Here is a 273,053-nt window from a genome sequence, read left to right on the forward strand (position 1 = left end):
ATTTAATTAAAGGATCTTCCACCACTGAGCAAATTTGACTTGCAGCATATGAGACTAAAATTGCTTGTATGACTTCACTGATACCTAAAACAAGAAAACAACTATAATACCTTTTTATGAAGCTCTTGCAAATCTTTATGTTTCTTCTTTAGGTTTAACAAGTCTCTTATCTCAGAACACTGACCAGACTTTACTGACTATCTCATTCATAATCAAACAAGAGCCAATGAATGGAGTGAGCATATGAATGGAGTCCTTTCAGCCAGTTAACTCACACTGTAGGAAATTCTTAATCTCATGTCCTTTTTGATCCAAGGAGTGACCTAAGACTTTGCTCTTATGTCTACAGTATGTAATACTGCTCCTGGACAGCATACATATGAGGTAATGATGATGCAGTCTTTTGCTGCAAGCCAGCCACACCAAACCTGGCTGTAACCCTGACAGCAAACACATGAGGTAGTGGTGATTGGCCATCTGTGTCTGGAGCCTGGCTTTTTAACCTGTGTTCTGGCTGACAGGTGGCACAGCTTTGCCTCAGTGGACAGAGAGGCTGCAAGCCAGGAAGCCTGAGCTATTTTTTGCCTTGGTGACAATAGACTCTGACACAGGGCAGCTGATGGATAGAGAACTTAAAGCTTAAACTAGGCCTGATATGCAGGGAACAAGAGATCCTTGCCACCCATGAGTTACTGGTAAAAGAAACACAGGGCATGTTCTGTTGGGTGGAAATTTAACATGAAACATAAATCTCATTGTTTTCCAATGACCCTTTTAGAATGGATTTTACCAGCCATAATCAATATTTTTATGACGGATCAAATGACTGTGAAAGGTGTAGCACGTAGTGTCAAACCCACAGATAATTATCACCTGTCTGCAGCTCTACGTAGCATTTTAACATCTTTCAGCTCTTTGTTTTGGTTTGTTTTTGACAAAGTTAGTGACTAGCTGGTGAACATATTTTGAGAATTTGTCAGTTTAAGAGCCAGATATTTCCCTCAGGAGTTAGTGGAGACAAAAACAGAGCTAGAGAGATTACATATTACATGTCAGATGGTAAGAAACATGTCAAGTTCAAATGAATACAAATGTTGCTCCGTATCTGCTGGACGTGTAAACAGGCAAGTTGCTAACAAGTTCGCCATATCAACTTAAAAGGTGCTGGTGTTGTGTTTATAACTTGTTTCTGCTGCCCCCAAGTGGCCAAAAAAATAGTTATTGCAGGTTTAAGGATTAGTTTTAAGAATCTCTTTTTTTACTAGTTTGGGACATACTGCAGATAATAGTGATCTATAGTACCAGATTTGAAAGATTGTCTAGGTAACTTCACAATTTTTACACTTGTGTCCAAGCCAGCACTTGCACAATCTGAAACTGATTTACTTTGTCCCATTTTTGGCTCAGATGTTGAAGCCTGTCTGCTTCATGTTCATGTTTTCACTTCCTCCTTGGGGGTGTTATTGTGGAAACCAGGGATCACAGCGGGTCCTCTTCTCCTGAAGCAGTAAATGTATGTTGTCCCCCCCCCCCGCTGAAACTGGGAACAATTTTCTGTACAGTTGTTTCTAATCTTAAGCAGAACACACTGTTTTTGTGTGTTTGCTCTTCCAAGAAATAAAAAGTAAGTCTGTTTTTTGTTTGTTTGAAGTTTGAGTGCATGCACTTGGGCCTCTCTGCATCGTTGCCGTTTCATGCACAGGTAAGAAGAACAATGGAAGAGCTGTTTTTTCCCTCAGATGGCCTCACAAGGGCCGTCCACAACTACTGAAAGAGATATCAATCGTCAAAACATTCACGCATGTAAAAGCCATAAACCTTGTAACAGAAAGAAATCAGGATGTTTCCCAGTGTCCTCTTTCTCTGGTTTCTCTGAGCACTCGACCATTGAAACCTGTGCCAGACAATATTTTAAACATTCAGAATGTTTGTTTAAATCCATTTGGAGTAGCAGATGTGGAGTGTATATTCATAGAAGTGTATTGGCTTAAAAATAGTTTGTCTTTCTGAGATTATCTGAACGTTTTGGCCCTCACTCTGACTTTATGGCTAAGCAGGCTAAGTCGAAAATCCATGAGACTTTGTAAAGCCAAAGAAGAGCTCAAGAGGCCAGGAATGCTTCTATTTTCCAAACCCTGCGGAAGTCTTACATGGGAGAAACCCATGGAGAAACCTGATGGTCCATTTTCAAAGAGCCACCCTGCTCGAGTCTGGTGTTGTGACAGGTGTCTGTGGTAGGGCTTCTTAACAACTTTAAAAACATCTTAATCTCTCTCTTTGAATCTATGAGCTAATAGGGCAGATGAGAGGCAATTTCTGAACTCCAGTTATCTCACGATCATTGGTTTTCGGTGAAAAGGGGAGGGAAAATGACAATTTACCTTCCCCCAAATGACCTTCTGCTAAACACCATAATCAAATGATGAGTGATGGGCGACAGACGAGCAGACAGGGCCAGGCAGGGGTTGACCTGAAAGGTAAAGTGGGCCTGCAGTCAGAGCAGACATGTGAAATATTTCTGTCCCTCTTAAAGAACGGGGGAGGCGGCAGCGAGCTGGTGTGAAGTCTTTTCTGGGTTGGACACTTGTCACACCCATGAAAGAGGGACATGTATTGCTGAAGCCTCATGTCTCGGCTGCCAATACCACCAAGGTCGCTGTTGTGCAGTACTTCACTACTGTCTCCTGTTGTCGCTCTAGCACCTGTGTGATCTCTTCTGACAGCTACTCTCTGTCTGAAACTGGACCCAGCTACTACTGCAAACTGCTCTCCAAATATCTCCATGCAACCATGTTCAGTTTAGTGCTTGTATATTGCACTTCAGATACTTCCAAATATTATAAAATGTGTTTTCAACACATTGTCACAGAAACCATTTGGCTGAGGAAGCTTTCCCAGAGTCATAAACCCCATTGCAGTCCATGCTGTTAGCTGAGGACTGCTGTTTGAACAAAACTGAGCTTAAAGGAATGGTTTGACATTGTGCTTATTTGTTTTCTTGTCTAGAATTAGATGTGTCGATTGATACCACACTCATATCTATAACATAAATAGGAAGTTACCACCAGCAGCCAGCTATTTAGCTTAGCATAAAGACTGGAAACGGGGGAAACAGCTAGCCTGGCTATGTCCAAATGTAATAAAATCCACCTACCAGCACCTCTAAAGCTCACTAATTAACACATTATATATTGTTTGTTTTTAATCGGTACAAAAACCAAAGTGCAAAAATAAATTGCACATAGCCCCCTTAAGTAAAATTTCCGTGCCAAACTATTTCTTTATGCTAAGTTAGCCAGATGCTGCCAGTAGCTTCATACATATCAATCTTCTCATCTAACTCTAAAGATAAAAATAAATATTGAACTTTTCCTTTTAAAAGCATTTAATTCAGTTATCAGTTATCTAATATTATCTATATGTCTATATGTATCTCATGTTTTATGTAATTTCTCTTTTCTTCAATGCTTACAGTAAATGCAGGAATTATTAGGAGAGATAAAATGATATCTGCAGCAAACAGGATTTGTCCACATGACACAGAGGTGAGGATTCATAAGGTTTCAAAACATAACAATGATTTTCTTTGTGACTTTCTGAATCTGTATCATGATTGTTCAACACTTTATCCTTGCGTAAAGACTTTCATCGTCAGCACTGGCTTCACTTTACATGGAAAATAGATGGGATCAGGCCTAAATTACTCGCAGCCTAATGGTATCACTGGAGATAAGAGAGAACATGCCTTTCAAGCCATTCTCTCAACCCTCTCGAGAAATGAAATGGGATTTTGTATGAGGAATATTGTAGTAAGCAAGCATAAAGCCTCTCTCTGTTCCACAGCCAGCTCCTCAGAGGATTCACGCCAGACAGAGGATCAGCTCCAGAGATGAAAGTGAGGTCAAGGTGGCTTTTTTTTCTCCTCCTCTCTAAATCAAGCTTCTTCTCTGGCTCCTCTGCTCTCCTCTCCTCTCCTCTCCTCATCCCAAACTGAGAGCAAGCAGAGCTGTGGAAAATGAGGGATAATGATGTCAAAGAGGAGTTGTAGTTGTCTAAATTAAGAGACTTCTCCAGGTGTCTTAACTATCGCATTTGTTGTGATGAATGGATTTTTTGCAATAATTATACCTCTTTTAGCACTGTTTTATTGCTTTTGTAATGATCTAAGTATGCAATTGTGTAATTTGTGGTGCAATAGGCAGCGTTGTGTGCCTACGACCACTGACCTCACAAGCTTTTTAAAGGCATTTTGGAACACACTCTTATTTACTTTTTTGTTGAGAGTTAGATGAGAAGAACAATTCTCTCATGTCTATAAGCTAAATATGAAGCTAGAGCCAACAAGTGGCCAAAATAGTCCATGTGGAAAACCACAACTTGTCTTTTTTACGTCTGTTTGTGTATGAATTAAACAAATGAGATATCAAAATTTAGTCAAATTTGGTCAAATTTAGAGGTGCAGTCTTCATGCTAAGCTCAGCTAATTGCCTGCTGGCTATAGCTTCATATTTAGTGTTCAGACTTGAGAGTGGTATCGTTTTTCCTCATCTAACTCTCAAAGAAAGCAAATAACCATGTTTCCCAAACTGTCGACCTATTTTTTTTTTAACCTTGTTGATTTAGATTCAGTGAATTGAGCAAAAGACTCCCAGTGCAATGGAGAGAAGACAGATCACCAACGGCATTTTTCAACAGATGAAGTCGATTGGTAAGTAGTCCTCAGAATGCTATTCCTTACATGGTTAATATTGTTCAACCGGGTTTCTAAAGCTGCCTTGTCATCTCTTGTTGCAGCCATAATACACTATTACAACCACTATTTAGTAAAAGCATGTAATGGAGGATAACAATGTAATGTGGAGGATAAACCAGACTAGCGAGTTGAACACAAGAAAGTTTCCCCCAAGCATTTGTTGCAAAACTATTAGTGGTAGTATTATAAACTATTCTGATAAAATACAGTTCAGATTTCTTTATAAAATCATCAATGATCAAGTTATTAAATGGTTCTTATTTAACAGAGCCTCAGTGTCATCTACAGAATCTTTGCTCTAGCTTTTCAAGGTCACATAGGACAAGATCAGAGAAGCACCGAATAACATGGCTACTGTTAGGTGTCAGTAGCAACTTACCTACTTTAATGTTATGTTGCCACCCCTCCGTATTCATTCATCATTCTTGCAGGATCAACATGCTAGATGTATACGCATATACTGTATGTGTCTGAAAACAGATGCTATATTTATCTCCTTTTCAAAGCAAATACTTTGAATTATGTATCATCATATCCAAAAATAACTACCAAAGAGTTAAATACTTTCATTAACATATGCAGTCTCCCCTAAATTAAAGCTTAAGAGTTTGCCCACCCATACAGTGGCGCAAATTTCAAATTTCCTCTGGACTTTGCATTTGTTTCATTTGGAGACCATTTTCCTTTCTCCCCTTCAGTGAGAATGATGGGAAAACATCAGGATGTTTTTGGATGAAGGCCCGATTTAATAACAGCTGATGAATAGTATAAGCATAAAGAGAAAAATGTCTTCATCTTAATCAGCACATTTCTTCTTTTCCTGTTCTCATTTTCCTGTCAGGTAGTTGTTGTTTTTCTTAAATTCGAGTACAGACATTGTACTTGTTAATTTATTATGTTAAGGAAACCATCAATTATTTACCATTCATCTTAAACTTGAGTAATTTATGATGCGGCAACGTATGATTTTGGCAGCATTTGGATGTCAGGGGTTTTTAAAAGGGTGTGTGGGTTTGGTTGACTTCTGCTCAGAATGGCAAAACTAATTACACACACACACACACATACACAAACAACAATATAAAACATGTTTACACATAATTAATGATAAACGACCTCATCAGTTTTCTGTGAATTAAAATTATGTTTTGGGATACTGTTCAAATGAACCATCAACTAACCAGGCATTGTTTCAAGAGCGATAACTCCGTCTGGAGTGCTTACAAGCTTTACAACGAAAAGTAAAAGCCAAACATGAGGCAATATCTCCTTGTTCAGTGTGTGTGTTCATCCTCTGTGCCCCTCTCCACCCCACTTGACCCCCAAAGGGACTTTCACTTTTCCTACACACTCCCAAACTTCCTCTCAGCCCAAACACCCCCTTCACCCTGGACTCCCCTGGCCCCTCTCTCCCTGCTTTCCAATGGTCCCTTAAGCTCTGCAAACCACCTCACTGCATACACACTCGCACACGCTCTTACATGGAGCATTGTTTCTGCTATCAACTGCTCTGTATTCCACCATCTGTTAAGCACTCTCCCAGCTGTTGCCCACTCTTCCCACTCGGCAAAATAACAGCTCTACGAGCCTGTGACACGCACACAGGACAGAAATTACACAGGGCCATGTTTGCTAATTAGAGACGGAGGCAGGTTTAGTGTCTAGCCAGTTTGTAGGTAGAGTCAGCTGTCAACCTGGTTGCACAGACACATGCCAACAAATTGCTCTCCCTCGGTCAGATTCATGGCAGACACTTACTGATGAGCTGTTTACCTAATGAGGCACACTTAACCAACCGTGGCTGCAGCATTATGTCGAGAAGAATGCACTTACAGTAGGCACTCAAGAGCACATTATTAGTAAGTCTACTGGCTGGCTACAAGACAACATTTTGTTTTACGCTCTACCAACCATAGAGCCTTCCCTCTTCCTCAACCACTTTCCTGTTTCTTTTTCTCTTTAACCAGCCCGGTTGACTTTGGCTTCGCTCTGGTCCTGTGTGGCTAAAAGTTTCCACACACTCCACATTTACAAGCTGTTACTGTACTATGAAATGTTATCCTGAAAGACAATATGCTCTCCAACCAGGACATTGTGTTTGAATTCAGGCCCTCCAGTGGGAAGCTCTGGAGCTGAAATCACGAGTGTGCAGGTAGGAATACATGGAGCCCCCGGGAACTGGGGCCAGCAACATCCCTGAGTCCAAATTAGGTACAGAATCACAGCACATTGCCAGCAAATGCAGTAGTATAGTTTTTTATGTATTGTACATAAGAAATTAATTAAAAAGTATCTGTTGTCCATTGCTTCTAAACTTTTTTATTAGCAATTTTGGTACAGTAAGAAGTCAAGCTCGAATGGACATGTGCTCTTCATGCACAATGTAATATTTGGTCATATGGAATGACAGCATATGGTCTGTGAACACATGCTGCTCTACTCAGAATCCTGTCTGGCCTTCATGTACTTGTAAAACTCCATAGTCATTGTCCGAAAACACTGGTCCATTGACTGCCGTGGTGATTCTGGCTTGATTACAACACATTTATTGGCCATCTCATTGGATAAGTTATGAAACTGTGAGAGGGGAATACCACATGTTTCAGGAGGGGGGTCAGTGTACACTCATCTGCGTCTGCCCGTTCCTCAAGAGATCTGATTCTGATTATCGGACACCAGTCACTCTTTGGGCCTAACGTTCTGGTGCTCAGTGCACAATGGACTGATTAGTACACATCTGGACATGTGGAAAAAAAGAGAAAATTCATCTTGAAAAGTTTGCTGTAAATCTGTGTGCATATTTGGCTGAAGTAATTTTATGGTATAATATAGTAAAAAGCTTTATAGAACCTTTTCGCAGCAAGAGAGGCCCTATATCAATAATTTCATCAAGGTTTTATCAATATGACACATGTCTGGATTCAAATTTCTCCAAATGTTTACCAGTCAGCAAATGGCAAACACTCTACTTCTCTAAGAGAGATATTATTTAAGCCTCCAACATCTATGTCAGGGCTTTGCAACAAACTGATCATGTAATTCATTTGTTCACGATGTTGATTCATGGTCTTGTCAGAGAACCAGCATCTCAACATTTTTCTTTCCTGGAAGTGGAAGAAAACATCTGGTCGAAGCATTGCTGTCCCAAGGTGCTGGCTGATGGCAAAGCCAGCGAGAGAGAGAGAGTGCATCCCATGCAAGTGCTTCCTCCTCGGAGACAACTGTCTTTGATGAAGAGGTTGATGAGAGTTTGACCCACTCCTGCAGACACACACAGACCTCCGTAGCACAAAGAGCTGCAGATGTCTTGTATGCAGGCATCACAAAATGAATGCTCTTTATTTACCTCACTGTTTATAGTGGCTGGCAGGCTCACTTGGAGTTTCCATGTTACTTTGACCACCTTAAATGACTCCTTGTTTGGGCGTTGTAACTGTTGGACTTTAACTGTCCCTCAGTTGTTTTCAGGTTAAAAAATCCTGTGTGCTCCACCTAGGATTAGAAGCAGAAACTGCTCTGTCTCCTAGTAGCGTCCCCCCCAGGTCCCTAAACTGCAAACCATATGGACTCCCTCTCTGTCCAGGCTGAGCTGAGGGAGGCTGCGGACGTCTTGAGGAGGATGCTGGGGGACCAGGGACCCACAGAGCTCTGTTTGATTCTAGGTTAATGGGTTAACCTTGATCACGAACGGTGGTAGTGGGTTAGAGTTTGGAAAAATCAATGCGCAAGATAAAGAAAAGAAACAGTGTCATTTTCAAGGGGGAAACCTGGCAGTGTTGTGTTCAGACATGGTTACAAAGAAACAAAGAAGGGTTATTTCCAACTATAATCAGTGCCAGAGCAAAAACATTTTTATGATAAACACTACAAGAGTTTATACACCTAATAAATCTGTATTTGTGTAAATCTGATTCAAAATCCAAACCCCTCAAACTATATGGCATGCTGCCTCACCTGCTAAACCACCTGGTGATTTTATGTCAGTAGAAATGCAGTTAATAGGAGGCCCTACTTGTATAATTATTATATTAATGTAATTATTTTGGATGCTGGCCAAAGAAGATAAAGACCAGGATGCAATTGGGTTGTTTTATATACAGCACTATCCCATGCCTCTGTTCTGCACTGTGCATGTACTGTTGCATATTTTTTACATCAAAAGACTTTCTCACTTATTTTGTTGTGGCTTATCTTCATACTGCTAAGTGCATATGAGATTGAAATTAACTTTTGCTGCATCTAATCGTACTTAAGATCGGTACTCCCCTGCTAGGAAAATAAGTTTAGGTAATGGTGCACTGTTAGGGATATGTGTGCAAAGACTGTTCAGTTCTGTTTTTTTAGTACCAAGTGTTGTAAACTAGTCCTAATGCTGAATAATAGAAAATCTTGCCATTGTGCCAGAACAACAGTGTCTTGAGCTGCAGCACCTAGCAGATTTGCTTGTCAGCAAACATGAGGCTGCATCACCTGACCCAATCTATTTTTCTCTATTTCAGTCTTGGTGTGTGCATGTGTGTGTCTTTGCAAGCAAGTTCATGCTAGTTTACAATTAGAGCATGCCCTCTACCCTGCTGAGTATACAGTAAGGATACATATTGTACCCGCTTTAGGCTAATACAGTAGTCAAAGTAGACAAAGGGCAGTGATGAACACAAGCCAAAAGTCTGTCCGTGATGTCACGAGTCTGTAACTGGTGAAATCCAACACCACCAGCTGGTAAGAGTTGTGTTGGGGTGAGTACGGGTGCCCTTGCATCAGTGCAAGTCAAGGCACATAGCAGAAACCACCGCCTGGAGGTAAAACCGCGCAGAGCTGGATCTGCTGTTGTGTTGGAGGCCACTCTGAGAGAAGCAGCCGAGCTCGGTCTCTCTGTATCCCACACCGTGGTCGAGTCAACACTGCAACAGTCTGACTACCCGCTCTCCAAGCCAACTTTTTTCTATGCAACTGTTGCGCGTCTCCACTTTGGATAGAAATAGCCTGATCACTGCGCGCCGCAGAGCGCAAAGGATCTGAGAAGCTCAGGTTTGAACGAGTGGGAGAGATCTCTCCTCCGGACTGCAATACGATGAGGAAATTCTGAGGTGGCAGTACTCCTCCGTCCACTTTACGCTTCCTTTGGCTGTTGCCAAAGAGTTACCCCATGAGCAGGTATCCTCTTGAGTGTGATTCTGTTTTCACCCAGATCTCTGCTGCCTGGACAAATGCATACAAATGCATTTAGGAGCTCAACGGACAAGGAGTGGACACGTTTCCGCGGCAGCAACGTAAGTGGGCATTTTTAGTAAATAGTGTGCAGATATTACGCTGCCTATTTGCGCTATTGAAACTGTTCCCAGAACAGATTTTCATTGAAAAAAAAATGGCAACCGGGGGACTTATTTCTGTTCTGGTTCTTTGGCGGCTTTCCCTGACAGGGGCGCCAGTTTTTTGCCACAAAAACGTGACTGACAATATTTTCATCCGGTCAGTACGATAAATGCATAGAGTTTAGTATTTGAATCATTGATCTCTATTATTATTGTTTTTCAATTAGATTAGACATTTTATTCTTTAGTTCAGATAATAATCATACAAACAACAGTAGGCTACAACTACATATGGACTCTTCTTCCCACTCTAACCTTTCCTAAATGATAATTGTACTTTTCCATGAATACATGTATTTGAACTTTAAAAGCTTTGAATATTACAGTGAACTTCAGTGTTATTCTTGGTTGATCTTGATAAATATAGCTGACATCTTAGCAGTAGTAAGTGCACAAGTCTTGGCTTTTAACTCGCCATATATTCTTCTCGCCATATGCAGCCTGGGATCTCTTAACATTTTAATCTGGATACCATGTGGCCCACTGCTGGACCCCCTTCTTTTTATTTATCTTTCACTCACATAGCTATGATAAGCTGGGAAATAAACACTGGAGCATGTAGAGAGAGGATGATTGAGAATGGCTTGGAAGCAATGATGCTTATTCAGCATGTCAGTGATAAATCATTGTAATAGTGTATAATAATAAGATCAACTGTCAAGGACTCAAGATCTAACAAATTAATTAAACCCTGTCAAAGTATTTAGGCTTTTATATATATATATATAATTTAGTGCCTTTAAACCTAAACATCCTGCATGCAGGTTTCGTTGTCCTGTTATATTCAGCTGGGACTGTGGAGCTACAGAAATGTGCATGCCTCAATAGTCTACTTAACAGGAAATGTATTTTCTTCTATCAGAAGTGAGTCCAAGTTGCCTGTACTCTATTATGAATCCCTTCCAGATAAGATCTAAAAAGAGCCAGTTTTACAAGGCATTCTGTTGTTCTCTGCTGATAGTGTTTGCTTGGTGGAAAACAAAGTGGACCTGAAATTTTTGTCCTTGAGAGTGAAAATGAGAGCCTTATGGGAGAACTGAGTTGACTGAGAACAAGTGTGGCCTCCCTTGAATTCACTGGGAGAGTTAGTGTGTATGCATCAGTGGTTAACTGGCTCCTGAGCTCCAGACAATCACCCACTGTTGCAGGAATTGCTTCTCCATTGCTGGCAGTGGTTGGACTGTATAGCTGCAGAGACTCACATACTGTACACTTGACTGAGAGCATGCTGTCTCCTCAACGCTGGCTGGTAGTTCCCATGATAAGTTCATGAAGCAAGTTTTTTAGGAAGTGTAGATGGGCAATACTTTGTTCACTGGAGGAGGGGGTCTAGACTAATGTCTGATACAAATATTACATGTAATGTATGATGTCTTAATTATTTTGTTTTTGCCTGATGTACTGACACTGTGGCTAATTTATAAGTAATAATTGTGGACTAGTCTTAGTGTCTGTGGCTGCCTTAAGTCCATATTACACTTGCATTTTTTATTCATCAACTGTGCGTGTGGTGCACCTGTGCTTTAATGATAGGTGTGTTCAGTGTAATGTTGCTACGGTGTTGTATACATGGCTTCTCTGTTATTCTGAATATTAATAGAAAATGAGGAGCGTACCCTATTGGTAATGGGGCATAACACTTACTGAAAGTAAGCTACAACAGGCTATATTTATATGAGGATGCAAATATCACTACTCTTCTTATTTGACTGGACCATGAACAAGTCTACTGTGAAATCCAGGAGAATAGATACAAGGTTTAAGGGACAGTTTTTTCCATGAAACATGTCATTACATGAAGTACAGAGACTGTGGTGCTATCAACACACATACTGTGATTAACTATAATATGGCCTCTCATCTTTTGTTTAGTTTTCCATGTATTCTAGCTGAAAGAGTCACATCACATTTTGACTTTTCACTTTGACTCTGTGATGGCAATTTCTGGCCCATAAGAGTCATACATTCAGTTGAATCCTGTTTGGGTGGTATAAGATGAAGCTTAAAAGAGCAGTTCACCCCAATTAAAAAAAATCCATACAGTGTTCCACTTATTGGATCCAACCGTGCAGCTAGCTTTGATACCACCCCATCACATTGGAGGTGAGTAAAAGTTGTTTGTGGCACTTTGATTAACCTTCACAGACATTTGAAAAACTCAACAGCTTCTTTTTGTCGTTATTTGTGTGAACCAACCCCTTTAATAAGCGGTGGAACTGACTAAAATGGAGAAAAATGTTTTGATGATTTCAGGCGATAACTTCAGAGTATTCTAACCTGTAAGCCTGATTAGCCTGCCCACCTTCTTGCTGCAGTCACCTTCTCCACACCAGTAGCTATAGGGATTTTGGCTTGTCTGTGTTAGTGACTGTATTTAACCCTCCTAACATCTGCAGGTCCCCCGCAACAGGAAAAGGGCAAACCAATAAAGGCCAATGGAAGTTTACTCACAGCCCTTTGTCTGCTCGCTGCCTTGTGGACTAAGTCAATCTTTACTCTGGTCTACAATGACCTCTTGACTCCCGTCACCCTTCTGAGTGAGCACAAACATGCACCACGCTTGGTTCTTTGTCAAAGAAGAAGCATACGGACATGACATACTGGTCCTAAAAAATTATATTTAGATTTATATTTTTGTATTCATCAGTTGTTTGGGGTAGTTTGGAAATGTATCAGATCTGGAAAGTATTTCAGGCCTTGGCCAGAGAGGAACATCAAGTAGGCAACGGAAACCTGAAAACTTGTTGACCTGCTAATTTTTGCTAATGGCCATTTGGATATGAAGACAAGCCCATTTAGTGCTTCCATAACGAAGTAATTATGATCAGGATACAGGTGTTAAAGCTGAAACACAGCCAGTAGGAACAGACATTGGCTGTGGATCACTTACTTGTTCATGTCCAGGAATGTGTTGGTTGAGATTGAGAAGCGATGCATGCAGGAACAGAACACCCGATTAGCAAGTAACTCAGATATTTTCATTGAGAGAAAAATCCACTTGTTCTTAGCATATGTGTGTGTGATGCTTGATCTTAACATGAGCTGTCTACTGCATATATGATGGATGTAATTTTTCTGATGTCTGATGTATTTCTCTCATAGTTTGACATCTTGGCAAAGTCAAACTTCTATTATGAGCCTCAATACACCTCCTTAGAGCACTGTGTCAGTTTATGTGTCAGAGTTATTGCCTTCTCTGTTTTGAATTCCACTCCATTTAAAACTTGGGCTCAACTGAGCCACATTTTGCCAAGGGGGCATATAACAGTGGAGGTTAGGCAAATGCTCCAAGGTCAAGCTCTATAAACCTCAATTTTCTGAATAATTACTCTTTAGACATACTCTCTACAAGAGTACTACATCTTCTGTTGGCTGAAGGCAGAAACAATCTTTTCAAAGTCAAAGGAAGGGAAGAAATGGCACAGGTCAGTGAAGGTGACTTCCATCGGGTTTGTTTAGATGGTCCAACATGTCCTTACAGATCAGAGAACCTTTCCACCAAAGGCAGAGTAAAGAAGAGCTGCTGTTAGCTTTGTGCATGATTTTTACCTCCAGCACAGATAAAAAGCAATTTCATTGGTATCCCCCTTTTTGTTTACTCCCTCAAGAAGTTAAACATTTCAGAGTTGTTTGGGTAGATTAACAGCTTTGCATGCTTTTTTGCTACTAATGGATTTGGTAAGTGACCTGCCAAATTAGACATGTAAACAGTATACTGTTAATGTCACTGCTCACAAAGTCACCCCCTGACAGACATCAATGATGAACCTAAGACAATTGTTTCCCTTTCTTTATGAGAATTGTAAACAGAACTTAAGTGAGTTTGCTTCTATTTGCCAAGCCAAACTGAGCACTCTCCATTTGCCTCTCAGCCTTTTCCTCACTTGAATGAACCATTGTTAGGGATCCAAGCTAATTTTGAGGGGAGAAATGCAAGATCTGTTACTGCTGGAATGATTCATCGCAGAGGGAGAGTTTTAAGTTGTGATTATTTATAGACTTGACATGACACCCACTCCCCACATAGTGGTATTTCCCTTAGTCAACAGAGCAGTGTTTGGGGAGCTTTGTCTTACTTTCAGCAGTCTTTTCCATTAACTGCAAGGACTGGAAAGCATGTCATAGTGTGCTGTCACTTAGACAGGGATTTACCTCAAGGTTTAATAAAGAAACAGTGAAACTGGTGGCTCTGCATGTAGCCTATGTCCTGGATATGAACTCAGTTTCTTCGCTTCTTTCCTGTTTGCATATAGAAAAAAAAATGAAATTGAAATGTCAAAGGTAACAAAGTTCACCAACTGATGCTGAGACAGTAGAACAGCAAATGGTAGGGTTAAGGTGTTAGAAAATTCCCACCACTTGTACTTACGTCACTGTAGATGTTCAGAAGTAATGACCTGAGTCTGTTTGGTGGCAGAGCCTCAGGGATGCCTTAAATAGCCCTGAACAGGGAGACTGCGTGACAGACAGGGAGAAAAAAGCTGTTTGAATCAGCATCAGATGCCCCCCCGTGACACTTCAAAAGGGAATGTTAAGTGTTATATTTAGCTTTTTTTTTCTTTTTTGGTCGACTTTTAAACCCTGCCAACTTTTAAGCAGAGCCAGCTACTCATTGGCTTTAAATAAATATCAGTTTTATCCTCTCTCAACAAATGAATGATTGTAATCATATACCCCCCCCCTCGTTTTCCTATATTGCTTTTTCCTGCTTTGGGGATATGTCTGTGTTCCCGGCAGTGGAATGTCGCACTGCTTTCTCGATGGGGAACAGGTGACAGGCACAGCTCATAGTATTTCCTTCGTAGAGTCAATCTTTTTCTTTTCCATTTTTTCTTGTTGGCTTCTCCTTCTCTTTCTCTTTTTTCTCTGTCTACCTCCGTTTCTCTTCCTTTTGCTCAAGTCTGCAGGGCCACATTGCTCCGGGAAAACAAACATGGCACACAGACACTGGTATCTTCTTTGCTGGGCTAATCTGGTCCTCAAATGCCATGAAGGAGAGATGTTTGTAAGACAGCTACCATGCTGTTTGTAACATCACACTCACATAACAATCCCTGAAGGTTTAGTGTGCGACAGCAGCCTGTGATTGATAGTACTCTTTTTGGTATTCTCGCATAACTGCATATTAAAATAGCTGGACTGCTGTCTCCTGTACCACCTCAATGTGTTGAAAATCATCACACTAGTTACCAGAAGCTACTTCAGATTGTATCAGCAACTGTTCCTATGTACAGGGCTGTTGATGCGATTGATTTGGTTTGAATGTACAGAGTATGCTTTGAAGCTGTGCATGATAAATGGTCTGTAAAGTATGTTGTGAATCATAGTTGTAGGAGAAAAAGATGACATGACTTGACTACTGTAATAGTTGGACTACTGTTTAAAGCAAAATCTAAAAATCTGATTATATTTTAGATTGTACGCAAATGTTTACAAAATACTTATTATTCCATTATTCCAGTTATTCTTTGATGGTTGGATTTATTTGGTAGTTTGACATGTGATTTGACTGATGGACATCAGAGGAGAACATGAGCAAGACTCCACCTCTCGTGCTCACCTGTAATATGAACAACATACAATTCTGTACCAAAACATCTAAAAATACAAATCCATCTCAACAAATCACTTTTTTAAAAGCAACATATAGTATTTCACCCTTATATGTAATCAATATGATAGGGGAACAGTATGGTTTCACACTAAAACTGGCAAATTTTCTGTATTTGGAAACAGCGCCAGCTTTTTCACACCTCTACTGGTTGACAATGTCAGTAAATGTTACATAGCATTATATTGATAGGATACCAATCACTAGGATGGTGAGACTGTATAACAAGGATGACACAACATGTTTTGCCATCTTTGCTGTTGTTTTAGAGACACAAATTAAAGGTTTCAGCTTAGATTAAAATTGTGGGACTGAAAACGTGTGGGTGTAGTTGTACATGGTGGTCTGGTAAAAAACGACTTTACACTCTACGTGCATTTTAGTAGACACAACTGTCTCAAATAATTTATTTAATAGCTAAACTGAGTTAATACCAAATATTCATTAGATCTGGGTAAAATGTTGAGTAATTGTGTGTATTAACACTGGTGATGCTGAATTCTTGACAAAAAAGAGGAGAGGATGGACACAGAGTACAATTAGTGTTAATGCACATTCATCCCTTTTAAAACTGTTATTAACATAATCTGTATGGGAAAATCTTATCTGAATAAGGAAAACCTAATGTCAATGCAGTGTGTAAATGCTCACTGATGACTTTTCCTGATTGTACACAGTACATACTGCCCTTTTAGATATAAGGTGGGCAGTGCCACCTAGAGGTGGGGTCAGTGAGGGTCAAGTCCCAGGAATCTATCATTTAAGGAGTAAGGTCACAATATGCAGTATGAGTAACATAGCTCCTAATATCTCATTGTGTGATTAGCACTGTTTTAAATAAAAATAAATCTTCTAAAGTGTAAATCTTAGTGGAATATAAGTTAAAGCCTATGTTTATATCAATTGTAAGTGTGCTTTTCCTGCATGATGAAATTTTCAAAAGCATTAGTGTATGAAGACGTGGTTTGTGCATTACCTTTATTTTTATTCTTTATTGATGCTGCCTTTGGGTTTATTGTATATAAAGCACTTTGTAAACATTGTTTTTAGAAAAGTGCTGTACAAATAAAGTTATTATTATTAATATTATTATTGCTATATTACAGATACAATATTTTGTAGCTAGATCACTGTTCATGTAGATCATATACATTGTGGCTTTTCAGAATATATAAGCAGATCATTATCTCCTGTTTATGAAAAAAGCCTGGTTGACAACCAGGGCTCCCAGGTGTCTTTTTTTCATGTTCCAACAACTAATTTCAACCCAATATTGACTAGGGCTGCAAGTAATGCAGTAATGCAGGAGTAATTACTTTCAATATCAATTAATCTAGGCTTTTTTTCTGATTGATCAATTGATTTAGTCTGCAAAATGAAAAGAAAATACTAAAAAAGCAAATCACAAGTTCCCAGAGCCCAGTGTGACCGCAAATTGCTTGTTTTGTCCAATCAACAGTCAATTGATTATCAAAATTGTTACCAATTAGTTTTTTGATTACTCAACTAATCATTTGACCTTTAACTTATTTCAAGTTTAGAAGAGTCATTACAGCCATGGTCTGGTTTACAATATGAAATATATTTGCAAAGTTTATGGTAATCAATTCACAAGTTAAGTAATTTTCTCTCCTTGTTATTAATGTATCTTCACATTACAAAGGATACAATTCATCCATCAGAATATATAGTGTTAGTTTACTACAGCTCTGATGTTTTGGTGTTTTTTCCTTTATTTTGCCCATGGTGTATTTAAAATTACGAATTTGGGCCCAACACAGACAATGTGATAATTGTTACAATATACTCATTTCTAATTTGCTCATTCATTAAAATCGCAACAAGCAGGACACCTCAAACAGACTTCCGGTCACCTTCTAAATCACTGCGCAAGGTATAAATTACAAGTAGCTAAAAGTTAACTAGCAACGATTAACCGTTGCACCCATAACCGTTAACAGGATTAGCGCTACTTAACGTAGTGGCAAAACTAATTTAACCATGGTTTAAACTGACAAGAGACACACTGTTAAAATGGATGCTGTCTAAAACCCAGCCACCCCGGAAAGAAAGCTTACCGCAGTTTCAGTCATCCAAATGAGGCTAATAATGGTTAAAAATACTGTAACCTAAGTCTTCTCTTCAAGTAATTGAGCAACCTATTACAGCTGGTAGTGCCTAAAACTATGTATAAAAGGCTCGGGAAGGATTTACTGTAAGCTAATTTAACGTTTCACATTGACCATCCTAGTATGTAAGCTAGCTAACATGAAGTTAACGTTACCAATTTCTTCTTTCAGCTTCAAAAAGAGCTGTCTCTCCTGTGTCTGGTGTAAAAAGCAAATTTGTCTGCAAATGGCACCATGGCTAACATTTTAACAACTTGACTTTGTTACAACATTGATACTAACTTTAGGTTTACCAGCAAATAGTTAAGGTTACATCAACGTTAATTAATCCTAGCTCGCTAGCCTTACCAGTCTGGTAGGTTAGCTTATACCATTGTATGGACGACCATTCACTTTCAACTACCGACCGTTATGACTGGCTAGTTAAGGTCTTTTCCTATCTTTCCATCTCATATAATTTAGTGTTATTATAATGTGTGAAAGTTCCCAAATGTTCTCATGCAATGAGAGGAGGCACAACATCTGTGTTTGTAACGTTTGTTAGGCAACAGATTTAACAACTGCATTGTTTAATTTTATTTTTATTACAGACCATTCTCATGGTGAACATTTTGGCAAACACAAGTGTGGCTAGGTAACCTAATAACATTAATAACTACTGCATTCCACTAGCTTTAGCTGTTTCAGCACCAAGGCCCATGTAGTGCCATGACATGTCAAACTGACCATTGCGAGAAAAGTTAATTGATTGGCCATTCCTATACTTTCTAAACACATTGCCTACTTGTGCTGTTAGAGGAAATATTTCCAACTTCTGCTGTCTCAAATAATTGTCCATGTATCATCACCTCAAGGCCCTATTACAAAGATATCCAGCAGCGCCAAGATCGAATAGTGGCTGTTATGGTATGCCGCTCTTGTTCTAGTGGCATGTGTCTATTCTGATAGGCATGTCACTGTCGGTTTTTGGTATGTCACTGCCGTTCTACTGGCACTTATACAAGGTATGTCACTCATGTTTCACTAAAACTTCTCATCAACATATACATTTATTTTTATTAACACATGCCACTGCTGATTATAATATGCCAATGCAGTGTCAAACAGCATGTCACTCCAATTTCACTGGCAGATACCACTGTCCCCTGGCATACTGGTGGTGTGCCACCCTTGTTTTAGTGTCATATGTCGATTCTTAGTGGTATGCCAATTTAACTAGTGGCATGTCGCTGCTGTTCGATCAGCTTATGGCACAAGAAAATGGTATGTCACTCCTCTTCCTCTATACCACTGACATATCTTCTGGTGGAACAACAGTGACGCATCTTTTTCACCTGACACAGCAGGGACATACCAATCGTCAGCAGAGGCATATGCCATTAAAAAATTGAGTGGTATATGACACTTGAACATGAGTGACATACTGTGAGCCACTTTTCAAGTGCTACAAGGCAGTAATCCGGCAGCAGCATACCAAAACCAACAGTGACATAGTGGTATACCATCAGCCACTTTTCAATCTCAGCGTCACTCAAGAGATCTGTGCTATCTACTCTAAATTGCTGATTTCAGCTGCTTATGTCAGCTTGGTAAGGTTAGACTTCTAATAGTGAATGACTGAATGGAAAAAGAGCCAAGTTATAGTCACTAGTGTTTTTCTCATACTTACCGCAATTGTGTCCACCATAATTCACTTGTGACTGAGATAAAACCTCAACAAGAGATTGGTGTTTTCTGTATAGCTGATTTAGTATTTGACTTGAGGTTTGGCTCATCTGTGTGCTGTGACCACACTCTGTCTCAGTGTACTTAGGATAATCAGTAAGTTGTCAAGATGTAGTATACTAGCATCTCTCCTTTGACAGAGCTTCATATACAGTGAAAACCACCTGAAATGCATCTTTATGATGAACAGCAGTTGCTCATATAAACTATATCACCAGGATTGTAATTGGATGGGAAAAGGGTGCCGCCGTTAAGTGGTTAGCAGTGTTGCCTCACAGAAATAAAGACCAGGCATGAATTTCCAGCCCTGGTCCTCTACATTTATCATGCTCCTCTCTCCCTCGTATTGGCTTTGGTTTCAACTGGAGTTCTGGTTTTCATCCCAGGCTGCAACACACAAGGTGACTTCTAAGTTAGTCATACATTTTAAGGTGTGTGTTTATATCTGTATTTGCCCTGTGATGGACTGGAAACCTGCTCCCCAACACTGGACATATGCATGTATGAGAGTAGGGTCTTTCAGTTAAGAAATGCTCATCTGTGTAGCACAATTTTGATTAGAATTCTTAGAATAATTATCTCGACACAGTCAATGATTGGATCGTCTACATTGCCTACATTTTTATGTTTCAATAGATTACTGTTAAAATGTGCTAATCTGTTATTCATTTGTGTTTGTGTGTCCCTCTAGGTGGAACTTTATCCTGCTCCTGTCAGTATGCTCAGCAGTACTCTCTGGAGGAGACTACCTAGCTCAAGGTAAACAACAGAACCCTAATGCATAACTAAACATTAGCATTAAGATTGTTACTAGTACTCTTTTTTTGTGACCACACTTGAATTGATAATGGAGAGGTGATGCTATATATTTGCTATTGTTTATATTAACAAACTTAACATAGCTTTACTTACCAACTGTACCTACCCAAGTCAGTATACTGACTTAAAGTGGTCATATTATGCTTTTTGGCTTTTTCCCTTTCCTTTATTGTGTTATATATCTTTTTTGTGCATATAATACGTTTGCAAAGTGAAAAAGTCCACCCCAAAGAGAGTTACCCTCTCCCACAGAAAACACTGCTCCTGGACTGCCTGAAAACAGCTCGATTGTAGTCCAGCCTTTACTTCTGTAAAGTATCTACGTCACTATGTAACACGTGTGATAATGCATGAATTGCACAGTTACCACAAGTACACTAAAATATGAAATTAGAATAACGTTAGATGCCCTCCAGGCAGTCAGTGGACATAAAGTTGTTACTGTGATGTAGAGATAGTGCACAGTTAAACGTTACCTATGAAAGATAAATTAGTTACAAATTAATAACTTACCACTCTGAAACGTCTTGCTCCAGTCTCGGCTGTGAAGCTGGTTCGGATTGTTGGAACATGTATGGCTGGACCGTAACGGCTGAACCGAAGCCATAGTTACTGGCTGGTGACTAAGTGGCTTTGTTTTGGATCACACTACCTTGCTCGTCAGGACCCGCCCTACTCTGCTTCTGATTGTCTAGTCCTTACCTAGGTACTGCGCATGTGCAACTCCCAACAAAGATCGAATAGAAGTGAGATGCCTCACTTGGTAGCTAAAACGGAGCGTTCAAGACACAGAGTGAAAAGAGGTGCTGCAGCAATATGCAGTATGAGAAAAAATATGCTGTTTTTTTTTTAAATTAAACCATGTAAACCTATTTTGGTACAACCCCAAAATAAAATTATGAACCTGAAAATGAGCATAATATGACCACTTTAATTAAGCGGATTGGGTATCAATCAGACTTCGTTATCCACATTACAGTTTCTTCTTCAATGTCATTATAATGATATTAGAGTTTCAGCTGTTAGCTACAATCATTCAGTCATGGCGTGTTACTGACTCAGTTTTTAGCACTTCATCTACAGTATATCTGGCCTCATGCTACATTATATAAAAATCATCCCAGTGACTTCCATGTAGTGAGGTACACAGATTTTAAATCTTGGGAAAAGAGAACACTGGTATCAGATTCATACTCGGTATTGGCAGATAAACTGAGTTAAGGTTTCAAAAGCAGTACTGGGACAGAAAAAGTATGATTCGTGCATCCCTCAATACTTTACCTTTTTGGGGAAAACATTTTGCAGGGCAAGATCCAAAGTACCAAACATGAAGACAACAAATCAAAGGTGAATTTTTGTTGCTTTATATTTTGTACGTGAGCAAGTATATATACTGTAGGGACAGTGACTGCAAAAAGGAGCTCCTCTTTCTTTGCTTTTCTCATTTTTAACCCTCTCCCGCAACATGTCTGCTCTTGCTCTCCAGGCCACAGCATGCATGTAGAAGCAGCCTAAATAGCCTCTCAACCTTCGCTGCGTCACCATCTACCCATCTTTTTTTCCTCTCAGTGCTCTCATTTGTGGTCCATCAGAGAAGGCTCGAAAAATGTTTGCAAACTTAATGTGAAGTACATGATAAGAAGAGCACTCTGGGAAAGTACACAAATCAGTCAGACAAAGAGAAAGTGGAGTAAATGCTTAGCATGTATCTTGGCATCTGTGCCTCAGCTGGTCAGGTGCTGGGGATAAGGTGATAAGGTCTTTTTGTCAAATTCAGCGAATATCTCCTCTCTGTCTGCTAGCTGTCCTTTCAGTGTGTGCGCTGAAAAATAAAGCTGGTGTTTTATATACAGCCCTGTCTCTGTGAATGGGAAATAAAAATGTGTGTCAGGTAACGTTAAATGACTTGCCTATGGACATTCAGCTTACTTTCTAGTTTGCCAAGATATGCTGTTGTTGTGATGTTAGCTATAGTAGCAGGAGAGTTGTGAGTATCGCTGTCTGGATCTGGTGTGCTGGCTCTGGGAAACATCTTGTCCTCTCTGGCTGTTAGCAGTGGCAGCAGCCACTGTAGGGACAGTTTGCTAACCCACAACCTAGCTAACGTTAGTTACATTACTTGCTGTGTCGTTGTTCGCTCTATATCATGGTATTTGTCATGGTATTGGATTTCTCCAGAATCGCATACCCAATGATCATAGATAGCAAAGTAGATTTTTTTCACTAGGGCTCTGTTGAGTCAGAACAACTTAGTTTCTTCATAGCTGTTGGTATATAAGTATAATCCCACATATTCCTCCAGATGTGACTTCCTTGAAAGAACTTGCCTTCACTCAGCAAGAAAGAATGCTGCCACAATAATCTAAAGAAAGCTCTGATTAGTTTTGAATCAGCGGGTTGCACTCCGTGAATTTGTTGAGAGGATATATTGTTTTTTGAACGACATATCACTAGACCACTGCCAGAAATACGACATAGTGTATGCACACTTAATTTAAGGTTGACCTCATGATAAATCCTCACATATTTGTTCACATCTCCACATGTACGTGCATTTTCTACTGCCCCTTGCACAGAGGAAGCAAACTGCCTCAAGGGTCCCTCCCTTTATTCCATCTTGCACTGTCTTCTCCCCACGTATCTATAGTTGATGAGCCCACTCCAAGCAGGATCAATCCGTCATAACGAGGGGAGGAGGAATGCACACAGTGCTAGAGCAGCTTGTCTTCACATATGAGACAGGTTAATTGAAATATGGGCTGACATGACCTCAGGCTAAGAATGTCAAGGACATCCCAGTGCGTTCTTAGATCAGCTTCAGCTAGATAGTCTTCCTACCTGGGCTGCAGGACTTAAGACCCTGCAAAACCACATCCAGGACAATGTACTTTATGTCTTATTTTTGCACGTTCTCTCTCTGGCTCTGTCTCGCCCTCTTTCCCTCCCTATCTCCAAAGCACTGTAACAGAGAATGCTTTGGAGCAAACAAACAACATATCTATAACAAAAACAACACTAGTGGACGTTTGGTACTTTTCCCAAAAAAAGTAATACTTCCCCTACTAGCTGAATTTATCTGATAAGTGGTCTACCTTAGAGGCAAATATACTATACTGTATTACTATATTACTATATTATACTCTTCTGGCAAAATGCATTTCCAATTCCATTATGACATTTTCAGAATCTGAACATCTGCAGTAGCCATATACTTACTCTTTAAAGTTATGTTGTGACCTTAGAGATCTTTGACCTGCTACAACCCCAAACAGTCATACAGATGAATGCCACAACTTGTTTTTCTCAGATCTAGAAATCCATACATGTTGCCACACATACTGTAGGTCACATGCAGCTATATTGTTGCTCTTGTGAGAAAACCTGGTATTTCCAAAATGTGAACATTTCAGTAGTAATAACAGCCTGGTTTATGCTTGATACCATTGCATTTTTTAGATTATCCAATGTGTTTGAAAAGGTTTTAAATAAACCTAGAGTGTGGAGAATTTATTAGACAATTTATTAACAGCATGTTGAGTGTTCTGCAAGCTACTAGGCATGTACTGTTCCCACTTTTTTCCTCAGGATACTGATTCTGACACATAAATACAGGATAATGCCTGATAACAAGCACCCATAACCCATTTCATGCTGTTTTCTCTTTTTCAGTTTAAAATCTGTATACCTCACCTTACTAACTGATTGATTGTCAGTTCTTTCATTCGTTTATGTTTAAGGTAACATGAAGTATAAGTTGACAAATAATACATTGCATTGTGATAGTGATAAGGTAAATATCTGCATCAACACTGATCCAGTTGTTTGGATTGGTGCAACAGTATTTAACAGTACTCACTGCTGAAAATGTAAAACAAGTATGGCTAATTTGATGACGTCAGGTCCTTACCAACCTTTTTAAAACTAGTCACAAATGTACTAGTTTTTCTTTATGTCTAAAACTTTGACAACTTTAAGGTATAACTTATATGACTGATAATATGCTTTAGTTCCTGATGCTTCGTTATATAGTTCTTATACAGCCCTTACTTATACAATGTCACCATCTGGTAGCTTGAGCAAACCTTTCTGCTGTCGACATTTCAGAATTTTTAAGTTATTGGTAGTTTGATTTGATCCCCCCCGACCAAGGTGAAAGGTCAAAAGGTTGTACACATGCAACTCATCTGAAATAGGCATGTTATACCTTTGATGTCTTGTTTTTTTTCTTTTAGTGTCTGCGTTCTTAACGGTTGTTAACAGTGTGAACCCACAATGCTCTCAGTCAAAAAGTAGCCTTTCAAATAAATGAATGACAATGGTGCAGTTGAAAGCTTTGCTCTGTTGATGCAGATCACTAATTGAGTTAGTGCATTCAGTTCCCCCTCAGTAATACAAAATCAACTAGCCCCTCTTTGAAAGTTAGCTCCCCAAATACAGAGGAGGAGTTGCTTTAAAGGAAGGTAGTGTCTCTGGATTAGCAATGAAAATACCTCAAACTGCCCTTGAGATCTCCCCACCAAAACACTTAGATGCACTCACACACACGCATGCACACAAACACAGGCTTAAAAAGCTTCCCCGTTCTTAGGCTTCCATATCGCTGCTGCCTCGGTCACAGATGCACACCCTCACTCATATTATATTTCTTCTCAGTCTCTCTTTCTCTCGCATGTGCACACACACAGACACACAGGTCAGGTTGGCTTCTAAAATGACCGAGCCGTTTGTGATGCAGTTGACATTTACAATTACAATTTGTGTCAGGTATCCTTGTTCCCATTTGTCATATTAGTAATGTCATTTATTTTTATTTTTTTGCTGGTGCTATCACTGCTCAGTACTGACATATGTGACACATTACCCTCCAGCCTAGTGATCTGTCTACTGCTCTCTTACTCAAAGCCAAAACTGCACAAAATATCCTCTGTCTCCAAATAATGTTTAAGTGCTTTTGCCTGGCTGTGCCTCACTGTCAGCAGACTTAACATCAATTATTTGAAGAATTACCTGTGGGCATGGGAAAAGAATGACAGGACCATTTGGAGGAAAGCTGCTCTCATGAATCTCTGTTGGCAGATTGATTCAAAAAGGCTGTGTGGACTGGTTTCCTGTATCCTAGTTCAGCCCCATCCCTCTCTAGTCCCCTCCACTCATCTGGGCCACAGCTGCCTTTCTGGTACTTACTCCAAGAGAAAAACAGGGAGGGGTCACCAGCGTCACGGGGAGACTGCTGTAAGGGTATAATGTCTGAGAAGTGACTTTTTTTCTCAGTCATTTAACTTGAACAAGGACAGATGATGTAATGTCCCTCATTTGTTTGCATTTGTAACAATGACGCATCTTTCTTGAATTAAAATCAGCAGCCATGGAGGAGGAATAAACCATTTTTGACACTTTTTTAACCTATCAGTGAACAGTGAGAACTGCAATAATATCGACAGATATCTGGTGCACCTTATGGTGGTCTGTAACGACTTCATGATAACAAAATCACATTAACACAATTGAGACAACTAAAGACAGTAGCGTATGACCACAGCCTCCTCACATTAAGTCTAGCTAGAGACCATTGTCCCACATAATTCCCTCTCTTTCTCTCTCAGTGTTTCTTGTTGCTCCCTGTTGTCAACTCTTCAATAAAGGTGAAATGCCATAAATCAGAAAAACAAAATCTCTTGTCACCGCACCATTACATTTTCGCGTCTTGTAGAACAATTGCTTTAATTAAATACCAACACAGGCTAGCAATTACATTTTATTACCCCCCGTAATGAGAAGATGCTTAGAATCAGTCTATATTTTTGTCAGGATAATCAAATAATCAAACTGTCTTTTTTGGGTTGTGATTTTAAATGTTAGATGTTTTCCAAGGATCAAGTACAAAAGTAGTAGAAGTGACAGGAGAGAGAGAGAGAGAGAGAGAGAGAGAGAGAGAGAGAGAGAGAGAGAGAGAGAGAGAGAGAGAGAGAGAAGACATACGCCAAAGGTCCCCAGTAGGACTTGAACTGGCACGGCACTTCACAGTTACATGGTATAAGACTGTTGCATAGACTGCTGGGCCTGTCTTCCCTGTCTTAATACCTTTTCTTTTAATAGCATTTCCATTTTGGGTCTTCTAACGAATTCAGTGGATGCTTTGTCCTCTATTGCTACAATACAAGCTATTGTACATTTCTCAAAATCAACTGTAACTACCAAGCACAAGTCAACATCAAGTCCATAAAGACTGCCTCACTAAATTTATATTCCAATACAGTTTCACATATTTATACTTGTTTTGGTGAATTTATCTTTGAAGAAATTGCCAATTTTCACAAAAGTGAGTACCTTAAGTTTAGTCCAGGGCATCTTTATTTTTTTTAGAAACTATTTAACCAAAGCCTACCTTTGTGATCCAGTCTCGGCATGTTAACCTTACCACTGTCTCCTCTGTCCTTCAGGAGTGGATATCCTCTATCGATTGGGGCTTACAGCTCAAAGCAGCACAGACAATCCCTACGAGAGGACAAATTCACCTTCGACTACTTATACCACTGTTCCCTCACCTTTGAACCTTCCTGTTTTTGGATATGGGGTATTACTCAACTCAAATTCCCTCTATGAGGCTCCAGCAGGCAGTCTGTTCCCACCGGAGATTGGCGAGGAGTTTTCTGTTGTGGTCAGCCTAAACTCCTGGCGAGCAAACAATGCTTTTCTTTTTAGTGTCAGAGATGGCAGGGACAGGCTGCGTTTTGGCATTCAGCTGCTGCCACGCAGAGTGGTGGTTTACACTGCAGAGAAAGCCCCCATCTACTTCACCTACAACTGGCAGGATGGGCGCCAGCACCCTTTTGCTGTTGGTGTTCGTGCACGCTCAGTGTCCTTCTATGCGGATTGTGGGGCAGTGCAGCAGCGGGAGCAGACCCTGGGGAGATCTCAGACACTGGGGGATTCTGGAGGTCTCTTCACTTTGGGGAGGATGAACTCCAAAGCGGCACCATTCTATGGTCGAGTCTGCCAACTAGATATCTATCCCTCAGCCCAAGCTGCCGCGCACTACTGCAACTACCTAAAAACACAGTGCCGGCTGGCCGACACTTACCGATTGCCTTTGCCACATCCTGGTTTGGATATTGAGGCAAATGACCCTCCTTCTAACCCCATGACAAAGTCCATTGTTGGAGTAGCAGATACCCATCAAACCCCCATAAAAGCCACAGCAGCTTTCAAACTGTCCCCAGGTAGTTTGGTCACACAGTATTCAACTCTGAGCCCATCAGTGCAACCTCATCTGGGGGACCAGAGCCACATTTCCACATTGGATTCCCTTGCCCACTCCACCACATCCTCGCTTCAGCCTGCCAGCCCCACCTTAACCACTGTGAGTGGGCGAGCAGATCTGGATCTCGCCTATAGCACAACTATCACCACTACCAAAAATGTGTTGGCAAAAGGGAGTAGCCCCCAAGGGGACACTGATCACTCTGAAAACAGCACAGAGGAAGAGAGCAGCTCCGGGAGACTGCAGACTCCAGATGCTACCGCAGGCCTGATTTCCCCAGTCAGGCAAAGTCGAGTGAAGGAAGGACTCAGGAACAACTCCATCACCAGCTCCAGGGACTCTCGGTTTGTGCCCCAACATACCCATCAGCTCCTAGAAACTCATCTGAGAGCCAACGGCACCACTTTGTACCGGGAAAATCAGGTGGACACCTCAGAACAGCATGACCTGGATGGCAGCTATGATGATGTAGACATCGGATATGATTATGGATATGAGGAGCCAGACTATTTCTATGACTACGAAGATGGTTTCCGTGGCCCCAAAGGAGAGCCAGGTCCTCTGGTAAGTGACTGAATTTATGAATGACAAGCAGAGCTATGAATGTTTATGTAACAGTAATCAAAGAGTTGAGACACAAGTCAGTGCATTGCTGTACATAATCGAGAGGAAAATATCAATACAAGGCAATCAAAGCTAATTTATGGCCACTATTTGAATGCTGTGTAAAATTTGGCTTTCTTACATATACTCAGGATATATGGAAAATGTTTTGGCAGGGTGGTGTAGTGATTTAGAGGTGATGGCGTGTACAAGCACTGTTCTTTTTTCATGTATCTACAGGTTGTTAAAATAACATGTCATTCCCTTGCTGAAATACTGCCAGCCACTTTTGCTCTTATGTTAGAGAGGATAAGTCATCTGAAGGTTGGAGGTATACCCTGGCAAGAAAAATGTGCTGTCCATCCAGCCTTATGATGTAAGCAGGCTGTCAGGACAGCTTTGCCTCTGAACATGCTTTTATAGCTCAGATTTTCAGGTATTGCTTATGTTTCCATGAGTGAGATGTGTCAGGTCTATCTGTCTGAGCTGTTTAAACTTTGCAGTGTATGTAATGATGTAAGATGTGTGGACTCATCTACAAGTTTCCATAGTACTACCTCATCTATAAAGTGCCTGCAGCACTGAGTTGTTGCAACTTATCTTCATGTCTCAGAGCCTGAACACACTATACTGCAGTATTATGAGCATGATACAGTTTAAGCCACAGGCCCTTTTCCAGTGGGTCACAATTTGGCAAATATTGATCAGTTAGTGAGAATGCTTGTTCTTTTAAGCTGTTTGTATGTCTTGGCTACTCTGACGACTTTGAAGCAGTTTGTTTTGAATGCCGGGTTAGCTGAAGGTCAGTGTCATTGCCTCTTAGTTTAAACTTGAAAACAAGCTGGTTTACTTCCTCAGGGGAAATTTTTCACAGTTTTACAGCCACATAACCAGACAAGTACAGTGGCATGTATACAAGCTCCTTCCGGTCTCAGTAATGATCAATAATTGGTGTGTTTAGCACTTAAAACACTTATTTTTTACATTGCTAAGACGGTGTAGTGCCTCATTCGTCCAGGAGTGTTCTATCGTAGAAAAGGTTTCAGTCGTAGTCATCTGGACACTGTTTTCAGAATCAAGACGTTTCGGCTCCCATCCGGAAGTCATTCTCAATAGTGAAAAAATGGGACGGGAACTAGAAATTTAAGCTACTCTGTGTTACATAAGCCCTGCCCTCAGGAAGGAATCTGCCTGAGTATCTGCTAAAAGCTAGTTTCACCTGAAACTGACCTAATAGTTTCCAAGATGGCCCAGTAATCAGTAATCAGGCCTATTGTTTTCTGGCTGCATCTACTTCATCCGTGTTAAGTACCTGATTAGCATGTGATTGGCGTGACCAAGTTGATAATACACTCTGATAGACTTTGGGCAGATTGAATCTCAGACCACCATTTCTGTTCAAAGAGCTTAAATTTCTAGTTCCCGTCCCATTTTTTCACTATTGAGAATGACTTCTGGATGGGAGCTGAAAAATCTTGATTCTGAAAACAGTGTCCAGATGACTACGACTGAAACCTTTTCTACGATTTTTACATTGCTCTACATTTTTGAGTTTTGTTTAGTTTGATCTGCCATTTACAGCAGTTCATTCATAATGCATCTTTTATTTTAAAAAAATCTGCTTTTTAGAAATCTTTTATTCTCGGCTGCAACTTTGCTCAATAACTTTACTACAAACTTACATTTCATTTATTGCTATATGCTATATGCTATGCTGTAGAAGATAGAGATCTTGTATATAACTTATAATTGGCAGCCTCACTACTGGTAAGAAATCCTGAGAATTCCCAATCTTATACTAGTGCTCTCTTTTTCCCAAATTTAAAACCTGTATATCACACTGCGTAGAACTCATTGGGACCATTTTTATGTAAGGTAACATGAGGCTAGGGATTGCTATGGCTCTCAAAACTTTGTCCGCAACCCGCTGTGACTTAATAAATAATTAGTAACTTGTAGCAGAAGCAGTGAATTTTATATTGACACATTGACAAACAAACAATATTTAATGTGAATTGTCAGGTCAGTTAAGCAGAGTGGGCACAAGATCAGTACAGAGGATCTGATTGGTGTATCCCTATTGCAAATATCTATCTGCCCTGTAGACAAAACGTATATCCATTTACATATTGATTGAGCATTGTTTAAAATGTATTATGTTGTTGTGTTGCTGGTGTTTATTTAGCCACACTACGGAGGATAGATTCTTCCATAATTTTAAGGATTTACTGAGTAATTTCCAAAGACAGCATCTCAGCTATATCTGGATGTGAGACATAAATGGGGGGTCAGACCGAAAATAGCACTGCATTAAAAAAAGGAAAGGTGCTGAGTTTGTGTGGGTGTATTGCTGCAGGTACAGAGAATATCAAAAGCAAAGCAACAATCATTGTATGCATTGTGTTGGCAATCATGATGTGAAGTTATGCTGTTCATGTTTCAAAGTAATTAACCAAGACTGCGCGCTTTCACGTGTTTGATGCCCAGCATAGGTCATTGCAAGGTGAAAACCTGAGCCTGCCTAAACCTTTTTGTTTATGAAATGAGTAACGGCACCTGTTTGGATCAGGTTTGACCATATGTGATTATTACAATGCTTCAGAGTAAATCTGAACACTTCAAAAGGAGGGTGGAAGTGTGGACTTATGTCAGACATCACCCCCTAAATGCATTTCCCTTCTTGGTAATGTCTCAGTTACATGGTCTGTTATTAAGCAACCTTCAGCAGACCGCTTACTTAGTGAGTGTTGGGTAACAATGCAGGGGGTATTGTGAGTCAACTCAAGCCAATGTCACACAATGCAACAAGTTCAAAAGATGATTCAATCTACCCCTCAACTTTCCAGAAAATTAACTTCTTGCATTAACTCCATTGGGAAAGATTTGACCCTTGTCTTGGCAGCACAGATGAAGCTTGTGGATATTATCATTTTACAGCATGAATGCCTCTGTTTCTTTAGGCCCTGTTGTTGTGGCGAAGGCAGTGGTGTGCTCAGAGTTTCCATGTATCTGTGTGTGGGAGTCTAGAGGAACAAACAGCTGTTTCTTTATTCATATCTCCCTCTGTGCCCATCTACTGCTCTGACGGGGGATGAGGATGCTCCAGAGCACCCCATCAGAATCTCTTGCTATAACAACAATTCAGCATGGTAAATAAAATAGTACAATGTTTGTTTTCATTTAAACTAGTGAATATTGTACCTTATAGTGGGATTGTGTTTTTTAGGGGAGATGGTATTGGGGAGTAGCAGAACAGCTGAAGAATAAATAGCTTTCTTGACCAGAAGGGGATTTCCTGCTGACTCCTTAATGTTATCAAGTGATGGAGTTTGCTGTTCAAGTGTGTAATCTTCAGTCTCTCCTTTTTTCTCTTTCATTTGTCCTTCCATTTCTGATATGAAGTTTATTAGTTTATTCAAAATCCCCTATAGCAAAGATGAACATATTTTACTGAACTCAGCTGATCTTTCTATGAGAAACTTCAATGATCTATTCTGTTTGCTTTGTTTGTTCTCATTCCCTTTGAGTATGATAGCCTCTTTGAAAGTCTTCCGTTTTCTCGTCATAACCATAGACTGTATAAAACAGGTCATAACTAATAGATCAAGCCAATCAGTAATGAAGATATCTGTTTTCACTGCAGATCACTGACATGCCAGTGCATTTTTAAGCAGCAATTATAATTAATCAGCAGCATGAGTTACGGATGGAATAACCAATACAAATACCTTCTTTATCTCCAAAGGCAGTGTTTATATGTTGCAGTGAAGGTGGATATCCTATGGTCTTTAAAATTTGGAACCTGCAACTAAAAATGAGAAATTTTGTCTCACACCCTGCAACAATATGAAAACACAAGTACAGCCAACACTGCAAGTGGGCCCTCAGCTTCAGTTGGTTCCAAAGTTATATGAGATAATGAACATCTTTCTCCCTCAATTTACACCTCAGATCAATTCAGCATACTAGCTAATGTCAATAAAGACCAGAATTTTAAAAGAATCAAGTTGAGCTCTTGACTTTTGACGTTTACATGGAAAAGTTCTACAGGTCTGATGTACAAGATCAGACTCAGTATTTCTGAAAAAAATTAAATATTGTTTGTAACTATCCCTTTATATATTCACATTTTTACAAAATTTTCAGCAGTTCAAAAATATATTTTTGAAAATTCTAGTGTTTTTTTTTCTAGTAAAACACAACAAGAAACATTGGACTCAGTTTTACCATGATTTTAACTCTTTAATGTGGGATTTTTGTTTTACATCTTGCATCTACCAGAACATAACATGCAATTGTTCCATATGTTTCATGCTACCTTTTTCCCATGACATAGGATTATGTTAATCCCATAGGCTGACCAAAGGCTGGTGGTGTCAGTCTTATCTCGAAAATGTAACTCGACCCTTCTGCTCTGAGCTTTCCTAATAGAGCTTTTAGTTGAAAACACTTGGCTCCTTTCTTTGAACTTGATAGCTCTTACATAAAAATAACATACTCATCATTGTGGAGGCCTGGACAGTGAACTGCGTGTTATTGCTTGTCATTAACATACTCTATCTCTCTTTTCTTTTTCCCTTTCACTCCCTCTCTCTCTGCAACATTCTGTTCTTTCTCTTCCTGTTCCTTTTTCTCTCTGATTTAGGGTCCTCCTGGTCCCCCTGGTTTACCTGGTCCTCCAGGAAAAAGAGGTTCTCGGGTGAGTAAGCTGTGCAAAGGTGACGGTACACAGGCACGTTGCTGTAAAGTAGGTGTAATATATTGATCAGGAGGAGCAATTTGATCTTCTCACTGTATGTAATAGTGGGAAACAATTAGGAATAAGTTAAATTAAAAATAGAGGAGTTTTTTTTAAACTAACAGATATGTGTCATTTTTCTCTCTTCATACAGTAGAAAAGTCCTTTATATGGGGAGGTCTATATATCTGTACAGATAATTTTAGTTGGTAGACTGATCCCAGATAATATAAACAAATATAATATCATTATATTATATTATGAGAGGGCATAAAATGAAAACAGAAAAGAGAAGGAAAGACAACTGTGTACAAACAGTGCTGTTTTGTTTAGATTTAGAGTAATGTAGCATCTTTTCAGATGCTGGCCTCTCTACATTAGCCATCATAGCACAGAAAGTATTGTGGTATGGTCACTGAGTCACTATAAAGAGTTTAAGGTCAGGTTTATTGGCCTTTAAGGCAGTGAACTTCCTAATCAACACCACTAACACATTCACCGAAGACTTAATGATTGTATTTTTATCTTTTGATATGGCAGTCAGCAGGCACAGGCCAGATGTGTTTTTCCTGTATTTACCATCACAATCCAGCTGCAATTGTTGGGAAAGAGGTGCTGACAGACATGTTTGTGGTTAGCTTGATTAAAGTCAGGAACAAGCCTTGCTTTGCAAAGGCTCATTACAATTAGATAGTTCGCTTTGAGGATGCAGGCAACATTGTTTACTTGTCCGCACCTTTGGAGCATGTAGGTTGAGTGACCAAACAGTTCCAGATGCAACCAGCGACGGCGGCACAGGCTGCGTCTCCACTCTGATCTTGAGACTACACTGTATGCAACTGCCAAGGCTGTCATGATGAAATGCTGCGATCTTGCCACAGGCCCTGGAGGCATCTTTAAACAGAACAGGACACATTTTACTAAATGGATATGGTATGTGTTAGAGGGAAGAGGGAAGGTGTATAAATAGTACACTCTTGGTCTTTATAGAAGCTCTACCCTGCAGAGCAACATCATCATGTCTAATTTAACTCAGGGAATATAAATATCTACAGTGCGTCAGTGTTTAGGGATATAAAATGAATGTAATAAAATGACCTTAATGCTTGATTACTTATAGACAGTTTTGAACATCTGCTTTTGAACCACATCAAACAATAACTCTCAAGTGTCCAAATAATTGTTAGTGACAAATCATTGCTTATTAACATGGGAAAATGTGGTTAGTACATGTTTATGTGCATGAGCGGGGTTGTTTTCCTCTGCATATATTACATGTATGTGTCTGTGTGTGTGGTTGTCTATGTGAGTTCATAGTTAACTGTCTACATCAGTTCAAAGTAAAATACAGATGCAGCATTTTCCCTTGTTGAGCCAGATTCAACGTTTTTGCCAGACGACCCTGCTTTGTTTTGCTGGTGCCCCCTGCGCTGGCATCCCTGCTGCATCAACGGATCGACTCCATTCATATATATGAGAAGGCTGTGTTTTTTCACACAGGGCTCAAGTTGATCTGAAAGTGGCCTCATGTTCTACTGTATTTTAACAGAGAGCATGACAGGCAGACTAGAAGGCTGATAGACAGGAAAACAGGCTGGTAGACAGTAAAACATGTCTCCTAGTAAAAGGCTTGGAAAGCACATAGCTGATACAGAACATACTCTTAACCCCATAGGCTAAGTCATAAAGTGGAGACAGAGGGAGGCTTGGAATCATTATGTGGTGGGATGTTGAGGGTAGTATGCGGTACCGTGGTTGTGTCTCTGCAGTCTCAGCACAGAGCAGCAGTCGTATTTGGCTGCCTCTAATTGTTAACTTGTGGGATAAGGGACTACACCGTCTAATTGTTAACGTTATCAGACTGTGAGCCTATGAACCAGGGCACACCATTTGGTGTGGGCATTTATCGTGGAAAAAGACCCATTTACTTTAGAGGTTATTTTATTCTAAACAGTTTAAGTATTGAGGTGGTGACTGATATCAGTAAAGTATTTTCTGAAGGAAAAGACTGCAGTGACATTTTTGTATTGCTGTTTTGGCATTTTGCAACAGAGCAGCTTTTATGTCACTGTTGAGCATTTCCTGGCCAAATACATATCACACCACAGTAATGCCCATAGAAATTGGGTCATTTTGTCTTTGAGGCGGGCCTAAGTAAAATGTTTTGTAAGTTAAAATGTAAGACTCTCTTATCACACTTGATGCAATATTTACCAAAACTTTTAACCAAACAATGACTTCAACAACTTCAAAAGTTAACTTTCTATTCTTTCATTTTCCATAGGCAAAATGCTCTTGTGGAATCCAGGCTCAGATTACTGACATTAAAAAGTGAGAAAGAGAGAGGGAGACCCTTCTTCCTGGCTTTTGGCTGTAGTGCAGAGAAAGCTTGGCCTGCAAGCAGCAGGGGTACAAATATGCAGGAATCTAGTGTATTCTTGGTGTGTGTGCATATGAATGTGCACATTTAGTTGTAGGCATAGATATGTGATGTTCAAGGAATGAAATTGCATTGGTGCACTGAGAACAAACGTGATGCAAAAAATAAACGTATTGTAAGCATGTATGGTATGTGCAATTCTGAGTTGCACATACCATACATGCATACATGAGATACCTCACTCAGTTCTCAGAGAACCCCGGTTTTCTGAAAACTGAGTGAGGTATCTCACCATGAGGCGCGCCTTCTGGCATGACCAATCACGGAAGCTCTACTACCACCACGTCTGTCAGGGGACAGACCAATCATCTGAATTGCACAGGTTGGCCCGCCCCCCTTTATAACCCCAAGGCCCCAAACACTGTATTCTCAAGCATATTTCTTCCACGTGCCCTAACACATGTAAGCGAGCAGTGCTGTGAGATATCTCACGCAGTTATCAGAGTTACCCTGGTAGCCAAATGTTCTCTTTTGAACCTTGCTCTGTATCTCATTATGGGAGATGTGACCCACTCCTGAATTTCATGCACAGAAGCCGATATTAACTTGACCCTGGGAGGTCCACACCGCATACTCTCCCCATGGGCTAATACACAACTACGATAGATCCACACTAAGGACTGAGTGCGCCAACGAAGGCACCATCACGTAAAGGTGGTAAAACCAAATAAATGTGTGTGGGGATGCCCAGTGCACGTAATGACAGCAGGGGCTCGCTGCTCCACATTATATCTTTAAGGCCAGTCTGTGTAACGTTACAGAGCGAGTGAGAGGCTCTGTGATTGGTCAGGCCAGAAGGTGCTTCCCATAGCGAGATAGCGAGTTTCGAAAGAGAACTATAATATTCACTGACTCTAGAGCAACTATTTTCTTACACAAGAATATCTTCATTTCTATCTCCCTTTAGTTCAGATTGCTTAATCAATATTTAGCTGTCTTATGACTCATCTTAAATAATAAGCAGCTGTTGTCAACAGTACACAGTAATTTAATGTTGTGTTAGCTCTCTCTCTCTGTCTGCATCTGTTCCAGGGTCCCACCGGTCCACATGGAAACCCAGGACTGCCTGGACCACCTGGGCCCAAGGTGAGTGGCCTTCTCCCATTGTAGGGAGACACAAACAGCTCCCTGAGAGTGCCAGACAGGGTTCTAGTTGGTATCTGTGAGTGTGGATGAGCCAGATGAATTCCCTCAGAGCTAGAACCAGCTCTTCTGAGCCCAAGATGCAGGCCAGGGTTCGTCAGTGTCATACTCTGTTCCCAATCCTTTTGCCAATGGAAGTGAACCTGTTAGGTAAAGAAGTGGCAATCCAATGAAAAAGGTGAAGTGCTTGATTTTGGTTTGGGTTTGTGATAAAAGGGCCTGCCACACCACAAGTGTCCTATAACTGCCATTAAATACACAATGCTTATGTTAATCTTATTGGCAACAGAGATAATCATGATTAGGACTATGGATGAAAAATATTGAACAGTGCAGTGTTTTGCACTGGTGCTGTTTCTTCTGCAGACAAGGCCACACACAGCCTTTCTTTAGACATAATGGCTAGTTCAGTCAGAGACACTTATGTCAAGGAATTGATAATTTATAGCAAATTGTTATATAGTTAGATTTGGCAGAAAAGTTAATCCCCCTTAATAAACACATACATAAATATTAAATCTAAGTTAAATCAACAGTACAAAATACCAGATAAGGAGGAGGTGGGGGTAGTGGAGGGAGCTGCAGCAGCAAACGGCATTGGCATGAGCATAATCAGCGGCACAAACAGTGATAGTGTCGGGACTATACACCTGCATTGGACATTACTAGCCACACAGCTGTGAATGAGCCAATGATTGTAAAGCATATTGCAAACATGTGATGCCGATCAGCCAATACAAGCGCGACTGGAGTGCTCTGCCTGAACTAATGCTGTGCTTCATTTAATTGCCTAAGACTACTATTTTGTGTGATGACATGTTCGGTGTCCGCGCTCAGTCAAAAGATGACACGTCACAAGTCTCAATTACACGCATGTGATAACATGTCAAGCTACAGGGAAAGGAAAAACCGACAGAGTAATTGAAGGAGACCTACCCTTGCAAATGATTATTAACACAAAACTGACAAATTACCATTTATAGACAAAAATTATTAATAAAAGTTTACAGAATTATTAATGGGTAGTCTTACCTGAATTTGTCAAGCCTCTCAGGCTCGGGTCAGTTTGTAGACCTGTAGTGTTTCCACCAGGTCACTGAATTGTCCTTTAAATCCTGTACACTCACAAATGTGTACTCTGCTGTAGTTAAAAAAAAATTATCAAATGGCATCAATTATAGCAGAGACTGACGTGTTGTTCCCTAAAGAGCCAGTCTCTTCTGCTCAGAGCATGTGCAAGTAGGATTAAACCAGACACAGCCAGATGTAGGCAAGCGTGATAATAATGAGTCAGTGCGTTTTCACAGTGTAGCAGGAAAGACCAGAGGAGACAAGGGTGGTTGTTGGCGTAAATGACATACCCTTTAGCCTAGGGCATAATCGTGCTAGTCTTGGCTCATTAGCCATGACACTGACTACATATAAAGGGAAAATAAAATGAATAAAGCATTTTAAAATCTCTGGTAAGCTTTTCCCAGCATGGGACCAGATGTAAAGAATACATTGGTACAAGTGAGCAAGGATGTGGGCCGCTCCATGCAGATGGTTGTGGTGACTGTGGTCCTGACTGGCTACCACAGAGTGGCTGCATACACCATGCAGTCATTAGGAGAACAGCCATGCTATAGGAGCAGAAACAAAGGATAAGTGGATGATCCATCCTCCCTTCTTTTGTCTTTTGATGTGAAACTTTTTGCTTGTAAGTGGATAGCTATTCACTTGGAGTTGTAGTTAGTACATATATAGCTACAGATTAGACAAATTTATGAAAGTACTTTTCATGCAATGTGATCTCTTTGCCTACCTCACCCCACACACATAAAGAGAGGAATGTTCTGTTTTCCTCCTTGATTAGTCAAACAGCACAGGGAGATACTGTAGATGGAGTTGTTCTGTGTCACCTCTGACCTTGCTGGGACACTGTGCACATTTGGCTGAGGGCCTCCGATTGGTTATTATGAAATATGGGGCCTCTGTGTACACATACATCAGATCCCAAATCAGTGTATCTAATACCATAGTGGCCTGTTGGTGAGTCATTCTCCCACCCCCAACCCCTTTCTGGAGGCGGAATAGGGATTGAGAGACTCTTTGTCTCAGTTTGGGAAAATAACTCCTGTTGAAATGTGTTTGGTTACTAGGACATATACAGGACAATAGTCCCTGATGCTGAGTTTAGTTGACGTGTTGTAAGCTCAGTCTGAAATTTTAAAGATGATATGCTTGCAGGACTTAAAAAGAGCTTTTCAGTCTATTTCATGCACTGCTGACTTTTTTTTTTCAAACAGAAAGAAACCCTGGTTTTATGCTGTAGTAGAATTTCTGCTCTCCTACCCCCAAGCTTTTCTTTGCCTCACTGGCTGGCAGTCAAAACTATGGAAATATGATGCTCAAAATCCAAGGAGGTAATACCTGTTTGGAGCAGGTAACAGACAGCTGTTGAGGAGAATGTATGTATCTAAGGTGTCAAACAATGGCTTAGCACCTCACACCAGAACCAGCTGAAAATCTTAGATAATACATTTTATATTCAAAAATCCATACTACACCTCATCACATGTACACAGCACATTTTGTAACTATTAGGGAAGATATTGTAGTGTATTGATTGATGCTGGTTTGAGGTCTTTTCTTAACATCCAACCCCATTTTTATTTCTGGTCATTTCTGTCCCTAATGAGTGTACAGCTCCACTGGAATAGCTAACCATTCAACAAAACCTGACCATGAAATTTATAGTGTTGACATCAACAAGTCAGACAATCAGATTAAGTAATTGTGCTAAAATTATGTGGATGTCTCATGCTGATTTGGCATTCCATAACACCTCTGTAGATGCAGCACTATCTGGAAGGATGTTTGAGTTTCAACTTGATGTTTTAGATTTATGACAATAGAAAAGATTTATGACCCTAATCCACATCAGTTTGGGAAGAAAAACCATGAGACCTCTGGCTGTTGAAATGTAATATTGCTGTTCTGTGGAAATGCACTTAACATCAGCTCCATTCTGGCAGACTCTTTGACGTGTTCTCCGCCTTGTGGGAATTACACATGTGGTCTGGGATGAGTGAGATCTGGATCCTCAAAGGCATTTGTACTTCATTGTTAAGTGTTACCTCCTTGCTTGGTCACTGTGCAGAAATGTGGACGCCAAATCTGTAATGATTTCTAGATCAGTCCTTTATATATGATGAACTGTACGCAATTGTGAGTATTATACTAACAGATCAAGGGTCCCCTAGAAGCTGCAGTGTATTCATGAAGAATGGAACTGAAATTACTAAACTATATAAACTAAAGAAAAAACATGTGTGCAAATTGCCTTTCCTGGGCATTTTGAATTTCTTGGCATTTTAAAGGTCACTTAAAAAGGCTTCAAGTATCATTACCATTCACTGATGTTAGTAAATTGTGTGGGTTATCGTCATTGTTGATTGGAAACATGTTGTTCATGTTGTTCAGTTGTTCATAGACTGACTTCAGACTGTGACAGCTCCAAGTTAAGGATGAACCACAGACATTTTCAAGCAAAAGTGGTTTCTTCAAAGACAAAGTGTCCTCACACATACTCACAGAGTCTATGCTTTATAAACAAACTCACAATCACTCACACACAATCTCAGTTATCTTGAAGTACTTTAGTGGTTAAGGACAACAAATATACATACAGTGTGTGTGTGTGTATATATATGACATAGATAGATAAAGTCACCATCATATTAATACTGTGACATTGTCACACTGTATTATATTGTGCATTACTGGGTTTGGTTTTGTGAATTCTGGCTTACTTTAAAGAGTGCAACATCTGTTTTGCAACAGGAAGTAATGAGTTTATGGGCAAAGCAGTCTAGATTTTGAGAAAGAGAAAATCTTTCAGTTATTTTAATAAAATAGCAAGCTCTGATGCTGGTAATGAATGTTCATGGGAAGGATACTCATGACTTCAGAAATTATTAAATAAAAACAAATAAATAAAAGAATCACTGAAGGTTAGAATAAAAAAAAAAAAATACAATACATTTTGTAACTGATGCTGCCAGTATGTGATAGATTTGAAATAAATTTGAGTTGCTTAAGGCGCCCTTAACCTGCGACCCTGTTTCTGTTTTAGGGTTCAAAGGGAGACCCCGGGCTGTCTCCAGGCCAGGCGCCACCAGGAGAGAAAGTAAGGAATCTCTCTGTGTCAGGCTGCCTTTCCCTCTGTGTTTCTCTCAGGCCCCTTTTTTCTCTTTTCCTCTTGATCTTTTTAGACTCTATCTCGCTTCTGTTCATCCCTGTCTATCACAAAGCCTGTACTCCTTTGACAGTGATACTTGTCTGGAGACATTTTACCTGAGCTAGTACTTATGCTTCCAGTCTTCACAAAATGAGTACTTACTGATCGCTAATAAGCAGTCAGTGAGCATATTCTCTGTTCACTGACTGCTTTCTTCTCTGCTCTCAATTTAATTTATCAGTAATTTAAGCAAAATATTGTGAAAAGGATCCTAAAATGTTGGTTTAGATCATACAGTATAACAGTTTATAATGAATAATAAAAATTATTTAACAAATCTGCATATGATGAGTCACTAACGACTCAACGCTTTCTAATTTGATGATGAAAAACAGGTTTTTAAATTTCATCCAATAAACGTTTTTCTTTATATTTGTTAGTGTGCTTGATCAATGAGGTTAAGAGTTTGGTTTTCCGCATCCCATTTAATGCATTCAGCAACTTCCTCTAAACCTTCCCTTTCTGCATTTCTGACTCATTCTATTATAATTGATTAGTCTGGCATCACCACAGCTGGTCTCTCTTACTCTCTACTCTCTCTCCATCTTTGTCTCTTTTTCTTCCAAACGTCATCACAATAATGATTTTCCTGAGCAGCACTGCTAAATGTCTTGAACTAATTAAGCTCCAAAAGTATCTTTCTCCCTTCAAGTTTGAATGCTCTTTGCACTCATAGAAAAACTGTCATCATTTCTCCCTTCAGATCCTTTTTGGGACAGATTAATATTAAATTTCACTTAAAAGTAAACATATAGCATTTTTTCCATATTTGTCCAACTTCATCCCACAATTATTGCATACTTCTCTCTTTTGTAGCAATTGTTAGCCATTGCATCTTTATCCCTCTCTTAGTATGTTTGTCTGTATTAACATAATTTCTCTAATCTCCATTCAACCTCTCACCTACCGGCTTATCAGATTTTTCAGAATAGCCAAATATTGCTCCACATATGGTTTTGATTAGAAGCAGCTTGAATGAGACATCTTTAATATAATAAATAGCACTTTTTAACTGTCCATATCACTCACCACTACTTTTTCCTGCTCCAGATAAACATTTTTTTTTTTACAGTGGTCCTAAATAATGAATTATCTTTTGTACCATTGCCCTGTTGTTCATTAGTCATCCGAGATTTATGAGCTTTTTGTGCTGGAAAATGATTTATTCAGTGTTAAGTAATTTATACTAAATTAGTTTACTTGCATCTGGGTTAGCTGCAAGAGAGCTAAAGCAGATGAGATGAATTTCCAATCATAACATACTATACTAAATTATATACTAAATACACTAAACTTTTCATTGTTATAATGCCTTAATAAAGCGTTTGCAATGGAATCAACAGATTGCTTTCTGTGTTTTTTGCAAGTGTTATGTCTTTTTCATTTGTTCCAATAGGGCGACAGAGGCCCAACAGGTCTGCCTGGGCTGGATGGATTTCCAGGTTTATTGGTAAGATTTAGTATGTTAAACTGATTGTGTTTAAACTAGCAGCTGATGCTGAAGATAGAAGAAGCCTTTGAAGACTTAGAATCTGTCAGAAACTATTTCTATATGATGCGTCAAAGTAGCACAGTTTGTTGATCCAACACATTTTAAAGAAATCTAATGGATTGCTACTTATATTTTACTTTTAAAGCAGCATTTTACCTGCTGGTGGCGTCAGGGGGTCACCAAAGTCATTAAGATTCCTCCTCTGGTGACCATGAATGTCTGTATGAAGTTTCATGGTAATCCATGTCTTAGCACATGTATTGAAGTCTACTCTTGACCAAAGTGGTGGACTGACCAACATTTCCATCCCTAGAGCCCTACCATGGTTAAAAATATAAAAAACAAGAAGAACAAACAATAAAACAAGAGGATTGCTAGTGAATCATTTGATGGAGAACTGCAGAGTTTGTTGTTCTTATTGCACATGCATCCATTCCAGAATGAGACACCTGAGGGATGTTAAGGGATCTAGGAATATTCTGGATCCTCTTTCCTGCAGCCACATTTTGGTATCACTCTAAATGTCCAAGGTCACAGTTAATGATCTCTGAACTGGGATGGTGTGATTTGAGGGCTAGCATGCTAATTCTGACTGCAAATTCCCATGCATGCAAGACTGACATTTAAAATGTGTTTGATGGTCTGTATTAAAATCCATATGGTTATATTTTATATGGTTTGTTGTGCAGAGGTTGGTGAGATTGGTGGTGTGTGTGCATCAGATGGAATTGTGCTAAGGTTAAAAGTAGGTGATAATACAGTATGTGACACATGTTTTGATATTTCATTCTCTATTTCAGAAAAGATTGTTCATTAAAACTACATTATCCCACTTGTAGTGTTTCCAGTAACCAGTCCATGACACATGTTGGGTTCTGACCAATAGTTTAAAAATGGCTCTTTTCCAGAGTATAGTGTGGATGAGGTTTAAAAGGAAACGGACAATTAAAACATAAAAACTTTCTATAAAATTAATAGTTGGCTCATTCTAATCCACAGTCAGTTTTGCGCTATAGCCAAATTCTGCATTTAGTTAAACAAGCACTTCTTTGTAAACTAAACAGAATTTATTGTTCAGTAAATCAGAGGTTTTCTTCTCTTAAGCCCTTTTATTTTTCTCTTTGACATGATTATCAACAACAGATGTTTACAGCTCCAAAACACAAGGTCAGGGCCAGGTCAGTATCTTTTTGGGGGTAGCGAGAGACCTTCTTGAACGGTACCATTGACTCCGTTGTGTGCTTCCAAGGTTGTGACACATAAACCTTCACACTCAATAAAAGGCCCACTTGGGGCTGAGAGCATAGGCCCTGAGCCAGTCATTTCCTCTGAAAATACTTGACAGGGCACAGTTCATGTGTTGGGTATATTAGGTTCAGCTACTACAAACACTGGGATGGCCTCCTGGGAGGCAAGGTGAAGGCCAGCTATGTGAAGACTCAGAACTTCAATAAGAGGCTACCTAGACTGTAGACATAGTCATGTGGGTGGCAGGCTGACCTACTGGAGCAGATGTTCTCTATCGAAAGGACACCAGCTCACTTTGAGCAACAGCTATGCTGACCACACCAACAGCAATGTAAACTTTTGAGCAAGACATTGAACGCACTACAGCGTAAAAACTTATCTGAGTTAACAGTTACAGGGCATGAGTGTGCGTGTGAATATGTGCACACTAGTGGACATAGGGAGAAGGCCAGTGTTACCACCTTTTATTGATAGCAGCGTCCGTGAAATTCTCCTTCTTTAGGCATGATAATTGCTGACCAGAGGAGGCATGGGATATTATGCATGTCATTGACCCCCTGACCCTTGGCAGGTGCCTTTCCTCTTTCGGATGACCCTTGACCTTGAGCCTATCAGGTTTAAGTGAGGCAGCACCACATCCTAACAGCCAGCTCTAAAGCTCTGACTGAGTGAGAGGGGCAGAAACACAGATGGAGATATATGCAGAGACAGAGGTATGCAAAGACAGTAAAGAAGAAGACACTTCATAGATAGATGAAGTAAGAAAGTCAAATTAGCAAGAAAATGTTATAGATATATGCTTCTTTCGATCTAGATAAAGATAGACAGAAAGATTGAAGACAGGCAGAGAGCAGGGTGGGCTGTAGGCCCTGGTAGGATAACCTAATATTAACCACATTACGAGGCCTCAGATAATGGCTGTAGCTAACCCTTGGGGGAGAACACAGTGGGAACTCTGATACTGTGTGTGTGTGTTTGAATGTGCACACATGCAAAAGTATGTTTGCACATATGTCTTCGTATGCATGGTCTTAACTCTTAAACCAACCTTTTATTTGTATTTGTAATAATATGTGGAGAGCTATTGGATGGATTGCCATGAACTTTGGTACAAATATCCATGGTTCCTAGAGGATGCCTAATGACTTTGGTGATCCCCTGACTTTTACTGTAGCGCTACCATGAGGTTTTGTGTGAAAGTCTCAACAACTATTGACTGACCTTACCTTGACCTTTCATGCAGTGTTAAAATCAGGACTAAAATTTCATCTGACAATACCTGCCAAACCAATGTCATTCCCATTAGCCTTAAGCATTAAGATGGTGAACATGGTAAACATTATACCTGCTAAGCATCAGCATGTTAGCACTCTCACTGTGAGCATGCTAGGGTGCTCACTTTAGCCTTTAGCTCAAAGCTTTGCTGTGATGCTTTGAGGCATAAGTACAGCCTCATAGAGTCACTAGCATGGCTGTAGACTCTTAGTCTTGTTAATGTCTATGCTGTTTTTACATGAAATATACTCAATATACATTTGTTTTATTTCTTTTTCAAGGGTCCTAAAGGTTATCCAGGGCCACCCGGACTGCCAGGAGAACAAGTAAGTGGTGATAGGTGTGTGTGTGTGTAAAGGCCCCCACACATGATCAGCGGTAAAACCTCTCTGCGCTGGCTGTGCCATTGTTTTCCTATGGGGAGAGCGGTGGCGCCCAATTGGGTGAAACACAACCCTTGGCGGGATGCACTGCTCGAAATTTCCATGGAGCGCTGCGCTCAAAGTTCAAATTATTTCAACTTTGACCTCGGTTACCGCTGACCTTTCAAAGCGCAACCAATGAGATAACAGCTGTTTGCAACATAACCAGAAGCGACACATGCAAGCAGGAAAGGTAGAGAGTGATGGAAGAAAAACTCATACTCTGTGTTTCACAGTTCCTGAACTCTATAACACAACATTTAAAACATACCATGAGCTCGCCAGGAAAAGTAATACATGGCAAAATGTCAGTAGTCAGATGGGGCTACCACGTTTGTGAATAGGCATGTAGTTTATGAATTTAGCAAAATCCAATGCTAAAGTTAGCTTTGCGCACTTTTTGATGACATATACTTGTGCTGCGCTTTGCCTCTGCAAGTTCTGCACTATACACTGTGCCCTACCCCGTGGTGAGCGAAGAGCTAATTTATTTCTTATCATGTGAAGGCACCTTAAGCAAGAGAAAGAGTTTTATTTTGAGTTCAGCTGTTGTCATTAGCACTGTAGTTGCACTGATGCTAGTGTTCTATGTCACAGAATTCATACATACACCAACACCATTAGTCCACATACGTATGTGCACACACACACAAAACACAGCTGTGCCTGTGTGCGTCACACAGCCAGTTACATCAGTCCTTCAGCTGTCCCCTCCAGTCAGTGGTTCCTTTTATCCTCCATTTATCCCCCTCTCCTTGATGGAAAATCTCTTCACCTTGTCTAAATGCTAACAATTAACAAACCCCATCACACAGACTCTCTACACATCAGAAGGCTCTAAGCATAGAGGTTTAAGGAACAACAACTTTATAAAGTCATTTAAAAAAATTTTTTTTGTTTGAGAATGGCAAATCTAAATCTAATCACCTGGTAAAGTAATATTGGGCATTGATCAACAACAATATAAAACCCTCACAAATTTATTATGGTTTTGTCAGACAATAATGGTGAACGTCAGCAGAATATAAAGATTATTGTAAAAATGCTGATTGTACCTGTTCAAGGTCTGTCATTTACTGTATGCAAAGTCACACAGATAACAATAATTATTAATGCAACCAGTGATTGTTTTAAATTGTACTGGATACGAGCATCAGCTAAATGTTTAAAGTGTAAAGTGTCATTTTAACAGTGGGTTGAAAAAACAGTGGAGTGAGCCAGTGAGGGAGGGGTGGGTTGGAGGGGTGAAGAAAGGTACAGTTAATAGACAGAGTTGTCCTGATGGAGGCTGTCTGGAATGAACAGTGCTTGTTTTATTCCTCAGTTGGCAATGCTGGTCTAGGGCTGTGTGTCTCCCCTTTCACTTTATCCACCATCTGATCTCCCTATTCACCGTTCATTCATTCTCTGTCTGTCTGTGCCCCCCCCGCTTTGTCTGCTGCAGGGCATACCAGGACCTCCTGGGGAAGCCGGGGCTGCAGGTTACCCTGGCAGGCAGGTGCAGTGAAAAATACAGAAATACACTTCCAGTTCCTCCGTCAATCCTCTTAGATTCTTTGTTGCTCTACCAAGAACTCTACAGAGAATACACAGTAATAAGAATAACTGCATAATGCACACTGCTTTCTGCTTTCCTATGTATGTTTCTTACCCATTTTGGATTTGGAATTAAGTGGTAAACAATTATTTCCATATACAGTTCCACTAGAATATATTGAAAATATAGTTTACAATGAAATGCATAAATTAATGAAATTGGTTTCCTGATGTATTTTCATATGTGCCGTCTGTGGACTTAAACCATGTGCACTGCCAGCAGTGCGGATGAGGAAATATAAAGTCCAACTTAAAGTATAAAAACCATGTGTTTTCTTTTAGCTGTCTGTCAGTCAAGCCTGCTGTATTTCTCTTTTTTGGCCATTCAGAGTCTGATGTGTTTAGATTTGCCTCACCATGTGAAATCATGTGCTGTGACAATAGGTCCTCCTCCTCAGCAGTCTTTCCTTTGTTGCAGGGCTCAGCGGGGCCACAAGGTAACCCAGGGCCTAAAGGTGTCCGTGTAAGTACAAGTGGCTCTCTGCTCTCATTCTGCCCTTTTTTCTTCAGCAGCGCTGGATTGAACACTTCATTTCCTGAAAGGATTAGGACAGTGTCACAGTGACTACATCCTACTGACATAAATACTTTAATGCAGCCAAAGTATTGCTACCTGAAAATAATGATGATTATGATGTGGGAGTTAAGTGGCTGTGACTGTGTGTTATCTGTAAAAAAGGCAGCTACAAGCAGTTTTCGTATCTAATATTATGATGGCTGGAATAGCTTTATTTTGGATATGCCTTAGCCTACAATACACAACCAGTTATAATATGAAATGCCTCTACTTGTAATGGCTGGCACATCAGCAGATATTCCAGCACCTCAAGTATATGCAATGACTTGCATGTGTTGGATTAATTCACTGCATGGGTTTGATGAAGCCAACACATCCTCATCCTGAAACAGTAAGCAAATCCCACAGCAGATGGGAAACACAGTGTTTTATACGAAAGGATGGAACTTGTAGCTCAAACCAATGAACGAAGCTGTCGGTGTGTTGGTGATGTAAGAAAGGGAAAGAAATCTCCTTAGCTTTTTAATTGCTACAAAAATTGGATTGATTAATGGTTTCATACTTGGAGATACGGACTCAGATCCTGCCCTCATCATACTCAGCAGCAAACGACTGCAATGCATGCATACATGATGAGGACATCATCATGAGGACATCATGTACAAACAGCTATTTAAAGGTTCCCTGTGGAGTTTTTGACCTCTAGCAGTGCTAGCGAGCTGTTTTTCTATACGTGGGTCCCCATTTCGTTTATCTAATCTACGCACATGCATGTGTGCACATGCCAGTGTGCGATACACATTCCTGCCAATGGTTTCACACTATTCCACTGAGCGACAGGTGGCACAACACATCAACATATGCAGCGATGCGTGGGCAAAGACAGGGAAGAAAAAGACTGCTTTGTTTACATGGATGTAAACAATGTTAGATTTAAAATATTTAAAAATGTGGCTTTCCAATTGTTTTATGAGGAAGGAAATGCATTAACACCTGTGTTAGAGCTCAAGGATACACACAATGCATTTTGGTGAGTAACACTGAATGTAAACAACTTTTGCTTGTTTACAAAAAAAATCCACAAGGCACCTTTAAGATGCAACCCTAATGTCAGTGAACTCACTCCAGATATTGCTTGTGGCCACATTGCGTTTAGTTTGAACAAAGAATGTAAAGAGAGTTTGTATGGACAGAATAACTCAGCAGCCTGGCCAGTGGCACCAAATATTCCTCCAGAATTTCCCACAAGATACATTAGGGTCATGGTCACAGACGTTTCAGAAATACTGTATCATGCCACTGAAAAATGTCGTTTTGTTGTATGTTCAGACAATATTGTGATATGAAATATTGCTAATTTCCAGGGTTTCATTGGGCCTCCTGGTGTTGCAGGGCCACCGGGGCTGGAGGGGGAGAAAGTGAGTGATCTTTGTTTAAATTAAGTGCACCTGATGTCAAGGTCTTTTTATCCACGATTCCAGTGACACATTTTTCATTCCTAATACCATTCACAATTATTTCTTGTAATGCCCTTTTCTTCATGTCTTCCCACTCCATTTATTTTCCCCACCTTTGTCTGATACTTAGTACCTCTGTTCCAGTATATCTTGATATATGTTGAGCTACTTACTAATTACAGATGTATATTAGAACATCTTTTTTACTCACTGTAAAAATTGTTAACTTTCTGTTTTTTTGCTTTAACTGTTAGGCAAAGGTAAAATGTTCTTGGCAGCAGTTATGTAAAGCTTTCATTCACGGCTTTAAAATTATTAGGTTACAGAAAAAATGTGAGGAAAATTTATATTCCATTCAGGCTATGCCTTGGTTTTGCCAAGGGAACTATTAATCCAGTGTGATAAAACAATTTTTGAATCCTCGCTAACAATAGGCGATATTAAGAATCGCTCTGTACAATGTCATAGTATTAGAGGAGGGTGGTTTTCCTACATTCTATTCAGGTAGATATATAGATTCAAAGAATGGTGCCTTCCTTACTCTTCTATAACCTGTAAAAATATCTTAATTTTAGTCCCGTGGATAAAACTTGTTGTTACATCAATTCCTTGGGAGCAGCACAGTTTCGTGCCCCAGATTTTGAGTCATTTATCCACTTGTTTTTCTTTTCTAGGGCATTCCTGGTCCTGTTGGAAAACCTGGCCCCAAAGGAAGACACGTAATGAATCAAATTTGATTTCTGCCATAGCTCATAGTTGCTTCCAAACACAAAAATATATACCGTTTTCATCTATCAATAGATATTGGGAGACATTTGCAGGCATGATTGTTTGTGTTATCTTGTCTGGAAAATCAGGGAGATTCTGAAAACTGATAGAAATGTTATCCAGCTCATAATGTATACAGTATGTCCTAAAATAGCAGCACTACACATCCACAAAAGCCCCATGGACATCAAAAGGAGATTCATTTGTATGCTGCATCTGTTGTGAATGTGTTAAAGCAGCAGGACACTGAGGGCCACTGGTTAAACAGAGAGAGAACAGAAGAGAGAGGAATAACTCCTTTAGAGGATTTAACACTATTCAAGTTGTGGTAAATCACATTGGAAATGTTTGATGGCGTGTATTTTGGCATAGGTTCTGCAATGCCAAGTTTGTTCCAGGGTGGCATTGGAAAAAAAATCCAGTTAGATTAAGATAGAGACAGATGAAATGTCAAGGTTGGGCCCTCACACTGTGAAAAGTTAATGTTTTAAAAACAAGCTTTAGCTTCTCTGTGTGGAAGTTGCCAAGCGGGCAGGCAGCCCAGTGTCTCTTTCATCCGAAGGGTTTTTTCTGGAACACTGAGCGATTTCTGGCTAACTGGATCAAAGTCTGTGGCCTAGGGGCTGTTGTAAGCCAGTCCACAAGCTCACCAATACACTGGCAAATGTTGCTCCATTAAATTAGCATTATTTCACACCATGTCAATACAAATTTGATCTCGATCAACAACTCGGGGAAATTGCATGTCAACTGCTATGTGTAAAGTAAAAATTGAATGCTGTGCGTAACAGTAAGAAAGTAGAAAAGGAGCCATAAAAAGCAAAATAAACTACTGTTCATCCACCTGAATGGAAGTGCCATATACTGCAAGTGGAGGGTGTAATTGGCAATGGTTGGCCTGACATTCTTAAATTGAATGTGAATGTACTTCCCCCACAGGGTGTGGTGGGTGATGTAGGGGAGAGGGGGCCTCCCGGTCCTGATGGCAATGAGGTGAGAACTCTCGTCCGCCTTCTGGTGAATTCAGCTGTCCTCTTTTTTGTCCTGCACTTTTCATTTACCTCTGCCTGTTATTCCACCTTTCTTTCCTCCATCTCTAAAGTCTGGCTCTCCCTGCTTGTTACTTGTCCTCTCTCATCATCAACTGTGTATACAAGTGCACAGTACAAGGCTATTTCCAGCATACACTTCAGATTCATATAAGTCATTTAGTCATTTTGTATTCTTCTTTCATGTATGTTAAGGTCTTTTGTCACCACCACGATTTTGACGCACATACACCTTTCACACCAAGTCTGGTGCAAATTCTTTAAGAAAAAAATGACATACAGTTTTGGCATCACAGAAGATGGACAGATAATTAGCCTATTAAATTGTATAACCTTATCGGTAGGTCTCATAATATTCAGTTTTAGAGCGTGCAGGAGGATACACATAAATTAGCCTGACAATACTGAGCATTTTCGATTTTTCTTCAGTGGTCAATTATACAAATTACTGAGCAGCCTTGATTGATACATTTTTCGGTTTCAGACATAAATAAGTTGAGATGCTTTATCATTCCCGATGTTAGCACATAAAAAGTCACACTTGCAGTATTTCCAATGAGCCTTGGGAATGAGGAATGTGCAATACTGTAAGTGTCCTGTCCTGTGTACTTAGGATGTTGCTGTGATGTTTCACAGGGGCCTGTTGGTGGGACTGGCATTAGCGGCTTTCCTGGCCTGAGGGTGAGTATCAGTTTTGCAATGTTATCATTTTTGTCAATGTATTTCCCATGCCAAATAGGCACTATGTTTGATCTGTCATTCACTTTGCGCACTGATCTGCTTCTGTCTCTCCTTGTACTTTCCTCCACGATTGCTTGTCTGTCCATCTTTCTTTCTACTCTGTCTCTAGTGGTTAGTTTGGGGTTTGGCGATGGATAGAAGGATGTGCTGAAACTGATCCAGGGTTTTGTGTTTTTCATGGCAGCAACATATTTCTTACTTTTAATGACGGCCACTACTGAAATCTAAGTAATCAACAGGGACTCAAAGGTCTTGTGTGTCCTCAAAACTACTATCTCCATGGGCATGACAGTGCCAAAAAAGCTCCAAAAGCTCCAAAAAGTTGTGAAAGTGCAGCTGTAGTATAGTATATAGAGGAAGAATTCAACTTAAATTTTGGCAAATTTCCCACATGTATGATAATGGAGATGTTCAGAGAATAGAGCTTGGATGGTTAGTGCATTACAATAATACCAAAGTTAATATGATTTCTAATATTACTTGGGTACTTTTTTCCTCTAATCTCGACCAACGACCCACTTATCTCCATCATTAATCAATCAACATTACTGGTGGCAAATTTGGCAAACTCTTTTCTTATCTGCTCTGCCTTAGTCACTGCGATTAGTGACTGCTGACTTCACGGTGTCCAAAAAAGATATGGACCTTTTCATCTGCAGATCAGTTTAAATATTGCAAGATGAAATAGTATAAGTAGAGACAGATACAGTGAGCTGATTAGATGAAGACTGAACTATAGCTTGGGAGAACATAAAACCTTCAAACAAACCAGATGTGTCACCAAGGCAAGCGACACCTTTTATTGTGCCGTTCCTGTTGTATGCAACAGTCACTCACCATGGGCTCTGATCACATTTGTTCATGGACATACAGTGTGAGGGGTGCACATCAAACATCAGTTTTGAAAATTAAAAAAAACTCCACTGTCTAGCTGCCAAAGTAAAGTCATTCACAGCTCTCTCACTCAGTTTCAGTAATTATCCATTATGTGGGGTTGTTTATAAAAAATATCACTCACAGACCTTAAATGTTACCAGCATAACCACCTGGGAGGCTCTGTCTTATTACTGCAGTGAGAAAAACATCACAGTGTCATAGGCCTAATAGAGAGCATGCTGTCTTTTTACTGTGTAATGTACATCTGTTAAAAAGTCTTGAGTTCACATAGGCCTCTAAAACATCCCCCTGTTCGTGTCAGCAAAATAGATACTGAACTGTATTGGCACCTTTCTTGTGCCATCATTTCAAGCTTCATTTACACTGGTTTGCTGTCCTCGTAGCATGGGGATTTATTGGGGTGCTTGAAGGGTCACTCTATGTGCGCTAGACACATCTGGATGGATGGGGTTTCCTTAACCTTCACCTCAGCTACTGGCTGTAAGTTATCTTTACTACGCACACAGTCAGACATGAAACATGCAGACACTTTTATTTTTTACTTTAGGGTGTTAGGGTTACACATGTAGGGCAATCAAAATATAGAGAATACCACAGCTTTTAATTTTTTACTACATCTGAATATTTCAGTTTCATTCAGTGTGTCATTTCAGAGTTGCAGACTAACATGACCCAGCTTATGTAATGGACCATGGCACGTTGTGTCATTGTCAGATTAACTGAAAGAGGAGCTGTCCATGTGTATGTCTGCTCATGTGGAAGTTTAACTAAGGCTACCTCCATGTCTTAGGTCTCAGTCAGACCCGACACACCACAGATCACTTTGTGACACATGTGACACAGATGTGCACACATGCATACCCAAATGGGCTGCATGCACTACACACACACACATACACACACACACACACAAACACTCTCAACCACTTAGCCACAGGTATCCTCATTTTGTCTTTGTGACATTACAATGAACATCCAATGACGAATTCATAAGATACTGATTCCTGACAGATTCCTCTGTGGGAATGTCGAAGGACCAAGTTAATGTCAGGTTCAAGACACCTAGAACATTTAAATCTTATACAAGGAAAGAAAGACAAAGGCATTAACTTAAGTTTTACTCGAGGAGAGTAAGCATAGATGCATTCAGTTACATCTCCTACTCACTCTGAAGTGCATCCATGCAGCCTCCTCTTTTTTATTCAGTTTAGGAGATTCCCTGTTACATAGTTTTCTAAGGGGTGGGGGAAGTGTATACTGCTACATAAGAAAAGAAACAAAATGGTGTAGTCAGGTCTATCTCGTGAGAGCGGCCTTGGTGGCAGCCACAACTCATGAGACCATCTGGTGTGGTGTCAACCTGCCCTGTCGGTCATGGGATGGCAGGGTGCATTCCTGTTATTCTCACAGACACAAGTTTAATAACACACATATACACACAGCATTGCTGTGTACTTTAAAGGCTACTAAGAACAAAACATAAATGGGATAACTTATGTACATTTTTATTCTAACAGAATGACTGAATTGTTTTTGTTTGGTTTGAATCAGCAGGTTATATTGATGAATGTACACCACATGTGCTTATAATTAAGGCAAAGTATGGCAATTTTATTTATATAGCATATTTAATTTAATTAAGTAACTGTGTGCTTTACATTACAATGCATTTAGCAACAATTAATGATAAAATCCATCCATCTTCTTCCGCTTATCCGAGAAAAGCAGGGAAGACTCATCTCATTGGCAAACAGTGGTAAATGTGCCCCCCCGAGGGCCGCCTTCTCTGTTATCTAAAAAACTCCGAGCTCCCCGTGTGACTGAGCTCCTCACCCTATCTCTAAGGGAGCGCCCAGCCACTCGGCGGAGGAAGCCCATATTTAGAGCTGGTAGGCTGTCTGATTTATGGCATGTCAATCCCTTTTCCCTAAAACAACAACAAAAACATCACAGAGTCCTGATGATTGATGTCTGGAAAGAGTGGACATTAGACAAAAACTGCCAGGGACATTTGTGGCAGGATAGTTTTGGTTATATTAACAGAATCATATATCTGAAGCCACCGTGGCACTAAAACTTCATGTGGCCGGAGCATGTCTTCTCTCACTCTTTTCTGTGTCCGCCGTTCTCCAAGTCATGTCCCTTTCCTTTCCTTTCCTTTGTTTTGATTGCCTCTTAAAGACTCTATTGCTCGTTAAAACATTGTGTGTTGGTTTTTTAACATATAGGTCTTGCTAAAGAAAAGCTGTACACTACAGGTCTGACCCGAGTGCTCACACTAAGCAGGCTGCAAGCTTCTGGGGAACAGATCAAAACACCATCAAGCATTAATAACTTCATAGAGTTGAGATAAGATCATGATTTGCATGTATTGTGTAATATTATATTTTATTATTTTTTATGGACGTGGCCAATCCAGGAGTTCATATCTCCAAAATGCTGGACCTGAATAAATGTGTTTATATTGCAAATTATGTATTATTGATGGGTGTTTTTTTTTTTTTTTTTACAATTTACAAAATTATATATATTTTTTTACAAATGCTACCCCCCCCCAAAAACCTATTTGAACCAGAGAAATTAATTATTAATAATTAAAACTGATGTTGTAGTTACTTGTCTTTATATCAACAAATTATTGCATGTAAGTACTTTTGAGTAATCATACAAGAGAGCCAAAATACTAACACCTCCTTAATCCCGTCTTTGATGTAATTCATATTTAGTAAACTTTCCAGCTGAGTGATTTTGACACAGGATAGATCTAACAAAGAACTTTAATTTGACATCTAAATCTAAAACTCATTTTCACTAACCAGTGTCAATCACACCTTTGTGGCTCTAGTTGTGCTCACTCATTTATTGAAAGGCTACAAAGTTAGAACTTTAGCTAAGTAAATCAGAAAGAGAGCAGAAACAGAGCAGCAAGTGTTCGTTCTGGTATGCACTTGATGTCTTTGCCAGTGTGTGACTCAACAAAATGTGATGCAGCCAGACACTCTTTCACAGCCTGAATGAAAAGCAAAAGGGTGAGGTGGAGACAAAAATAGTTGTCCACTCTTCAACCAGTTTCTGATCATTTTCAAGTGGTGTGGTGAGGCCTGCATATACAGTAATTTAACTGTACTTTCCCCACTGGCATGTTACATGTCAAGTATATAAAACAATCTAGTACATCATACACTGGGTGTTGAAGCATTTTATTTTTGATTGGATTTTCTGAGGCTACAGTAGTTGTGTTGAAACAAGAGATACAGGAATGCAACAATCTGTTTTTGTTGAGTCTTTAATCACTTGTTTTGGGAGAAAATGGTTTGGATGATCTTTAACCACCTGGCAGTCAGGCTACATTTTGACAGCAGTTTGAGCAAAGGCTCTGTGTGGGATGTTGATGTACCAGATCACTTCAGCTGGGCTGGTAGACACCAGAGTTTTGGGGGAGTTATTTTTCTTGGCTTATCTCCTCCTTTCAGTATGTCATTTTTCATGTGTTCTCTGTTGAAAGCCTCTTTTGATCAAGCGCATGTGATTTGTGTTCAGCAGCATCAAACACCAGTCTTACAGGGTCCAGATGGACTCCTAGGCCACATGTCCTTGATGACATAAAATTAAGCCATGTTCTCTCACTCGCCTCTTACTTACACCTTTTTGCATATTGACTGGATGACAGATTGATTGTTTGGATAGAGGATAGTGCTTTGCTACACCTGGCGGCTATGGCTTAGCGGTAGAGCGGGTAGTCCACCAATCGGAAGGTCAGCGATTCGATCCCAGCTTCCCCCAGCCCAGATGTCAAAGTGTCCTTGGGCAACACACTGAACCCCAAATTGCTCCTGCTGTGAGTGTGTGAATGATTAGTTTGTTTGTCTTTAAACTGATGAGCAGTTGGCACCAGTGAATGTGATTTGCGCTTTGTGTAGTCGGAAGACTAGAAAGTCCATTTACCAATAATGTGCTTGTGTGTGTCCGTGTGAATGGTACATATGTGCATGTGCTTGCACATACTTAGAAACACACATTGTCATTGTCACCACAACATCATTGTGTTGATTGTAGCAGTCACAGTGAAAACCACCCAATCAATGGCCAGCCTAACTGTCTTAAGAGTGTTTTTCGGTCTAGCCACACATTCTAGCCATTCTCACCTTGCCTCTGTCAATTAGATTGGATGTTGTGAGCTGGCAGAAGTGAGCAGGGCCACGCCCTTACAAAACAACTGGATACACTGTCAACACGGCTTAGTTCTATTGTAAGGTTGTGACAAAATGGAATGCTCTGTGTAGGAAGCAGCAGATCGTGTTCATGTCAAAATAATGTCCCTGCCAAGAAGAAATTGGAAACATTTAGTGTGAAAAATGCCATTTAGTGTCAGGTAACAACCCTGGGCCAGTATCAGAAGTGTGTGTGTGGATCTGTATGTTTGTGATAGATAAATTCCATTGTAAACCTCTTTCCCTCCGCAGGGGGACCCGGGGCCTGAGGGACTGCGAGGACTGCCTGGTCTGGGGGGACCTCAGGTAGGTTAGACATTGGCTACTGCAAATGCTCTAAATTTTAGGAAAATAAAGTACTGTTAGTTGTCAAACCATTGTAATCTGTAAAGTATGTACTGTATGTATCTCCACATCATAAATCTAGTACCACCATATCCTCCTTCTTGGCTTCACTTAATTTGCAGATCCCTGCTTCGACAAGAATTCTGTCATTGAAATCACTAATTCCTTTCAAAAATGTTCCCATTTCCTCTCTTTCTTTCTAACTGACTGATTCTTGTACTTTCCCTCCCTTCTTTCCTCTCCCTGTGGCAGGGCCCAGCAGGACGAGCCGGCCTGCCTGGATTGAAAGGTGATAAGGTGATCTAAATATTTATATTATTGTAGTGTATGTGTGTAATGTGTCAGTATCCCAGCTTGCATAATTAGACGTATTACAAGAGATCCTGGTGACATTTTGATAACACAGCCAACAATTCAATTATGTTATGGTTCTATGTCCACAGTCTTATCTATGGTCATATTCTGATCACTGTAGCAGGGTAGTGTTGTGTTATATCTCTGTATGATACTGTGAAATTCAGGGTGAAGTGGGACACAGGGGCCAACCAGGAGAGATGGGGTACCAAGGTGATAAGGTATGTCTGCTGTCACACAAGTAAGATTTTAAGGAACACACAGATGCACACCATCTGAATATTATGCTCATGGAACTATTATTACCAGCAGTTAATAAAAAGATCATAAAAGATTTTATTCCCACACCAATCAGTCATGACTTTGCCTTGTAAAGTAAAAATTCCAACACAATACTCACTTGTCACGTGATAATACCTTTAGAATGAATGCATTTCTTTGTTTTTCTTGATTGTTTAAACATCACAGAAGTGATCTCTGTTTACCTCCTGCTGACAAGTAATTGGACAATAGTATAATATATAGAGGAACATTTGCTAAATTATGAAAAGATTAATCACATTTCCACAAATTAGAAATGCATTGTGTTTGAATAAATGCAGATGTTGATATATTAATCACATGAAGTCACCACATAATGTTTGTCCTATGTGAATAAGGGTATGTTCACATATGCCCATCTTGGCATGCACTCAGTTACATGGAAATGGATGAAAACAAACACACACAAAGGGTGTGTACGACCAGTTTGAGAGTGTTATGTCTGTATCTTTCAGGGTGCTGCTGGTGCGCCTGGTCCTACTGGGCCAAGAGGGAAGCCAGGACCACCGGTATGTTCGTGTGAGTGTGTATGTGTCTGTGCAGCCAAGGGTGCATGTGTAGACAACAGACATTACTGAAGGTGTATTTATTTGTGCATTTGCCTGTTTATGTGTGTTTCTATATGTATGTGTCTGTATGTGTGTGTGTGTGTGTGTGTGTGTGTGAATGCCATTTTATACAGGTTTTGTACAGTTTTTATAGACAAAGCCAAGTAAACGCAGAGTTAAAGAGTTTCCCCTCGGGGATCAATAAAGTATTTCTAATTCTGATTCTGATTTCTGTACCACAATGAGATCCAGACTCTGTTTTTGTTAGCTTGTAAACTAAAGTCAGTTTGCTCACATTCACAACACATCGGCTTTATAGTGCACTTGCTGGTATTGACCTCCAATGAGGAAAGAAAGAAGTGGAATAAATGTCTTTAAACAACAATTTCTTTTGATTATCAGCAGAAACAAGCCCAGATTAAGAAAATAGATGAAACATTGAAAACTCTCCCATTTCAGGATACATTATAAACAAGTCCAGATGCTGTCCTGTTCCAGAGCACCTAGTTTCTATGTAACATCAGCAGTTGCTGTAGTTCAAGTTACCACAGTCATCGAGTAATCACAATAACCACATTGTTCACCCAGTGTAATTTTAGAAGAAGTGCTGTACTAGCACGTATTGTTAAAGTTAACAATATGCAAACTTCAATCAATTAAGTATTGTTTCAGCAAACTGCTTCCGTTTGCTTGTGACTAAAATATTCACTAGCAAAAAAAACCAAAACTTTCTTCCAGAGATTTGCAAATGCAGCTGCACAACATGCTCATACTGTACACAATGTAGACTTAAATGAATTGTATGAGAAAAAACAGTCAAGAAAAACATAATAATTAAGGTGGTTTCTTATTTATTTTTGTCTTATTGTGTTTTCTGTATTTTAAACAGGGTAGAATTGGTGAGATTGGGGCACAAGGACCACCTGGGCCTCCAGGACCAGAGGTAGGAGATACATATGATGAGTTTTCATATTCAACATATACTTTTATTTGTAACCAAGTTTTCTCAGAATGGAGGAGCAGGTCCACATAACATGATCACATTATGTGAACAGTAACCAGTGCTTTTTGTTAAAAGCCTAATGCACATAAGCTTTAGGTTACAACAGTGGGTAGTTCACTGTGTTGTTTACCCTAATTTAAGGGTAACAAGTTAAATTCCAGTTATATCTACAGTACAGACAGAACTTTATAGTTAATACCTGAAATAATAACTTTAATTCCTTGTTTCCAGGCTAGTAAACTTGAAGATCTTTCAGATTCTGTCAATGGGGACAATAGTGGCACAATATTTAAATGCACAGAAATGGAGCATGACAGAGAAAAAGGCAAAGAAGGTGGAACAAGAGACTATTACTTAAAGTTTTTTGCGGTACTTTGGCACAGTGTCGTATGCTGAGTAGAGCAAAGATGGATAGTGGATAGCTATAAACATAATCATCCTGCTGTATCTTTACTTTACTGTTAGAGTGTGTATAATGTGGTGGGCGCAGAGCCAAGCCATGGCCTCTTTTATGGATGCTCCCACTCCGGATTATGATCACATAAAGATATTAGAGAGATATGGAAGTCGTTGTGAGGGTTAAAGTAGCAGGTAGCTAAAAAATGCAGATTTGACTATATTGCATATTGTCTCAGGTTTTGCCCGCAGGCTGTGGTGACGTTTTATAACTGAAGATGAACATATAAAACATGGTGGAAAATAATACTTTGAACTACTTTGCATTGCCTATAGACAATCAAGAGCAATGGCATTATTAACATAGGAATAAAACACGTTTCATTCAGACTAGAGCTGCAACGATTAGTAGATTAATCGATTAGTTGATCAACAGAAAAATAATCTGCTATTTTGTTAATCGATTAATTATTAAAAAGTCATTTTTATAGCAAAAATGCCCCATTTTTTATGTTTCCAGATACTCAAATCTGAGGATTTGATGCTTTACCATGTCTTACACTATAGTCAATTTATTCTCTTCGGATTTTGGACTGTTGGTCGGACAAAATTATTATATTGTGATGGCATATTTAATCATTTTTCTGATGGTGTATTGATCAAACAATTAATACATTAATCAAGAAAATAATAATAATTATAATCAGATTAATCGACAATGAAAATAATTGTTGCAGCCCTAATTCAGACACAGATATCTTACCAAGTTTTGCCAGATTGTTAAGTATTCATGGTCCCTATAATGATTCCTAATGACTTTGGTGAGTCCCCGATCTATTTCTACTGGATCATCACTTTGATCCCTGACATGATCTTGAATACTAATGGAGGGATTACCATGGAATTTGCTGTAGATATTTGTGATCCACAGAAAATTAATTGTATTGTTTTTGGTAATCTTTTGACCTTTCCTCTAGTGCCTCCATTAAAATTCTTCTTACTGTATACCCAAGAAATATGAAAATCTTGCAGGTTACAATGAATTTTAATGGGTCATTTATGCTCCCCAGATGATGAACTTTTCAAATTTTAGACACTCCTCAAGCTTTCCTTTAGCACTACCACCTGGTCAAATTGTGACTTTGTACACAATATATTAAATAATTGGTTTTGCTTAATACTATTCATGGACACCAGAGGATGAACGTACTGATAGTTGTGACTCCATGACCTTTCTGCTTTTCCCAGCTCTAGGCAGTAGGCGATTTTCCCCCAGCTAGAGGGCGAGGAGGGCTCCCTTGTGCCTTTTTTTTTTTTCAGAAGGTAGCCTATTTTTTGCCCCTTGAACTGGGGGGCATTACGTTATATTGTCAAATAAACACTCAGTCTGTGGCACAAAGATGTGAGAAAAAAAAAAGTTTATGAGCATTCAAGGGCACTTTTGCTCCAAGCTCTGTTATTTTTCTGTCCTACCTCTGTCATGCTGCTGCCGCACTTTCTCTTTCCCCATCTGTTGTAGAGAATATATAAAGTTGTTGAGAATTAAGTTTTGATGGAGCGTTTCTATTTTAACCGGTGCAGCTTTTCTAGCCTTTACGGCACTGGTTTAGTGGCCCGCTAGTCGATTCAGTGAGTGAGACATACACACAGGGAGAGTAGAGACAAGACGAGTTGGAGGAATAATTTCACATGGCGTGCTCTGAAAAGAGAAAAGTAGACAGCGGAAACAGAGCTTTTAATCACATGTTCAGTCTTCCCACAGGCAGTTCAAAACCAGTATGTCTCATATGTTCTGAGTTTGTGGCGATTATTAAAAGCGGAAATGTGAAGCACCACTACGAGAAAAAGCACAGAGCATCTTTTGTGCAGGTTAACAAGGGGGACGGATTTTGGCCATTTTCCTAACAAGGGGTATGGCATTCCCCCCTCGTCCCCCCTCAAATCGCCTACTGGCTGTAGGTCAAAATTTCCTCTTGAGCATCTTAAAAACTAATGGGCAAATAACAATGACATTTACTGAACAGGATAATGTCTTCTTAGTAGTCCTGCATGATATGAGGAAACTCTGCGATGTGCGATAACTTAGTTCAGTATTGCGATGACGATATAATTTGCAATAAATAAACAACTATTGAAGTGTGTATATTAGCTATACAGTTATTATGTCAACCTGGTTGTCTCTAAATCAGAAGAGGATTTAAGTCAGAACAGGATTAGAATTGAATATAATTAAATGTTGTTTCTAGAGCAGCAACAGTAAAGTTTATTACAGCAAAGTCACTTTATAAACTCAATAATATCTCACTGGAAACAAGTCTAAAATGTCAATAAATTAATCATATTCCTGACATTAATATACAGAGCGAAGTTTAGAAAGAAAGGGACACAGACATCAGTCAGTATCAGTCCTTCCTTCTGTCCTCTGTCCTCCCCTCTCTGCTGCTGATGTGATTCACCTGCAGGTACTCCTGGTAGAGAGAGGAGGGGCTGGTTTGTCTCAGCCAGCAGTAAGTTTACAAGAATTTGCCAATTTTAAGGTGCGTGGCAAACTAAGATAAACAGTTAGACTACATACAGTGAATTTGTAACAATTCACTATTAGCCGAGGTAGCGCGCTGTCTATGTGTAAAACATATGAGAGACTGCAGACAGAGCAGATTAAAATATCACTTTCTACATGTTTACATGTTTATGCTTATTGAACAGGTGTATTGGCTTTTTACTCGCAAAGGTTTTATTGCACTTACAGTACTGTGGGGGTAGTTGACCTCAACTCAAGTAATCTTCGAGTTATCTTCACTTCACTGTCTCCATTGCGGCTCTGCATGCATATGTGTATATGTGGAGGAGCTCCGCTCAGACACAGAGAGCAGGGCAGAGGCTGCAGCGTGACAATAAATACTAGCCCCGTTTAATACCGGGTTTCGGTGCCCGTCTCTAAATTAAATGATTTGTCTTATTGATCATGTTTCAGGCAGTGTTTTGCGATGTGTTCGCAAAAGGTCATAACATGATGAAAATACGATTTATCTAGACAATGTCTTTTCACTTTGGTCATTAGATAACCTCTTATGACCTTTCCCTCACTTGCCACCGATACATCAGAAATTCCACTAGGATATTAGATATGTGACAGGCTAATTGCACTACCACTTCACTGCCATGGCATTTGCTCAACATTGCCCTTTACTTTACATGGCCTGTAGTGTGATTCTGAGGTTTCATCTTTTAGCAGTTGTAACGAGATGGCTCTGAGAACAATAAAATCAATCATTATGTATGTACAGTACGTCAGTCAGTATCCATTCCACCCAACATTGTAGTGTGGTGCAATGATGATTGAGGCCTATGGGGGCTGCTAGTGTGGCTTTATACTTTTAGTCCTGTTGAAATATTGATGGTTGAATTTTACAAATGCAATGCATAAATGCAGTACAATCCTACCCCTCCTGCAATGTACACAGAGATATAATAAGTTGATTTAATGTGTGGGATCAGTTTCAACCAATTAGTCATGTGACTCATGACAGGTGAAATAATAACAACATATAATAATAATGTCTCTCTCCTCCTGATTTTGCAAGGGGTTTCCTGGGGACATTGGAGTACCAGGGCCCAACGGTCCACCTGGACCAAAGGTACAACAGCATCTCTTTCTCTCTCTCTCCAGCCATTCATCCATTAAAATCATCCAATTGAATTCAGGCATTCGGCTGTGTTTCAGGGTTTGCAGGGTGCCAAAGGGCCCCAAGGCCCACGGGGGCCACAAGGAATACAGGTGAGACGATTCAACATCCAACTTAATTCTACACGTCTGCTCGGTTCTTGTCTCACTGATACAGAAAAGTGGAAAATATGGCTCATCAAGGGATTTCCATTGGATCATTAGTCTGGGGCAAGATTAAGTAACACAGTGCTTCTCATTTAGCATCTAGTCATATCTCAAACAGTTGCAGCTTAGATCCTAGTGGGAGTTTTTATCTCTCGGGGCATGTTCCACTGGGTGAAGTCATGATTCAAGACATATAAAAACAAGGCTGAAAGTTTTCCAGCTCTGGAAAAAAAGAAACAGAAGCCTTTGGAAGGTGTACAACACACACACACACACACACACACACACACACACACACACACACACACACACTTCTCTATTGTACTGAATGTTACAGCATTGACCTGGCAACCACTCACAGAGGTATAGTTGGCCAATGTACTCCCCTCTCGCACAGACTTTCCTGGTATGGAGTCACAGCACCACAGTCAGGTAGAGCACAGAGTCAAAGCTGTTAAAAGTTTGATACCTGAAAGCATAGAGGTGGAAAGCAACAAAATAAATGTACTCAAGCACTGTACTTGAGTACCATCTTTAAATGGATTATTTCCAATTTGCGAGACTTTATAAAACTGCAGAGGAATGCATATTTTTAAAGTGGATTCATTTTTGTTCTTTAAATGAACAGTGCTTTACCATTACTGGTGTTGCTACTTTCACTTATAGTATTTTTTTTTTATCACAAATGTCGTCAAGTTTAATTTTTGTCACCAAATTTACTCCAAACTCACAAAATGAATGCATTCATACTACTTCTGAATCAGTTCATCTCTTGTCTGTCATTCACATATATATATATATATATATATATATATATATATGTGTGTGTGTGTGTGTGTGTGTGTGTGTGTATTCAAAAATAGATTTACGCTATTATGAAACAATATTCCATTCCAACCTATATTCCCTTATGCGGTAATTTCTGAGGTAGCTTTCTTATAAAGAAAATATGCCATTTTGGAGAGCATCACTGAACTGGAGAAGAATTGGTTGACTGGCTGTGTATGTTCATATTGAAATGGTTAAACTCAAGATTCTTCCCCATATGTAACTAAGCTGCATGCCATTTTGACCCTTTCACAAATGCAACTGTCAGTGAAAGTAGCATGCAAAGCATCTGCCTCAGTACTTCAGTACAGTACAGTGCAAGTCTTGTTACTTGTAAGTCAAGCTGTTCAGCCATGTTGTGTAATCTTAAGTATGAATGTGATGATAAAATACTGTCCCTATTTGGCTCTCCAAGATGAGTTATCATCAGCAAAATGGAATTTCTATCAGAGAGTGATGAAATAGCAGGCAGGTTAAGACCTTTAATGTTGAGAGTTAGAAGTCATGCAAATGGAATGGTAATTTGTGTGCATTTGTTCATATTGTTTGGTGTGCCAGCTGTAGTTACTTGTCTGTTGGATTCTGTTTGTGTGTGTATGTTTGCAAATATTTGTGTATGATGAACTGTAGTGTGTTTCTGCAGGGTGATGAAGGACCACTCGGCCCACCTGGCAGCGCTGGCCCTACTGTAAGAACTCCCAGATTCCCATACTGTATATACACACATGCACACAAACTGAGCCTTTTGCAGGTGGTTTGAATGAAACAATTCACTTAGATGTTCTATCAGGAAGCAGCCATGATGAGATGTGATAAACACATTATGAGCTTTGGTGTCTTTTGATCATTACTTCTGCCTGTGTGTCTGTCTGTCTGTCTGCCTGTCTTTGTAGGGGAGACCTGGAAGGAAAGGCTACATAGGCGAACCTGGCCCAGAGGGTTTAGAGGTCAGTCTACTTTCATAATTTAGTAACTGTACTAAGAGGAAAAAAGATAATTCAATATTTAATGTCTAATTTTTAATGTGTGTATAAAAGGAAGTACCTAGGTTTGTGCATAGATTGTTATTTTTTTTCATTTGTACATTACTGGTGAACTATTTAGTCTGTATCAATTGCCATGACAAATTATTAGAAGTTGAAAAATTAAAAGAATGCCTGTGTATTTGTTGTAATATACTGTGCTGTGCCTATTTTTTCCTCTCGTTAACTTCCTGCCATTAAATACCTGTAATTCCAAACAAATGAGAATTATCTGCTATATCTACTTTACCATGACTGAATACCTCCATCTTTAGGACACTGACACTTACAGTCTTATGGCTTGTACTCTCAGGTTAAATTGTTTAACTGTCAGTTTGTTCTCAGTTTTTTTACTTCACCAAACCACATCTTTCCAGACCTGTTCCTCACCCTATTTAATTGGCTGTAATTGGCTTTTGCAGCCACCACAAATGCAGTGCTATGATCATGGTATCATGTGTTTCAAGATTTTATTATTCTAAATTATGGTCTAGTGCTTACCTCTGAGCGCCAGTGTCTCCATGTTGTGGATGTATGTGTGACCCACTTATTGTAAGCCTAGACTTACTGTGTTGTAAACGTTCTCTTAATCAGGAAAGAACATTTTCTTCCAGGTCTGTCATCATACATATTGGCAAACCACAATGAGAAGCAACACAAAATTATTCACAGTCCAATGCAGTCTCTGTGTGTGTTCCTTTTTACACTTGTAATATCCTGTGAATCCTGTGACAGAGATCTCTGTAATTACAGGAAGCTAACCAGCACACTGTTTGATGTTTTTTGCTTGCAGGGAGAGAAAGGGGATATGGGAAATGTTGGAAAAATCGGACCACAAGTAAGTTGCTTTCACACCACACTTGTAATGTACAGGACTGACATTAATTAATAGCCATCCTGCTGTGGATTTGTAGCTTTTCATTAAATCTCTCTTTAAGAGTGTCAATGTGGAGCCTGTGCTGTAGCTTTTATTAGCTTTAGTTCCTGCCCTTAAAACATTTAATGTAATGTGTACATCAATCTTTAAGCTATTAAATGGTACATTTACATACAGCAGCAACAGACACACAAACAGCAGCAGCTGTGGTCAGCCTCTGTCACCAGATTCGTCACACATTCACAAACATATTACTGCAGATTTTCAAGTCGCATCTCATACTGTCTAATATGATTGTATAAGTGAGCACTACATCACAGCCAGCTACGAAAAAAGAAATTTAATCTGCTGTTAGATGAGCACACTGTGTGCACGTGTACGGGTACCAGTTTGAAACCCAATTGGGACATAACACCGGGGCTTTCATGTAACAACAAAGCACACTAGAGTTGCACCAAAAGATTAATCTAACGATTATTTCTTCGATTCGTCGGTTGATCTAACGTCTAATTTATCGATTTTTCCTTATCGATTAATATAAGAATTCATTTACCCAAAAACTTGTCTCATTAATATTTCAATATTTTATTCAATCATTTTCTCTTAAAAACAAATAAATGTAACAAGAAACAAAGTATCCACTGCAGGGCATTATTCTGCAACAAAACATATATTTACATAATTATATATATTATAATATTTAAAAGAACACAGGTTATTTCTTATTTCATAATTTTAATTCTACGCCTTATTTTATGTTTACTCACAAGCTACTTTAATCTGCTCACCTTGCTTTTCCCTTCAGTTCTCTTTTCCCCCCACACACACACACACCTACGCCTCTGGTCTCTGCACAAACACACCGGCCTGCCCCGCCTGCCTCTTTCTGTTTCTCTTTCCCGTATGTTTCTGCGCTGTTGACTTTCTTCGTCAGCACTATGTTTTATAAAGTCGCTCAAAAAACACAACTCCCGTTTTGGATTTTTTCACCCGCGATTCCATTTTCAGAACAGCAGGTGAGCCGCGTGTGGAAGAGGCTTGTTGTTAATGACGTCACCAATCAAATCGATCGAAACCAACGTGTTACCGAATGACATTGCATCAACAGGTGTACTTACAAGCTTTTACAAAATAACACCATAAGTTGTCCTACATAAACAGGAAACTCTCTCTTTGTGTTTTTCTGCAGAGCATGTGCTAGTGCGACTGTCAGTAGACCGTCCTGGAGGGGTAGAGTGAGGGGAGATTGTTTTAGGTTTTAATGCTGCAGCTTGTTCTCCAGGGTAATCCCTGCTTGGACCAGGTGCAGCGCACACACAAGAGTTTTAACGTTACCTTCCACATCTTCGTGTGGGTCGGTGTTAGTGAGGAAAATAGTAGTTACTGGATGGAACTCCAGTTCTATAAGAACGTGCATAATCCTCTCACTGCATGTTATCGCAGCCACAGTAAAGTGGTTAGTTTTAATATGCTAAAACATTTTTCACGGTAATGACTGTATTGCGAAATCCATGTTGTGACAGAACGTGACACCGGTGACGGAACCGGTATACCGCCCACCTCTAACACATTACATTAAGATAATGATGCAATGCTTCCACAGTTAAGTGTGAATGAAATCCTCCAGTGTGACAAATGTGATGGAAGCATTTTCTAATGTCTTTTTCGTGACCCACTTTTAATGTTAAGAGAAATTTGGATCCTCTCCCACCACCAAATAGTGTTTTCATCATGAAATTGGCAGAACACCACTGTAGAACAGAAGAAACACCAATCAGAGATCCTCTGTGGAAGTCACCTCATATGGGTTGCACGTTTGTTTATGGCTCAAAGCCTGCCAAAGTGTGTTTTATGTCTGTTGTTTCCCAAGAATCATACTTATGGTGCATGTTGTCAAAGTATAATAACTTAAGTAGAAAATTTTGATCCAAAAAGATGTTGGTCTTTGTCCATCAAGTGGCTTTGCAAGTGTCCCAAAACAATTGTGTTAGGATTGTTTCTAAATGAATCAATTATCTGCAAAATCAGTTTCATATGTCTGTCTTTCTGTTTCATGCTTCAGTTAATGCTTTAACACAAATACTCTAGAGAAATGTTTGGGACATGTTTCCCCTTTGTAAAATCCTCATGGACACAACTGCTCTGAACATCTAAAGTATGTCCGTCCTTCTCGGAGGCCCCTTAATGTTAATATTTGCATTCTGTGCATAGTGGAGGCAACCAAGTGGGCCATGTTGGACTGTGTTGCTGCAGTGCACATATGAGAGGGATTAAGCAGTTACTGACTAGAGGGACCTTTGAAGCCAAGGAGGAGCCATGGGACTATGCAGAGAAAAAAAAAACTCTAAAACATATGGTGGCTCTAATGAATGCTATTACATCACTTTCCAAATAAATTAGATGTGTAAGAAACTGATGTTGACTAGTGCAGGTTAACCCAGGGTCGATGCAAGGAAGCCTTAGGACGCCTGTCTTCACCGAGTGCCCCTGTATTATCATGAGGCCTCCCATAAACAGTTTCAAGTGAAATTTTACTGGAGGTTTTTACAGTGTAGTGTATTTTAGCCGATTTAGAGTGTTCCATTTTTAAGTCACCCTCCAGTCCACACCTAATAAACATGTATCAGCCCTCAATTACCAAAGGCAACCACAGGTGTGCTTTGAAATGTAGTTCATATGTCAACCTCTGGGCTTTGATTTTTATGTCAGTGACTCGGTGTGTACTTATATATGTGTACGAGAAAGAGGCACGTGAGAGAGAACCCTAATGTGTGACGTGGGCTATATTTCTTCCCTAACTTAAGGTTAGAGGTCATACCAGTACTTTTATAACCCATGCTGTGTCTGAGAAACCAGATCACTTCAAAACAGCAATGTATAAGCTATCATGTCAAGGCCCTGTCAAATGAAAACCATTTCCTTCTGTTAAATGATACAGGGTACCACATCGTCCCACTTCGTCTCCCAATTAAGGGATTTGAGGTCAATTTAGAGCTCCCGTTCCCATGCCTGCAGGCTGTTTCCCCTCACAGACACTCTGCTACTAATCGTCGCTCAACTGCTATACTTGCATCCAACAGGATAATAGTCTTTAGGTGATGATGATGCCCACTTTGAGGCTTTTAGCCTTTTTTAGCTGAGTAAGGGAATAGCAAATGGAACAGAATCTCATTGTGTTTATTTTAGTGGTTTGTCTCTTGTCTTTCACCTTGTCCAACTCACTTTGTCAGTCAGTTTCTTTTTGTGTGTCTCTAACTCTCTGACTTGCTTTCTCTCTCATTCTCTACACACAGAGGGATATAAAAAAGATTTTTAAAAAGTAAATAACAAGAATATATACTATATGATTATGTGACCAAAGTAAGAATAGCAGTCATGGAGAATCTCGTAACCTAACCAACTATGTGAATATATCATTCTGCAAGGAGAAAATGCAGCATTTGAAATTGGCCCTCAACCAGCGTCAGCTGCAGTCTGACCGCGCTGGCTTTTGTGGTTGGCCAGAAGTGAGACCATGGTCTGCAATTGGGCAGTCATGTGAATTATTACAATAACACTGAGATTCAGTTAGGTTCAGATGTTCTGGTAGCTTACAGTGTCCCGGTGGGTTACTCCACATGCTGCGGCGCTGCGTACTTGAAGTGTTGTGGCTTTGGTCCGTAACGCGAGTGATTAAGTGCATGTTACTGTATCACTTCTGTCACTTCACTCTTCATACTTTTTACATTACGTTTTGTTTTACTTTTTTAACAACAACAATAAACACAATGGCAAAGTTTCAAAAGTAAGTCTCACTGTTGGTCTGGAGCTCCAGACTGTCCAGTGGTGAGACTGGCACTGGTCCAAACCACAATCCCTGTCCCAGACGACTGATCTGGAAGTGGTTAAGCTCCTCTGATAACTCTCATATTTACATTAGCTAGTTTTTTCTTCATGAGGACTCCTTTACTAAACATTTTGTATCTTTTTGGGGCCATCTGTATTGAGTTACTACTGTATATACTGTGAAATTACCATGCCCCAAATAATTCCAAATCATTGCTATTGTGCCCAAGAAATATGTTATTCTTGCTTCTTGCCAGACAACATAGTTTAGTTCCGCGACTCCCAAAAGCTTTAGAACATTTTCAAGGCTGGCTTTGGTAGCCCTTTGTTGAATAATCCTTTATTATCAATTCCATACTGATTATATAAACAGATTTTAAACCAATAATAGTGTACCATGATTACTGGTATCTGTGCCATCTTTTGCTTTGTTTCTCTGTCTTGCTGTTTACTTAAGCATGAATTTTTTAAACCTTGTAAGACCCCCAAATATAGAAATTCCTTCGAAACAAAAAACATGTAGTTTTAGTAATGAAAATCAAGATTTTTTTTTTTACAAGTAGCACTAGTAATATTATATTGTGAATAAATCTTCAGAGGTCAACCTAGTTTTTCATCAAGTCAGCAGCCCCTCCGTTTTGCTCACTTAAGCATTACATTGTAATCTATAGCCTCTTGTATTCAAGGTGTCATAACAGATGGGAAAATAACCCTTAGATGAATGAAGATCAGGTCCTCCTCACACTGACATATTTTCTCCTGATATGTTATTTCTTTTGTTACTGTGTTAGTATTTCTTTTTCTCCTCTACCTCTCCTCTCCTCTCCAGGGTCCACTAGGTCTTATTGGGATAGCTGGGGTGATGGGAGTTCCTGGTGAAAAGGTAAGGAGTGCCTTTCTCTGTCATTAGGCTGTCAGTCAGCATCAGCTGGCTGCTTGTCATTGGCAGACCCCTATAATTAGGGCTGTGTTAAGCAGCCATGGCTTGAGGCCCCAGATTGCCCAGAACACATGCTTAGACTAACACTCAACACTCTCACATCCACATCAATAACAATATTGTCAGAGCCATGTTACCATTACTGTCTCTCACCCCTCTGCTGAAGGAAGCAATTTCAAGGTAAATTCAGGAGAAAATTTCCATTTCGCAGTATATTCGTTTCTGACTGGTGTCATTAGACATGTGCTGTGCTGACATATATATTATACTATTGCTTATTCAAATGCATATGCACTCATAAAACATATGAAAGGGGTTAGCACCACACAGGTGTAAGTCATGTAAAAAAAACTCATGAAGCAATCTAGAGAGGCCCTGAATCTTTCTCCATGTTCAGCTCCCATTGCCTCTCAACTTAAAAGAAAATGTTACAAGCGGCTCTACAGCCTTCCTGCTCAAGTGGAATGGTTTTACCAGTAGTCTGGGTGTTGATTATTGACAGTCCTCCAAAAAACCCACCCCTTTCTGCCACCTATTGTTCCCTCCCTCTATCTCAACCTGTTCCCCTTTCCTTCCTATCCAGAAGCCTCCTGTGTGTCAGAACATGTTCTTGTGATAGAAAGCCATCTGCTTGTCAGACTCTTGCTTGTCCTCCGCCTCCTCTTACCCAAAATCCTCCTCCTGGTTCAATCCGTCAGCACCAGCCATACCCTGACAGCCCACAAATTCCTTTCACATTATATATATATTTTAATTCAATGCCACCCTCTGATTTAGACTTGTGTTTCTAATACAGAGCCTTAAAACTATTCTGCTCACCGTTTGATAGAAGTGCAACAAGAACTTGAAGGGCACTTGTACAGTCATGAATGTTACACAGTTCAAGGAGGATTAAAGCATCACTGACACAAGTGTTAAAGGGGTTAGAGTGGAGACCTAGGCAGCTTTACTGCTCACCCGGGGTTGCCTTTGCTTTCAACAGACTGTGCAGAGTGCCACCAACTGGGTTTCATAGTACCTGCTTGCTTTAAACCTCACTCAACCAGCTGTCACTCTGCATTTAAGAAGCTGCTCTCCAGTTTCATGGCTCTTTATTAGGAAAAGTGTATGTGAAGCTGTGTTGGGGTTTTATGTGTTGAGGTTTCAGGTCATAGTTTAATGATCTCTCTCTCTCTCTTTTTGTCTTACTGTTTTTTTCTCCAGGGTGACCGAGGACCAGCAGGTCCAACAGGTCCAGTCGGGGAGAAGGGGCCAAGGGTAAGTACAGTCACTTAGGATATACTGCAGAGCTCTGCTTCTTGTCTGAGAGTTGGTAAACCCCAGAGCCATAGTGTATATTTTCAAAGAAATCAGCAAAGCTACAACAGCCTACCAGAGCTTGAATTCTTTGTTCAGTAAACTAATGTCTAAGGATGATGAATACAAAACTGAATCACTAAGCAATTTTGGCTGTAAGTTTTGGCAGGTTTTTTTGGATCACTCAGTCTGGTCCAGTAACTAGACTTTGTAGACACTGGATTTGGATCTGTTGAAAAGACATTTTGGTGTTCTCTGTCTGTGACGTATCTGCAATCCTCAATTCTCTGTTGCAAATTAAAAATTGTATCTGTGAAAGATCTAACTAACTGAAGCAATGGTGTTTGGTGTTCTGCTCCTGTATCAGTCTGAGGCTGGCTAGTGTCAGTCACTCCCAGTTTGTACCTCATTGTGACAGTAAAGGGCTCCAGTGGCACACGGTTTTGTCTCATCTTTGACAGAATGACAACTGCTGGAGTTGTAATTTGGAGTTGGCGATTTTTAATGGCAAGTGGAACAGCGAAAGATGTTTCAAATGTCATTGTGAGTAAGACTGTGTCTTATTGAAAGTATGAACATTTTTAGGGACGTCATCCTCTCTCCAGTACTGAAAAGGACCCATCCTCTACAAACCGATCCTTGTACACACCTATGTCAAGTCCAGTAAAGACTGAAAAAAGATCTTGCTGAAAATTGGGTTTGATAAATGTTTGTGTATTTGCAGGTTAATAGCGGGTTCATTTTACAACATTAGCCCACTCCTTACTGTGGAAAATGTGTTTGCATGAAAATTATTTTGACAGTGTTGATTCCCCAGAGCAAAAAAAACATGCTGCTGTCCAGTGCAGCAGTGTTTCCACTGTTTTCTGTATTGCTGCATGAGTCCATAGAGAAAGCCCTGGCTTGCATCCCTCACTGTCCTGGGGCCTTGGATTAACTCCATGTCTGTGGCTTTGGGCCCCAGTCCTGACCTAGCTGGCTGGCAGACTGGCTAGCAGGCTGACTGATTGGCTGGCTGGAATGACTAATTTTTGGTGGCTGGCTGGAAAGTTAGATGATTGATTCACTGCTAGTGTGTGTGTGTGTGTGTGTGTGTGTGTGTGTGTGTGTGTGTGCATGTTTGACTGAGAGAGAGAGAAAGCTTTGCAACTTATGTAAGGAGTTATGGTGATGTGTGTGAACCAGTTTATAATGTAAACACATTAGCGAGGAGTGGCAGTTGGCAGTTCAGTGTGAAGACTTTGGGCTGTTTTACTACAGATTATAATGATCATCTCATGAAGTATTGTTTCTGTTTAAAGAAGATTTGCAGGGATTAGTGTTTCCTGGCAAATCTCAGCCACTTTTGTCTTTACTCACTTTCTTTGTTTTTGTGGTATTATTCGTTAATAGATTATTACAGAAAGAGAATGGGTGGTGAATAGTGCTGTGATGAGAACCACAGCACTCAGCTGTCTCTTTTTTCCTAGAGGGTCTGGAGCACATTCTAAGACAATTTAATATGAAACATAGTTCTACAGAACAGTCTTAATCCTTTCTAGTCACAGATGTAACCACCTTTTACTGCACAGTCTTGCACTGCTGCTGTGCTGTTGCTCCACACTAGTCATTATTAAAATCCTGCTTGAATAATTTGTATAATCGTAACCACTTTTACTACCCATGTACCAGATGTCATTAAACAGTGACATTGTCATTTGTCTACTTTTCTATACTGTTTGTTATTTCTGTTTTGGTGTAAGGGCTATCCAGGGTTGCCAGGAAGTCCAGGGGACATCGGCATGCAAGGTGCACCTGTAAGTGTCATACCCTCATTACCACTATGTAATGCCAAATAATGATTCTTTGCATTGGCATGTCTACATGTAAATCTATATTTACTGTATGTATTGAAAATATAAACTTCTTTACTCCTTGCACACCTCCCTAAATGCATATTGTTTTTTTCACTATCTAACTTTGTTGAGGTTTTTCTTTTCTTTTGCTCCTTCTGCATTTTGGATTGAGTCATACACACATTAGTATTTAATGGACTGAGAAGCTTGGATGCATTGAATCTCATCTTCTCTCCTCAGTGTCTTAACTGGATATTATAAACGCCTAAATTGTAAGATTAACTTGGGCTCTTAAACTGAGTTGGAGGAACATACTCTTGGTTTTTGTAAACACATAAAATTTAAGGGGGTGATTCAATATCAGTTTTCCTGTTTCCCACAATTTAGTCTAGATCTCTATAAACAGTATGTCTTAACTGGCTGATTGTTCAATAGTTCTGCTAAAGCCTTAGTAGTACATCTAATAGGTTCACATGACTATTATTCATGTGGGTTAAAAGATGCATAGAGAGGTTTTGCCCTGTTTAGTTTGTGTAAATGTTCTTCTGTGTAACTGCATCATGCCAAAGAAACACTATGAAAATCTTCCTAAATTACACTTTTTTTTAACTACGATTTCCCAATCTTTACTCTCTCTCTGCCTTCTGTCTGTCTTGTTTTTTCTCACAGGGTCCACAGGGGCAGAGGGGTAGTCCAGGCATTGCTGGGCCAAAGGGCAGGAGGGTAAGAGCTGTCTTTACTTTTGGGGCATTCGTTGTACTAGTCCCTTGTATGTTATGTACATGAGCCTACTTCAACTCAATAGCGGCCATGAAAACTTATCAGACCCTTAGTTGTCTGTTTCGCATCACAGCTCCATTCTCATAAACCAGAGGTTAAAGCTATTAAAAGACATGTGTTTGTCCTTCCACTTGGCCCAAGCTTCTTTATAGGTGCATTTACTGTTTCATGAGCTCCATGAATCTCATGTTGGAAGACATTAAGGTAATGTCAAATGGATATGGTGTGGTAATACTGGTGAGACACCGTGTGGCTGAGAGAAGAATTACACCTTCAGCTGAGGAGCCAAAGATAGAGTTATGATTTTAATTGTGGTCAGGCTTCTTGGAGCTTTACAGCATTTAAACTTAAATCTAGCAGTAGCAGCAACTGAGGTGCATTGTGTTGATTATACTGTGTACCATATTAGAATAAACAAAGGACAACGGAGAACATATTTCATCTCAACACATTCATCCTAAAAGTCTAGTTACAACTCGCAGTGACTATATCACAGCTTGTGTGTGTTGCCTTAGGAAGCAAAATTAAATGTTTTTTATTCGAATGATGTAATATAAGTAAAATGGATTATAAAAATACCATCAGCAGCTCAAACACTATAGGTTAATATTTTTTTTTTTAGTTTTTTGCTTTCTGGGATGCAAATACTCCAAATTTGACATTCATTTAACAATAATATAATGTTAATCTCTGTGACTGTATTGTATTCAACCCAGAAATATATTGTAGTTCCTGAAAGGTGGCCAAACCACGTGGTCAAGAAGCAATGTACCTACAGCTATGAATATTTATTTTCAGTGCATTAATATTTTGATGAATTGTTATCTTCTTAGATAATATTTTGCACTGACTGTGAACATGACTGTTGACGTATGTTGTCACCAACTTTTCCCAGTGAGGTTTATGTCGACTGCATGTTAGACTATTATTATTATTATTATTATTATTATTATTAGGTGTCAGTTTTCCTCGTCAGTGTTCGGGTACTCATGTGATAGTACAGAGCTCTAAGGTTGGCTATGTCTGCCAGTTTCTCTTTTGCTCACTGTTTTATTTATTTTTTTTGTGCTGATTGCTTGCAAGCAGCAGCACATCCTGGGAGGTCCTCTTTGCTAGACTTTTTAACTCTTAGTTTTGCCTTTAACTTCCTTTAATTCTTTCCTAAATTGAAGTTTTGGTTGTGCTTCACTCCACTGCCAGACTGCCTAACAGCGCCATGGCTAAAGCTCTCTAGTTTAATGTGCATCCATTTCAGTAATTCAGAAAATGGCCAATTATGTACTACCTACTACCACACTACTTCTCACACTTCATCACTCATCCATTTTTCACTTCTTTATATCCTCTGTTCACTTATTTCCCTCCAGTTGAACATTCTGCCAAGAAAAACATATGGCAGCACTTAACATGCCACGGCTTGTGTTGTTTACCGTAATGCATACACTTGTCAGTTTGTGGTTGCATTTCCTGTCTTGCTGAGGTACTACCAAGATCAGTGAAAATTGCAAAAAGTCATCATTTGAACACGTCACATATTCCCCTGCTAGCTGATGTTTTTGGAAGAGATGTTAGAAATAAACACACATCCTTTCTCAACACTGAGGTTTGTTGATTGAGATTAACCTCAGAATGCAACATAACTGACATAACGGAACTGCTACACTGCTTATCGCTCATTCTTATCATTTTACCGTCTGAGCTCTAAAAAAAAAAGCAATATCCTGGAGCTGAATTATGTGATGTGTACCTGCCATAGTTGGCACACACTTGCACTACTTCTAAAGTGAGTTGTCATCGTGGGAAAACAGTTAGTGCATCCTCAGAATTATGAGTAACTTCCCTCATATCTAATCTATCTATCTGTGATTCCTCTACCCTAATTTAATGATCACTCACAGTGAAATGCACCTCACCTTGCCTAGGAATGTTCCTGTAGACAAACTTTTGTGTAATAATGTGTGATATTACTTGTAGATAAGCAGTTGTTGGCTTGGCTACCTTTCTGCAGTTAAAAGTTTCGAACTAGTTATTCTGTGTGCATACAATTTTTATTGTTAAAATTTGCCTACCTACTAGTCAAACTAACTGGGCAATGCATGTTAATGATGGTAATGAATTTCTCAGAACCAATGACCAGAAGCTATTTTTAATTGATTTCTTTCATTTAGTTAACTTGAAATAGTCAAGAAAATCATTTAACACTGACTAGGATGGGCCACAAGTTACAGCAGCATTGGTCACCTCAAAAACTTATCAGAAATATTAGCCTCAATGACCCTAAAAACAAGATTAGAGATATAGATGACGATAGGAAGGAACAAAGAGAGAGAAAGATGAAGCTGAGTTTGACTGCCTGGAAGCTTAAAGCGAGCAAATGACCTGAGAGGGATGGGAGTCTGACTGAAAGCCAGAGGCTCAGGCAAAATAGGAGCAGTTAGAGAGCCATCAAAGGTAGCGATATAAAAGAGGGGAGACAAGATGGAAACGACAGATGAAAGTAGAAAAGTCTTGAAAAAGTGGACAGGAGAGAAAAGGGGAGGGTCTTGGGTTGTATTTACAGATCTTTATCTGTCACCTTACCTGTGTAGCGGTGCTACAATGATGGGAATGCCCTGGAATGTTTGTGGGAGTGGTAAACTGCGGCATCAGGGCGGAAAACCCCCCAAGTAGACGAAGAATACAGACTAATTACTTTGTTGTTGGTGTTATTTCAGAGTTAACTGTACATATGTCAACTTCTGTATGATGCTTTGATCCCAAATGCATTCCTGTACTGCTCATTCTTTGATGAGTGATGTTCAAAGGTGTGTCTCATGTTGCTGTCGCATAGGGGCCCCGGGGCCCAGATGGCCCACTGGGAGAACCAGGCCCTGAGGGCATCAAGGTAAACATGCACACTACCCTGTTGAAAACATCACCATGTGCATGTGGATATGGGATCAATATAGTACTTTTGCATGAAATATGTCCTTCCTCCTGTATATTAGCCACAGTATTAGAGCTGGAATTATCTGCTCAACACTGCTTTTGTGAAATTATTTGTCACAGCATATGAATGGTTCATTTCATTACTCCCTCTGAATTATTTTTTTCTAATGCCTTTCCAAAATGTGTCATATTTTTTCTTTGCAGGGTGAAAGTGGTGACCCTGGACAAAAAGGAGAGCCAGGATTTATAGTAAGTAGTCTCTTAATTAATATGTCTTTACAATTGTCTTTCAGTTTATTTGGAAAAGTGAAAATGTCAGTAGATAACATGCTACAAAGTTTATACTCAAAGCGCAAAAAAATGCTTGTAAGGTACCTGCTGAATGGTTATGGTGCTGTAAATGTTTATGTCTAACACATTTTTGGATGGAGGATTAAGAAAAGAGAAGGCAAATGTATTTGTACCCTCATTTATCCAAAGCCAAGAATAATCATTGTCATAATAAAAGGCATCATCCTGAAGCATCTAGGTTAACACACACATCCCTTTTGAAGATCCACATTCACACCATCTAGTATAACCCTTGGGCCTCTGTAAAAGCTTTAATCAGTTTATAGTGGGCCTTTGTCTTCTCGCCTCAGTATCAGGTTATAACCCAAATGCAGTTATTAAATACCGCTGCCAGCTTGTAGTGAGGAAACCTGAGCTAAATCTGCTGAGGAGTAGCAGGATGAATGTTAACTTTGAATCAAGTTAATGTCAGAGCTTTAACATTTATGAACATTTAAAGGGTTTTTGTTGTACCGAATCATTCAGCAGATTAACAACACACTCATTTATGCCTCTAGTTGCACCAGTTGCATTTTGTATTCATTTGAGAGAAGTTCTTAAACTTTAAATTTAAAGTGTCTAACAAGGAAGCAATAAATTAATCAGGATACTGATGTTGCTGCTCCCTTTGATGACCTGCAGGCAAATGTGTAGCAATGCATATAATCGTATCACTGTAAAACCCAGCACACACCAAACCACCACTCATGAGATATGGAAGATTAATGTGTTGCCAATATTTTTCTCAAAATAAATTAAAATCAGTTGGGTTGATTGAAACTCCATGTTAATCATTCAAATGCTAATTTCTGTTTTGAAGGGCAAGGCTGGCAGTCCAGGAGAGAGAGGCCCTCCTGGGAAGCATGTAAGTAATGTTTAACTTGTTTATTTTTTTGCTGAATTTCTCTCTTTCAGAGCTTTAATTATCCTCTTCACTTGAGCGAGAAGCATCGCTATGGCTACAGCAGACAACACAGACAGAGTGTGCGTCAATAAAGTCACCCAAGAGGAAGTGTGTGGAAAACAAAAACCTTTTTACAATTATCCTTTAAACTTGGTTATTAAATAACTGTGACCAAGTTATGTATGGAGCAGGACATTGTACAGTTGAAAAATAAACTTTTCAGTGCTCTCTTGTGGACAAATGATGTAATGGCGAAACTGTTTCTAAATTACCACAGACATATCTTTGGCAGTTCTGTACTTCAATTTTTTGTTACTTGTCCGCTGACATGCGTGCCAATACCAATATATCTAGCTAATAATGGTCGATGATATCAGCCAGCTGATGTATTGGTCAGGCTTCACTTTGGATTAGACTTTAACAACCCCTGAGGAGACATTTTCTCTTTTCAGCAGCTAATGTAGGACACACATACAGAGAAAACAGCTAACAGTGACTGCAATGTCTTGTTTTAGTCCCACACAATACACAGACTTTTGGCAGCTTCGAAGAACCATTTTGCCAGCTCACTCAGTTTTTCTGTTTTTACCATCAAGAAAATGATGAATAGTAGTTTTGATATTCTTTTGAACTGTGAAAGGATAAAATAATTGATGCTCCACAGATGGTAGAAACATGCTAACAAAACCAGATTCAAAAGCAGATCCATGTGGGCTGTCTAATAGTCAAGTGATCATTATATCCACAGTATGTTTCTTATAGTGCAGTTTGTTTCATCCATTTATGGCAAGACTTGAAAAGGGCGATGCCAAGTCAGAGAAGAGCTCTATCACCTGCATGCTTAAGCGGTGTTGGACTCAGTTGTTTGGCTTGTCTTATTTTCCACTGACAAATGAGCTGCTTTCCACTTTCTCTAATCATGTATTGGCTTAACATTTGACATTCAAGGGTTGTTTGTAATTACTCTTAACAGACACAAATACAGACACGTGCAGGCCTGTGCTCTCACTCTCAGATAGCCATGTGTACACCCACACTCATAGATTCATGCACACTTATGGACATAACAACACACACATACTTGGGACTCGTTGCGACCTGTCCTCCTGAGCACACACTAAGGTCTTTTGCATTGGATGAGGTTGCAATAACTTTCAAACACAGGTCACTGTGTGTTTTGAACTCCACTTCAGAGTGAAAAGTCGATGCTTACAGTGACCCACTGTCTCTGGTAGAAACCTTATTAATGAGATATACTCCTCAGCCCACTATGACCAACTTCACTGCTTTGACTGAACTACTTTATCTGTCGTAAATCTTGCATTTTTGGCTGCTGAGGGGGGCAGCATTTCTGTTGTCCACCTCTGGACTCATAGCGCCATCTTGCATCTGATAAAATCTCCCTCAAAACCTATCATGAATAATTCCTCACCATTTCTGTGTTCTATGATTAAGAATCATTGAGTGATTGTGTCTCAAAATCATGTTACTATCTGTGATGTCAGAGCCCATTAAGCTCAGTGCTGAATGCAATTTTGTAGTTAATGTCAGTGATTGTGGTTGTTGTCACAAAGCACTGTATTATACTATAGTTTTCATAAATATTCTTGTTTCCCAAACATCTTATAAAAATCACTTTCATCACTCTTACTTTTGACAATTACTTTTGCTGGCCCATTACATAATATATGGGTTCTGAGAACATTTCATTTTTTCTTCTTTCATTTTTTCACTCTTTAAAGACCTTATTTACAGAGCTTGAGACATTTGAATACTTCATTTTGCAACTGAATTTTCTCCTTTTGAGTCACATCTATTCCGTGAATAGAAGCAAATGTTATTTGAGTGTTAATTAAAATGAGTTAGGTTGTAGTATTTTACAATAGAGTATGTAAACCAATTTATTCACACATCGATTTTAGAGAGAGTTTCTGCTTCATGTCTGTAAGTGTTAGGCAGCACTGAAATGTTAGACGTAGCCATCATGTTGCTAATGATGGTAAGAGAACTGTTGTGAAAGCCAAGTTTTCTCATGCGTGTTTTCTGTAATTACATAAATAAATGACTAAAGCTCATTGTGTGTTTCCAGGGTAAACCAGGTATTCCGGGCAGCACTGGGGAGAGGGGACCGCATGGTGAACCAGTAAGTATGCTGTCCTCTGACTGTTGCATTGATGTGGTTGTTTCAGGAAACCACAAATTGTGAAATCTATAATGACTGTGGGAGATAATATCCACAGAATCATTATTGCTAACAAAAGGTTAATGAGAAAGAAGCTGTCAGGGTTGGAATTATTATTATTTACACCTCAGAAGCTGTGATGTTGCTCATCACGAGAAATGTAACTGTTTGAGAGGGATAAGGAGTTGTGCCTCCCTTCTTGTATTAGTCTTCAAGTTCTTGATTTTCCTGGAAATCTGCCGACCCCTCCGGGACATCAAGAATGTCAAACAATCAGATACAAATATTTATTAGGGTGTGAGGTTTCAATGAGGCTAGAGGCGGTTTATGTTATGTGTCTCATCTTGCCTTTGGCTGGTCTTCGGTTTTACTCCAGACATTCTCAGCTCTCAGCTTTTCCTGCTCTACAGGCTTAAACATTTAACTGTGTTTGTTTTGCCATTATGTGAGTTGTGTATTATGTTGGTGTTTTATTATTCTGGTGTTTTATTTCCTGATTTACTGTACCTAGTAAGTCCAATAGGGAGATTATGTACCATTAAGTTAGTGTCCATAAAGAATCTTATGATGGTTGTATGCCTTACAGGGACCCAAAGGACCTTCTGGAGAGGCTGGACCTGATGGAGAACAAGGGCCTGAAGTACTTTTCATTAAATATTCTTAACTATTTATCAATTCATTATTAAAGGTTTTTGGGTTTTATACAGTAGTTGGCATTTCTGTGTATACAGTACAAATTAAACAAGACTCATGCTATTTGTTTCTCTGTCAGGGAGGGCCTGGTGCAGAGGGGGAACCAGGTGCCATTGGAGAGCCGGGGTTAAAGGTCAGTACAACCTTGCCATGTTTTTTGCAACCACCCCTACGTCTTAGAGAACATTTGTCATGTGTATCTTCAGTCCCTGCCACCCTCCAGCAATGTGAAAAGCAGTGAACTTGCTCAGTCAGTTTGTACGTGACATAACTATAGCCTTGGGTGAAACAACAGCTGATTGTCAAGTCTAACACTGCCTAGCAGTGTAGGAGTGTGCATGCACATATATGTGTGTTTTGACCTCCAGACAGCCCTCTGTTGTGTTTTGTGTCCCTGCAGGGTGATGTTGGGCCTCCAGGAGCTGAAGGGGAGCAGGGACAGGAGGGAATGAGGGTGAGTGACTGCAAATGACCCACTAATCCCTTCCTTTCTTGTGTTTGGGTAAATCTAACCCAGTCGTGTATTTACTCCCCCTCATTTTGACGAGGATGTCTAATCCCCCAGCCCGAAGAACACAGAACAATGGAATTGTTTTCGTCTGACAGACTATATAAATGGCATTTGGACTGCTTGAGTCTCATCTTTCAGCCCTGTCCACAGAATTAGATTTAACATTCTTTAACAAGGTTGCTCAAACATCAAACCCACAGTGCATCATCTTAATGGATGAAGGAAGATTAAAGAAATTAGATGATGTCTGAGAATCTGTCCATTCTGCCCATAGGAATTCTCTCATCTTGTCTGACTGTCTACAGTGGGACCAAACAAATCTGAGATAATAGTTTCTCAATGTCCAAGGACAGGGTCGTTTTTGGTTTGTTAGTCACTGAAATTGTGATAACAGTGGGGATTTATTAAATTCATCTTGTCTAGATTATTTAGGATAATAAAAGACATTACTGTAATTACTGTTCATGATTTCTTATATTTTATGGCACACATGTTTTAGATGGTTACATGGTTCTTGTCATAACAAATAAATTGTCTCCACAAACTTGATGTTAAACCAGATCTCGGCAGAATTAATAAATCAGCATTTATAAGTGGTCATTTGGCCACTCTAGTCAAGCCAGTGGAGTCTCTCCCCATTCTTCAGGACTCATCTCTTCATTACATTTTCGTCCCTGAATTTTAACTTCTTGCTCTACCCCTTCTAATAACCTCTTGACTTAAAGAAAATAAATCCAGTTAATGTATCTTATTTTCTTTCATAGAACTTGAAGAGTAATTTAACACCCCTTTAAAATCTTGATTTTGCTGACCTCCGGTGGTGAACCTTCTCACCTTGATGCAGTGATGTACAGGTATTCTTCAGAACAACTGGTCGGTGTGTTCACAGGTGCAACACAGCACGCTTCTGACCACAACCATCAGTGATGCTGGCTGTGGTCAGAGATGAAACAGCCTTGAAACTTTCATCCAGAGAGGGCAGTGAAAGACTGCTTTTCAGCCTGGTGTTCAGTTACTCCGTAACTCTTACGTGATCGCTCATTATGACCTCGACAGCTGCATACAACTGATGTGGAGGCTGAAATGTCAGAGTAGGATATCGCAAAACCTGGACACATAGAACCAAAACTATCTGCCATCACAGAGAAAATAATGATTTCACAGTTCTCATAAAGGTGACTTTGAGGAGGGACAATAATGTTATTGTGTTGATTTGTCTCTTTTTACAACAGTGAAGAAGTTTCGTGTTAAATGGTGATGTGTTTGTAGGGTCCTTCTGGTCCCCCTGGAGAAGACGGCCCTCAAGGAAAAGATGGAGCCAAGGTAAACATAGCAAGACCTCATTTTTGTTAACTTGACTCCTTTCTAACAAAATAAAGCATATAGCCAAAATGAGTTATGTATTTGTTTCTAGTGGGGTTCTCCATATGACAACAACAATAGGGAGTTTTCAGTAGACTCTGCTTGCTTTAGTTCATCAAAGAGAATAGTTCAGGATTAAAAACAGTTAATTAAAGTCATATACTGAATATTACCACAATACACTAAGTACAGCAAATCACTCAATTTCACACTAGATTTGAATGGTCTAATAAAGGAAATAAAGCCATTCCACTAAAGCCTTTTGTGAGCTTCTGAATACCACAGGTGACCTATTGACCTCTCTCTGTTGGTAAGATGAAACTTACTATATTATAACTGAACTGTCATTCACTCTGTTGTCCGGTTGTCTGACGGTCTGCCTCTCTTTCTCTCTGTCTATCACACTGTCAGGGTGAGCCTGGTGAACGTGGACCATTTGGAGAGCCAGGGGACAAAGGCTTAGAAGGGGACCCTGGGCCGCCTGGACCACCCGGAGAGCCTGGGAAACAGGGCTTCCGTGTAAGTTTATTTTATGTTTCCAAACTGCCAGATACAACAATTTTAATAAAACAACCTTCATTTAAATGGGGGGCAATTAACAAAAATTTATGCTTATATTGACATTCTGATTGACTCTGAAAACACACAGAAAAAACTAGATCTGAATAAAAGGTCAGGTAGATTCAGTTTGTTGCAGAACTGGTTCCTCTGGTTTTTCATTGTGGTTATTATTTGTGAGAGCTGGCAAGAGATTGATGGATCATGAGCATACTTTTCTCTGAGACATAGCAAAAAATAAATCACACCTTTAGCATTTTAAATACCTGCAACTGACGGAGCAGATTACAAAAGTGCTCTTAACCAAATAATGCCCTTGTATCCCAGTAGGGGTCAGCCTTCTCTTCAACAAAGACTTTTTGGTACTGGGCCAGTAAAAGGTACTATGTTATAGAATGTGGATGTTGAATACAGTATGATAGATGTCAGTCAAAGTCTCCTCTACTGAAAGTGCTTGTTTGTTTTGAGCTACAGATCCAGATTTAGCCATGGGTGAGGGGCAGGAAGGTCACTGGTGTCAGGAAGGAAGGAAGGGAGCCCCAGGGCCGACATACAAACCTGTGTGGGAAAGCAGTATTTACGTAGTATTTTAAAGCCCTGTTTACAAAAATGTAAGCTAACAAATCTGGTAAAAGTTTTGAACAACATTGTGGATTACAATCTATTAACCTCTGCATAGAAATTTGCCCACTGATAATGTCTGAAAAAAATACTGTAGTATCAAGATCAGGTTGGTGTTTATAAGTCATCAAATGGACACAGTGCTCACAACAATAGGCAACAAAGTGAGATAGGATCAGGATCCAATATATGATGCCTGTTAAAGTCACAAAGATGAGGCAAATAATCGCATGGTGTTTACAGTTACAGTGCCCCTGATTATCAAATAGTTATCAAATTTTTAGTGTGTGTGGTAATCATCTAATGCGTCTCCTGTTACAGGGACCGGAAGGAAAATTAGGGCCCCCAGGGAACAGAGGACGACATGGCAAGAAGGTAAAGACCTCGTTCACCACCACTTTTCCTGTATAAAATATTTCCCTGCCGTGAAACAACAGAAAGCAAGAGTACACAGTCCAAGGCCCTTTGGCGTTCAAGTAATTCCAGAGAACTACTGAGTCATCTTGTTTCAGCTGCCTGAACTATCATTGATCAAATGTTAAGTTGTTGACTCAAGTTCTGAGGAAGAAAACGAGTAACTGCAACCAGAATTAAAGACAAATAGCCTTTAGAGCTAGTATGGATTTGTTTTGTTGCTAAGAGACAATTTGACAGATTGGATGCTTTCTGCTGTCAAAATGGGGTTGAATACTGACTTTCAACTTAAACGATAGTCTCCATACTGGCTTTTTGTCAGTGTTGTTGTTTCTCATCCCCCAATGACATTCTGCCTCTTTCCAGGGAGAGCGAGGTCCTGCAGGCCTTGCCGGTGAGATTGGCACACGAGGAGACATTGGCCAGCCAGGCGAGCCGGGGCTGAAAGGCGCCAGGGGAACTCGAGGCACACCAGTTAGTTCCCGTTCTTCATGTCTTTCCTCTCACTTAGTCCTGTCTCAGAATCAGACTGAAACTTTTTTTAAGAGATTGTATTAAAGTCCAACTGAAATCACATTTAGTCATCCCTTTTTGTAGTCAAAAATAATGTCAATGTGTTTTTTTTAAATGTACTGTTAATAGTTTTTTATTATTAAAAGGAAGAAAAAGGTCTTTGGGGAAATATCAGAAATGCTCCTTTGTGTCGGTGTCACAGACAGCATGTTTATAATGGTACTGAAGAGAAAGGACCACTGTAACCAGACAAAGTGACATTTGCAGGTATGTTAACATGCTGTTTAATGTGCTGCAGCTGAGCAGCTAATTAGTCATCTAATCTGCAAACTTCCCCGGTGAATGTTTGTTTGGTGGCTCGTTCAACAGCTAAGGTGCAGAGCAAGATGGGTGTTCATGTTAGATAAGAAGTTAGATGAGAAGGAAACTTTAGAAGGAAAGCTAATGTTTGTTGTTTAAAGTCTGTGGCTCTTGCGTTGTGTAGCAGGTTGCTGTCTGGCTCAGTGTGACCGTCTGCTCTGCCTACAATAGAACACTGACGACTTTGATTGGCTGTATCCACGTAGAAAGATACCTACCGCTATTCCCCCGAATCAATGCAAAATATAAAATTCTCCCTTTTGATTTCTGATTTTTTTCTCAAAGGAGAACACAGGACGAGTGATTTACAGAGCAGATATGTATGATGTAGCAGACAAAAAAAAGCTATTTCATTTCAGTTGGACTTTAATTTAATGTAGGGCTGATCGATATGGGAAAAAAAATCATATTGCGATTCACTTGACAAATGTTGCAATTGCAATATCATGATTTAAACGGAATAGTAATTTTTTTGTGATTTTTGCTGGGGTCACCAAACAAGCATGTTTCCTTACATCTGGAGAATATGATTTGTAGGCCGGAGCATCTCTGTAGCACCACAACGCTTCATTTGTGTTAGATTTTACCTTTATCAAAAAATTGCAGCTCCTGCGATTTGGATATTGCACTTGGCCATATTGTGATTTCAATAATATTTTAATTAATTGTTCAGCCCTAATTTAATGTGTAGGGAATCATGAAGTAGCTTCAGACAGACTTTGAAGTTTGAAGTTAATGTAGAGACTGCTGCACTAATGCATGTTGTTTGCTCTTCTTAAGTAGTTCCAACTATGGCAATGAGTCGTATTTTATTATTATGGTTTATGTGTTAAAACAACTATGTAGTAACTAGTAACTTAAAACTAGACTAATGTAGTGGAGTCAAAGGTCAAGTATTTCTCAAAATTGCGCTTCAGTACTTGAGGAAATTATAGTGTATGTATAGTTAATGTAATATATTTAATATTTAATTTTGTATTACATTATTAAATATAATTTAATCGCACATTAACAAATCTCCCTTTTTGTAAATTCCACTTTTCTAATTGTATACTATCATAAAATGCTATATCCGAGTGTCAAAACTTTAAGAGCAAGTCATCAAATTTCCTTCTTTGTTCCAGGCCTGAAAAAGAGCAAGAAAAGACAGGAAAAAAGCCAAGAGGAAGGCATCCACTCTTTTCTTCTTCACAGAGAAAGGCAGCTCCCTTCTCAGCAGAACCACTAAAACCATGTTGTGATAGCTGTGGAAAAAAGATTTATGCCCCCATAATAAAACAACTCTGGTCGAGATTCAGTTTGCATGTGTGTTGGTTTGAGGCCAAGGTTATATTTAGCTGAACCAGAGTAGAAAAAGCAAAACAAACAGCACTAGGACTGATTCACTGTCTTATTTTGTGAGCATTTTCTGTATTGCTTCCAGGGTCGGCCTGGAGTAATGGGAATAGAAGGGCAACCAGGACTAGCAGGATACACAGTGAGTTTCTCCTAACTGAGGTTTTATTAGAACCATTTGTACAATGTACACATACATACATCCTGTACAAAAAACATATGGCATACATACACAACATATACAATCATACATTTACAAAATCACACAAAAAATGTGTATGTTTTTGATCAGAAAATGTCTTCTTAATGGATAGTTGAGTAAAATCTGAATGGTCTGAGTTTTGGCTCAGCACATCCCACTATGCTTAGATTCATTGGGGGCCAATCTTACAAAGTAGGATTAATACATTATCTAGATAGTTTTGTGTAGAAAAACACAGATTCCCCTAAAATCAAGAACATGGGAAGTAAAAAGTAGCTGTTCCAGGTTTATCCATCAAACTTAATCCTGCTTCAAGGAACTTCATACATGCTTCAGATACAGATTACGTTACTCAACATAGCTGTTGAATTTAATTTCAATCTAGCTAACTGGTAGCCTTGTTCAGTAAGCCTAGCATGTGCTGGAGACATCCTGAGTTGAGTCTGGTGGAGGACATTACACATCATCCCTGCCATTCTTATGTTTCCCATTACTCGTTCATTATCCAATGAACGCAAAATAACAGGGGGAAAAAAATACAAAAATAACTACCAGAGCAAAGACAAGAGGTGGAATTGAACATGGTAAAGTCTACAAGCTAATTATTTCCAGGCAACTCTACAACCTGGTCAATGCCAACGTCTGTGGGTTTAGGTTGCATAACTTGAACAGGGCACCTCAAGTTCATTTTGTCTCTTTTTGTGAATGTGTGTGTGTGTGTGTGTGTGTGTGTGTGTGTGTATAAAGGCTCTCAGACTCATTCACACTTGACTCAGGCTGCTGAGTGATTTCTGTGTCTGTGCCAAAACCCAAATCCTTAAGTGACAGAATGGAGGAGCGTTTCTACAGAGAATTGTGTTTATATAAAACAGTTCTGATTAATATGCTGACAGCGGAACTCATGTTTCTCCAAAAAACATGCTGTAGCCGGTAGAAGTATGGCAGCTTTGTTAGGTACAGTAATCAGCTTTCTTTTTTTTAGGGTCACCCTGGCAAGCCTGGGCCTATTGGACCACCAGGGCCTAAAGGTGAAAAGGTAATATGATACCTGAACTAGTGTTTGAAATGGGATTATTTCAGTATTTGGGGTTTTAGGTTTAATGTACTTCAGTGCACTGTCTGGTTGTGTCTGCATGTGTGATTGTGTGTGTGTTTACTGCATTCCAGGGTTATCCAGGCGAGGACAATAAGATCCCAGGACCGCCAGGGCCCTTAGGTGAACCAGTAGGTCTTGCTTTCCTTTAAACTCTCCTTTCTGATCCCTAACACTCTTCGCTCTGTTTAGTCCGGTATTAGTTAAATGCCGGATTGACACTGGAAGTAAAAGTTAATCCTGCTCAACTCCTGATTTTAGCACCAAGTACACTAATTTTTTGTCCCAAGATATTGACAATAATGTATCAGTGTTTCTGTTCTTGAATCTGTCATGCATACGGACCCGATTATCAACCTGGCTCAGATCTTTTCTCTTCATTTCAGGCAGAGTGTGTACAGAAAAAATGTTTGACAAGGGTTTTTACACTTCAGGGTAAAGCTCAAGCTTAGTTTTGTTTGTGTTCTTATATGGACCCATAATAAGAATAGCGGTCGCATCACAACACTGTGATGAACACAAATGTTTCATTGTTAAAACTGAAACAGGCTTCATTACTGTGCATTCATACAAAACATTTTTGTCTTTGACAAGGGCAAGAGTGCCAGTTCACCCATTATTCACCCCAAGTTACCTCAAGGAGTATTAGACAGCACACAAGGAGACAAAGTCATTCTTAGACTAATATCAAAAGGGGATCAGGACATATCAAAGAGTCTTAGCAGCTTGGGAAAGCTTACAGTGATACAGTACCATGACCGATTCAGTTTGAGACACATTTCCCAGCACTGGATGTGATCACTGAGGCAGGCCTCCATTGCATGAACAATCAGGGTTATTGGACGTCTACACAGTTATAGATAGCAACCTACAATATGAGTAGTACTGGATTATCAAGTTGGCACAGTATTGCAGTACATAGCGTGAGCAATACAATGGTAGCCTCTGTCTCGCTGCAGCCCAATCCAAAATTGGCTGAAAGTGAGGTTCAAGGTGAAATTACGCCTTTCCATTTGACTCCAGTAAAAATCCAGACTCATAGGTCACATCTAAAGAACATGTTTCATGTGTGTTGGCCTGAGAAGTGACTCTGTCTTTAAGTAGCTGCCCAGCACAATTAAAGCTTTGTGGGTACAAATGAAGGCATGCATATACAGTATTCGTGTTCATGTGTGTGCATTTGTGTCTACACAGGGGTCCCCAGGAGAACGAGGAGAGCGTGGAGAGCCAGGGGATGAAGGATATCAGGTAAACAAAACCACTGAATCAACATCAGACATATCACACAGTCACCACTCAGTGTGCTTGTCTACTTGACTGTTGTTAATTCTCTTTTGGTGCTCCATTTAACCCTGCTCTGCTCAGGTAAGGGCAGACCACACATGTTGGGGAGGATTACCAAATTCCTAGCAATGAGACTGGGGAAATCTGGTGTTTTTGTTACTTCATGGCTTTCAGGTCCAGGATTCTTTGTTCTCAAAAAGAATAATCACACACACACACTCACTGTGCAAGCAAGTTGGTATAAGGGTTACTTTATTTTGAACAGTTGGTATATATGTTAGACTGTGAATGGATCTACAAGTGTGTTTGTAGCTAAAACATTTGGCAGGTAAATACAAAAACAGTTTGATTTTGCTGAACATAACAATAAACTATTTTGATGTGTTATCATATGTCTTCTTATCCTAAATTTGTTATCCCTATTTTCATTCATTCTAATTATAAGAAGATAAACAAAAAAGCAGTAAAATTACCAAAAACTCAAGGATGCAGTAGGTCTCCGATCATCCTTTTTCAAAAAATTTCAAATTGTGCCAGACCCTCTTAAGACTTTGCTTAGATTCCCCTAATGTAGAGTGACTTTTTTGACATTTTAAGTATCCTACTTGTATGCTGGATGACAGTAGAGGTATTTTTAAAGCATTGCGCCTAGTACACATTTTAGTCATTAAGCATTGTATCTCATACTACCAACTACATGACCCAACTGTTGTGTAACTGTTATAAGTGCAGTCCTGCGAAGAATCACTAGAGATAATCCTTGACCCATTTCCAGCTCCAACCTAGGTTCATAGTCATAAAAGCTAATATTTAGTTTGGCAGTTTTGTCATCATTCCCCAGACTGCTATTAAATATCCTAATAGGTCACTCTTGGCTTTCATTGGACTTAATTTGTCCTGTATAGTAAGAGCCACCTGTCTTAGTAGTATACATATATTAAAACTAGGCTTGGAAGCTATTGTATATTGTTTTGATGCTGTGGAGCCTGTAATTGGGCAGATTCCTTTACTGTGCATGAAAATGGTACTCATGAGAATACACATTGCATGGCTTTGGGCATAGACATCTCAGCACTGATAAAGATTGAGAATCAGAGAGAAAAACATAATTATATATTAAAATTGTGTTTCAGGGCCGTATTGGTACCACTGGATCTCGTGGAGCTGTTGGACCACAAGGCCCACCTGTAAGTCAGTAAATGTCTGGAGTAGAGTAACTACATTATATAGTAATAGTACTATATAATATATCAGCTTTTACATATTTTTGGTACGTGCATTCAAATCACCATACAAGTGGTTTTGTACCCATGGTAGATCACAATAACAATAGACAGTGATCTAAAAAGATTGAAAGTGTTGGAAAGAACAAAAACATATTGACAATTGTGCTGTTCTGAGAGCCTTACCCATAGTGGGGCAAAATATGTGAAGTATGTAAATATGTTTTGCCTAAGGGTGACATAAGAGTAGGGCATAGAGTCATTTAAATCTGAACGGTTTAACCCCTTAAGCGTGTGAATGTGCTCTGAGTGGGATTCTGCCTATTAGATTATGAGCTATCCTGCGTGCTAAGTAGAGAGTGTACGAAATGGACAGACTCAGATTAAGAAGCAGTATAGTAGATAAGGTGTAATTCCATTCTTTCCATTATGTAATTAAACAAGTTTGTCATGCCCAAAATTGTTTTCCTGAAAAACATAACCATTTTAATGGCAATAATTCACAGTTTATCATGTAAATAGAGTATGGATTCATATAACATCTTAGAATTATTGTTTGCGTTTGTGTTTGTCTTTTTTCTTGCTTTGTTCAGGGATCACCTGGCTTCCCTGGAGAACCAGGTCCAAAAGGAGAGATAGGAGCTCCGGTGAGTCCATGCAAATCCCCTTAGCAGGCAAATCAAACATACATCTACGTATATCGTTTCACTCATGTATAAAGTAAAGAGTGTGATAAGTCATTAAACTTCGCCTCCCTGATAAGATGGACGGCTTCAGCAGCAGCAGCAGCACTAAATAAATCTATTAACACAGCCTTGTTCAGCCACTGCCAGCAGGGTTGGGTTTGACTGGGCTGGGTTTATACCTGTGGATCCTTCTGTTTGCTGCCAGAATGAAAGACCAACCACAGACGTTTCGCCAAAGCATCATTTGCTATTTATCCCATGTTACCAGATGAGCATGCTAGTACAAAGATTTTAGCTGTTAGTGTTTTGGGCCTGTCATCAGGACAGTGGTTGATGATTTCATCTGAGCTGTGGTGAAATTTGAGTCTTTTCCTTTCACGATTCGCATTTTTGGTGAAATTTTAGTAAAGGAGAAAAAACTAAATTCAGCTTACCTCCAAGTATCAGAAACCAGGTGGTAGAAATAGGTGTTGGACTACAGAATGAGGAGTGGAAAGCAACAAGGGAAATACAACAAGTTTTTAACGACCACCCTGAAGGCATGATTCTAAGTTGTCCTTTTTTTCTATTGATGGTTTACCATACCAATATATTTTGCTTTTGTTCTTTGATCGTGATTGTGAATAGCTTGCACAAACACAAAAATTTGGGCAGTTGGCATCAAAGCAGATATCTTTTGGTAAAACAAGCCTTCCTGAACTAATAGGTTTTGCTTTCTTAGCTGTCAAGTTCTTTTCTCAACCTTGTCACTGGCCTTCTGATTACATAACCTAATTTACCCTGTGAAACAACTTTGAACCTTGATCAAGTTCCACGTAGCCTTTTATTAGTGAATTATTCACAGGTTTCTACCACTGACTTTCTTCCACATGTGAAACAGCTTGTATTTAAGAGTGATTATATAACCAGTTTAAATAGTATGAGAGTATTTCTGTATTCTGTATGTATTCAGTATGGCTTGGGTTGAAACTGAGTTTGAGCAGTGTCTTCACATGCAACATATACACCCATCTGTTTAGAAACATTGATAACTTAACAGTCTGCCAAGAAACACTGGAAACTTTTAGTTTCTGCTGTATTTCTGTTTCAAATTAACGGCTTTGGTAAAGCAACCCTTGAGGGATATCTCTCTAGGACTGCACATACATAACCTACTGTGTCAGGCCTAGAGTGAAAATATGAATGGGTTCGCCATAAGACTCACATTAGGCATGGTCTCTAAAATTGCCATTCTTCATCGAGAGGCGAGTGAGATATATAATCTTATGTGCATGTATGTTTCATTCCTCATGTGTGTGTTTATTCAGGGCTCAGCAGGAAAGAAAGGAGCAAGGGGGCTGAGTGGAGCTCCTGGCATTGAAGTGAGTATCACACCACCTCAACTAAATGCATGGCTCAGAGAGAGAAACAGCAGCAGCAGTACAATTAAGAGCATTGTTTACTGTGATTAGCTGTGATGATGATGATGATGCAGCTTAGCATGGGGAAACAGCTGAGTATCATCAGCATCACCAAAGTATTGAATGTTTATAAACTGGTTACCACTACTGCATATAAAAAGAAGAGAGAGGGGAATGGAGATAATAAAAAGATTATGTAACTTGAAATGAAGAAATGCTTTGCTGCTCTCTCTATCACTAGTTGATGTAATGCATGGGTGTTTGCCAGAAAATATCCTGATGCATTTATGGCAGCAGCAACAGTATTGTATTCAGAATAAGCAGAAGAAGCAGAGGTTAGCATGATCAGGGATAATCACAATAGCCACCTCAAGAAAATAAAACTTGAGTGACAGAATCTAAGAATAGATAAAGCAGGAAGAATAGACAAACTAAGCAAAACAGAAAACAACCAGAACCATTGTGGATTACAGTTTTAATAGTACATGTACAGTATGTCAGTTGATGGAGTTTTCAGAGCAAATGGTGCAGCTGTAGTATCTTGTACTGATCACGTCATATCAAAAATCTGGAAAACATGGATTTGCACAGGGTTTGAATACATTTGAAGTAGTCAAATTACACTTGCTTTAAGTATTAAAAAGAGCTGTATGTATCTCCATGAAAACCTTAGTCATGTGCAGCAGCACAATGCACATGCGACAATACAACTAAAATGGTCGGTGAAGGTCAGGAACAGGACTGTCAGATAGCACTTGATTCTCAATGTTTTATTTGAATCTTCTCAAAATTCCAGATGGGTGGACTGAATATGCCCAATATCAGTCACACTCACTGTACAGTACAGCACATTGACAATCAAGGTGCTTTAAATTGCTGTAAACTGACTTTCCTTTAAGTGTCTTTATTCAAAATGTAACTTGCAAATCTCATCTGAGGTCTGCAGGAATGCATCTCTTTATCTAGAGGGGAGATTTCAGAGGAAGAATTAGGGTGTAGAAACCGGGTATGATAAGAATATAGTGAATATATGGTGCTCATGGTAAGTTTGCAAATGACCCTCAGGGTGAGACTGAGATTGAGTGACGCTGTCACTGTTTTTCCAGGGGCCGATTGGTTTACCTGGACTTGTGGGAATGAAGGGTTACCCAGGGCCTGATGGTCCCCCAGGACTGATTGGCTTACCAGGATTACCAGGAAAACAAGGACGACAGGTATCAACGACAGTATAATGTAGACAGCAATGTCCCTATCTGAATATAATATTATGTAGTTTAAGGATGTACCTATTGATGATTTATTATGATTTATTCCAAAGTAATAAGGAATGTAAAGTAAGTCGTGAGCACATAAATGAATGGCTTCTCTTTCCTTTACCACATATTTTCTTGCTATTAGACAGGGAGACATATATGACATTTTGTTATTATCTTCACTTCAAATCCCTCCCTCCCACTGAAGATAGGAATACTGTTTTATAGCTGCAACCTCTAGTCTTTCCTCTGTACTTTATAAATAAAAGGTCCTGCCAAGCATGATTATCAGAAGGCACAAAAATAATTAATGCATGAAATTGGATCTTCACACAAGTAGGTCTATTTATCTTGTTTTTATGCAGACTATATCCAGAATGTTTTCTGGAGTCCCCACAATATCTCATGCACAGCAGAGGTGAAATTCAGCTGCAGACAACTTAATCACCTGATTGTTTTTTGTTCTTGGTTGCATTGGACTACAGAGTACCTCTGAGACACCATATAGACCTCACTACCCATTCAGTCATCATGGTAACGTGCCACATTGTCGCCTTAGCACGGGGGTTATATTTGACTGCATCTGAGTTCCCAAAGCTTTCCTTCAGCTGTTACCATCTGTAGTTTTAAGACTGAAACATACAACTGAGATTGACTAATCATTAAATGCCTTGTTTGATTTGATTGGCTTCTTCTGGTTGCGACACAGTGGGTTTATCCAAATAAGTGTGCAGCCAGGGTAGATTGGGATTTCATGCATGAATGTCTTTGTCCTCAGCCAAGAGTTGGAAAGCCAAGTCCTTTCTGTCTGGCTTTCATTTACATAATGTTGTTGTGTAAAAGTCTAGTAAGTCTAATTTTGGCCACTGAAATGATAGGGTTTCTTACGAGCAGAGTGAGTCCCATAATCTAGGTCTCCTAAATTGCACAAAATACTTTGTATAATTAGAAAAAAATACACTACCTGTACATTTTAAATACATGCTTTATTTAATTCACAGAGACCTTCTCTTATATGTGAGCTGTTTTTGGAGATAGCAGGTTTTCTTGAGCCAACAGTCTGCTTCAGTAGTCAGTAGAGTTCTTATGGTGCTCTTTTTAAAGCACTTGGGGCTGTCTCAGCAGGAAAGGTCTGCAAGAAACTCTATTTTCACTTTCACACTACGTGCTTTCATAATGGGAAAGATATTGTAATATGGCTTCCTTCTGCCTCTGCTGGCAGGCAGAGTCCTCATCCTCTCTGTCCTTGTTAATCATTATTCCCATAATGGGGGCAGCTGTGGCTTAGTGGTAGAGCAGGTCGTCCACCAATCGAAAGGTCCGATGCCCACATGTCTTTCCCAGCCCACATGTCAAAGTGTCCTTGGGCAAGACACTGAACCCGAAATTGCTCCAGAAGGGTGTGTGTGAATGAGCAGTTAGCAGGAATGAATGTGTGTGAATGGGGTAAATGTGATATGTCATGTGAAGCACTTTGAGTAGTTGCTAATAAGTACAGACCAGTTATGTACTTATTCATTGTTTTCCATATTAATTTCTTTTCACATTGCCAGTTAGATGCATTCGCACAGTGAAAGGGAAAGTCTTTTATAAAACATATTTGGTGCATTTCAGCTTTCAGACAGTGTAATAGTGGTGTGCAACAAGAAAGAAATGTAGTAGAGGTGATCCTCTGAAATCAAACTGACAAAGTTACACGAGCATTTCGGGAACCAGACTGTTGTTTAAAATTCAAGCACCAGACAGGTGTTTTTGCTGGAGGCTCCGGCTTTTTGGATCAGCCATTCAATAGAAGAACATCAGTAAACTCTGATGCTACCTAATTTGTAACAGGCCTCGAAAACACTGACTGTGACCTGATATGGAGGATTAAGAACACCCGAACTGTTAAGTCAGTGAGTGACTTGGTTTGCTGTGTATTGCAGAGGTCATAAGCTTAATAAGAGATCTAGGAGGGATCTTATTAAGCTGGCAGTGACTTTTTCTTATGCAAGAGCTTCTCAGCACCTGCAGGTTGGGGGTTCACCCAGTAAACCTACAACGGTGTAATTTCTACCTGGTTCCTGACTTTTCCACTCTCCTTATGGTGATTGAGGAACATAAGCCGTATGTAAGGCGACAACAACCCACTCAATCTGTTATTCTAATATCACTCGCTCCCTTCTGCCTCACCACACTGCTGATGGAGCAGGAAACCGCTGTGGTCTGTGGTGTGAGAAAGCAACTCAGTGACAGGCAGTCAGTTTTATAGGCACACTGTCAAGTAACCAGGAGAGGGCCAGAAGACTTCAGCACTGTGGTTTACATCTGTGACTATACAATGAACTTAGAAATGTGTTTGGATATATTGAAATAAACATTGAAATTGAAACATTTTCCTTGCTGGTGCATTCCAGGATGCTCAGACGTTTGAGTGTCAGCTGTTTAAGAGCAACCTTTAAATGCAAGAAACAACGAAAAAATTGACATTGTCCTACTCATAACATCTGTGTGTGCTTTTTTGTTAACCACCATTATGACTCTTCATGAGACTTAAACCTCAAATGAACCTTATGGAGTTTGGAGTTTTACCACTAGTAGTGTGCTATGGAGCAATGTTTTGATGAGCGGGGTGCCGTTTTGTTTGTAACTTGTGCAAGGACACATGGGTGGTTTCACGCAATTCTACTGCTCACAGTTGGTGGCTGTAATGCTCCAAAAAATGTTGCAATGCATCATCAAAGGCAAGGAAGAAGAATGCGAGCTGTAAACATGCATGTAAACAATTTAGGTTTAAGAATATTTAAGGAATTAGGGGGAAACATCGTTTCTTATATTTTAATATAATCATACTCCTCGACATTTTGATTTGACATTTAGTTTAGTTTATTTGACACAAGTACAAATACAAAAGTCAAAAAGGAAGTACTAGCGTATAAGACAATTGTCAGGGATAACATGACAAAGTCCAGGACTTATTTCCATAATGGTCCCTGATGATCAGACAGCAACAAGATGAAGTCAGCCATTTTATTGACACAAATTCTTGTGTGCATTCAGGGTCAGAGAGGCTTGGTGGGACAAGAGGGAACTGCTGGACGTCCAGGTCCCAGGGGAGAGGTTGGACTACCTGGACAACCCGGAGAAAGAGGACCTCTTGGTCACAAGGTGAAAATGATAATAGCGATAAATATTGACTTGATGAATTCTAAATTGTTGCAGTGTGTCTTGACAAAACAAAAAAAGTCTCTGTTGAAATAACATTTTCCAAGTTTTCTAACATTTTTAACTTTTGATCTTTGTTGGTTCAGGGAGAACCAGGACTGCCAGGGGACAGGGGAGCCTCAGGAATCAAAGGCATGGAGGGGGCTACAGGTGACCAGGGCAGGAAAGGTGACCTGGGACCCAAAGGACAACCAGTGAGTATATATAGGCATTTGTGATTTAAAGCAAAGGTCTTAAAATAATTCAACAATAAAATACATTCAAGTTTATTTCCATAGCATGGAATAATTGTGTAACAATAACCATGTTGTAGATATTGTGGCAGTTCGCAGGGTTATATTATAGGGATTTTGGCTCATGTTTGAGGTTCAGATCTGTCAGCAGTATTAGTATTAACTAAACTGTGCCACAACATCAAATCAACATGAATAAAGTAAAAGAAGTAAGTAAAAGATGCATTATTTTACTATTATTTGTAACTGTTTGATCCTCAGATTAATACATTTTTCTTTAATGCTCATTCAAATGTCTTTCACACATAAAATATCTTTTTGCATCGTTAAACAGTGTAGATCACTTTTTAAATTAATACCATCCCTAGGAATGTTCTTGTTGAAAGATTGTTTTATAAGCTTATATACATTCTTTAATGCCTCTCTAAATATAGCTTCAGGGGTTTAGATAGCCAATCTGTGGTGGGGTTTAAAATGTGTGTGTCTGACACTTTTCCACCCCGAGTAGAGTAACAAATTATCTGGGCGAGACCAGGAATGGAAACATTCCGTCTGGTAAGGCCAAGTTATGCAAGATCCTCACACCCCAGAGACCCGAACAAGAGGTGCTCCACTTAACTTATGTAACTCCTCAAAGAAGAAGAAAAAAGAAACAACATTCAATCCCTTGCTCTCCCCTCCCTCCCCTAGTTTTCGCCATTGATGCTTGTGAAACAGAGAGTAGTCTCGGGCCCTTGGGTCAGATCCCTTTACACTTATAGTGAATAGAGTTTCTCGGTCAAAGTCGCTGGCCCGAAAGCAGAGCTGTCAAGGGGATGTGGATGACTGGCTGTACAAACATAGTGTCTGCCATCCTGGACGACAGACAGTGCTCAGACACAGAATAGGGTACAGACACCTAAGCCCACAGTGTGTGTTTCTAGGAGGGTGTGTGAATGTGGGCTGGGGCTACTGTAGATCCAAACATAAAGCCTTGTGTGTGCCCCAGTTCTTTTGAAATGAAATTTTTAAAAGGCCAACTTACTGTGTTCCTACTGTGTCTGAAGCTGTAGTTATAAAATGGGATGAAAAAATCACACAAAAATACACAATCACATACACACATACTATATACCCTTACTTATTATATGATTTGTTTATCAAATGCATACTAAATGTCACAATGACAGTGTGTAAAAGGTAAGACTCCTCTGTTGCTATGATGTTACTGTCTTTTTTGCTTGTAGGGGGAAACTGGAGATCTGGGAATGGTCGGTTTACAGGGCTTTCCAGGGCCAATGGTAAGAGATGGAATAGCTAACCAACAGTTAAGCGTGTAAAAGACGATAAAACATAACAAAAGAGGAGATAAGATATCATTTTTAAAAAGTCCCAGAGTAAATTGCCCCTGTATAATGACACCCAAGGATTGACAAGATCTCTTTTTCCTTCAAACAGGGGCCGAATGGTGATTTGGGATTGAGAGGCTTCCCTGGCCCTAAAGGCCCAATGGGTACTCTGGTAAGTTTAATAAAAATAGAAACAGAAATACGTGCAGAGTTCTCTTCTACCCATTGTAATTACTTAGGACACCCTGAAGCCTTGTGAGATACATTGTAACCTCCTTCTCAACAGTCTAACTGTTCAGAACATGTAAATTCAGACAGACGTGTTTATTCATCCTCAACTCTACTGTTTGTTTCAGGGATTTACTGGACCTGTAGGCCCTGAAGGAATGATGGGCCCAATGGGAAAACCTGTATGTTTCTGTGTGTGTGTGTGTGTGTGTGTGTAACGAGAATTATATAATGACAAGGCAATCACAAGACAATGATCAGTGAATTATGTAGAACTGAGAAAGACTGACACAATGGAAGTAATGAGAGATATTCTTTTACTTTTAATAAAAAACAGTCGTTAACTGGCCATGTGCTAATTCAAGTTAATGTAGAATACAGAGTGAGATACAATGCTGTATATGTTTTCATGTTGTTACTTTTCTTTTCCACAGGGGCCAAGGGGTCCAAAGGGAATCAATGGCGAAATAGTAAGATCTGATTCAAACCAGTAGTCAAACACTGAAAAGTTTGTCAGGCTGATTATATGATAATGATTTCTAGTACATATGATTACATGCTGATATACCATGTGATTATATCATGATTATATGTCACTGAAGTGTCAGACTTTAAAATTCCTTACTGAGAAAGCATTGATGGGCCAGTTATCATGGCGCCACTTTAAAGCAGATTGTGGGTGTAAAAAAAGAGACCTATTGTAGATGACGAAGGCTGTGGTAGTTTAGTTTATATTTATATTCACATATATATCCCTGCTCCCTGTCAGTAATGCAAACTATAGTAAGATTCTCAGATCAGCTTAAATGCCTCTGTAATTGACACAACCACCCACACACACAGACTGTGCACACACTTCATTTTAGCCTTTTCTCAAACAGTGATGATGTCAAATACATGCATACTCTCACATATATGGACGTGAACTACCTGAAACCCCATCAACAGACTTAATAAAGTCCAGCTGCCCCAGGTAGCTACTATAGAACAGTCAGCCAGAGGGGGGCAGTCTGATACACAGTCAGATTCCTACTGCTATTTCTCACAGCATCACAGAGAATGGTGAAGGGAGAAAATGAATCAGTCCCATTCTGCACACTGTGATGCTGTACTTTCATTACCCAATACACATTCTTTTTTTAAAGCTCTCAGCTAGTAATGTAGGGTGTAGGAGTATTCACATTGGCTGCTAAAGTAAAGTCTTGAGGTCGCTAGAGGAAAAAGGACAAAAAGAATACATAATGTATGCATCATTTTAACACTGATTGTCTGTGCCTCGTACTTTCAGGGGCCTCAAGGACCACAGGGAAGTCCAGGACCTAGAGTAAGTGTCAACCTCACCATCACATTTCAGCTTTATACTACACATACTCTATAAATGTAACAATAAAGTTCTGTGATATTTCTAATCATGAAGCATTATGGATGAGCTCACTTTTTATTCAGTCAGTGTAGGCGGACTTAAAATTTTGGGCCAGAATGTATAAAAACTCTGGAAACATGACAAATTAGGATTACTGGTGGCATTGCCGTATGGACAATCTCAGATTTCAAATGATTTCTTTTATATATACATTATAAAATACAACGACTAAAAGACTACTCCCTCCCTACCATCTCCCTATAATGTATCTTCAGAACACACTGACAGAGACACGGTTTACCAGAAAGTGACCGCAGCCACAATGGGATCATATTTCACTGTCACTCATTTTGTCTTCTCCTTTCTTCCCACCTTAGGGACCTCCTGGTGCTCCAGGTCCAACAGTAAGTGCTTCATGTCACTCATGTAGACAGGTAGACAGAATCAGCTAGAAGGCAGGAGTCCTGTTCTGAGTTTCATGTAAAAGACACAAGATTTGGACTATAAAGTTGCAGGACAAATTGTCCAGCTCTTGGGTAATTTTACGTTTGACTAAACCCTGTATCCTCATCCTGTTGTATGTCTGAATCTCAGTCTGGCTGGAGAGTAACCCTGTTAACCCGAGCTTTGTGACTGTCTAAGCTTCAATAGACTTTTCAGAGAAATACAGAAAAGCGATAGCAGCCATTTCCCCAAAAAGCCAGGATGTGATAGAGCCATGGCATGCATTTTGCTGATTTGCTAAACTATAGATGAGCCAACAAAGACAAGACATGCAAAAAGAACACTTGTAGCATTGGCAGAGGAGATCAATGATTAGCCTTCTCTGGCACTGTGATAGAAACCCTCCTCACATCTGTCATTACTTCTGGATAAAGTGTAGCTTTCTGCTATCTGAATGATTTTTTCCTGTTCGAACACTTCTAAGAACCCAGAAAAACAACTATATCAGATGCCTTTTCTCGTTTACACATTATGTGATAACTGTAGTGTTTATGCTTGAGTGGAATGTGTTATTCTTCCCCCCTACTGAAGTCAGGAATGTGATGGTTTATTGATGCAAGACCTATTTTACTGCTTTCCTCTGGTATTAAAGTGTATTCTTATCCTATTAAAGTTTTCTCTATAAACTGGACGTGTATTGAAGAAGCCTACGGATTAAAATATTTCAGTTCAGTAATGAACAGGGCACTGAATCTGTTATGTTTTCATTAAACTGAATGTGTTGATTTTGAATCGACAGAGGCAGATATTCGATGACTTGGCAGCCTACGGTCTAACTGACTCTAACGCTGCCCTCAGGACAGAGGTAAGGCACTAATACACTCACTCTGTGGACAGGGTGAATGGGTGGATTGTTGGATGGATGGCAGATTAGTTGAAAATTCTAATGTTAAGTTCTTTACAAATTCTGTTCTGGTATTGTAACTGTAATAAAGGCACTTAATATATAATGTTGGAGTTTGACAGTGTTGTCTTTCACATCCTTAACCAGAGTTTCCAGAACACAGAGATGAGCCTGCCAGACCAGAATACAGAGATACTTAAGACTCTTCGTTACCTAAGCCGTGTAATTGAGAGCATCAAAAAGCCTCTGGGCACTCGGGAGAACCCGGCTCGTGTCTGTAAAGATCTGCTTGATTGTCATCACAAGCTCAAAGATGGTAAGAGTCTCATCTACTTGGTACTGAAATGATAGGATGGCAGGATTTTCAAAATATGAGCTTTTTTGTTACATAACTTTAGCCATATGTAGATGTTTGCATATACCTTTTATAAAATACTTGTCTTGCTCTCCCTGTCTCACTCTCTCTCTCTGTTCTCTCCTTGAATTTGGGGACTTTCAGGTTGGTTCTGGATTGATCCAAACTTGGGTTGTACCTCTGATGCCTTCAAGGTCTTCTGTAACTTTACTGCAGGAGGGCAGACCTGTTTATATCCGGTGGCCTCTAATAAGGTAACACTTAAGTGTTAAACATATCAATGTTGATGGTGCTAGATAAAATAAAGGGCTGTTTGAGCTCATACTTTATTGAAGCCTAAATAAATAGAAATACTAGTTTTTGTCCCAGGTTTTGGATGGTGGGGACAGGTGTGTGCTCTGTCATTCCCGTCTCCATCCATATCAGTTGATTCTTTGAACCTTTCCACACTATCTAACACAGACTGTATAGCACTAAAGGATTAATTTAAATTAATTTAGAACCTTAACTGCCATGAATATTTCAAACTTTTACATAATTGCACCCTAAATGTTTCAATTTATATAACTAGTAACTGCAACAATCCTCTATATTGTCCTTTGCATTAATGCAGGAGACATTGTAGGAGGTTGTATCACAGTTTTTCAAACATTTGAAATGCAAGTTTATTGTGATAATGATGGCAGATTGATCACACTACTGTTTCTGCTCTCCACGACAGATGGTGTTTGGTGAAGGGAAAGTCCAAATGAAGTTTCTCCATTTACTGAGTACTGAGGCCAGCCACAGCATCACACTCCACTGCCTGAATGAGCCTCCCTACGGAACCACAGACAGCTTCAGCTCCACTGGATCCATACCGCAAGAGAACACCACACTTCGATTTCGTGGCTGGAACAAACAGATGTTTGAGGAAGACACACTACTTGAACCACATGTGCTACAAGACGAGTGCAAGGTGATGAGCAGGACAGAGAACTGATGCAACGAATCCTTTTAAAACATTTATGTCGATCTTTTACCTATTTAGATTTTGACCTGTCATGATAACAATTTAATGCAGGGATGACTTTTTTCTGTGTATAAAAAATAAGTAATAAATATTTAAAGATATTTGGTTTATTTTCTACCTAGTCCGACACATATTTGAGTGATTTGTCCCATGCATTGACGATTTGATGGAAATTAAGGATATAGAATGAAGACTATGTGTTCGAGCTGTTTGGCAGAAAGTTCCACCATGCAGCTCTTTTCATTTTTAAGAAACTCATGCAAACATTATTATGCCGCCAGCGCATAGAGGGGCATTGCATCTAAAAATGCCAGGAGAAAACAAAAGCACCACATTTTGTGTAGCTATACTCCATAAGAATCCATCTTTACATAGTAATCAAGTACATGTGTACCTTTTATCCAATACATCTATGATAAACCTTCATTATTCAGCTCACCAATGTATATTTGCTCGAATCATACATATGTATCATCAATATAGTGATAACTTCCATTTAGCCAAAAAATACACTTTTATTCAATTCATTCCAAGAATTCACTACATATATGAGTCTGGACAGACATGGATGTAAACTGCAACTTGCAACTTGGTTGGCAGAGGCATACAACTGTGGGGTGGTGATTCTAGTTTTTATATTTGACAAAATATTAAATGTATATATTAGACTTAGATTTTATTAGAAAAACATTTCCAATACATTTTTTGTAGTATTTATTGAATTAATTTGGAATATGAATCACTTCAATGATGTTTCTTTCTTTTTTTTCTTTCCACCACCCATCCTCTTTCAGATCCAAGATGGCAGCTGGCACCAATCACGTTTCTTCTTCCATGCTCAGGACAGTCGTCAGCTACCTATTGTAGACATACAGGAATTTCCCACATCACAGCCCAACAGTCAGCGGCATATAGAAATCGGTCCAGTCTGCTTCCTCTGACACCAACATCACCGTCCTGTAACCTATTTACATAAACTACTAAAATGCAAGGCTGTTACAAAAAATGGCTGCCTACCAAAGAGTGAGGGTCCATCAGAGTTTGTCGTGTTCCTTGGAAACCGTTAATGGGACCTGTCAGAGCAACAACTGCCCAATGTCCAGATCTACATGGAAGAACTCAATCTCTGTGGAACATCCAGGCCAAGAAGGCCAAAGGAGAACAGTGTATACCAATATTTATCAATAATTGTGTAAAGTATGTTTTGTCAATAGTTGTCAGTCAAACGGTCCTTAGGTTGGCTGTATATGGGCCAATATTACTCCCTGATCGCAGGGTAGGGCCTTACTAAGCAGCAGCCTATCCAAACCCCTAAAACTCACACCTCCCTCTCACCCCTCACCCCCAAACACACCCAGACCATCCTAAGCAGAGGCCTAACCCGAAGGAGCGTTTCAGGCCTCTACGTAGGAGCACTGTCTAACTAAAGGTTTTTATGAGTGCAATAGCATGTGGATAATGTGTGACTGCTTTAAATATTTCATTTTTTGATCAAAGGCTATATTTTACATTGTTTTCATGATATTTTTGTCTTCGGTCCTGCCCAGTAGGACCTGTACATCTTGACAGATGGTGCTCTACCTCTACCTGCTCATTTGCTTTCTAGAATAGTTGCTAATGTCAAGTTAGTCTTTTTTTTGCCTTTGTGTTGTATGTACCGGTTACATCAAGATTTGTTATGTTGTATAAGTACTTATTTTGATTTGGTCATTTCTAATTTATGAACCATTTTTTGATACACTACATTTGTAGCTTTTCCGTCTATGTGGTAGGTTCTTCAGGGGAAACCTATCATTGGTGCTGCAACAAAGAATGAGTCATCAGTGAGTTTTTACATTTCCTGTGTATATATTGACAGCATACTGTATGTTTATTTATATCCTTTTTGTTTTTTGTTCACATTACTGTACCACAGTAAGTTATACTCTCAGAGAACTATTTGGTCAACCACAACTCAGTCTAAAGAAGTATTTATGTTTAAAAGGAGTGTGTGTGTGTGTGTGTTCACACCTGTGACTGTATGTTTATCATACTGTTATTTCAGTTCATTCAATGGTGGTTAAGTGGACTGGCAGCTATAGTAGGCCAGAGTCAGAATACACAGAAAACACAGTCATCATTATTCTTAAGTTATATTACTTTGAACAAAGTGTAATTATATAAAGTCTGTGGAGGATAAAGTTGGATGCAAATGTGTAAATAATAAATAAGTTGACAAACAAATAAATAAAACATTTTATCCACAAATGGTTGTGTACTTTTTTGAAACGGTTAAAATCATACAGTATGATGGGATCAAGACTACATATAAACTGTTTCCTACTGAAAATCTATTGTTGAATAGTGGTGGCCTAAAGTTTAGAGAAGCAGTTTGACGCCTGGACCCTGGCAGAATAAATCTTGGAGGGGAAAGTGCCCTGGAGCAACGACCTTAACCCCAACTGGTCTAGTGGAACTGCTCAGTAGCCAACAGATAAGACTGTGGTTGTCCGGGGCAGCTTCCAGGTGTGAATGTGTGTGAGCATGTCCAGGGTGTTTTTGAAAATAAGTGTTGCTCTTAATGAAATGAGAGAGAGAGAAATGGTTTGGATTAGTATAAAAGTAACACTAAAGACTAGATTCTAGAAGAGCATTTTGGCTATATTTAGACCACATAGTCGAAATCGAGGAAGGATATCATCTTACTTTGGTACTCTGCAACATCTATATAGTGAGGTCAACCATATGATGTGAAATGTGAGTAGTAATATACGTGGCTCGATGCTACTCTTGTGCCAATCCCTCTAGCACAGGTTTCATATTTAAACTCAGAGTGTTAGAAACTGCTCATCAAATATGGTGTGTGCACATGCTTTCTCTCTCTCACACACACATGCGCACACCTTAAAGAAAAACAGATGTCAATCTGCTATGACTCCCACCACAGTAAACTCACCCTATATAAGCATACATAAAAGGTGGTGAGGACTTGCAAATAAACACCTCATGTATTGTATAGATCATAGACTGTCTACAGTTACAGCTACATTAGGGTCATAAAAACAATCTGCAGCTGGGCACAGAATGAGAATTTGTAGTTACTGTCCTACCAGACTATTTACTTACCATGAACAAAACAAAAGCTCTGCACTTTCCATGGTCTGAGTTTATTTTTCAAGACCTGTGAATATAGTGAATTAATATGGTGTGAATATTTGCCCTCTCACGACTCTCAAGCACCTGCATTATATGGACATATATTCTCCCCATCCTCATCAGCTCAGTGTTATTTGTGCTCTTAGTGTGTTTACTTTGACATCTCTAGAGGACGTTGTAGTTCTGATCCACAAACACCGGGAGGCGCCAGTGAGCAGGTTTCCAACCGGAACTCATCTCCACGTGTTGAGAGTGGCCACCGGCGGAAGAGGGTTTGTTTTGATGCCACCGGTTGAGTCCAACTTGTGGCTAGAGTTCTCCTGTAATGTGCTCTGTAATTATACCGACAACAGACATAATGTTAACTGTAGACAGCCAAGTGGAAAGCAGCGGTCCAGAAGAAGAGCTGAAAGGGACCAAAAGAAAGATTTCTCTCTCCAAGTAAGTGTTTTAACAGACAGCAAGTCAGGAGCAAACTGCTAACTCGGCTTACAGGCTCATTTCTGCTTTAATGTTTGAATGCTCAAGCCTAATTTGGACTTTTGTAGAATTTAGACAGATATAAGGAGTAGTAGATATTACCAATTGCAAATAAAAAACCGTCAGGTAGCTAACGTTAGCGGTGTGTGCTAGTTAGGTAACGTTAACGTTAGCTACGAAGTTAGCATACCATTAGTTAGCTAGCCGCCCACAAACTCTCACACTAACGTTACTCACTGTCATTCTTTATCTTTCCTCGTATTTATCGTTTTGTCTCTTGTTTCTATGAGTCATGTCGCCTAATCTTTGTCACGCTATGATTTGATAGAGTACCTCATTGTCACAACTGCTTAATGTCTCTGTGTGTAGACGTTTTAATGTTGTATTTTAGTCAAGTGGGTTGTTTATTGCGTTTTTTGCCCCTGCTATTAATCCTGTTTGTTTCAGTTTAACTTTAAAACTGCCCAAAATGTATATGCACCATGCTGACATGACGTCTGTCCTGCAGTTGTGGTGCGTGTGGATCAGAGGAGGCGAAGTACAGATGTCCTGCCTGTCTTGCCCATTCTTGCAGGTGAGATAATTATACAAGTAATGCAGTTATTTTACTGTTAAATAAACATCACCAAGGGGTCCCTAAACATATCTGAAAGGTCACAATTAAATCAAAGGGATAAGAAAGACAACAATGTCGCTGTTAGACAAAATTATGTTACATTGTTTCTGACTTTTTTTTTCTTGTGAAATACTGGATGCTTTGACCTCTCATGTTCACACTAAGGCTATAACCTGTGACAAGCCTTCATAAGTAGACATCAGGTGGGAACTACTGCCCTGCAGAATATACTCATTATGTCACTTTGTTCATGTTACATGACTTTGTCCCTAGTGTATATTTTTTATAGATACGTGTTTGAATTCCGTAAAGTCATCTTTTGCTCATATTTATATATGATGAAGCAATTAAATTGCAGAGGAAGCAGACAAAATGGTAATAATTCCTGAAAAATCCACTAAACCAATACCTTTAATATGTAGACTGAAGCTACATTGCACCTATAAACCTACCTGTATCCTTTCTATTATGTACTTGAAACCCTAACATTAAATATTAGCAATGCCCGGTGTTCCAAGAGCCAAAAAGTAAACTAATAGAAGAAATGCCAAGTTGTTGTAAAACTTGCATTACATGGAAGAAAGAGACTTTGGCCAGCCCAAGGCTTCATTTAAAGCTCCGATTCGGCTGAAATGATCTCCCCCAGGTGCTTGCAAACAATCTCCCTGTGAGTCTGAAATTATGTAACGTGAGGTAAGATGAGGATGGAATGGGTACAGGAAACTTATGTGGCCTATGCAGTCTTTCAAAGAATATATTATTTGTTTGTGTATTGGACAGTATGCACTGGATATGGGCAGTAAAGCAAGCAGAAAGATTGAGGTCCACCAAAACTCTTGACTTGGCTACAGAGTTGACAGTTTTTTGTCATTTAGAAAGTGAACACAGGAATCACTCTTATCTTGGGCGGCATATTCACGCTAAAAATAGCACTAGTTTCCTTTTGTCCAGGACCTTGGATAATTTAGTAGTTGTGAGCATAATTGCAGGCAGATTTTCATGTCATCAGAGATAAATACTTGCTTATATTGTTAAAATTGCAGTGAGATCACATGAATAAGATGAGTTCCGTTAGTGAGTTGATTTTGCCTTGGTCTTCTGCTCTATCTCTATGATGAGATCATATTATTTCATGCAGCATAAAAGCTATATTCCATCCGTGTTTGATATCACTCATAAAAACCAAAGAAATAGTTCTGCTTTTTCTGATTAAAAAAACAATAATCACAAAAGAATTATGTTAATAAAATCTGTTCTACCTTTGCGTGCAGTAACGTAATATTTATGATTGACTCTTGGCCAAGTTTTTGTTTTTATGGACTGAACTCTACTTTAATTCATGGCCAGCAACAACATGCCACCAGCAATGGCAATGGTCCATGGCCTATTCCTTGAATTTTGTGGATGCTGAAGCATTTACAACTTAACCTTTAAGTACTAAATGGCATATTGAAGGTCATACCTGAAAGTTTCATTAAGATTTTATCAAAGGATGCTAGGGGATGTCCTTTCTCTTTCTTTCATGGTTACCTATTGTTTTGGGCATCGTTCAGCATTCCTTTTACATAGTTTCTAGGGATACAGTCTTTGTCTGGCCAAATACCACAGAAAGTGTCTGAAAATGTGTCTTTCCATGCTTGGAATAAATCCCAAGTTTTTTGTGTTTTTTTTTTTTAGTTGGATCTTTCAGAAAGCCAATTACAGGCACTTTTGAACAATCACATTAGTTTCAGTTATGTTTTAATTTGAGACATCTCAAAAGTGCAGGTGGGCAGTGAGGGATGAATTATTTAGGTCCTTTACTTAAGTGAAAGTACCAATACAACTATGTAAAAAAATTAAAAATCTTACTTAAGTAGAAGGATGCAAGCATTATCAACAAAATGTATGTAAGTAATGTATCATAAGTAAAAGTACTCATTATGCAGTAGAATGGCCCCTTTATTTAGGGCTCAAGTAATTAATCTAGTAGTAGGCTAAATCGACAGAAAATTAATTGGCAACTATTTTAATAATTGGTTAATTGTTTAAGTAATTTTTAGGTAGAAATGCCAAAAGATTACTGGTTTCAGTTTCTCCATTGGAGATATTAGTTGGTTTTCTCACAGTGTGAAATTTATGCACTATATACAGTAGTTCCCTCACAATTCCCACAACGGAACGAAAAAAGTAGTGTGTACAAAATCATCTGATAAATATATATATATATATATATATATATATAAAAATAATTGTGTTGAACATTCTATGTTGATCTTTCACTGGTGATGCTTTATTTCTTTCTGGCATGAAGGACAATGTAATTAATTTGACAGCTATACATTTGTGAATCCAGTTTTCTTGTTACCTGACTAATATATCGTTTCCAATACCTTTGTTCTAACTTTTGTAATGGTACCTCATACTTTTTTGATTTGTCATCACTATCATTGAATTTGTTGTCTGTTCCTACTTTCACAGTTTCACAATTGCTTCTTATAAAAACTTTGTGAGGGCAGAAGAGTTTCACTTGGTATTGGGAAGGAAATGGAGCATAAATACTGTCAGCTTATTTTGGTGCTGTGTTTATGTCTGGTCTAGTCGTTGATGGATGTTGTCCACAAAAAATATATGGGAAAAATCAGCTTGTTTTCTCTGGGTTTTTCTATTAGCACACAGATATTAAAACTTTCTGGAATGATGATAACCTCTTTAGATAATGGAAAAAATCTAGTAGTTTTTATCCACCTGCAGCGCTAGTTATTTTTTCAATTTGTCAGGGGTATGCTATTTCATATTTGCCAGTCTCCGTTCAGCAGACCAGCAGTCCTTAGATAACATTTGTTGCATTTTGTCTTACATCTCTTTTTGTCCAGTTTTCTCTTTGCTGTCCTTTGGCCACTGTCTGGACAAGCTGAAATGCCACCAAACCAAACTTTTAAAGAATCAAAGAGTTACCTGACAAATTCTCTTTGTGTATATTTTTCAGCTTGCTGTGTGTGAAGAAACACAAGGAAGATTTGGGATGCAGTGGAGTTAGAAATAAAACTGCCTTTGTGACCCTCTCACAGTTTGATGAAATGGCGCTTCTCAATGGTGAGCATCTTCTTTACTCCTTCCCATGACTGAAAAACTGAAAACAGCCAGAATAGTTTTAGTATTTATTCTAAAACATTTTTTGGAGACACTGTTGAACTCAAATTTTTAAGTAAATATTGTCGAACGATCATCACTGTCAAGTAGAACTAACCATCAAGTCGGTTGTTAAGGATGTTATTTTTGTCATGGTTTGCAGAAGATGTGTGTTTCTTTAAGCAAAAAAAAGAAGTTGATACACAGTTAATATTGGCATATTTTATTAATGAGTGGTACTCTAAAAATATATGCTACTCTTTTACTTTTATGTATGTTTACTATTTGTCCTTTACCTGTACTCTAGACTACAGGTTTCTGGAGGATACAGGACGTTTCGCTGATAGTGCCACCAGAGACAATCTCATCCGGACTCCTCGTGCCACTTTTAAAGTACGTCCTTGATTTACAAATTAAGTGATTAAGACTGCAAGCTAGTAAACGTGGATGTAAATCATGCTGGATTTGAATACTTGCAAAATTGGCTTTGCATGTGTTTTATGAGGAAGGAAATGCACACAACACATTTGTTAGACCTCAATACGTTTTGGTGAGTAACACTGAATGTAAACATAACTTTTGTTTGTTTACAAGAAAACCCCACAGGGCCCCTTTTAAATTTCTGAAATAGACTATGTTAGAGTAAACTATATGCTAAAATAAGTTGACCTTATGTGAGCATGTATTCAGGCAGCAGTAGAAACAAAACCGGTTTTATGCAAACTCAGAGGAATACTGTGGAAAACAATGATGGTGGTCAGTATTGTAGAATCCAAAGTCTTGGTTCTCTACCAAAAACTGTTGGCTTTCATAATTTATCCCAAATTAATTTTTCTGTTGGTAAATCCTATTCAAGAATAAACTTACAACTGTGAATCCAATTTTGTATGTCCTTGATGAGTTTTATGTATGAAATAGAACTATACTGTTTATCTGAACATATCATTAGATATTCTTAAGTAGTTGTTTAATTTTGTTCAAATAATAACACTTGTATGTTTCTGAAATTCAGTGGAAATGTTTTTGGTATTTAAGAACCAAAAACAGATGGTCCTCTCTTCATTGTTGTCACTACTGCTCATGTGTTAGCTTTGAAAAAAGGCAACATTTCATAACTGTTCATCCAGTTCAGCCAAGACTATTCTCATGAGTGCTGAAAAATTTATCTTACCACCAAATCACAGCTAAATTGAAAGCTAATATGGGTAAGATTTAAAAGCTTAGAGATTTTTACAAACTGAACCCCTTTCACCCAGAGCAAGTACAGGCTGACCTTACACTGACCGCACCATCTAAAGCCTGGGGCCTGTATTTATCAAACTTCTAAAAATGCTTGCTAAAAAGAGCCAACTTAGGAGTACAAAAGGTTTTCATGAAGAATAAGACACATTTATCAATCAACTCATTTCTACATACACTGGCTGAAATGCAAACAAGAACAAGCAAAACTGAAGTAGGAAAGAAATTCAGCTGCTGCTAGATGAAGTCTATCAAATAAATCATAAAATAAGGAGACATTAGTACCACATTAACAAGTGCACACAATGAAGATGCATGCAAAATGATTGCAAACAACATCAGTGCCAGGTTTATTATTGTTGTTTGTAAGTCTGATAAAAGAAGAAAAAGTGGTGTAAAATCCAATTAAATGTTCAAATCAAATGCAAATAGTAGGCAACCCTATTCTCAATTAATCATACTTGCTAACATGACCAATGATAGGTGTATGCTAACCTTGGTCTCTGCACTGCAGTCATCTAAGAATCACTCTTAAGATACTTAAGAGACCTGGAACTTTGTTACATTAAAGAGCATTTTTAAGTCATAATAAATGTGATAATTTTCTTTTAGCAGTGTGATAAACACTGGCCCGGAATGTCAAGCTAATATCTTTATTGAAGCAATAATTATTTGTGATTGTCTACATATATATATATATATATATATATATATATATATATATATATTAATTAATAAATATATATATATATATATATATATATATATATATATATATATATATATATATATCTTAAAAATCCAAAGATGAAAACTATAATATTAAAACCTAGCTTTACCATTAAAAACTAGCATAATCTAATGCTTTTCTCTTTGTGCTTTTATTGCTTCACTTGTATAATTTGTGGTTGTAGTTATGCAATGCTTACTGCTGTTGCTCCAAACCACAGGCATTCATTTATGTAAGATTCAGTGTCCCTGCCAGCGTTCACCTGTACTGTTACTACAATACAACACAAGTGATATTTGATAGCTTGGAGTAATGCATGTTCGTTTATGGGGTTTCAATCAAAATAATGAGGCTTATTCTCAGGAAGAGATAAACGCTTGGCACATGAGCTTTGGGATTTGGGTTTCCACTAGAACATTGCAAGTGCAGTAATCTGTTATTAGCCTTGTATTGCCCCACCTTTTAATAAATCTATTTTACTGCCTCTCACTACCCAATATCTGAAGTCATGAAGGCGCTACGAGTACCAGAAAAGAAAGGCTTGTCCTTTCAAATTTAGATGAGGCCAGTTCAGGTCATCTTTGGTTTAATTGTTAGTGAAACTTGCACAGCTGGATTTATTGATGCAGAACAGATGTTTTGTATTTATACCTATTTGTTCTTAGAGAAGATGTCCCCCCGCTGATTTTTCCATAGAACTGAACTGAAATGCCAGCCAGCCTGTGGTCCCAACAAATCTGTTCTAGGCTAAAAATAGAAGCTTTCTGTTACATCCTGTTTCAATAAACAGTTGTTTTGTCTGAAGTATGCTGCTGTGAGATCTTTATTAAAGGTCTGATGGCTGTTGGGTTGTTTTGTTTAGTTTTATGAATCTTGATGTGTTTTGGGGCCTTTTATAAAAATACTAAACTGCGCTGTACCTCTACCAGTATTTTTCTGTGACACTACTATATGCAGAATATATTATGATAATGTTGTGCATACTGTATAGGGCTGCAACTATTTATTATTTTCATTATCAATTAATTTGATTATTACCTTTTGAGTCAATTAACTATTTTGTCTATAAAATGTCTGAAAATAGTGAAGATTTCCTAAAGCCCAAGTGGACATATTCAAAACCCAAAGGAATTCAGTTTATTGTCATAGAAGACTAAGAATCAAGCAAATATTCACATTTGATAAGTTGAAACCAGAGAATTTGTGTTTTACTTTACTATCTTTACCTTTCTGTTTTCCAGGCAAAGAGGTTGGCAGCCAATGCCAGAAAGATGAATATCACATTGAGGTTCCTCCCCATCACCTTCACTAAGAGCAGAGAAAACTCCACCGTCTTCCATGCAAAGTAAGAATGAAATAACTCAAATACAATGTATTTTTACTTCATTATTTGTCTTGTCCTTAGCTGTAGTTTGACAAAACTGGTGTTGAAAAAAGTACAAGAGCAACACATTTTTTCAGTTTAGCTGAACTGCAGAGGTAATATTTGTAACTCAGGCTCATCATTTCTTTTAGGCTATGAAGCAAAGTGAGTGGCAAAATTAAAAGTAAATATGTAAATAGTTATTAATTTATTAAATATCCTACAAACTTGCTACAATATCATAGAAAAGACATAACACAAACATACTGTAGCACAAACACAAGTGATAGTAATACAACACCCTGGTTGTTTGGATTTCCATCAGAGCAGCGCAGCTTAAAGTCTTACCCAAACATTTTGAGACTGTTTATGCTGATACGCTCAGTCATAGTCAAAGACTAACACTTCACGGATTTCTGGTGAAGTTAAGTCCTGCTTAGTCTGGAGCAAAATGAGCTTCTGGTTAGTGATGTTTTACTTTACCACAGGATGGCACTCTTGTTAAGCCCTAACAGCAGTTTCATCTAGTGTGGTCTCTCTTCAGGTTATCTTATAGCAGGCTTGTAGCTTGATAATTAAAGGCAGAGCAGACCTTTTACTATGTCTGTTAAACGTGTGATCAATATTTTACCTAAGGCATTTGTGGTATTATTGACATTAGTACACCAATCTATGGTAGTCTGAGATGAGTTGAGGTTTACGATTTTCTCAAGGGAGATTCAGCTATGATGACATCCTTGGGTCGTTGCTTGACAGGGTTTATTGAGGGTCAATGGCACCGTATTCCATGCATGCTGCAAATAAACCATCATTGGGCAGCTGCAGTGCATCTCCTCAACTATGATATTAGCCAGTTAAAGGAACAATCTGTAAACTACTGCAGGACTAGGTGAATAGAAATTTGTTAAACCATAGGCTGAGTGTGTTTCACATTCTGTAATAATATATGCATCCTAGTCATTCAATAGACTTTTTGAAGGCATGTTCTTTTATTACAGTTGGAACACATTAATAATGTAATTGAACATCATTACATCTATCATCAGTATGTCTATCCTCTTCAAGCTTAGATATTATAGGACCAATAGTCAAAAAGATTGAAATAATAGCACTCTCTGTACGAAATGTACGGCCAGACTAGTTGCAGGTGAGTTTATGATTAATTTTCATATATAAGTTGGAAGCTCTTTCTGAGCTGTTGACCTCAGTCTGAAATTTGTCAGGAGCTAGTTTCATCATTATTAAAATGTTTCATAAATGGTCTTCTAATCTGTTAGCCCGTGTTGTAGCTGAATAGCCCTTATGTCGTTGACTGAAGTCAGTAATTACGGTCACAAAATGTAAAGATTTTAAATAAGCATTGCCTTGTGAGACTTGACAAAAAGAAAATATAACAGACAAATACTCCTTGTGGCCAATGAAGAAACTGTAGAAAAAAGGGCATTTTAATGATTAAGTCATCATAATAAATTACACTTAATACACATAATGACCTACAACACCACCAACAAGGTTGGTTGTTAATTAACCTTTCCCCATTGGTAGTTCAGTGATTTTGGGAGAACTTTTTTCAGTGTTGTCAACTTTGCAGACTTGCATTATTCTAGAGACTGGGGCTTACTTCCTTTAGACCCTGAAGTAGTAAGTAATTCTTTCACATGGGCACATTTCCAATTTGCTCAGTTCTACTGGTGGTCTTGTCATGTCTGGCATCTTTCTCCCTTCTTGGACAACCTTCTGCCACTCATTTTCCAATTTCTTTTGAGGCTGAGCCCTGCCACTCTAATCCCTCTTTGGAAGAATAGAGGAGGGGAAGAGGGGAAAATGGTTATTGAACTGCATATTAAAGTTTTACGAGTCTGAAATGCCCAGGGACAACTTTGGGTGCCAATCAGGATTGCCACTAAAAGAATCCTTTGTCAGTGCCTCCAGCTGGTTTTATGTCGTTACTTTCCCTTTCACCACCCTCTTTTCCATCCTTAAAGTCTACCACTCTGTCATGTCTGTCTCTGGTGTTTTGCAGGCGGTAAATTAAATGTGCACGTCACATCTCAGGATGAGGCAACATTATGTCAGGTTGTAGTAGCACACTCTGCCCACCCTCTCCAATCCCATACTCCCCATTCCCAACTCAACACTTGTCAGATGGGGACAGAAAGTTTTTGTAGGATGAGACCAGAATGTCTTTTAAACTTTTGTTGTTTTATAAAGGTTCAAACACCTGGGAAATGTCTAAATTCCCACAGCTGCTCCAGCAAAAGACACACAAAGAATCCTTATGCTTTTGCTGCTGCAGTATCCGTGGAGGGATCTTTGGCCAGCTGCACAGCCTTATTTCTTTGTTTAGTCTGGTTAGTTTCACTATGTCTCACTGCGAAGATTTTTCAACTGCAACAGTGTCCCATTCACAGACCAGCAAATGGACACAAGGGATGGGATGAAAGGTATACAATAAATTGCGAGGGATCGAGAGAGAATGTGCTTCAGAATGTACCAAGTACATAATATAAAAAGCAGATGTGTGAGCTGTGTGACTGCAGCTGGTTAGCGACATATTCATGCTACGCACTCCCGCTGCCAGGGAAGGATCATTACTGGCAGACAGCTGACTAGAGGGCTTTCATGCCTGGCGATGGTGTGTGTGTGTGTGTGTGTGTGTGTGTGTGTGTGTGAATGTATGTGTGTGTCTGTGAATGTATGTGTGTGACAGCGTGAGTTTCTGAGCATGTGTCTCTTTGATTAAGTGTTTGTATGCAAAATAATGGCCGTGCAACTACTTTCTTTCCACCTTTTGCCGGTGACTAATTTCAAAAACAAGGCACAAACAGTAAAGAGATTGACGAAAAATTACAGGCTGCCTCTCAGTTCAGCCCTTGGATAGTAAGTATATAATAGCTGGCATTTGGCAGAACATTGGGAGTAGTTGTGTTAGGGTGGAATTATGTTTTCTACAGCCTCAGCCTGGCATGGCAAGGCATTTTCCTCACAGCTTGAGTGGACTGGACAACACATTGCAGAGGCAGTTACTGTGGATAATAACTGAACATATTTCTGTAATAACTTGAGATAATTAGTAATATGAGCAGTGGATTTGTGCCATGTATTTCAGTTTGCCATATATTGGGAATCGGCCTCAATTAACTCAGCTCTCCGGGTTAGAGGAGACCTAATTTTCTTTCCTGATATTGATGTGTATGGTGTTGAACAACAGTGAACTCAAAAATCAAGTGCAATTTGCTGATAATATGAGAGAAAAATAATCTTTTTTGTAAATTGAGTAGAGTCATAATGACCCACAAATAGATTCCTGGACCTAGTAAACTGAGTAGATATGTTTTTTGGAGACACTATGTGTGCCATTTTAGCTTGTCAAACCTCCATGCAGTTATCCGAAAATATTCAAAATGCACCACGTGATCCATTGCATGCATTTTTGCACTAGCATGCTAAACTCTCCATCTCACTTCTGTTTTCTGTTTAGCTGTCAAACAAACCATCTTCTCCTCCATTCCACTGTAATTTCAGCTTCTCGCAGATCCACAAAAGAATCAAGAAATCTGAGTCCTTGTCGTCATCCACGTGTTCTTGCTGCAACTGCTCAATCCATAAAAGCATTTCTTGCTTGCAGCCATGTTATTGTTTGAAAGGAAACACACATGTTCTTGTTCTTTTTTTTCTTGTAGCACATCACTAAATTACTAATGACTAAATGACTAATCACTAAACCTAATGATTACTCTTACTCACAACTACTTGCTGTTAACAATCACTCCACTCTCTGTGACGGAGGGCTTTTTGCCCTGCCTTCAAGTGTGGCCATTGGGAAAATGTATAAACACTTTTGCTTTCAAATGTGGTCGGTTGACACATCAAATGACCTAGTTCCTTTGAGGCATACTGAAGCCCTTACTCAATAATGATCATTAACTGTTAATGTATTTGGCTCATACATTACGAGCCAAAACAACACCAAACATGTTGTCACTTACAAATTATGCAGCTAACTTCTGAGCTGGTCAGTAACAAATGCATTGCCGTGTTTATGTTGTGATGCCAATTTTGATATCTTTGCTATTAAGCAGATGTGATCGGAGGCCGTGATGCAGACAAGGTGAAAGTATTTTTCATACAGCAGGCACAGCATGTGTCTGTAGTATGAAAAAGATGTTGCTTGGCTTGATGATGTGTTGGTGGTTTGAGGTTTGTCCAAACTACAGTAAGCAGTTGTCACCTGCACCTCTTTATTTAACCACTTTGCTGTAGCTGCTGCTTCTTTTACCATTCCTCCCATGCAGTATGTAAAACTGATCTGCCAACATAAAAGCACAAAGAATGTTGATATAAGATGTAGACAATTCCTGTCAAAAACAGAATTATCAGCCAATTGCTGAACTTGATGACTACAGTGTTGGAATTAACGGTTCTCTGGCGATACACATAAACGTCTCTGCAGGTCTGTGCAGACAAGGGTGGTATGGGTAACCACAGGTGACGCCTCCCCATATCTCGACAATGTGTTGTGTGGACCTCAGCGTCAAGCAAGCTGATTGGATGATCCAGCTACTGTTGGAAAGTGGCATGAAAAAAGAAAAAAAATGTAAACAGTATAAAAAGTACAAAATAAACAGCCGCGTGAACATCGTGCACTTTCTCCTACATACATCCTGGAGAAGCATGTTCCAGCCTTAAGTTCGCCATTCTTGTAACTGTTTCATAATGAAACCCTTCCATTGATTCGCTGGTGGAAAGCTTTTAATCGGAAATAACAGCAGGAAGTGTTTGGTTTGCACTAACATTTGTTCAATAAACGTCACCAGATTTCATTACAGCTGCAATAGCATGGTAAAGGAGATGGTAGGTGTGCTATTGAAGATTATTACACGGCTTTGTTGAATACTCGATTCTGATTAGTCAATTACGGCATTCTAAGGTCTGTTATTTCTGAAGAGCAGGCCGCTGCTATGAATAACAGACCATTGCAATGGACGCAGTTCATATACTCTGGAGTCCAATCATATCAATCCACAGAAAGAAGTCCTGTGGCAAAAAAGTTTTAAAATAATTTTTAAATCAATGAAATTAACATTTGGTGTCAAATTATTGATTTATTTAGTAAGTATCCGTGTAATAAGCTGGATAATGTACAGTGAGCCGGTCATTATTGTGAAATTAACCCCGATGCAGGACCCCAACGCGAAGCAGAGAGTAAAGGGTGATTCTACATTAACCCTTATGCATTTACCATGCTTCAATTGCATGATTGGTGAAAGTAAGAATAGGAATGTCTCCCTGTTATTTGGGGGGGGGGGGTTGGCAGTGTTTTAGAACTCCAAAACTACTAAAAGCTGAACACGGTGAACTTGCCATCACCAACGCATAATGATCTGGTCTTGTTCCCAAGCAGAGTCAAAATATAAAGTGATCTGCAGAGTTGTCCCCTGCTGTGAAGATGCAGTAGAAATGCATTTGTACAACACGCCACAGCTTAAGCTTGCAATACTGAATCAATGGAAAAGGGGTGTAATTTTAGAACCTTAATTAGGCCACTTGATGCAATTTTGAAAATTCTGTAATATAGCAGTGACATTCATCACAGGTTTGTAGAAACCTGAGTGGTGTATGAAATATTGCATGTGATGAATGAATGCACAAATGGATTAAAGTAGACAGAGCCATATTTCACCCCAGATTGCATGGCGGAGGATGACTATTCATCACTTCGCGCACTCACGTGCACCACTGCTCCTACTTTCCAGAAATTACGTTTAAATGAAACAATCAGCAGCAGCTTTAGTCAAATGTTTTTGAGACTCCAGCAGACAACCTTCTGGCTCCCATTGACTTGATTAACCACTGCTGATGCAGAGCAGAGTCTATGCCTGCTGCCATCTGAGGCAGACCTCACATCAGAATGGCAAGCAGCAGTTTCATCAGTGTTGCAAACGCTGCCATCATAATTGGCTACATAACTGTGGGCTACATGCTGCTCTCTGGCTCTGAGTGAAATTCCAAACTGTAAATTAAGCAGAAATGTGAGTGTGCTGCATGAGCTAGAGTGAATATAAACTTGCTATGTGTCTTGTTTGGTTGACTGAATTTTAATAATTAGTTTCCCATGTGTTTATTCAAAATTAATTACATAGTTTTGTTCTCGGACAGAAGAACGTTAGTGTTAATGACTTTTGGCCATGAAACCTTTCTCATTTTTTTAAGCCACACTAATACTTTGGCTCTAGAGGTGGCTACATTGACAAAATATATTGACAACTATTGGATGGATTACCTTGAAATTTGGTACAAACATACATGGTCCCCAGAGGATCACTCCTAATGACCTGGGTTATCCTTTGACTTTACACCAACAGGTCAAACGTCCCATTGGTCCAACATGTCAGTTTATGACAGGATACCTAAAGCTAATGCCTATGTACATCAGACCCAAATTCCTATTTTTTTTGCCCCATTAGTGGTAAGAATCTAAGAATAGCAAAAATGTCTCTCCATTTTTCATCCTTTCAACAATCTTTTTTTCTCCCAAGTAATGAGCATCACAGCCTCATGGAGCTGCTAGCATGGCTGTAGACTAGTCTTGTTCCTTTTACGTACACATACTTAGACCCTATACACGTTAACATCTTTTTTGCTTTTCTCTAAGGGAGGAGCCATGCTCTGAGCTTTTGCTCAGAACACACTTTGCTTTTCAGGGAAAGCAGACCCATGACTTAACATTGCGGCATTTGTCCAGCAACTGTGGCTCAAGCCAGAACTTAAAGAAGGAGTCTTAAGATACAGCTGCCTGTAATCTTTGTCTCCTCTCCCTTTTGTCCATCAGCTTCTCTGCCACTCCACCCTCTGAGGTTGTTGATCCAGCCATGGCTTTGGATACTGGATTTATTTGTTATATCTCAGTAGAGAGGACCCAAAATCCTGTCATCTCATTCCACCGGCACCCACTTGCCACCCAAATCCTGTCATCTACCTCTGACGGGCAGACACACAGGACACATGGTTTTATATGTTTCGCCATTTTTGTTGGATCTGTCCAATCCTTATTCCAGCCAAATGGATCTCCACTGACTGCCAGACCACCAGTCAGGCCTTCTGCTCTCTAGAGTTGATGGCACAAGTAACTCCAATCGCTTACTTATCAACACAGTGGTCTTGTTAATGAATTCATCCATCCTCCACTGAGTCTGCTTTATTTCTCAGTCTCCCTCATGAATGCAGACAGTTGCTCAGACTCAGTTTAAGTTTAGAGAGAGAGGCAAAGCTGCATCCTGACATGCTAATGATTTGCAGTTCTTTGTGTAAGATGTTTATTATGCATTTAAAACCAACTAAAAATGTCACCCTTTGTACACTTACAGTTTTGTAGTCAGGTATGTGAAGAGCAGAACAAACTAAGATAGTACTCACCAAAGCCTAGACACCAGGCTTTGTATTTATATAGCTCTTCAGGGCAAATATGACTAATTTAGCCACTAGCGGGAATGACCACTTCTCTCAAAGATTTTTTTTTTTAATGTGAAAGACAAAACTTTGTCCTGAATCATCACTCGCACTTTTGATTTTCAGCTCCAGGGCTTGAATAACTTCAATTGCTAGCTTGCATATTAAAATCGGTCCCTACACTGATTGACTGAAATATTGTAGCTTTTATTTATATATATCTATAACAGGCCTTTGTTCCTAAAATTGGGCTTTTTGTAGGGTCTACTTTAAGGGTTTTAATTTTTCATAAGAAGTCCACATTCCATATTGTGCACCCTAAACAAAATAATATTGTTGTGCTGCCAATTTAAGAAAGAAGAAACAGCAACCAGTTGGGAAGCAGTAAGAGATGACCGCTTCCATCCTCTCTACGCAACTCAGGATGTTGAAAATAATTTGAAACCTCACCCAAGCTTTTTCACCCCAGCACACTGATTGAGAGAGTGAGACTAAATGAACAGAATCTGAATCTGGAACTCACAGAAATGCTTCCAGAGCTGATCATAAACTGTCCTGACTATCCTTAGAAAATTTAGACTCTGGAGATTCTTACTCATATGTATGCAAACACAAAACACACATACACTTATAGATTAATATATTCAGTAGCTCAGTTATGAACTGAGAGATTGGAAGGAATCAGGTATTGTCCATAGAAACAAGCAGTTAATCACTTGTACAGTATTATTGATGAAATTATTAATGAAATATGTAATATTTTTCCCACTCTATTCTGGCCATGTATCAATCCTATTTTATTTGGTTAGGCTTAGTTCTTGTGGTCCAACAAGCTGTTTGATGAGTAAACCCTCTTGGAGGAGAAAATGCCTTTTAATGCATGTAAGGTAGCAGATAGCTTATTGCATGGAATTCTGTTGAGGTTATAAACCTTTCAGCATAATCTTTGTGTGGTTTAAGCGCTTAATAATTTTAAACAGGCATATTTTCAGGAGGAGTTGTACTTCTTATATATGCACATGGGAACTGCCTTAAACAACTAGCTTTTCACTGTTTGCCACTGCTCTTCTTTAGAGTTTAAATGCCTTGCTCATCACCCTTCAGCAATAACTGTTGAGGGACTAGGCAGTGCGTCCTGATATTTTTCAGCAGGTTCTGGTATTCAAAGCCGTCGTCCTCTACTGTTGGTGCTTCTGTTTTGACTTTTTTATGCTGCTCTCTCCTCTTTTTTCCCGACAATGAATGATGGCACTTATCCCAGGTATGCACTGTGGCCTTGCCTGAAATGATTGCATGTATCTTTGGGCAAGCCCCTTTTCCATTGAAAGACATAGTTTCCATTTGCTGTAATGACAGAATAATGGCATCACACCTGGTGCTCCACCCTCATTTACTTACACGTACAAACACATACACACCTGCACACGTATACACATGCACACATACTGATGCACCAAAAAAGAAACTCAGCCAAAATTGAGCAAACACATACATTTATCTGACTAAGGGGTTAGAGGTGTTAGGTACCTCCTACAGTTGCGTAGGGAATCCCCTCCCAGCCCCTTGTCTTCACTCCCAACATGCCTGCTGCAGTCTTCACTACCCATAGCTTTACCCCTTCATCCTCTCCTTACAGCCAAATGGAAACTCATAACCACCTTTCATTGGGTGTCCTGCCAGTTCTGCACATACTTCTTAGCTTTTAAACTCCTCCTACCCATCCTGTTTATGTTTTCAAGGAAAAAACATGCCCCCTGTTGTATAATGCTACCATCTGGATCCACAAAACAACTTCACAAGCACCAGAACCATACTTGAGTAGCTCATTGCCAGTGACTATGGAGTTTCTCAGAATATGGACTTTATATCTTTGCATTGTTTTTATTTTTTTTTACCAGTTTTTTGCTGTGTTAGTCCATTTCACGCTAATACCTGTTAACAACGATAGCACAAAAGTGACCCAAATATAAGTCCAATATGTGTTCAAATGTTGGACCAGTTTTTGTCAATACAAAAGAATGAGAACATAAATTGTTAAATAATTCTCTTTGATGTGACTGAATCTGAGCCTCGATGTAGCTGTTGTTTAGTCTATGAACTGCCAAAAAAAAAAAATGTTTCATTTTCAATAGAAAACAGAGAAAAACAACAAATCATCATAATTGAGAAGCTGGAACCAGATATGTTGTTTGCATTGTTGCTTGAAAAATGAAATTTAAAAATATTAATAAATGATCAAAATAGGTTTTTTTGTTGATGAATTGATCATTTCACCTCTAAAGCTAATGCCTGAATTCCCATCAGCCCTGGCTATATTTGAAGATGAATTCTGACATAGAATGCTAACATGCAACATAGCAAAACATTACTGAATTACAGCGTATTAACATGTTTGCATGGTGGATATAGATTTTTAGTCTTGTTTCAGCAAGAAACCACATTGTTCTACTGTATTCTCAGAATGGGCTGAGAATCAGTTCAAGGTAACTGTGCAGAGCTTTGTCTTTAGATAAGTCAAAAAAAGATACAAACAACTTTATATTACTGTTATCAAAATAAACCTCCATAATCTGCTCTGAATCTCTCTTGGTGAGTGCAAAGCCCTAATAACAAGGTCTCCTGTATGTGCCTTACAATTATGCTTTGCGTCGTATGTTTCATGTTCATCCCTCAGATCCATCAAGGCCTCCGTCCTTCTACTCTGATGGAGAATGGGTTGATGAATCAGCTCCACCCTATATATGGCAAATTCTGTGGTCTTGGTCAATGCAAGTCTTTGTAGTTAGGTTCAGCTCAATATGTGGGGCATATGACTGTGGAGAGACTGTGGACTTATTGATGCCTGTGCCAGTAGACTGTATCCTATTCCTCAGGGGTAGCAAAAAATATACTTTCTATGTTTTTCTTGGTTTTATCTACATAACAGAAATTTTTCTATGTAATGTCAAATGTATTTTAATGTTTCAGACTGGTGTTTAGGCTGGCAAAATTCAAATGACCAGCGAGACCGGAAGTTACTAGTAATAAAACCATTATTGTAAAAGAATATAGGCGGAATTTCATCTTGTTATTCATATCTCCCAAACTGTTTGATATATTACATTCTGTTGGCTATTTCTGCATCATGATGACATTACTAGGTATGAACACAGCAGCTGTTTAGGGGATAAATGTTTGGTTGTAGAGCACGCCCAGCAACCCCCCAAAAAACCCCAACCATGTTTAGTAGTTGCTGCCCAAAGCATTACCCCAGAAGAAGTGATCATTATTTGATATCCACCAGCTGGTGTCCTAGTATTGAGTGTATATGTCATGGTCTCCATGGTGACTCTGGTTTATTCATTTACACACACGCAAACACACAGTCACACAGATGGACAAGATTTTGGAAGCAGCCAGGCGTATTGTCTTGGACAGATGAAGACTGAATCCATTTTATGCTCTGAATTTAAACAAGGGCATTTGTGTTTCACTGTGAAGGGAATACTGTGAGAGCACCGGTGACCTCATCTGTCTGTCTGTGTTGAAAAATAGGCATCAAGCACTACTGTTTTTGATAAGCTGAAACCAAAAATGAGTTTCTGTGTCTCATTTAGAGAAAAACTGTTCCTGTGGCACCTGAAGCTCATCTTTCCTCAGAGCAGCACAGAGTTCAGTCAGAGGAGGTGAGTTAAACAACAATATTCAATTTCTTGAATAATATACCCAACAAACTTTCTGCTGACGCACCAGTGTTTTATTGATTGAAAGCAAATTATCCATACTGTTTCAATACTCCTTGTTGCTGTAGGGAACATTTTGGTAGCTAGACCATGTAGGTGCACAGTATGCAACTTGGCAAGAGTGACCAATCTATATCTGTTTGTCCAGGATTGTAAAAGCTACACAGAGATGTTATCCATTATGACCATAATTTGACTTACATTCACAGATTTTGTCTCACATTTGTTTTTTCTTTCACAATCTCTTTCTTATTTTAGGGTGTCCGACAAGCAAACCCTGGAGCAGATCTTGACCCATTATATCCACCCTACAGAGTCGGACCCTGTGACACGTCAAAAGTGAGCTTTGTCCCATTACCACTTAAGTTCCATTTGATATTTTTGTTCCGATTGTTTATACGGATGCACCGATCCAAGTTTTCTACACCGACACGAATACCCAAACTCAAACTCTGAGTAATAGCGTAGTGCCAATCTTATACCAGTGCTCTTTTTTCCCAAAATGTAAAATCTACAAACCCCTGTGTGTGGCACTGATTGAGATATGTATGTATATATGTATATATATCAAGCTAACGTGAGACTGTAACTACAGATCACTTCTTAACTATAAGTGGAGACGTTAATACACCTACATTCTTTTTGAGCTTGATTGATTTTATTGATATTGTTAGGATGTTATGAAATTCCGTCATTACAAGACTGCATCATGTTCTTGTCTAATACATCTAACACACACAATTCAAGCTGTAGGATCACTAGTGTTGTGAACAGGTACAGACCTTACCAAGAGCAGTGAGCTGCTATGTACATCAGTGGTGGTTGTTAGTATTTTCCCACCCAGTTTGGAAACTTTTTCCATGTCCAACTGTGTCCATGTTTTATGGCAGAGTAAGCAGCCAATACACATTGATGAATCTGGGAATAGTGTTAAGTAGATGTGTGCTGGGGCCTTTTCTATAGGCCATGTGGATCTTGTACACCTGGAGTGAAAGCTGTGTCCATATTATTGGCAATATGTCCAGGGCATTTAAAGTAAATATAGCTTTGTCACCATGTCTGTTTAGTCAACCAAAGTTCCTGCTGAATCCTGCAGCAAAGCCAGAAACCTTAGATTAATGTGCTGCATTACTCTGTTTGGGTTCAGTCACTGGACTCATGAATAGAAATACAAAACTTCACAATGTGTTAATAGACCCAGAAATCAACACTAGATTGATATATGGTTTGGAAGACTTCTAAGTTTAAGGATAATGACTGCTGCTCAGCCTATTGTTTTCTCTTGAAAAGTTCAAATGAGCTGTTTTGCTATTTGCAACAACTGTAAAGCTGTTTTTAGTTACTGGATTTAGTTACTGACTGCATGTTCATTACAACTGGGAATGAGACTGGGGAAGACCAAGCTAATTGATTTGCTCACAATTGCTCTTGAAATACAGATACTGTGATATCTGCACTTTAGCATCATAATATAATATCAAACACTTACCCTAATACCAACACCAGTGTAGGGTTGAACAATTAATCGAAATATTATCAAAATCACAATATGGCCAAGTGCAATATCCAAATTGCAGGAGCTACAATTTTTTGATAAAGGTAAAGTGTGTCACAAAATGCCATTATAAATGAAGCATTGTGGTGCTACAGAGATGCCCCGGCCTTCATATCATATTCTCCAGATGTAAGGGAACATGCTTGTTTGATACAGACCCCAGCAAAAATCACATCATCATCATCATCACTTTATCAGTAAAAATGAAATGCAAAAATTACCATTCCCACTAAAATCGTGACTCATATCGCTGTCAAAATGAATCGCATATGCGCTTTTTGTATTGTCCAAAACTGTGTTGTCAAAATGCAGTCTGAGCACCACTGCTAGATATATTAATGACTTGTTGAAACACAGAAATACAATGTCCTATTGTATTTCAGATTTATTTTCTGTCGTCACCATTCTTTATCTAAAAATATTTGTAGCTATGACTGCAGCTTTGGTTTTGATGACCTACATCAGGTCCACTGTCGCCTGCACGCCAGACCAGAGCTCCTCTAATTGAGTCTGGCAGCAGTGTGTTTAGGGATTATGCCTCAGTTACAGAATAAGTACAAGATGCAAGTATAGCTCTTAAAAGATTCATGTTCACTCAGGTGTTTTATTTTGAAATCCTCTTTTCTTTTCTCCACAACAAATTTCAAATATATTTTCTATTTCTAATTCAAATTAACTGTAGAATGTAAACATGTATGAATGAATTTAACACTCTGCTGATCTGTGCCACTGCACTTTTTCACAATTGTGCTCGACTTAAATGAGATTGTTTCCCATAGAGTAGATGAATAGGTGGAGTCGCTTTCTATACTGATCTTTAATATCAACCAACTCAATCCAATTTCAGTCGCACAGGATTCGGTTGGGGTCTCCATGTTCTGTCTAATTCCTGCAATCTTACTTTCCTGCATTTATCTTTGTAATTTTGCTCTTGCTTCACTTTCTTTTTAATGTCCCAGGCTCATGTTTCTCTCAACATGAACTACAGTCTTTGAACAAGGCAGGCTCTTTGATTGCACTCAGTATTTCTAATCTGAACTTCTAACAGAACAGCGACCTGACTCCTCTGACCCAGCCTTTGTACTGATAACAGTCTGCAGTAAGCCGTCTACTGTAAAACCTACAGCGAGAGCATACTGTAGCCCGGTGCAACACTTAAAAATAGACACCAAACTTGGTTCACTGGCAACCATTTAGACACCACTTGTGCTTAGTATTGATTCAAGTGAGTGGGATTTAACTCCCCGCGGCCCATTGGCTGGCTGTTTACAGTGGGCTCAGGTGCCGTGGCTGTCAGTAGCATGGAGAATTGTCCCTTACACAAGAAACCTCAGTCTGAGCCTATACATATATCAGTCAGCATCCCAGACAAGTATACATTTGGGTCTCCCCTGTGCTACACTCAATGAGCTTTTTGTATTTTTACCTTTATGGTAACCACCTTTAGGAAATTCTCCACAGTTCCGGTTCTCATGTGTTTGTTTGTTTTTTATTGTCTTTTTTTAAGGGTTAGGTTAGAGTTGAGTCTCTAACCTCCTGTGTTGATGTGAATTTCTGTTCCAGGTTGAAGATGTATGTGCACACTCCATTTGATCATGTGAATGTCTTCATGAAAGCAGAAGGGAGAAAGGCTAATTCTGTGAGGTGAGACTTTCTACATACTACCTCATTTCCCATTATCAATGTGATATGTCCTTGATTCCCATAGGGAAATATATATTTAGCTTCCCCTCTTTATGGAATTGTGGGTGCAAGTGCAAAAAAGAGATCTGGGTTGAATAGGTTGGATGTTTTCTGACCTCATGGCTTAAACCTCAATCATACAGTTTAAGAAAGGCTTCCCCAACCACTGGTCCACTTGTTTTATGTGCTGAAACCAGTTATTCATCACCTGTCGTGGTTGTTCACACTACAGCTCGACTGATACTGGATTTTTGTGGCCAAAATTGATATTTGAGAATTTTTAAAAATCTGATAACAATATGTCGGCAGATATTTGGGGGACAATTAGTGGGACAATGAACATTTGAAAACTTATTAGCTCTCTGGTAGATTTTCCATATTGTAATTTTGCTTTTTTGGTCTATCCTGTACACACAGCCTCTATTGCATATTTAAGCCCCTTGTGATTGATGATAAGGGGCTATTTAAATATAATTGACTTGACTTGACAAACTGTGTGATGGTGACACTGTTTCTAAACAACTTCAAGCATACTGTTTCTTAGCCATTTTTTGTTACTTATCAGCTGACATACACACCTATACTGATATATCTGCAATAAGCTAATACTGGTCCCATATATCCGGCCCTAGTTCACACAGTTTAAGGATTCAGTACTAAGTTGCAATGTAGTTATTGAAATGTCAACAAAAATGTACACAGCCAAAACAAGTGGAGTTAATGCAGAAGACTGGAGTTACAAATGTTGTACCTGCCCTGCACAATAAAACAAAAGTAGTAAAACAAACACTTACTACGGACAAATATATACTTTTTTAATCTTAAAAGTGTGTCAGAATCCTGTCATTGCTCAGGCATCCAGTCTGTCTGACCGTTTGATTCGACTTTCCAGCCATGACTGATTTATTTATTTGTGTATTAAATCGTCATTCGACATAATTTATTTATGAACATGACATCACAGACTTGTAAATTCCTGCAAATCTACACAGAGTTTTGGCAGGGAGGGCTTAAGGGTTTTTTCTCCTCCCCTTTTAATTTTGATTTAAACATTGAGAAATGCCATTGATCAAGAAAATTCTTTGGAGCTTTTATCTGCTTTCTTTCACTTTCTCTCTCACTCACTCTGTTTCCACCGTCTCTGTCCTGTGTGCTCTTTCTTCCTGCCCTGTCTGTCTGTCTTGCTTTTTTTCATGGGGGTCAGGGAATGGTGTTGATAGCACCCATTTGCCTCGCCTACTTTCAGATTCTTTGGCTCCCCTCCATTTCCACTTAGTCATGGAGTGAATGATGATCCTCGGTGCTCATAATCATTACCCCCCTGGCCAGCATGAAACGTCATGAAACCTCCCATCATCATCCGTCATCCTTGTAACACACACGCTCCTTTTGTTTTGCCCAGCAGGCTGGGCTGCACACACTTTCTAAATGTCAATAAATTATATTTTGTGGCAGCATATAGAGAGGAATTATTGAAAGATGAGTGTAGAGATGTGACATGCGAGCCAAGATTTAGCATGAGCTGTCACCTTTACCCTTACATGAATTTAATAAGTTTTAATACTTTTAAATGTGTCATTATCTCTGATGCCACACACCTTTACAGTGTCACCTTCATAATGACAACAAAGTAGTTTATAATGCTGCACGATCACAGGTTAATAATATACATTATGTGATTATAAGATATAACCCCTGACATGTCAACCTCTTCTTTTTGCCTGAAAATGTCAAGAAAAATAAAGTTGCAAAGAAAAGCATTTAGTTGTGTCAGCAGTAGCTTATTGTATATGCTTTCAGGCTTTGTTTAATGTAATGTCATTTCCTCTTTGTTGAGGTACAATTATACATACAGTATATGTGTCAAAAACCTCAATTTCTGGCCATATTTCAATGTACTTCACTGTCCACTTTAATTTCTACCAGTTCTCCCAATTTATAGTAGCCACCTGTTAGTTGTTTATTTTTTTAGCCACTCAGATTTAGTGAGGTGGGTGGTATCACATGAAATAGTCACGTCAAGATGAAGAGGTACATAGGCGCAGGCATTTCCTGCCATTTCCTTGCAGAATTTGTTAATAAATGAGTCATAAGAGTTGTTATAATCCGACTGTCAAGTCTGTGATAATGAGTAATTCAGTAGCATAAATCTCTCAGTAACCTTTTCCTGTCATACCTTAATAACCTGAGTATAGGTTGCATACTGAAGGACTGTTAAGTTAGTATGTATTTATTGTCAACATTATTTTGAGGATGGATGAATGGAAGTAGGGTGAAATTAGGTTGCTTGTCCAAGGGGGAATGATCTTACATTAACTATGTGCAAGTTACATAACAGGACCATGGCCACAAACTATAGCTCTAACAAGAAGAGAGGCCCCCTCCAGACTGAGGTTACATTGCATTTTAGGGGTCCCAAACAAGGTCAAAGCATTGCAACCACAAAGGGGCCTCCACATTTTTTGAATAATGCAGTCTTAGAAGAAAACCCCCAATTTTGAAAGATATTCTTAATGTTATGAAGTTATGGACAGCAGTAGCCATGGCTACTTAGAGGCTGTTTGCCAAGTCTAACACAAAGGGTATGACTGCATGTTTTTGTTGTTGAATGTCTACTGGAATATCAACCCACTCCAATAAAAGGAGCTCTTGTGCTAAACTAAATATAGCTGTGTAACCAGTCAACATTCTCTTACTGGAAAGGAGACAGAGTATCAAGAGAACCATTCACACCCTTCTGGATGTTTGTTTGTGTTATTTTTTAATGTTTGTTTTTTATTCATTCCATTCCTGAGATCCAGAGGATGCCCTTTCCTCCTTTCCATAACCTCTTCTTTTCCTCTCAGCCAGCCGAATCCCACAGAACATCTACGCCTGTTGATGTGTCAGAAGTAGAGATGCTGTTTTTACATTTGCAGCCAAAAAAGGAAACCTGTGTGCTTGCATTCTGTTTTTTTAACCAGTGTTGTGGACTCATCAGACAGTGATGTTTCTGTCCTGTCCAAGCTGTGCTTTCTCTCAAATATTTGTGGAAAGCCCTCTCCTTAGCTTAGCTCCTGAACATGTCGATCTGCTCTCCCTCAGCTTGCCCTAAAACTATGTTCATGTTTGTTTCTGTGCAGCAGATACTTCCTCAGGTCTCTTGCAATGCTGGACTGGTTTTTTGTATTATTACTAAAATAGCAAGGATTTAATAGCAGCAGATTATATTGCGTAGTTGTTGCGTGTCACAGTTGGATTGCGGTATTTATACCTGTATAAATTTGTGGTCATCCTTATTTAGTGAAGTTCTAAACTAACTAGTTCAAACATTGTGTCGTCACACCACGTCTAAAGGTAAGAGTCTTTGTATGTCTTCTGAATGCCCACACTTGAATGCAGGGTGAAAAGCATGCTGTCATAGTGAGGACAAGATGCGCTAATCTGTGAAATGCTTGTTTGATTGCCAGTTTTGTTATAGTTACAAAAAATGTCAGGGGGGGGAGGGGTTTTCAGATCCAGTCTGATAAGCACCTTGTGACGGTTGAGCGAATTTATTTGGACAATTTCTTCTCCTATTTTGGCAGACCATTTTTGCTGACACAGTCCCTGCCTCTGGGACAGCGTAACAGGCTCTTGCAAGGAATTGGACTTAACCACCAAAATTAAATGGAGTAACGCCTAACACTAGAGCGGGTATCATGGCCAAAATGCAAAGCTTGGTTTGCGTAGCTTGATTCTCATTAGTGAAATGAATCAACAATGGTGAATGTTTTTGTGATCATGAGCAGCAAAGCCCCCATATAATGATACATTTTGGAAGGAATGGGTTGAAAAATGGCATGTTACACTATAATCATCATTAAAGTATAAACCATAATTAAACTTTCTGCTGTGGAAAAGAAGTTAGAATTGTTTTGTTGTCTGTCTAAATAAAGCTAAAATATTTTGGTTACGACTGTGTTCCCGTCGTTCACCTCCTTGTAGTGACAGTCCGATTTAAACACAAAGTTTGGAGAAATCCAAAGTGTCCATGATCCAATGGTAAGCAGATTCAATAGCCGCAAGGAGACGTTTGTCCATTACTCTTTGTCACCCACCCCCCATTGGAATGAATAACATCTGTTCTCACGGTCAATCCAAAATGCACATGCAAAATGGATAAACCTACTATATATTCAAAAAGGGTGACCAGGATTATCAGTAGTTTTTGTATTTTAATTTGATGCAGTCATAATGAATTTCAATGTCATTGAAACATTTGAAGTTCACTTTCTGTTCCATAATGTGCATACTATATGTTTGGCTCACATAATTCAGAGATCTGCAGATTATCATATCAACTTTGGTTTTTATACATTCCAACTTTAGCCAACATAAGCTGTAAATGCATCTTTCAAGGTCCGATTTGTGCATTCACAACATTTATAAATGAGGCCCAGGTCTGTCATTGCATAAGGACATAGTGTTGGTAACAACAACAAAAAACCTGACATAAAAATGACCAAGTAATCAATCTTGCAGTCAGCAACAGTGTCCAAATTCAACATAAACCCAAACAAGGACATTTTTCTTAGAATATGATACAGTGAGTTAATTTCACAAAACAATGCTGGTACCAACTAGTAGATGTCCATGTTATTATTATTATTATTATTATTATCATTATTATTCTTCTTCCTTCTTTCTTCCTTCTTCCTTCTTCTTCTTCTTCCTTCTTCCTTCTTCTTCTCCTTCTTCTTCTTCTTCCTTCTTCTCCTTCTTCTTCTTCTTCTTCTTCCTTCTTCCTTCTTTCTTCCTTCTTCCTTCTTCTTCTTCTTCTTCTTCCTTCTTCCTTCTTCTTCTTCTTCTTCTCCTTCTTCTTCTTCTTCCTTCTTCTCCTTCTTCTTCTTCTTCTACCACCAATGATGTCTATTCATTATCAAAATATTTGCAGTGTTTCTTCATCCTTACACCTTACCACTGCTATATCCTTGCTGATGGGTCTCAGCAGTGGAGGGGAAAACGATAGGAACCTCCCTGAAGAGAACATCAGTCTTGCCCTCTGTTCTGTTCATTCACTAGAACACTATATAGAGACCAGATGTGTGCGTTTTCTTGACTGAGTCATCCAGCTGTGTTTCTAGAAATGGCCAGAGCTTTAACAATCCCTTCAACACCACAGGGAGCCTCAATCTGCTTTGCCATCTTACCCCTCTTTCACTGTTGTTTACACTTTTATTTTAGCTTGTATATTCACAAACATAAAAAACATCCGGCAACATTAATTTATTACAAGTTAGACATATAAAAAAATAAAAACAAATCGAATGGAAACAGTATTTGTCTGGTATGCACATTGTAAATGAATGCAGTCTATTGAGATATCCTGCTTTTGCTTGCTGCAATATTTTCTTTAATTACTTTACACATACCAGCTTTACAAACTGGTTTCACTGCTTAACCTTTGATCCTATCAATGGTGCCCTTTTATATCTACCCCAGAATCCATGTACCAAATATTGTGTCCATCTTTACATAGGTTATTTCTATTCTTCTGATGTGGTGATGTGCCAGAAATACCCTGCAACCATTTGTTGTACTGTGGCAAGAAATTTCCTGTGTGTTTTGAGACCCACAGGCTATAACTTATTTTCTTTATCCTGTCCTGCAGGAAGTGCCAACACATTTTGCCATTTATTTGTGGGACCATGCAAAATGATCTTTAGCCCACCTAAGAGAGACTCTTCCAGGAGGCAGGGCTTCTTGGAAGCTGGCCTGCCAGTAAAGACCTGTAAATGTCACATTATAGCAGAGTGCTTTGATTGGCTTTGGGAGTGGGTGTTTACCACGGTTCTCAGTCTGCTTGGGCTTTTAGCAAAGCAAACAATGGCTCAATAATCTTTAGTCTGGCATGGGTTTGACAGTGGGGATTGTGCCAGTTACTAAATACATCCAAAATATATGATGCCTTGTATTTTGGTGATGACAGCCTAAGCTGGATGGTTCTGAATCAGTTGAGTGTAGAGGCAAGCCCTGTTTCCCAAGAATCCAGTTAACTATTTAGTCTGGTGATTTATGACCATCCCTAATGCATGACAGGACTACTTAGAGACAAGACTAGACTGATGTCATCTCATACAAAGAACTAAAGGAGGGGTAAGAGAGCCCTTTCCTGTGCTCGTGAGAGATGTTGTTGATTCTTGGTAAAGTTAATTTCCATCTCTTGAGACAAACACCAACCAGGATGTGCCAAGCCATGACTCAAATCTCTATCAATCCTCAAAAGATTCTCTGCCACCAACGTGCCACAGGCGGCTGGAAATAAAGAGCTACAGCTGCCAGTTAAAGAGTCTTTTTTGCTTCCTAACACCTAAAAACTTGAAATTACCTACAATGAGCCTAATATCAGCATAACTGCTATAACTGAGTTGTCTTGTAATCACCTCTGTGTTTTTTGTGCCTCAATTTTATCTGAAATAGGTACCATGAGTTGGACATTCACAGAAGCCTAAGGGACAACCTGAGCTACAAAACACTGATTGAATATCCTGTGCTGCATGTTGTACTCAGAGATCATTGGAAGGACTATCCACTGAAAGGACCAGGTAAAAAAACACCCATATCTAGTTTTAAGTGTCATAACTTTCCTAAATCCTGCCCTTAAGCTAATTTGTGCACCAAAGCTAACCGCCTTATTAGCAAAAAAAATTATTTTTATTTTTATTTTCTGTAACTAAACAAAAGGGTGGATATTTGACATGAGTGAAACCCTACGTAGCTCCAAAACGCCAACCCCTCTCCACTTCCCCAATTCCAGCAGCATTGTATCATGTCCTGGTTTCTCCAGCTGAGACTTCAAGACTCCCTGTTCCCTTATTTTTCACTATGGCAACATGCTACCCCAACGGAAATGAGGGTGTTCTGCACAGCATCACACACACCAACTTAACCTCAACAACGACCATGTCCAAAAAGAGGATCAAACATGGCTTACTGTTGAACAGTGACCTCATGAGTTGTGAAATGACAGAAGATGAGAAAACAGGAGTTCAGCCTGTGGTTTTCTCACCTGTTTGTCAGTCTCTTCCAGTGCCGAATGTTTAGAGCTAAGAAGAGTCATGACAAAGTAGGACTGTATATCATGAAAAGGGCGATTTGCTCACAGTGTGGTCAAACTCTTGTGTATCTGAGTAGAGTTAGTATGGTCACAAAGACCACGCTAACCCAGTATCATCATACTGTCAGACCCAGATGGGCTGAATGACGAATGAGGTCATTTTAGTTTGTGTGTGTGTGTGTGTGTGTGTGTGTTTTCAGTGATAAGGCCTTGGTGCCACACTGTTTTGCTATAATAGCCATTGAAACATCCTGATAATTGCACATGGCATAGCCTGGGAAGCTGGGCAGGAAGTGATAAAGAGCAATCGGACACTGTGGCAGTGGAATATCCAGTGAGGGTAAAGTAATGTTGAAGGTCTAGCAGGCTCCAACTCATGCAGCATGCAGCCGGTCAGTATTCTGGTTTAAACTACATTCAGCCAGTCAAAGCTGACTCTTATTTTTATTTATTTTTTGTAGCCTCATTGACCCTGAGCCAACATCTCTTTGATGAATTTTTTACCTTGCTGTTATATGGGTCAGACTGTTAAATTACATTTTAATGTCACTATTCCAAATGTAGTTACCCTTTTGTAGGTGCTCCACAGAGGGAGAAATGGTTTAAGTAGTAATTCATGAACAAAATGTAAACAAAAAGCTTGCCCCATTTAAAGAATAAAATCTAAACACAATTACTCTGTTCTCTTTCACAGCATTCTTTTCGATGTCTCACTATGGGACACATTCCTCAAAGCGTTAGCAGTGAGGTGACCACAGGCTTCTCTCACTGTTAGCTTGCTAGGTGTAGCCAAACATAGCTAGCTAGTAATCAAAGCCACATTACTGTTTGGAGACATACCAGAGTAGGTTGAAATCTACCTATGGTGAAAGCAGTCAGAATCCCTGACGACCCACCCCCCACGCCAGAGGTGTCTGCTCCAGTCTGAGGAGGATTAAGCTAGTTAGCCTTCTTATACAGGTAAAGATAGCTTTGCTTCTGAAGCGAGAACAGATGTTTGAATGACAAGTGACACTGTCTACCATATAAAAAGGTGGAGACGTCACAACTGCCAGCCACTTGGGTAGCGAACGGGGGTTATGCAAGTAACCTAAAAATTTTGTGACAGGTCTCTAATGAAAGGATTAACACTAGACAATAACTAGGTCTAAGTTTCTAATATGTCCTGATGCTGAAAATGTTTGTTTACATCAGTAATGTTAGTCAACATTGGATTAAAGGCCTATAATTTTATCTATGGTCAGTTGAGAATGCACTCAACCCATAACTCAAACTCTTAAGATACGTGTGTTTTACTTCTACTTCTAATTTACTTCTAATGGTCCGTACTAAAGATAAATGGTTTATGGGAGGCAGGGGCAGGCATTGCTTTTTAATTGTCTCATGTTACAACACAAAGAAGAAAAGCTGAATTACATTAATCTTTCATATTATAGGCATAACCATTCTTTAGGATACAGGCGAAAATGCCTTGGAAAAAGTGTCTGAGGTTCAAAGTGAATTTTCCACAAATGGACTGGGGGAGATCATGTTTGGGAGTAATTGCTTATAATTCACAATTATCGTTTTTACACTCATTTATTCTACTGCCTTTCTTTCACATGTCCACCCTTCTTTATTGCATAACTAATTGCTTGGCACGCTGCCTCATCCTGGAAACCAGCATGGAGCCAAACTATAACGTCATCATTCCCAAATTGTCTGTACTGTCCTCTTTCTCACCATTTCTGTTTAAGCATAACCCCAGCTGTGCTCTAACCATTTTCACTTGTTTATACATTTGGACACGTAAGAATTTACTGATGCAAGAGCCATGTTTAATTATTCTTTTTTTTTTTACACAAATGGGGTCATATTGTTTCAGCCGAACCTGCATCAGCCTGCAGTAGTTTTGCAACAAAGGACACAGGGGCGGACCAAGAGGAGGAGGAGGAGGAGGACGTGACCCAAGTTTCACCATCCCTACAAGGGGCTTGCACCCTGGGGGGAACCAACATCTGGACAGGAACCCCAGAGTCCAGCCCTGAAACTGAACCCCCACAAGAGAAAAGGGCCAAGAGAGAAGCAGGGGAAGAAGTGTCAGAGGAGGGAGAGCTCATAGACAGTAGCGATGAAGAGAAAGAGGAGGAGAAAGATAAAGGAAATGCTGAAGAAAATACCTCATGTGGTAAGAGCTGTGATGGTGCCAAAATCCCTGCTAATGACATGGAGGTGATTAAAGATAATCATCAGACAGTTAATGTTGATGATGGTATTAATAAACACAGTGACTGCAGCAGGGATCAGTGTATAAATGAGGACATCACTGGGTCCACTGATGACAGTTCATCTGCCAGAGAGTGTGCTGAGGTCAGCATGACTAAGGAGGATGCTGTTAAAGAGCCGGTGCCTGTTCATACCCATCACTGTCATGATGAAAATGAGTCAGCTAAGGCTGCTGACAACTGTGGATTGGAATGATAATACCCAGATGTTCAGGATGAAATTAATGTGGAGGCAGACATAGCTGACATATCATCATTCTTGTGTCAGTATACAGTGGACCAGTGCAACCTGACAGTGTTTTCAGTTGTTTTAAACAGATTGTTTTAAGAAACAGGAACAATGTTTGTATGTATATACATAGAATCATTTCAATGTTAATGTTCATATTTTAGGTTTAGCTGATCTGTCTGGAAACATGATTTCTTAAATAAAGACATTTTTTGGAAATCTTTTGGTATTTGTGTTCTACTGCTGCACATCTGTGGTGGATACTGACACTAGTATCAGACCAAATACAACAAAAATATAATTTTTAGGTAATCTCAACTGTATTTATCAATTAACTTAAGTTCATTCTTTACCCTGGAAACTGTAGTTGACTATCTTCATCACGATGCTCTAAAAATCCCTATCTTATGGTCTATTTATTAGCTTTTCTGGAGCTTTTGATCATCTTCATCAGACTCCATCTGTTCATAATGATCATGTGAAATGATTGAAAGCTCCAGAACACCTAATAAATGGACCTTGAGGTGCCAAGGTCAATAGTGAGGACCTTGAAACTCATTTTTTTAAGCCAACATGGATGAGAAATCCAAGTGTTCTTCTATATCTTCAAATCTGTACAACTGGACAAACTCCATCTACTGATGAAGATCATGTGATGTGGTTGATAGCTCAAGTACACGTAATAAATGTGAAATGTAAACAAATGGCTTTTAATGTTTGATTTAATATCCTGTGCTACCTTGTGCCTTTAGTTTGTTTTTAGCTATTTATTTTTTAACTCGTCATCTAAAGCGTCTTTGAGTATCTTGAAAAACGCCTTATTATTTTGCCATTATTATTATTATTATTATTAGAAAGCTCAGCAGTTATAGAGTAACAGAGTAACACATTACTCTCAAAAGTACATATCTTTGTGTTTTAACGCTCATTAGGTAATGTGTTCTTCTGTTGACTATTTATTTTAATTGAAAACCAAGGGAAACCAGCCCCACGCTGTGCCTCCATCACCTTTGAAGTTCACCAAATTTCTCCTTTCTGTCAAGCTTCAGTAAGACCTTTAGTCTCATTTTTCCATCAGCTAATAAAAGTTAATGTTGACATGCTCGTTTTTCTGACACCTCTGGGGTGTCTCCCTGTGTGAATGTTTTTACGCATGTGGTGCCTCCACACACCGTATTCTTACCTAATGTTAGTTTATTACAACAACAGAGTGCCAGTAATAACTGACAGTATGGCTCATTGGTGGGGCCTGTGTTTATAGATGTGTTTTTATAACCTCTGCTAACCTCTTTTGGATGTTAACCCCTATGGACAGGCTCTCTTTGATGTCTGGCCCGTGGTGACGCATTTTCCACCCTTTTGCAGTTAGAGGCGATGATCTCACATCTGACTGCGCATCCCTCTGCGAGGGAGGATGCAGAAACCCCTAACTCATTTACTCCTGGTCTTAAAAGGGCAATTTTAATGTCCATATTCAGCTTTTGCCATACATTTTGAACAGTGTGTTCATATATAATATTCAGTTGGGCCTTCATACAGTTTGCTGAATAAACATCATCAGCGCAAAGCATTGCCTATGCAGAAATATTGTTTCCTGTAGCTTTTTCTTGGACCTTATATATACGATCGATATACGAAAAATTTACAAAAATGGGCTGACAAGTTTTAACCATGCAAAGGTTTAACGGAATAGTGTGACATTTGGGGAAATATGCTTATTCACCTTTTTGCCTACAATTTAATAATAATAATAATAATAAACTTTATTTATATAGCACTTCAAAACAAAGTTACCAAGTGCTTTACAAAATAAAAATAAAATAAGACTAGTAGACAAACTGATAAAACAATTTAAAAACAGCATAGCCGTTACACAGCATTGAGCAAAATGAATTATATATGAGAGTATAATAAAACTAAAATGTATATAATAATAAAATAAGAGTTAAGAGAATGCCTTTGTAGGTTTTAAGAAGTGACTTAAAGTAAAGTCAGACCTCAAACCTTGTGAAAGCACACTTATAAAAATGTGTTTTAAAGAGGAATTTAAAAGAGCATATGGAGCTCGCCAGTCTGATCTCAGGAAGGTTGTTCCAGAGAGTGGGGGCCATAACAGAAAAGGCCCGGTCACCCATGGTCTTCAGCCTGGAAATGAGAAGATCGATACCACTCTCATGTCAGTCTGATAGATACAAGGCTACAGCCAGCAGCTGGTTAACTTAGCTTAGCCTATAAAGACTGGAAACAGAGGGAAACGGCTTGCCTGGCTTTGCCAAAATCCACCAGACGTAGTCTCACACATATCCCCCATACAAACATCCACAAATTGCTGTTTTAACACTTAGGGTCTAAAGGTACTGATAAACAGACAGAGCCAGGCTAGCTGTGTCCCCCTGTTTCCAGTCTTTATGCTAGACTTAGCTAACCGGCTGCTTGCTCCATCTTCATATTTACCAGACAGATATGACAGTGTTATTGATCTTTTCATCCATCTCTCAGCAAGAAAGCGAAAAAGCGTATTCCCCAAAATGTCAAACTAGTCTTTTAAACAAGCAACAGGGATGCTGTGTCCTCCAGCCAGGCCTCAATGGTGCAGTGTTAGGCCTTCTCACGCCACCAACAGTCTTAACAGTCAGATAGGATTCAAAATCTGTTGTCCATACAGAATCAAAAACATACTGTATTTAACTATGAGGTACCTTTTTGAACAGATTAATTCACTGTTTGCACTGTGTAGAAACTAATGTAACATATCACCAAGTAGATGAAAGTACAAGTAAGTAAGTAGTAACCTCTGGTACCTCTGGTCTGTTCCTTATTTTGTGATGGCTTTGCCAGTGCTGAATTACCACCCATTTTATTTTAGCAGTTCTCTTAATTTTCTATCTCAGTAAAGTCACTCAATGTGACCACACAAAAGCTCTGCTTTTGTTTCTCTTTGCTGTTAAAAGTAACTTTGAGCTGTTTTTAGTCCGTGGAGAACACAGGCATTGGAAATTATTCCTCCAGTTTAAGTAAATTGCCCTTTGAAATTTCTGTAGTTGGTTTTCACTTACTTTGTCTTGATTTGGTGGGCAGGGCTCAATTGTGCTGCATGCAGAGCTGGTCTTTATGACACCAGCTTCGGGACACAGCTTTGCTTTGGTGGCCTTATCCAGAAACAGGCTAATGTTGGGAGAACTGCACCAGGAAAGGCAGGTACTGAAGCACAAAATCATGTTTCCAGAGACTGATGTCACCCATTTTCACATGGCACATGGAGTAGTTGTCATTAGGCACACTAAGAGTTATTTATCAAGCAGAACCTCCAAAATGTATGGAAAACATTTTCAGTGTTCAAAATACTTTACATCTGCAACCAAGTCTACAATTTTGCATGCATATTTTGAATTGACATTAAACCGATTTCGCTTATCTCACAGTTCCAAGCTTAGAGAAGTTCTACTAAATCTGTTTTTCCTAAAAAGAAAAGCTCTACCACAGTGGTTTTCTATCATCTGTTCATTGTCGAGCTCATAGTGCTAATGTAAAATCAGATGACAGTTAGTTTGTAATACCACATGTTGTCTTTGGTCAACAAAAACATCACCTTTTCAAGATGCACAGGCAAAATCTGGGATTTTCCCAAATGTTTCCCTCATAAATCCATACTCATAACATGCAAGTCACATGTAAGATAAAGCCTAAATTTGTGGGGGGACTGTATGTAGTTTGCACACTGCATGAGTATTACTAACTTATTAAATCATCCTTTAGGACAGATTGAGCAGAGTGCTCCAGAGCCTTTGGCTGATTGAACTTAGGATAAACAAACGTCACTTTTACACTGCAACACAAACAGACCAGCAATGTTGTCACCACAGTCACCTCGGCGACTGATCCCCATGAAGTTGTTTGCAGGAAGTGATTCACTTGTTCCCTTTTGTCTGTCTTGTGTCAATCTGACAGTCAGAGCCTGCTCATTGTCTGTTGTTCTTTTATCATCAGCCTCGAGTTATCGCGGTGAAGTTGTTTTTAGAGCACCTGACATTGCGTCATGAGACTTTCTGATCATATTTTCTCTCTACTATATTATTGTCGCTGCTTTAATCTAAATGCAGACATGACAGAATATTAGCAATTTATTAGTTTACAAGGTAAAAAGGGAGTACTAAATGATCCCAATGACATGTAACCATCAATCTAACCTCAACTCTCATTTCCCCGCAGCATACCTTAAATTGCATCTGGTTGAAATAATAATGCAATTTCTGAGACTGCATTCAAGCACATACAGAATGATTTGCAGTTATTTTACCATTTAAATAGCGTGACCAAAAAAAGTGGTGTCATTTTATCTTGGTGGAGGCGTTTGCATGCCCCCATGACCGTAGGAGCTGTGTTGTCAATATCTCATGGTAGGATCTCCCAAAGCTAACTGGTCTCCGGTGGCGGGTCACACTACACTCGATTCAAAGAACCTACATCATTTTTGGAGGGAGTGACTCTGCCAGATCAGGGAAATCATGTTCCTGGATCAAGTTCCTGGAAGCAGGTGTGAAGCAGTAACTAGGTATCTAATAAATGGGCCTACCCTAACACGCAGCATCAGCACTTTGTTAAAAAAAATAAATTTAAAAATTTAAAAAAGGGCCTTGGAGAGAGACAACAGGAAAAGGGGAGGGAGAGAGAATAGGAATGACATGTTAAAGGCCACCAAAGCACCCCGACATCAGCACTTAAACCAAAGTCCTGGATAGGTGCTAAGCTGTCTCCTTTTGTGGGCATACTCATAGTCCCTGGCTGAGCACTGCTGTCTTAAGTTTTTACCAGAGAACAACAGTGTCACCTCGATTCAAATTGTGTGTCGCAGAGGAGAAGCTGCCATTCAGTAGTTCAAAGTATATGGCCTTCTTGGAGTCAGTGAGTGGGGGTCCTGGAGAGGGCGCCGCTTAGGGACGCTATAGTTCTGCAGGGGGACTTGTTAGTGTAAATTTATGCCTGTCATGGACTGTCCAAAACAAACACCTTAGGCCAAAATGGCCAATGATGATTAATTCATATCATCTGATCTGCCATGTTTGATCTTGTTTTTGGCTAACATTTCTGTCCTGGGGTAATGTGTGGCTGAGTGTGAAGCAAATGGAATGAGACTCAGTACCTCCAAGTGTCCAAGATGCTGCCCCATGTGCCTAGAATATGCTGAAGGGGATTATATATCTCACCTGGCCTGGGATATGACATTCAAAAAGCTTGATATGTGCTGAAACCCTCAACACTTCTATTAATTATGCATCATGATGTCTTTACAACTCTGAGATAAAACATGGCCATTTTTCATTCTCATGCAACATCCTGATTGTCATCACATTGTGCCTTACCATTTGTTCTGCTAAGTCTGTCAGTGTATGTGTGTATGTGCTTCTTTCCTTAAATTTCTAGATGTTTCTTTGTGTGTTTACTTAATTGCAGTTTGTGACAGGGGCTTTTTTACTGCACGAACCCTAGAGCCAGAGTTGCCACTCATTAGCTACATTTCCATGACACAACCATTGTCAGCTCCAAAGATCAAAAGATGCAGAAGAAATCAGAACTTGTGTTACAGCGGAAAGTGGGTGCCGATATAATGACTAAGGCCTTACTAGCCCTCATCCCTTCACAATAGTGGAAACCAGGCTGCAATTACCCAGCATGGGGAGACAAAAGAGTTGGAAAATACATCACTCTTGTCACTTAATGTTCCATAGGAACAAAGCGAAGTCCTGATCCTGAGGCCAACCACTGCTAAAGAGTTCAAATGACATTTTTAAATGCTAACCAAGAAAATAGTGTTTTATGACATCAATCATTGTGGTGAAGTTTTAAATGATCTGTGAAAGAAATTAATATAGCTTCTCTGCATTTATGTGACCAGCATTCACTAAAAGTTGAATTGTCAAGCATATCTACATGGAACACAGAAGGTAGCAGCTCTTTCTTTTGGAAAGTAGTGGTCACAAGATTTGCCTGCTGTAAATTTACTTAATACAGAGTAATGATATCATTTAAATATCTACAGGTGATAGTATAGTATTAAAGACTGTAGTCTTTAAGTCTGTAGATATTCAGGGATTGTAGATATATATTAAAGGGACATATATTAGAGTTTGACGGTGGGCTGAAGTTGGAGATGCAGCAAAAATGTAGGTAAAACTTGATTGAACTTTCGCTCTGTGTCACCTGTTCAGTATCAACATTGGGCTTTCTAAATAAAGTGTTTCGTTTACACTTATTTGGACTGATTTCGTTCACTTTAAGTGACAAAGAACATAGTTCAGCATACTGAAAAACAAAGCCAGTAGGCAGAGTGAAGTGGTATTAAATACCACCTCTGCATTTAGTCCGTCCAGGTTCCATATTTTATATCCATAATGTTGCACATTTTAGCCATTTTTGGAGGCAAACATAATCGTTAAAAGAAAGAAGCTGTAGTGTCAAATCCCTTTAACATTTTAAGGGAAGTGAAGGCAGAATTACAGCTTCTGATTATGTGATCTCATTGGTCTGCCCGTTTTAAACAATAGTGAGAGCAGCATATGCCAACATTAGCTCAGCTGTTGACGATATGTGCCCCCTTGGAGATTATTCAGTCCAACATTGTCTCCATTGGGCTGAGACTCAAGACGCCCAAAGACTCAGTGCTGCCTCTCCCATCAATGCTCAGCTTGTTTGAGCAAATAATCACTCCAGTAGCCAGCGGCTCTCTGGGGACAGACTGAACAATCCAACAGCCTGGGAGGGAATTGACTCTGATTTTTCCCTAAGCCTTCTCATCAGTTATTCTTATGTAATTGCAGATGGGGATCTCATGGGTGTGTCAGAAGAGTTGCATCACTGTCACCGTGTGTGTGTGTGTGTGTGTGTGTGTGTGTGTGTGTGTGTTCATGCTGATTGCAACGAGGGTCCCACACCCTGTCAGGATTTGGCAAATGGATGTCTTTTACATCACTTTATTTGTTTCAGTGAGCAATGTAACATGTAATAAGCAAATACATCATAATATCATAATTAAGATGTTTAGCTAGTTTTAGCTGTGCATTTGATAGCAATGAGTCTTGTGCAGATTTAATCAGGTGAGTCTGTCTAAATATATTCCAAACACCTTTTCCTATTTTGTCCAGCAGATGGTGCTTTTTAAAACAAGTGGCTGCCTCTGCATTTGTACTTGGTGGCCAGCCTCTAATCCTCCTTGCTTCTTGCCCCTGGGTTCTTATAACAGTGAATATTAACCTGAGGTTATAGACAAGGGGGCTGTAAAATAGCTGACATCAGTGCTCAGCAGCTTCCAGCATGTTGTAATGGCCACTCTCGACCCTGTTAGCTTCTGGTTGCACAGCATTACGTAGTGCTTGATGAAGCCCTAATGCTAATGTCTTTGTCATATAAACATTTTAGGTTCAGGGAATGAGGTAGTCGCTGAGTGATTTAATTGCAGGGGCGCATGTGTGTGAGAGCCTTGTTTGCCTGTGTGTCTGAGAGCAATAGTTTTTACAGGTTTGTGCTGTGTTGGCTGGGACACCACAATTTTTTGGGTTCTCTGAGACAGTTCAGGCTGAGGGATTGTTAACCTTGCCACTGTGCTTGTCTGTACTTTATAAAGGAATGCTACGGATGACCGAAAGGACTGCTCACATAACATAAAGATGCCATTACATAACCAAGTTATCTGTATTGTGTTAACAAGACAAATGGCAGTCTGATTGCACGGTCCTTTCCAAACTCTGAAGGGCCTAGATGGAAATTTTCTTCTTTAGGAAGCAATAGAAAGGGAAAGAGCAAAAACAGGGCTCCCTGAAAGTGTTTGGACTGTAAATCTGGGCTGTAAAAGGTAGCCACACATCTTTGTGATTAGGTAAACCTCAGAAGCCTTTCATGTGAGCAATCTGTAAAACCTCAGTAGGCACATCCTGTGCGGTATGCAGCTCAATCAAAGGCAATGTGTCCTGCTCAACCTCTTATTAAATACACTCGATTAAGACTTATTTCCAGCAGGAAAGTTGTGCAGGAGTGCCATGTAGCTTCAGATAGACATGTTTTTATAGTTGTTTGTGAGGAGATAAAATGCCTTTTGTGGATACAAGTGAGTACTTGGGAGTGTTTGTGTATATTTGGAAAATCTTCTTAGCTAAAGTGAACATGTTGCTCTGAAATATTTTCCAACATCTGCCGCCCATCAGGATGTCTGCTTTCTGAGCCACTGCTGCATTCCTGAGCCGCTCCCTCTACCTGGATCAAAAAAGAAACCCTTCCTTGTCGTTGCCCCTGAGCTCTGCTCTCCCTACCCCAGTTCAAACTGTACTGTAGGTATTTGTACCAGGTGCAAGCATCTGCCATCAGACCTTGCGTCTCAGAAAGAAAAATAACACACATCCTTTTCAGACCGATACTTACTGTGTTCTGTAATTATACATTTCATATTGCCTGGGTTTCATGCACGTCTGGGTCATAATTAAACTTACAGAACCAATCTGAGCTCAAGTAAACATCAATAATGAAAACACCAGAGCGGGAGTCAAGTGGCGTTTGTGACAGTAGCAACACACTGTTTCAGTAGCTGGAAAACTGACTTTGAAGTTTCTATGACCACAGTAGCAACTATGTTACCCCTATTTCCTGTCCTTCCCCTATTTCTACCTCATAATAGTATTTCTTAATGCCTGTTAAATTGAAACCTGGAAAGGAGACTTAAACCCTCCCTACTTTGCAGGGCTGTTTACAACTCTTTAGCAGACCCCTGCAGTTTAAGAGCCAACAGAGACCAATGCAACTAATTCATTTTTAAAGGCAACTGCTAATGAATTAGGATAATTTGGTATTGCTATTTTGCTGTGTGATAAAAGCTTCCCCGGGAATGCATTCTTTGTATACAGCCCATTGTATACAATAATAGTCATTGTCCTTCTTGCATGGTGTCTAATCCCAGCCCATTCAGAGCAGCACTTAAGATTCTTGGCATACTCCCATACTCATTGCTACTCGTGGACTTAATCTTTTTCCCCCCTCTCAGAATCAGTCAAGTGTATGGCTTAGCCAGATCAAATGAAAGCAAGCTAGCTTGCTGCAGAATGGCATTCCAAAGCACACAAAGTCAGGAGAGAGAGCGTCCAAGGTTGTGTTATATAAGAACAAACTGACCCTGCTCAGTGTCTGTCTGAGAATCTGTTGGGTCTACAGAATGATATAACAGGAGGAGTCGTACCCCCCCAAGCCCTGTTCATGTGAGCATTGCACTTTGTTTGTACCGTCCAGCAGTGCAGTTTGAACAGACTGAACTCAGGCAGTATCATATTTCATAAATAAATCAGTTTTATTTTGTAGCATATAAAATTAAATCATTTTACAATTTATTCCAGTATGACATAATATCCAAATAAAGTAGCTACATTTTTTGATAAATAATATTAATAACAATAATAAAAACATTCATTCATCCTTTGACATGTTTCGCTTTGTCTTTTTCATGAAGGGAGTTCAATAGCTGCCACAAAACATGAACAATAATGCCCACGTCAGAAAGGAATGAAACCACACACTTGTTAAACAAGTCCAGAGGTTACATTTCGGTGTCTTGTTCTTAAGATACAGGATGGTATGCTAATTGAAGTTGCACATGTGCATATCTACATATACACACACAAGTCTACAGTCTGTGTCATGTCTGATGTAAAGGATCAAAATATACACAGTGAATTGATATCAGCAACTAACATAAATGTACAAATATTAATTACATCTTGCTCCATAACGAAGCTACTTCTGATGCTCCATTAATATGAAGCAGTTCTTAATTAAGAATGCTGATGTAGTCACAGCAAACAGTGCACTTCATTTAGTCCTCATGATGTAAGCCCACAATTCCTTGGGAATCTAGTTACAACAAGAAGCTGGTAGTTGATTGGTAGTCTTATTTACACCCCTGCATTCATCTGGACAGCCATTGGCTGCCAGTACTGCTGATGATCTTTTTCTCTTGTTGAGGGGTTTGGACGTTCTTCACCAATCAGTCTCTGAACTTGTGGATGTCGTTGGAGAGGCGGTAGAAGGGGTAGGAGGCTTCGTTGGCATGGGGACAGTTGTAGGTGCACTTGCAGGACTCGATCATCATGATGTTCTTGTTGAAGGTCTCGCCGTCCTCGCAGCGGAACTTAACGCGGATGGTTCTGGTGTCATGGGGGGTGCAGCAGCGCCCGTCCACGCAGGCTCCGCAGTACTTGGGCCTGTACTTCTTCAGGCTGGAGCAGCCGGCGTAGGTGAACTTGACTGGCTGGCTGGATTTCTTGGTTCTGCTGCACTTCTTTCCTTTCTGCAGAGGAATAAACAAGAAGGAGATGGAGATCAGTCGTGCACGTAGACCCAGAAGTGATGCATTTTCAGTATAATGCATGCTTCCATCACATTTAGTCATGGTGGCTCAAGCTTACCTTCAGACTAGAGTAAGGTGACTGGGTGCATGGCCGCACTTCACAGATTCTTGTCTCTTTGATCAGCTTGCACTCGCTGTTGTTGTTAGTGACTCTGGTGGAGATGCCTGTTCCACAGCTCTTGGAGCACTGGGACCAGGGTGTGGTTTGGACGATGCACTTCTGGCTGTCAAACATGTGGACTTCAGGCTGTGGTCTGAATGCTGTGATTAAAAGAAGTAATAAAAGACATTAGCATCTTAGAATCCTGCATATTTTAAGATCTTCAATGCATATATCCAGAAAAACAAATAATTTCCAGGATGAAGGACAGCTTTCTTACCAGGTAGAGACTTGAGTCCTCCCTTGACAATAGCAATGAGCTCATTCCTGTTGGTGAGGTCTCTTTCCAACTCATCAGTCAATGTGTCTTTGCCAAAGATCCTCTCCAGGATGTCTGTCTGCTTGCCATCATCACAGACCCACTCTTCGCAGCACTGGCCTGCTACCTTGACCAGTCTGGGGTTGGCACAGCCCAGGTTGGGCAGGGAGAGCTCCTGTGGGCACAGCGGGACACATCCCACTGCCCCATCGATGCATGTGCACTGGTGTTTACAGTTGGGCTGGAAGCTCTCTCCGTTCTGGTAGATCCTGCTGTTGTACTCGCAGGGTCTGCCCTCTGACTTGGCTGCAGCAGGAGAAAAAACAGGAGGAAAGGAATGTTATTCTTTCCTGCTCTGCTCAGAGAGTCTGCTGAAGACATCACATGGCTGCCAGGTAAGGATCAGTTAAGCTGTGAAATTCTTCAGGCTGCCTGAGGAGTCTCTTTCCTTCTACAGAGGGCTGTCTGTACTTTGAGGTTTAGTCTGTGTCTTTCTATCTGCATTCCACAGTATTGAAATCACACAGGTTCCCATACTCCTGAAACACACCCCCTTATTTAGAAAACAAAACTACTTCAAACTAATTCAAAAGAATGTATGATGGATGGTCTTTATACATACCTCGGCAGATGCCACGAGTAGTAGCAGCAGCAAAGCTGGCCCCAAAGTTACACTCCAGCCCTTTAGTGTGGTCACAAGGCTCGGTCAGGCTGCAGTCCTCGTTCAGCTGCCTGGCGCAAACTTTGCAGCAGCCGCAGCCGTCCAGGACGACGCTCACTCCGGGTGCGCACTTGGGCATCTCCAGCGGACACTCACACACGGAGGGGCAGGAGGATGAGGAGAGGACCTGTACAGCCAACAACAAAATCTTCTATTAAAGACCGAAACTTTTTAAGTCATGCTACACAGAATGTCCCAAAACTATAGAAAATCTCTCAGCATTTCATTCCGTTAAATCCTCTCCTTAGACTAAATACAGAACATTATAACTGCTGAAACGTTTCTCTTTCAGTTCGAAATAGAGAAATAACTCACCAAGTTGAGGCTTCCAAGGAAGGTAACGACAACAGTAAGCATCAGCATCTTGGATAAATTTTCTTCTGCGTGTTCAAGAGGAATCCTGTTACCAGTTTTATGAAAAGTAGGTATAGTCTGTCTTCGGATGAGTCCTTAGGTATTCCCTCACTCAGTCGTCAGTCTCTCTTGATTTGGTTGCTGGTAGTCTCTAGTGTTAGAGGCTCCTTTAGAGTAGATGAAGCTCTCGGTAAAGCGGTTGCAGTCTGCTGAGGTCCGGCCACCTCCGTACTTTTATACCGTAGTGGGAAGCTGACGTCGTTCCTGGGCTGCCTGCTGAACTGTTCCCAAACTATGCCAGGAATGTTTCTCGGCGCATTTTCCATCCAAGACCTAAGCTCCACCCTGTCTAAACCTTTCTCTTTTTTCTTTCTCAAATGGATTTTTCCCCCCTGGATCCCATCTGAACACACTTTTCCGTCTCACATTTTTCCCTTCTTGTTTATCCCCCCTTTCATTTTCTTCCTCTGCTCGCTTCTCACATCTATCAACTCAAGTCCAGTGGACTTTTCCTCTATAAGTAGTGGAGTTTAGGTGCTTTATTGATTGATGATTTTTGTCTCTCTTTCACTTTATACAGTAATGAGTGAAAGAGGTAATTTGATATTTTATAACTTCTTGGTTTCAGTGCATCAGTTGACAGGTTCTAAGTTTTAAAACTGCTTACTGTTATCCTGTGATTTAAAATACCGTACAAGCATGCCAGAGAATATCCTAAAGTAATACCCCAGAGTGTAGAAAACGTATTATATGGTTACTATAAACTTATTTCAGTATCACTTATACAGTGTCCCCGCGGGATTATTAGACTACTATTCATTTTTGGGTGAGTAATGCTTTTGCTGATTAAAGCAATTTGTTAAATACCCTTTTTATAGCATGTTGCAGTGGCCACGTTAAAATAGCTGTAGATTTTTCTCTGTGAGTCTAAAGGTGTGGGCAGAAATACGTTTAACAGCGTCTATTTCTGGCTTTCCAGTGCCTTTATTCAGTGGAGCTAAGCGTTTCCAGATGCGCACCAGAGCGCAGACGTAACAATATTGCCATATTTGGTATGGCAGTAGCCTACATTATTAACATATTTTCTCCCTTTGGCCAGCAGACCACAAAGCATTCCTGACAGCTTAAAGCCTTGTTAAATATGTTCTTCATGCAGGGAAATTCCTTTGCATTCATTCCTTGAGGCAATTTGACTTTTCACGCAATCTGTCAATCACGTTTCGGGGGCGACGACCCGTTGTAGGTAAAGTGATCCAATTTTCCACAGTAGATGTTGTGGTGTTGGTGGGGGGAGACAAATACTTGGTCTTTGTCTCTACTTTTTTACATCGGGGGTCTCAATAAGTCCCTTTAACCGAAGTTTTCAAATTATTCCGATTGATGAAAACTTTCACCAGATGGAAACGAAGTGCGTAAAGACGCAACACAAAACCATTATTATTTCCATGAACGGCTGGCAGATTCCAAAGAGGACATTTTGCATAAGGGAAGAGTGTTTATTTGTGTTTATAGCAGCGGACATTTCACTTCTCTCTCCCCTGTAACATCATATGTAGTTTTACCATGACGATATACTGAGACAGCAGAAGTCCAACAAGACGACTGGAGAACCTCTCCGGTGAGTTTGTACTTCTTTTGTTTGTCAGTTTATTCTGCGGACTTTAGTTGACTTTGGTGAGTTATGAATCAGCGTTTACCTGCAAAACCCTGAATCATCATCGTGCTCACGTTATATGAATATGAGTCATAGCAGCTAAAATAGATTCTTTTAAAGATCCTATTTATTCAGCCAAAGTATGACGGTGATTTTTTGCGTGTCGCTCCGTACCCGATGTGGCCAGGTTGACACTGAACACTGAAGGTTTTTTAAACATAAAGTAACCTGGGGTGTAGGTGTCTCCAGGCAGGACTCACTGGGTTTAGGTTGTGGATGGTATATGTTTTTATTTAAAGAATGACCAATGACAAAGGTCAGTAATCACTGCATACATCAAATATGATATTCATATTACATTGTGAACAGATCCATGTAGCCTGTGTCTGTGTGAGTATTTGGACTGGAGGTGTGTGCAGCCTATTTGGATAGGGGGTGTGTCTGTGTGAGCACATGGTGCAGTGCTTTCTTGTGTGTATATCCAAGCTGTATTATGTTAACGTGTGTGTCTATGTAAATGTGAAATTTAAGATTAAGGGGCACTCCATTGATTTTACACGTCAACATCAGTTTACTCATCATAGCGAGTACAACTTAGTCTGTGAAAACAGCTGTAAAATGTCTTCTATGGCTCTGGAGGAAGCTTTACAACGCTTGGAAAAAATAACAGTGATAATGTCGTCATCATCGTTTGGGCTTGGAGACTAAATATATATTTTTAACAGAAAGCCTGCGTTACAAACTGTGGCCATGGAGTTTGAAAGACATGGGCTTTTACCAGACAGCGATGGTTTAACAAAAACATGTCATTGGTTGCATTGTGGGAAATGTAGGATCCAGTATTTTTGGAGCTTGAGCCATAGAAGGCACTAAAAGTCTGGATATCCCAGCCAGCGATTTTGTCTCACAAGCAATACTAAATTGCTGGAATACCCCTTTAATGTCTGTGAATTGCTTGGACAGCAGGTCTTATGTCATGTTTTGTTTGATTGTCTTCTGCTATGTTGACCTAAAGTCTCTCAAGTGTGTATGTGCATACTGTATGCGAATCTAAATACGTGTGTATGGCTGCATGTGTGCATCCGCCCAGGTGTTACGGTGATAGGAAACAGTGTTGTCATTGTACGTCACTGGAGAATAACATGACAGTAATCATTCCTTAATTACCCATTCAGGTCAGGAAATATTCCAAAAGCTGTACATGCATCTCTGTGATGCAATTTCCTTGGCTTAATAGTTTCCACTAAGGCTGTCTGAGAACCCCCCATCACACACACATACAGTATACACAATCCTTTGCCCCCCCCCCCCCCCCAAAAAAAATAAATCAAATGAGGTGGGGGGATCTCTCTCTTTTACATAAATTTTAATCTTTGGATTATGCTCACAGCTCTTTAGCATGGTTATCTGAGCAGCTCCACAGCTGCTTAAGTGATTTCACTGTTAATCAGAGTTTGAGAGATTGTGTGTTGTGTTGTGGCTCAATGTAATTGAAACCCATTGTCAGATCCCACCATGAGCACTCATAGTTGAAGAGGCAATGGCCCTCAGAAACAGTTTTCAGGAAGTCTGTGGCGCGCAGCCCTCAGCCTCCCCATTTATGTCTAAGTGACAGATGGAACAGAACAGGACAACCCAGCATGTTTAAACAACAGATTCCATTGTAATATATTCAAGATAAATGTCATAACTGGTATGCAGTGTGTACTAGCAACACTTCCTTTCTCTGTCAGGTCATGGAGCAGCAGGAAGTCTGCTGAGTTATGGGTCGTTCTCGTGTGAACAGGGGCAGAGAAGAGGCAAGTTCTGAACATATATTGATCTGAAAAGGCTGTGGGAAGACAGAACTCTCTAGAACATATTCACAATTTCATTATTACAATGTAACCTTTCTCAGTAAGTTTAGCTGATTCTTTAAAAGGGAAAAAAGGTGCAGTCCAGGCTTGATCAATGAGTTCCGCCATTTTGTCTTTGTTATCCTGACAAAATTAAATGAAAAGGCCTTGAGGGAGGATGGCTATTTCATAATCTTGTTGTTTCTTCATATCCTGTATTGTGTAATTTCTTCCCTGATTATTTTGGGGCAGTTTATGCTTAAAGCTGCAGAGTGCACATTTCTACTCAAAAAAAATTCCAAATAATTATGACCTATTCTGCCTGCAGTCCACGTCTGTCTGTGATCTTGTGCATATAGCCAGCACATGGCTATAGCATGTCTCCTGTTAGTGTCTTTAGTGACATATATTTTTGACATATACTTACACTGTGGGTCTGTTCAATAGGATTGTAGTTATCCCTGAACTGTGATATGGCAAACAAGATGAAGCTAGAGGTATTTTCACATGCTTGTGGAGAAAAATGTCTTGTCCAAAAACCTTTAAGGCAACGCTAACATCTGCTGCAATGTCACGTAAGATATTCTACTTAACATGCCACTGCCAATGAAGAAGTTACTAGTTAGAACTAGTAGTTCCTGGGCAAGCTAATGTATTTGTGTGTTGGCTAAAACAAGAAAATATTCCTCTTTTTGCCTTCTTGACTACTTTAAAGGACACACAGCTTACCATCTTCAAAATCTTTAAAACACTCATTGCAGTGATGGGTTAATTTAATTTTCCTCCACAGTGGCCATTTTTGAACAGCTCTACAATCTCAGAGTAATGTTATGTTGATGCAGATGTGTTTGCTATGTAAGGTAGAGATTGCGTGTCCCTCACACTTGTGTTAGCATGTACAGATCTTGCACTGAATATCTAAAGAGAATTAGAGCTTCAACAGTGGAGGAAAGTGGCAAGAGAGGAAAGTGGTGAAGCAAAGGCCACAAACATGGTCCACACAAGTACGCAAATGTAGACGCTTTGAGCTACACCAGATCGACCTCAAAATCTTAACACAACACAAGCATTAGCTGCAGTCTGAACTTTGCAGCTAGGGGAGCTATAGCATGAAACAACAAGAGAAAGCTGACCCCTTCGCTTTGGGTTCACTCAAAACAACCATGGCTGCACAGTTCGACGAAGCTCTAGCTGAACATGTCTGTATCATGGATATATTAAGAAGAACCGTATGCATCTGCATATTTATGACACTTTGTCATCTCTTCATTCAGATGGGGCAGGGGCTGCGAGTTTGTGCCAGTTGGGCCAGGCGTTGTCATTTGTAGTCACATACTTGCGTACCTATTTACCATGTTTGTGCCCAAACTGTGTAGCAGACAAGACCTGTTCAAAACAGTTGAAAGTCTTAGTCTCTTCTTAGTATCAGACTTGATATATTTTGAGATAGATCCCAATTCAGCTGTTGGCATGCGAACCTGACAGGCCCAAGGGGATTAGAGCAAGACAAGCAATATACTTTGCTCATTGGTGAAAAGTTATAAGCTGTAAAGATAGGTCACAATATCACATTTTATATCAAACAGAACATGTTTTAGATGTGACGTAACTCACGCAAATATTTTGAAAAGTAATGTAAAGCTGCAAAGTAAGAGAATACGGTAATCTTAGTGAAATAATCAGTTAACATTCACACATTACTCCCTTTCTGTTAATCAGAGGAGCGTCCTCTTTGTCAAAAAATGTAATCACCAGCTATGACTGTGTGGAAACACGTCTGCCATTTCTGTCTAAAAAATTATAATAGAAACATGTTCAAGGGAAAATTCTCTCTCTGATACTCTGACACAATATGATCAACCTGTGAAGTTCAGTGCATTCCAGGAGTAATCCAGGAGTGATAAAGTGCTGTAATTAGATTGCCTTGTCTAGTTTCAAATACTGCCTGTATAAATACAGTACTTTGAGATATTTTTTATTTTCTTATTGTCAACAAATCCCATGAAAACACCAAAACCAACAATGCCTGTCTGGGGCTCTCAGCCCAAAGTCCATTCATTCCTTCTGAAAACGTAAAACGAGATGATAAATGTCTCTGCATTCTTTCCTCTAGCCTTCCATCTTAGCTTAACAACATGCTGTATCTGACCCAATTGTAGCTGCTATTGAAATGCCTTCAAATATAATCTTTTCCACCTAGAAACATCAATTTTATCATTTCATCTCATGTTATTTCATCACTTTATTTTCTGTGATAATTAAGTACATAACTGTGCCTGACTGCTTAATCTTGAGTTAAATATGCTCTGTGCACCTGTGTAATCATGCATGTCTGTGTCACTTTAGACTAGGATCTCATCATGAGTCCAATCATACCAGACAAATAAGAGGTGCTGCTTTTGGTGCTGCTTCATCCACAGCTGGTGGATCGTGTCTGCTTTCACTCGTTTCTTTTATAGCTGCACAATGTACCAGGCAGGTGTGCCTAGAGTATGAGGGCTTTCCTTCATCTAAAGTAACCCAAATTCCTCAGCATGGAGAGAAAAGAGAAAGAGAGAGATCTCTTCTTGGGCCACGTCCATCCATGATGAGGAATGATGGAAAAAAAGAACAAGAAGTCTGGGTGGGGGCAGGTGTTAGTGTTGGGAGGGTGGTGGTTGGTGATCCTGGCTGGAGTGGAAAAAGGAATGTGGGGCTCCTGGAATGTCCTGGAATGTTTAGAGCAGTCGGGGATAATTGAGTGAATTTGGAACAAGAAAAGACAAACCGAGGTCCCGCGGTGGAAGAATGTGCTTCTGGGACGTCTGAAGAAACATTCCATCCATTCAGACAGCTTCACCAGGCCCAGAACCTTCCTTAGATGGCACCATAGGGAATATAAGCCCCCACCCACCCTCCCTTCCTCCTCCCATACACACACACTTACTAACACTGCTCTTCCTTTCACACTCTTCTTACCCTACGCTTCTCACACTGCAGGACAAGCAGAGATCCTCCTTGATATATATTCTTTGCCCTTGAAGTTTGTGTACATTATTTCATAAAGTCTGCCAAGAGTGAAGCAGTTACATATGTCTCCAAGTTCGCAGGTTCAAGAATAGAGATGTGCTCTTATAGTCTTTATTTCTTGCTTTTGATTTGTAACAATTGGAACTTATTTTAACAAAAGCATCAACAAAGTATGGGAATAACGTGGGGTATACATTTCTTACCCTACTGTATCTGTATGCCCTTTATGCAGATCCAGATATGATAAACATATGTGCTGTTTGCAGTCAAGGTCATCCATTTCTCCCATTTTTTTTGGGAAGTATAAAACCTCTTAAAGCCCACTGGGTCACCTGCTTGAGCTAGTTCTATGCTGCTTAGATCGTGCATACAAATTTAAATGTTTCAACTTTTGTCAATATGGACATGCTGTACATCGTTAGATCAGTTAGATTCTCCACAATTCAATCGTTCAGTTCATTTTACGGAAACCATGAGCACCAAAGTATAATTTATTCAGATTCAGACAAGAAAGATGAAAAAAAGTGTTGACTCCCTACCTTTGAAGCGGTCATAAAGTCTGAATACTGGTATGTGTCTATTCCTTGATTATTTAGTGTATTTCCCATCTTTGCTGAGCAAGAGTTTTGTGCAAAAGGAATTAAAGGCCTTTTCCAAATATAGGCAAGTTGAGTTCAGTGATTGAAACAAATAAAAGCCTGGGCTTTTAATTGAAGTTTTACGTTAAGTCTAGCAATTCACAACAATATTTAGCTATGTCCTTTTTGCAGGCAACCAGTAAAAGTCAACATAGATGCAAGTCGCTTCTTAATACTACTACTATAATCACACCAAGATACAACCTAAAATGTCATATATTTTCCCAAAATATGTTAGTGTTTTCACACGACCAGAAGATGTGGGAATGATCGGCATCCATGTTGAGTAAGAAATAGTTTATTTAAATTATAGTCTTCTCATATTCTTAAAAAAATATTTTTGTTCTTGATGTCTCTCATCTTAAGTCAAAGTAACCTAATTCTAGAAAGCATCATATATAAATCTCACGATTATGCAGCAAAATGTACTTACAGTGGTCCAAACACAGACATCGCTATGTGGATAGAAACACTAATGCGTACACTCTCTATTGATTCTAGGGCTGCAACTAATTTTTCTTAAATTATTATTTTAACAGTTTGAACAACCATTAAAACAGAAAATGGTGAAAATAATGCTGATCGCAGTTTCCTAAAGCCCAACACGATGTCTCCAAATAGCTTGTTTTGTCCAACCACCAGACCCAGAGATTTTCAATTTATTAAGACGAAGCAAAGTAGTGAATCGTCAAAACTGAGACGCTGGAACAAGATACATTTTTGCTTGAAAAAGGACTCAAACGATTAATTTATGATAACAGTTGCAGATTAATTTTATGTTTAACGACTAATCTATAAATCAACGAATTATTTCAGGTGTAACTGATTCCTATAAATATTGCCATAAGTAACCACATAATTATCATGAACACGGAAATTCGCTATAGACACCAAAACCGTTTTTTGTACCAGGCTGTAAAGATTTTTAGTTTATTTCTGCTGTGAAGTTGGGCATTTTAACATGGGGGATTATGGAGATCGACTTGCTTTTGGAACCAGCCTCAAGTGGCCATTCAAGGAACTGCAGTTTTTGGCATTTCAGCGTTGATTTCATTTTTCAACCCAGGAGGTTGCGGCTTGATAAAATAGGTTATAATATATGTAGAACTAATTCAATGTATTGTTGATTGTTTCTTTCTTAAATAGACGTTTAATGCATGAAAGAGTTTGACTTGCAGGCTCTGTTTTGCTGATCCACTGACTGAGCCATATGTTCAGTGTGCTTCGGACTGTCACTTGTTGGGCTGAACGCCTCACTAACGGCTGACAGACTCGCAGGCTACACGTGATGGTCTTTGCGCGTCACCGAAGCGCCGTCGCACGCCTGGAGACTGGAGCAGGGCTGACTGACACTGTATGTAGCAGGCTACTGTAAATAAAGAATAAAAAACAAACAAACTAACAGGGAACAAACAAGCAAGCCAGACAGCATCCGGTTAACTGACAGCAGTTTCTCTCATTCATTCGCTGAGTTGTCTGTTAGGGTGTTATCAGTCCATTTTTCAGATCTGCCAAGTAAAGGGAAAGCAAAACATGGCTGGTTTAATGGCAGGTTTTGGTCGTTACACCCACGCCGTCGTCCGGGGAATCCCCGGGTCCCTGGCCAAAGAAGCGCTCCGGAGCAGCCAGTCGGAGGTGGACCTGGCCAAGGTGCAGAGGGAACACGAGGCGTACATCGAGGTCCTGAGGACGAGGCTCGGGCTGGAGGTGGTCGAGCTCCCCGCGGACGAGTCGCTCCCGGACTGCGTGTTCGTGGAGGACGCGGCCGTGGTGTGCGGTGACACGGCGCTTATCACCAGACCCGGGGCAGAGAGCAGGAGGAGAGAGGTAGGGAAGTGTCAGCATTATGGTCCACAGCATGATTCATTACGCCGAAAATAAAAAGTTTGATGTGAAAAGTGCAGAAGAAGGCGTCCCCGCCTCCCCCTCGTTCGCCTGTGCTCAATTAGCATGCAATTAATGGTCTGCAGGTATGCATGCTATGACGATAAATATTAAGGTGGCTGATCATTGTGACAGTCTGTAGGCGATTATTAGCGGGGATTTTAAACAAACAGAAAATGTTTCTTGCAAAAGAAAGCAAGATTTTCCTCTTGAAGTCTTTGAGTCAGTTAATTATTAACTCAATTAACGTTCACTCCAGCTGTGTGGTGCCACATTAAATCTTGTGCAAAAATGTATGAAACTTAAGTTTCAGGAGGGTTTACTCTGCAGGAGGCCTACATCTCTGAAAGGTGTAAATATCACCACCAGCTATGCCATATCCTAATCACCTTTTACTCACATTGTGCAACAGCCTATAGGCTACAAAGGGATATGGTGATTAAGTATGAGGCAACACCCATTTGAAAGATGACAGTGCTTGTTTTATACAATATGTGCTTGTGCTGCACTATTGATTTTCTTATTAAAGCAACAGTTTGAAAAAGATATTTTTTTGCATGTTTATAATATACAGTGCACTGACTATTTATTGTCAGTTGTCACTTCATAATGTATGTAGATTGTCAATATAATTCATGGGATGCTTCAAAGCGGCCTAGACGGTCTTACTTGATAACTTGCACAGTAATTGGCTGTTTAGGATCATGACATGACCTAAACAATATAGACATGTATTTTAGGAACTGAGAGGCTTTGTGGCTCTGCTGAATTAATGAATCAAGACGTTTTTTAAAACACAACAACAGTATGAGTGTACTTGGTTGCCAAGTGAGGGTAGCTGCAATGTAGGGTAGCTGTGTGTGTGTGTGTGTGTGAGTGTGAGAGAGAGATCGACAATGAGGGAAAGGGTAGGATGGCTTCTGTGAAAGCCCCTGTCATTTCACATCAGAGTCACTTTACTTGGCTCACTGGTGCTAATGGTCCCCAGCCTCAGTGGCAGCAGAGATATTGATTGAAAAGCTTGGTGCTGCTACCTTCAACCACATAATGTCATTTATGCTGAACATTGTACAAGTTACATTTGCATGCACATGTGCGCACGCCATCAGCACTTTGCCAAAACCATTTCTCACATTTAAATTGTGAAATTTTTCATATTTCATACAGAGATAGCAGTGGTTTGGTTTCTTGCCCGTATTCCACTCATGGGAGATGTCAGCTGTGATGAATGAAAAATTGGCAAAGTCTGAGGTACAAGAGCATAAATAATATGTTTGCAAAAACAGGACTGTAAAATCACAGATGGATTCCAATGAATGCATGACCATTTATTGTCTTGGGCAGAATTATAAGTGATCCAGCTGAATTGGATATTTTGTTCATACTCATTATTATTATTGTGTGAGTCAATAGAATCAAGCGTTATTCTCAAGAGTCAACAAACATCCTGGGTGACTTTCATTTGCTAACCTAAAAGATTAATGAGTAACCTATCAGGAAATGGCTTTTCTATCTACTGCATGGATGGCCAGGACCCTGTTTGTTTTCTCTGCTTTGATTCACATATTTTCAGCCCTCTCAGTCTTCCATGATTTGTTGCTGCCAACTTACTTCCAAGATGTATGAGGCAAGATTCAGTTTCAGTTCCAGTTAGAAGAAAAGGCTTGTCACTTTTTGTATTTTTCGTAAGTTGATTTGGAGTCATGCAGACATTGATGAACTGTAGGGGCAAGTGAGTAATTCTCTAATCTTGATTTTGTAAAGACAAACATAAATTCAGGTTGCTTTATCATTAGCCAGGATAGTTATATGGGCTGCCAGTGAAAACTTGGACTTTGCCCAGGTCTTTTGGACTGTCAGGGGGAAAAAGTTTTAAACTAGTGCTAAAAATCTTTGGATCAGATACTGCAGAGTGCAGGTGTGCAATGCAGCAGGAGCATTGATGTGGGAATTCAGAGGTGTTCTTATCTAAGTTGGGAGGAATCACTTGTTATTGTTTATCACTTTAGTCTGTTTTTAAAAGCTGTGGGATTTTGTTTGGCATCTATTGGCCTCATCCATCAGGGCTGCTTTGAGTTCCCTTTTCTTCTGTTCCTCTAATCGTCTTGGAGAGTCACTGCAGAGGAGATTAACTAGTTCGTTCACACAATTTGACCATTCTCCTCTCCGCCTTTTTGAAGGATGAGGCCATCACTTTTTGTAATTGATTGTATGCATTGTAGAGTTCATTAGTGTTCAACTCCATAAGTCAATATGGAATGGAATAAGTTTTTAAACATTGCTTGAAGGTTGCAGGAATCTTATCCATTAGGCTGTGGCTTAAAAGCTTTATTATTAAGGGAAATGTTTGTCTAAATGGACTGCATGATTGTTCACTGCAGACTGCAGTGCTGTCTAAAAACACTCAACAAGCAGCCAAAGGTAATTATTCCATAAATACTAAACATTAGCCTGATAAGTTGAAACTGTTCAGCTGAATGCAGAGCTGCAGAATGTCAGATGACCTTTACTTTCTTGCTTATTGTGAACCCATTTAGGAATCATAATGAAAAATAGCAAAAGTAAACCTGCTGTAATTTTATGCCTTAGCTTCTTTGTGATGAGATGAGATACCAAATTATTTCTATAGTGTCAAGCTTTTTCAGAATTTAGATAAAAAATCTTTTTCTCAAGACCAACAGGAACCAGTTTCTTAAATACTTTGGATGCATTTCATGGTCCCATGAGTCAGTTTCAAACATTTGATGTACATTTAGAGTTTTTAGACCGATAATAAACATTAGCCTATCTTTGTGTTAAAGTCGACTTTCTATATGCTAAGGTTTTGGTTTGGCTGAAAGATGATGATGTCTTTTTACAGTGTTCATTGAGTCTCTTGTCCACGGTCCTTGCCACTTCACTGATGTAGTGATCACAGCTGTTGCATGTGATGTCATACACCATCCAGTCTTTTGAGTCTCACTGGGATGTGTTCTGCATGCACAGAATGACTGACTGGCTTGCTGACAACATTTGAGTTTTTCTCATTCCTCCTGACCTTCATCAATCATTGGTTGCAGAGTAGCAGATGTTCCCAAACTTTCACTCCTGTGACCTTCACTGTCTAAATAAATTAATTTAATACATTTAAAGACGAGTGAATCAAGCAGCCTGTTAATGTTCTAATTGAAAACGTCGTAAAGTATTTATGTCTGTCTGTCTGTCTGGCACGAAGGAAGTGAGTGTACTACAGATCTGATGTGGATGAGTTCACAGTCAATTGTATTGTTGCACTTGATGAAGACTGTTTTGCAGTCACTTCTCTCTGTAGATGCTCTGGTGCAAGTTTTGAACTGCTGGCACTCTTTGTGCCAATCAAAACTCACATGTTTTTGCTTGCTTACATACTTTATTGATAGTTTTTCAGCACCAACTCAGGTAAAGGAGTTCAGGTGTCTCTTTTTATATGTGGGAGGGTAAAAGGGTATCGCAAAACAAACAAACAGATGGGCGAGTTTAAGGTGCAAATTTATTGCAGTTCAGCCTGAACTACAGGGACAGTTATTGAGAGAGTTAAGGTAGCACACAGATCTGGGTGCCAAGCAGCAGTATGTGTAGTTTGGTTACATACAGGGTTCCCACTGGTCCTTGAAATCCTTAAAAGTTTATTTTTGACGGGGGGAAAAAATCAAGGCCTTTTAAAGTTTTGAAAATAAGACAGAAATAGACATAGGTCATTGAAAGTGTTTGAATTTATATATTTTGTGTGCAAGAATAGATATTGAATTTCTTTTGATTGATTTTATTTTTTTGCTTCAAGTGACATCACTAAACAGTCAAGCGTCACTGTTTAATTGTTGTGTGTTAGCTTCTGTAAAGCCTGCTAGTTCTCATGTAACAGTAATTAACCTTGATCCTTGTTTCAAACTATGCCATGTTGGGTCCTTGAATTTGAGGGAATCGGTCTTTCCATATTTGCAGAAAAAATAAACTGTAGCACAATGATTTTCTTAATATTGCCTATTGATTATACTGTTTTTAATACACATTGGTCATTTGTGTACAAATATTTGTAATTTTGAAGGGGAATATATCAAAAGGTAGGCTGCGATTCTGCTTTACCTTTTTCTGAGAGTAATCTGAACCACAATGTGATGTGAGTCACTTCATTCTCACTGTGGTTACAACTTGTGTCAGTGACTGAGAGGTGTTGGAGACAAGTGGCCAAAATGAGTTTTCTCCACAGGATGTCTGGGTTTACTCACTGTGTCAGAGTGAAGAGCTGAGCTATAACAGTCAATCTGCTGCACCTTCACATTCAGACCAGGCAAAGGCCAACTCACCTAACTCTCACTCTTGTATCTAGCAATGCAGATATCAAAGTGAAAAAGGCAAAGCATACATGAAATGGATTTTTGTCTGCATGTGTGCCTTCACCAGCTAAAGTCGTATAAATTTCTCTTTGTGCTTGCTTTTGCAAGACCTGGTGGTCAGAGCAGGCAAAAGGGAATGCCCAATGTAAACCAAAACTAGTTCCAAAATTGCACTGCACCACCTAATCTGCATAAACAGAACCTTCACTGTGCCACTTCACCGCCTCGGTACAAGCAGGTTGTCCGGAGCCTGAAAATGACCAAACAAGCACAAAAATTGGATTTGTAAGGGACAAAATTAGCATTGCAACTGCATGTTAATAGAGCTCAAAGACAGATCACTTCTGGACAGGTTTTTTGCAAGAGAATTAGCAAGTTGTGATAGTCTTACTTGAGCAGCTATGTGTTTTTGTTTTTTTTATTACATTATAGGTGACCTCTGATTATTGCTGTAGGATCAGAGCAGGCATAATTCAAGTATCTCAGAATAGAAGTGCATTTACCATGGCTGAAGAAACTCAATACATTTTGATCAAGCTGGTGGTAGTAGGTCTGACAGTGCTAACTCCATCTAACTTCATCTCCTCAATAGATATTATTTTCAGTCACATTACCTAGTGGATCAATGACATTTTCACAGCATACTCAACAACAACAACAACAAGGTGAAGCAACTTCACAAATGCAACAGGAGATTCTCCCACATCTTGGCTTTAAAAGTTTTAAGGTTTAATCCTTAAGACTTTGGAAAGTCCAGATGAATAGCTCTGATGAGATTTACAAGAGCTTAATTAGCCAAGCTGAATGGATTTTCTGTAAGTGTTGTTGAAATTGGTTTTGTTGTTGAAAAAGCACATCACTTTGCAGTATTGTTTTTGCAGTATCGTTGGTCAAAATAGACTCAACTCTCAATCCAGCAGCCGTGAAAGTAGTGATTTTGCTGAATTCTGATAAACTACTTCATATAATTTCAGCTGTCTCCCAGTAGCTGCAGTTGGGTGACTTTCACTCTATGTTCATATCCTGAACTTCAGGTTGTGCTGGCAGTCTCTCTCTGACAGTGAAGACAAACTTTATTGCCTAAAAAGAAAATCCCTTTCTGATCCTCCGCTCTCACTTTTTACTTTTCCGCCACTGTTTTCACTGAAGCAAAAAGACCAGAGTTCAGAAAAAGTGATCAGGGCGGTAATGTGTGATTTTAGCTTTATCAAGTGACTGAACTTCAGTTTAAATCCACCATGAAATGATTACTAAACCTGCTGCCTTTTCACTGGTACTGCTCAGACACTGTGATGACTTAAAGTGTAGCCATTATCTGTTTTGGAAGTGCCAGTTGATACTTACTGTATCTTATAATGGTATACTGCTGTAAGCAGTTACTGTAAGTTAAGGTTACTGAGCCTGGAAAATAATGGTCATTAGAAAGTGCAACAATCTGTCATAACAAGTGTAAAAGGCCTAGGTGTCAGCTCAAGTCTGGAAACAGGATGGAAAATTCTGCTCCACAGACAGTATTTAGGTCATGTTTTTATAGACGTAATATTTAGGTTCAGTCCTCGCAGTTTATATGTCCATGCGGGCCCCTTTCTGGTCATGCCTCATGTAACGGGCCCCAAACTAACTCCAGACATTACAGAAGCCTTGTTTTGACTAGACGGCCTACAGATGCAGATTCCTCGCCGTCCTTCCCACTCCTATGACTTCCCCAACGGAACCGACCTGGTTTCCTTCAGGGAGGCTTAACATCCGCCTGTGAACAGGGGAGGAGGGTGAGACACCTGGAACCCGCCAGTAACATGTGGGCCGGGGTCAACGTGGCTTCCCCAACTGTCTGTCACATTCCTGCCACATTTAACCTGCCCTTCCTCTCACTGTTTGTCTGTCTGACTCCTTGTCTGGCGTGTGCCTTCGTAACATCGCAGTGCTGCTGCCTCTCCTATCTTCTGTCTCTGATTCATTTTCTTACAAATCATAAGGTCTTCTAAGGTCTCACTCAGGCTAAGCTGATTACATTTACATTATACAACCTGAAATTCAGGATCATTGTTGCCACAAATTAACCACTCAACAATGTAGATGGTCTGCCAGTGAAAAAGTAAGAATCTCTCTTTGACTGAGCAATTTAGGTTAGCGTGCTTTCAATACAGGAAAAATAACATTTTCAGTAATATGATAATAGCAATGGTAAATTCGTGTGCTGCTGAGATGTCTTTTGTTGGCATGAAAATGTACTTGCATTGAAAACACATCGAAAACTACAGGGTTCCCACAGATCCTTTTTAAGAAGTCCTAAAAGGCATTGAATTCATGAATCTAAAAACAAGGCCTTAATTGGTATTAAAATGCTAAGACATGGGAAGTAGGATTTTATTTTATCTTTTTTCTGACTTTGCATTGTAAAATCTCAAAATAATTGGTAACATCTATTTAAAAAAAAAAAAAAATTACCGAATACCTCTCACATTAACGTCACGCAGATATGGATAGTGCAACCAACTACACTCATATTTTGTTTCCGGCCAGGATGCTCAGAGCAGAGGATCCACTGTGTGATAGCTAGCTGTTACTGTACCCCGGACGACATGGGGAAGTGAAGATTCAACAAAAATTGGCTGTTTAACCAAAATTTTGCGGCATGGCTGAAGTCACTGGTATAAAGATACGAGGTTCAGTGTATTTTATGCAGAAAGTTTTTCAAACTCGGTACGATGGGATTGAAGGCAGTGGAATCCCACATGCTGAGTGAGAAACACAAAATCGCCAAGAAAACAAACGTCAGATATTTCCCAGTTCTGTTCTACCCTCGTCTCCACCACACCTCCACCCCCATCTCCAATACCAGCACCAGGGTCAGCAGCAACAGATCTACGAACAACGTTCGGTTACTACCAAGTAACTTGCCTGACACGAGAGTAAAGTTCACGTTTATTGCCAGTGAGTTTAGCTGAGGATGGATGGAGAAGGTCAGAGCATTTCCTGAACAGCTCTGATGTAAAACTTTCCCACAGACTTTCTGTTCTTTTATATCAACTATTTGTCATTCGAGCTCAGTTTCTCTTCTGCAAAACCAAGGTCAGACTGAGGGCCAACATCTTTTTCTCTCTTTCTTTAATTTAGTGGTTCCTATTCTGTAGTTTAGTTTAGTGGTTCCTGTTCCTATCCTATCCAAATTGGTGTGTATGATGCAATGGAACACATGACATGGCGAAACAGGTGAACTCTGCTAGATTTGTTCGTTATGCCTAATCTTCGTCGCAGGGTCAACTTTTAACCTATGTTAATTTTGACACACATACATACATACATACATACATACATACACACACACACACACACACACACACACACACACACATATATATATATATATATATATATATATATATATAATGTTTATTTATTTATGTGTTTTTCTGAAATGTTCCCTGGTTTGATACAAGGAATGTATTTGTATGTTGTACAAATACATTCACAGTATTTGTCTCTGGGACCAAAGTTTGCCATGATGGTACACGCACGCACGCTTACACACGCACACACACACAGACTCACAAGTTAAAAACAATACCAGTCACGCTGTCGCGGCTGATAAGTCATTTATACGTTTACAAAGGGTTAGCAGTTAAGTTTAGCTAATACTATATTGTTTGTTCCATGGATGGTGCTACAGATGTTTCCAAGCTACTGATTTACACATTACTAAAGTTAAACAAGCTAGTTATGAAACTTTTGGATTAGGTGGTGCAACTCATTCCAGGTCAGTTTTTTTCATCAAGCATCAAAGTGTTCTGTATGGCTCAACACATGTGTGGACTTTCATGTGCCCCCCGCTGTCACCTTGGACCCTGCCCCCTTTTGGCCATGGGTTCACCCACCGCAACCCCACCAACCCAGCGCGGCGCAGCAGCCCGCGAGACAGCTGCGGCACACTCGTGAACAGGAACTCCTCTCAGCCTTGCAGGATGACCGGGTCACGCTCAGCCGTCACCGTGGGTGTGTGAATGTCTAGTTTGGAATGTGAGACCGGGCAGTGGAAGACACAGGAAGTGGGCCAGGCGCGGTGGTGTTGAGAAAAGTCGCGGTAAGGTCAGAGAAGGCACCGCATAAGCATAGACAAAACCCCTCTATCCACTTGAAGGTTTTGGGTTAAATGTTAATATATAATAAAATGTTATGCTTTTCTTATTTCTATCCCTTTCCAGATTTTGTCTGTTGTCTGAATTAGATCCATCATAAGTAACTTTTGACATGGAGACATGGCTCCTGCTCCCAGGGACACACTACATTTGTATAAATGAGATTTTGTTCTCTTCAGAAAGAAAAAAAAGATATTTAAATGCTATGTCAAGATAAAAACATTAAACATAAATCCTAAGCAGTTGATTGCTCTTAAGAATTTTCCAAGGATGTTTGTATTTTATTCAAAATGCTCTCAAATACTAAGTTGTTGTTAATTTGTAATTGGTTGCATGCTTTGGGCATGCTGGACATATTTGTTTAGTTTAAACAGTACTGACAGTTGTTTGAAGGCAGATTATGCAACAAACACCTCTAATATTGAGGACTCAGTGGATGCAGTATGATTGCATTTATGTACTTAGTAGTCGCCCTCACTTAACCAAACAAATACTTTACTGGTAATACCATGATTGCTTCTGCCACATTTTGCTGCACTCTGTAAACATAGCAGAAATCAGTCAAGACTAATTGAGATAAATCTTTCCCTACTTTGTCTCTTCTTTTTTGTCACTCTTTGACTTCTCACTCTCACCCTCTCCCTTTTGTTCTCACTCTTACAAAAATCAGCATACTCCCTGAGAGATAAAAACTGTCAACATCAACTTCACTGATTGCTGGAGATGCGGAGCCAAAAAAGAATCTCTTACATATTGCTGGCTATAACCACCAGTCTCTCCTGTCAGTCCAGTTGACAGTTATGGTTAAATGCCCAGTTTTCTCTGCTGCCATTGAACAACAACAGCCTTAACAGCCTTCATTTTATCTCAAGGCCTGTTGATGGGATTTGGCCGCCACCTCTGGTGCTAAAAATTAGATATACCTGTGTCTGAGGAAGTGGTGCCTCTGCTGCCCTTATTCTACGTCAACATACAGCAGTTTGTTGATTATATACTGCTGTAATGTGCAGTATGTATCCGTAAAGCACCTCACAGATCAAACAGTTTTCATTTATTGCATGACTCTTGGTGCTTGTGTGCAAAACCCACAGGTGGTCCACTGTTTCTGAGGTGTTTGAACCACGATGTCAGCAGTAGTGTGAACAGAGTATACAGTCATGCTGTTGGCTCTGTGAGACTAAATGCTAATGTCAGCATGCTAACCTGCTCACAATGACAAAGCTAACATGCAGGTGTTCAGCAGGTGTGTTTAGCATGTTCACCATCTTAGTTTAGCATGCTAGCATGCCAACATTTGCTAGTTTGCACTAAACACAGAGTACAGCTGAAGCTGATGGGAATGCCATTAGTTTTGCAGGTCTTTCGTTATAAATCAAGGTATTGGACAAATTGAGATTTTGACCTGATGATGAAAAAATGATGGGATCACCAAAGTTATTACAATCATCTTGAGGGGGGAGTATGAAACACATTTCATAGCAATCCATCCAGTAGTTGTTGAGATATTTCGGTCTGGATCAAAGTGGTGGTTGCCATCTGTAGAGCCAAGCCGTTAGAATAGCTAAAAATGACAAACACTGTTTACAGCTCACTGTGATTTGCACACTTTGTGGTTTTTTGACTGATGATTAGACAAAACCAGCGATTTTGAGATGTCACAGAATGATGTGCAGAATTGTGAGGGGAATTTTTCACCATTTTCTGACATTTCAAAGAATTAATATTGGAAAATAATCATTAGTTGCAGCAGTAACTGAGTCTGTGTGTTAATGAACTTGTGTAGCGTGGGAATGCATCTGAAAGGTTGAACATGAAAATGTTTAAATGTGTCCTGCCTGCACTGTGTAACCACAGGTGTGAGCCTGTCAAAACACTCCTCATATCCTACTTGTAATTATCAACAGGAGGTTGATTGTGTTTTTCCCCCATTTGGCACTTTTGAATTGACAGAACATCAAAGCTACCCACCATCAGACTAATTACTTAAATCGTCTACTTTCCAATGACCTCATGCTAGCTGAAATAATCAAATTCTGCACACAATTCAGACATCTAGTGCAGGCAGGGCTCAGTGCAGTGTTGAAAGAACATGGTTGAAACTGTTTTGGTTTTGGCACTGTGCGTCTGTGTGAAACAGAGCAGTGCTCCTCGTGGCTTGGAGCTACATCAAGAGTGAACTAACCGATGAAATATTGAACGAGACCAATTGTATCGTAATGGTAAAAACAAGAGAAATAAGTCACAAGTTGAAAATGAACTATGGATTTCAAACTAGTTTTACAGAAGTGATCCGTCACATTTTTTCCTTGTGAAATTCCTCCAAGTGCTACTGTAACTTTAGGCCCTCCATGTCAACTCCACTTGGGTTGTTTCTGAGCAAACTGTCTTGGAGACACTGAGAAAATTATAAACTCTTCACCCATTCGCCTCACATTACTTGGAGGGGCTGGCTTTTGTATTTACATGTCAAGATTTAAGCCAGTGTGAACTAGACCCCTGATGCACAACGATACACTTCAACACACACCTTAAAATAAACTGCCCTTTCACACCCTTTTAGTCATTCACAGTATAACTAGTCTCTGAAAACAAAAAAGAGACACACCAACAGAGCTAACCTATATTGGTATGCATATGAATGTGCAAAAAAATTCCACACACAGAAAAGCTTTCACCTGCAGACATACCCGCATTTCACCTCTCCATCCCCATCTATCTTTTTTTTTTGCTGATACAGACAGCAGGCACACACTCAATCATGTCAATTTCACATCTCATTGTTGGATGGCGTCCTGGGAGGACAAGCTAAAGCAAGGCTCAGTCATATTTTGTACATTGCTGTAGTGGTGTCTGACAAAAATGCGAAGCCTCCAGAGCACCGCCCAGGCAAAAACACTGTTTTCACATCTGCTCAACTCTCAGAACACACAGCCAATATTGTTTCAAAATTATCTTTCTGACGGGAACATGAAATGATTTGTCTCTGTAGCATGCTCCAGTATACACTGTTTATTCCTGTGATCATATCTTTTGTTGTCTTCTTGTTTCTTGCCTGCAAAATTTACTTTATTTTTCTCTTTCCCCAACAAACCTGTTGTAGTGTTGCAGATGTATAGAGATTTAACCTGTAACTGACCAGGAATGCATCGGCCTGTCTTTGTTGACATATCCACTAATCACAAACTGATGATAATTCATCATCAATGTGAATACTTTGTCTTTGATGCATGCTTCATGTGTCTTCTCTTAATTTTTGGCCCATCCATCACAGCATGGAGCAAATATTCCTGTCACTGTATGAACTTCTTCTGCACTCTGCCTCATTGGAAAGGCCTACTCATCGGTCTTTGATGAAAGTGATATATCTCAGACGCTGTTGTCGCTCCAGAACCGCCCTCTCTGAGTTAGCATTTTTCTCTGCTCCATCATTCAGTCTGACTAATGCTGTTTCCAGAGTAGTTTTTAATTATGCCAAATTGAATTTAGCAGTGAGTGAATCTTGGCCAAAGTAAAGGTGTTAAGCAATATGTGGTCCTGTTGTACCCATTTGTTTTATTTTCATATTTCTGAGCAGGATGATGTGCTGTTTTTGCTCTATGCCACAGTGATTCTCATTCCCTTAGGAGAAATTACAGTCAGACTCCTGAATTGGTGAGCAATTTAAGTAATTGGGATTAACAGAGGCCATGCTAATGACCCAGTGATTTAGAGGATTCAGAAAGATAGCATTCATTATGCACTGAATGCTCTCAGTACAGAAGTGCTCATAGCTGGAGTGAGGAGTGTAGTGTGTTGCTTTTCATGAGTCCTTCGAAGGAATAAGCTGATATCAGTATTCTGATACTGAAGCTATTTGAATTTAGCTTGGCATCACCAGAACCTCTCAGTTCATTTTCGATTTCCAAGGGACGTTATCAATTGGCGCAGACCAAAATGCCTCTGGACGCAATTGGATAGACCCACAACCAATCAGAACACTAAAATGTGTTTGAAAACATTTCAGGCGGGAAATAGGCAATGCATTAACAGAATCTTAATTTCTATTTGATCGGCACTGCCTAGTTTGAAAAAGTTAAAACACCATAAAAATGTCACAAAAGAAATGCTAGTAGCAGTTAATGTAGCCTTGAGTTGCTAGCCTCATGCAGAGATGAGTGGGCTACGGAGGTCTGGTAAACTCACATTTTAATTTTCAGACCTTTTACATTTCAATTTATCAGATTTCTCGCAGCTCCCTCTGGAGCCACAAAAGGCTTTATACAACGTTTTCACATATGCAGTAGTACTGCCGACCTGAACAGACTGTGATGTGTACAATCTGTGCACTTCCCCTTTTAATTTCGTATATACTCAAGCAGACATTTCTATAGTATATGCTTGCTGCTTGTTGGTATGAATGAATTCATCCGCAGAATTTGTCTATTTTTATGTGTGTATCAACAATTAAGTATGCTTTATTCACACAAATGTGCTCACTGTGTGAGCATGTGAGTCCATTCATTCTCAAATGCAGGAGGGTGAGACTCCGGTGTCTAGTTTCCACATGAGGGTGAGTCAGGAGACAGTATGTGTCGACTGGGTGCCACAATGTTCTCCGAGTGTCAGGAGGAGGATGGAGTTCCACGAGGAGAGTGCTCGTTTGTTGCATCTCTCGCACCTACGTGTAATTTGTGCAAATGTACAGTAGCGTGTCTCGGTTACATCTGTTCTGAGTTGCTGACATCAAACAACCTTTGCGTAAGGGTAATTTCGCACAAATCACAAGAAACATATTTTCAAATTCACATATGGCCATGGAGATAGTTTTTGTTTTATTTGCCCATGTTTTTAGATGTCCGTTTCTGTGATTTCTGTTGCCACCTTAATACAGTGAAGGTGAATGGAATTCAAGACATTGAAAAATCCTGTCTTTTGAGACATACACTGTTCTGGATAATCCGTAGCCCACCCAGTTAAAAGTTTTCATTGGAATTACTTTTTACAGAAGAAATAATTTCAAAACAGAAATCAAACTGGATTTAAAGTAGTATTTTACATCTCTCTTTCACACATACCAGCATGTACCCTACAGCAGTGGTCTACAGCTTGGGGCTACATTTGGCAATTACTGTGATTTCCTGTGATTTTATACGCATGTCGGCATTGACATTCACCAGAACTGAAGTGATATGAGATGTGTCTGTCAATATTCCCAACACCTCTGATGCCGTACTGTTTCTGTACTGTACTGTTTGTCTAATTGACAAGCAGAGAGAAGTGCTCAGACTTAAAGTAGACATTGCAGCTAAAACAATCAAGCATCAGTCATTAACTGCGTATTTTCAGAGAGCTTTGATGATCCTTGTATTCGGCAGCTTTAGACGTGTTCATAAACAGGCTATTAGATGTTTACATGGTTTATGCAAAAGGTCAAAGAACTAAAAGGACAACTGTTTGTCCCCACAGTTTAGAGCTGACCACAGAAGTTTTGTAGTTTTTAAACCACCATAAACCTCTAATAATTAGCATCTTGTGTAAATTGGCAGTGGTTTTAAAGAGTGCTGTATGTGTGTGCATCTACGCATTCACACGTGTATGATGGGTAAGAGTTTGTGTGTGTATGCATGCATGGATGTGTGAGACGTCCGGAGGGGCAGGGCAGGTATCGGGGCTGGGCAGGGAGGTGTGTGTTGCCTCTCCTGTCTGCCCTCAGCTGTCACAGTGTGGTGTGATGTCCGCTCTCAGTCTGTTCTCACGCCAAGGATCACACTGAAAACACACACACTTCTTCTCCACCATCCAATCTCCTCAGTCATGCACAGAGCACACGCAGTGCCAGCATAAATATGTCAGTACTGAAAAAGCTTAGGTGATTAATCCGATTGTCGAAAAAAGTGGCATAAATCACTTAATCAGTGACTTATTTTCAAACATTTGCTGGTTCCAGCTCCTCAGTTGTGAAAATTTGTTGCTGTTGCAGGTATACAATAAAACATGTATACAAAGTGAAAGCACCCTTTTAAACAATCGAAACACACATTAAAAAGGAGTAAAGCATAGATATGTAATACAAAGCACACACACACACGCACACACACTTGTGTAAGCTGGCTTCTCTTTTGAAGCTACTGTCTTTGTCTGTCTTTCTGGTCTTAACAGCTCTGGCACACTGTACACTGGACTTCTGCTGGCTCTCACATACATTCACTTGTAAGACACCATAGAGCGTAAGGGTACCTATTTTTTATTGCCAGCAGCTGAAGGACTAAACTTTCATTTCTTACTTTGATTATTTTTAATTAACAGTATAGACTTGTACTTAGATTAGGCACACAAGACATTTAACCATTATTTTCCCTTTGAGACAACTTAAAACATCTGATAGATGAGACATGGCTTTCTGATTTCTGTCTCCAGTACCAGACAAGACCAGACCTTATATTAGCCACATATTGATTGCATAGTCATGCTAGCATTAGTGCATCCCATCGTACAGCAGTCCCTATTGTTTACAAGAAAACATGAAATATTGTAAGTCCGGAATTCAGCTGGTGACGCTCTTCAACCATCATCTTTTTGTTAATTTAATTCTGGAAAACAAATTTGTATCAATTTTGTCTCAGGTATCGATTCTTTTAGCTGCAAACAAATTTGCCCTTTTACTGTGACTCCAAAATATGCCAGCCCATGTATCACAGCCTAAAAACCTGCATTACTGCTGCAATAAGAATATACAGCTGTGATAGATGAGTTACAGTAGTATCATATTCAACAAAGGGCCTTAGATATCAATGCAACATGCATTAGATTAGTAAAGAAACGTCTGATTTTGTCACTAACACCTTACCTCATGACTCGTACGTGGTAAAGTGTGAAAGAGAAAACATGTTATTGGATATTGAAAGATAAATATGGCCACATGTACATTTTATTTGTAACTTGAAGTAACTGAGTGTAGTCTCAGAGTGGTCTGCCTCACATCCAGGTACTACTATCTCAGGATTCATTCTCTAATCCCTGATGTGAAGAGCCAATGCTACATGTTGTATATACAGTACATTACGTGTGTCTATGTGTATGCATTGCGTGTGTGGGTGGGGGGTAGCAAGTTCAGGGCTGTGAAAATTGTTACATTTGGGCCACAGCATGGCTGGTGTCAGTTATGTAAGACCCCCTTTCCATTGTGTAACTGTGTTTATTTAGTTTTCCAGCAAATACTTTAGTAAAGAGGTGAATCTCATAGAAAGACTCAGGAGGATACACAGGCCTCAGAGGTGGAGCAGATGAAGTATTTTGTTGGCATTGCACTTGGAAAAAAATACATCAACAGTGTTGGGAAACGCTCGTGGGACTGCACAGGGAGGTGCAACATAGATTTTTTTTTTTCATTCATGTAGGGAATGCTATGCTAGTGCTTTCACTGTTTATAATGTGTTTTTACTCTCCTTGTGGAAAGAATGTTTTGGATTTCACTAAGTCTTAGTGCCATGCCATGGCAGGATACCTCACCATTGTTTGATATTATATTGCTTTTGTAGGTATGTTTTGAAGCTTTAGTGTGTTTATACAGATTCCATCTGCAGCCTATGAATACCTACAACCTCCCACAGCACTTGGATCATATGATGACAGATATTGTATCTCAGTGAATATGACAGGAGGCTCAGCCTTGGGGATTTTTGTTGCTATTCAAAATGCATGTATTGTACGGTATCCATTAAAATCTTAAAAATGGTTTGATTAGAGTGGAAACCTTGAAGAACCCCGGATGCTTCCCCAAGCCACTGTGGGTCCCCATCATTCCCTCTTTACTGGATAAAAATAATTTACGTTGCCAGGCATCAAATAAAGCTGGCATGTTTTGGCTCAAATCGCTTAGCAACAAAATGTAGTGACAGGAAGTAAAAACTGAATCACTGCAGGGTTCAAAAACGTTCCACTTCCCTCAACTCTTTTTTAAATACATGGCTGTGGCCCGCGTCCACCCTTGGCAGCCCAGAGAGGTCGGCGTTTGGAGCGAGGGGGAAATCAGCTCTGACAGACTGACAAGCTTCTCCGCTTCTTAGCGCTTACCATAAACTCATCTAATTGCTCTGGGGCTCCAAACCCACAATAAGAAGTCATCCGCTGGGGCCCAGAGCAGTGGGAGACTCCAGCAGATTTCCGGAAAATTGGAAAGAGTAGAAAAGGCTCACACATGTGCGCACACACTCAGTGAGGTTGTAAATTTATCTTTGACAAAATCAAATTTCTTGCAACTACTGATGTACACAGATACACCCAAGTTTGCTATTGGCTAATTCTGTTCATGACTTCCCCTTAGCAGATGTATGATGGCCCAGAAGAAAGGAACGTGTGTCTGTAAGGGCACGTGTGTTTATGTACGCCATTGTATCTTTGTCATAAGATCAGGTTAATAATAGAAACGCTGCAGGGGGTAAATCACACTTGGCCAGTCTCTTACTCGCTGCCTGGCTTCACTGGAAACAGTCTTGGCAGGTGATCACAGGTCAGGGGCTGCAGGGTCAGCAGGCAGACTGATGAACTGGAATCCTGTTGGCCAGTAGAGGATGTTCATATCAGTTGGTTAGCAGACTGGATCAGCACTCCAGGAAGCCTGATTTGCCAGTGTCAGCTTTACAGGTCACACGCAACAACAACTGACTGGCCCTGTGTTTACTCCAGCTAGAGTGTTTGCCTTTTATTTGTAATGATTTGTAGTAGACATACGCCTGCAATTAATGATTATTTTTTTTATTTTGAAAATGCCTCTCACAGTTTCCCAGAGCCCATGGTGACATCTTCAGGCTGCCTGTTTTGTCCAACCAACAGTCCATGACCCAAAGATTTTCAACTTACAGTAATCAAGTTTCCATCCAAATGTAGCACAAATTTTAACGGAATTTGCAACTAATGATGGTTTTCATTATTGATTAATCTGTTGTTTTTTCCCCCCTGATTAATCCGTTGTTTAGAAAATAAACAATGAGAAAATCATGAAAAATGCCCATCACAAGTTCTCATAGCCAAATGTTTTGTCTTTAAAATGCTTGCTTGTCCTACCAACACTCCAAAATCTAAATGTATTAAATTTGCAGTGATATAAAACACAAGAAAGCAGCAAATCCAGTTGATAAATTGTATAAATGATTAATCCATTATCTAAATTGTTCCTGATTAATCTTTGTCAGTCAACTTGGATTAGTCAGCTTCATAATTACTCTAGAATGTGTTGTGGTTACATCTGTTGGCCCAGTAACATACTGTGGTTATAAGAGATATAGAGTTATATCACACTCACTGTCAGAGGTAAGAAGTCTTGCATGACTTGTTAATGACTTGAAAGGTGGTGATGACTCAGATAGCCTGAAGCCAAATAAGCTCTGAAAGGACTAAATTAGGCTTGTTGTGATCTTTTGAGCCCGAGGGTCGACTTATCAGACGGTTCACAATTCTCAGCAGAGGCCTGGCGAGGCTGAATGATGGCCAAGTAGCTCCAGTAATGTTTTGGAAACAGTACAATATCTTGCAGATGCCAGGGTCATTACAGCAGAGCTATTAGGAAGATCTGCCACCCTTTCCTCAGTTGTAATGGGTCCATTTCCCTTTTAGCACACACTCTGCTGTAAAGGTTGAAGCACATGGGAACCACTGGGTCAAATAAATTTGGAATTACACTGTTGTCACCTTGTGGAAATAGTCTGAATCCTCAAGCAAAGTTTGCTTGATAGCTCCAAGATAATTGCATAATATTGGTGAGATGCATGGCAATAATTGCCCATAAACTGAAATGTCAGATGCCGTTAAAGGGAAGGTACTTTGCAGCTGGTTGCATCTGTTGCAGTCAAGTATGAAAGTTTAGTTCTGCTACAAAATCAATTTATTTAAGATGGAGCATTGAGAAATCTGCTCACAAATGCTTGTCTCAAGCTATCTATCACGTTATGCAGTGAAACGTGTCTCCAGGGAAAACAACATGTGATGGAGGAGCGTGCAGGTCATGTTTTGGGTTTTGTTTGCCAAAGATAATGTGGACAAACCACAGTCAGAGGTTCACTCAGCAGTAGCAGCTGCGAAAATAGAACTAAAACTGAATAGCGCAGGCTTAAATCTATTACAACTCTCATTCTTTCTGCTTGTCTTAGCTGAGGAGTCTGCAGTCTAGCCCAAAATGTACACACACAGAGAGACACTACAAAATTCCATTCAGAACTACATATACAGTATAGATCATAACTGTGAGGCGTACTTCCCCCAGGTTGTGCAGGATAGTTAAACAGGGGGCGCGGAGGTAGAGAGGTGAGGCAAAGATGCGTGAAGTGAAAGGGACAGGTCTATGTCGGTGTTCTGAAACCAATGGGAAGTTAGCTTTTGTTGTTTGGTCTGCGGATTTGTCCTTTTCAATACAATCAGCAGTTGGAGCTGCAGCATTGGCTGTGACACACAACTCATGCAGGCAATTAAAGTACTCTAAAAAAAAAAAAATGTCTGACGGAGGTCCACAGTCTCAGACTTTTAAAACCACCGGTATAGACTACACACACAATCCCAATATAAGCAGTCTGGAAGGAAGTGTTGAGAATGTGCCGAGTCCGTGATTACTCGTTTTCACATGTCTTAGTCCTCCGATCCCACCCTCCAAACCACTCAAACACACACAAAGACATCGACAGATAAATACACAAATGCATCCAGAGCCAGACAGATTCATACACACAATTAGATAAGAAAACAAAAGTCCAAGGACAGCACACACCCTCAAAAGCTTATCCCATACACTCAAAATACAAACCTGTACACACAGACATCCCTTCCAGACACACACGGGTCGGTATGTCCCAGCATGCAGCTGTGAACAGAACTCATTGTCTGTTTCCCGTTGGCTGAGAGCCGCGCTCGTTGTTCAGCCATAACAGACCGCACAGTTCCTCCCTGTCACTGCTGGGATGCTATTGATTGACCTTTTTAACCGGGCATGTCAGGTCAGCTTTGGTTGCTGCTACTTTGCTGACACGTGTGTGTGTGTGTGTGTGTGTGTGTGTGTGTGTGTGTGTGTGTGTGTTTTTACATGCTACTACATTGTAAACTTGAATAGCAATTTATCTGATCACTGGTTTCCTATATTTTCTTGTCAGAGATTTACATAGATCTGCCCGGAGGCATCAGGAGCACCTATCCTCTTCTGCTTAATTTATCTGCCTCATTAACTCTGGGTATCGAACAACAGCAGCTACAGTATTAGACTGTATCATATAGTGTAGATGCTCGTGTAGTGGTCAGAGGAACAAAATAGGGTAATTTGTAGACAATATACAACACAACCAAAATAATAGATCAAAGCAAATATTAAGACATTGATTACCTAAATAGTGGTCTGAACATTTCTGAAGAACTCATGTTACAAAGTAATAACCATGCTCAACTGGTATATATTAAACAGGTCAGACACTGTAAACCGGATTAAGCACAATTTCGCTTTTTGCCCCAAATTGGTCGCCCCCAACTAATTTTAGAATTGGGCTGAATTTCTGCCGGATTGGTTGTCGTTTGACGTGCAGTTTGAGGAGGATCATAACGCCTGATTAATCACCTGAGCGATCAGTGATCTGGCTTTCAGACGATCGGATGAATTTCTGGCATGTCCAAAATTTCGGTCAGCTGTCTTGCAGTTTTTTGCAATTCCACGATCCGATTTCCCACCTGACTGCTGTCAAAAGATCCGTTATAAACTGCAGTGAGCTTGTTTTAATATTAGTGGAGAAGTATTTTACATGCTGTGGCTAAAAGTGTAGTCTTGACTGAGCTGTGATATAAAACTGAACTCCGCGGCAGAACAGACACTATATTGTCCGCATCTTCAGCCATTTGCAGCTCCATATTTTTCTTTTTTTCTTCTTACTTTTCGTCCATAGTAGAATTATACAAAGTAATGCTGCCTTTCTCTCTTTTTTTCAACATTGTTGAGGACATGGTTGTCTTGTCTGAATAAACTTTATTGGAATACTCAATGGACAAAACCGGCTGGGATTTCCGTGCTTACCCGTCAATTGCTCTGTACAGTGTGGGCATAAAAGTTGCAGGTTCTGGCTGTGCAGAAAGACCCATTAAAACGTGTAGTGCGAGTTAACAAAATGGAGAAGATCAATAAAATCGTCTTTGGCTGCTCCCAACACCTTTACCTCTTCTGATGATGGTTTCAAGTAAACCTGAAAGCTTGAATACGCCAATATGCTTCGGTCATTTGCTCTGATACTATTCATGACAGGCGTTTATTTCCAATTTCTCCAGTTTTAAAAGTGTGTTATAATGTTTCTGATTCATTTTCTGTTTAGCCAATCAGCTTGCTTGATGCTCAGGCTGCACAACGTTTTGTAGAGAGCTTCTGCGACCTACGGTTATCCATAACACCCTTCTCTGTGTAGCGCTGCAGAGATGTTTACATGTATCTTCAGAGATACATTTGTGCATTATTTTCTGAGCTGTACTTGAGTTTCTACCTTTTATGTTTTCAGAGTGTCATGAGTTCACTTAATTGCGGTTTCTATTACAAACATACAGTAGGGCAACATTGAACAAACTCCAAATTTATCCACAGACATTCATGGTCCCAAGAGCATGAATCCTATTAACTTTGGTAATTCCTTTAGCGCCACAATTAGTCAAAATTTCCTTCTTTTTTTTTGATTGGATAACTCACCAGCCTCAGCAGTTTGAGATTAATCGTATAACAATGCCAAGATTAAACTCAATTTAGCAGGCACAGTCTACACACATTTATTATTGATACTGTTAACTGCTACGTAACTTTGCTTTGGTGTTGTCATGAACACAGGCTTTCTTGGCACTGTTTTACAATAAATTTTCATGTATTTTTGGTAGAATCCTGGAGGACTTTGCTGTAAAAAACTGATACCACATCCATGCCCGAGTGTATGCTATTAATCTAGGCCAGGCACCAAACGTCGATTGCAGCTTTATTTTTATTGCTTCAGGCCTCTGAGGAGTTTGCCATGTGCCAGGTTACCTTTCATCACAACATGATTAAAACCTCTAATGTGACTTTACACCGTCATTCAGCATTCACTTTGCAAATCCACTATGAACAGCGAGGAGAGTAAAATGTTTAACTGAATAGCTTTGGTGCCACTAAAGGCATTGTTTTTATGAATACCAAATGAGAACCAGCAATGTTTTGCAGCTTGTTCTGACATTTTCTGTAATTGAGGTTGTAGCACTCAGGGATTGTAAATGATCCTCTTATTTACTGAGATGTTAATAGATATGACCCACTCTGACTGCTGAGAATCAGAGCGAAAAAAGAGACAGTGATAATATCACATCTCAATCTGAACTTTAAAGCTCGTCACGCAGCAGTTTTCCTCATGAAGGGATGTATCTTTAGTTCATCTGGTCTTAATTGAATTAAGGCATCAGGTTGGCTACACCTGCTTTGTTTGTTGTTTTGTCTAATAAAAAATTGATATATAGAATATGTAAATATGTCATGATGCCTTTCAGATTAAAGATCCTCCCTTAAAATGCTTATCTGTGCTTTGAAATTAGGGGCAGGCATTACGTCAGCCCCTGACACACTCACTCACCTTCTCTCACACAGACACACGCACACTCACACACACTGTCATGCTGTCATCCACTTTAAATAGTGCTTCTCCAGGTGTGCATATATAGTAGAGGTCATGGAAGACTTATCCATAAAATCATTGGCTAACATCCGTCTTTTCCCTCTGATCTCTGGAATGACCTGACTGCCCACGTCAATCCATGCTGGAGTCGTCGTCTCTCCAGCCTACTGTCTATGAGAAAGATGACATCACCCCCATATCTGCTAGAAGACACTTCCTCTGCACACAGCACAGACCAAATATCCCCATCCGCCGCTTAGTCTCCTCTTCTCCTGCCTACACATGATAAATGGCGAGAGCTCAGCTCAACTTTTCAGCTGCGTATATGGTAAATTCATGTTGAAGAGAAACTAATACCATATCTATTTTTAAAATATAGTAATACTGTATATCTGCAGAAAGTTAGAGAGACTCTCTCTGTGTTCATGGCCAATTAGTAATAATAGCATAGGTGATGTATTTCAGAAACATTTTTTGTTATATTTGTTGAAATTCTCTTTACATCTCGACAGTAATCAATAAATCAAATGCTCTGGGGATAAAAATAAAAAAATCTGGTATCTATGGCTGTCGCAGGCCTGTAATAGCCCATACCTACCTACCTGCGCGCAGTCTCCCTGTGCATTCGTTGTGCATGAAAATGTGTTTTGGGCTTTGAAGGTAGGCGGGAGGGGGTGGGATTTTTTCGGTTGGATACTTTCAAAATCTAGCTGTCTCTACCTAGTTTCTCCAACATTATCTACCCTTGCTTTAACTTCTTCATCAGGCAAACATGATTGCAATCAGTCGAAAACATTGCATCATTGGAACAATTTTTGGGAACTTTATATACCCGTGCAGACTACCTCTCTGTTTCCTTTGTGTGCTGCTTTTGTCCTCACTTGTGCCCAAACGGGGTTGGATGTGCACACTCTAAAAAGAAGTCAGAAAAGTCCGGTTTTGTTTTAAACCAAAGAAGTGGTTTAGATAATCTGGCTAAACTTTTGGCTTTTTTACTGCTATTGTCTGACTGCTTGTGTTTTTTGCCCTGTCAGAGTCCTCTGATGTTGCCATGTTCCCGGATCTCAGTAATAACTGGTGATTAATGATAGCTAGAACTACAAAAATATGACCCAAATTCTAATAAACCAGAATTTTCCTTAAGTTCTTGGTCAGCTATAATCTGATTGAACATGATTCTACTAGTCAGTGGCAAATAAAGTCAAAGTTAAAAATAAGATGAACTTTCAACACACAAAATATAAAATCCAAGTTGTGCGAAACGCCCAAGGCTACCAGAGGCCGCCGCTCTCTGTAGGAAAACAGCTCAACTTCCCTGCTTTTGTCACTACTACTCTCTATTAGAAATAAACACAGCCCCACAGACAGACGGATAGGCAGACCCAGGGGCGTGATAGACTAAACCGACCGATCAGACAGCAACGGGAAGTGGAAATGAAAACTAATCAGAGGAGTTGGGGTCTAGTCAGGGAAATAAGGTCAGAAAGCTCTCACTGCCGTTGTTGCTGCCCCCTCCTCTCTATTTCTCTCTGTCTTTTGGGGTTTTTTTTTTTTTTTTTTTTTTTACCTCTCTGGCACTAACTCGGCCCCAATCACAGCACCTGCTTTCCACATCATCTCTTCGTAGCCATCATACTCTGTGCAGAGTGAACGCTGTGCTGTTCTACGGCCCGCTGACTTCAAACATGAGCTACTCCAGGAATGATAATGACAGAAACATGCCTGGAAAAATAGGATTGTCCTCCAAAAATACACTCTGCTCTTTGTGTTGCTGGTACGTTTTTTTTGTGTGTGTGTGTAACTGGCACAAGTTGGGTCTTAGCGCACAGGGTGATTGATGGTTGTTCTCTTCTACCTGTTTACCAGTGTTTCAATGTGATTGGCTAGGTACAAGGCGGTAATAAAAGGCTGGCTGTGCAATAACAGGGATTGTTCTATCCCAAGAAGCACACCTGTCCCGTGCCAGAGGTGACAAGTTATACATACTCAAACACACACACAGAGCTTGTGAGACATTCCCACTGTGCTCCAGTTCACATTCCAATCTTCTGACAGCATGTCTGCTTTTATATGATCATATTCAAGGTTTACAAAAAAAAAAACACCTTTTTAGTTTGAAAGACTTGTTTTTGTTTGACACTGCCATTTGGAAAAAACGTGATTATTTTTCAGATGGTTAATAGTTGTTATTGTTACACAGCCCTTCAGGCAGATCAATTCGCAGATCCTTCCCTGCATCTCTATTGATCCCCTTATTATTTATTTTTTGTAAGATTATATTTTATGTCATCTGTGAAATTTTGTGGCATTTCATTAGGTCATACACATAGAAATCATATGCAGACTGATGGGAAAACTGGAGAGAGTACAGCAATCATAAACCACAATTAAATGCTCAATTTCACATTATGGACTCAAGCTCAATTACTTTTGACTCTTTTAGCGCATAGTGCGAGTTAGAATTACATTACATAATGACACAGTGGGCAAAACGACATGCTATGTCACATAGAACAAAGTGACCATTATATATCTGCAAGGGTTTTGTCTGATGCAAAGAAACAAGTTATTGTTGCTATATGCATGACATTTCAGTCTTTCAAAACTAATTTTCAAGCCTATGCTCACTGTTTTGGAACAAAACTCTCCCCCCTCCTTGTTTCCTAGTTAACATTCTCAGTAGTTTGGTTATGAATTTCTGTGATGAGAATGTTCCTTTAAAGTCGAACTGAAAGTAGAAGTCATTTTTGCTAAGAAATAAGAAGCATATGTATACCGGTTATTTGTTCTGACTTGTGTACTTGTCATTACCAAAAGGAAGAAATGTAAGTTTTCCCAGTTTTTCTGGGAAAACGCCCAAAATATACACAATAGCTGCTGTATTATTACAGATTATACTTCCTTACACAAAGTTAGACTTTAAAATGTATGTAAATTACAGGCCACAGTTCTGTCCGAGACGTTTAAGAGGAGCACAGACTGTGCGATGGTTTCAAATATGATGATTATGAAAAGATTATCTTTACATTGCCAACACATGAAATGTAAGTACTTCTTAAAGTCACACAGAACAGATTTGTGCTGGAACCATATGTGAGTCTTAAGCTTCAGCAGTATTCAGCAGTTACATCATGCTTGTCAACATGCCGACCACATTACAGATAAACCTGCAAGCAGATGGAAAGTCACACGTCAGGCTCCCAGGAATGGTCTTGTCATGGCGGCACGGCATCAAGGTCTCCTCAAGAATGTCACCTGCTTGGCACTAGTCACCATGACTGGTAGACACATAAATGGACAGGCTGACCATGTAAGGCTCTGGTGCCATTATGGATCATGACTCAGTGTCGTATCAGTGGCTTCATACAGCCTCATAGATTAAGAATGGATAGAGAGGACACCTGTTGTTTCCTGCAACCTTTTTGTCTTGTGACACCTTAAAACAAAGCTATGTCAACTTGCAACTCCTTGTCACAAGTAGACACAGCTTTACATATGTCTGAAGAGTGATTATTCTTTCTCAGATTGTTTCACTGAATACTTTTTAGAGGCCTGAGTAGGTAGAATTATGCAGAAATTCACAGAGCAAAGATTGGTTAAGAATGAAATGGCTAAATTGGTTCTTACTTTAGATGTAAATCTTTAAAAATGGGTGACAAATATATACTTGTGTTTTTAAAAAGGCTCAGTAATTTACTAAAACAGCTGGGCACTGTAGTTTTTAGCAAGTATTACTCAAACAGGAGTTAACAGTAGATGTACTTTTAGCAGATTTGGTGCGCTAGCAAGATTCACAGCAACAGGATGGTGTTTGTGGGATTGACTCAAACAAAATACATTGCCCCCATTCATGATAATAAAGGAACGTGTCACCCATGTGACAATGAAAATCGATGAAATACAGGAATAAGCTACATCCCGGCTTTAGCTACAAGCAGGCAATACTTAGTAAGATCAATTTATAGTTGATTTTGGTCTCTAAATAATATATAATGTCACCCAACTCATCCTTTAACCTATTATGTATGAAATTAGCCCTAAGTATTTTCAGTATACTGGCCTAATGTAGTACCTTGTGAATAAAAAAAGTGGGTAAACTGAGTGAAGGTGGGTACATCCCTGAATGTTTCCATATTATCTATCAGTGTACCTTGAGCAAGAATTTTCATTTGCGTACTTGCACATCCGTTCTGACCCTAAGCAGCTCTCTAGTAAATCAAATGTCAAACAGTACAGAGTAACCCTAAATAGAGAAGAACAAACTGTTTGGCCATTTATGGAGCCTGACATAGTGAGTAAGGAGTCAGCAGAGGAAGAGGATTACTTATTTAACAGCTATTCCATGATGGCCTCAATGTACTGAAATGAAGCATCAGGAATATAAAATATGTGCTTTCCAACTGAGCAAAATTGTTATCTTTGGTATTTGTCATACAATACCATATTTGATCACTTACTCACTCATCCGCTCTACTTTTGTCCTTGGGAAATTTTGTGGTTTTAGTTTGTTTATTCAAGTTGATATGTAATGGAAGTGGAATCGCAATAATGAAACTACTACTTTCTTCCACCTCAATTGTGATTCCCATTCAAGGACAATGACTAATGGAACACAAGAAAGCGAGCGCCTTGAATTGATTGTTCTGACACAGAATGGCATTTTGCATGCAACCCCTTCCATTGTCTCAGACTCATTCTTTTTGTTCGTTTCCTGCTGCCTTGAGGAGGAATTTACTTTTGTTAGAGGAAATACAACCACAAGGCAGAGCATTTTCAATGGAACAATTTGGTGTTGATCCAAACCTCCTTCATAAGAAGGAAGGGATTAATGTGAAGCCAAATTCCTCGTCATTCTTCCCATAGTTTGTCAGAGGAATCCACATTTTCCTTCGGCTAACACAATGTTCATCTCTCCCACCATCTGCGTAATCCTCTCAGATTGGGTCCATGACATCACCCGGCGATAACAACATGAGAGCCGCCGGCTTTTTTGGGAAAACTCTTAAATAGACTGGGCCAGAAGTCATAACAAAGTTTAAGGGATTTGGAAAGGTTTTGCAATGATGTACAAATGGATTGTTCTGTCAGATCTTTTTCCTTTATAGTGCATGAGAACATTTGGTCCTGGTTTCCAATGCTTATAGCAAAATGATAGAGCTGGTCGTGCTCGGCCCATTAACTCAGAGAAGAAGTTCATCTAGGGTCCTTTGTGAATGGAGAACACCCAGAGGGTCTTAGCCATAGCAGAAACTTTTCTGCTGCATGTGTTTCTCCTTCATTTGCAGTCACCAGTCAGTAAACTTTGAAGTTTAATTTTTTAAATTTAAACTTTTGCCCACAAATGGTTAAATTGTCCGTTTACATCATGCAATTCAGTTTCACTTCTTTATTTTGTAATCTACTGTATTATGCAACTGTTTAGTAGATTCCTCGAACCATCTAGCTGGGGTTTTTCATGTCTGTGGAGACGCTGATGGAATAAGTGGAACTGAACCATCAGGGTCACGATTTGTCACAGAAATAAACCACGGTCTGAATTCATTGAGTAGAGCCTCGTTTATCCGTTTCAACCGTCTGAACTGAGAGCTTAGCTGCAAAGGAATTATAAATTAAAGACAGAGAGGATAAGGCAAGAATATGTCAAATTAATCCTTTGTGAAAGATATTTCATGCACTCATTGTCCAAAGACCTTTAGACAGTGTGTCCAAAAGATTTTTACATTTTCCATAAGCTTTGGCTCTGTGTTTTCCTATCTTTTGGTCATATGATCATTACACTACTCTAGACCTCTATCCCTGAGAGGAGAAAAATTGAGAGATTTTTTAGACTGGTGCAAGTTCCTCTCAGAACACTGTCCACGCTGATGATACCACCAACCACAGCAGGCCTAGTCTAATATCAGGGAAAGGTGCTTGTTATCAGAGACCAATGTTTGGACGTCTTTTGAGTACAATGGTAAGTCTTGATCATAACCTTCTCTGAAAAAGACTCTCTCTTTGGAAGCTTGTATTGATTGTTATGAGCATGGACTAAGAGCTTGAAAGACAGCTTAATGTATTTTGTATGTAACTTTGGTGAGAACTACTTACAGTATTTTTGGATGTGAGTGTGAATATGCCATAGTGTCCTCCTTTTTCCATAGATCCACCTTGTCTCATTGTCTCCCAAATGTGGCTCCATGTGTACAAGTGCTCATTGGAAATAAATGGCACATTAAATTGTTGAATATGACATTAAATTTCATCCTTCTACAGTTGCTGTATATTTTGTAGATATTATTCATGATTTCAGTTTGTGGCAATAATCATACACAGTTTTGCCTGTGAGCAGCCGTCCGTCACGAGTTGCCGAGTAGTTGTCTCTTGTAACCAGTGTAGCTGTTGTCATTGGTTGGCTTGTCTGCCTATAGGAATATTTGTTAATACACAAACTATAGATACTACCAGTTGTGTTACATTGTTCAAGAATATTTAGATTAATTATTTTTGGCATTTTTTCTCTGGGTAATGTCATTTGCCATGTTATTTCTTGATGTATAAACTATTAAGCAGAATTTTTGACCATGGATACTTTCAACCTCTTAAGTCTGCCTCCATGCTTTACTCTTTGCACTGATTATTACTGACGATGGGGACATATTGTGTACAACAGGGAATGTGGCTACAGGTACAGTTAGCATTATGTTGCATTTTACAATTGATAGGAACAGACAGATAAGAACTAAAGTCAAAAGAAGTTTTATAGGGAAACAAAACAAAGTACATTTGCACTTCAACTAGCTCTCACTACACCATGTTCCTACTCATTTGTATTAAGTTGAACTGTTGCCCTGGCACAAGATTTCTTGTGCCGGGGTCATCCCTATGTTCCCAGGGTCCTGTGTGCCGAAGGTACTATGTTCCCCAGCTCTAGATTCCCTTAATATAACAAATAAGACACAGTTTACATGTCTTCCTAGTGATTTAAAGATTTACGAATATAAAAAATATACATTATTATTGATTTAAAATTAAGGGAGAGAGTTATCCCTTTATCATAGAGTTTCAATTATTGAGTTAGAATCATTGTTTGAAAGAGGAGACTCACACGATCACGGTAAGTTGAACCTCGTGAAATTACGTTGTACCATTCCAGAGCAAGTTGTTCTATTGCTTTGCTTCTGTTCTGAGTTGGTCTAGCCCTGTCTTGAGTTTTGAGCATGTGTATCTCTTGATATAAACTAACATTGTAAGAGAATGGTAAGGGCTATCTTCGCAGTTCAAATTGCAAAAGAACGAAGGAAGGTGGATGTTTCTAATACAGTTTGAATGTTAAAAATTTGCCACAAATCCGCCACTGTGGATATATCAATGTCTAAAGTCAAGAAAACTGTCTTGCCCGCCAGTGTGAGTGTAGGTTTCAAGGAGTATAACATCAATAGGCTTTAAGCTGTAGGTAGGTGATTTCAACATATTGACCCAGGGAAACATACATTGAACATTTGACCTAGGGAAAAAACATTGCTGAGAACATGAAACCCTTTGTCATATTAAGAGGATATTGAGCTAGGGAACATAGGACCCTGGGAGCATAGGACCCTGGGAGCATAGATACGCTCCCTCTGTGCCAGCTGGGGCTCCGCCTTCTGCCGCTCTTCTCTTTGTCACTCCAATCATTTGAAATGAATGACTGCAGGTCACTTTATCTCATGGTGTCATTGCTGGTGTGAGCGCACAGAAAGTGCTTTACACTATGCATGGAGATGCTGTTTAGACCAATGACTGCATGATCTGAGCAGGGGGCTAAACATAGCTGGGACCCTAAATGAACAGCCTTTGTTCAGCACTCACAAAGGTATTTGCCATCATGATGCACAGCCCTGAATTGTGACTCCAAAGTGAGGTAGTACTCTTGGCATGAAGTCAGCACACTTGTTTGGTGCCTCAGCAGCTGTTGATATGACTGTTAAAGGTCTGACTTGGGCTGAGTGTATGCACGTGCATGCTTGTCTGATTATATGCATGCATGGCTGTGTAAGCGTGTGCTGTCTCTGTGAACTGCGGCATGTGTCCTCTTGACCTCAAAGTTGAACTTTGTGACCTTGCCTCTGTAAGGCAGAACGCTGGGCATGCTTTGCCCCTTCATGCTTGCCATAATGAGCGCACTTTAGGTAGCTTGTTCATGTGTCACGTTTATTCAAGGATCCGGGCGTCTTAATCAGTATTCTGTTTCAGACGTGCAGCTGTGTCTGAACTGCCATGATTAGATCTGACATGCTATAGGTTCACTTTGGTGAACTTCCTTTTGTAGCAGTACCGATATGACAGCTCAGTTTTCTGACAGCTCTCTCCTTAAAGAAGAGTGTTTTAACAAATAGTCTAAAAATAGAAATGTGTAGCAGAACAGACTTTATTTTAGGATTTTAGGAACATTATTTTAGAATTACAGCTTTTGAATTGTGCCACTGCAAATTACGCTGTTTCATGTATTAGAAAGATTGATAAATTATTGTTTTTGATGATTTAATTGTAATGAATCCTAGTTGATATCTTAGCATTTGATTTGAGGTTATAAAACTACGTTAAAACCATTTCCTCTGACCCAGGCCAGAACATGTTGTATCTTCATACTGCATAGGCCCGATCTCATGATTCCCTGAATAGACAGGCATTTGTTATTCTCAGTGTAAACTATAGCCTCTCAAATGATATATTTTTCTTATCCTTCTTCTCTAAGGTAAAGAGGCTGCAAAGACATTCATAAATGTAGCAAGAATACAGTATATCATATTCTTAGGAAGACGGGAGGTACTTTTAATTAGTACTTTGAGCATCAAAACCCACAAATTTGCACCTTTATTAGTAACAAATGCCATCTGGGTAAAAACTTCCAAGAAAGGGTTTCACTACTTATCAGCAGGAGGGACTTTTTTAAAAATCCACCTGTAAAAAGATCAAAGTGTTGATCAATGATCAGAGAGGTACATCGCCTGTGATGTGTGGAGTGCTAAACAGTTTTCATCCAGTGGCAGTGGAGCAGACTGCAGTATATATTAACCTTAATGGTGCAGAAGAACTGCAGAAGAAGGGAGGCTTTGGATCAAGGCTACTAGAATTCCAACAATGTTCCAGTTCAGACCTACCACCAGGAGGTTTTCTGTATGTGTGTGTGTGTGTGTGTGTGTGTGTGTGTGTGTGTGTGTGTTGCTGGCATGGACCGCTGGAATGGAACGATGTTAGACCAAGTGGTAACCGTGGAATTTTCTCTTCATCTGCTTTAAGCTTTCCTAAACCACCACTGATGCTGCCGGAGACACCATCTCTTGATGATAACAAAAACTAACCAGCTGTGAGAAGTATTCTCCCCTAAACTTAACCTAGCTCCTCCAGCAGGCCTACGCACAGACAGACACGTATACACATATACACACAACCTAAGGCCCAAAGTATTCAAACCCTTATAAGGTAAAATCGCAGGTCTGTCTAGAGTGAATCTGTTTTGCAGCATCCCGGGCGAACTTTGGTATTTGTGGCTGGGAAAAGCATCAAGTATGCAGAAAGGACATCCTTCAGTGTTTGTTTTCTCTCCTTCCCTGTATGCATCCTGTGGTTCTGACTGACTGGCTACTGGCATTACGTAAAAGCCAGACTCCGTGCTTATATATTTTTTTCCACCTCAGTTTTGGTAAATGATTCAGCAGAGCCTGACTAAATGAATGTTTTCAGAGCCTGGTTATGAGTATATACAGCTTTCCTTTATTTATTTTTTTTGGCCTGACGTGCTGATCGTTCCAAATTTGTGGTTTGTCTATGTGTGGATGCTGCACATTTTAGGCGACGTGACATTTTATGCGTACATTTCCATTTTTCTAAGCATTTGCTGATACTTGTATTTATTTGATAATGTACTGATTAACATGTGATTAACATGATGTGCCCCTGCGTGTGGGCTGTGTATGTGTGTCAGTGCATACCTGAGGTCCCAACTATGTAGTTAATCAAGTCCACCTACGGTCATTCAATAAACCCTGGTAGAAGTGGCGACTCACGCCACAGCTATCCCACAATACCCCCTTCTCCTCTTTTTATCACCAGCTAGTAATTATGTGCTCCAGTGAGAGGCATCAACTCACTCACACACACACACACACACACACACACACACACACACACACACACACTCACCTTGATTAGCAAACCTAATGGATCGCCTTGCTCTGTATTCCAAGAACATTCCATAAAGCAGAGGGCCCTATAATTGCTTTCTACCATCAGAATTGCGACATGCATTACCACACAACCACTGTCACCTCCTCCTCTTCATCCACCTCTACCTGTACTTCCTATTTCAACCTGTTTCTTTCCATCCTTCCCCTCTTTTTCCATTTGGATCTATAAATAAAATCAATTTCAGATGCCACGTAAACCTGTGAGACATGATTATTATTATTTTTTTATGCTGTCATTGCATCAAGTGATTCTCTGTATTTTGAAAATGGTTGTTTGTGGTATCAAACCACAGAATTATCATCTAACTCTGCAGCTCTATGCAGCTTTTAGCTCATTATTTTGCTTCATCAACCTACACATACTGTAGACTGTATAGTTGAGTCTCACAGCTCATAAACCCTTCATAAAAAACTGTAGGAAGCAGTTTCCAGTAAACAAGTTCTGAAAAGCTGCAACTTTACTGTTCTGGTTCACTCTCACCGCTCTCATAGCATCGTTTTCGGCCGCACCAGAGAGCTGTTTTCAGCGAATAGGCTCTAAAAACCCGCTTTCTGCTCAGCAACAAACAGCAGACAGACAAAGTTAGTGACTAGCTAGTGAACACAGTGGAGCATTTAGCTGCTAAAGAGCCAGATATTTTGTTGGTACAAGACCAAAAACAGCTAAAAGAGAGTGAATATTGGACTTGTGTTCATCAGGTGGCCAGAAACATGACTATAAATGAAATGTTGTGTTCAAAAACTCCACTGCCATCAGTTATTGCAGATTAAAGTTGTTGAATTATAGTTTTTATATTCATTTGTATCCAAATCACTTCAAAGTCTCTGGTGCTTAAAGAAACAAAATCAAATGCAGCACAAGTTAAGTTGAACTCCAATAGGGATTTTAGATTTCAGTTTGAAATATCAAATTATTAAGCAACAAGATATTCACTCACTAAGACAAATAACTTGTTATACATAGGTGTTCTTGTATCAGCTTGTCACAAAATATGAATATTTTATTTCCTTCCTTTTAAGTAGCAAGAGTTGTGGTTGTCTGGTTGGCAATGGTGCAGAAAATCAACAGTAACAAAGTGTTAGTTATACAGTGCATTCTGACAGACAACAAGGTGGGAGTAGAAGACCATACATTTTGTTCTACTGTACAGATGTAATTACCACTCATGTCGCTATGTGCAAACAGGACACATGAAGCGCTATAATTAATATTTGATTTCACTTTATTATCAGATTTCTCTGAAATTTGTCTTGCATCACAATATTTTCACATGTGGTAGGCACAATGAATAAATGAATTTAATTTTTCTTTAAATATTATTAAAATTCCTCTGTATCGGAAGGTTGGAAGTTGGAGCAGGCACTTGCCTTGCCTTATAAGTCTGATGCATTTCTTAAAGGTGCAGTGCAGTGCCAGTGTGTGTGTGTGTGTGTGTGTGTGTGTGTGTGTGTACATGTGCGCACACATGTAGTTCATATAAACATTTCACTCAGATGTGTCTTGAACCACAGATGCTCACACCTTTGCACCTAAATTAGAATCTGCACATAAGAGTGAAATCAAGGTCACATAGGAAAACATGTTGTTTCCACTTACAAGTGCAGCCACAGTCAAGTTTACACATAGTCATGCATTCTTTGTTAGCTTAAGTTTCCATGTTGAAGCAAAGGCTCGGCCGGGGGCTATTTTCCTACCAGCTTCGCTCACCCAATGAGGTCACACCATCCAGAATCCTGAGAATGTCAAGAATGGTGAGGTTTAAGAGCTTCTGAACAGCACTATATGTTATCAGATGGAAGGGGGCTGATTGAGAAGGGAGGTCGAAATGCGATCCACTTATATAATGAAGTGAAATGAAGGGGGGGAGTGGCACACTTCTTCACCTTATAGCTCTTCTATAATCTTCTCCTATAGCAAATGCCAGGACTTCACTTCTAACACTGCTTGATTTACATTGTTGATTTAAATCTGTGTGGACACCTTAAAAATTATTACATTATCCTGACACCAAAAGCAGGATTCAAAACTGCACTCTGAATTTGTCAGAGCCAAATTAAGTTGAATGTCCTAATTTAACCCCAAAATCAGTCGTAGATTAGATTGGATTACTAATGAGATCAAAAGCTGTCTGAAACTGCACCCCAAATGAACTAGTTTGTAACACAGCCTCATTCCTCATTCAGATGTATGTTTTCTAAGGTGAAATAGGTCATTTGGACAAATACTACACAATAACACCTTTTGATTGAAGTTACAGTTCTGCCCCAGTGTTAACTAATAGGTCCTTGTTTTTCTGTGCACTAGCATAATCAAACCCCCCCCACCCGTCGCCGGCAGGTACACAGGTGAGGTTGCAAATTCCACAAGAGACAGTCAGTGGAAATATTATCATAATTCATATTTCTCACAATGTTTACACTGTCCTGTGACTCTTTTGGAGGTCCAGAATTCCAGTTTGTGATGCATCATCAATGATCAGTATGCAACACAAAACACTGAAATAGGAGTCTAAGGAATGTCTGTGCTTCCAAGATTGCAATACAGCAGAACTTTGGATTACTAAAAATGAGCATGTACATACTGAATACTGAATATCTGATGAATTAGGCTTTTCATTGTTTTTGTTATATTTGAAAAATCCCCTGACTTGAGAGTTTATTATCTGTAATGTAGTATGAAACCTGCCCAGTTATTTCCTGAAAGACAAAATGTCCCATTGTCCAGACAAGCAGAGAGAGAGGGGGGACCAGGGTTGGTAGTCTGTTTTTTTTTTTTTTTTTGTGTGTGTGTTTTTTTTTTGTTTTATGACAGGGCTCAGGCGGAGATGTTTGCTATTCCCTCAAATGTCTGGAAAGTGTGCCATTTCCATTACAGTCTGTCTCCTTTCACTGCAGCAGTGGTGATGTTTTTGCATGGAGGCACGAGGGTAAGGGGCAAGCTCTGTGGCCTTGTGGGTCCAGGCCTCAGCAGTGCAAGGTAAGGGAGGGAGTAGCTGTGGCCCTCCTAGACACACATGGGTTGCATGTGCAGCTTCAAAGATGTAAGAGGATGGGCCTGACTACTGGCAGCCTATTATCACTGGCAGGAAAAGAGAAGGAGGCCAGGGACTGGTTTCAGACTAGTTAGCTAGATGATTGAGGAATGTTAGGCTTACTGTTTTGCTAGTTAGCAGGCTGACTAACATGCTAAGAAGCAAGCATGTTACATGGCATGCCTGGATGTTTCCTTTTTTATACCATTTTTAAACCTGCAATAACCTTTGAAGTTGATATAGCAAACTTATTACAGTAGCAAACAGTTGTTATGGAGCAACATGATTAATTTGGAGTCATGTTTGTGTGCACCTATCTGCACACAAACATGACATATCTGGCTCTTCAGCGGCTAAATGCTCCACTATGTTCACCAGCTAGACGCTAAATTTGTCTGTCTGACAGTTGTTGCTGAGCAGGGAGTGTACAGTGGATTCTTAGGGCTATTTTGCTGAAAATAGCTGCTTACTGCAGCCAAAAACGAGCTGAAACTGGCTTTGTAAAGCCTAAGGAAGCTACAAATTCTGATGATAAATCTTTGTGGAGTAGACCAATGGAGACTGACACACAGTCAACAGCCCATTTGGCATAAAAGTATAATGATGCTGTTGAGACAACCTTTCAGTGATGAAAAAAATCTATGAGGGTATAGAATATCAATTGTAGTAAAACTGTCTGGACAGGAAATATGTACAGGTAACTAACTGTAATCCTACCACTAAAACGAACATCATGGTTTTACAATGACACTATGGAATCACCTGCTACTTTATTGACTGAGAGTGGAACTGTCAAATGATTGTCCTAATGGCATATCTAAAATAAATATTAAATATTTCAGTTCATTTGTGTCTGCTGTTTTTCACTGTCAGGACACTTAATTGGGAAATTCATGCTACATTTCAGTTACATAACTATTAAGCTCACTTTAACACTACTCTAACACTTGCTTTTATTGTCTTTCCTGGCTCCTGATAGAGGTGGCGATCACTCTGGTCAACAGTAGGGGAGTAATTTTCAATTTCTGATTTGGTGTTTGTTTGGTGTTCTGCAACAGAACAGAGAGTGGCAGAGATGTGGTGAGTTAGTTCCACGATGCTTCCATTTCAACCAAAACCAAAAGCTTATCATTGGTTGTATTGTTGGCTTTGCTCTGGTTTCTACAGGTTTTCCATCACCCTTCTCTTTATTTCCATTGCATTTAGGTTACCAGGTATGCAGGTTAGATTTAAGATGTAAAACTAACCAACACAAAGGATTTGATGCTTCAGTCATTTTTCTCTCATTCATGCATTCATACCAAATCCCAATGCAGTTTCTAATTTGGTTCTTGCTCACTCCTTAGTAACTATGTTATTCATAGTTTTTTGTATCTTATCGTAAAATGTTACAAAATTATATTGTAAGACATTAGGTTATACAATCATCAATTTACAGGACTAACAGGTGCAGTCATTCACTAAATGCTACAGGGTTAGGTATGTAAGTGCAGGTACGCTGTGTCACTGAGGTTACTTGATAGATCCTCACAACACAGATGAGTTGTTGAATTTGGCCTGCGGCACCTCCAGAAGACAAAACCGTAATCCGTGGTGTAACTTATTAACCTTCTAAATATTCACAGTAGCAGCTACAGTGCAGCCACAGCATAAACTATCTGGAAACATACCCAAGATATTACAGAGGTTTACCTGCATATTATCCTATTTCTAAAAGTAAAATATTATTCAGTCATCTTGACGTTTCTCAGATTTTTGTGCTTCTCTGTGCACAAGGCCTGCTCAATTCTTCTAACACATCATCATGCAAAGTTATACCTGCTAAATCCCTGCAGTATGGTTAAATCCACACGGTTTTCTTCTTATACTTTTAAAATCAGATCCCTGGATGCGGCCCTGCTGGTTAACATTAGCACCTGACCTCTTGTTTCATGCTGAAAGAAGGAAAAAAAATCTTTCTGGGAAAGCCCTTCATTAACATTTATGGGAAACCTTTTGGCCCATCTTGTTTTTTTTTTTGTTTTTTTTTTTCCCTTTCAAGATTAAAACACATAGTCCTTTTCCTCATTTTTCCATACCAGCCCCTCCCATACATCTAACTTCACATGGCTGTTTTGGGAAATCCCTCATAATGGGCAGTTAGTCTGTACTTTGCCTGGCAAACTGCTTTTTTCCCCTTTGGGAACACATCCATTGCATTCTTTGGAAATCGTGGGTGTAACCGTGTGGTATGGTGGTGTTTTCTTTCTGCAGAACGCACTGTTTCCATGCAGTTTTTAGTATTCTGGACAGAGCAAAGAGGAACAACTGCTGGAACACCTCAACAATGAAAAGAATGTAGATATGAAAAGACAAACAGGTTTTTTTACACTCTAGACAGAATGCGTGGCTTCAAAAGGTGGTCTGATGCTGCTATTATACAAGCTCACAGCCAAATTTGGGCTTGCTTTTTTTGCAGATATTCAGAATGTCAATAGCATGAACAAAAACAGTATCAGAGCACATGGTGGGAGGAATTTTTGAGGGAAGAGCCCTTGTCAGTCACACTCCTTATATCCAGTGAGGTCAAAATTCTCTGACTCGGACTCCCCTTATCCTCCCTCCTCACTTTTGTGGCTTTACTGACCTTTTACCCGGGGGTTCCTCTTTCTCTGAACAAGCCAGCACCATACACTAAGAGGACACCCTGCGTGGAAGGGAAGAGCGGGGGGAGCCTTCAACAAGAACTTCATCTTAACGTGACTCACCCAAAACTCTCCGCCTCCTTTCTTGACCCTTCTTGTAGCTCTGTAATCCCTGCTTTACACCGCACTCAAAGAACCAGACATAGCTTTCTCCCAGAAAAGGCCATGGTAGGTCAGGTTCCGGGCCACATAAATTCAGACAAACCTTTGCAGAGTGTGTTTGGTTGGACATTCTGTTCTGTGGCACACCTTGGGCCTCCCAAATGTTGAAACAGCTTAAATATGTGGGAGCTCTGGGTATTTTTACTTTGGCTTTCCAGGGGCCTCAACCTGTGGAACAAAAACAAACACAATGGGGATTCCTACTCAAATAATCTCAATTGAATCATCCTTTGGTACACATGAGATGATGCCAAGTTTTCATTCTGTAAGGGTAATAAGAGTCGGTGAACCACAGTGCTCGGAAAGCCTGACAGGTTATGGGAAATGACTTTGGGTGACAGTTATCAGGCATTCCTCTTTCCATTCAACTTTTAATTCCCTTTTCAATTCTAAACCATATGTACATCCACAAAACTTCCATGGCAGATGTCTGCTGAAGCATATTACCATTTTATATCAGTGCATCCTGTTTCCAAATGTCATTCAGTACAGTATGATTTCATTGTTCAACAACAGCTTCTAGAAATTTCAGGCAGCCCGCACTTTCTTCCCAGCTCGTTAAAGGACCATACCACTTTGTTTGCAAGTTTTAGCTCCTTAAAGAGTCGTTTCACCCAAATTACTGTACATATTTTCTCACTTTTTCTTATGGAGGTGTTTCTTATCTGAATTGAGAGGATGTCATTTGTTGTACAGGTTGTAAAACCCTATGAAGCAATTATTTGATTTTGGGCTATATAACAGAAATTGACTTGACTTAACTCTAGAGGTATCAAGCCATTTAGATAGTTAATAGTTTTATTTGCCTTGGTCGGGTATCCCCGCCTGAGGTTTCTGCCGCCACACTAATACAATAGAGAATGGAATTTTGTTTGTGGGGCTCACAGCATTAAAAAGGACATTTGAAAAATGCAACAGCAGCATGTTTTTTCCAGAGACGGTGTCCCTGTTGCTCAAGATAATTCACTTAACACATCAGCAGTTTTCATAGGGACTACTTCTTTGGTAGAAAGTAGTTCCAATGAAAGCTGTGAGGTCTGTGGATTATCTACAGAATCCAGGATGTTTCTTGAAAGAGATGTTGCTTTTCAAATGTAATTTTTTAATGCTTTGAGCACCATAAACACAGTTCCATTCACTGCCATTGCATTGTGTTGGGTATCGATGGCAAAATACTATGTGTTTTTGTAATTTTGAGTAAATTCAAAATCATGTTTACTCTTTTACATTTTTTGCTGACCATTTATACAGTTTTAGATTTTTTAATGTTTTTTTTTGCTACATTTCTAGACATCCTTTGGCTTCCATTCATTTCTGTACAGTATGAAAATCAATTAACAGACTGGTGATTGATTTGAAAAGGCTAAACCTCATTTACATCATAATGATTATCTTATTCGGACAAAAACAAAGGCAGACTTGATGTTTAGTATGAAGTAAGTTTCAATCAATTTTATATTGAAGATTTTCATATTGTTTAGAAGTTAATAGAAACCAATGGATGGCTTGAATGGTTTGGCTTGGCATGGGTTAGCATGCAAGTGCTTAGTTATGATGTAAAGTATACGTGATTTGTAGCAAATGGACTAATGGACGTGAAAAACCACTGGTATTGTCCTTTTAAATAAATACTATGAACTTGAGCTCACACACAGACTTTATACTTACACTGTAGCACATGGAGTGATTGACATACACAATGTGCTCACCTTGAACTCACAGCCTCGTCACCCTTTGCTAGAGATGTAGGTGATCTTGTGTCTGCCAGCCCAGGTAGGCCAAAGGTGACGGTGAATAGGGTTTCCCCGTAGGGTTTCCCTCGAGGAAAAAAAAAGAGAGGAAGAAGAAAGGCCATACAGCTTCTTTTCTGTGTATGTTCTCAACATGGAGAATACTTACTCTGCTGTACTTGCTATTATGTTGAAATATGACTTGATTTGGCTTTAAGTGTTATTGCTTTGGATAATAAGATGAATGGCTCAAGCGTAAATCTCCGTTGATCATTGAAGAGCTGAGGAGCTTTATAGCCCTTCTTAAAATGTTGGAGGAGAGTGGAACGACCTTTAACCGAGCTAGCGCTCACAGTGCTTACGTTAGGCCTCCAATTTTTGTATCCAATTCAGTCCAATTGATGTCATACAGCATAGGAAATCTTGGTCATAAAAGCACTTTATTAGCATTGCTTTCGGGGGTATAGAGCAGAGCGACCTTGAGGGCATGCAAGCTGTTCGTCTTGAGTACAAACAACCATTGCTGACGTCCAACCAGTCTGCATTGCAGCAGTGCTCATAGAGGTTGCCAATTTTTTTTTCCTTAAAAAAAAAATACAGCAATTCAGCATGAATTCTTGGTTGTGAATGTAATGTGTAGTAAATCTAGCTAAATTTTTTGTAGTGTAGTGATGTTTGATAAGATGTTTTTTTTTTTCTTATCAGACCTAGGGAAGCTAGCTAGTGAAGGCTGAACTGTAATGCTTCATGCGGTAGGTGAGTTTATTGGCTTTCCCCCCTTGTTTGGGTATAGAGGTCCAGTCTGTGGGGGTCAAACCCAATAAACACGGAGGAGTCGGTGCCAAGTAGAGATGTATTTACTGAAGCCCCCTCTGTTTTTCCCCACGGTGGAGGCTCACGTACATTCGTAACCAACGGCCTCCATCCCTCTGCTTTCCAACAGTTCCTAGCCTGCAGCTCTCCTGTATTTGTGGAGCCGTCACAGTGAGAGGTAGGCAGCAGATACATTCTTTACAGCCCTGCTGATTGGAGCGAGCACTTTATTTGCTCTGGGACAGACTTTGGACTTGTCAAACAGACTCATATTTCTGTTTATTTTTGCAGTACTCTGCTCTGCTTGGGTGTCTCTCTATGTGAGTGTGCACTATGACCGGCAAGGTGTTACACTACAAGATGTTACTTAAGTCACTCCTCCTTTATTGATGAGGTTTCTCAATATGTCCTTTTTGCATTTCTCTCCGCTTTAACTACATATTACTGCATATTTGGCAGTTACTGCTAATACCTGTGTATTGTTTGCTTAGAAACGTGCAGGGCCCTCTTTCCTGATCACGGATGATCTCAGAGGTTAAGAGTGTTATCTAAGAGTGATTCTACAATCCTTATTGAACAGAGGTACTCCTTAATCTGTAATCATTTCTAAGAACCTCTGTAGTTACAATGCTTATTGGTAACACGCTGTAAATCTAGATCCTTGGAGCTTCAGTCTCATGGAAGTAGATAAAGGGATTGTTTTATGTAACAATGAGAAAAATACTACTTCTGTTTCTTGAGTCTTTTCTATCAGCAGCCCAGGACCCAAATTGAGCCGATATTCATTGAAAGATTCATGATGAGATGTAATTTTGTTATTCTCTTTCAATTTCGGTTTTCTATTTAAAAATAATAAAAGGAGTGGATAATGAATAGTCACTAGAGCATTAATAGAAAACTAAGTCTTTATTTCTGTTTTAATGAGTCTCTACACAGCCAGTCATCCACACTTTTTTATGTGTAATTACATGAAGGGTACAGCAACCTTTCTCAGCTCTCCAAAATGCAATTACCTCTCATACACACCAAATGCTTTTACAAACTGAAGACACCCCATTTAACAATCAGGGGCATAATGCCCTGCACTTTAACTGTGTTTCTCACTCTCTTTTCAAATGATTTGTGTAATCCTAGCCTTGCTGCTATCTTACACCATTCAGACAGCTGTAAATGTGTCCAAGCAGGACTATAGTGTGGCATTTTCCTTTTTGGAGCCCTGATATCCTGGGAGCCCCAAGTGAAAGCAGTCTTGACAGTGCTGTAGGTTTGGCAGAAACAGCTCTTTTACTGAGGCAGACTGCCAGATCCTTGTGGTCAGTGTGTGGTGCGAGGGTCTCCAGATCTGCTACTGTTAACTGTGCCCGCCTTCAAATTGACCTACTTCTCAACATTTATGTAATCCTAATGCTGATGGGGGGATGCAAAAGAGAGGGGGTGTCATGGCTTGGTTAACCACAGGTATGTTCCAACATATACCAAGGATTTGTTTGGATAATGCAAGGACAGGACATGGAGGGTTTGTTTTCTCTTGGCTGCTACTAAATGAGTTGTTGTCATTTCATACTTTCGTTACAGGCTGTGACAGCGCTAACCCTCCCATTTAGTTCTCTTTAGGAATGTATCATTTGACCCCCATGACAGCATCAGGCTGGGCCCTTTTTTCCATGTATGCACCCACCTGTGTGACTCACGTATGAGTGCTTTGTTTGTCCTTTGTGATTACTGTTCCTGCAAAAGAGAGGGAGAAATCATTAAGTACTGATTTCCGATAACAGAATTCATGTTTTTTCTGTGTGCATCCTAGTGTGTTCCTGTCTGTGTGTGTGCAATGGAGTGTATGAATGTAACAATAGCCCTGTCAGAACCCTATTACAGCTTCTGTAGATTTTCTCCCTTGTGGCTGGCATTTATTCAAGCCTTCAGGCTCTTTCTAAAGAAGCACTCAGTGAAACCACTGCCCATGGCAAACTTTTGAAAAATCTATAATTGAGCCATTTAATCGCACTAACTCCTCTGAGCAAACAAAGGGAATCATCTCTCTGTTTTCTCCATGACGTCAGAGACTTAATACCTGAAAGATTCTGATAGCCTTATCCACCTAGTTGTTGCATAGCTAATGAGATTTGTGCATTTATTTTAAATTCCACTTGGTCGATTGCTCAAAAATGCAGTCATTATTCCCATTCTGTATTCAACTGGTCTTTGAACTTTCCTCTGCATTAGGCCTCTGCTATCTGTAACTTACGATCATCATCTGTGTCCAGGATGTCCAGCCAAAGCTTAGCTATGACGCACAAGACTCACTGTTCAAACGTGTGCCCATATGTCAATATAAGCAAGTCACTTTTATTTCTTTTTGCACACAGCTGTTTCAATCAGTAGACTGCAACTTTTGACTAATTGTTCTAAAAGAAGCCTCAAAGCTGCTCCTGTCAATACTTTTATATTAACAATGGATTAAATTACTTTGTGTAATGTGAAAGTGGAAAGAGAATTATCACTCATCTCTGCAGTTTCTCAGCTCTACAGAAATTTATAGCATCTCTGAGCTCATTGTTTTGGTTTGGCCCGCATCTTTACTGATTTGGTTCGCTCTCACCTACCCCATTTCCGGCCGCAGCAGGCAGCTGAAAAAGCTGTTGTAAACCCATTGTACACAGGCTGCCCAACACCAAACGGCGAGTTAGCGACTAGCTGGTGAACATAGTGGAGCATTCAGTAGCTAAAACCATATATTTCTTTCAGGAGTTGGGTGAGACCAAAACAGAGCTAAAAGGAAAGTGAATGTTGGACATACATTTGCCAGGTTACCACAAATTCGACTTCGGACGAATACTCATGTTGCTCCATGTCTGCTGGATATGTAAATATGCCAGTGGTTCCCAAACTTTCAAAATTAAAATTAGCTTATATTTAAGATGCACAAGGACAACAAAACAAAAAGGTGGGTTGAGTTCAGACTGTGTTGAGGGCTGAGATGTATCAGCTTTCTTTGAGCTGTTTAGGGGGTCAGATCTTTCCATCCTTTGCTCTGACGGTCAACACTTTTCTGACTGAAAATCCTGAGCCAGAAAGCGTGTTGTGTTACTATGAGAACCAGCAACTTTGAGTTGCTGATAATTAAAGAGGTTTACCTCCTTGTGTGTGAGGCGCAGAGGAATGCTGTATCCCCATTATGTCGGAGCGTGGGACTCTGTTGCCTGGTGTAGGGAGGCTAGGATGACCTTCAGGAATGCTATTGTTGTGTACTCTATTCCCTTTCCAAATGCACCGTGCTCTATCAGACTGATGGTCCTTTTTAGCAGAATGTGATATCCACGGGTACCAGGGCTGAAAGAAGGGAAAAGGGGTCCATAAAAAGCCCCAAATAATAGGCTGTTCTCTCTGCTCCCTCTCCCCTGTCCTGTGCTGGAACGGCAGGAATGTGGCAGGCAGACCGACTGGATCTCAGAGCCTTCAGTCCCTCATGAATTTTAAAAGGCCTTTTTCATTCAAAGCAGGGTGCTGGCTAACAGCATGTCGTCTGGCCAAGTACTCGGGGGAAAAGGAGGAGAGAGGAGAGGAAAAAGAGAGGAACATAAGAGGGTTGGAGGGAGAGGAGAAGGAGGTGCTGGCAAAGTGAGTTGGCACCTAAGCAGGGTGGGGTATCGGATGTCCCTCACAGTGAGAGATAATAGGCCACTCTGCATAAGAAGCCACTGTAAGAGCATTCTTGACCCTCCAAAGAGAATAGAGGGAATGTGAGAGACGAAGAAAGAAAGACGGTGAAGGATGAGAGGAAGAGAAAGAGGGCCAGATAGGAGAGTCAGAGCTGCTAAAGACAGGGTAGTTTGTCAGAAAAGAGCCTCAAATTTGTTCGAAGGTCATCATATGAAATTTGAAATGTCTGGGCCTGTTAAAGGAATAGTTTGACATTTTGGTAAATATGCTTATTAGCTTTCTTGCCTGGCGTTAGATGAGAATATCGATGCCACTCCCATGTCTATATGGTAAACATTTTGCTACAGCCAGCAGCGGTTAGCTTAGCACAAAGACTTGAAAAGGAGAAACCGCTAGCCTTGCTTACCATACAGACATCAATCATCTCCTCTAAGTCTTGAAAAGCAAGTGCATTTGCCAAATGTCTCACTATTCCTTTAAAGGCTACCATTTTACTGTTGATGATAACTGAGTGTTACTGTGAAAATTATCTTTAGCTTGACAGTATATTGACCTCTATTGTGTGCTACCTTTTGCCACAAAGGTAATGAGCACTGTAACTTCTACAAACCAGTCAGGTTAGTAAGTATTGATAAAGATATACCTGACTCAGTGATTGCTGGAGCTGATATTGGTGACTGCACCCAGTGGATGGATTTACTTTTCTGTAAATGCAATATGAATCACATGAGGAAACTGCAGAACATTAACTTCAAGCTTAAGCTGCTCTAATTAGCAGTGTATCTGTGGGGAGCTGTTAAGGACTTGCAGTGGCATGCTAATTGTTTTCCTACTATGCAGCTGCTAGAGCTTTGTCAGTCATGATTACAGCACTTACTGCTCTGCCACAACCTACAGTAAAACTCATTCATTCATTCACTCAAGCATTCATTTGACTGATACAGGTGAACATGGCTAAAGAAAAAGAAATGAGACTTAAACGTCAGTTACATTTACTTGCGTCTTTATTGAAGAAGCACACCTGCGTGTTAACCCTGGCAGTTCTCTATTTTTCTAATTATGAATAACATGGCTGTGACTCATACATACAACAAACAGATATGTTAAGTTATATACTTTGACGTAATGTTACAATGTGCAAGATGTGTGATCTAAGCAACTTTGTCAAATTCACCGATGCTAAACATGCTAGTTTGCAGAAATGCCATTCTCCTGAGACTTTCCCATGCTGCAGAGAGTTTTTTGAAAATGGTGTGATCCATCCATTCAGCTGTAGTCTTGTGGGCAAAAATTAGTTGATGACAGGGGGTCAAAGAAAAATTGAAAACTGAGTAAAACAAGAAATAATAAATAGCTTGATGATGATTCCAGGGGGTTATGTCAGAACAAAAACCTCATTGAACTTTGAAGTGGATGTGTGCGAACAGGAAAAAGATGCACTCTTTGCCAACTATGCACAAGCATATAGGGTATCTGCTTCAATGAATCCCTGTTTCTGCAATAACATGCTGTTGGTAGTATCAAAATGTGCCGTAAACAACATGAAGAATGCAGACAGGTGGAGGCGTGATGTTGTCAGGAGGGTTTTCTTGGCCTTTTGGTGTTCGCTGAGAATTGTTTAAGCACCACAGCCTATGGAAACATTGTAGCTGAACAGGTGCATCCCTTTATGCCCATTGTGGTATTTTCAAATGAATACTTCCGGCACAAAAAAGATTTACTCCAATAACTCCTGCACAGCACAATGATCTCAGACCAACGGGGCATCATTTGGGAACATGTAGCATTTCTGTTAAACCTGTGTGATGCTACTCAGTCCAAATCCATATTGGATTGTTTGGGACCTTGAACCCATTTTTTGGAATTCAGGATGTTTTAAAGGCAAAATGGAAGAAATCCCTATAGAAGAATTTCTTTTGCTGATTTCTCTTGATGCTACTGCCCAGAAAATAAAGTAATTTGGTCCAAAAGTGCCTTAAACCCAACACAGCTGACGCTTACCTGTCCAATTTTTGATGTTAGCATAGGCCCAAAGTGGAGTTGATGCTCAGCAACTGCCCCAAGTCTACACCCACAAAATATAGTCAAATCTGGAGCCCATATATGGGTCAGAGCTAGCTCACACTTGGTCGTAAAGTGCAAGGACACAGCTGAGTGTGTCACTCTCAGCTCTCATAAGGTCTGCTTTGGTAATATTTTAGTTGTGTGATGTTCAATTTTTTCTTGCAGGATTTGGGCAACAGCCTTTGTTTATTTATAGTAAGTGATACATTACAGTAAGTCTGTAATTTATCTTTGTGTAGTCAGTGTATGCCTGACCATTCACAAACTGTATACACAAGACCATGACATCACTACACTCAGTCTTCTCAGTGTGCACTAACTTTTTTAGTTGGAGGAACCCCACTAAAATGTGGTGACATGGTACTTAAGTTTGTTCTGGTTCTTTTTCTTCACAAGCATTTGTGTTTGGTTTTTTTGTCCACATCTTATTGTGTGTACCAAATGTCTCGTCCAAACTCATGAGCTACATTTTTCTGGGTCCATGTGGAAAGACAGTCTAATGTTCTCTACCACATGCACACAGCAGATATCATCGTGTTACGTTTCACATGGTGAAGGGGGAACCTAAACACTCTGGATCACATCACCTCCAGTGATGTCAGAGGAAATGCCAGAGAGATGAAGTAAAGACACAGCACAGTGTGTATAATGTGTGTGGTGTTGTCACAAAAGGTGTTACTTCTAAATGTGTTTTAATTATATACTCAATATGATCTGGGTATTAAATATTAGGTGCCTACTCTCCAGCTTTGTTGTGCAAATCTGGCCTTACTGATGGACACAGACATACAGACATGTCTTTGTTAATACATTATTTGAACTGACTGAGGTTTCCTCACTAATGATGAATCAGTGATGGAGCAGGAATAACTTTGCTGGGACCAGCTAAGACTCCACAGCAATGAAACACAAAGACAACATAACACAATACTTGAACAAACATCAAAAGCATAAGTTCTGTCTCAACCATCTGGATTTTTTACTTCCTCAGAACCTGACTCAACCTTTTACTTGCCACCCAACATACCTACAAACCCAACTAAATGAAAAGCAAAGAGTGCCTCTGCAATGCCTTTGCTTTGCACGAACAAAAAATGAGAGGGATTAGCTGTTACCTATACTTAACATGCTGCACACTGTTTCTGTCAAAGCTTTTAAGAAACCACTAATACATTTGTGAACCCAGTTACTTGGAAGGACGCTGTGTTCTTCCTGGTTAACTGAAGCAGAAAGATGAGCAGAATGCCTGCAGTCAAGATGAAACATGGAGGAGGAAATTTTTATTCTTCTGTGGGATTCCACTGTCTTACTTCTGGAAAGTGAATAGTGCCATTGGCTCATAAGTCCATTTAAAGAAACAGTCATCCAAACAAAGCAGCTGTAAAAAAAAAAAAAAATAGTAGCATGCCGTTATTGACTACACACTCGCATTAGCTAAAGCTAATGCAGTCTAATACAACAGTCCTGCAATAAACCTACCTTCATGAAGGTTAAAATGTTAAGTTTTTGTTGCAACTGTTCTAGAGTGATGTTGTTTCAACTGTATGATTATTTTGGAGGATGTAGTTTGTGGTGCTGTTAAACTGTATTGCTTTATACAGAGAGATGTTTCTGTTATTTAGTCTACCCTCATTAATGAATATATATAAATGAGGTAGACAAAATAATAGAAACACCTGTCAACTGAGTGTATGTGTTTTTGCATAAATTAATTTGTATATGTGTAAGGAAAGGACATTGTGTATTCATTGTGTATTCATGTATGCGCATGCAGGCCTTCATTGTGTTATCTGGAAAGTGCATGGCAGTCTACCTGGATTACCTCATGGTTCGGCCTTCCACAAATGAGGAGAAGCAGAATTTTTGTGTTGGCCAAAAAGCACAGTGAGCAGGCTGAGGTCATAGTGAGATAGGACTTGTGGAAACACTGATGCTCTCGCTAACATGACTGGCCTTGGAAACTACTCCCACGGGAACCCCAAAAACGGGAGAGTAAAATCACACTGGGCGGTCGGACAGGAGAGCAGACCAGCCGAAGGTCAGCCAAAAAAAGACCTGCTCTTTCCTCAAGTTTCCAGTTCAGCAGAGGGGACATGCAGGTGAAATGTGGATTACACCAGGGAATGCATTTCATAATACATGCTTATGTTATCCGGGTGGCAGTCATCTTTTTACTTCCTTCCTATAAATATATGAAAGACAGACGACCCAGAACATGAGGACATGAAGAGGCTTTTTAAGAGTTTGTGTCGGTCCTTCAGTGTACCTATTTTCCGCAGCCACTGCCTTGTAAAAGTTTTAACATCCTCCAAAATGACATCATTTCATGGCTCATTAAAATGATGTCATCGCAACCTGTTGGAGAGAAAAGGTTTTGTTTCATTGCACTCAGTCTCAGGAATCTGGGTACTGTGAAATACTGTGCCTTACAGAAATCCAGTGAAAATCCTGAAACTGATTTTCATCATCTTGTTTACAGACGTGTGATTAGAATTGTACTGTATCAAAATATTCCTGAAGATAGGAAATGCTGATGGTTTGGACCATTTGGTGGTGTAGCTTACTGTACGTCATTATACTTTAGTCTTTTGTTTAATATCAGCAGATGTTCTAAGTGTATTTCTGTTTGTGTCCTTGTGTTTGTTCCAGACGGAGGCAATGAAAGGAGCTCTGAAGGCTTTGAATCTGAACATTGTGGAAATGACTGACGAGAATGCCACACTGGATGGAGGAGATGTGCTTTTTACAGGTAAGCTCAATCACTGTATTTTGTTCACCTAAAACTTTTACACCATTATACCAATCAAACAACAGCCTGAGGCTATCCACATAAAAATCAAAAAATCCTGTTTATTTGTCACATACACATTAAATTTTTTGTGCCTAGCTCCAAAAAGCAACAAATAGTAAAATATAATAGAATACTACAGAATAAAATAAACCAATTAAAATATTTTACAAAACAAACAATCAAAACATATGGAAGATTTACAAACAAAATGTAGCAGTCTCAGCTCAGAGAGTGTTTACTACTGAGAAGACCATTGTGTGTCTGTGTTTCGGGATCCTCCACACGAACATTCCTCTGTGCGACCTCGATGACCTGGTGCCCCAGCGCACTAAACAGAATTTCATTCAATCATTGTGTACCATACTGTATTGTCTTCTGGCATCAGGTAATAAAATTGATGAGGGCAGAGAATCAAGAGCATGGTGGTCTTTATTAGATCTTCTGTACATTCTGTTACAGTCGTGTGGTGAGTTAAAATGTGGGTCAGTGTCTTCTACACTGCGCAGGACACTAGAAAAAAGCATAGTACACTTAATTGGGTTTCTAGACACTGGCTTTGTGCTCTCGTTCCTTCCAGCTGAAATCGGTTTCACATGGCAGGGTTAGAAACATTTCCTGTTGGCAGGGCCCCGGCTAACGGCTCATTTTGTAAAGGCTCAGCAGCTACATTAGGAGCCCATCCCTGAGCTCAGTGTGCTGCTGCATCCTTGCCAGGCATTCAGGGCTCTGTCTGTTTGTACCCCACCATACTGACCACAGTTGGCCTTTCTCACAGGCATGCATAAAATACACACTGTGGTGACTGCAGTGTTCAGCTGCTGTAGCTCCACAGGCTCACTGTATTTCTGCTGTTCAAGATTTTTAGACTTTATCACTGTAGACTTTAGAGATTTTAGAACTTTTTAAATGTCGTACTGCATACTGCAGATATTATACTATTCATTACTCTAAGTCCTGTATCCCCTCTGCTGTCCGCCTTCTCCGTTCCTTATATGTCTTTTTTATGGTTTTGCACAGCCTCATTACATTTAGATATGTTTAGTTATTTATTAATGTACGTATTTATTTATTAACATTTTTTTAAGGTTATTGTCTTTGAATCACAAAACTAAAAACAATCACAGTGTTTTTCTTTCTTTTCCTATCTATTGTGTATATATCTTCAGTGGCGTCTGATTCTTTCTCCAGGTCGAGAGTTCTTTGTGGGCCTTTCCAAACGGACCAATCAGAGAGGAGCAGAGATCCTAGCAGATGCCTTTAAGGTGAGTTTAAATGGTGCAGTGATGTAAAAAGTGGCCAAATTACAATTAATACTTTGCTTGAAAATGACTAAAGTAAAAGTGTAAGCGACCCATTACCTAACATACATATACAGTATATAAGTCCTAAAGTTAAGTATCTGAATTTAAATGTACTTAAACCTGCGTTAATTGGTCTTTTTAACCACTTTTGGGCAGCGCAACAAGCTGTAAACACAATACTGACATATTATCACCATATAAAGTTGACGTGGCAAACATGTTAGCCAACAGTTGCTTAATTACACATCCAGCAGCAACATTAGCAACATTTGGAGTCGTGTTTCTGTCCACCTGGCAAATGTAAGTCCAATATTTACTCTCTTTTAGCTCTATTTTGGTTTCCACCTAATCCTGAGGAAAATATCTGACTCTTTAGCTGCTAAATGTTCCACTGCCAGGAACAGCTAGTTTCTGACTTTGTCTGTCTGCTGTTTGTTGCTAGACAGGTAGTGTACAGTAGGTTTTTAGAGTTTTTTCGCTGAAAACATGTCTGCTGCATTTGAAAATGACACTGATGAGAGTGGCGAGAGTGAACCAAAACAGTAAAGTTGCGGGCCTGAAAAACCAGAACATTGAACTAAACAACGCTTTAAAGCTCCGTAGCACTGAGGGGAACCATAGAGTGGGGTTATAATTCTCTGTGGGTTCGAGCACATTTTTCCCATTACACATCTGACCTATTGTTTTTGTTGAAAATATACAAATGTATTGACTCTGTGTGCTGTTATGGGCACTTTACTATATGAGAATGGAAAAACATTTTAACAGAACTATCTTTTTTTAATGTACAACCATCACTCTGACTTCTTAAGTCTCTTAAATGGTCCCTAAACACAAGCCTGCTGTGAGCAATCAGACATCTCAAACAAGAAAGGAAGCGATAAATGTTATCAAATCATAAAAGCTTTAGATCAGTAAGATGACAGGATCATCACTCCATTTATCTTGCGTTTTCACTACATATAAACATGAACTGTTACTAGGAAACCCTTTGACACATCCTATTGTTTGTTGTTAAGTTAAAAACAACAAAAATATTCTGGGAAGTTCAATTCAGTTCCATTTTATTTATATAGTGCCAATTCATAACAGAAGTTATCTCATTGCACTTTTCCTATAGAGCAGGTCTAGACCGTACTAGACTGAAAGCAAAAAGATAAATTGTGCAGAGTACAATTTAAAAAAGTATTTCTACTTTGTTATTTAGCACCACTGAAGTGGAGCACTCCGACATTATTGATTGATGGATGCAGCTGTAAAGAGTCCCAATGGCAATTAGTCGTTAGTAGCCAGGTCCAGGCCTCAGCTGGCTTTGAGCTGGCATTTTTAATCAGCTATTGACGCAAACCCCTGCCACCTCTGTACACAGTGATTAAACAAGCAGTTAATGACACTGAATAAAAAGGTGATTTGGGAGGGGAAACACCTCTCTCGTTAATTATTGTATGAACACTTTCATGCTGCTATTATTATTATTATTATTATTATTATGGGGAAAAAGAAAAAAGATATTTCTCACAGTTCTTATCCATCGCTGATGATCATATTTGCAATTAAAACCAGTATGCCTAGTTGGAGTTTAAATCCACAACACACAGCACATTATCATAATCATCAATCAGTACCTCTATGTTAAAAATTGTCTTTAAAGCTCAGTCTTCCATGCTTTACAAGGTAAAGACCGAGCTTTTTTGTGAATGCTGTCATCCTTTGAATGAATTAACTGTTGGCTACTTTGTTGTCAATTTGATGATTGAATTCTTTAATTATTTATCCTCCAATTAAGTCTTTTTAAAATAAAAGTTACAATTTGAGAATGAAAACTGTTAAGTCATGTCTTTTTCCCTTTGAATTAGACAAATTTAACATAATCACTAACTCGTCTTTAATAAGCTGTCAGATAAACTCATATCAAGGAAAAGTACTGATGAAAGGGCCAAAACCAACAATAAACTGATCCTACTATCTATTAAGTATTGCCTGTTTAGCCAGAGCCTGATAAAGCTTATTACTCTGTGCTAAGGCTTCCATTGTTGTCCAAAAACTATTAAAAACACATCAATGACCCACAGCGTTGCACCAGATTCCATTATGATGAACGTGGACACTGAAACAACAGATTTAGGCATGCAGTCTACAAACAGGGTGGGTCACAAACACAGACTGATTCTATCTATCTTGTTTACTGTTATCGTAACATGAAGGAGTTTCATACTGCAGACTTATGTGTATTGCTTTTAGATTTGCTCTGAGAAACCATAACAAAAGAGAAAAGCCAGCTGAGTCAGAAGTTCAGAGGTGGATCATGGCGTGAAGAGTTCAACACATTACAGTAACCGGAATGGCCTTATTGCTGTGCTTCCATCTTCCCATCTGTATCTGATTTGAATTCCTCATTTTGGATTCCTCTGTGTTTTCTTATCTTTGATAAGACAGGACTTAATGATGCGTCTCTGGCAAATGACACTAGGAAAAATCGCTTGAGCGGCCATTATTGGTTTTTCTGTTTGTTTTTTTTATCAGATTGATTCCTCCTAGCACTGTTGTTTTTTCCTTTCATTATCAAATTAAGGAGCATTTTATTGCCAGGTTTGTTTAGCACTCAACAACTGTGTACAGATGTGGAAGCTCTTTTCTTTATGGTCCTTGCAGAGGTCAGAGTAGATGGTGCTGTTGATTGAATGAGTTTGTTCGGGAAGAAGTAACTTTGAGGCCAAAACCACTTATTTTCATCTACAGCTAAGAGGTGTTGAATCCTAACTTGTACCAATAACACATGAACATGGACAATGCGAAGGACCTCAGCAGTGAAGCTCAGTCTTAAATGCTTCTGTCATATAGTCAATAGGGTCACAACATGGCTGCCTGTTAGTGCAGATGAAAAGCAACTCTGTCTCTCCCTTAATTCCCTCAAGGATTTGTCTTGATAAGGGAAAAGTATGACTCGTATTTCTAATTTTACACTGCAACAAAACTTCCTGTTCATGGATAAGGAATGAAAAAAGTTCAGATTACATAATTCCCAGTTGTCCTTTTGTATCTTCTAAACAAGTGCCAAGGAAAGAGTTCAGGAAAACATCAGGGATGGAGTAATTTAAGTTTTTCGCATGGTGAACTGCCAAGTGCTATTCTTTTATTCAGTCTCAATAACTATTTCAGTGAATCATAGCACTTTAATTGAGCTAATGATGCAGTACAAATATTGACCTGAAAAGTGTTAACATATACTTGAATGGAAAATGTCACGATAGAGTGTAACGATGGAAAATGTACACAACACTTCATAGGTTTTTATGAAGCTAAGAGCTATAAAAGCCCATTCAAAACATATTATGGTGATTAAGAAAACATGTGGATGTCAGTTGGAAGTTATTTTCTTAGGCGCAAATCAAAATTTATATGGTCTTGTAAATGTATTCACATAGATTCAGGAAGGAAAATAAGCTTATAGTCTGATATCCTGTCATAATTCAAATTACAGCTCAGTATCACTTCAAGGTTTACAAATCTCTGTAGGACTCAACTCTGGCTTTTGCAATTCTCAAAAGGCTTACAGTATGTCTAAGTGTCACAAATTGTGAGTCCATGTATCAAATGCTCAATCAGTCAACTTGAAAGTGGGAAATTCTTCCAGTCCAGTAAATCAGTACATCAAAATCAAAACAAAGTCAGTGGTAAAATGATGTTATTTCAGCAGGATATGCTATGCTATAATTTGTCAAATATGAACCCCAGGCTTTAATTCTTGCAAGGGTTTCAACAGGCATTTTAATGAAGGGGTCAGTCCAAAATCAGCTGTTGAAGGCTAAAAATAAATAAACATTATAGGCCCCTATACAGTACTGTAGAAGTGATCCTATGCTGCACTAATATGGCTACTGTCAGTTAAATGTGATCAAACCACACCCACACAGTCCTGATGAAGCAGATTACCTGAGATGTTTATTGTTACACTCTTTGTTAACTTTGATTGTTGCTTCATGTTATAGAGAAATACTTAAGATTTGAAGCAAAGTTTTTAGGGGCTTAAAGGATTTAAAAGATCCCCAATCAGCATGTTCAGGTGTAAATAAAACCATTATCAATGGCAGTTGTTTTAAATGCCATTTTATATTACCTGTTGTTTTGTAACACCTCAACATTAGGTATGCAACATCCTGCAGCTAGAGAAAATCTCTCCAATCAGGCACCTACAAGTTGCTCTGTAATATCCCCATGAGCCCTGGGCTCAGTAACATCATCTCCCAGACACTCCTGCTGTTTCCGCCCCTGAGCAGCCCACTGCTTCATTTAAAGGCCACTTTAGACACAGTTTAACGATACTGCACAAACCACTACAGTGCATTTCACTTACACTGCCTGGAGCTGTATTGCTTTGTTGTGGTTCAAAAGAATTGTGAAGCAGACAAAGGACGACTTGCACTGAGTTATCACACCTGTGCAATCCTATCTTTTTAGGATTCAACTACATATAAATGAAGAAGCTTTACATTATACAGCCATACACGTCATTATAGATATGTGTGGGACAATATTACCACAGTTTATATATTGGTCTATGACATTGTTTGTTGTACATAAGATTTGTCTCTTTTTGTAAATGCAGTAGAGAACTACCTACGTAGAATTACAATTTAGACGAAACAAAAAACAACAAACCAAAAGTGATTCCTGCTCAACAGTTTGACCCTTTTATTATTTAATGAATTATTTATCACCTGGGCCTGTCTTATCTTCATGAAGCTCATCATATTCAGTTCTTGCTTTACCTATTTGGATTGTGTTTTGCAGGACTACGCTGTGTCGACCGTGCCTGTGCTGGAAGGGCTGCACCTGAAAAGCTTCTGCAGTATGGGAGGACCAGGCCTAATTGTCATCGGCTCCAGTGAACCAGCACAGAAAGCCCTCAAAGTATGGAGTTTGTGTACGTGGATGTCGTAGTGTATGTGCATTGAAAGCATCATCCAATTGCAGTGCTTCCCCCAGCTGTAGTCATGGAAACCACTGAATCAATGTAGTGGCACTGTTTTTATGACAATGACGCACATTGACGCATCGGATTCTCATTTGGTCGAGTCTTGGCTCGATGCTGTTGGTATGAACAGCCCTGTGCTTTTTTTCTCCCATTCTGCAAAGTATTCAGCAAGAATAACACAACAAGACAGGACATCACACGTGTTGATTCAGAGCAGACTCCCTTACTTACAGCTCGATTGCTGCTTCCCACTGCAAACACATTGAAACCACCTGTCACCTTAATCCGTCCTCATTAATTCATATTCTCAGCTAATCTGAGGGGATTGCCCCTGGCGCTCACACTCCGGCTTCAATTACAAAGGTGTTGTCCTTCCATTAAACAGCTTGAGCTCATTACTGTATAAAAGGCTTCTGAATCAGACAGATTGATCGTTTTCACAAAGAGAGTAATAAATCTCTGCCTATCCCTCTGATGGAATTATTGTGAAAATTCCCAAACATCCAACACGTGAGACTGAATGTGAACTTTTTTGACAGCACACATGACTGAAATACAGTGGAATATGTAATGTCGTATTTACACAGCATAGACACATGCTGTACATCTAATTACATAAGTATGAAGACTTACACACAAGCATATACTGCCTTGACCCTGACAGGTCCTCACTGGCAGGGCTTTTCACCTGCCTCCTAGTGTGATGTCTCCCCCTACTGGCCCAAACCCAAGGTTACTTTCAAGTCATTTAAAAGTCAGTGTATCTCAGGGGCAATTAAAACCAGACAATCTAACAGCACATCCTAATGAGGCAAAATACTGGATGAGAGCAGCACAAGATCAGACTGGTTGGTTTTGTAAGCACGTTTGCATTTTTGAAGCAAGAATATCTCGAGAATCTATGCATTAACACACACGCTAGTTGTTTTATTCCTGCATCGACTCATTAAGATTCCTGCCTGTTTGATCACCCCAGTAATTAGCTACTGGAGCAAGGAGTGGCCGTTAGCAAGACTTAATGACAGACTGCTCGCTTTCTAATTATGGCTTACGTCACCCTCTCTTGCAGCAATTAGCTCCTGTTTTAAAGGACTTTTAACGACCCTGGATTTGTAATTAGGTAATGTTCTCATTGTGGGGGGAGTGAGATCTCATGAATGCTGTTTTAATGAATTCAAAGTGCTTGTTTTGGATGTGGATACAGCTCTTATAGCAACGAGACTCCATGTCTGTGTACCTTTGGACAAAGACACTTTGTACAAATTAAAGTTGGAGCCCGACTAATTCAGTTTTTAGGGAGCTAGATTTTGCTGCTATAGGAGCTGCACTGAAAAAGAGAGGAGGACCTGACCTGTTTGCAGTATCAGTTTGGATTAGAGGGTCTATATATATCACTGACATCTGGTTAATTAGGCTGTTAATTTTTACTCTGTTTTACAGTTTGGCTCTGTCTTTATCTGTGATTTTTTTAACAATAAGGCTCAGTGTTCAGGATGTGTATATGTGTAGTTGTCGTCTCCTGTCTGTGTTTATCTCTCCCAAGAATGAGAATACATGTTGACCGGATGGATTTCATCATCCATCTGCCGCTGTCACTGCCAAACTTCACTCATGAAGTCATCATCCCCAAAATATCGCCTCTGTCAGAGGCTGCAGCACCCACTCCCTGTCCTTGTTCTCTCACACACTATTCCCTCCCAAAAGTGGACTTGCGGCCAGGCTCTAGCTCACCATCACCATTTTACAGTTTGATTCATGAGGTCATTACTCTCTACTGGTCAGGGTTTGATCTTCACCTCAAGGATGTTTCCATGCTCTTGAGTTTTATAGGTAATGAGGTGACAACATGGTGAAGGTTATATTCAGGATGAGTTGTGTTTGATGACCAAATCCTGATCACAAACACACATACACAAGCAAGTTACCAAAATATGAACATATTCTACATTTTTGATTAATGTTGATGTTTGATGAACAAATTGATGGGTTATCTAGTATGTTTAATATCAGGAAAAGAATGGCATTAGGTTTCCTTGCCTGTGATGTCAAAGCAGCAGCTGATACCACATTTTAGATTACAGATTTAGGTCTCTGAACTGTCGCCTTGTTTCATCCTGGGACAATAATCGGAAGAGAAAAAGAGTCTACAGCCCCGCTAACGGCTCTACTGCTAAATGCTAACATCAGCATGCTAACATGCTCACAATGATAATGCTAACAGGGCGAAGTTTAGCAGGTATAATGTTTACCATATTCACTATCTTATTTCAGCATGTTAGCATGCTAGCATTTGCTTATTAGCACTAAACACAAAGTATAGCTGAGGCTGATGGGAATGTCATTAGTTTTGCAGGTATTTAGTCATTAACCAAAGTATTGGTTAAACTAGAGGAAAAGTTCAAATTCATCCTTTGGGGGACATGAATTTATGTACAAATTTTCATGGCAATCTTTTCAATAGTTGTTGAGATATTTCAGTCTGGCCCAAATAGTGGACCAACAGACCGGCAGACATCCCCACCACTAGCATTTTTGCAGTGTGTATCATATCAGGAAAAGGGCCATATATGGCATTTGAGCACTAGCTTTCCTTTCCAATTATGTTATCGAGTCCCTGAGTCAGCTGCAGAATCAGACAGAATCAGCTGATACCAGATGATAGATTACAGAAAAGGGTCTCTGAATCATTGCCTTGCCTTGACTCCATTGCCTTGAAAAACATTAAAAATGGGAATTGTTTCAGGGTACTATTCTGAATTCTTTTCTTTTCTCAGTATTATCAGAGATGTTCTGCATCCTCCCCTCCCCTTCCTTCCATCCTAGTCATCTTCCATCAAATACCTTAGGGTGCAGCAATAAACACTCCAATAATATTTCCAGAGTGAAATGTGTGTCAAGGAGCAATAACCAACATTTATTATACATCAACAGGAAGCTAATTCAATTCCAGCCTCAAGTAGGATTTGTCTTGTACATGCTGCTGTTGTTCATCAGTGAAAAGAAGTATTGTAAAACTTTTAAAGGCTTCCTGGGAAGGATTACTACAATGTGCATTATAGATATTCATACCAGGAGCCAAAACACAGATTATGCTGATGATCACGGTGGAGGTCCAGTAAATTGTCATTGTGTTTTTGTTAACTGGTCAAGATTGTCATTGCCCAGGGTGGATTTTATTACCTTCCAGTAAATATTTTGTTTTAGCAGCTCTGACTGAGCAGATTCTGCTGCCCAGTTACCACTCTGTGTATTACCTGGACCTCAGCCACTGTCCAGAAGTAAGCTGCTGCTGATTTGCTATAGCTTTATACCTGGTTGAGGGCCAGGATGACTATGTAGAAGCCTTGGTTCTTCATTTTTTCTTTTGCTCTTAATGGGACAGTTCACCCCGAAATCAAAAATACATATTTTTCCTCTTATCTGTGTCAAAAAATGCAGACATCTCTACGGCTGATATCTCCAAAACACAGCAACTCAAACCAAAACAATCTAGATGGATAAATAGCACTACAGATTAGAGGGAAAATATGATTTTTTGATTTTGGGGTGAACTGTCCCTTTTAACACTTGATGAAGATGCACAAATCAGAGAAATATTAATGATGTCAGGCAGACGAACTGATGTTAGCAAAAGCTTCTGAAAGTCTAATCTAAGAAGTGCTTAAAAACATACAGTAACCACGATAACCTTCCCTTGATGTTTTATTTCTTGAGGCCCAAAATTTGAATAAATTAAAACAACTTCAATATTAAAAATACTTGAGCTAGTAATCTGTTCATTGTCAGTGGGTACACCCGGTCAATATAAGGCCAGAGAACCAACTGTTCCATTAGCCAGGTGAAATTTTCTAAGGATTTCATGGGTCAGAACTTTACACGAAGCACGAAGACATTCTGCTGTAGGGCATTTTCTATACACCCTGAATAGTTTATCCTCTCCGTCTTTATTGAGAAAATGAGATCTTTTAGAGACAGAGTGAAGCAGGAACAACTGTGATCTTTGGAGTCAACGTTTACTTTCCTCTCTACCACTCTAAATCCCCCTTGTGTGTGAGAGACGGTGTTGGCGGTCACGCACATGGACAGTGTTTTCATTTAGGGCTGCTGCAATTACCTAACACACCCACAAGTGACCTGGGAATGTGTGTGGTGTGGTTACACACATACAGCCATATGCACACACACTTCTTGTACTCCACCCTGTAGCCCTGCAATGTCAGCTCCTATAAAGTGAATTTGATTTTTTTTGCATTATCAGTCATTTGAAGGGCCTGTTAATTTTAAAAGTTTATTAATCAAAAATAATATGGTTCTTAGATGTATAAAAATATTAGTGGCTCTATCAGTTTGCTGGTGTAATGTATGATTACCTTTTTTATACTTTGTTTCTAACATTGTTGGTTCAAAACTTAATTTCTGTGTTGGTTTTGCACGACACTTTCCAGAGATCACTGCTCCATTTAACAATGAGTCAAGTCTTGTGAAAACTTTTTCCTTGGGTTTTCTCTTTAATGATGGGATTTACTGCTCACACTATTCGCACAATTGTTCTTCTATTTATTCCAACCAAACACTGTTGCTGCTGCCAGAAACATAAAATGTGTCACTTCCTGTGTGCCAAATAGATTTTCCCAGGAAAGCCCTAACAGAGCACATTTGCTATTGGGTTGGATCAGTTGGCAATAGACATCTGTTTGCATGACAATAACTAACTTTTTTCAGGGTACAAGGAGTGTGAGTGTATTCCACTTATTATGCGAGTAATATAATGCAAAGTAATACATATTTGTATATAACTCACAGAGAAAAAGGCCTTTCCCATCTCAGTAAACTCCCTGGTCCTCCCTATTGCAGCAGACCCAGTCAGTGGGAACTGAAATGAAAACATCTTCAGCCACAAAGCCCATTGTGCTCACAAACCACACATTTTCCTCCCATGTTTGTATTTGTGTCATCAAATTCACTCAGTCACTCCTCCAAACCTATGTGTGTCAAGCAGACGTCACACATTTTGGTTGCAGTGTAGTCCCATAGATAGCATTTGGTGAATTTCATAAGCAAAGTCTGATCTACAGAAATTACATTTTTTTCATAATTTCAACTTTTAATAATTACCTTGTTTGACTGAACTCATCCTGCTCATGATTGAAGATGAAAGATGATGACAGAAAGAGGAGCAGTAGAAAAGTGTAAAAAAGAGACAGAGGAGGTCTATATTTGGTAAAAAATCTCCCTTTTCAAAATACCTTTTCTGAATGTTGACGCATTGGATTTTTTTTTACTCGCTTTCCACCTCCCCTCCCCTTCTCGTCTCTGAGGTATCCGTCCGCAGATTTTCTGCTCATAAACATTAAGAGGCACCTGCCTCTCCTCTGGTCATAACATCCTCACCCCCCGACTTCCACTTGGCAACATGGGTGTCTTCTCAGCCTCTCTCCCCTCACCGCCTGTTCCACCTTCAACTCCTTCAGATTACATAAATAACATGACATCTGCTGAGAAAGAATGTCTATCTTCTCCTGCATTCTCCATTAAGGCCCCCCAGGCCCTGAAAGTGGTTTGGCCAGCAGAAAGATGTGGTTCTGCCTTTGGTACTGTGGCCTTGCTTCTGCCTCAAAGTGTCTGATTGTCTGAATACTGTTTTCTGTCTGTCTCTCTGAATGTCATGTGGACTCCCACAGCCTGTTGTTTGTATACCTAAATGTCTATTTCCTGTCTGTCTCTTATATGTGTGTGTAGATCATGCAGCAAATGAGTGACCATCGTTATGACAAACTGACGGTGCCTGATGACCTCGCTGCCAACTGCATCTACATGAATCTACCTGATAAGGGACATGTGCTTCTGCACTGCACAGCAGAGGAGTTTCCAGAGAGTTCAAAGGTAATGCTCAGCTTATTTCACATCCACACACAGTAACATTGTCTCATGCACACAATCACACATGTATTTGCAATCCTGATGTTATACCTTTGGGAGGAAGAAACACCGTCAGGACAGCCAGACTGGTTTGTGGCTTCAATTTAAAGATCACTTGCCTTTGATGCTCTCCGTCCTGTCCAGACCTCTGAGACAAACAACTGGCTGGTGAGGAAAATCCTGCAGAATCTATGTGGTTGTTTTACACAGGCCACTGCAGGTCAACCACAGCCAGCACTGTGCTTTTTTAACAAAGGAACCTGCAGTTTTATGTGAAGTGATCTTTTGTGGACATGAGTCTGACCACAGACTAGGAGCCAGAGACGTAGGAGTCATAGGAAAAAAAACTCTGGGAGGGTGGTATTTTCCACAGAATTTGAGTTAATCAACAAAGTTGATCATCAAAACCATTCTTAAAGCTGTTATAATCAACATTTTTATTAACAGTGGATTAAATGACTATGTGTATGTGAGGTCACTTGTTGTGTCGAATCCACAGAGAATTATCACCTGATTCTGCAGTTCCCCCCAGCTCCGCAGAGCATTATAGAGTCTTTCAGCTCATTGTTTTGGTTTTTGGTTCGCAACTTTGCTGTTTTGGTTCAGTTTCACCGCTCTCATCATTTCTAGACGCAGCAGGCAGCTGTTTTCAGCGGAAAAACTCTCCCCATTGATAAACCGTAATGTATGTGTCCTTCCCAGCATTAAATAACTCATAGACATTGTTAGAAACCAGCTGGTGAACATAGTGGAGCATTTAGCAGCTAAAGAGACAGCTATTTCCCTTAGGAGATGTTGGAGACCAAACCAGGGCTAAAAGGAAAGTCAATGTTGGACTTTCATTTGTCAGATGAACACAATCACAACTCCAAATGAATGCTAATGCTGCTCCGTATACGCAGGACATGTAAATAAGCCACTGTTTTGTCGCCATATCAACTTTATAAGGCGTAGTATCTTAAATATCTTCATATACAAACTATACAGATGATTTAATCTTTTAATAAGCAAGCAAATTACAAAAAAAATACTTGTTACATTTTATTTCTTTTCTACACTTAAAACTACTTATTAGTAGTGTGAACTGTAAAATAAAGGCAAAATGACAAAAATGTATCTTAAAAAAAGATGCATCCCTGACTGCACCAATCCAGATTAAAGTAAAATGGCTTGCCGTTAGATAGAAAAATAGTCTTTTTGTACTTATGGTTGCCAAGTTGGCACTATTTCAGGAACTCATAAAGGAAACTCTAAAAGGAATCTATAATTTCAAAGAAATGTTGAAGAGTTGCCCTGGGTGCCCCCTGAAGAACTATCCTTATAGAATGTGTTCTGTGTTAAACTGTTAAGTGCTGTATGCTGGCTCACTGTACCTGGCTGAACTCATCTTCAACAGTGTCTCGCAGCATACACTATCACTGCATGAACATGTATAACCATAACCTTTCTTAAATTTCTTTCAAACATACAGTGACCTACTTGCAAAAACCGGCAATATGTGCCTTTCACTCATGACACTTGCATATTGTTTTCCACAGTAGCTCACCGTGAATTATGTGTTATCGTCTCACTTTGTTGGGGTTTGGAAAGACTTAGCAGTAGCTGTGTTATTTAGATGCTTTGGGGTCACTCCACATCACAACAAGTCAAAAGGATTCTTATAGGATCGAACCCAGCAACCTACAATGTGCAGAGACAGTGCTCAGACCTCAAAATGTACTCTGTGGTTAAAACCCCAACCTCCGCCAGCTATTTTTAGAAGGAAGAATTCACAAAATTATGCGTCTTTGGACTTACATCCACAGCGAAGGATCAGTTTTTTCCAGGAAGATTAACTGAGGGAATTCAACTTGAGCATAATAAAAATCTATTTATGTAACTCATGCTTCCTGCTTTGGTAGCACCTTTTTAGTGGACCATTTGGAACAATATTTGAGAAATGTATGTTTGTTCCATGATCCAGTTTCAATGTTCAAACCCACCAGAAATTGGCCTGAAACCCATTTTTGGTCCAAACCTGTGTTTAAGAAATTGTAGCTTAAAGAAAATGGAAAAATATAAATAGCACAAGACATAACACAGGCAGGGATAGTTTTATCAGAGTTGACTATCATGCCCTGTTGTATAGAAAGTCTATAGTTGGAACTTGTTGCTTGTTCCTCCAATGAGATGTAGAGATTTTTCAGCACAGAGACATTCTGCAAGACTTCTGCTGCTTTCTAACTCTAAACATTGTCTGTCTTAATCTCCGGTCTATTTTTAGTTTGCTCGTGAAGTTACATAAGAGTTCCACATTAACAAAGGCAGGGGGTCATGAGAGAGGATTGGTGGGGTCGGAGGGGGTGGAGACGGGACATCTTTAATGGGTAGCAGTGGCGACGGCTCTAGAAGACTCAGTTTGGAGATAAAGAAACTGAGCAGACAACAGGCCCAGTGAAAAACAGCCGCCCCTACTGTGTGGGACCATGCCACCCTCCGACCCAACATATAAATCTCAACCGCAATAATGAGAACTCGGCTGGAAATATTCAAAAACAGAGACACTTTGGAGGTGGAGATGCTATAAACGGTGGGGGATTTACTGATGTTGTTTTGGGGGAGTTATATAAAAGCACTACCTTCCCTGAGTCGATCCTCTGATCATATGGTCTAAACAGATGTTTTTTTAAATGGCAGTGTTGCTCAGTCGGTCCAAAACTTTGGTTCAGACTGAAATATCTCAACAAGTGTTGGATGGATTGCCAGACAGATGTTCATGTTCCCCAGAGGAGGATTCCATCTGATCTGGTGTCACCATGAAGTTGACATTTTGTTTTTAGCGAAATATCTCCACAACTATTGGACGGATTGCCATGAAATTTGGTACACACATTCATGGTACCCAGAGGATGAATTCTAATGACTCTGGTGATCCTCTGACTTTTCATCTAGTGCCACCATGAGGTTGACATTTGTGGTCGGAGTGAGATGTCAACCCCAACTATTGGATGCGCTGCCATTCAATTTGGTACATGTATTCATGTTCCCCTCAGGATCAACTCTAATAACTTTGGTGATCCCTTAACTCATCTAGTGCCATCAGGTCAAAATTAAAATCTATTTAATACTTTAGTTTTTGACCAAAGACCTGCAAAAAAGTAATTATGTGAAAATGTTACAGAAATATGCATTAATGCCGTATTGTTAAGTGGTATAATGATGGTACAGAAGAGCATCATGGTGCAGTGCCATTGTTTAAATTACTTAAGGAAGAGCCCCAGCCTTTACATTTGAGTGTGGTGGCTTTAAACATGGCATTTGGATCACCAGAGGCTTCGTCAGCCACATTGCATCATGAGATAAGAATTTGTTTAGTTGGCCCCTCTGGCTGTGCCGCAAGGCCTCGCTCAGTATCACAGCAGGGTTGAAGTGAGTTTAAAGAGAAAAATATCCTGGTTTGGAGGTCTGGTAGGAAAACACTGGTTTTCTTCTGGAAAATGTCCACAGGGTGACACACTACTTTATGAGGGTCTTTTGAGAATGTCGTAATAGTTCTCACTCCCATCTTTTTTTATATTTTGCCGGGAGACCAGGAAACCTTCTTGAATGCTTGTTCTCCTACTTCACATTTTGTGTCTCTCTGCAGGGCTTTTATATCGCAGAACATTGCAAGTTGACAAGTAGAGTAAACAATTTTAAGTGTTGCATAAGTTTTAAGTTAAACTACGGCCAGTTGAGCCTTTTTTAAAGAGCTTGTTGTAGTGCTGGCTGGTCAATACCTGTAACACTGGCTTACAGATCTGATACCCAAGGGCAGAGCCAGGAGGTAGCTGTTGCCATGACAATATCTATTTTGTATTTGATTATTTCTTTAATGTAGAAGGGCATGTTCTTGATTTCCCAAATATATCATAGCATTAAAACATATTTTTCCTATGATATTTGGCTGAAAACCGATGATCTGTTGAATTTCAGCTGACATAATTTTATAATAACCATCGATAAATTCTAAACAGAATAATCTTAAAATGACAGGAAGTCAGTTTTTCCAATGACAGCCTTGTCTGTGTGTCCCGCAGGTGTTTGAGAAACTGAAGGACCACATGCTGATCCCTGTGTCCAACATGGAGAAGGTCAAAGTGGATGGAGCCCTCACATGCTGCTCTGTACTCATCAACAAGAAGGCCAACATCTGAGCATGCTCACCAGGGGGTCTCTTAGTGCACGGTAACCAAGGATCCCGAGGTTTAACTATCTTTGTACTTAGGGGAAAGACAGGCAAGTTTGTTGTTGCTGAGGGACAAAGAAAATATAAATTGGAGGGAGTCATCTCGTCTCCCCTTTCCCCCAAAATGCTCAAATTACATTAAAAAGTGTGTGAATAGTTCAGTTGACATAAAACACAATTAGTTTTAGGTTATCATTGTCTCTGTAAGGCTATCACATTAATTTTTATTTTGCTCTTGATTTTATATTTTAACATTTTAACATACAAAAGAACAGGCTTGCAGGTTAGATAATGGGTCATAAATTCTCAAGCCAACTGTTTTTGACAGTATTCTGCTTCTTAACAACTAGTCTACAAACTATTAAAATTTTATTCTAATTAATTACAAGTCTGATGAGGGAAGATCTGATCCCAGATCAGAAGATTAGTAGACCATGTGCCATATTGACCCCCCCCCAAACCTGCAGAACCCCTACTGCTCGTGTGTAGACCAATCCTCACTTACTGTTCGATGTTTACAACCCTTTAAGAGAACCACGCAGAACAGAGCACTGGACCAACAACACCAGGTGGATCTGTTTGATAAATAGTTTTTGTTGGCATCGAAAAGTACAGTCTTACCAACATTGCCCTGCAGGTTTATGAATTATGTAACTAACACAGACTTCTACAGTGAAACATGTATACAGTTGGTTTATACTGTTTACATGTACCATTTTAACTGTGATTTGATTTTGTGTGTTTGGTTATTGTGTTTGCAATTGGGACTCTGTATTTTGGAGCAAGGTGGAGGAAAAAAAAATCCTGCTACTGCTATAAAAAGGTTATTGTCAGTGTTGCTATTTAGCAGTCTTAAACTTGTATTTTTAATGACTTCTGTTTATTTACAGTTGGTTCTGAGTAAATTTCATGACCATTCATTATTTCAAAACCACTAACACACCATTGTGTATTTTATAAAAATGCATGGCCATCAATCCGACTACTAGGTTCCTTTGATTTCTCATTCTAAAAATACAGTTCTTGAAAAGCCTTCTGGAGATATTAACTTTTGGTGTGATCGCAGTTATTTGTTTTATGTGATTTGTTGATTTTGTGATTGATATTGAAAGTACTGCCATTGAGACCTGACTACTGCTTAGTAATAATTGCTATTGATTGTACAGTACTGGAGATGATTTTTGACTGATCTTAATAATTGCCACCAGCTACAGAAGCTACCACTAGCCTGTTAATTTATGCTACAAGGACCATGGCCATTTTGTTTAAACAATTTTGCATCCCTCCTGGTAAGCCTTTGTTTAGATATATGTGGGGATGCAAACTAATCTGTGCCAACCCTACAGAGGACAGATAACAGCTGCCTGTGTGGGAAATGTATGTTTTCATTATTAGAAGATGAACTAAGCTTTCATTTAGTCCAACGTATAACACCTCTGCTCCTTTTTAATGTACAATGCCTGTATGGAAAACCAATGACTTCACCCCTGCTGAATTATTCTGAAGGCACTGTAGTTCTCTCAAACCATTGGTTCTGCCTGCGTTGATTACACTGGTTCTTTTTTTGTTCTCGGCAGTTTTTACTGACTAAGAGCATGCTGTGAAGCTGATGTCTGTTCCACTAAATCCAATAGCAATGTGACCACAGTGAGAGAGTTTGCACACTGCATGCAATTTAAAGGCTGTTGATGAGCTCTGTTTTGGTGGCCTTATCTCTGTTGCTGAATTCATTGTTTGAGGCCTGTAGACAGTACATGTAAACATGTACACTGTACATATACTATATACTGTACATGTTAAAGCCCATCACATCTGAAAGCATGTTGTTTCTCAATGTGACTGTAAGTGAAAGTTGAGGAAATGACATCAGGAGGTGATTCAACCTCCCTCCATAGACGTTTGTGTATGGGCAAGCGGGCAGTGATGATGAAACATGGAAAGAATTCCTGCTGGGAGGAGAGGCTTGTACACCAGTAAACACTGACTCTCTTAAACTTTCTCTGTCTTTCTCTTGACTGTCTCACTCTCAGCACTCACTTTCTCCCACCCTCTGCTATTGCCTCATAGACGATCTGGGCTAATTTATGACCATGATATCATACAGTCTGGCGAACACTGTAGATGTGATGGCCTGCCATTAAAGTGTGACACTAGTAGTATATTTTACAGAAGGTGGCTGGCTGGATGCAGTGTGATAGCATAGTACAGAGCATCCAGTTCTGATTCTCAATCAGTTACTCCAGAAGGCTGAGCCAGACAGGACCAGTCATACACTTTCTGATTAGTACAATATCAATCACTGGATTTTAGGCAAGTAAAGTAATTTCATCTAAAATTCTCATCCACTCTCACATTGCTCTATGTCACCTCTTGGGTTGTACATCTCTGGGGCACCACAACCTTTTCCTATCGCTGATTTAAAATCAGAATAACATTTAATACATTTTTGGCTCTTGGCTGGCAAGGCTGGATGTGAGTAACTGCTCCTGAAAAAGTGTGCTGACTTTGCTGAGGGCTTATTTATGCTCTTACTAATCCCCTCACTCATCCCCGTAGTCACTGATGTTGTGTTTGCCCTTGTTCCAACTCAGGTCTCTTGGTTTTCATACAAGTTGTGAGTAATAATTATTTGAGTCATCTTCAATTGAGCTTTTCGCCTACTTTGTGTAATAAATTAACATCTAGCATCTAACTGTTTGTGCTTTTTTAAAATTCAGGTTCAAATTAACTGTCATTTCATATCAATTTCATTTTAATTCATCTCAGCTCTTAACAATATATTTACAGGTATAACCGTCAAGGACAAGGTTGGTATACAGTGAGGCTTCATCAGAAGATAGAAAATACAAACCTGAACCTATGCCAAAATCTAACTGTTCTCTCATATTCACTGGTGTAGAATAACTAGTGCTGTCTCAGTGAGGACTCGCTGTGACAACACAAAGACAACCCATCTCTGCCACCACCTAGTGACACCAAAAATGAAAGACAGACAAAAACAATGTTTATGTCCAGGCATACCACAGTGCAGTCAGTGGCTGTTTGGTTGGAGGCAGTCAGTTAAATATATGCGAGTCTCTCCTATGTTATGGTTTGACTTCACAGGAAATCAATGCTTTTACATGGAAGGAGATGACAATGAGGAAAGGAGTTTTGGTTACACCTCACATCCATGTCAACTTCCGCAACCTCAAGTTTCAACTTTTTAAAATCCACAAGAAATATGTACAATAGAAATGAGTTAATGAGTATATAACAACAAACAAGGCAAGGCAGTGGAAAATATCTGAAAAACCAGATGCAGATCATTTAGAATAGTAAGAAAACATACAACATTGAGAGGAAGTTACATTCAAATGCTAATGTACAAACTCAATCTCACACCTTGTGTTTTAGTAATAGTCCCAATCCCTCTCGGCACCTCCTTTTCACATTGTCTTTTTTTATCAAAGGCACTCTAAGCGTAGAACAGTACTCTGAAAAGCACCGATTACTGGTACTATACAATACAGTCTTCTTGTCCACCAAAGCCACTGAGTAGGGTCTTTTCTTGCAGTCTCACAAAGTATCTTGTGATCTACTGTTCCCTCTAGTGGACATAAAAAGATACAGCAGTGTTGATAAACTGAGCCCTGATGTGGAAGAAACCTTATATAAAATTACAAACATAAGTAATATGTAATACAGTATGCCTATATATCAACTGTCATGCCATTGATATTCTTGTTTTCAAATGTTGATTTGTCTTTTATCTTCAGATCTGTGGTAGATTCATAGCATTTCAGCTCCAAAAAACTGTATCAAGAGTGACAGAAGTTGTGAGAGAGAGAATGCCATGATCAAAACTAACCCACGTTAACACATCTTTGCTTAAGCCACATGGTGCATTAATCCTCAAATACATCATTGTGCGATTGTATTCCTATTAAAGCCTTTTCCACAGCCGGATCTACTCATGTAGTAAACTTGGACATGTACTGTAGGTCTGTATCAATATACAATGAGTTCTTATGTCAATAAGAGTGCATGTTATAAAACAAATCTGCACCAGTGGAAACAAAGTACATTTGTTATACTGGACATTTAGCTACAGGGGAAATTGGTATAGTAGTTGCCTGGCCTCCTTGCAGCAGTGACCTTGCAGTCGAATATGTCTGCAGTTTCAGCCAGAGGCAAGTAGGCATGGTTAAGAAAGTCAGTGTGTAAGCAGGGTGGGGTACTGACTGAGCCATCAGTGCAGGAAGAGTGACATGTTTGGAAGAGCTCATCCCCCACCTCTGGGCCTTCTTCCTCTCCAACCTGCTCGTAGACATGGTCTCTTTTTGGGCAGAGAATGACACTGTCTTTGTTCAGAGTCACATAGTCGGCAAAGACCTCAGTCCCAGGACTTCCATCTACCTGTTCCCTGCTGGAGAAGCCACTTTCTGGTGACAGGAGCTGGGTGGATTCCTCTGATTGCGTCCCCAATCCAGAAACTTCTTCAGACATCACTTCCACCACAGATGAAATGGTTTCCTCAGCGCACTGCTTTGCTGTTAACGGAGGATGCTGTAGGTTGAGCACAAGGTAATTATTTTTTAACAACTGGAGTCACCAACACACATTTAAAAGTGCTGGAATTGAGTGTAAACTAGACTCTTGTAACCTGATTGTGTCACTCTTTATATTTTGTTAGTTTATTTTTTTTATTATAACCATTTATCGAAGTATATCCTATTTGATATCTGAATCTATATATATCTATATCTCTCTCTATATATATCTATATCTCTCTATATATATCTATATATCTCTCTCTATATATATCTATATATCTCTCTCTATACATATCTATATATCTCTCTCTCTAAATATATATATATATATATATATATATATATATATCTAAAAATCTATATCTATATATACATATCTACAGTATCTATCTATCTTGACTGACTGACTGTGCGAAATTCTGCGGTTAAATACTTTACCCATCTCTGCCCCTCTGTCAGAAAGCCTTGTAGGACTTTGTCAAGGTTGGGCACCGGTGGCCAAAAATACTGCCTGAGCTTACTGTAAAAATGCACAAAATAACAGATGTGAAAATATTCTTCAAACAATGTGGTAGAAAAAGTCATTCAAATTAGTTAAACTTTTAGACACTAAGTAGAGTAGTTGGTGATTTGAAATTGTTTTTAGAATATAAAATGTCAGAAAGCTAAAGAAAATGTTGAAGTGATTGTACAGTAAAAAAAATATGATATCCATTCGAAAGAAATGGAGGCAGGTATCACATTTTTTCACATGAGTATTGTTTGGAATTTTTTTATTTTTCTGTGTAATCCTAACTGGCTGATTACAATCAGAATGAATTGGGGAAGAATAGGTCCTACCTGAGGGGCGTGTAAAACAAGGAGATGAGGATGATAGCAGTTATCAGCATCGAGACTGGGATACACAGCATGAGCAATGTGCCTGAAAAGGTTTTTTATATTGTATTAAGGTTTAAATGGTGTCCAATAGTTTTATTTAATTAGAGTAACAAAGAACTGCATTGCATAGGTCTATAATGTTTATATTTTAACGTATCAAGGCACAGCAGTATATTTTATACACCACTACAATTGTTATCACACAACCAAATTTGAATAAACTACTTGAAGTTCTTACAAAGTAACGGTAGACTAACACTGCTGCATTGTATTTGGTGCAATTTAGCAACTTTTTAATTGTAATTTTTTATACAAACCAATGGGGATTACTAAATAAATAAATAAATGTGTTTTACACTGACTTTTGTCAGTCCCACTGTGAGCTTACCTATGTAAGGGGGGGTGTCACCATTAAGCACATCTGACCAGTCACTCCAGTGGCCTGAGTAAATGGACCCAGTAGGTTTAGCTCTTAACTTAATACTGTATTGTTCACCTTTTGGAACCTCTAGACAAATGCCCTTTAGGGATACCACCTGGGGACAGAAAGGTTTATTTGACATTCAATGTTAAGAACATCAGATGGCAATCTTAATGATGAGGTACTTTTTTTGCATTCAATAGATTAATTTCCCTTGAAATATATTCATGTTCCTTCAACCTTACAAAACTGCGTTTTAATGTAGTTGTTTTCCATTCCATGAATACTGTTGCATTTTTTGTTGCAGTTTTTTTTTTTTTTTGCATACCCTTATGTTTTTGCACATTCAATTCTCTTGCAACATCCAGCATTGAAGCAATATAATGGATAATATTGCTGATTTTTTACTTTGAACTTGTCACTATGTAGAATTGAACTTTCCTTTCTTTGGTGCCATCTGGTGGTAATATCAAGATTGACAATGTGAACCTCCCACAGCCCTCATTTGTCTACAAACAAAATATAAATTCACATATAATTCTATGCATAGTACTTTAAGTATAGCAATGCAAAACATGTTGCAAGGGAATCTGAAAGGTATGATGGAACACAAAAAGAATTTGAGGGAATGCATGTTTTGAGTGAACACAAATCATTACAAGAAAAGTATTTCAGAAACAAAAAATCCTAAAATGGCCCTAGGGTATCTTAACCATTAAAAAAAAAAACACACACCAAAAAAACAAAATTGTGGCCATTAATGACATCTTACCATCCATGATTCACTCCCTGTGATCTGGTTGCGGACTTCATACTGCAGGTGAGCTGACAGAGATGGAAGAGGAGCTTCCCATTTCAAGCACAACTTATTTTTTGCCAGTGACCCTGTCAGATGGCTTGGTGGGGATGTTTTGACTGAAAACAAAATGCACAATTTGTCTATATACAAAGCCATGGAACCACACTTTCTCTGAGGCCTGATGGAAAAAATTAAGAGGTCAAGAGAAAGGTGGCAATTAGGCTACTTGGGCTCTCACTACTACAGTAACTGAAAAATGCAGTCTGCTGCAAGTAATGTAGGTAAACTGGAGAGTTGAGCTACCTAGATCTAGCCTATAGCTGTCTAGTGTCTAGAACTAATGAGCTAACATGCTAACTTGACTCGCGAGTCACCAAAAAAGGTCTGTTAAATATTACCGTTAAATATATACTTGAGCAAATCTGATTTTGAATTCTGGATTTAATTCATGTATGAGAAAGGCAGATATGTAAGCAATATGCACATTAAAATAGCAACAATTTTCAAATGTCTCTGGTCTATTTATGGTACAACTGAGTTCTCTGAACATGTGCCTCTGAAGTACATTTGCCTCAGGAATATTTAACTAGAACTGTAATTTGAGTGGTTTAGATGACTATTTTAGTGCCCTTTTTATCAAATGACATCACCTAATAAACCAAATAAAAAAAAAATACAGATAGCTACATCCAAAAGGAACAAAGAAAGGAGGAACTAAAATCACTCACTGCTGTTGTTGAGAGTGAACTCTTGAGTATAGAAGGTTCTGCTGAGTGGAGCTGGAGTGCTGCTGAGCTTGACCCTGACTTTTCTGGACTTATCTCCATGAAAACGGCACATGTCAGTCAAATGCCTGTCAGCGAGGCACTCAGTCCAGTCTGTCCAGCCCAAAGCTTCACTGTAAGGTTTGTAGTATCATCATGTCAAATCACATGTGGACAGGAGGAGATGGGGATTGAACCACCAACCCTGTTATTAGTGGACGATCTGCTCTACCTCCTGAACCACAGTCGCCCCTCATTGAGTTGTGTGCTTGGGGGGTAAACCCAAGGAACTAACTACTGTTTTGGTCAGTATACAATGTGAAATGAAAAAAATTATGAGCAGAGAAAGAGATGGCAAACATAATAGTTTGCAACATTATGCCATTGTTGCTCAAAGTAATGATACGTGTCTAGTGTTTACTGTGGAGGATGTAATCAAAACCAACTTGGTATTCTGCTAAAACTCAATAAAATATGCTGTTACATTATCATAGAGAAAACTGGGGACTTTAATTAATCAATGATGGAATGTAGTAAGAATGTAATAAGTAAAGTACCTGAGACCCATCTTGTAGAAAAGTGTGTACTCTTTCTCTACACCATATCTGCTCCCATTCCACTGACATGTAATATTTTGCAGGTCAGCGGTGTAGCACATTAGTGAAATATCATCTGAAAAAGAGAAAAAATGTGTCATTCAAGTATTGCATCTGTGACTGAAGAGGTCATGGGATGAGATGTTTTGCTATGGGTAACAATTTAGTCACCCCAACTCTTACTTAGTCATCCACTCAGACATTTGCACTCTTTTCTCATTTAGACACACCTGCACTTTGGGGAACCACAGCTCGCACAGGGTGTGACCAGCTGCTCCAGTGTCCTGCATTTGGATTAATGACACATTTGACAGTGACCTGGACCTCAACCTCCTCCCCTGGTACCAGAGAGTCTAGTATGTCACCCTCCTTTGCCTGTAGAAATCACAAACATCATAGATCATACAATATAACTCGTAACTTTTTTCACACTAATTACCAATACAGGTCTATAGTCGAAGGGAGGTCATGAATAATACTCAATGAGTAAAAACCACGAAAAATATAGGCTACAAAGTTTAGTGCAATAAACATGTTTGTCCAAGTAGAAGAAGATAAACAAATCAGTGATGTGTTTCATAATAATCAATTAATGAATCAGTCTCTTAACTGACTAACTGGCACATTAACTTGGCCCCAAAACTGACAAAAGACAGTAAAATATTATCAGAAGAGTCATAGAAATAACTGTATACATCTATAAATAATACTGTTATATATAATATAATAACAGAAATGAAATCTAAAAACAAATATAAAGCTTTATGCTTTAATTTTTATCCTCCAATCATTTGATATAAAAAAATATAAAATAAATGTATTCTATTTACCTTTACAATATTATTTATTAATGTCTTCATTTAAACTTTTGACTTGTCTGATAACTTTTTACTATATTTTGTCAGTTTCAAGACTCCATAATTAACATGTAAATGCTCTAGAGGGACAAGAGACAGAGTGACAAAAGCCCATCATACTAACCCGAATGCTGGGCATACCAATACTTAAATGATATTAAGACTGTCTTTATGCTCACACATGGTATGTGTAAGTTTGATTTTAAAGTCATTTTAGAAAAATAATATAGTGGATTTATTGAAGAGTTGTGTGTGTATATGTACCTTGTCTTTTGTCTTCTCTCCCAGTCCCTTGGAGGAGTAACGAATCCTATACATAATTCTGTCTTTTAAGTATTTCAAGACCTTTGTGTGCCATGAGACCTGCAGCTGTCCTGCTTGGCCATTTTGGTGTAAAGACGTATTGAAGGGGGGATACAGGAGAACTAGAGACAAAAAGGTGATGGAAAATTAAGGAAAAACACATTCCAGAATCCATTGGTTGAAAATAATTCACTGGTGGTTTGTGAAATGCTACAGGTACAGTAAATCTACCCTTTTCAGGCTGAGGCTGGGCATATAATGTTTGGACCCCATTTATTTTTCTGAATGATGCAAAAAAAATATGTAGATTAAACAATAGCAAGCATTTTAAAAGAGTAGACAAGTTATAATTAATTCATCATTCGAATTACACACATATTTGTGAATTTGGAGGATAGATCCTGTATCATACAGGATAATAACATAAAGGGAGTGAAGACCAGGACCCCTTGAACCATTAATAGACATGCACTGTAGTCAGCATCTCAAAAGATGAGAATCTAGTGATAGTTGAATGTAATTGCAAATGGGAATCATAAATCACAGCAACACCACCACCAGAAGAGGTGGTGCAAACAACATGGTGATAGAAATAACTGGGATTTGCATTTAGGTGATCTAATGTTGAAAAAAACAAAACAAATATGAGATGACTAGTGGTGTTAGTTCTCTTAAGAACATGACTAGTGACTGAGGCTCAAGATACAGTGGGCATGTATATAAGAATATTAGCTCTAATCATGGATGTGCCATTATTGTTGGGGTGACTATTGTCTCTCTTGTCCTTCCTAGTCTGAAAGGAGTCCAAGTGACTGATGTAGTCCCAGTCCCAATAGCCTTGCCACCGGTCAATGCTAAGAAGGCGGATGAAATTCTCTGAGCTTTTTCTTAGGGATGGGATGGGAAGCTGTAAGGAATACCGGCTGAGGCATACCCATAAATTATATTTTTATGTACAGTTGATCTGAAATGTCTTTTTGGCCATGTGACAGAAGAACTACTCATATGCTTAGAATGTTTATGGCTATGGCTTCATGTGTGTTTTCTTTTTTTCAACAAGTGATTAATCTATTTCCATTCCTTTTTTTTGTTGAGAAAGTAAATATTGTAAAAAGAAATGTCTTACAGTGGTCCTCCACAGAGACAGTCCGGTTGTAGAGGATGATGTTGGTGTTGCGCTCCACGACTTTAAGACAAATATCTACATGGAGCAAAACATCCGAGGCAGGAAATGAGCAGATGTGGAGGAAAGTTCCCTCTTCTGTTCTCTGGACAGACATTTCACACCTTTTGTCTCTGGGAAAGTTAGATTAGAATAAGTGACAAACACAATAGACATTGTATGGTTATTAATCAATCAGTGAAACTTTATTTGTATAGCATCTTTCACACAGGTGAGTGCAGTTTTAAGAGCTTTACAGGTGACTAATAAGACTAATAGAGGTTAAAAATATGTGTACAGTTCAAATGTAAACACAAAATTGGAGCAGTCTTTAAAGTGAAAATTATTTAACATAAAAATACAACAAGGCTGATTTTGAAGTAACCCCTAGACCTGTAGTCTTGTGGAATACAGGCTAGAGAAGCCAGTGTGTAAGTGGATACTTAAAGTTCACACTAATACTAATGAACAAGATAAAGAGTAGCATGCCAAAAGTATAGAAGATTCAGAGAACTCTGAAGGTTTAAATGATTTGAGACTCTCTGATGTCCTTTAATATACAAAAAATCCCAATACATTTACTGTGTATAACATACGCGTCAGTCCTGTAGAGCAAATCATAAGTCCTGTTGTCTGCAGTCTCAAAGAAGCAAGTGAAATCCTCTTCTGTCCGGGCGAAACATTTAGGATCCTGCTCATCCTTTAAGAGCAAAACATCTGCTCCAGAAATGACAAATATAATACATGAGTACTCCTGGAATAAAATATGTCCTACAAAGTCAAACAAGATTTTTAACATGTGAAAGCAAGATGTTAAATTGTGGCAACAAGTCTTACAGTAAGATCTTTCTCTTGTGCACAAGATGTTGTGTGGGAACAAAACCCATTCATTGTTTCCACAAGATAATAGCTTTGCACAATATTGTATTTTGTTCCTCACAAGTCTTAAAAAAAACTACATATTTTGGGACTTTGGGGGCTCTGTATTATATTGTCAATATTTTCTGTGGAATTAAACGGTAAGTAAGAAAAATGCAGCTGTTAATTGGACTGAATTCAAATTGTACTTCAACTGTACAAAAATAAAATTATTACCTTCCCTTGACAGATGATTGACAGTCCCATCCTTGCAATGTATGCCAGGAACAAAGCCCACTTGTATCCACAAGCTAATAAGGAGTATCTCCGCCCTGCAGGGCAAATTCATGGCCAGTTAAGATATGGAGGAATTATGTATCCTAAACCACCATAACACTTAAACTAACTAACTAACTGTGCATTGTGTGTGTTGTTTCTTATGCATGGTCTTGAGTAGGCATGGGTGGGTAGAGCAGTGCTGAGGGGTTTGCCCAATGTGACGTGTTGTGCTTAAAGCAGGAAGTATGCTTTGTGTACAGTGGAAGTAAGCACCAAAAAAGGCAGTTTGAGAGGAGTGATTGAGAGTAAACACAAATTATGTATTTCAGTTAACAATTAGACACAATAAAAAAACTGGAGATGCTACTGCAGATGAAACCTAGTATATGTATCAGTCCATCATCTGGCTGGGTTTGTATTTTTTTTTTTCCTTTCTCTAAATAAAATTTCTCAATTTAAAGAAAAGCTTTTTAATCAAGGGTATGGAGAGAGACTAATCACCAACAAAGGCTTTATGAGCTCATCGTGGACTTCAGGAAATCCAGAAGTGGAGAACATTCAGTAGAGATGACGTGGAGTGCTTCACAAGCTTCAAGTTCCTTGGTGTCCTGTCATAGATCAGACCCTCTCTTAGTCTTTCAATGAAGAATACATTAGGGTGATTATGCCCTCTGAGGAGGGCATAATCACCAGGGCATAACAGCCTGATTTTCTCTGCTGATTTACCACATCCTGACCTACTGCACAACAGCAGGGTACACCAGTATGGTCCTATTACCCAAACATAGCTCAACTAAAACAGGTTTTTAAGATGTTAGTCAACTGAAATGATCCTCATCCTCCAGCTAACTTGGTTCTTTGAACAATTAGACAAATTATTTGTTAATCTAAGATGAAGCTGATAAAGATAAAGTGAACAGTGCATTCCTATTTAGAAATAAAGGCAACATGAGTATGACTGGAAACCATATATGTCTGTCTATAACCTTCAACATATTATATGAGATAAAAACCTGCCAAAATGTCTCATAATACAGATTAAAGTCTCTAAAATCATATATTAAATTGTATGACCAATTTCCTCCCTTAATCAATCTGTCTTAATTAACTGACTTAATTAAACTAACCCAAACAAACAGTGATTGTTTCATTCCACGTGTATACAATTTATACTTATGAAAGTACATTACATGTAGTTTAGTGCTTAAATGACAAATTCCAATCAAAATGTCACGATTTAATTTCATTGTATAGTCTATTGAGTTATGTGCATCTCAAAATGAATGGTGAAACAGAAAGTTCACCTTGAAAAGTCTTGGTCATGATCCAAATTAACTGCATATATCTGCATGTTTAGGACTATTTGCTCTGACAACAGTTGTGTATCAATTTTAAGCCATCTCTGAAGAACTGACAAAAGTCCAGACTTCAGTGACCAAATCAAGTTAACTCAGTTATCATGTACTCAGGACTGCACAACATATGATTGCGGACATTTATAACAACCACTACATCTGGAGAAACCTCAACATTACCAAAGGTCCAACCCATCTGAGCCACTTCCCCTTCCGTGTGGCAAACACTACAGGACCTCTCATCTATAACAAAAAACAGCTTCTTCCCAAGAGCTCTCACTCTCTCAGCTGAGCACTGCCTACCACCCAGAGCAGTTCTCCAGCCAAACAGTACTGTTTAACAGTACTGTTTGGTTTAACAGTTAAGGGGTGAGGTCAGAAAGTGATTGATTTCTGACAGAATGCCCCCACTGTAACTTTTACACATCACTATGTTACATAAGTCTTCCTTTTGTTGTGTAATCTTATATAATTTAATTTAATGCAAAGTGTTCCTCATCCTTATAGTTGAGCGGAAACGATTCAATCTGATTCAGAAAATTGATTGGTAACTATTTTGATAAATGCTTAAAAACTATTAGCAGCACACACTAAAAATTAACCTTGTGAACAAGAGAACTTGGTAACAGGAAAACATATTTCTCTGTAGACAAGCGTTGACCACAGATTGATACAATCTCTACCAACGAAGTGAGGCTTAGATGGCACCCTGCGTTTGACAAAACTGTTCTGAAAGTGGTACAGAATTTACCCAGGAGTTTCCGAGGTTTTCTGATTTTGGGAAATCAGAGATTTCTAAAATAATACACCTAGCCAGCCAAACAGCCATTAATGGCATTGCAAACAAGGATGCCAACAAATGATTCACTAAAACATTGTCATTTTTAATTTTAACTTTCAGAAGAGATTGAGACATGTTTATGATGATATTTGGGCTTGATGAGTCTGGACTGAATGTGATTTGGGGCAAGTCTGTGAAGTTTCATGGAAGACTGCTCAGCCAATTTAAATGACAAATTGCAGAAATGTTCAGGCTTCCTAGGTGGAGGCATTCTCATAACTAAGATCACTGGATACCAGTGACCCAGTATGTTTTAGAATTGATTTTAAGGTTATTTTAATTTCTTACAAGTCACTAAATGGTCTGACTCCTTAGTGTATCTCAGATATTTTATCCCCGTACGACCCTGCTCGCACCTTGAGATCCTCTGGCAGGGGCCTTTTATCTGTTCCAGACTCAGCTGAAGACTAACGGGGGCAGAGCTTTTGAAATAAGGAACACCCTGCTCGAGAAAATACGCCAGGCTGAGTCAGTGGCTTCTTTTAAATCTAAGCTTAAAACTTACTTTTATTGCACCGCCTTCCCTGATTTCATCTGATTCTAATTTTTATTATGTTTAGGGGTTCTGCCATTTTTACTACTTTTTTTGTACTTTTATTGCTGTTTTATGTGTTCTTTGCTTGCTATGTGAAGCACTTTGTAACTTTGTTTTGTGCTATATAAATAAAGATATTATTATTATTATCGTTCATACAAGATACAAGGATGTTAGTAAATAAACAAGTAGGTCAACAGTATGGAGTAACTTAATATGCAATATAAATGCAATATAATTGTACTATATTTGCTATATTAAAGTTGCAAGGGTTAGCCATACACTGTTTAAGAATCTTTCCTCCCTGACCAGTTAAAGGTCCAGTGTATAACATTTAGAAGGAGCTATTGGCAGAAATGGAATAAAATATTTATAAGTATGTTTTCCTTAGTATATAATTTCTATTACCTTAATTCTAATTCTATTACCTTAGAATAAGCCGTGTATCTCTAAATAGTGAGCAGGTCCCCTTTCATGGAGGTCGCCATGTTGCACCGCCATGATTCTATAGTAGCCCTGAAAGGACAATCCAAACACTGGCTCCAGACAGAGCCTTTTGCGAGTTTCGCGGCCACTGTAGTTTTTAACCCTAAATAAAATCAAAATGTCCACATAAACCTCTTCTCCATTGTCTATTCATATGCTCAGAATACTAAAAAAAACTAATACTTTTGGAGATAAACACAAGTTTATATCTCTGCAGAACAGAGACTTTGACAGGGACCATCAATCATTTTTAATTTGGCCAATCAGTGGTTTACAGTTGTCAGTCACTTTTTAATTCAGCAAATCACTTCACAGTATTATAAGGGGGATCATTTGTTTTTTATGGACAACTGATCATAAAAGAATGTAATAACTTTCACCACTGCTCATTTTAGAAAAGCCACCGCAAGAAAACGTGTTCTTTGTTTAGATTATCAAAGGGACAATGGAACATAAATTTTGTTTGTTTGTTTCAGGCTTCCAGCTTTAGCTAGCTAGCATCGTGCCCGGTGGGCGGAGAAGGTCCAAATGCAGTCCTCCCTCCTGAGGCCCCTAGTTCTGTGAGCCAATGGGATTTGAGCATGCGTACTTTGTATGAAGTAGCAGTCCACCAAAATCTGTTACTGAACAAATTTGAGATGAGAAATAAGCAATCCAGTTGCTAAAACTTAACTCATGTTAGATCTACAAGGCCTAATTTAAAAGTTTGTTCCGACTTTCGTGAGGCAACGGCACTACTGTATCTCCGGTTTCCTCTGCTTTTCTAGCCTGTTAGCATATTACTGTAATTTCCTGTATAGGTTAGCTAACATTAGCTTGCAGTTTACTTCATACAGCCTGTGGTAGCTCATTAGCCACCAACATCTAGCTTTCCAGCAAAACTTGCGATGTGTGATTTCTAAAATAAGCAGTGGTGAAAGTTATTATATTCTTTTATGATCAAAAGTTGTCTATTTCACTTTAAAATGCTGATGGCCTGGTCACTGGTCCACAGCTTTAACCTACAAAAGTCGGCAGTTGACCGTGCAGTCTGTACAAATATTGGATTTCAACATAGGTTTAGATTTGTTGTTTACAAAATACATTTGAAGATGACACTTGCTGCTGGATAGCAGGTATAATAAGACCAAATGTTTGCCTTTTCATAATACTATATGTGACCGAATCAGGGAGTATCCTAACAGATGAAGGTGACAGTGGTGCCTAAAGGGCAAGTGTTTGATACTCAAAAGATCAGTCATCAGGAAGCTGGCCCACTGAGACTATGTTTGACAGACAGTTCTGTGCCTGAGGTTGGTTTGTGGAGGAAACCCAGTGACAGATCAGCGCTGTGCAGCAGGGGAGATCAGTGTTCCTGATCTCTCCATTTTGGCCCCCAGTAGCCTGGCCTGTGGTTTCCCACCATGCACACTATTAAGCAGGCCAGCAACAACAACAACAACACAACACAATAATCTTTGCTAAAGTCAACATCATCAGAGTCACTGAAACTGCAGTTTATAAAAACTGGACTTATGCAAATGGACCAACTACTTGTGGTGATGAGTCCAGTCACCACACAAAACCTTTATTCAACCAGTTAATGAAAACATGTAACAACTGTACATTCTCATACAATGGATATATTACCATACATTGTGTTAGGTTGCATAATGATAGAGGTAAACAATACAGTAATGGTGATAGCTGGTAGACTGGCTCTGCATCTGCCCTGTATTAGTAGCATTTTCCAAACAACTACTCTTGTGGTGGAGCTTTGCATGCAACACATGAAGAATCTACCATGGTTGCATTTATATCAGTCTGTAACTACATTCGAATAGGAGACTTTTGATACAACTATGTGTCCTTTAAAAAGAGACAAAATACATACAGAAGAAGTTACATTCACATGGCAGTGATAGGCAAACAGGAAAAAGACAGATGGCATGAATGAGGCTGGTTTTAAGTGCTACATTGTATGTGTCTTTCATCCTTTTCTAACAGTCTGAGAACTTGAACGTTTGTGGTCCTTTAAATTTCATTTTCATGAAAAGATTTCCTTCTCCGTTTAGAGCAATGGAAAGAAAATAAAGTCCAGCGTCGACACCCCACAGACCCTGTGGTGTTTCAGCAAGTCACATAGCTCCTTATTTTCCGCTTCCCCTTAACACTAAAAAAGTACAACATTTTAACTTTTGTAAGAGCAATAGGTACAATGTTGTGTCTTTTTTCTGGGACTGGTTTGTAGTGACAGGGGGGTCAGTATTTCCCAAAAGGTTAGTAGCAATCGCATTTCTCCATCCAAGGCCAAGCGATACTCCTCATCTCCTAATGCCTCTGATACCTCCACACAGTGTCCTTTCACAGTCCTCCGTCTATAGCTGGGTGCCTTTGGTAGAGCGCCTGGTCCTCCTGTCTCGACGTTGAGCGACAGGGAGGTGGCAGTAACGTGGCGACCATCCTCGGGACTTCCTCTTGGGGCTACGTGACATGCTAGGGTCTGGGGGGGCTGGTAGTCAGGCCTCCTCAGCTGTGGCGTCTATCCCAGCGTAGGTGAAGTTCTCAAAGAGAGCCATGTTCACATAAGCCTGGAAGATGGATAGAAGCTTGTGATTTAAGATTTTTTTTAAAGAATCAGAATTTCAAGGTAGTTGGCATGCATGCTAGAAGTATGTTGGCTCCATCTGTTTCTTAATGCTGAAGCCTTATAATGCATTCATTTAATATTTTACAGACCCTAAATATGAGCTGGCGAGTGGGATAAACCATTCACGTCATACTCATAGCTGTAATTTCATGTAAGAGAATGGGGGGAAAAGGAATTTTCTGATGCAAACCTACAATTTGCCAGTTCAGTGTAAATGAATTCCAATAGTAATGCCCTACATGTAACCTAATAAACAAAATAGCTATTTTAGAGTACATTTCTAATTATCTGATATGACTGTACCCCCTAAGCAATGGGGTAACCATCTTTGAGGAAGGTTTGAACACTCCCAAGTGGTAACAACAGGACTTTTTCTTATTTTTTCCTTTCTGCCAACATTGTGTGAATGCAGCATTACCTTCCTGGCCTCCTGCATCCTGTTGAGCTGGACAGAGATTTGGGAGAAGGGGGGTCTCTCGTAGGGCCGATCCCTCCAGCACTGCTTCATCAGCTCATAGCTGGACAGGGAGAGAAACATCGATGAATACGGTAAAATAGAGGAAAGAAAGTCATAATAAGCTAATCATTAGTTACGAAATGCTAAGTACTTACACCTCATCGTCACAGTTTTTGGGTTTCTCCATCCTGTAGCCTTGTGGCAGTTTTTCATAAAGCTCAGCACATGTCATCCCACAATATGGTGTACCACCTGACACACACAAGAAGGGGAGAAAATGTCTTTATAATGGTAATGGTGATTGTGAGTCAAGCAATGATAAGGATAGTCATCATGCTACCATCAATTCAACCACAGGAACACACACAACACAGTGTTCCTGTATAAGAGAGACAGAACTTCTGCTAGCCTGTCAGCTGGTATTTGAGGCTAGGATATCTTGACAAGTATAAATCTGTACTTAGCATTAGTAATTTACGTAAATAGGAGTAAATCGTAAAGCTCCTGTCCTGAAAGTCATTGGGTCCATGTAAGGCTGTATGCTTACTTACCTAAGCTTACAATTTCCCAGAGGAGAACACCAAAAGACCACCTGGGAGAGAAGATGCAAAGAAAGAAATGTAAGTAGGGAAGCCATAGAAGGGAAATGTTAAGAAATGATAAGGATTCATTAGTACCACCTGAAAATAATCATTAACTTAATGTCTTCACCTGGGACTTCCTTTGTTGATCATATGTGGGTTAAGTTTAAAACTTTGCAAAGAAACCAGCATCATCTCATATCTGCTAATCTAAACATACAGTAAATGATGAAATATTTTGAATCCAGTATTTATCCTAGCCACCCTAAAATGAATACATTATGAAGCTAAAAATGCTGCTGTTGCATGTTTAACCTCATGCATGTTTTTACAATTCATTGCATAGAAAAAAATGCATGACTTAATTTGAATTTTTTTTATAATTAAATAAATATGCATGGAAACAGATAAGGAACCACCAATGTCTCAACGCCTTGAAACCACCATATTTCCTGCGATCTGATTAACAACTGAATTCACGAGAAATACCACTAGTTTCACATGTTAAAATGCGGTGTGGTAGATTATACGAGTTAGATAAATGTTGTTTGTGCTGTCGGCCTGTTCCTTTGTCCTTGTTTATCTCTTCTCTCCTGTACACTACAAGCTGCTCTGTCTCAGAGTGTAAGGGAGAGACAGAGAACAAGATCTGTTTCTCTTACATGTTTACAACGCTCTCTGACCCTGCAGGCAGCCTTCACACTTCTTCCGTTAGCTGTCCTATGCTCTTCTAATTTGTTTTCCGCTGTGTATAAATAGGCTCTAGTTGACAGACCAACGTCTCGGTTTGTCTGCTAAGTTGTACCCAGGGCTTCCTGGTTGTGCTTATCAGTTACACAGCACACTATTATCACTCCACCGGTGACAAAGGGATGATTTGTTGTTTTCTGTTGGCAGGCGTTTTGTGGTGTTCACAATCAAAACTTCACTAGAGGCTGAAATAATTTTAATAAGGTTCCTGTGATGCTAAAGAAGAAATGAGAAGGAAGAATTGTGATTGTTACAGTAATTATTAAGATTGTTGATTATTGGAATACAGTCCAGACCATCAACCATTTAGGAAGTGTTCATGAACCACTTAGCCAATGGTTTCAAGTTTTTAATGTCAGAAGCCTGCCATGTGACTCAATATGCCCCAAAAGTTCTCATAAATATTTTTCCATTTTGGTACAGTGGTTTCAAGTACAGAATTGAACCTCATTGAACATTGTGAGCTTGGCCTGCCCTGAAAAACTCCAGCTGTTGCAGTAAGTGCAAGAGTTAAAGTCAGGTTAGTTGAGTTACAGATGAGTTCAAACTGTAACTCACACATCACTCTTGGTCGTATACACACTGTAGTTCAGGGACTCAATGGCCATCCAGCGTACAGGCAGCCTCCCCTGAAAACAAAGCAACAGATTCATGTCAAACCTTCTACTGTATTGACACATAAACTTGCTCACATGAGTCTGATTGTGAACATCAAAAAATTAAATGTAAAAAATATGAATACAGAAAAAAATAATGTAGGCTTAAATCAGTTTTATAAAATGCCAGGTTGTTACTGTGGTGCCACAAAGTTGATGGAGATCCAGTTAACATTACAAGTAAAAGTCCATGGCCTATTCGAGCCATGTACCACCACTATACACTATGCTGCAGTTGATGGTATTTACAAATGACTGCCCTCTACAGGTCATCTTACTTATTATCAGAATCTCTCAGTTGCTGTCTGAGGTAAAACCAACCCAAAATAGATTTAAACAAAGAAAAACCTTGTTTGATTGCATTTAATTTGATATGATACTACTAAATAACTGTGAGCTTCATATCAAGTGCAGAGATCTACTGATAAATGTCTGTTACATTTTGTCCAACTGATTAGTCTTTTGCTATCTCACAGAAGAACATTAATAATGTCGAAGACAAAAACTAAAAGTGGAAATAAATGGTATACAAAAATACTTGTCTCACAAATAACTGGTGCCATCTGTTGGCTGAAACGAAAACAAAATCAACATTTTCTTTAAAAAGTGCTACTGTGTATGACCCCACCACTCACCATTGTCTTCTTAACATAAACTTCCTCACCGCGGGACAGGCCAAAGTCTGCAATCTTCGCCACAAGGTTGTCCCCTACAAGGACATTCCTTGCTGCCAAATCCCTGTGGATGAACTAATACCAAGAGAGGAAAGGAGAGGAGAGGCATTATTACTGGTAATAATATTAGGCCTAATGCATGAATCCTTTACACAGAAACATCATGATATAAATATTTGAACAGAAATTATATTTTCATGTAGCAAAAAATATTTTTATTATTTTTATTATATAATAATTATATAATATACTTTTATTAAAATGTTATTTTTTTATTGAAAGTACAGCTTCAACATGTTCTTATGATGCCAATGTACAGTATTTTTGTAAATCAGTAAGAAATGTATAACTGGTTTTATTACACTTCTGCCCTATTTGAAGGGCAGAATTAAATCTTTAGAAGTTACTGAATTAACACTTCTTTTTAATTTAAGTAATTTCATTACATTATCAACATCAACTGTCATGGGGTAACTTGATGAAAAGCCTGTTATGAGAGACTTTAAGAACAGAGGTAAGAAAATTTAAAGCAAATGCAGTCATCCACACGCAGAAATATACAAGCAGCCACCCACATACACGCTCTTTCTCCTCCTACCTGTTTGTCACTTAGGTAGTGCATCCCTGTTGCCACGTCTACAGCGAACTGCAGCAGCTGCTGGGAGGTGAGGGTGGAAGCAGTGCCATGCTCCTTGGCAAAGGCAGGATCGGTCTCCAACACTCGACTCTTCCTCAGGAAGTCGAGAAGGTTACCATAGGGAGCGTATTCGATGGCTATGTACAGGTAACCTGGAGAAGGCAGAGAGGGAGTAACATTAGGAAGAGGACAGAGTCTGCAGTTTACCCTGTTATATACAGTACTGTATGGAAGTAAATGTGCCATAAATGTCCCTTTTACATGTTAGATGTTTTAATAAGAGATAAACTCCCGATGGGACAATACATAATGTATTTGACATCGCAGGAATATCTCACGCAGATTGATAGCGTTAAGGCCACTGCTAAAAAACATTTAATTTTCTAACTGTACAAGCTGTACAAGCAGCTCAGCCAGACTCTTAAAATGAGAATGTCTTCTTCTTTTCCCCAAACACTGTGACTATGGCCTTGGCTGGCCTGCCTGCAATAGGCCGGGGAGAAACCCAGTTACAGCTGGTAAGGGGCTTGGCCTTCAACAGTTCTGTCTTGACACAGGCAGAGCTAAACCAGGCCTTTCATGAAATCCTCACAGAGCTCAGCCAGATGGTTGAGGATTGACGTCTTCCAGTCAAAGCCAGAGTTCCTACAGGTCATGAGGCATTTGTGCTTGTTGGAAGGGTTTCGGAACCTAATACAATTATGTTCCTTCTCAGCTACAAGAGGTTATGTTAATCAGGACAAGCTGTGACTCCTGCAGCAGTGTCTTTTTTCAAAACAATTTCTTTGCTCAAAATGGAACAGTAAAAGATATTTCTCTTAAACCAGAAAGAACAGCAAAACATTTTGTTTTAGAGGGTGCTGACTATTTTGTTGTTCAATCTTTATCTTCCCTTGACTTCTAAGTATCTATCAAATATCTTTACTTTCCTCTTGCTGTTCAGCAGTTCAATGCTGAATTCCTCCTGCACACACCTAATTCTTTTACAATGTTGATATCTGGAGTGAATTTGTTCCAGATCTCTGTAAGATGAGAAAGTGTATGAGCTAAGAACAACACCATATATCTACAACTTTTTTAAAATAACAGACAGATGCTGAATGGATCAAATGAATGAAAGCCTGAAACCAGAAAAAATTGAAGCAGAAAACTCCTAAAATGCCAAAAACAGCAATTGAGTAATAGCTTCTGTTACCACTGCAAGCTAGTGACTTTTATTCTGTTGCAATAAAAGAAATTTTAACAGCTTTTCCCTGAGCAAAGGGAGAGGCAGCACAGGAAGAACACGTGCAAATTGTATGTCAAAGAAATATTACTCCCTGAAAGCATGTCTTTCTTCTGCTCTGTTTCCTTCTTTATTTTCCTATCTTTACCTTCCAGCCTGCTTTCCACCCTCCCCTCTTCCCCACAACAACCCTTCCTTCCTTTCTTCCCCTCTTACTTCCTTCCTCTTTTCCTCCATTTTACAATCAGTTTGCAAGTTGAGTACCAAGCCAGTCTTTCTATACTGTAAATGGAATATACATGCATTAACCTTTCAAATAGTTTTTGTATAAAATGATTACAATTAAAAAAATTGCAAGTTGTTGCACACAGTATGCATATGAAAATTTAAAAACAGAGAGGCATGTTAACAAACAGCTAAATCATTAAAGACCAAAACTTCTCTAATATACAGGAAAACAGTAATTATCCAACTGCTTCTACAGTTGATAAGCCCATCGATTATTATGAGAAAGACAAGAAAATCAGAGACATGATGGGAGTGCAAGGACTTATTAACAAACATTTTGACTACATATTGTAATGTTCATGATTGTTCAAAATTATGCTATTTATAAGAATTAGGTTTTGTTATTCTAGTTGAGGTTGGGGTGGTACAGTATATATGTATTTTGATACTCTTATCACTTAATAAAAATAGTGAACCTGAGTTAAACAACAGATGCAAACACTGTAGAGTGAAGGTCTGCAGAATTAAGTGCCACCTGAAAGTGAAACCAGTGGAGAGACACGCTGAATTACTCAGATGTTTATTTTTCAAGGTTGATTTGGTCTGGTAATGTCCTCACTTTTCATTCTAGACTTCCTCTCTCATATGTAAACAATCTTTGATCAAACAAAAGCAATTCAATTATTCAATGTAGAAGCCATCGTATGTAGCTGTGGGAAAGTGATACTCTATGGTAAGAACTGGGGCCAAGGAAACCTTATACAAATACATAAATACATGACACAGCAGTATGCTTCACATGGACAAATCAAACAAATGTGAGCAAAATGCTTCTGGCAGGCAATGATTATTTACATTAGACACATTCTGGTGCTTTCCAGGTGCAGATATCAGTGCATCAGATGGGAGTATCTGCTTGGATCTCAAGCAGAAAGAATTTAACCTGTTCCTTTACATTCCTGTACTTTATACAGGAGAATGATTACTTTAATCAGGATCAATAGAAGTAGGATCTGGTCAGGATATTGTCTACAGGACACCGACTAGTATATCAACATAAAGTCAGTACTTTACAAAGTCAATACTGACACATCTTGACACATCACAAAATGTATTGGAAAATACATTTAGATAATTAGAATATTTGGAAAGTCGCCACATATATGTTGCAATTTATACCAATACAGTATATTAATGACAATACAACATCTATGGATAGGCAAAACATTGCTAAAAGTGCTATGGATGAAAATATATCAGCTGCTGAGCTCACACATCAACCGATCCATCTCCATGACTAAGCAAACTCCCTCCGCTGATAAAGACAGTTATAGTTTAACGCTCCAGAGAAAGCTAGTAAGAGGACTTTGAATTGGGATTGTTTTGTAAAACTAAATATTTTTTATTTTTATTGTTAGATGTATGCTGTTTATGGTAAATAATAAGGTAATACCATAATTGGTTTACACTGTAGCATATTACATAAATGAGATACTATATACTATAATACGTGCAGTAGATATATTAGATCTCTACATACATTTCTCCAAATATATTTTTCTCTCATAAAAAATAAGTGGTCTCCTGCAGAACCTAAAATTTGGCAACCAAATTATGGACTCTGGACTATATGGAATATAGAGTATACACACAAGGTCTGGACACCAGATAAGTAAGGTAAGGCAACATACATACAGCCTCCTTAGTGTTGCACCCAACACCCTATAGATTTGTATGACTTGTGAATCCCTATTCATGCCAAACAGTAGTACACATCATAACCATCAGTATGTCTGCTAAATCCGTAACTCAGAAAGCACATCAATATCTATAAAAACCACTAGGTGTCGCTCACTCACCTCTGTTCTCACAGGCTCCTATCAGGTTGATTATGTTGGGATGCTGGCCTAGTTTACACAGCACCTCCAGCTCTCCTGCAAAGTCTCGGTGGTCATTCTCTGAGGCAAACTCTGCAGGAAGATCAGCACACACAGCATCATTAAACAAAGTGCAAGCAAAGCAGCTTCAGCTGGCGTCTTTGAAATAAAATGTTCACATCAGTCAAAGAATGCACTGCACTGGGATTATATTTGCCCTGTGTTTGTGTGTAATACATGTACAGTATGTATATGTTTGTGAGTGCTTGCATAAATGTGTGTCAAAGTTACCTTTCAGCATCTTGATGGCTGCGCTCATTTTACTGCCATCCTTCTTGATCATGGCTTTGATGACCTGGTTTTGAAACAGTTGTTAGCTTAAATGTTTAATCCAGTGAATAAAGGATGGTAACCAAAGGAGAAAAATGAAAAATATTCAGAAAGTACATTAAGAGCCTAAACACCTGGCCAAAATTGCCCTCTCCAATGACATCTTCAAACTTTATGTCCTCCCACTCCAGGATTGGATAGGTGAGGGGCTCTGGAGTTGGTTTGGGCCTCCGTGTCAGAGTCAGAGTTCCTGAGTTAAACTGCAGAATAGTCTCTTCACCCTGGGGGTATAAAGCTCAGCAATAAATACAAATATATTAAAGTTCTCTAAAGTAGGATTATCTGAAATCTGAGCTTTGTCAGATCAGTTGTGATATCAACCAGGACTCAGTAAATCCCTCAGCTTTCCAAAATTCATTAGATTAATAAATTGATAAATCTGACAAATCCTGGTGCATCCTTACCGATCCAGACTGGTAGGTGAACGTGCGCCGACGGTTGAGCAGTGTCTTGCGGATGAAGAAAAGAGCCAACAGTGCCAGCAGGATAGTCACACAGGTGACCGTTACCGAGCCCACCACCGCCACCAACAGCTGGTAACTGTCCCCACCAGGCCTCCCAGCCACACCCTGGGTGGTCGGGGTAAAACTCTGAAGGCCTTTTTTGGCAGAGGGGAAAAAATGGAAAGGGAGGACAAAGGGGTAGGATGGAAGATGGATTGGAGAAAAACCAAGTAAGGAGATGGCGATGATTTTCAGATAGTGCAGATAAATAGGCTGTCTATGTATTATTATTCAGAGTAAATCCCTGTCGCTGTGTGGGTGGTCTTGTTCAACGCCACCTGGGAAAAGCCCAACATTGGCTACAAGTTCAGTAGTGTAGAAATTTTCCACTAGGAGCTACTTTTAGCTTGAAGGGAAAATAAATGTATGTCTAAGAAACCATGAAAAAGCCCCCAAACTGGACAATTGAATCATTCCTTTTGAAAAGATTAACCATTCCAGCAATCTAGAAATGTAATATTATTGCTGTATTATTGCCTTCCTGGTGTTCTAACCCAGAGAAGAAAGGCTTACAACAAGGTTTTCTCAAACTTTCCTGGTCTGACATCCCATATCTAGGTCCCAATTCCTTTAGAATTAGAAAATTGTCATGTGAATTTGAATTGATCAAACAATTTCAACAACATGTCAGTAATTTCCTGTGAGCTAATTTGCAGCATATTATAAAGTAATGTATTTGGTAGTAATGTTGGATAAAGGTAGATGCGCAGACAATAACTTTTTACTCACCATCTCCTTGTGTCATCGCCTGAACAAACTTGCTCCACTCTCCTGGCACCTTGGAGAAAGCCCTCACTCTGAACTGGTAGAGCGTGCTGCCGTTGAGTGCTGTCACATCTTTGGTGGTCTTGTTTCCATCATCTGTGTCCACCCAAGGGTGAGGACTCCCCTGGCCAACTGGCTGGTACTCTATAATGTATTTAATGATGCCTCCATTGGGATCTTCAGGGGGCTGCCACCTCACCTGGATGGCTGACAAGGACAAAGGCAGGGCCTGGACGTTGCGTGGGGATGATGGACCTGAGACACAGAAAGATTATCATAGTTAGGGCAATCAACAGTGATTCTGTAAAACTATATTCTAAAATAAACTAACTGCTCCAGTCACAGGCTTTTACGCTTGTGTGCTCTAGGAAAGCTTTATTACCAAAGACGAGTTTAAAAGCATTCATTGCTGTTCTGTCGGATGGATCCTTTTCTAACTTGTTGATCTCCACTGATTGCCAACTAAACTGGATTATTCCTTGTGACCTAACTATCAGCTGCTAAACTTTTTCTTTTAAAGTTTGTGGGCAGGGAGAGAGTCACCAAGCAACCAGCAAGCACCAATGCTACTCTTTTCGTGAGTGTTTAAAGCAAATCTAAGAAGCTCTTATCATGCCATTTATTTATCTTGTATATTTACCATTGAAACTAAACGCAGACGTTAACATACTGTACTGTTACTGTATATTGTGTTACACCTCATGTTTTGCCACAAACCACTGTAAATGTATTATAAAGTGCATTGAAAATCTTGCAACATTCAGAAGGAGCCTTCCTTGCAGCTTATTAACAGCAGAGTTTCTAGTTACCCTGGCTGTTGATGCGGAAGTGGTAGGGTTTGGAGGGTGGCCCCTGGCTGCCACAGTTGATGAGGCGCACCACCATGGTGTAGTCTTGCTGGTACTCCAGGTTGTGGAACTTTGTAGAAAGCACAGTGAGCAGGGTGGTCTCCTCCAGTAGTTTGTCACTGTAGGGTGGCGGCCCGAAGAGCTGCACTAAAAAGCCACTGGCTGTGCCAGCATTAATGCCATTGTTGGCGGGCAGTCGCCAGCGTACAGTGGCATTGCGGCCTTCCACCGAGCTGATGTCAATGTCAGGTTGAACTGTGGGCTCTGCAGCGACAGAGAACACATGATGAGCTGAGGGGACTAACAGCTCCTTGTGAATTTCTCTCATTAGGTCAGTCACGGTTCCCTCAAATTGCCCCCTGAGGAACGGATAAAGTATTTTGAAGTGTATTGGATGGTTACCTCAATTTATATTACAGTAGTTAGGGCTGTTAGCTCACAACAAGAAGGTACTAGCTTTAAATCTTGGCCCTGGTTTACCTATAATGGTGCTCTGGTTTCCTCCCACAGTCCAAAGAAATGCAGTTTGATTGGAGGTCTGAATGTGTTTGCATGTTTGTGCCCCAAATCCAAACTACATACTAATTCTAAGCACGCTTTGACAATGTCATTTGTTTACATGGGAAAAGTGACAAGATGAAGCATACTCAAAACAGTCAGTATGCATACTAAAAACCTATGCAAAACAAAAACTTGATTTTTGAGTGTGCTGTTAGTTCATAGTGATATACACTATTCTCCCACAATGCATTGCACAAAGGAAATGGAGGACCTCACAGCTAGAACAAATAAAAAGTAACTGATGGTGGTGGAGAAACAGCTCCAGGAACACCTCCCAAAACTAAAAGTAACAATCAAAATTTTATAAAAAACACTTGCTGTCTCTTTGTTGAGTTTAATTGGCAGTGGCACTCTATTTCACAGTATTGACCTTGATTTTGTGTATACTAGGTGCCAAAACAGTGTACTATAAAGATTAATATATAGTATGTACTGTATGTAGTATGTAATTGGGACTGTATTAGCTCTGTGATATACTTGTGTTTTGGCCACTTGTACAGTACAGATACGCAGTGCCTTGTGACCCCATTGAACATTATTAAGTGGCTTGAGAAAATGGATGAATGTCTATCATAAATACAATATTTTTAAATGCTGAATTTCATTTGCATCATATGCCATTTTGAATACGACTTCTAACTCCATATTCCATAGTTTTAAACTGTCCTGTGGTCCTCCTCAAGAGTCACTAAATACACTGTAACAAATAGTTTGTGCTTGTGCAAGAGATGAATGTTCCCTTGTAACAAATAACATTTGTTCCATTTTACACATGGACATAACCACATATTGCCAAATAGTCAAACTCAATAGAACTATGCACTATGCCACTCCAAAATCATCACATTCCCATTTCAGTTTTTTCCATAATCTTTTCTGCACTCACACACTCAGATATTCTCTCTTCCTCTGCACCACAATCAGTGAGGAATAAAATCAGGTTCTTGCTATTCTTGATTAGTTTTGTGATTCCTAGCTGACTGATGACAATTGTTTATTTTTTGTTATTTTTGTTTCGATCCCATAAGGTCTTCATTTTATCTTGGCAAAGTACCCACAGATCACTTCACTCCACTTGCATCTTTCTATATTTGCCCCAGACTTGAGTCATCAGGACAGATAGGCTCACTTGGGAAAAAACTGGCTCCTTAAGGCCTGGGAAAAGCACTGCTCAGAAGAAATGATGAGAATTTACTATTAGTCTAACCAGACACAAGATAATTATGCTTGCTTAAGTTCTGTGGTCCAGACTATAGACATTTGTTCCCAGGCAAGATTTCCAGATAAATATACTCATGTTCAGTATGTCTATGATCCCTATGAACTGGACAGCCCAGTTATTTGTGTGTCTTACCGGGACAATCAGTCTCCATGATGGCCTCTGGCCCTGGGGCCCCCTCTCCTCCTTCCCCAGGACGACTAAGCTGGACACGGACACGGTAACGCGTTGAAGGCTCCAGGTTCATCAGTGTGATGGGCTCTTTGTCACTATAAACTGAAAGAAAGTGGATGTAGTAAATGCTGATTACATTAGATTTGATTTATGATTTTACAGCAGAAATTTGGCTTAAAACTTACATCGCTACAGGTATTATAGATACATAGAATATACATATCAAATTATTCAAAATTCAGAGGTTACACATCTTTTGTTAGTTATATGATGAGTTATTTTGGGGGGCAAACAGCCGGGCAGTTCAACTCAGCAGGACATTACGCACACTGTGAGAAAATATTTTCTTTACATAACCTGCATTGCATTGTGGAAGAAAAACACAAAGGTTTTATTCATTTAAGTTTGTCTCTGCCAGAATTTCCATTCAGTATTAAATTTATTATAAATCTGAGCAAAAAGCAATGATTTGTTTCATTATAACCTTGTCTGATCTTATAAGGTGTTGATGGCGATGACTGGTTACTGCAATGTTTGCTTTTGCTGCTACTGTGAATGAATGAAAGTCAAAAATAATGTTCTGATAATGTTGCTTTCTGTGATAGGCTTACTTACCTATGATGGAGGACCAAGAGTCTCCGTTCTCCACAGGCTTGTAGAGAAGCCTGGTGGAGACAATGGGGCCGTCTCCTCTGTGGGAGTCCACCGGCATCACCAGCAGCTGCTTACTCCTTTTTTCCAGCAGTTTGGGAGCAGTAGTGGGCACAGGGGGTTCTGAGTAGACACAGCAAAAGATTTTTTAAATTTTGATCTTTGCTGCTGTCGTTATGTGTCACATAATAATATATTTTCCTCTCTGATTATTATTCAAATTTTACTCATAAGAAACCACACACACAGACCTTTAATGGTGAGGTTGAACTTGCGGGAGTCCTGGCCTCCATTGGTGGACACCCTGCACTCCCACAGCCCTCCTTGTTGAGCACTCAGACGAGGGATCTCAAACAGGGCTGTACTCTTATTTGAGTCCATGACAGTGCGAGAGGCCTGAGAGTAAAATACACAACACACAATAGCAATGCAATGCACGATGAAAACCACATTTCCATTTCCTGTCAGATTATTACTATTGTTGGGACTCCATAGATTAATTCATTCATTTGTGTGATTTTTAACTGAACTTTCATTAGGAGACTGCATGCTCTTCCGTAATGCAAAATCCTGAGAGCATTGAACACAGCATCCCAGCCACTAGTGGCCAGACTGACCTGTGACCCGGATGTCACCAGGTAAATAAAAGGTGTCAACAGCCATTGTTCACCCTCTTTCTCCTAGAATCTTTCACTGCAGCAGACAGCTGTGGCTGTTTCCCTCTCAGTGTGGCCTGCTCACCAGTAGACACCCAACTACACTCTTTTCTCTGCTCTTTTCCTCCTGGAAGGACGGTTGTTTGCCGTTCTCCCCGTGCAATCTGCTCACCAGAAGCACGCAGCAGACCCAAACTCTCCTGATCTACAGCAGTGCTGTGAAGGCCTTTTAGATCTCTGCAATAAAGTTTAGCGCCAACGGCTATTGCACAAAGCCTGCCAGCTAACTTGAACAAGCACGAAGCAAGTTAACGCCAAGCTGTTAACTCTGTTCTTCAACGGAACCACCATTCTCCCCCGCCTGGCCCATACGCGACAATGGATAACGTAGCAATAATGAAATCAACCTCTCTTTCCCTCCCGACAGACGTTAACGTAATGACTGGGCATAGCATTGAGTAACGGTGTACTTGACTAAGCACAGGACTGTTCAGTTAATCATGTACATGTACTGATGTGTTCATTTGGTAGCCACATGCTAAGTTGATGTTAGTTATGTTATGCTCCACACAGACAGTCTTTGCATGCTAACTAACTCCTTTTAACTTGGCACGTTATCCTAAACAGATGACACACATACACCTCTAATTTGACTTACCACACAAACACAACCACACACACGGCGGAGAGAAACTTTAAAGCTTCACACGCTTCTTTGTCGCTGACCACGTGCGCTCATGTACGTGAGACATATGGAGGCAGAACAAAGAAACATCCACCCATTCTTTTGCTTGTCACCTCTTTTCATCCAAGCAGCCATCTTGGATGCACACACACACGCATTCACACACACACACACACACACACACACACACACACACACATCCCTTTGTTCTGTAGTTTAGTGTATTTAGAGTTATTCTACATATTGAGTGTTTTTGCTTTATTATCTTTAATAAATGCTTGTGTATAATTATGCTGGCTTCTTTAATGTTTCACAAGAGTGAGTAATTTGCCAGCCTCTTCTATATTGTACTCCAAATCCTTCAACCTATGAGCTATTAATGGTAATTTTGGTTATAGTTATTAATTTAAGTATTTGAGTTCTAAATTGATAGTTTAGTATATTTTATGAGACTGAATCAATTAATTAGCTATCATTTCTCTTCTTTAAGAAGAGTGGTGCCCCCAAGGCCTTTATTCATTATTTATGATTATCTTTGATAATCCTGATAGCCAAATTTAATTGATTGCACCTACATAGTTTGGTGCCCCTTTAACCACTGTGAATCCCAACACTGTTATCAAGGAAACAGCACAGAGAGAATAACACTTAAACTGAACATGACACTTATAGGCAACACGTGGTAAATGCTGCAGTGAAGAGTGATATAGCCTCATCTGGTCAGGCCATTGTGTTGGTGACTTCCTCAGAGTTCGACTCAAACTTGTAATCATCAGCCCAATCTTAAAGGCACAGTACAATTTAACTTTTTTCTTTAGCTGATGTTACAGCACCCGACAATGTTCCTGGGTGTCCACAAACTGCTTTATTTATTTAATTATTAGGGTAATTTATTAACTTTTACACATTTAAAGGAATAATTTGACATATGTTTATTTGCTTTCTAGCCGAGAGTTAAATCAATACTGCCCTTATGTCTGTGCGTTATGTATAGAGCTATAACCAGGTGGTTATTAGTTTAACTTAGCATAGACAGGGAAACAGTTAGCCTGGCTCTCTCCAAAGATAAAAAATCTGCCTATCAGCACCTGTAAAGCTCACCAATTAACATGTTGTATCTAATTTGTTTAATCTGTACACAAACAGAAATTAGAGGGAGTTACATAGTGTAACTATTTCTTGACCGAACAACAGTTAATCTGTCATCTCCGCTACTTGCCTTGCAACCTCACAGTGATGACAAGACTAAGGGAAGTTGTTCAGTTGTTGTTCGCCAAGAAATTGTTAACTTAAAATCGAGAAACAACATGGTAATTAGTGAGCTTTAGAGATGTTTTTTAGGTGTATTTTTCAACTTTAGACAGAGACAGGCTGGCTGTTTCCCCTGCTTCCAGTCTTTATGCTAAATTAAGCTAATCTCCTTCTGTCTCCAGCTTCATAGTTAACACATGAGAGTGATATCGATCTTCCATCTAACTCTCGGCAAGAAAGTAAAATAGCGTATTTCCCAAAATGGTGAACTATTCCTTGAACTGGCATATTAAAACTGAATTTGGCACCAATAACTTTCTTGATCTGCTAGATCAATGCTTCTCAAATGATTTCTTTCATTTTCTTTCACAAACAAAACAAAACAAAACAAAAAAGGGTTGCCCATTTTAATGGGTAATGTGAGCCTGCTGTTGCAAACACTCTCTGATGTGGGAAGAGTGAGCTGCAGGTCTAACTCCACAGACAGGCTGTTTCTAGTCATGTTTTCATGAATACCAGGGATGAGAGTGCAAGATCACACATATATAATGTTAGGAACAAGCAATACCACAGTGAATGCGCTACCGGACAGTGATTGATGCCCGTCTCTCTGAAACAGTCTGTTAAACTGCTAGTCAAGTAGTGTTCAGTCTGATTTTAGTTTTGTTGGCCGACTCAGATTCAGTCATCTCAGGCTGTTTTGAGAGCTGAGATCGGTATCGGCATGTCTTTGAGCTCTGTTTACCATGTCAAATCTTTCCACGTCTTTCTCTGACGGTCACTATTTTCCTGACTGCTGAGCTTCTGAAAAACTGTGGCCTTGTATTTAATCTCTGCCTGACTACCTTGACTTAAGTTTTATCCTGCATATTTAGTTTTTTTTAAGGCTTACTGTAAGTTATCTTGGCAGGAGTGTTGCAACAACTGCTGGTCTTTCTACCTTGAGCACAGTGCTGTCCAACTTTCGCAGCTCAATGCTGTTGTGGCTGGGCAGGGGGTTGCCTGTGGCTGAGCAAAAGATCTTGGGGCTGGAGTTCAGATTCCACTCCAAATTACTATCCAAATCCAATATCTGGGGAGCCCGGTCTGAAAAAGGAGAGAGGCATGGAACAGAGATTAAGAAAAGACAACGTGAATAGTGACAGAGGAAAATGATGTGAAAATTATAGAGAAAAATCATTGGATAGAAAAACAATAGATTAATGGATATGTGCAGTGATGAGGATAAAAAATATATATATATAAAGTATCGGTCCATTCCATTCCACAGAAGAGGCAGAGATAAAGGAGGAAACGGAGCAAAAGAAGGAATAATATGGTGTGACGACACCTACCGGACTTCTCACAATTCTGTCCTCTCCACCCTGTGGGACACTGGCATCCACTGAAACGGTTGCAAACTCCTCCATTCTGGCATTTACAGCTGAGCATGCAGTCTGGTCCATACATGTCATTATGGCAGTCTGACAACAGAAAACAGAAAACTATACTGCATAGTGTGACACACAAAAGGGTAAAAACACGTTATTAAACCTATATGCATATTACTTTAGTAAAAAATACAGGGACAAATTTAAGTGCTCACTCTTCTCACAGCGGCTCCCAAACCAGCCACTGGCGCAGGAGCAGCCGTAAGGGTCTGGTAGGCAGAAGCGAAGCCCCTTGCAGTTCTTCTCAGAGCCACATGACTGCTGGCAGTTTCGGCCAAACATTCCTTCTCTGCAGGCTGCAGACCATCAGAGAAAGACAAATTCACAAATGTATTTATTTAAAATTCCTTGAGTTTTGCTGTATCATGCCTCAACCTGCCTTGCAAAACACCACAGAGGACAGTGTAACTAGTCTGCCAGTGTACTCATCTGTAACCCGTAGATTTTGATTTTATAGTTATATTTGATTGCATTATCTTTGTAGATTCTAGAAAATAGTATATAATGTGCTGCTAATATATGATGCTCAGGAGAACTAAAACTTTCATTGCTGACCTTGTCAGACAAAAATTTACATTGCTAAGGAGAATAAGTATGTGTAGAGTGTATACTCGTATTCCAGCTCTCTGTTAAGGTGTTCAAGTCACCAGATACAGTTAAAAAAACTTTTGCGCGTATTGACCCATGCAATTAACATTTAACCTGTTTATATCTATATACCAGCAGGATGGAAATCTGACTTAATACACATCCTGTCTCTCTCACTCTCTTCTTATGTGTGTCTGTCTCTCTCACTCATTCATTCATTGACACACACACACACACACACAGACTTTTACTACTATACTGCTAAACAGTAGGACATTGTATTGAGTACAGTACAAACCTATCTCACAGCCCGTTCCCATAAATCCCGGAGGGCAGATACAGTCTCCGTCGACATCATGACACACCCCGCCGTTGAGACACTCCGGACAGTCCTTGTCACAGTAAGGACCCCACTTCTTACTGGAACAGTCTACAAGGAAAAAGAGTTTTCTTTGACCCTTCTTTACAACCTGTATAAAGTGTAAGTTGTAAAATCCATACACGCTATGTCCTTGGATATGTGTACAGACAGGCTTTTTGTGTATTTGTATTGTATTTTGTATTGTTTTTCAAGCATAGACTGTTTATATTATAGAATTCATTATACAAACTTCAAATATGGAATCATGTAGTAAAATGCACACACAAAACCCCCCCATAAAAACCACTACATCTGGTGGAGAGAGAGAGAGAGAGAGAGAGAGAGAGAGAGAGAGAGAGAGAGAGAATAGGGGAATCTCAAAGCAGAGCAGGTGGAGGGTGGAGATGGTGTTAAGACTGCTAATGTCTCTTGACAATACTGAGGTACAGGAAATTAAACAAACGTGTGCTGTCTCACTAAAAGACATGTCATCGTCAAGCTTGAATTGAATAAATGCAAAACCAACTCGCCATTGTTTTTTGCTGTTGTTAAAAATAGTGTTAATTTAAAGGTATATTTCGACATTTGGTGAAATGTGCTTATTTGCTTTCTTGCCGAGAGTTAAATGAGAAGATCGATACCAATTTCACGTCTGGCCATTAAGAATAAGGTTAAAGCCAGTAGCCAGTCAGCTTAGCTTAGAATAAAGACTGGAAACTGGGAAACAGTCTCATTCACTTATTATGAGTCATAACCTAAATATTTCTGTGGTGTCTTCCCTATTGTCTGCTGTCATTGTGATTTCTGTAGAATATAAAGGCAATTTAAGCTCCTTTAACACCACAGCCTTCCTTTTTAATACACCTGCACTATTTGTGAGGTGAAGAATTGCATGAATCTTAGTAAATCTAGTAGAATGTTCAGTGAGTCACCTTTAACACATCTTCCTTTATTTTGTTAGATCATCCCTCAAGTGCATATGCAAAACCTAGTATATTTCTGGGGCAGAATGCGTCACATCCGCACCTAAAAAACTATTAGCCTTGATACAATCTGACCCTAAGTGTGTATATGGCCGTGTTTGTGTGTTTCTGTTTCTGAGTGTGTGAATGTCTGGATCCAACAAACCTCTGACAATGAGCCTCATCCAGGTGCCCTGAAGGGGGCTGTCCCCCACGTAGCTGGCACTGTAGATGCCTTGATTGGCGAAAGCTACATTCTCCACTGTCAGTACAGCAGTGCGATTGATCATATCATTCCAGTGAGTCATATAATAGTAGTTTCCTACATGAAACACATAATAAACATTAACGGCATAGTCTCCAATGTGTCAAAAAGTATCTTCTATCCTTATTTTCTCAAGATCCTTAAACAAAACCAGTAAATGTATGGTTATTATTAGTGGACAGTCTCTTAATTGCACATGTCATTGTCTTGAGTTGTGTAAACTGGCTTACCGTTGTACTTCCAGGTCACATCTCTCTTTTGGGAGCTGAGTAGCTGCATGTGGAGGTGGACTGTCTCTCCTTTATTAGCAGTCAATGTAAGGTGAGTTGGGACAACATTTGCTATAGGGAAAAGAGATACACACAGTTATTTTCCAGACATACCATCCAAACTGGATGCATAGGAAAACTGTAGAGTATCAACAAGCGGGTCATAGTTTAGGAATCTGAACCCACCTCTCCCAAAATTGTTGATCATTGTGATCTCAAGTGGGGGAACTTCCTGAGTGGATTTACAGTAGAAGATACCAATATGTTCCAGATCACGGAAGTCTCTGGCCACCACCTCCTCGTTCCTGGGCTTATGCACATTAAAATTTGGCTTCTTGGGGAATATGAGGATTTTGTTGTCTCTCTGGATGTCCAGATCAACCTGGGCAGGGCTGCGCTCTCCATTGATACAAGAGATCCTGAAGAGATTGACGTTGGTGACCTCTGCTGTGGAGATCATGGTCAAGTCGATCACAGCACCTGTAGGACAGGGCATTGTGTTTGAAACAGTCATTCTCTGACATACAGGAAATTATTAGTCATAAGCAGCTTGACTTGATTATCAGACTACAACAGGGATTTACAAACTTTTTGAGTCGGCAGATTTAACATCACCCCTTCCCCAGGGTAATGAAAATACATAAGTTGACCATTTCAGGAGAAGACCCATAACTGCACACCCCTTTGTGACAGGAGTTAGGCTGTTCCTTACAAATATGATGATGAAATCTGCTCTATGTGCTCTGATTCAAACAAGAACAGAAAATATATATATGGTGATCTGGATTTTTGCAATACTCAATGAATAAATAAAATACATATATCAGTAAAATATATTCTGTTCAGTCGTTTCAAAATCGTGATACATAAATCCAAACTAATCCTGTTTCTAACATTAAAGTTAGCTCACAATGGAAAACATCAGTTTGGCATCAGTGTTCTAGACTAATTATGTCAAAAATTTTGCATCTAGATTACATAATGCAGAATTACATCAACTCATTTTCATGCACCTGACACAGTTTACACAAAATTGTACTGTAGACCATCTGCACATGAAGTACAAAATTATAGCAGAAACATGGTTTGTAGCCCACAGGTATCTATTTCTTCCACAGGTTAGAGTATGTCTTGAATCTCATGGTGTATTCATTATAAAAGTGACTCTTTGACATACAACATCTAATACACTGACACCTGAGATAGGGATTTAGAAATCAGCCCCTCTTGTAGCAAAGTTTGGTTCAAAAACAAAAAAGCCTCCAGGAATGTAGTTATTTGAATAAAAGTGCCAAACCCAATAATGTCAGTTTGTTCAGCATTCCTTCTCTCTGGTATTTAAGCCCCAGATCCACAGAACAATGGCAGGAAACATGGATGAGCTCCTTTTTCCCAAAAGGGTTCAGACATCTACACTCTGAGGGCATTTATGACCTTAACAAAATGTGAATTATCAAAAAGGATATAACAATCAAATAGTGTAGATTTAAGTGGGAAATTGGTCTTTTATAATATGCATCACATTTCTCGAAAACAAATGCCGACTTTTATATTTTGCTCAGTTTAAGAGCTACTCAAAAGGCCCTATAATAAGTTTCCCCTTACCTGATAAATCAAGGAAGCAGAATACAAACACCCACAAAATCCTCATGATATTTATAATCCTCATTGAGAAAAGGTTGTCGTTACTAAATCGGATTTACAGGGAAAGTAGTACATCCAAAACGGTGACGCCGCGTCACGACAAGTGGTGCGCTTTTTTACGCATAACTTGGTAAATCACCCAGAGCTCCAGTTCAGGTGTGAAATCTCTTCGGTAACGACTACAAGCGGTCCTGTATAGCTTTCAGAGATAGTATTACGGTCCGTCACACTAAGCACAGAGTTGGACCTGCGGTAACGCTCAGCTTTCTCTGGGTGGGAAAGGAAGGAAGAGCGTCACCAGACAGCGGAGGACTGCTGGCGCTCCAGACCTCCCCGATACGATTAATGTATTTATGAGTTTAAACTTTGTCACTTTTTGTTCCAATACAATGCCAGCCACACTGAATGTCTTTGCATACAATTGATTCTGTAATATCTTACGAATGTCTACTGTTTAGCAGTGAAATGATGGTTAACACTTTTAATCTCCTATGGCAACTATAAGTCTGTTTTTACTATAGGATAATATTACCTATAGGCTATTGTCTAAAGTTTTGTTGTAATAGTTTTTTAATAGTTTTGTAATAGTATTTCTGAAATTGTCACAGGACTGTTTTAGTTCAGCGGTGTAAGAAACAGATTGCACACTTGTTTTCATGTTGCAAAACGTGAAACAACGGGATTTTTGTGCATGTCAAAGATTTTAAAATATACATTTCTGGGGAAGTTAAAACAGCATTTCATCAAAATATATCTACTACATGCTGACAATTGTGCCACTATACTTTATATCTACAACTATACTTTACATGGATTTGTGTGGCCAAGACCTACACTCTGCATGCCCCATGTGTTCTCTGAGGCTGACATTGGATTTTATAGCTGCCTTGATTTTCTCTATAGAGATACTGTAGAACATCAAATGCAGCAGCAGCTGGTATCGTGTTTTGCCAAATGCAACAGCTTTGTTCTTTCACTTCAATGTGTTGGTTACAATCCCTGCAGCTTTTATGGTCAGCCTCCCCCTTCCCTCACTGTTATAATCAATCAGCCTCAGGAAATGATGAACAATATGCTTGTTGTGTCTAGTCTGCCATTTCTACCCCAATCTTTTAAAAGTGCTGCACTATCTTACATTGAAGCATCCAGTTGGAACAACTGCACACGCCTTTTCTCATTTACTCTGCAAAAGCTGTCGGGCTGATTTTATGTTTTCTTTACATTTCCTTGCAGCTTCAGACAATCAACTTGAAGTTGACTCAACTTCTTATTGTTTGAGATTTCCTGTTTTCGATTTCAGGAGCTCATGTGGCTTTCTTTAGCCTGCAAGGAATATTCTTTTGTATTCTGTATCATCAAAAAACATGTGGCAGCATGTACACATGGGCACAGCCAACACAGTACTTAACTTTGCATCCAAAGGTACACTTCTTATACCAGAACAGTGGGTGGTGGTTTACAGGTTACATCATGTATAGATGAAACAAAAAAGATTTGAAGGACACTTCTATCTTATGTTAAGAACATCTAGTGCCCCATAACCCAAAACAACATAATCACAGAGCCTGATGCCTCCTTTGTGAAACCATACTTTAGTCAAAGTGTAATAAATTACACCCATAAACCCCTTAGTCATCCCCAAAATTTCTCCCACAAATTAGCTGAGGTAAAAAAATAAAAAAATAATCAAAACTGAAATGGGTATACCCAGGTTGGACTTGTTTTGTCTACAAATAACAGTGTTTGTATTTTGACTCTTGGCAAACAAAGGGTCTTGGCACCCACATTTGGTTCAGATCTGTATTGTCTCTTTGACCTGTTAGTGTGACCTGTGTAACTCAGAAGCCAGAACAACTTCTTTTAAAAGACCATCTTATTTTGTCTGCACACACTTTAAAAACACCCACTGACAGGAATGGACTTAACAGTGAGAACAATGATACTGAACTGTCAAGAACAGACTGCAAACTGCACAGTTCTGGTTGCAGCACATATCTATGTACAGTATTGCTAAAGGTGTACAATAAAACAATATGCAACAAACTGTACTGCCAAACTAGTTTTGCACATAATTGAGGCAGCTTTCTGATAATTATTGCAGGTTTTGCAGAATTTTGTAGACTCTGTGATTTAAGTTTAGGGAACCAAATGAGGAAGATAGCAAAGAAAGAAATGCATAGAGAGAAAAGACAGAAAAGTGTTGTGTGCTGCAGACACAGCTCGGTGGAGCCTCTGGGAAACCAAAAGGGAAAAGACCAAAGGCTAGGTCAACACAGATGCTTCAGCCTCTGGCTGTGTTAAAGCTGCCAGGAGCCAGAGACCAGGGGTAGGTGCTTTTGTGTGAGTGTGTGTATGTATAGGTGCATAAACATGTATGTGCATATGTGATGGTGCATTGGAGTGAGAGGAAAAGCAACAGACTGTGAGCATGCATGTTTAGTGTAACTGTATGTGTGTACATAAAATGCTGTGTGTGTGAGTCCATGTATGTGTGTGTGTGTATATGTGAAGGAAATTATTCTGGCGGGGTGGACATGCAGGGCAGGGGACTCTCTGTGCTCCTCAGACATTAGCCATTGTGTCCAAAAGTCTTTGTTGCTCTATAGTAATTATGAACTGCGCTTGTTGATAGAGTGATGGACTAAGCTTTATGACACTACCAGACAAAGATAGGGCTCGGTGCGTCTTCTTGCCGAGGTCAAAAAGCATAATAGTGCTTCCCCAGGCATAAGAACAGTTCAACAAAGAATGCAAATCTTGAACAATCTTGTCCAACACTGCCATCAATCTTATGGAGCATAATTGCAGTTCATTTTAGAGATGTATGGGTTCTTTATATTAGATTGAGTTGTAATTGCTTTTGAATTACTCTAGCAATCTAAAGAGCAGTATACATATTTTAATTGAACTGGTAGAAATAAATGCATGACTTGATATAAAACCCATATTAATGCTAGCTAACATTTTGGTGTTCTTGCTGCTGTGGGTTGTATCAGGCAACCAGCTATCTATGTAATGTATTGTCAGCACTGACCATATAGCCAAATTTTTCATTCATCTTCATAATCTCATTAGAAAATTGAACTACTCATGTCTATCTTTGTCTGCAATATTTTATTCTGTATTTGCTGCAACAGTTTACACTGTCACTCTTAAGCATAATTTTTCACAAACTCCATTGAGAAAAGTCATTGTGGTAAGCTGAAAGATTGTGGCGAAATGCCACCTTATTGTATCAAACAGTACATTTACAGCAGCACGCTCCTGGACATGTTTTAGCTGTTTCTAACATTTTGTTGTGGTTGTAGTGGAGGAGGTGGTGATAGCGAAGCTGGGGGTGTCTGGAAGTGAGACCGGCAACAGAGGCGGGAGGTCTCTGAGACTTTGTGAGAAAGTTTGTATTAAATTCCCATTTCCTCTCATTGTGTGGCAAACTGGCCCGGCTCCACACGCACTGATCCTGCTGGGCCCTGGGAGCCTAAGCAAGGGTGTCACTCACACCTCTTAAGCCCCCTAAATCACCCCTCTCGATTCCTCCCCAACTGCAGTTACAAACCCCTGACCTCCATCCCAACGTACCCCATGTTGTCTGATAAAGAATCAAGGAGACCTATAGAGACACGAATCACGTGTGCTTGAAAGTGTGATTGAGTGTTTGTGTGTGTGAGAGATAAGTGTTTTAAGTGATAAAATGAATGAGATGATGAAAGACACAAAGACAGATTTTGAGATACAGTATGTGTGTGAGTGTTATTAGTAGAACTTAAAGACTGCTGTCTTACAAAGTCGGATTTCCCCAAAGATAAAGTGCTCTAAAGCCTTGATAACTCCAGTATTATTTCTATGGAGGTTTACGCTTTCATATGGTCTATCTGTGTTTTTAAAACAGATTTCCAACACTACATGGTGACAAACTGACAGGTCGACACACTATTACCACAGTTACATTTCCCACTCAGTTCAGTGAACTGAGGCAGTCAGCCAATTATGTTCCACTGGAGTTGGGCCAATGGGTGTCATGTGACCTGCATTTCTGACTGTGGCCACTATGTAATGCCGCACAGCCCAGTGCTGTTCCTAGGGGCTTGACTGAGACCCAAGATTCCAGTTGTTCATGGTAGATTGTGGATATTGATTAATAAATCAAGTCCATGCCTGAGTCAATGTTTTGGTTTAAGCTATGCAGCAAAAAATGGACACAAACTCACACACCCACGTATTTAGCCACGCTAGCTGCATAGCTCTAAGGATGTTAATATTGTGTATGTCTATCACTTTAGTCCAGACTAAAATATCTCAACAACTATTAGAATAATTGCCATGAAATTCGGTAAAGATATCCATGGTGCCCAGTAGATAAATCCCAATGACTTGGTGATCCCCTGACTTTTTCTCTTACACCACCATTAGGTTGACATTTGCAGTTTTAAGGGAAATGTCTCAACAATTATTGTATGGATTGTCATAAAATTTGTCATTTCATTCCTCAGGATGAATTGTAAAGACTTGACTTTTCATCTAGCGTCATCATCAGGTTAAAATTTCCATTTACCCAATACTTTGGTTTATGACCAAATACCTTCAAAACTAATAACATTCCCATCAGCTTCAGCTGTACTTTGTGTTTAGTGTTACTTTTAGCATGCTAACACCCTAAACTAAGGTGAGGTTACCATGGTCAACATGGTAAACATCACCTGCTAAACATCAGCATGTTAATAATGTCACTGTGAGCATGTTAGCATGCTGACATTAGCATTTAGCTCAAGGGACTGCTGTGCTACAGCCTTACAGAGCCATTAGCATGGCTGTAGACTCTTTAGTCTTGTTTAGATATGAACTTTGCTTATTTCTGGATCAATTCATACAAGGACTATTATGTATTCACTATTCACTAACAGTATCAAAACAGGAGTGCTGGTGTAGCATTATCAGGTTGCATGACGATACAGTCTATGATTTCAACCAGATTCATGTCAGTAATATTTTTTAGGAATGCAGACACATTTGGAAGATGCAATAGTAAAGGAATGATTTAGCCCATTCAACCGCCTCCTTGACCAAAGGACATGAATACAGGAGTATGTTCAGACCACGACAAATGGAACGTTGGTTCTCAGCCTTTGTCGTATGTCGCTTCCTCTTCTCTCCCATACTTCCTGTCACTTTCCACTGTATACTTTCTCACAAAGAAGAACTGCCATTTAAGTAACCTTGAGGGGAATATGCCTCAAACAGATGGATAAACACATGGAATGATGGGAAATGATTTGACAGGGGACAAGAATATATAAAGTTTGTATGGCCACAGGGTGAGCAGGATGTGGACAGTTGATAAGATACACAGTAGGAGTGGTGGACTATGTGCTATATCATCTTATCTCTGTAAAATGATATAACTCTAGATTATATCAATATGACCACATGCTAGCAGAGATGTATACACATACATAATCTCTCACCCCTGTTACCACACACACACACAGACACACACACACACACACACACACACACACACACACACACACACACACACACACACACACACACACAGTACCCTCCCAAAACAGCAGAGTTTTGGGAGTGAGTTGCTGACATGTCACACTCATGATTCAGGTTTCCTGTCCCAAATGTGAGAACCACTTTCCTTTCATCCCTCCCATTTCCTCAGGCTCCACCAGAAATCTCATCACCATTACAACATGGTCAGCCAAGACTTGCCTTATAAAAACACACTCAACTTTATGGTCAATTCAAGCCATAATGCTGACCAAATCCCAGAGAGCAGTTGAAGGGAAAAGGCACTTGCCAGCATTCCTGACCCACAACAAAGCTGTTTGTTGTATTTAAGTGTTGTTTTATATTGTCATAAAAATGGTACCTGTGTTATGGCTTTGACAGGACTGCTTTCTCATACCAATCTGCGGTGTCTGAGTTGCTAGTCAGCTGCTTTCACATACAGTAGGAGTTAATGTGTAAGGTCATCTTCAGTGTTAATGGCTCCCATGACAATTTCCCATCTAACTTGGTAGAAGGACCATATGCCCTGACTGGTTTTAATGTTAACTTTTATTTTTATTTTTTTTCAAGACCTCTGGAAAGCTACAACACGCATGTTTTTTGTTAGCTGGAGAAAATAAGCTTGATATGTTTCATGTAGTTTTCACTCTGACAGACAAAACCAGTGAGTGTTGAGTAGTCAGTGTCATATCCACCAAAGGCATGAGTAATGAGGCCGAGAAAAATGACTAAGGTTTACCTACCAGTCCTGACAAAAATATCGCTGGTGTTCGAAAGGCTAGTTTATCATTTTGTGACATTTATATGTTTACTCACAGTACTGTTGAATTTTGACATTGAAAACGTGAAAATAGTTACTGCTGTTTGTGGCTAATGAAATTGAAATGTGTCTGTATTACTGTTTTAAGGAATAAGCAACTACAATGTGTTGACTTGTATTCTTGGACCAAGGACCCCATTTTCAAGCAATGCGGCAAATTGTGTCTGCATTTGGATCTTATATGGGTCACATGCCTGTTTCTGGTCGACTTCCACATGTCATAGGAACAAGTAGTTTTTAATTAGCCTGTTCCCCAATGAAATAGTAATTATATTTATTTCATCTCTGGGTGAAAAAGATCTGCATGTTATGGATATTTACTTATATGACAATGCGTATACCAATAACTGCATATAAACCATGCAGTTTCACCACAACAGTTAGCAAAACATTTTAGCAGTAACGGTGAAAAGTGTTATTTATTTTATCACCACACCATCCAATAACTGCTGTATAGCTTTAAACTATGACATGTCTTACATATAGCTCTGTGTCTGTTTCCTCTGTGTATGCACTCACAGACTGTAATTAGGATGAAGTAACACATTCCTAAAATTTCTCTTCCTGTACATCCATTAGTCCCACACTGGAAAAAAAAATAACATGGCCCTGAATTGAGGCAGAGTGACCCCCCACAAACCCCAGTCTCCCAATCTGCCTCCTGGGGTGAGGCTGGGGCACCGGTAATGGGAATGGGGTGATCTGGGTCCATCACCAGTTGCAGAGCAGGGTGACCCTCCAGTCTGACACCAAACAAACCCTCCATGGAGTCAGGGATGTTGATTGTTATACCCACTGCTGGCCTTGCACAGGTAGATGTACTGTACACACACAGACACACTCCTCATTAATGGTGTTATGGAAAGCCTCTGGACCAGACTAAGGAAGCCCTAATAATAACAGCATGTAGTCGACCTCTGGTGTAGGTTTAGGATTATGTAGGATAACATGATTTCAGACAGTCAGCAGACACAGCAAGATAAGTAATAGGAGAGGGGGGTAATATTTTCCAGATCACGAGAAATGGTTTTCCAGTTATCGTCTTGTTTATAAAAGATGAATGCCACATGAGAACCTGAACCTTTCTGCTTGTTTTGCATATCAAATACAGATCCAAAAGAATGAGAGGTTTTCTAAGTTCCATTATTTCCATCCGTTCCATCTCTCTCTGCTTTGGCTGCACAGTTTTGGCTGCAGTTCAGGTAATAGTGCTGATATTGCTCCTGTATTATCAGAATGAAAACACAAATTCTAAGTTCCACATTCTTTGTAAAAGTGGCCAAACTGTCAAATGAATGAAAGGAAATATTGGCACAACAATGGCACAAACATAGTTTTATTTTTTATTTTGTTAGCCATGGTCAGCAGCTAAAGATAGAACAGCTGTTTTTTTCATTGCTATTATTATGCAAGTTAGCGCTGCAAATCCTAATTACAGAAATAGAAAATCTGTCCCATCACAACATGGGTATCAAGGAAATTGTGGAAAGGGAGTGGTACTGAATCCAGCCAACATGTCTCTGGATAATAGCCATTTTAAGGAAGTTGAATAACACCCTGGGAGTGCTGTGCTGAAAGGCAGAAAAATGCAAGAGCAGAGATTTTGTGCAAATGTGCCTTGAGAGTGCTTTCGTAGCAGAGCCCCCAAAAGTACGATTCAACGATGTGTTACCTTGGGAAATGATGTGAGATGATAAGTTAAATGAGTGAGCCAGGGAATACCTGAAGTGAGAGTTAAAGAAAGCGAGAGAGAGAGAGAGAGAGAGAGAGAGAGAGAGAGAGAGAGAGAGATGGATGAGCTGTTGTTGCTTGTCCACAGTGTCTAAAAAACTTGAGCCAGATTCAGGAAGAGGTACTGCTGCTGGAGGCTGATATGTGTGAAGGAAGTGGAGGGAGCGCAGGGGCAGGAATCACCCTACAGGCAGGAAAAGGCCTGTAGAGGTGATGGAGGGGGTGGAGGTGGAGGGTCTCGGCTCCTGTCTGATAGCTGTTTGCTCAACACACACAGACTCAAACACACAGACATGCTCACAAAGTTTTGCAGTCCATAGGTTCTTGTTCCCATCAGCCAGTGAGTAGGAGGGACACAGCAAGGGAGAGCTGGATGGCTGCTGGTGCCAAAGCATGCATCACCAGCACTTACTGAGGAAGTTGGTTTTTCTTACATGCAAAAGTGCTGCTCTGCATACAGTGTGAGCCTTTTTACTGCACATCTGCTTTAGTAAGAGAAACAGGATTTTAATCTCCAAGAAACTAAAATGAAATGCAAAAATCTTTGCGCTTCCATTGGGGTTTGGTGTGCAAAGGCATTTGTTTAAGAAATGTATTCATTGGTTTGGGCGTGCTGCTTAAGTAAAAAAACAAAACAGGTTTTGATGTACCTTTTAGGCAAAAGTTCAAACAATAGTGATTCTTGGTTCTTGCACTTTTATGGACTAATCGCGGATGAATGCCAAAACATAAACTCCCAAATGTGTTTGAGATGGAAACACTGGTTTCTTAAAGCTTTCTGAATGCCTTTTACAAGGGGTTATCTTGCAAAAACTTGTCTTTTTTTATCACAACATAAATATTTTATAATAGTGTGAACAAAAACATTTGTTAGACAGCAGCTGGACACGGTTCTGCATTAAAGACTAGGTTCTTGCATTGACCACCACAGCATTTGTAGATGTAAATGGCTTGTTTTTTAAGCTTTCTTGTGGCTTCCATCCAACAACACATGAGAATGGATCCATCTAGTGATGCAAAATGTGTTTATTGGTTTAAAGCAGAATCGTGTGCACCCCAAAATAATGTCCCTACTGTATACACAGACTGGACACCTGCAGAAGGAGTTGCAGATACAAATCTCTTCTGCAGGCCAAACCTGAAAAAGTAGTAGTAGTTAGTCTTTCATACAGTGTCATTATTACCACCATACGAGACATTTCAAACACAAATTCCTCGCTGAACCATTACTGAATCCTGCAGCACTCTCACTTTCCACATAAATATTCTCACAGCATTCACAGAGGGATTAGAAAAATGCACAGTTGGATCTTATTAAAAATGTGTTGACTTTTACATGAATCTCCTGAAGTTAGCAGATCTACAGTAACCAGGCAGAGGCATATCACAGTGAGCCACTGACATTTTTTCTGCGCTTGTGGGAGCATTTTTCTACAGCAAGTTTATCAGTCAGCGTATAGTACGTTCACACAACCATCCAAACATCCAAAACAAACAGTAAGGTAATAGAAAGTACTGATTAACACGCCATTTGGATAAATCATTTTCCTTACAGAGGAAGCACTCAGGTGATTAAACAATGACCTGAAAGCTTTTGAGGGTAGGTAGGTATCCAGCTTTATGTTTTACATACAGTAGGTGTTCATTCACTTTGAAGAGTAAAAAAAAAGAAAAATAAGAAATCACCCCCACTATCAAAGAGAGAAACTGGAAGTCTGATAGTATCTATTTCTTCTATTTCTATATTTACAGTATTACACCTGCAAGAGGTGGCAGGAGCTCAAGCCAAACAAATACAGACTCATACGCTTCCCACTGCATGTGAGGCATGTAATGTTACACCACTGGGCACATATAGTCAGAAAACTCTTATATTTGATTAAATTAGATGAAACTTAAACAACCTCTACTGGGCCATCACAGCAGCAGAGTGAAAAGATATGAAGGAGAAAAAAGACTAAAGGGCCTATTTTTATGTGCAGAAGCGCATTTCGCAAGGCACCTTGAATAATGAAATTAGAGTCCGGATAGAGAGTATCACATTTACTATACAAATCATTACAATAAAAGACCAGTCAGAGAATACTTCTGAATTTAAATAAAATTGCAGCTGTTTCATTAACAGATTTACAGATTTAAAGCAGATGTGCAGAGAGCCTCACTCACATTTCCAGATGGAGGCCACATATGGACTCACAAACGCACAAAAATGTGAATAATGTGCAGCTATCACCTTGTAAAATTTACACTTAGGTGGTTGCAGATCACAATGGTTACAGCAGGGAATTTTGTGAGAGGCAAGAAAAAAACGTGACAATCATTCCAGCCTGCTGAGCGCTGTGGATTGTCTCTTCTTGATGCTTAATGGCCAGTTGCAGGCCTGTTTGTCACTTAGCTCTTCCTCAAGTCTTACTGTCCATTGTTATGTGCAGTGCGACACGTGTTGTTATTTCCCTCCTCTTAAAAGACTTAGCAAGGCCTTCTCATCTTCCCCACA

General features: G+C 39.5%; 6 protein-coding genes across 16 annotated transcripts; 3 read left to right on the forward strand and 3 right to left on the reverse strand.

The window, feature by feature from the left end:
* Positions 1-9,491: 9,491 nt before the first annotated feature.
* Positions 9,492-105,921, forward strand: LOC122877771 (collagen alpha-1(XXIV) chain). 3 transcript variants are annotated; one of them, XM_044199785.1, is made up of 60 exons: positions 9,492-10,023; positions 20,282-20,349; positions 26,850-28,234; positions 32,919-32,972; positions 36,484-36,537; positions 40,712-40,765; positions 42,273-42,326; positions 45,173-45,217; positions 46,758-46,811; positions 47,328-47,372; positions 48,791-48,844; positions 49,558-49,602; positions 50,591-50,644; positions 51,337-51,381; positions 56,802-56,855; positions 57,147-57,191; positions 57,416-57,469; positions 58,025-58,078; positions 59,007-59,060; positions 63,101-63,154; positions 63,241-63,294; positions 64,820-64,864; positions 65,070-65,123; positions 65,992-66,036; positions 70,730-70,783; positions 72,044-72,097; positions 73,879-73,932; positions 74,641-74,694; positions 77,582-77,635; positions 77,884-77,928; positions 78,830-78,874; positions 81,003-81,056; positions 81,682-81,735; positions 81,868-81,921; positions 82,189-82,242; positions 83,569-83,622; positions 84,073-84,180; positions 85,162-85,215; positions 85,621-85,728; positions 87,551-87,604; positions 88,647-88,700; positions 88,832-88,888; positions 89,952-90,005; positions 91,175-91,228; positions 91,858-91,911; positions 93,258-93,311; positions 94,457-94,564; positions 97,643-97,750; positions 97,894-98,001; positions 99,267-99,320; positions 99,478-99,540; positions 99,725-99,778; positions 100,031-100,066; positions 100,885-100,920; positions 101,337-101,363; positions 102,203-102,268; positions 102,455-102,623; positions 102,807-102,916; positions 103,384-103,620; positions 104,469-105,921. In XM_044199785.1, exons 1-60 carry the CDS (start codon positions 9,971-9,973, stop codon positions 104,613-104,615), a joined length of 5,181 nt encoding a protein of 1,726 aa, XP_044055720.1. In that variant the 5' UTR covers positions 9,492-9,970; the 3' UTR covers positions 104,616-105,921. The 3 variants fall into 3 exon arrangements, with proteins under 3 accessions (XP_044055720.1, XP_044055721.1, XP_044055722.1); XM_044199786.1 differs by lacking the exons at positions 9,492-10,023; positions 20,282-20,349; positions 26,850-28,234 and adding an exon at positions 31,364-31,422; XM_044199787.1 differs by lacking the exons at positions 9,492-10,023; positions 20,282-20,349; positions 26,850-28,234; positions 32,919-32,972 and adding an exon at positions 33,863-33,944.
* A 1,077-nt stretch (positions 105,922-106,998) lies between these two features.
* znhit6 (zinc finger HIT-type containing 6) lies at positions 106,999-138,547 on the forward strand. 2 transcript variants are annotated; one of them, XM_044200969.1, is made up of 10 exons: positions 106,999-107,250; positions 107,798-107,863; positions 110,874-110,980; positions 111,324-111,409; positions 114,227-114,330; positions 125,394-125,462; positions 125,778-125,858; positions 128,638-128,718; positions 135,199-135,323; positions 136,530-137,693. In XM_044200969.1, the coding sequence occupies exons 1-10, from the start codon at positions 107,135-107,137 to the stop codon at positions 136,574-136,576; spliced, it is 882 nt and encodes a 293-aa protein (XP_044056904.1). In that variant the 5' UTR covers positions 106,999-107,134; the 3' UTR covers positions 136,577-137,693. The 2 variants fall into 2 exon arrangements, with proteins under 2 accessions (XP_044056904.1, XP_044056903.1); XM_044200968.1 differs by lacking the exon at positions 136,530-137,693 and adding an exon at positions 137,700-138,547 and having other exon boundaries at positions 107,004-107,250.
* Positions 138,548-147,629: 9,082 nt separating this feature from the next.
* ccn1 (cellular communication network factor 1) lies at positions 147,630-150,420 on the reverse strand. The gene is made up of 5 exons (XM_044200970.1): positions 150,165-150,420; positions 149,751-149,976; positions 149,090-149,434; positions 148,768-148,970; positions 147,630-148,649 (listed from the first exon to the last, which is right to left on the reverse strand). The coding sequence occupies exons 1-5, from the start codon at positions 150,210-150,212 to the stop codon at positions 148,347-148,349; spliced, it is 1,125 nt and encodes a 374-aa protein (XP_044056905.1). The 5' UTR covers positions 150,213-150,420; the 3' UTR covers positions 147,630-148,346.
* A 1,056-nt stretch (positions 150,421-151,476) lies between these two features.
* ddah1 (dimethylarginine dimethylaminohydrolase 1) lies at positions 151,477-227,571 on the forward strand. Of its 7 annotated transcripts, XM_044200975.1 has the most exons (7): positions 158,391-158,693; positions 158,892-159,166; positions 208,336-208,435; positions 209,666-209,739; positions 214,570-214,689; positions 220,493-220,636; positions 224,731-227,571. In XM_044200975.1, exons 3-7 carry the CDS (start codon positions 208,345-208,347, stop codon positions 224,845-224,847), a joined length of 546 nt encoding a protein of 181 aa, XP_044056910.1. In that variant the 5' UTR covers positions 158,391-158,693; positions 158,892-159,166; positions 208,336-208,344; the 3' UTR covers positions 224,848-227,571. The 7 variants fall into 7 exon arrangements, with proteins under 7 accessions (XP_044056911.1, XP_044056908.1, XP_044056907.1 ...); XM_044200976.1 differs by lacking the exons at positions 158,391-158,693; positions 158,892-159,166 and adding an exon at positions 151,477-151,821; XM_044200973.1 differs by lacking the exons at positions 158,391-158,693; positions 158,892-159,166 and adding an exon at positions 153,606-153,656.
* Positions 227,572-227,613: 42 nt separating this feature from the next.
* Positions 227,614-236,890, reverse strand: mpl (MPL proto-oncogene, thrombopoietin receptor). The gene is made up of 12 exons (XM_044200967.1): positions 236,291-236,890; positions 235,792-235,912; positions 235,160-235,329; positions 233,995-234,155; positions 233,104-233,248; positions 232,835-232,949; positions 232,242-232,411; positions 231,487-231,629; positions 230,682-230,829; positions 230,255-230,336; positions 229,853-229,934; positions 227,614-229,427 (listed from the first exon to the last, which is right to left on the reverse strand). Exons 1-12 carry the CDS (start codon positions 236,400-236,402, stop codon positions 228,963-228,965), a joined length of 1,914 nt encoding a protein of 637 aa, XP_044056902.1. The 5' UTR covers positions 236,403-236,890; the 3' UTR covers positions 227,614-228,962.
* Positions 236,891-241,072: 4,182 nt separating this feature from the next.
* tie1 (tyrosine kinase with immunoglobulin-like and EGF-like domains 1) lies at positions 241,073-262,764 on the reverse strand. 2 transcript variants are annotated; one of them, XM_044200149.1, is made up of 24 exons: positions 262,447-262,764; positions 261,028-261,321; positions 260,803-260,913; positions 260,474-260,629; positions 259,283-259,414; positions 258,552-258,692; positions 258,301-258,429; positions 257,907-258,052; positions 254,626-254,770; positions 254,339-254,497; positions 253,685-253,825; positions 251,731-252,033; positions 250,886-251,176; positions 250,058-250,251; positions 249,728-249,874; positions 249,555-249,618; positions 249,246-249,356; positions 245,895-246,085; positions 245,258-245,371; positions 244,525-244,595; positions 243,187-243,227; positions 242,791-242,887; positions 242,597-242,696; positions 241,073-242,119 (listed from the first exon to the last, which is right to left on the reverse strand). In XM_044200149.1, the coding sequence occupies exons 1-24, from the start codon at positions 262,508-262,510 to the stop codon at positions 242,048-242,050; spliced, it is 3,414 nt and encodes a 1,137-aa protein (XP_044056084.1). In that variant the 5' UTR covers positions 262,511-262,764; the 3' UTR covers positions 241,073-242,047. The 2 variants fall into 2 exon arrangements, with proteins under 2 accessions (XP_044056084.1, XP_044056085.1); XM_044200150.1 differs by lacking the exon at positions 251,731-252,033.
* Positions 262,765-273,053: the final 10,289 nt, after the last annotated feature.

The sequence above is a fragment of the Siniperca chuatsi genome, linkage group LG6, assembly GCF_020085105.1.
Source record: "Siniperca chuatsi isolate FFG_IHB_CAS linkage group LG6, ASM2008510v1, whole genome shotgun sequence".
Taxonomy (NCBI): Eukaryota; Metazoa; Chordata; class Actinopteri; order Centrarchiformes; family Sinipercidae; genus Siniperca; species Siniperca chuatsi.

Bases quoted from the DNA above. Each gene is read 5' to 3' on its own strand.
- ccn1 (XM_044200970.1), bottom strand. From the start codon at position 150,212: ATGCTGATGCTTACTGTTGTCGTTACCTTCCTTGGAAGCCTCAACTTG. The intron at 149,435-149,750 runs GTATGTATAAAG...CTCCTGCTGCAG, and splicing joins TACTCGTGGCATCTGCCGAG to CCAAGTCAGAGGGCAGACCC. The intron at 148,971-149,089 runs GTAAGAAAGCTG...TTTTAATCACAG, and splicing joins AGGACTCAAGTCTCTACCTG to CATTCAGACCACAGCCTGAA.
- znhit6 (XM_044200968.1), top strand. From the start codon at position 107,135: ATGTGCTCTGTAATTATACCGACAACAGACATAATGTTAACTGTAGAC. The intron at 110,981-111,323 runs GTGAGCATCTTC...CCTGTACTCTAG, and splicing joins TGAAATGGCGCTTCTCAATG to ACTACAGGTTTCTGGAGGAT. The intron at 114,331-125,393 runs GTAAGAATGAAA...TGTCTCATTTAG, and splicing joins TCCACCGTCTTCCATGCAAA to AGAAAAACTGTTCCTGTGGC.
- LOC122877771 (XM_044199785.1), top strand. From the start codon at position 9,971: ATGCATTTAGGAGCTCAACGGACAAGGAGTGGACACGTTTCCGCGGCA. The intron at 85,216-85,620 runs GTAAAGACCTCG...GCCTCTTTCCAG, and splicing joins GAGGACGACATGGCAAGAAG to GGAGAGCGAGGTCCTGCAGG. The intron at 100,067-100,884 runs GTAAGATCTGAT...TCGTACTTTCAG, and splicing joins AGGGAATCAATGGCGAAATA to GGGCCTCAAGGACCACAGGG.
- tie1 (XM_044200149.1), bottom strand. From the start codon at position 262,510: ATGAGGATTATAAATATCATGAGGATTTTGTGGGTGTTTGTATTCTGC. The intron at 260,630-260,802 runs GTAAGCCAGTTT...TGTTTCATGTAG, and splicing joins TGTGACCTGGAAGTACAACG to GAAACTACTATTATATGACT. The intron at 249,875-250,057 runs GTAAGGATGCAC...TTATACCCCCAG, and splicing joins TCACCTACCAGTCTGGATCG to GGTGAAGAGACTATTCTGCA.
- ddah1 (XM_044200972.1), top strand. From the start codon at position 158,873: ATGGCTGGTTTAATGGCAGGTTTTGGTCGTTACACCCACGCCGTCGTC. The intron at 159,167-208,335 runs GTAGGGAAGTGT...TGTTTGTTCCAG, and splicing joins CAGAGAGCAGGAGGAGAGAG to ACGGAGGCAATGAAAGGAGC. The intron at 220,637-224,730 runs GTAATGCTCAGC...TGTGTCCCGCAG, and splicing joins AGTTTCCAGAGAGTTCAAAG to GTGTTTGAGAAACTGAAGGA.
- mpl (XM_044200967.1), bottom strand. From the start codon at position 236,402: ATGAATTTGCCCTGCAGGGCGGAGATACTCCTTATTAGCTTGTGGATA. The intron at 234,156-235,159 runs GTAAGACATTTC...TTTTGTCTCTAG, and splicing joins TGTCTCTGTGGAGGACCACT to TTCTCCTGTATCCCCCCTTC. The intron at 230,337-230,681 runs GTAAGCTCACAG...AAACCTTTTCAG, and splicing joins TGACACCCCCCCTTACATAG to GCACATTGCTCATGCTGTGT.